Source organism: Lissotriton vulgaris, chromosome 12 (assembly GCF_964263255.1).
Source record: "Lissotriton vulgaris chromosome 12, aLisVul1.2, whole genome shotgun sequence".
Classification (NCBI taxonomy): Eukaryota; Metazoa; Chordata; class Amphibia; order Caudata; family Salamandridae; genus Lissotriton; species Lissotriton vulgaris.
This window is the reverse complement of record NC_141700.1, coordinates 569809336-570016210: the sequence shown is the minus strand read 5'-3', so window position 1 is coordinate 570016210 and position 206875 is coordinate 569809336. Positions and strand designations below refer to the sequence as shown.

Genomic DNA, 206875 nt, shown 5'->3' with positions numbered 1-206875 from the left:
TCACATGATTCAGTCACTCAGAATTGTCTCTTCAGTTTATGGGCCTTAGTAATGATTCATGATTAATGGTGAGTATTGTGAAGATGAGTAGTGGTATTGAGACAGTTTTTCATTAGGAGCGCTGGATCATCTCCAACTAGAAATCAACTGTAGTATCAGTGATTTTGTTGGTAAGGCAAAGGGATTAGCCTTCCCAAGCAAAGGTCACTGTGCTATGAACCCTGCCCAGCTCTAGAATACAGCGTTTGTTTTCAGCATATTTGTTGAAGTGGTGAAGCTGAGATTAATCACATATCCTACTGTATGGTCAAAATGAACCCACTGGATCAGGTCCTGTGCCAGCAAATGGTTACTGGGGAATATGCGTGGTAGATACGGAAATTTACCATTGGAGTTTCAAAGTTTGCAGCTTTTTCATTTCATGTAGTTACCATTTGTTCATTTTCTATACTTGTCTCTCAAAAGATGCATAGTGAGCAGACAAGCTTTACTCCAGAAGGTGGTAAAGCTCAAATATCCAATGAATAATAATCACTCTCTAGAAACAAGGTTCTCCAAAGACGGTCCTAGAGGGTGGATTGTGCCAGATTTCTAGTATATCCCCATTTAGATAAATGTAGTTATCTAAAAAATCTGGCATGGATCCGGCCCTCCAAGACCTATCTATCTCTGGCCGAGTTATATCTTTTAAGACTTCTAGTTTTGCAGTTGAGAGACGTTTATATGTTCTCCAGCCCAGAGATACGCCTCTGGAGTGAGCCTGCGCAATATAAACTAAAACATGTCAGATAAGATGACATGATTTAGAGGCAAGGAATTTAAATGTAACCACAAAAAAATGCAAAACACGACAATAGTGCCCCCACCTCGCTTGACAAACGTCTTCTGTTGTCTCCGGGCATGCAGGATCGGCATATACAAGGCATCTCGAGAGTCCTTCAAAGTGATAATCTTAATTTGCTAATTCTAAATTTGGGTTGTGTAGTCATATGCATTCCAATCATATCAGGGGTTTATATCCCACAATCCAGAGCAAACTGCCGACTTTGGTGCAGGAAACCAGGGTTCGAGCCTCGAGGTCGCGTCCACATCCTGTGATTCTGGGCAAATCACTTAATCTCCCCGTGCCCGAATGTGTAATGTAAATACGGTGCTCGTGTAAAGCGCTCCAATACCTTAGGGTAGAGTTTGCGCTATATAAATATGCAAAAAGATTTTTTTTTTTAATTGACGCTGGAATCTAGGGTACTTGAAAGATCTGTGATTCCCATACACTTCAGGGAAACAAGGGTGAAAATGCAAATTTGCTCGAATGAGTAGAACACAGGCTCGTCGAGTCTTGGGGTCAAGGAACTCTGTCAACCTGATACCTAAAATCCGACCCCAGAATGTTCCCATTTTACAGAACGTTGACCGGCCAAACTACTGCTACCTACACTTGCACAAGTGCCACCATTGCTTACGTAATGTTTGTTCTTGTGCTTGAGTGTCTGCCATTTATTTCAGTATTATACCTCTACTTGTTCTTTTGTACGCTTTTGTAACTTGCACATGTCACAAACAGTCCGCAGCCTGCAGGCAGCTGCCGCCAGTGCTACTGGACCATAGCTTCCGGGATAGAAATAATCTCTTCCGGTACAAGAGGAGGCACATCCGGGTTGCCTTTTCCGGAGCACTAGGACGCCTTCTTCCTGTGCAGCAGTAAAGGCGTGCTCTTTGGAGATGGGCAGGGTGTCTTTTTCGGGGCGGTTCATATTTCCAACCAATCGCATGTCTGAATGGGAAGTCCAGCCACAAAGAGACCCTCCTGGTACCACCCTCCAGTTAGTCAGTTTGAAACTAGCTTGCTGAATACTACCCTTCACGTATTAATGTAGCAAGTCGGAAGCAAAGTAGAAATCAATTGGATGGGCGAGGTTTTTTCTTGAGAGACAGAAGGTAAGATCTACGTTTGGGAACATCTCGTCCATTAGGGTTGGCTGGCGTGTCTGCTCTTTGATTTTCGCCGTAGACTACTGGTGATGACTGTACTCAGCCACAAAGAAGCCATGTCTCTCATCCTATTGTGTTTCCCACTAGCGTGGCCAAATGGTTTTGTTGAAGAGCCATTGAAATCAGTGGAGCCGAAGATTGTTTTGGAGGTTGAGGAAAGCTGGCATTTCGGATGACCCATTTTACTGTGCGGGGGCATATATAATTTGGAGGGTACAAATGGTAACGAAAGTGGTGATTATCTACAAATGAGGGAGAGTTTAATAGTAAAAAAAAAATGAAAATAACTTCGCCCTTTCATAAGAACCCACCCATCCGGCACAAAGTAAAAGGCTGTCGATTAAAAAATACACGTACAATTTGCACTATACCAAGCATTTATAGGCGTCTGTATCATTGTCATTAAAGTCAGTGGTGTGCTGTCCCTGACCGCTGTACACTGATGGATACTATTCTTGAATGGCGTTGTACACACAGACTCCATCCATAAAGTGTGAAGGAGGTACGCTTGGCTTGGCACTGCCCACATCTTTTACGGTTTGCAGAGATGTATGTAGCTCGGCTGGGCAGTGTTAGCCAGGCATAGACTTTTCTACGGAAGACACAGATTCTTTCACTTCTCTGCAGATTTTTCTTTTTTTAATTTCGACCTGAATATCCAAGCCAAGAGAAAGTGTGCAGGAACATAAGGAAGGAGGAACGCCTGATGGCATGGAGGCAGACCAGCAGTGATGGCAGGCAACACAGGCTAGCAAGTCTATATCTGCTGATTGAGGTACTTATCAATTTTAATTGGTGCCCAGCTGACTTGCAGGTCGCACTGAGCAGTTGGAACACAACACATATGGCCCCCTTTACGAGTTTTCTGTTATTTGGGAAAGTAATACTGATACTGCAGGGGCACCATTTTCTGGGTGGAGTGTTACCACCCCATTCATGGCGATGAAGGATAGAGTGTGTCACATTAGAATTATTAGACTGATTTGAAATGCTAGACCTTCAGCCCCCCCAGCAGAAAGTGAAGACTTTAAGTCGAGATATGTCACCTCTGGGAGACTGGCTGTCAAGCAGAAATTAGCGTTTATCACACAGTAGCTCTTAAAGTATTCTGAAGAACTATCCCTTCCATGGTTAAGATTAGGATCCCACTTTTACACAGACTTGCAAAACAAGGGATGTGAATCCATTATCTCAAATTCAGGAGTGAGTTGGCTTTGTTTTCTTCAAGTGTCTTTCTTAGGCTGCATTTCAGGCACAGTCTGTGTGTAAACTGATGCTTTGAAGAGCATGTAGCACTAAAGATTTTTCCAAGAAGAGGCGTCCATCATCTGGGCACACGTTTTTGAGGTATCTGTATTTGCCTGTCATCATCCTTACTAAAGAAAATATTACTATAGACAAAAGTTAGGCCTGACCCAGAAACTACCTCATCTGGGATAACAGACTCTCCAGTCCCACATTTTACCCTCATCATGCATCAAGTGGCAGAGCCCAGAAGAAATAGCTGCCCATTGCTAACCAAGTCTTCATGGAATTGCTAACGGTAGGGTAGCCCTTTGTCGGTCCTTCTCACTTACACGTCTGAATTTCCACCTTCAGCCTAAAAAATGTAGACAATACACTTCTACTGTCTGTCTAAGCCCTCCCGGGCCTAAAAAAATCATAAAAATGTAGCTAGACCTACAGGTCGAGTAGCTTGAGTAATCTACTTGACCTAACTGTAATGTACTTGTCCTGTAAACTGGTATCAAATTGTGTGAATATTGGCAAATATTTTATTTTGCAGTCTCGCCTCTTTCTTCATTCTCACATGAGTGAACCTCCAAATATGCAAGTTCCGCATCTCTGCTGTAAAGAACTCTTTTGTTTGATTAAATAGACTAAACGTTTGCTGCATGCATAATAAGAATCTAGCCCGCATATAGGGTCCGGATGATCCCTGACTTGCCTCTCAGTTTACTGATAGCATTGCCATCAGGACAGGAATGTTTCTCAGTTCATGTTTAAGCACTCACTTTTAATAAATATATTACAAAAGCATGATATGGTAGCGCACTGTCTTTTTGCAGATAGTAAATTTCCAAGAAATTGACAAAACCCGTCCCTCTACTTTGCAGCTTTACAGATAAAACAATATAATGTATTAACAATAATGTGTGAAAATTGGGTTTCAGAAAACAGTTATCATTTGCACAATACCGAAGTAAATTGTTTTGATTTCTTTTTCATCCTATTAAAATATTTTTTCATCGCACAGAAGTACAAAAATTGGGCTATCGCAACTACTAAAATATATTTTGTTTGTATAGTTGACTTATTAGCAATTTAAATGAGTGTTGTGAAAAACTTGGTACCCTGCAGCGTTTCATTTCACACTTTGTACAGCAGGTCAGACAGTTCACCTTACAAAATTCAGGAACTCTGCAGTCATAGAAGGAAAATTAATTGTGAACTGACTTCTGACCTCTTGTCTCTGAACACAGATAACGTGTGACAAGATAAAAATAAGATTTAAATGCATCTTTATTGGTCTTTCACTTTGTGACTGAACAAAAAACCTGGTATTTGTCAACTCGTTAGGATGGGCATGTAAGTCCTAAATATAGCTCGACCTGATAAAATCTGACTTGCGATAGCGAGTGGGTGAGTAGATTTTGTAATGCCTATTTATGCGCGCCCCCCTAAGCCAAGGCATCCAGAATGGATCCCAAGGGTTGAGTGGTCTCTTTCTCTGTGTCTAGTGTATCACTGTATACATGACGTAAGTGCCAGGTACTGGAGTACACATAACAGCGGAACTTTACACAAGAGCTGTTACTTGACCACATTCTGACATGGATACAAAGGTCTGTTCACACTGTAAATCGCAAACCTCTGGATGCTACTCCAACCACTTTGTGCCACAACCAGGGCACGGACTGTAGACCTCTGCCCACACTGAGGGCATGCCTGATTCGCCCTCTAGGTAAAAGGACAGATATTTGATTGTTTGGTATAGGCCTAGGCCTCTCCTCACATAAGATTAGTGTTAAATCAGGGTCATGATTAAAGATTGATATTCAGTAGAGCACCCAGGGAAGAAAAACGTACTCACAGCGAACATTAGGTTTTAGCATTTAGGCTATGGTTTAGACTATGGATAAATGTTAGCGTCAAGCATAGACTTAGATTAAATATGAGTTAAGCACAGTTAGGGATAGATTAATACATTGTTAAGGTTGTAAAGCCCTTTGAACAACTGTAAAGCCATTCGTCACTTCTGTGCTTCCTAATTCCACCTCCATATTAGCCATATTTAATCCCCACTAAAAAGCACAGGAAAAAACTATCTTTCTTGTTCCTTCTTTTCAATTATGTAATGAAATCTCACATTAGCCATAAAATTAATTTGAATTGGTTAGTGTTCATAATGCCATGAAGGCCGCTAATCCCCCTGAACTTTTGGGCTCTTGTAAACCAGCTGCCCCACTGTTGTATCTTTAAACCTGGCCTACTGACAGTTTATTTTTCTTTTCGCAGCCTCAAGCTATCAGAGTCATTTCTAAAAAAAACATTTGTGCATTCATAGAGGAGCTTTGAGTCATCCATTGGTCTGTTCACAGCCATTTACATTTTGTTTCTGCTGACCATCAATGCGAGACAGTTAGTTAGCCTACTTCTGCCAATGGATCTCATGGTCTGTGAGTGACCTCATTTTGCCTCATCACATGTGGGAAAGCAGAGCCCTCTGTTGTCAAGGCTGCAGGGTCGTCAACTTTACTTTGCCAATACCTTTTCCTTTTTAGGTCTCGCACCTGCGATACAGGGCGAAAGCCCTATTGCAGGGAGACCTATTGCTGTCGGCTCTGCTTACAAGGAGCCAAAAGGGAGACAAGAGATGGGCACGTGCAGCCTCAGGAATCGGATCAGGTCGTGCGCCCATTGCTCTTGTGAACACGCGCTCCCACTGTGAACTGTTGCCATTAGCTTAGTAGCTTTCAGTTTCGTTCACTCGCCTCCTAAAACTGGCTCCCTGGCACAACCACGACCAAGTCAAAGCGCGCCTCCTAAAACCGGCTCCCTGGCGCGACCACGACCCCCCGCCCGCCCAAAGGAAACATGCAAAGTCGTACACGCACCTCTAACGCCGTTCACATCTGCCAGCATGCAGCCCCAGTCATCAGGCTGCTGTGCAGACTTTTTCTTGGCAGCCTGCTCGTGGCTCCAATGCGACGCTCTGCAGGGCTCCCTCAGCATACGGGTGCCCTGCAGAAACACACCCCGCCTCTCGGACTTATCAAAACTTTCACCGCTACTGCAGGGCTCTCCCTTCCTCATGGGAGCCCCGCGTGAACAAGCACGACCAGCCTCTTCCGGCCGCATCACATGCCCCGCCCATGTCACGGGCAAGGATGCCTGACTTCCCGCTTTTGCCCCCGAGCCGCAACGGTGAATTAATTATTGCTTGTTTTAAACACCTTGCGATGTCCTACAAGCAGGGGTTTGTTTGTTTATCAGCCTATGGACGCAGGGAATAGTTCATAATTACTATAAAGTACGGCATGCAACTTTTACATTAATTGATTAAATATAGGGAAGTGTTTTTTTTTTTGGGTGTTTCATATCTAGGCTGCATGTATGTGTCCATCTCGGTAGAGCCGCTAAATAAAGTGCCTGTCGCACGTTGCTAAATGCTGGAAATACATTGGGGGGGGGGGGGGGGGCTCCGCGCGTACATGGTGGATTCTAACACGGTAGCGCTTCCAAAGAACACCGCTATGGCCACATAGGGTGTGTTCACAAAGCCATATGCAATGTGTAATGTATACAAAAGTTGTAATCCACCTTTTAGGGCATCCTCCGGACGTTTCTAATATTAAAGTTACCATCTGTTAAACGTTTGCCTAACTAGATACTTTCCACGGGGCATACACATGCCCTCCAGCACTTTGTTTACTGTCTGACCAGCAAGTCTCTGAATCTTATCTATAACACCATCCAGGCGTGCCTCACCCATTGGGCTCGCGGGGCTTCAGCCCCTGCCCCCCGTGTGTGTGTCAGCACGGGCAGAGACCGCTTCACGGGCTGGCGAGCATCAAATTACAGCCGCACCTGAGTACTTAACAGGTCTCTAAAAGACCATTTACATGTAAATGAGGCTTGTATTGTGTGTTCACCCCTTCTTACAACCACTCTGTCTATGGTGAGGAGAATTACCCCCCCCCTCCCAAAATATGTCTCTAGTTGCCCGCCTGACACCATCTATTGTTTCTCGTAAATTAACCACTAAAAGCAAAGTGGTCTGGTTTGTAGACCACATGCTGCTACTTTTTTCATGTCTGCAAAACCTTTACTTTAAGAATTTCTAACAAGGGGACGGCAGACTGGAAGCAGACTTGTTTAATTTGTTTTAATTTCTAGCTATTTGTTCAAAAGCTGTTGGCATTTACTTATGAAATCTTTGCTTCCTTACACAACGTTTCTCTTCACTTTTTTTATTTTAAAAATTGGGGTAGGGTGTCCATATAAAACATGCTTAGCTGATAGCATTTGTTTGTGCACGATTATATTGTCAGTGCATTTTTGACAAGCTCTTGGTTTGCTGTTAGGTTAAAATGTGCTGAGCTGATAGAATGATGGTTTAGGTATTGTGTTTTGTATTTTAGACATGAACACGCTCAGTCGATGGGATGTTTACAGGCAAATAAATTCACCCAACAATTTTATTAAATGTGCGTGTTATAGTTTCAAAACATTCTTTGAAGACTATATGAATTTCCATATTGTCCGCCATGGCTATATGGTCAAAAGTATTTTTTATGGCAGTTAGTTGTCTGTGAAGCAGGAGTTGCAATGCCACTGACATTCTCCCAGAACTTCCAGCCTTTCAGACACCATAATGTGGCATCGCCTCCTTTTTGCGACAAGGCTTTCCCCAATAGTTATAAAAGGCAAATTGGGTGAGTGGCAGTTTTTTGCATATGAAGCAGAACTTGCTGTGCTACTGACATTTCCCCAGACCTTCCATCCTTTTAGACTCAATACTGTGTTATTTTCTTCTATTACTATAAGGAACTTTTTTAAACTTGGTTGAAGGTTGATTTTCATCTTGAATTATGTAATTAAACATGAGTCCATCAGATGTGCGCAAAAAAAAATCATGCTCGGCGCCAACATGAAGGTATCTGTGCGCTTTATACTAAACATGGAACGGTTTATTTGGTAGGCATGGATAGATACAGTGATTTGACCTAGAATTATATGATGTTCAGATACGCTTTATATATAAACTCCCTTATTTACCGTATTAGTTATCCAAGGCTACTGGACCAGTGTTAGTTAATTGCATATCAAGCAGGAGTTGCCATACTGTTGACACTGTTCCAGATTTTCAAGCCTTTTAGATGCAATAACGTGGCATCTCCTCCTTTTGCTAAAGGCTTGTCGCAATGGTCATAAGAGGCTTCTGGCCCAGTGGTAGTTACCGTCACATGAAGTAGAACTTGTTGTGCTAATGACACTGTCCCAGCCCTTCCAGTCTTTCCAATACAGTAGCAAGGTATCTCCAATTTTTTTTAAGCCCCCATTTTATTTTAAGTTTACAATTGCAGTCATCTGCACGTTAAGCAGGACTTCCCATGCCACTGACATTGCCCCAGCCCTTCCAGTATATCCGACGCAGTATATTTACATTAAATACTTTTACTTAAAGGCACCATATTTTTTACCTTTTACAGTGGCAGTGAGTTGCACGTAAAGCGGGGGTTTGCAGTGTCACTAACACTGCCCAGCCCTTCCAGTCTTTGGTATCTCCTAATTTTGTTGAACGCACCCTATTTTCCGTATTATACAGTGGCATTCAGTTGCACGCCACACAAGATTTGCAATGCCACTGACAGTCCCATCCCTTTCTGTCTTTCCTACACAGTAACATGGCATCTGCTACTTTTGCCAATTTTTTTTAAGGGAGGGAGAGTGTTCGAGTTTGCGATTCCAACAATGTGCTGTTCAGAGCTTCTTGCCCCTACAAAACTGGATTATTTACTTTTTCTACTGTTTTATTTTACACAGTTAATTGCGCATCCATTAAACGCGTGCAGTTACATATGCTTTATCTTGAAATTTCTCGTTTTTCGGCAAATGTTATCAAAATCAAATATGGCAGTAGTAGTCAGCTGCACGTAAAGCAGGACTTCTGAACCATTGATACTGTCCCAGCCCTTCCTGTATATCTGACGCGGTGTTATGGACCTTTTACATTTTAATAAAAGGAACCATATCTATCGGCTTTACTGCGGCAGTCAGCTGCACATTAAACAGGACAGCCCCTGCCACTGACAATCGCCGCGCCCTTCCTGTCTTTCCAACGCAGTAACGTGGCATTTACTGCTTTTGGCAGCATTTTTAGGGGAGGGACAGTGTTCAAGTGTGTGAGTCCATCAACGTGCTGCCTGTTCACATTTTTTGGCCGTGTTAAATTGGATTATTTTATGGATTGGATAAAGCACGTACAGTTAAACATGCTTTCGTTTGAAACTTCTTGATTTTTGGCAAATGTTAGAAAAATGAAATGGGCTAGTGGCAGTCAGCTGCAGGTAAATCAGGACTTGCTGTGCCATTGACACTTTCCCAGCTCTTCTGGTATATACATTGAAGTAACAAGGAATTACTTATTTTTACTAAAAAGCATAATATTTTTCACCTTCTACAGTGGCAGTGAGCTGCACGTCAAGTACGACTTGCCCTGCTACTAACACTCTATCTCCTTTTATATTTTTAAAAACCAACATATTTGTTCTTCTTTCACAGTGGCAGTGAGCTGCACGTTAAACAGGACTCCCTGTGCCACTGACACCGTCCCAGCCCTTCCAGTATGTCTGACACAGTAATATGGAATTTTTTTATTTTACTAAAAGGCACCATATTCTTTTGCCTTTACAGCAGCAGAATAAATTTGGGGGTTTGGTTTGAAAAAGAAAGACAACTTTAATAACACAAAGAATTTACAATGCAATAGGTCTCACATTTATGAGAGTATAAGCTATTAGCTTTGTAAATGACAATGCCTTTTATTTGTTTTAAAAACCAAAACATAAATAAAAAGAATTGCCATTTACAATGCCAATAGCTCAACCTTGTGTAAATGCGAGACCTATTGCATTGCAAATGCTTGGTATTCTATGTATTTGTTGTAATCATAATTGTGTGTTTACACAATGTCCTTAGGTTATAGTAATTCAAATACAACATTAGCATTTTTAAAAACTACATTTCCCTGTGATGTTCATTAAAACTAAACAGGTTTTTAATCCTGCCTGTTAGGACTCGTCCCTGTTTTTCAGTGAAAATTGTATGCAGTGGTAATTTGTTTAAATTTTTTTACTTGCAGTCATGTGACCAGCGTGTTTAGGCATCGTATTTTTTTGAAAATAGTGCCCGCTTGACTTTGCCAGCCTTCTTTGTTGTCTTTGCCAGTACTTGTTTCCATCTTGAAGATTCCTCTTTTGGTCCAACCATGCATCTTAGTTCATGAATATTTTCGGAACCTGCTTTAGTTTACAGACCCTATGGTTTCCATTATCATGTGCTCCTGACTCTCTCCACTGCTGTTATTAAATATTGTTTAAACTACTATTCTAGTGCCCTAGCCTAAGAAGCCCAAAGCAAACCCACCAATTAAAAAAAATTATCATCCTCTCTCATTCCTCTACCTGGGAAGGTTCCTGAGAATGCAGTCCCCAAACGACTGCTGTACTTTGAGAACCAATGATGAAGCCCAAAGCAAACCCACCAATTAAAAAAAAGTATCATCCTCTCTCATTCCTCTACCTGGGAAGGTTCCTGAGAATGCAGTCCACAAACGACTGCTGTACTTTGAGAACCAATGATGAAGCCCAGAGCAAACCCACCAATTAAAAAAAAAGTATCATCCTCTCTCATTCCTCTACCTGGGAAGGTTCCTGAGAATGCAGTCCACAAACGACTGCTGTACTTTGAGAACCAATGATATCTTAAATTTTGCACAGGTAGTTGTTTTCATTCCAAGTTCTCGTTATATTGATGATCAGCATTATCCACAAATGTGGGTTGATTGCCCTGGTTCTTTCACCGTCTTTCTTTACAGACTCTGAGATCAGAGACAAAGCTTTGGCTCTAGTCTTGTCTGGAGTACCATTTCAAGATTGTTTCTCTGGTCCCCATATATGTCTGATTTCCATCCTGGTTTGCCCTCCCTTATTCAAAATGGATATACCACGTCCCACTGTAAACATATTCACTCATTTTGTTTTAACATTTTGCCTTTTCATCTTTTTATTGGTGACGCACGATCATCCTCTCCCACGATGGAGACTATCCAACTCGAGTCAAAGATTTTGTTATTGTAGGTCTCCTATTGCTACCTGCATCACCAACGTCACTTTGAAGCTTAACACTGATAGGCCTGAGGGTTTGGTGTGTGGTTCAGCATATGTATGGTCATTCACCTGACTGAATGTGCCTGTAGCTTGGGCTGTGTCAAGCCAGTTCTCTGATCATTGTGTGACTAAAGAACAGCTCAGCCATTCTAGTAACAAGCATTGCTGCTGCCCTTGGAATGCCTAGAAAACCAGTAATACTGCAAGGTCACAAAATTTCATTTTTTTTTACTAGGGTTTAACTTTCAGGGTGTAGCGGATTCAAAAAGTAAGGCTTGTGTTTGGTGTATGGCAGAATATCTAGATCTGGTAGCAGAGGTAAAATTGACTATCAATGTAATGTCCAGGTAGTGTTATTCTTTTGTAAAAAAAAATATAATAATTTTGTGTTACTATTAAGTTAATTTGGCAAGTGTTTTTCAGGCCATGTTCCAGGGCACATGTCAGTAATGGGCAGATGGGCAATATCTGTAACAATTAATGTAGCTGTCCTTTGAAACATTTAATTCCGCTATTACCCGAGTCTCACTAAATTGCGTTGTACCACCTTCTTTACACTTTGAAAATCAAAGTGTTGCAAGATGGAACCATCAAGGCTTACTTTTGACACATGATGTTCAGAAAAACATTTAGATCACCAGGCATGTGCCTCTCTTGCAATAAATAGGAGGGCCAAGAAATGTTGTAATTTTAGTTTAAAAGGTCTAAAAATGTTATTGTTCCTATATTGCAACTAGTAACTTTAACATTGAAAGCATTAGCATTTAAGTTTGCCTGGGTATCCCTGTTTACTGTGTTTTGAACTTTCATGCCTGAGCAAGCTTTTGAAAATTGGGGCTAATCCCTAGTTGGCTAAGCACAGCACGACTTACTATCAATTATGTGTGTAGAGTTTGCAGATACCGGGAGCCAACACAAGCAAGCACATTATTACCAGTCACAGAAAAACAGCACACAGGCAGCTCAAGATTAAGTCCCAGAAGATGTGCGGCACACAACTTTGTAGTCGCAGGTTGCACATGCCACTCTTTAGTCGCAGTTCAGGCTGAGCAGTGGTTTCAGGCCAATGGTATTCCAAGGTTTAGTAACTCTGACAGCCTCAAGACAGACAGTGCATGTAAACTTAGTCTGTGGATGAAAACAGGAGTTTCTTTCTACACTGGGCAGTTTGCCTTTTTGGTCCTTTAGAAGAAGCAAAATTTATTCTGTTTCCAAAAGTATGGTTCTCACCACTAGAAAAAAAAACCAGGCATGGCGTTTGTGTGCATGTTTCCTTAAAGTAGAAGTTGAACATATGATATAGTGGAGGGGCCAGCTAATATGATGTTTGGTGAAAGACCAGCAGACAAAGAGAGCCAAAGTGAACACATTTAAGTCTCCTACTTCATGCAGCTACATGAATTCAAAAGCATGGAGCCCTTTCTACCAACCCTCTGCCTCAAGCACATGCCATCATTCCACATGTTGGTTTTGCTTCTACGCCGTCATATGTTGATGAGGACATTATATCTTATCCAAGGTGCAGTTTGTCTAGGTCTGCTCTCCCGTCAAATTTCAAGTTAACCCCTTACTTTGTGAAGAACAAATCACACATAGCAGAGCACCTTCCTTTTATTTGACCACAGTTCTGTAGCAATCATTAAACCCCCCCCCCCCCCCCCCCCCGTCCTATTGTGGGTTTCATGTGGATTGTTTCTGCTTTCAACAGGAAACAGAGAAAACCGGGAATGGGCAGGCTGCTCAAATATTTTTGTGTAGGGTGAGGCTCTGGAGTTGCTTTCAGACCACTGTCATTAACCAATTGTTGCACTTTTGCCAGGTCACAACATCTCCTACTGGAACTGGTTCTATTCTAATCAGTTATGATGCGACTTGGCTAGAGCTCCTGGACAAGTTCCAGTAGATCAAGATATGCCCTAGTCAGAATTTCTAGTTCAGATCCAGTTCCTGCAACAAAAGCCCTTCCGTTGTATGATAAAGTCATGCAGTGTCCGTTGCCTCACAAAGAAATCACGAGAGAATCTATGGAGTAGGGCAGGGTCACATGTTAGCACAGCTATCTCTGACTATATCTAACTCTTTGCACCTCTTAATCATTTAGAGTCTATATCCGCTGGTACCCCAACTTGAGGCACCCCACATGTAGCTCATGCACACTACACATACAATCAAGAGAATTAAGGAGCCTAGTCATGACCAACAAGACAGATTTAAAAACAAGAACCGTATGCAGTCTCCCCTCCTGGGGTTAAAAAAGCCCTGTACCCCATTTCTGTACTAAGCCTCCCCAACTGTTAACAGCGCATTTACCTGGGGTCACTCTTGTAATTGCTGTGACTTTAGGTGGGCTCTAGCAAAGCCTAGCACTCTTATGGTGGGCACTAAGCCTTTCCCAGGTAGAGCAATTGTCCGAAGGCTTTCTGTCACCAAAAAACACGCAAAGTTTGCCAGAATGATATGAGTAACTGACTGACTTGTGACGACTGTGCAAAGGAATATTCAGCCAAACATCCTGCTATCCCTAAATCCGAATTTTAGACCTGCTCATGACCAGGAGAATGTTACCTGCTAGGCCACAGCATATATATGGCACAACCTTACCTTATGTTCAATAATCCAGTCCTTGCCTTAGGTTTTGGTTTGTAGTTCAGCATATGCATGGCCGCCGTACACCCGATGGCAGTCTACGGTTACTCACTGTCTGTGCCTTTCACCAAAGTTCATAACTTGGGCTGTGTCGGCCCAGTTCTTTTAGACATGATAACGTAAGAACAGTTCATCAATCCTTATTACCATAATTTCTGGTGTCCTTGAAATACCCAGGAAACTGGTAATGCTAGAAGGTTACTGAATTTACAAGTTTAGTGTCTCTATGATTGGACTTTCAAGGGGTAGTGGATTAAAAAAGTAAGGCTTACTTTTAGACTTTCGGTTTGTGGCAAAATATATAGATCGGGTAGCACAGGTAAAATTCACAATAAATGTAATGCCGAGGTAATGTTATTCATTGTAAACTATTTATATTATTTCATTACTATTAAGGTAACGTTGTCAGTGTTTGTCAGGCCAATTTCCTAGGGCATGTGTCAGTCCTGGGCAGTTAGACAATCTTTGTAACTAGTAATGCAGCTGTCCTTCCAAACAATTGAAATCAGCAGTTACCTTAGGCTCACTAAATTGCCACCTTCTTCTCCCTTTGGCAATCAACGGTTAGCAAGGTCAAACAACCAGGGCTCACTCTTGAAACATGGTTTGTAAGAAAACATTTAGATCAGTGGGCAAATGTATTTCTTGCAATACTTTGAAGGTCCAAGCAGTGTTGTCATTTTTGTCTGAAAGATCTACAAATTCTATCGCTCAAGGCATTCAAAGCATTAGCATTTTGGTTTGACTGAATATTACAAGCTGCTGTGTTTTGAACTTGCATGCCTGGGCAAGCATTACCAATGTGTGGCTAATCTCCAAGTTAGATAAGCACAGCAACACTTACCATCATTAATGTGTGTAGAGTTTCCAGATGCCTGGTGCCAACACAAGGAGACCTCATTTGTACCTGTCAAAAAAGAAGAATGGTAGATGGATGGTGCCAACACACAGACTGCTCAACATTATCAATCATAGAAGATGGCTGGCATGCCACTCTGTAGTTGCAGGTTGCAAATGCCACTCTGTAGCCGCAGGTTGGACTGAGCAGTTGTTCGCAGGCCCCATGGTATTTAAAGGTTCAGTATCCAGGACCCCCTTAAGACAAACCATGCATGCAAACCTGGTTTACGAATTGAAAAGAGGAAATTCTCTCCTCTCACTGGGAAGTCGTCCTTCTTTGTCTGTTAGAAAAAGCAGACATTTCATCTTATTCCCCAAAGTATGGTTGTTATCACTAGAAAGAAGTCTTGCAAAGCTTTTGTTCCAGATCTTGTTTAAGTCTATGCGCAGGACTCCGTGAAGAAGAAGTTGAGCACTGGACATGCTAAAGAGACCAACTATTATGCTCTATAGTAAAATACCAGTAGACAAAAGAGACAGAGGCCACACCTTTAATTAACCTGTTTCCGATAGCTAATTTGAATTCCAAATCTTTTAGCAGTTTCTGCCCAATCCTCCGGCCTACTAACCTGGTCAACGTCCCACTGGTTGGTTTTGCGCTTATGCTACCATATGCTGACTATTACATTTTATCTTGTCTCAGGTGCAGTTAGTTCAGGTTCGCTGTCCATTCAAATTTCATGTTAGCCCATCCTTTGTGTCAAGCAAACACAGCAGAATACATTTTCCATTTATTTGACCACAGGTATGTGGCAACCATTAAAGTGCAATCACCACCCTTCTATTGTTGATTCCAAGTAGATCCTTTCTGCAAAAAACAGAAGATCCTAGTGATGGAGAGGCTGCTTAAGTCTTTTTGTGATGGTGAACCTCTGACGTTCCTTTCTGAGCACTGTCATTAACCAAGCGTTGTGGTTCCATTCTAATGAGAGATGCTGTGAGTTGGCTAGCGCTCCTGCACCAGTTCCAGTGGATCAAGATAAGCCCTGGCCAGACTTCCGGTTCAGATCTAGTTCCTGCCACACAATGTCTTCCGCTGGATGATCAAATCAGTCTTGGCACATGGCTTCACAAAGAAATCACAGGGAATCTAGGGAGTAGCACAGGGTGACATTCTAGGACGGCTATCTCGGACTACAACCAACGCTTTGGCGCACATACTCCTTTTTAGAGTCTATACATGCAGGTACACCAGTTTGAGGCACCCCATGTTACCCATGCACATTATACATGCAACCAAGAGCATGAAGGTGTCCTATATGACCAGCTACACGGATTTACTAGCAAGAACCTGTATGCAGTCTCTCCACTGGGGTTAAAAGTCCAGTACACAGTTTTCTTTATCAGCTTCGCCAGACAATTACTAATGTTCTGACCTGCGTTCAGAAGTCGCCCGTGTTATCATTATATCTTTAGTTGGGCTCCAACAATGTTCTACTGGTAAGCACTATGACTTTCATGTACAGCGCATCAGACAGGAGACTTTCCTGCACCAGAAAACCCGCAAGGCTTGCCAGAATGATAAAATGAGGAACAGATTAACTTATGAACACAGAGACAAGGAGTATTCAGTCACACAGCCTGCTGTCCCTAAATCAGTCTTCTATAACTGCTCATGTAGATACATTTGTGAACTGATATCCCACAGCATATCTATGGCACAGCCTTGCCTTACGTTAAACAAGCATTTACAATGCAATGGTCTCTGCATTATTAAAGGTAGATGTTATAATCTCCAATGTTAGAGATAACTGATATGGTACGTTCCACTCACCCCTATTGTCCGTGCGCTGTTATCAGACCCATGGAATGTTGGTGAGGCGTTTGACTTAGAACGTTGTGTTGAGAGGCTGGCAGTGCAGAGACCAAGACGTAAATAAACCAGCTCTTCTTCATCAGCTGTGTGGCTGTGTTTACTTCTAACAAATTGGCGACGGGGCTGCGCGGGGGGCAGGTCCTGGTCTTCACCCGATAATTCAGCACTGCCGAGAGCCTAATCACGTCCATAAAACAAAGGAAACAGTGAGTCACAAAGGATTTAAAGCGAAGTGATTTATCGCCAAGCGCGTAATTTAGAGACTTATGTAAACAATGTGCGCATAATTGTTTGTGCCCGCATGGTGATCGCGCTTTGATCCTTGAGGTGTCTGGATTAAGACAATTACTGAAGGCGTAGTCTCAAGCGATGTCAGCGTTCGCTTTGATGTGTCTGGAAAAGAAATAACGCCTCGCTTCGTGAGCTGCCTGCTTGTAAAACGATTGCGATACGTTAATGAGAGGTCGGCGATTTTAAAGCTGACGTGTACCACGGATTCCTGCCTACTTGAGAGGATATGCGGCGTCAGAGTAATTGTACAGCCGTCCTTCCTCAAAGTCGTGTGTAAAGAGACTTGAAGGAAGAAGTTTTTTGAATGATTTGCGGGCCAAGCCTGTCAGCTGTTCTCAGCGAAACGAGGCGGCCGGTGTTCTGTCAGCCGCGCATTAGAGCAGAGGAGCAGCGTGAACTCATTTCGGCCAGGAGAGGGCGTTCTGTATGTATCTCGGCGAACTGGTGACAGAATTAGCGCCTGATCGAGCGACTGCTGAGCGCGTTTATGAAGGAAGCCAGAGTATTGCTGAGGGTGTTGACACGCTGATAGGCACAGCTATTGAGAAGCCTATTAGTGTTGAAGAAGGGAAAGGTAAATTGTAGTATCACGCTGACGGGCACAGCTTTATTCAGGAAGCCTGTCAGGACTCTCTTCCTAGTAATCACGCTGATAGGCACAGCTTCTGGAGGACTTTTAAGAACAGTTGGTGGCAATTGACTTTGAAATCTGCTATTGTGGATAGGATTCATAGCAATGTTTATATTATACTCTCATGCTGGGAAGAGTACAATCCTGTGAAGGTGGAAAATATCATAGAAGTGTTGTGCTTGTCAGTATACCCAAAATTAATAGAAAAGTGGTTTAAGGGGGTTATAAGTGAGTAACGGGTGGTAGCTAGGTAGACCATATAGCCACTTACCTGCTCACATATTTACACTTTGGTACCCTTCCAAGAGTTAATTCACCAAATGGCAACAGCAATGTCAATGTCACAACCACCACCCTTCCTAAATGAAGATGGTGAACCTCTCCCTCCGTGGAAAAATTGGGTAAGGATTTTTGAGTCCTATTTAATAGCAATTGGAGGTAACAGGTTCTCATCTGTCAGGAAACTTCACATTTTGCTACACAACCTAGGGAAGCATGCTAGAGAGATTTATGATAATTTACCCGAATTTGTTAGCGAAAGCAGTGGTGGAGAAGGGGATGGTGAGGGTCCACCTGATGTATATCAAGTTGCTTTGAAAAAACTAGATGCACAGTTTGGGAAGAAAATTAACGTAGTTTTGGAACAACACAAATTCTTTTCAAGGTCTCAATGGAAGTATGAGAGAGAGTAGTGAATTATATAGCAGTCCTCAGAGGTTTGTCTTCCACTTGTGATTTTGGAAACCTGACGGATTCTCTAATCAGAGACCAATTGGTTAGGTGTACATCAGATAAAAAGATACAAGAAAAGTTACTAGCAGATGCCCCAGATTTGAAACAAGCTGTGGATATAGCTAAAAGCATTGAGCACACAGCATTCTGCATGAATGAGATGAAGGATGCTGTAGAAGTGAAACAAGTTTGTGAGGAAGAAATATTGAAAGTGTCTAATAAGCATGACAAAAGCAAGTATGTACCTAAGGGAAGGGAAGTTCCTTCCTGAGAGATGAAACACAAAAGTTGAAATGCTTCCGTTGTGGCAATCCAAATCACCTAGAAAATAGTGTGAAATGTCCAGCAAGGGGAGCCATGTGTAGGAAGTGCAACAAAAGGGTTCATTTTACCAAGGTGTGTCATGACATGAAAAAAGAGGCGACCCATGTTATTTTGGATGAGGAGGAACCCAGAGGGGATATTGTATTCCAGGTTAACGAACTTCTTGAGAGTTCTGAGTGTAATTATCCTGAGTGTGAGATTAAGCTTGACAATGTACCCTATAATGTATATGAAGATTCTTGTTCACCCTACACACTCATAAATGAAACTACATTTAAAACAAGGTCTGCTGACAAAGAATATGAACTGTTACCACCAGACATCAACCCAGGTGGATACAATCGTGACACCATACCCCTGTTAGGAATGGTCATTATGCACATAAGATTTAAGGATAGAGTCACTGTGGGAAAAGTGTATTTAACAAAGAAAGGATCGTGCTTACTGGGGTGGAAACATCAAAAAGACCTAGGCATCAAGTTAGATCCTAATGCTCCAGAGCCAGTATACTTGATAGAACAACCAAGCATTGGTACAGATGTATGTGAGGATTTCCCCGAGGTATTCTCAAATGAGTTAGGATTGTTGAAAGGCTTCCTGCATAAGATAAAGTTGAAGAAGCATTACAAGCCCACGGTACATAAAGCTAGATCGGTGCCATTGGTGGTAAGGGACTCAATAAAAAGTGAACTGGAGAAATTGGAATCCATTGGGGTAATTGAAAAAATTGAGAGTTCTGAGTGGCTCGCCCCCATTGTTGTAGCTTCAAAAGGGAGTGGGAGAGGGATTCGCCTGTGTGTGGATCTTAGGGACCTCAATGCAAACATCTGGGTAGAAAGGCATTCTCTCCCCAGAATAAATGAGATGCTCAGTGTGTTAAAAGGTGCAAAATTCTTCAGTGTTTTGGACCTCTCAGCGGCTTACCACCAGGTTGCCCTTCATCCGGAGTCCAAAAGCCTGACTTCCTTCATCACGCCATTTGGGGCATACCAATATAACCGCATGCCTTTCGGGCTGGCATCCGCGGCGGCAGTTTTCCAACGTATTATGCAACACATCCTAGAGGGTCTTGGGAAAGTCCTGTGCTTTCAGGACGATATACTGATTTATGGAGACTCAGAGGGTGAGCACAACACGAACTTAAGAGAAGTTTTGAGCAAGTTGAGTAAAGCAGGTTTTACCACCCAAAAGGACACGTGCAAGATAGGAGTGAAGTCTGTAACTTACCTAGGGCACACCATTTCAGGAGAAGGAATTAAGCCAAAAACCAGCTTGGTGGATGCGGTGATGTTAGCACCTGCTCCCTCTAATAAGGATGAGCTCAGATCTTTCCTGGGGTTGGTGGAGTACATGACAAAGTTCATTGAAAACGTTTCTAGTCACACACACACATAACGAGGGAACTCTTGAAAAAGGGTAGTACATTTGTGTGGAGTCGTGAGTGCCAAGAGGAATTCAAGTATGTGAAGTCGGCCATTGCCAAGGCACCTACCTTAGGCATGTTTGATCCCAATGAAAAAAAGACACTGACTACAGATGCTAGCAGCAAGGGCCTAGGGGCATCTCTTACTCAAAGGATTGGTGGATGTGAGAGAGTAATTGCCTTTGCTTCCAGAGCATTGAAGGACCCAGAGTCTAATTACTCCACCATCGAAAGGGAAGCCTTAGCATGTTATTGGTCAATAAATCACTTTAAATTCTTCCTATGGGGGATTCCCTTTACCCTGAGGACCGACCATAAACCACTAATTCCCTTATTCTCCACTAAGAACATTGAGAGGGCCACACCACGCATTGCAAAATGGATTTTGGCATTGCAAGGTTACAATTTCACCATGTGTTATGTGGCTGGTGAGAAAACACCATAGCAGACTGCATGTCAAGATTGCCGATTCAGGGGGAGGAAAACGTGTGTGGTCCGCCAGAGGAGGCAATTCTCGCAGTAGGACACCCAGCTATCAGTAAAGAGGAGTGGGAGAGTGAATCCCAAAGTGATCAGGTGTTAAAGGAATTGAGGAGGTTGATTGAGGAAGGGTGGCCTAAGCAAAACAGTGAGCTAGATGAAAACCTTAAACCCTACTGGGCAGTGAGAAATGAGTTATCCAACATGAAGGTCAGATATGGAGAGGAAATAAAGTCATTCCTCCGGGTAACATGAAAGACAGGATCATAGCGTTGGCGCACGAGGGGCATCCAGGAAGGAGCATGACGAAGAGTAAGATAAGACAACATTATTGGTTCCCTAGGATGGATGGGTTGGTGGAGAGCACAGTATAAGACTGCGAGGCATGTGGGAGATGTGACAAATCTAAAGTAATACACAAGGCACCTCTCATTCCGGTAGGGGTACCAAGTAAACCATGGGACAAGCTAGGGATTGATATAATTGGTCCCTTGAACTTACTTAACACTAACCAGAGGTTTATGTTTGTAATCATTGATTACCACTCTCATTGGATCAGTACCAAATTTGTACCTTCAATAACTACTCAAGATTTGATGGTGTTTTTGCAGGAGGTGTTTGCAACAGAAGGTATACCGAGCACCCTGGTGACAGATAATGGTGTTCAATTTACCTCGGATACAATGAAAAAGTTCTTGTCAGAGTTGGCCATTTCACATGTAAGAACACCTTTTTACTGTCCTAAAGCTAATGGCATGGTGGAAAGGGCAAATAGGATGTTAAAAAACTATTCAAATAGCTGTTTCAATGCATGAACCTGTAGAGGAAACTGTTAGAAAAACACTGTGGTCATATCATTCCTCCCCCAATGCTGTGACTGGAGTATCTCCGTTCGTATCCCTTAAAGGGAAGAATCCGGGATCTAAGCTCAGCCCCAACTGGTTGAATGGAGGAGTACCGGTGTGGGTGGACAGAGAGTCTGTGAAAGAAAAGGTGGATTCACATCAGATGAATTACAAAACCAGGTACGATCAGAAGTGGGGCACCACTAGCAGGAAGTTCCACGTTGGACACTGGGTAGTAGTCAAAAGACCAGTTATTGGACGTGCAAAAGTGTCCTCTTTCTCCAAACCTGCAAGAGTTCAAAGGGTGAACAACAACTCAGTGGTGCTGGAAGATGGAAGCACATGGAGCATAGACATTGTAAGTGCCTGCCCCGATGTGTGCGTTCCAATGGCTGACTGTGAGGAGAACCAGGATGTTAATCTCCCGGACATACAAGCGGCCCGAGAAACCAGGGTGCGCCAGCCACCAAGTTGGCAAAAGGACTATGTAACTTAGAGATTGTTAAGAATCCTTGTTTCCCCTAGAGCACTGTTTTATATCTATTGTTTTCCCTTACAGAGGGAGATGTGTTATAATCTCCAATGTTAGAGATAACTGATATGGTACGTTCCACTCAACCCTATTGTCCGTGCGCTGTTATCAGACCCATGGAATGTTGGTGAGGCGTTTGACTTAGAACGTTGTGTTGAGAGGCTGGCAGTGCAGAGAACAAGACGTAAAAAAACCAGCTCTTCTTCATCAGCTGTGTGGCTGTGTTTACTTCTAACAGTAGAGCTATTGGCATTGCTCATGACTTTTTTTCTTTTTTTTTTTTAACATAAATAAATGGTATTGTCATTTACAATGGCAATAGGTGAGCATTAGAGAGTAGTAGAGAGTATTCACGGACACAGACAGAGCCACACACACACACACAGACAGCCACGCACACACACACACACACACAGACAGAGCCACGCACACACACACGCACAGCCACGCACACACACACGCACAGACAGAGCCACGCACACACACACACACAGAGCCACGCACACCCACAGACAGAGCCACGTACACACACACACAGACAGAGCAATGTGCGCACATACACAGACAGAGCCACGCACACACCCAGACAGAGCCACACACACACCCAGACAGAGCCACGCACACACCCAGACAGAGCCACGCACACACACTAAAGTTGAGGTGGTGCTTAGTGATGTTGAGGTGGTGTTGAGTGATGCTATTGTCGTGCATAGTTAGGCTGTTGTGGTAGTGAGGCATGGTGAGGTGGTGGTGTTGTGATTGGGGCCGAGTACTGTTTAACTGGTGTTTTGAGGAGATGCTTGCTTGATTCTGGAGGTGATGTTGCGATGTAGGGTATAGAGATTGTATAGATTACACAATGCATTTACAAGCCTCATTAATGCACTCCGCACACTAATTACTATCACCGGCTCCAAAAGCCCCCACACCCCTTCCAGCCTCCGGGACAGGCAGCAGCCTGGTCTCATAACAAATCCAATGAAAGATTCAACAGAATGATAATTCCTCCACATTCCCCCTCAAGGAAAGTTTTGAATTTCTACCAGCTGACCTAACCCCTCGTGTGCGGGGGCACACCAGAGGAACCTTCAGATGCAAGGACAGAAGGCACAATCAGCAACTCTTCCTTGGGAGAGTTGATGGGGGTGTCGGGGGCAAAAGAGGGCAGGGGGGAAAGGAATAGGATGAGGAATGAGAAAAGAAGGAAGGAAACAGACAGAACAGGGGGGTACCAACAAGCCCACCCAGCACCGGAGCCGCACTGTCTGCGGGACTCTCCTTTTCCAGCCATGGGCTTTCCTTTTACCAGTAATTACTTTGTGTGTTAGTGCCATTCGCTCAATGGAATCAAACCAATCTTCTATCCAAAATGCATCGATTTGCCATATTAAATCCTAGGTTTGTAAAACTCGTGTTCCGGTGACATGCATTCACCTGGTCAGCCTAAGCATGCCGGACAAATTACGCGTCCATTTAATTCAGGCCTACTGGCTATGGCAATAGAAGGGATCCTTATGTGGCAAACACCACTGGCGTGGAATGCCCCTACTCTAGCAGCTGCACAGATTCAGTGCATTTCCACTACCCTGGTAACCCGCCCCAGCCCACGTGCGCTTCCTCCCTCGTGGCCTACTGTGTGTGTTTTTCCAAAGTTGCTTTTATTTTTTCAGTCCTCCCTAACTCCTCTGAGAACGAGGTGAGGTAGAAGGGGAGGAGGGTCAGAGGTGGTGCATGCCTGTTCGTGACGTGTGGGATAGGGAAAGGCTCCAGCACAGCCTCTTCCGGAGATAACGTTAATGGGCAGGTGTGTCTTTCCTGCGGTGCTGTACAGCTTTGCGTTTGCAGACTTTGAATAAACAGTAGTAAATGATGGCGAGTGAGTGACCCGCGGACACCGACACCCAGCAGCAGATCAAAGGCTCCGGCTGCAGGCCTCACCTCTCATGACTGGAGCCCAGGCCGGCGCGCGAGTCCCAGTGCTGACGTCGAGAGTCGAGTGACATCTGTGTCCACACTGAGTTACGTGGAATGCTGCAGGTCTGGTCAGGAGGGTAGAGACGCCCTGCCAGACACGCCTGTGAGTCGCAGTGCTGGAGTACCAGGCTCCGCGACATGTTAGCAAGAACTGGCAGAACGAATGATGGTCTCAAGACTGGCACATCCGGTCAGCAGAGCTCCCTGTCCCCCCCAGTACTGAAATAGCTGTGGCGCTCCCGGCCAGGCTTGAAAAGAACTGGCGGAGCTATTTCGCGGGCCCAATTGGAGAAGCATAGGGTTCTGGAAGACGGGGCCGAAATGCATGTGCAGTGCCCGGCGCCAACAAACCCTCCTGGGTATAAGAGTGCTTACAAAAGCCAAATTAATATATAAAGTCTTGAATATCCACGAGTTTGCGGCCGTAGGCCAGGGACGAGGTACCCTGGCAAAGTATCAGTGGGTGCCAGGGCTGCAGCTGCCGGGGGTGCGCAGGTGAGGGCTGGTGTTCATAAGTAGAGCTGCGGCGGGGTTCAGCGCGGCAGGCAAGCAGTGACACCTGGAGACTGCTGCGGCCGGGGTTCAGCGCTGCAGGCGTTGGACAGCTCGAGCCTGGTGCTGCAGGCCATGAATGGGGCTCATTAATGCTAAACAGGCTCTGCAGACACGCATGCAACCAGCACCCCAAACATTAAAGTGGCTGCCACATATCCGGAAGACTCGGCTCTGCCAGTCCTCGGACCTGCCTTAATATATTGTTTCCCCACAGGCACAGGGCAAAGAGCGTGCGGTCTGCCAGGCACAGAAATAGCCATGCACCCGGTTACTTCGCACTTCAAACAAGATATAGTGCAGAGATAGCCTGTAATGAGCTGTGGCGATTCGGGTACAGCAGGAGGGGGGCGGGATACAAAAACACGGACAGCGGGAGGGGGGCGGGATACTATGGGAACAAAGACACGGACAGCGGGAGGGGGCGGGAAAAAAGACGGCGAGAACGAGGAAAGAGCAGCCTACCTCAACTTTACCAGCAGGGAAATGGAGGCCTCAAGCTTCAGAAATTTTTCGGATTTGGGGGCGTGTTCGGTGTTCTCAGAATGGGTGTGGCCTAAAAGTGGAAAGAAGAACACCGAACACACCTCCAAATCCGAAAAGGGCGAAGCCTTTTCTGAGGGACAGCTCTCTCTTCCAATGGCTGGCCTCCGTTTAGGAAGCCAGCCAATGGGAGAGAGGCAAAAACAGAGGCGGGACAAATAGTCCACTCTAAGAATCATTAAATCTCGGTACTTCCGGTTCTGCCTTCGGCAGACCAGGTATTACCTCGACCTAAAAATCCAGTCCTTATGAAGAAGGGATCGCTGACAAATGCCATTATATTCTATTTGCCCATGTGGTTCCCTTTTGACAAGAAGGCATGAACACCTTTAGCGAAGGCGTCTGTATGTACTGTGACAGCCCTTTCATCAAGTTCCTGAAGTACGAGCCTTCCTGTACCTATCAATGGTCTTTTGACTTTCCACAGTCTAATTGCACTGTTTGGGCTGCTTCACGGAAAGCAAAGCAGCAATTATGGTTCACAATTGTTCACAAAAGTTCAGCAGTGCTAAGTGAGCCCTAGAGAAGACCTAACTCTCCTCTGAGATTCCCAAACCTACCTGGTTCCCAGGATATACTATTGAGCTCTGCTGGTGGTGTGGTCCTTTTGGAGAACCAGTTATCATTTTGTGCTTGGCGCTAGAAGTAAGTGCAATGTGCCAGTAGCTGCTGTTCACTTGAAAGGCGCTCAATAACAGTAGTACCTCGCTTGGCCACATGCTTGTCTGCCCCGTGGGTATGTATGTCTCTGTGACCATAGTGATCCTATGCAAAACTTCAAGTAAATGGTATCTTGCTTAGACAGCAAAACCACTGGGCTTGCTCATGGATTCTGTGACTTCTCAATCATCTTGTATACCAGCACCTTAACCACATTTGCTTTGAGTTGGTCTTGAACTTTGACATCCTGTAGATGCTACTTTTCATGGGAAGACTGTCCCCGTTTTTGATGTTGTGCATATATGTTGGTATAAAATCGAGGTTTACCGAGAATATTTTATTTGAAGAGTTTTATATGGCGCTAGCTAGACCCGAAGTTATCGGAGCGCTTTCATGAGGAACAAAAATAGTTGCAAAGTTACATCAATAAATGGAGCATAGCAAAAACACATAGAACAAGTCCATGGAGGATAGAAGGAAGTGGGGGAGAATCAGGGGGCTGGAAAATGATCAGGTCTGGCAGACCGGCGACGGAAGATAGAAATTCGGGGGGAAACACTAAAAGAAGACAGAGATGAAGAGTCCACGAACTGGTAAAGGGTAAAAAAACTCAATCATCCAGTGCCAGGCTCCCTAATTGCATCGGATCGCATAGGATAGGATATGGAGTGGGTCCGAGTATGGGTGCAAAAGAGAGCTTTTCTGAGACTAAACCTGATGAGAGGAGTGTAGGCGTCCCAGGGAGAGGTCGACTTGAGGGCAAAGATCCATCAGGCGACACAGGGAGAATACCAGCGGCATGCTTCAGACCGAAGATCGGTTGAAGCTGCCAAAATGGAGGACCCAGGTTACAGACACCAGTCAGTTCATCACAAGATGGCGGGCTTGAAGATAAGTCAAAGAATTCGATCCAAAAAGCTACAGGGACACCGACTCCACAAAACAGGACTGGAAGGGGGAGGGAGCCACAGGATCAATGAGGGAGGAATGGCTGGAGATCACCGGTCTCATTCTGGTTGTCATGTAGAAGCACTCCGAGCTACAGCAGTGACTTCATTCAGCATGTGGAAATGTCGGGGGAAGTAGTCTTGTGCGCCCAGGAAGCAGTAGCGGGGTCAGGGGGGCACGTTTCCTCAACTCGAACAGTAACACGAGCTCTGGGCAAAGAGCAGCAGCGTTGCAGCTTTCTCAATGGTGTATTGTGGGGGAAAACCAGACTTGTGTGACCCAGCCTCCGGCAGGGGGGGGGGGGGGGGGGGGGAAGGAGTTCAAAACAACCGTTTTTAGCCCGGAAGGCAGGTAACGGCCGGAGGATGATCCCCAGCCCATCTCCTCTACAGCTGCCGAGGCAGCTCCACCAGGCGTCATCCGAGTCGAATTTGCTCCTCTATTCAGCAGATTTTCGAAGATTTGTCGGAAGGCGAGGGAGGTAGGAGTCGGAGCAGAGAAACAGAGCCCAAGTCCAGAGGGTAGGTGACGGCCAAGGGAGAGATCCACAGCCAGTCTCCTCTATAGCTTCCTGGGCAGCTCCTGAGGGCGTCTGCCATGTTGCTATTGCTCTGCTGTCGGTAGATTTTAATGATCCTCAGGTGTTGTTGAAGCCAGCGATTTAAAAATTCAATCGCGTGAATTGTAGGATTCAGAGGGCAAAGTCCTTAGATCCCCATGGGTGTGGAAGGCCCGAGGGGAGGATGATTCCATGGGATTAAGCCAAAAAGGCAATCCCTAACCAGGGAGCTCCTGGCAGGAGCTCCTCACATGTCGCCCATCTTGTAGTGAGAATAGACTAAACCTGCATTTTTTTATTCCTACTTAGCTGTTCGATTTAGTGAGAGATTTATTGTTTCCTCTGAGGCATCTTTGGGGTATCTGCATAGGAAGTCGGGGACGGGCACACTATTTTCTTCATGCTTCTTTCCAGTTATCAGAATCTGTTGTATGTGATTTCATAGAAAAACATTTTCATGGAGTATCAAGAATTGCATTTACCTTTTTGTAGAAACCAATTCTTAGAATGTTTTTTGGTCACAATTGGCATTTGAATGCTTATTTTTTAAGTGTAATTGGAATGGTTGCATGTCTTACTTTCAGAAACATTGTTGTCGGAGATATTTATTTCAGTGCTTTACTTTAAAGGATATTATTTCATATTTATATCTTGTACATTGTCAAACAGTTACTCTGGATGCATTTAATTCGCTGATCCATCATCACCCGTGAATACCAGCCATCGCTGACCCTTCGTAACCCTTAAACACCATCAATCCCTTACTCCTAAAACCTCTTAAGACACATAAATTGCGCTCATCGCTGAATCCTAAAAGCCATTTCGACCCCCAAACATCCCCCATCCCTGAACCATAAAATCATTCACTACCCCGAACTTTACTTATTTTTTTAACCCTAAAAACCCCTTTATATGCCTAAACCCCACCTATTAAATACTGCTAAAGACACCTCAGCAAACCTAAACTCCGCCCATCTATGAACCCTAACAACCCTCCCTGTCCTTAAACATCAGCCGTCCATGACCCATAAGAATTTCTCATCACCCTAAACTACTCATCCCTCGACCTTTAAAAAACCCTTTCTATATCTAAACGCCACCCATCCCAGAACCCCATTCACTGCCCCGCTGCGACCATAAAGAGGTCTTGCTTAAGCCTTTTAACTTAATGCACCCTTTTATGCATTTCAAGCCTAGCACCTAAGACAACTAGATAGTTAATTCTCTCTATTCTTCAGAATATTGAAGGGTCAGGGGCATATCTCCTGGACACTAGTACAAATTGGTTCGTTACCAGGAACCCTTGTCCTTCCTGGTCATAAGTCAGGGTTCCTTTCTGATCATAAAGTATGTTCAGAGTCTCTCGGTACTCCTGAAGGTTGTTTTTCACCTTGTACATCAGCTGTTCAAGTCAGTGGCTAGTAGTTTTTAGTTGGTTACGTCGTAACTTTGAAATTCTGACTCCCCTCCCAGCTCTCATCAACCAATATAAGTACCCGTCGGACATGGTGGCTGTACAGAAGTACAAGTAGGCTAAGCCCATGCCCTTCTGTGGCAATTACAGATATTCTAAATCATGGGTCTCCAACCCTTTCTAATAATAGTAATAAAAGCTACTTATTTTCACAGAAAATCATCCTGAGCTACTAAGTCTATTAGTATTGTGACAGTGTCCATATAAGAAAAGATTATAATAGTGGCAACCACATGGAAGATTACCAACAATGATAACAATCAGTGCATCAGGCAGGGTTGCCAACCGTAATGCAATTTGGAATGCTTGTACATGGATAATACAGAACTGCCGTAGCTGCAATGCTACAATCACCCAGTATTAACATAAGTATGCCAGATGATTTATCATGCACATATTCACTTTAAAAATATTTTGGAACTCCAACCATTGTTCTCAAAACATCAGCTGTTCTGAAAAAACACTCATTTTCATCTCAAAGGTATGCTTTTCAAGTTTGGTATACATGTGTGAATTCAGCCGAGGGACATCTTTCACTTTAGTATGTTAAGCTGCACACAGAAGAGCTACATGCAGGTAGCTAGAGAGCTTCCAGTGGCCCACGAGCTACTTGCTGGAGTAGCTGGTGTTAAATATAAGCATGGCAGGGGAGTGTGTTACTTAATCTTCAATGTTTGCTCCAAGCACCCATCATGTTCTTGACTTTTTTTCAAATCTCTTTGCGAGATGTGGAAAACTTTTTTTGTTTTACTCCAGTCTTGTGCTTAATTTCGACGTCTGTTAGATCTCTGTAGAAATGAAAGAACAACCACTCACTCTTTTTAAACACAAACTGGCCATTGAAAGGATCCTAATGTTCAAGTTACACAGGGAAGTTCCAGTGCCCTGGCTAACTACCAATATTCTACTGAATTCAGGTTTACTACATCCGTATAGTACATCAAAGTCTTGCTGTTTTTAAGTGGTTTAAAGTTTGACTCATTCCAATGTTACTGGCGTCTGTACTGAGCTCTCCTCTCTATATTTTCAGAATCTTTTTGTAAAGTATTTGGAGACTAATTGTACGAACGTCCTGCCCCCTTCGGTGTGGGGTAAAAATACCTGTCAATTTTTAGAATGGTGACTTCTCCCAGTGCCTATTTTGTAATATAACGCTGTTGTCTTGATTCTACTATATGCCTTATTATTTTTATTTGTTTTTTTCTCTTTTGTTTAAAATTATTTTACAACACTTTTATTTAACCCCCCCCCCCAACACAGGAGAAAATACTATATAAGAAAGGAAGATAAGCAAACATTAAAAAAAGCAAACATAAATGCAAAGAATCACAAAGCTGAGGAGAAATCATAAACATAAAAAAAATGTATCTCTGTAGGGCCCCCTACTTAAAACGTTTTTATACAGTTAATCCCTTTCCTTCCACTTATTGAGTGGATTCCATATCCGTAGCCCTAACATTCTGCCTTTTTTCCCTTTCCGGGGATAGATTGCCTTTTCTAAGTTATATGAGCTCAATAGCCTCGCTAACTAACCATTGATGTTCAGTGGGTGGTAGCAGATCACGCCACGCTGCAGCAATACAAATTCGAAGCACTGACATGGCTACAAAAAGAAAATACTCATACTGACGCTGCTGTGGATCCTCCCCTACCCCTAATAAAATCAAGTCTGGTGTTAACTTCACCTCTATTCTTAAGCTTTTTTTCAAGAACGTTTCGATAGCGCCAAAGAGTGATTGTATCTTAGGGCAGGTAGCTAATATATGTATTATTTCTCCTTCTGTACTATCACAGCGTGGACAAGTAATCCCTTGTGTGCCCCCCCATTGAGCAATTCTTGCAGGTGTGTAGTAGAGCATATATATGGTTTTAAAATGCTGAGCTTGAAGGGCTGCTGAGCAAGGAACCTCCTGACTTAGTTGTAATGATTTTTGGAATATCGCTTGTTCAATTCCTATCTTAATTATCTATTTAGTTTAATATTTTTCTAAATCGTCTTCTCTATTTATAATAAGCTTCGCGTACAGCCTTTTAATTGAACACCCTTGCTCCCCCTCCATAATCCCCAAAATTGTGTTAGCTTCAAACCCTTTTGGTCCCCCCTTTTTGCTGGCCAGGAAACTTCTAATCTGTAAATACTTAAAAAAATTCAGTGAGCCCATGCCAAATGTACCTTGTATTTCCGAAAATTGTCGTATTCCTGCCGATCCTATCATATCGCCCACTTTCTTTACTCCCAGCCTTCCCCATTCCAAAAACTTCGCATCTGCGAAAATCTCATGAGGCAATGTGGGATTCTGGTGTAACCTATTGTAGGCATTGAATCTCCCCAATCCAAAACTTTTCGTAAAAGCCTTCCAAACCTTATATGCCGCATCCACTGTTTTGAACCTAGTTCTCTTGAAGTAACTAGGTTCCGTATACTTCAAAAAGGCATTCTCTACATCATTCCCAAGCACTAAACCATAGATAGAGACTGACCCTGAATGTCCCCCTGGTTCCGCCTCCGCTCCTCCTATAAGGCCCGCCATTTGCTCAAGGGCTGCAGCCCAGTAATATAGCCTCAGATCCGGCAGTGCCCATCCTCCTCTATCCCTAGGTAATGACAAGAATCTCAATACTCTTCTTGTCCTACCATGAGCCCAAATAAACCGGTTTATTATGTGCTCTATTGTAGTGAACCAACTAGCATTAAACAGAAGGGGGATTGTTCTGAATAAATATATACATTTTGGTAGCAGGGTCATTTTAACAAAGTTGACCCTTCCTACTAGCGACATATGTAGGTTATGAACCCTATCTAGGTCTTTCTTCGCCTTGTTGATTATGGGACTTATGTTTAACCCTACCAGTTTGTCAAGCTCAGCCGTGATGGTCCCCCCCAAATACACTCCAGTCTGTACCACCCTTGAATCTATGCATATTGCCTATTTTTAATAATTTGAGTTTTAGCTTTATTCAGGGCGTATCCTGCAACTTGACCAAAGTGCTCTGCTTCCTCCTCTACAGCCCTGATAGCCTCTGCGGGCGAAGGTGTGATAACCACCACATCGTCTGCATAGGCGAGCACCTTCCACGATTCCCTTTTAGTTACTAATGGGGGGATCCGGTTATTTTGCTCCAGTTTCTGGATCAGCGGGTCTATATACATTGCAAAAAGCAATGGAGAGCATGGACAGCCCTGGCGAGTGCCACGCGTTATCTCAAAGGGAGCAGTGCGACCAGCATTCACCCTAATGCATGCTGTTGGATGTATGTACAGTGTCTGAATAGCCTTAATAAAACCCTCCCCGCACCCACCGCGTCTTAACACTGCCCACAGAAAGTCCCAGGAAACTCGATCGAATGCCTTTTAGGCGTCCAGAAGTAACACTGCCATTGGGTTTCCTGGGACCTCCTGTGTGTCAAACATTGTGATCACCCTCCTAATGTGCTGCGTAGTACCTCTTTGTGGTATAAATCCATTCTGGTTTATATTTACCAGTGTATCTATGACCCTCGAGAACCTCACTGCCAGTGCTTTTGAAAAAATCTTCACATCAGAATTTATCAAGGTGATTGGTCGTTAGGAGCCCGGCTCTGTAGGTGGTTTCCCTTTTTTAAGAATAATTATAATATCTGCCCCTGCCCAGCTTGCGGGAATGGAGTTCCCTAGCTGTGCTTCCTTGATTGTCCTCACTAAATCCGTTTTTAATGCCTTGAAAAACACCTTATAAAACTCTCCCGGGATCTGATCTGGTCCTGCCGCTTTACCTGAGGGTAGGGTAAGCATGGCATTCATAATCTCTTCTTCTAGATGCCCCTCCAATGATTCCATGTCTGCATCTGATAATGTGTTACTGGGTAAGTCCTGTAGGTATCTCAAAATTTCTTCGGGGTCTCTATTCTGCTCTTCTTTATATAATTTACAATAGAACTGACGGAAAACCTCCCTAATATCATCTATGTCTGACACCAAATTTCCCCTAGCATCCTTATCTCTTTTATTTCTCCCAGGGCTGCTTTCTGCCTTGTCCGTATTGCTAATGTGTGACCCACCCTTTCACTATATTCGTAACATTTTTCTCTTTGTGTCATGAAAATGTTTGCCGCTCTTGTGGCAATTTTTTCCTCTGCCTCTTCTCTTGCCACCGCCACCTCAACCAACCTCTCGTCGATAAGAGCTCCCCTTATCGTAGCTTGTGCCAGCCTATGCTCTGCTTCAAGTAGAGCGGTATTTAACTGTTCCGTCCTTGCACGCTCTTTTTTTTGTTTAGACAAAGTGAAGCTAAGTCTCTCCCCCCGTACCCCCGCCTTGAAGGGGTCCCAGGCATCCCCTGATGCCGTGCTACCTATATTAACTTCCCAGAATTCTACAATCCATGTGTGCATATGTTATCTTATGTTAGGCTGTATTTATAAAGCGCACTGACACCATAAGTTTCCTGGCGCTGAGAGAGTGCAGAGTTCACGGCAGAGCAGGCTAACCGGATTTAGAGAATAGCCAGGTTTTTTAAATCTTTCTGAAATTCAGTAGAGAGGTACTGGTCTTAATTGCAAGAGGGAGGGGATTCCACAGCTTAGGTGCCAGGTGAGCGAATCTACGGCCACCTAGCTTCTGGAGTTTGAAGGTGGGGGCGACCAACAGGTGACGGTGATCCGACCGGAGATTGCGGGCCGGTCGGTGCTTCACTGAGAGCTTTCAGGAAGTCTGGGCTGTTGCAGTAGAGGGCTTTAAAGATGTTCAACATACTCTGCATCCAACAGTAGCCCCCTCTCGAATGTCCACCCAGTCACCTGTCTATGTGCCTCCCTGCCCTTAAGTGTTCTTATCAGTGGATTGTGGTCAGAGACAAGTCGTGGCAATCTCTCCACCTGCAAGCTAGAGAGTAAGGAGCATGAAACAAAAAAATAATCTAACCTGACACAAAGTTTGTGTGGGGCCGAGTAGTAGGTGACTCCTGGATCATCTGGTTCTAGCTTCCCCCACACATCCAACAATGCATTGTTCTTGGCCATACTCAAAATTGCCCTGCACACTTTTTTCTTCCGCCCTTAATACTGCCCTCTAGTATCCATACTTAGACCTGTTGCGCCATTGATATTAAAATCCCCTGCTAAGATCACCTTTGGAGCCCATGTAGCCAATTCTAAGTCTAAAAAGTCAAACACCTCAGGATCATCTTCAGTAGACCCATATATTGAGCCCAATGTGACCCAATCTCCACGGATCATCTCTATCAGCACCCATCTACCCCAATTATCCTCTAGTTTCTTCTTTATCGCAACATTACTACACCTTGATAAGATGGCCACCCCCTGGTTCTTGTCCCTTGTCTTGAGTAGGCTAACAGGTGAAAACCTAATTGTTCCAGTAAGAAAACCTTGGTGCCCTCTATATGGGTCTCCTGAAGACATACAAAATCTGCCCTCGTATTCTTGAGCATCAGTCCTACTCGTTGCCTTTTCACCCTATCGTTGAGCCCACATACATTAAGCGTTATTATCTTTACATTTATATGCATTTAAAGTTTGTCAATTGTATCCCCTGCTTGCCAAACCGTTGCTTCATCTCTGCCTGAACGACCCCAACTTTGTTTCCTTCCTCCTCTTGCTGATTTTCCCATCTGTCTTACTGCCTTTACCTGCAGTTCGCCCCTTCCCTCCTTTACACCTTTGGTCCCTTCTCCGTGTATTATCTTCCAAACCAACCGTGTCCTTGCCCTGTACCCCCCCCCCACTCCCTCCCTCCCCCGCTCCTGACACCCTCCCCCTTCCCCCCCCCCCCTACCGGCAAATAGGTCAGTCCTGACCTATGTGTGTCAGCTTCGTAGCCTCGTTGGAGGTCGCTCCCCCTCCCCCCTGTCCTGAATCCATAATAAGAAATACCCTCATTTGTGGAGTCTATACTGGTTTAGTGCATTAATTCTTACTACATTTTGAAGTAAACCCACTAGTACCCTAAGACTAGTGCTCCTGGAGGTCTACTTCTTCTCCCGTACAGATTGCATGGTCCTAACCCGGCCCCTCTTTTCCTTTAGTTCTGTCAGAAATATTTGTGCGTTAATCTCCGAAAAAAACATCCTAGTCTGGCCGTCTATGACCACTTTCAACCTGGCTGGGAACAGCAGGTACGCTTCACATCCCAACTTTTGAAAGGGGTCAATCATTTGCCTTAATCTCCACCTCCTCTCCACAGTAACGTGGCAAAAGTCTGGGCGTGCAAAAAAGGATATCCCATTAAAACTGCGTCGGGCGTGGGGTTTTGCTCTATCCATGACCTCCTGTCTAACCAGAAAATTCCCTACAAATACCAACAATGCTCTAGGCCTGTCTGGTTGGGAAGTAGCATATGTTTTCTTTTGCGTGAGAGGGAACCTATGCGCCTGTTGGACCTCCAGCTCCCAGTCCCATACAGTAAGTTCTGGAAAGGCCACCTTTAGCAATGTGATAACGAAGGCATGGGCATCCTGCCCCTCGGCTCCCTCCGGAATACCCAGGAGTCTAATGTTATTGCGCCTCTGACGATTTTCAAAGTCCTCAATCTTCTATTGTATGTCTTCCGTTGCTTTCTCCTGGATTATTTTAAACTCCTGCCAGCGCGTCACCTCGTCCTCCAACTTCCCTGTCCTCTCTTCCACCTCCGTGACTCTTCCTGCCATCTCTGCATATAGTTTATTCATCTTGCTTAGAGACACTTGAATTTTCTTATTCACCTGTTTGGCCCTTCTGCTCTCGGTTCTAGCTTCCCCCTGCATCTGCTTAAGGGTAGCATAGAGTAGGTCCAATGTTGGTGTTGATCCTGTGAACTGATGGGTGTCGTCTGCGTCTTCCGTTGCTGGCCGCTCATCTCATCTACCTCCTGATATAAGTTAGAAGTGGCCAAGTAGTCCCATGCTAACTTTTTGGCCGTTTCTGCCTGCATGGGGCTGCTGTGGGTTTTATGTCTGTCACAGACGACTCTTCAGCTGTTTACTCTTCTGATTTATAGAGGCCCGCTGGATTGTATCCTCAGAAACGGACTGATCTGGGTCAGAGACGGAGACCGAGTCCAAATCTGAACTGCCTGCATGGCCGTCCTCTGAGCTCGAACCTTCTGAGGAAATGCCCGTCTCATCATTGACTGAAAAAAAGCATTCGTCGCTTGGGGAGCCCGGGGCTAGCGATCCAGCCTTGGCTATGGCCAGAGGTGAATAATCTTCCTGCCTTACAAGTGAGCCTACAAACTCTATTTCTTCTTCCAAGTCTGACTCCTCTGCCACCTCCTTGTCCGCATCATCCGCTCCCCCAGTAGCCTCCATTACTCCTGATGCTCCAAGTGTATTTGAGACAGTTAATAAATGTCTGAGACCCGCGAGCCATAGCCGGTGCTGATGCTGTTTGCACTTTGCACCCTTGCTCCGAAGCAGAATTGCTGATCTCTATAACTGCCACGCTTAAGTCTGTTTGCCCATTCATGACCTAGTCTACCATGCCTGATCCTGGACTGGAGTAGGTGCCATTATGCTCCTTTTCATTTGAAAATTCGGCGCGGCTTACCTCACTGCGCGCATCCTCGTTCACCTCCTCCTCCCCTGCGACCGCTCCTGTCTGCAATACTCCCGTCAGAGCTCTCGTCGAAGAACCTGGCTGCTCTGCATCTGTGAGCGCCCTGCTCGGTATTCTCTGTGCGCGCGCATCCACCAGTGATGGATTCCCTGGACGCGAGGGATTGCTTAGACTGTCGTCGCCATGAACCACGAGATCTGTGGAGTTACCAGTCGCTCACGAGAAGGCCTCCTCCAAGGTGGGTTGTCTCAGTATTTCCCCGTGACGCTTTAGCCAGGCTGTCTTTTGGCATTTCTTTAATGTTCTTCTTTGCAGCTGCCGCGGCTGTCGCGCTGGACTCTATCTTTCTGTTTCGCCGCCTTGCTTTTGGTGCCCGAGTCCGCTACAGTGCCTGTGATTTTTGCCGCTTGTTTCCTGGTAACTGCATGGGCATCTGGCAGTTTTGTAGATTCTCCAGGTACCTTTGTTTCCTTAATGTCCTTTGTCTCCTTTATCTCTTTGGGCTTCGGACCTCGAGGAGGCATGGCAGCTTTAATGCTTACAATTCCCGATGCAGCCCAGGATCGCTGAAAAGCCTTACGTAGTACCTTCAGGCGCAGCAATATCAGTAATCCGGAAAATGCTTCTTTTATCCAGCCAAGTTCCTTAAGCATTCTTCGCCGTATCCACAGTCCTTACTATCCCAGGAGAGAGGGGTCAGTGCGACTTACTCCCATGGCTGGTCAGCGGCCATCTTGCCCTTATTCTTTTTATTTGTAAATATGTTTTTTTTTGTTGCATAACATTACGGTAACATTCAATATTGTTCCCCCCCAGCATAGCACTCAGTCTCTCGCCTCGTATCCTATCACCTCTCAGTTTTCCTGCTGCCTGCCTCATGCAGCCATCCCATTTTGTGAAGCTCTGCCTCCCCATCCCTCAGGCATTTCGCCTCCTTGTCCTCCTGCTCATCAGGCTCTGATGATGGGTCCTCTTCTTCTGCCTCAGCATGTGTCCTCCAGAAATCCACCTGGTCCCTTCCCCAGAATTTTGCCATGTCTCTCTTTGCAACTACCAAACTCAACATATAAAACATCAGCTGTTTTCAAGGGATATCTACATTGTTTGGTTTGACTAGGATCATCAGTTGGGGTTGTCTTGGGGCGGTTCAGTTCCAGTAATGCCTCTAGCTCTGTGGCAATCTCCTCTGAGTAAGAGCTTTTTCTAAGAACAGTCTCATATTGTGTGCAAAAAGTTCGGGGAAGTGAGGACCAGTAGTGAGGAGAGCATGTTTTTGGGAAATGGAAGTGGAGAGGTCAGGAAAGGATATTTACAAAGTAGCCAGTGGGTATTTGAAAGTCGGGTATTCACTAGCGAGACGAGTTTCCCCAACTCCCCACCCAACTCTTAACCCGCTGACGTACCTGCTGAAGCCACACTCTTCCAGGAGTGTAGCCCGGCGACTAGTTGGGATGTTGGCCGCCTGGCGCTCCAACACTCTCGCCCAGGTCGCTCATCTCCCTGCTACGAAATGCTTCTCCTGGCACTGTATGAATTCCGCTCGCCTCCCAGCTCCGGTAACCTTCTCCCGACTCTACTCCGACTCCGTTTGCCACGCCAAACTCCTCCGGGGTGATGTCCCACGCCGATCCTCCGTTTTGGCCAATCCGACCAGACGAACATCATTCGGGGCGGGCCTTCCTCTTCCTCAACGTACGCCCAATTAAATGAGCCAAGCCTAATTCATCCTCCTGCATGGGCCATAGAGGGTGCTTGTCAGCGCTCCACTCGTTCTGGTTAGGTGGGAGAGAGGTGGGAATATCAGAATCAACAACCCACCATTCTTGGGGATGGGATCCCTTATGTCCCCGTTCGTCCACCCCGTTACACCCCTCCACCCTCCGGGCAACAGAGTTGCATATATCGGAAATTCTGATTAGGGTGTAAGGCGTTTCTTGTTGGAGTGCCTCGAACATCTTGAGACACCCCTCAACAAGCCACCCACTGGCTCTATATCAATTAGCTTCCAGCTGAAAATCCACTGAGTTTGCCCACTTCAGCCAAGGGTGTGCCTTTCCAAAGGGTGGTGGCTAGAGTAAGTCTGCCCATTCACTGATAGTCTCATCCCAGGCCATCACGGTCATCTGGGTTGGTTCTGGTAGGATGTGCCGGTCTTGTAGTGAATGTGATTCTTCACTGCCATTGCCGTCACCTCTACTCTGTGTCGGCTCGTCCTGTGGTCTATGTCCCTCTTTGTTAATAACGTTTAACTGTTTAGCCCTATGATACGTTCGCACATCCACCAGCGATAGGTCCCTATTATAAACTGACCTATACAGCTTTCTCAGGGCCACTCTACGTGCCCTCAGTCCAAAGCATTGTGTAGCGTGCTGTATCTAACCTAGCATAGTGGTGTTCTGGGACAGGATATGGGTGATCTGCAGTACATTATGCAGTTTGGGCAGGGCGTCTCTGCCTATTAATATTAGAGGAAGTGTTTGGCACATTTCCACATCAGCTCGGAAGTCTCCTGTAGGAAGCTGGCTCTGTATATACTATTCCAAAAAGAGGCCTAATGTGCACATGGTCCAGTGAGTCCCCAAAGGAATGGCAGAAATAAAAGTAGATAATACCTTGCTCTCAATTTAGCAGTAGCTGGGCTGAGCAGTTAGGCTTATCAGAGGGTAGTGTGAATGCATTTGGTGTACATACTCGCAAAAGGCAGGAAAACACACTTAATGACTGACTCCAGGCCAATGTTTGTAGAAAAAATATAACTTGAGGTACTTTTATTTCTAGAAACCAAGTTGAACTCAGTTACAAGTCAGTAGACTTGTATGCAATACTTTTTTTTTTTTTAAATCTTTATTAACCTGAAGGCAGAAGATGTATTCACAATATCACATTCAGAGATCATTATCACAATTCTTGCAGGTATTTTCGATTGAAACGGGTAAGGACAAGCCATATTCTAGCACGGTGCAAGTAGTAAATTAACATAGACCTGGATGGGCGCTGCTAGCGTGCATTCAATACAGTTTGTATATCACAGTATAGCTAATCCGTTGTACACTTCATGCCCTGTCTACCTTCAGCACATTTACCTGTTTCTAACAAAATTAACTAAAAAACAACAAAACCCAACTAATGTCATCACTTAGTAGTAGGTGTCACTTGCACAAATCCAGTCCCCAGTCATTTCACATGTCTAGAATGTAAACATTGGTAGTGCTGCATTCACGCGCCACCCCAGCATCAACAGGAGCCCATCACTTATGCCCTCCCCCCCTAATCATCCTCCTACTCTGAATCCAAATCTTCGTCTTCCGGTAAGGGTTCGCACGGTTCTCCCCTGTAGATGTTCCAGGGTGCCCAAACCTTATTCCATTTACGGGGGCAGGCCCTTAGCATGTAAACCGCCCTTTCCCTCCCCATCAGCATATCCATATTCCTGATCCACCTACTCGTCGTAGGCAGTTCTTGGGCACCCCATTTTTGTGCAATGTCTCGCTTGGCCACTGTCACTGCCAGCGTGGCCCAAAGCAGTCCATATCTGTCCAGGTCATTAGGGTCCCAAATGTTTAACAGGCACTTACAGGGTTCAGGCAGGATTGAAAGTTTAAGGGCCTGGGAGACCGTGCGCATAATTTGCTTCCAAAATTCTTGGATCTGTGGGCAGTCCCATAATGTGTGAAACAGTGTCCCCTCCTCCCCGCAACCTCTGAGGCAGAAGGGATGTGGAGCCCTCTGAATCCTGTGAAGTAGTGTTCTGGTATAGTAAGTGCGATGTAGTATCTTGAGTTGCACTAACCTGAACCTAGCCGAGATGCCTACTTCCCTCGGTGATGCAAGTGCCTCATTCCATTCTGATTCGTCCACTTCTCCTATTTCCCCAACCCATTTCTCCCTAAGTTTCCGTGTGGGGTCTGTCAAGTTGTTAACCAGCTTTTTGTATGTGAGAGAGGTTGCCCTCTGTTCCATAAAATCCGTCAGCAGTCTGTCTTCTAACGGTGACGACTCTGGGAGTGTGCTGTTAGGCGGGATTGCCTGTAGTAGTGCATGACGAATCTGTACATATCTGAATGTTTCAGTGGGGCCCAGACCATATTGTTGCTGGAGCTGTGGAAATGCAATCACCGTGCCTTTGTCCCAAAGGTCCCCTACCGTGGAAATTCCTATGCAGTCCCATTGTGCGAACCCCTTGCATGCCCTTAAGTTTCCCAGTGTTTTTGTGTCCCACAACGGCGTCATCCTGGTAATTTTCCCCTTCCAGCCCAGCCGAGTTTGTGCTGCATGCCACAAGGCCGCCGTGTGACGTGTCGGTCCGAGCAGGTTTTTAACTTGTGACCAATTATACAACACGGAGAGCATACCGTTCGTCCCAAACTGTGACCAGTCCGCCTTGTATGCGGGGTCTCGTCGTGGGACGTGGATCCAATGATTAATTATCTTAAGTTGGGACGCCCAATAGTACAACTGAATATTGGGTAGCGCGATCCCCCCTTCATACCAACTCTTCACTAATTTATCATGCGCTATACGAGCTGGCCCGTTGCTCCACAGCAGGTTGGAGACTAATGCTGCGACTTGTCGGAAGTAACGCGGTGCAACCATGTAAGGGGTATTTTCCAGCACATAGAGAAACCTGGGGAGAGCCATCATTTTATATAATGCCGCCCGCCCAAGGAGGGTCAGTGGCAAGGCCGCCCAGTGTTTAACATCCGCACGTAGGCGAACCAGAGGTGGCATCAAATTTTCGGTATAGAAGTCTGCGGCATTATTTGTGATGAAAATACCCAGGTACTTAAAGGAGGTGTTCGCCAACGTCAAGGGGCAGTCGTCATGTAACCGTGGCGCCGGGCCGTTAAGCACGTATATTATCGACTTGGACCAATTCAGGGTGTATCCTGACGATTTCCCATGCTCATCACACAGACTTAACAGGGCAGGGATCCCGTCGTTAGGGTTAACCATGTAAATCAGCATATCATCTGCATAAAGGGAGATTTTATCCTCCCATCCTTCCTCCCAAGTGATGCCCCGGAACAGTGGCGTTGCTCTGAGCAAGATGGCCAGTGGCTCTAGTACCAGCGCAAAGAGTAGGGGCGATAGCGGGCACCCTTGTCTAGTCCCGCGTCTCAATGGGAACGTCGGTGAAATGTGACCATTCGCAACCACCTGTGCCACCGGTGACTTGTACAGTAACCGCACCCATGCAATATATTTCGGCCTAAAGCCCATACGAGCAAGGACTGCAAACAGATATTCCCATTCTACTAGGTCGAAAGCCATTTTGGCGTCAAGGGATAGAATCACCGCTTGTTCTGAAAGGAGATGTGCACGTGCCAATACTCCATGCACCCTCCTTAGATTCAGTGCTGTACTCCTGTGTGGCATGAATCCCGACTGATCGGGGTGTATCAAGGTGTGTAGGTGCTGGGTCAGACGAGTGGCCAGGAGTTTCGCCAGGATTTTTGCTTCAACGTTTAGCAAGGAAATGGGTCGGTATGGGGTGCATGCAGTCAATGGCTTATTTGGTTTAGGAATGGCCACGATTGTGGCGTGCGCTGGTCAAGCGGGAGCTCCGCCCGCTCTACACTCTCAACATACATCTGTAGCAGGGGCTTACTCAAGACAGAGGCTGTTGCCTTATACCATTCTATGGGCAGCCCGTTGGGCCCTAGTGCCTTGCCGGACTGTAACGCTTGTATAGCCAATTGGATTTCGTCCTCCGTCAAGTCAATTTCTAGTTCCTGCTGTGCTTCTTGCGAAAGCACGGGGATAGCAATATGTTCGAGCGATGCCGCCGCTTCCTGAGCAGTAACGGTTCGCTCCGGGGTGTATATCTCCTGATAGTGACGCGCCAGGGTGCGCACTATTTGTTCGGGGTGTGTCTGTAGCTGGCCATCATGCGTGTAGAGTCTTTGTATTCCTCTGTGACTGCCGCCCCTTCTGTCTAACCAAGCCAGCATCTTCCCAGCTTTGTCACCCATATCATATATTCTATGTGCGGTGTTAGCTAGATGCCCCTAACAGTCGTTGTGAGGTGTACCTGGTGTTGCTGCTGTCGGAGTTGCAGTAAATGTGCTGTTTCTGGGGTGGGGTCTGACATGTGGGTGCTGTGAGCGTTGTGCAGTGCCAGTTCTAATTCAGCGAGTTCACGTCTGGAGTCCCGTTTATGCCCTGTGATTGCCGCTATAGCTGCGCCCCGTAGGACTGTCTTGTACGCCTCCCATAGCACCGAAGGTGAGGATACTGTCCCTTCATTTTCGTTAAAGTAGTGTGCCGTCGCTAATTTGAGTTGCTTTCTGATCCCGGGGACTGTTAAATAGTTGGGAAATATCGGATATAGTCTAGCGCGCTTCCTCTCTTTGGTAGTAAGATAGAGTGACACTGGGGAATGATCAGATATGCCTCTGGGCAGAATTTCCAGTTTGTCTACTGATCCCAGTCCCACCCCTAAAAACAGAAAATAGTCTATACGTGAAAGGCTGTTATGTGTAGCAGAGTAGTACGTGTAGTGGGCCACTGTGGGGTTTAACTGACGCCACACATCCGTGAGGCCCATTGCGTCTAGAAAACCAGGAAGTGTGGCAGACCCTGCTCGGGCGGTCTCGCACGGGAAAGGTGTCTAGTGAGGGGTCCGCTATTGCATTGAAGTCCCCCCCAATGATCATATCACCCTCTGGGAGGTCAAGGAGAAACTGCCCAAGAGCCGGCAATGCCGTAGAGTGGAGTGCTGGGGGGATGTATACAGATATCACACTGAGGGGTCTTCCCTCCCATTGTCCATGTAGCGCAGCAAAGCGACCCTGATCATCCGTTTTGCGGCTGACTACCATGAAGGGCGAGTTCTTTTTAAGGAGTATCCCAGTGCCCCTGGGGCCCGTCGTGAATTCTGCATGTACTGCCATGGCATACCCACGCCTGTCAAGCGCTTTACATGTATTCCCTGCCAGGTGTGTTTCCTGAAGCATCACTAAGTCAGGCCCGTGGCGTTTGATGGATTGCATGACCAGACCTCTTTTAATTTTGTCCCCCAGGCCCCTAACGTTCCATGTGAGCAGTTTCAGAGGGGGCACTACGGCCATTGCAGGGGCGTCCTCAGCGGGTACATTGTGTTCCTGTTGGGCCATTAGGGCGCGTGGTCGGTGTTACTGATGAGTGGCAGTGTGGTGTAACGCAGATGCAGCGTCGTGTGCTAGGGTACCAGGATTGCATGGCCTGTATGTGGACCATGCACCATACGACATCAGTGATGACTGGGAACAAGAACGTTAACATTACAACTTTCCCCCCCCCCCCCCCCCCCCCCACCCCCTCCCTGCTCCCCTGCGCCACGGACTGAGTCCCGCCCGCATCCCCAACTTGGCAGAGTGCTTATTCCCATCCCCAACTATCTTACTTGCTCGTGGGGTTGGTGAGCCCCCTACAGGCATCGGCCAATGCCCGCCCTACTCAGCTCCATCAGCTTCAGGTTCCCAAACGCTGCAAGTGTGTTGTCCCTTATGCAGCGTAGTAATCAAACCCGGACCGGCTGTCCTGAGTCAAGTGGGTCCCTTTCAAGATCAGATTCCAGCCCCGCAGCGTCATCCCTGCGCGGGGGACTACTGGACGATTGATCCGTCGGCCTGCCGTTGCGATGGTTCTGGCGTTCCCTGTGCGGGCGCTGGGGTTGTCCCACTTGTCTCCATCCGTCAAGCCACTCCTGAGCCACCTCCGGCGTATCAAAAAACCACGTTTTCCCTTCGGCAACAATCCGCAATTTGGCGGGGAACAGCATCGAGTATGGTAGGCCTCTATCACGGAGCGTCTTTTTTACCTCAGTGAACGACTTCCGGCGCCTGGCCACCTCCGCCGTGTAATCCGGAAAGAAGGCCAACGTTGAGTTCTGGATCTTGACAGGCGGTGAGACCCGCGCCGCTTGCAGGATTGCGTCCCTGTCCCTAAAGTTAAATAGTCTAGCTAGCACGGGTCTCGGCGTGGCTCCTGGCTTGGGCGTTCCTCCAGGTACCCGGTGTGCCCTCTCAACAGAGAAAAAGTGTGACAAGCCTTTAGGTTTCAGCTTAGTTTTAATGAGGTCCTCTACGTACAGATTCATTGCACCTTTTCCCTCCGTTTCCGGCAGGCCAAGAATACGTACGTTATTTCTTCGGGAGCGTCCTTCCTGGTCGTCAAGCTTTTCCTGTAGTTGCTTAGTGACTTTCTCCATTCGCTCCATCGCCACTTGCAGGTCTGAAGTGTCCTCAATGAGCGATTTCGTGACCACCTCCACCTGGGACACCCTTTCCGACATTTTCTTAAAGTCCGCCCGCAGCAGAGTAACTTCGGAAGAGATGGAGCCCACTGTCGTTTGAACCTCAGAGAGGGTTTTTCATAATGTCCTCCAAAGTCACCTTTTTTGTCCCTTCCTTGTCCGGAGTTGCGCCTGTGGAGTTTCGCCCGCTGACCTGAGATTGCCTGTGTTGGCTATAAGCAAATTTGTCGAGTTTGGCCTGCGTCGAAGCACTTCTAGTGCCTTTGCCTGCCATGGTGCTATGCTTGTGGATGTATAGCTTGCTCCTAGAGGTTCCCCACAGTACCACACGTCAATGAGCTGCGTGACACCTTCAATTGTCAGGGGGGAGCACGGTTGGGTGATTGCCTCACTGGTTCCAGGATCCTAGTCCGCTCCACACAGGGCCCAGATGTGTCACAGGCGATGGCGGAGTCTCAGCCACCGCAGCCGCTGCAACGACCAGTGCGTCAGTCCCGGTGCAACCTCACCAACCCTCCGTCTACGCCTCCAGTCTTGTAACTCCTCACAGGCGTGTAGGGGAGCGGCCGGCTGTGTGGATACCCCGTCTCCCCGTGGTCAGTAGAGTGCGCCTTGCCTCGGTGTCCCAAGGTCCCCTCGTCGATCTTTCGGCAGGGTTCACCCCGCCTACCGGTGTTCAGGCCTTCTGTGTAGCAGAAGGGCACCTCACGGCTGCAGTGCTAGGATGACATTGAGCGGTGAAGAGAAGCACCTCCTGTCGGGATTCCCACTGCGATGTTATCCCCCGGTGCGACCAGCGCCTTCAGAACGGACCCCCTGGAAGTTCCTCCCCTGTCGCAGAGCACTATACCAGGATCTAGGGGCCCAGTCCCGCCCCTCCGTCAGTCCTACGTATGGCCTTGGATATTTGCGTTACTGCAGGAGGATGCCAGGGCTCCCGGTGCGACCAGTCTCACCTTGTGGTGTGCGTGCCAGACAGTCTTGCATTCCAATATGGCGCCTGATTAAATCCCAGGGGCACCTCCGTCTGCGCCGGTGCCCACACTGCAACCCACTGTCCTATGCTGCCGGCTCCGATGCAGCAGGTCCCCAGGCCCCCCCGGGGGCTCGCGCCGGCAGTGCGCAGCGTCTGAGTAAGCCTCGCCTTCGTTCCCCGAAGGGGGCCGGTCGGTGTCACTGTGCCAGAGCCGGGCAGACTGCACTTCCGCCGGGGCTCACCATTCACGCAAGGTCGTCGCGGCCAGGCAGTCTCAGGCCAACAGGTCGGCGCTGCAGGATAGAGTAGCTCCGGGCTCCCGATTTCCGCCGGGACCGGATTAGAAAGTTCCGCTCGGGTCCCGGAGCCGATACCGCTACTTCGGGCAGGCGATGAGTCGGATGATTGTACGGATTTCACTGCGGGCCGTTGTGCCTGGGGGAGCTCCCGGTTCAAGCTGCCGCCATGCTTGGCAGTTGGCCACGCCCCTTATGCAATACTTTTAAATAAAAAAATAGGTTTGTATTGTATCACACAATACTTTGCAGGTGCATGAAATGCTTTCCAGTTCAGAAAAAGATACTTTGAGGACTACAGTTAGTACAATACAGTGAGAGACCAATTCAATCCTATAGGAAAAAGGCAGGTGAGTAACTTGCAGGTAAGTAAGCGGTTTTGAGTTTGTCTCCAAGGGTTTTGGTCAACACAGTGCAAGGGTCGGACCAAGGTAGGTAGTGCACCACCAGCAGAACTGGGGCGGCTCGGTGCAATGGTCACTGGTCGCAATGTTATCCTATGGAGGCTGTGGGTGTCGCGAAGAGACACAGGTTACAGGCGAGTACCTGCAGGTCGGGACACAGGCCCTTGGGTTTAAGATCAGCACTGGTGAGGCCACCAAAGAGCACTGAGACTGCACCACCAGAAGCGCAAGGGCGTTGGGGTGCGTAGTGCAATGGAGGTGTCGGGGTCCCCGTTGAAATCAATGGAGATCCTCGGTTGGGGAAATGGCTGCAGGCTCGATTCCAAAGGTTGTCTGAAGGAATCCTACGACTAGAGAGGTAACTTGGATAGTGGGGCTTGCCGGGGCACAGTCAGGTGGGCACTCCTTGGCTGGAGGGCTGAGGATGTCTCTGGGCATCTGGTTTCTTTCACCACCTCCGGTCGGGGGGACCCTTCAGGTTGAGGCTGCATGCATCGAGGGGGAAGTCAGAAGAGGTCGCCCAATGCTGGATCCCAGGTCAGGACCGCTTGGGAGACTTCACTGGGTTGGTGGGCTACCCGGACTCGGGCCGTGGGTGTCTGGTGCAGAGTGGTGCAAGTGTCGCGGATCTGCCTTGATCCGTTGTCTTGGCTGGACAAATCCGTTGTCCACGGGACACAAGAGTCTTTGTTGAAGACAGCAGATGCCCCATGGTTGCTGGCTGTAGGCAACACCGGTTTCTTGGAGCAGGTCGGTAGGGCTGGAGCCAAGTCAGTTGTTGTCTTCTTCTCCACTGCTGCACGGCTCTTAGGTCCTTCTTCCTTGTAGGTCGTTGAATCTGAGGAGCAAGGTTCGGTGGAGCCCTTAAATACTGAATTTAAGGGCGTTACTGAGGTCGGGGGCAGTAGTCAATGGCTACTGTCCCCTAGGGTGGCTGCGCACTTTGGGGGCCAAAGACACGTTGCTGCTAGTGACTAACTCCAATGGCGATTTTCCTGACAGTCCAAAATCAATGCCCACATCGTGGCATCTAGTAGTGTAGGTGCTGCTAACCTGAGCGAATGGTCTCCCCTGGACCTTTTATCCTTTGTTGGCACCATGCCATTAATTAAATCCGGATCCCCTCTAGATTCTCTTCCCCCCAGGAAATAACTACCTATTGGATCCGTCCACCCTACTAACTATTATGGAGGTTTTAACTGCATCTCTGAAAGAGAGGTTGGTTCCCCAGAGTTGGAAGCATGCTCTAGTCCAGAGGTCTTCAAACTTTTGGGTGCCGAGACCCCCCTGTCAACATTTTCAGTCATAAGGACCCCCTCCTGACAAACATTTCTAAACCTGTAGGCAGGGCTTATGGAATTACGAGGCAGGTGAGGACCAAATTACACAAAAGGCTTGACTAAATTGTGTGAGAGGAAAATGTAAATAATGTTATGTGATGCCACGTTATTTTGGGATAAAATTGCTTCATTATTTTGACATTTTTTGCACACAATAACACAGTGGAAAGATTTCACCCTATCAGTACCAGTTTATAACCAAAATACAGCAATTAACATCAGAAAGATGTCTAGTCAACCTTTGAGATGGGCCTGCCACTCCGTAGGAATACGTGCTGCCACATTAGAAGCTCACCTGGCCCTGGCCGGGAGCAGCAGGGGTCCCTATAACCCTGGCGGTCTTGTGCAGAGTTAAGCAATTTACCCATGCCGCTTTCCTCTCACCCCCTCCCTTCCATCCCTCTCTCAACCCCGTATCCCTCTCTCATATTGCCGGCATTTTATTCACCCCTTTTTACAACTTCTGAACCCTCCCCATTCAACTGCTCACTTCAGCCTTAATCACCTCTTGCCATTCTGTATTTTCACTGCCCTCATCTCTAACAGTGTCTCGCATTTATCTCATGGCCTTTCTGGCCCGTCACCTTCCGTGCCCATCTGCACTTCTCCTTAAGTCTCTCCATTAAAATTGTTGTCTATTTGTATCTTACACCTCTCCAGTCCCCCTATTCATCTTTCACATCTCTACTTTGTTCTTTCACACCTTCTTGAACAAATGTCCCTCTCCCTTGTTACCTCAGCACCAGTGCTTAATTAGAGCAGGTGGTTGCCGGTGCTCCGCACTGGCACCTAATTGTGTACACAGGCACTATGACCGTCTGCCACATGGTGGCTCTGTCTGTGTAATTTAGAGATGAGCAGAACAGCTGTTTATTAAATCAATATACATTAAAAACGATAAATTCCTGACATCCATGCCATTCTTATAGCTTTGGGGGCTTGAAATAGTCACACTTGTACAGTGTTATGGCTGGAGCTGCATAGGTATTGTCATTGACCGCACAGGCAAGGCAGTGGGTGGGTGGTTAAAGTTGCAGTGGCACCAACAATGCACCTCATCTCTTTGTAGCACCTTTCTGACAAACATTTTTTTTTATAGTGCTACGCATAGTTTACTCACACTCAGTTCTGTGATCTGCACAGTACATATTCTTTGTAGCAGGCACGTTTACCCTCTGCACTCTTTGGATGAGAAGAGTGCCAATGTGAGTGCACGGTGAGCGATGCAACAGCATGAGATTAGGGAAAGAGGAGTGACTGCAGGGTGAGTGAGGTGGCCATATGAATTTGGTTGTGGATATAAGTGCAGAGTGCGATGAATGAATGCATGGTTAATGATGGGCTTGTTTGAGCGAGTTGCAAATTGAGCAGTGAGGTGAACAGGTGAATGAGGTGTCACATGAGTGCAGGATGAGTGCAGATGAGTAGTGTGACTGCAGGCCAAGGTACAGGGTGAACAACGCAAGTGCATTGTGAATGCAGAGTGATCACTGCGAGTGCAGGGTGAGAGGGTGAATGATGTGAGTGCATGGTGATCAGTGTGAGTGCATTGTGATCGCTGTGAGTGCAGGGTGAGCATGAAAGTGAAGTTCGAGAATGAGAAGTGAGTTCTCTGAATGCAGGGTGCATTTCCAGACACTTGAAGTAACTCAACATATTAATGACGGCGGCGTAGGGTTTAAGATACAAGTTAAACTATTGCTATTATGACATTTATCAGGGATCGAGGGTGGAGGAAATAAATAATATGCTGATCTTGCAACATACTTTCAGTCCTATGGTTAGAGTTGCCTGCTCATTATTTTGATGTCACAGATGGTACAAAAATAAGCAGTCAACTAAAGCTGTATATTTCAGCACTCATCTGTGCATACTTGGAACAGCAAATCTAAATAGAAAGAACTTTTAATTGTGTTCTAGGGCTGCCTCGATGATCCATGACTGATAATTAAAGGGAACAAAGACAGAAAAGTCACATTACGAATGTATTTATTTATGCGTTTTTATATAGTACGGACTTTACCCGAAGTTGTCAGAGCGCTTCACAATAGGAACAGTAATGTTACATAAGGAGAAAATTACAAGTGAACAAATTACAAAAGCAAACGTTAAGTCACATGAGGCAATAGTGACAATAGTGAGCAACCAAAATACAAGAGGTAGCAAACGGTACATTACAGGAGGAAAAAGTGATATGTGTGCAGGTTACAAAAGTGTACAAAGTACAAATAGAGGTATAATACTGCAATAAATGGCAGACACTCAAACACCAGAACAAACGTTACGTAGGCAATGGTGGCACTTGTGCAAGTATATAAAGCAAACAAAATGTGAGAGGTAGCAAACAGTGTGTTACAAAAGAAATGGCTGGTATTTTTTTCTTCTGGCAACCCTACTTTTCTTTTATTTCTTTTCATGAAATGCATTCTCACACTATTGCAGTAAAAGTAAAATACAAATTTAAGGAAAAAGCTGAGTTGGGGCCCAGGGGGTACTGGAACTATTAAAAGCGAAGCCTCAGTAACCAGTTTTCAAAAGGTATGTAAATATGCAAAGGGTCGTTAAAGACCTGTGAAAAACTCAGGGGTGCGGGGCTGTGCTGAAGATAAGACTGCCGACACAGCCCAGCGGAGGTCACAGCAGCTCAGCTGAGACACACTACGGGGGAGGAGGGGGGCTGAATCCCTGTAGTCAGATGGGCCCGGGAAGAAGTGTGATCGGGAATGCGCGACCCCCTTTCCATCACTTCACGGCCCCCCTGGGGGTCGCGCCCCACACTTTGAAGACCCCTGCTCTAGTCCTTCCCTCCTAAAAGAGCCCAACTTGAACCCTGACTGTCTCTCATATTTTTCATCCCATTTCCTTGACACCTGATTTGTACAAAGTACTGGAAAACATGTCAATGTCCAACTCTCATCATTTATTGAAGCTCACTATCCTCTCCACCCCTCTCAGTCAGGCTTCGGAGCTGGGCAAAGCACTGAATCCGCCCTTCTAGAAGTGACAGAATATCTCAGACAATACTTGGATGAGGGAGGCACGGCCACACTCATACAATTGGATTTAAGTGCAGACTTTGGCAAGGTGTCCCATTCTATGCTGTTTCAGAGACTGAAATCAATAGGTTTGGCAGATTCAGCCCTTGGGTGGCTTATCTCCTTCTTAAAGGACTGCATGTTCCAGGTTTTTTAATCTAACCTGAAATCTCAAACATTACTGCAGGGGTCCTTTTTAAGTCCCTTGCTGTTCAACATCTATGTACGCCCCTTGGCCGTTATGAGAGAGATCTGTGGACTCACCCCCTTTTCTTACACAGATGATACCCAGATCATTTTCTCCTTGATTTCGGCTCAGAGAAATGATCCATCTCTACTTCATTGTGGAATGACTAAAATTGCAGCTTAGTTGAATCGAAATTCACCTAAACTCAACAGCGATAAGACTGAGGTCCTAGTTCTAGGTAACAACCCCTCCCTTTGGGGTGCCAAACATTGGCCAGAACTACTTGGGACCCCCCTCCATTCCAGTATCAAAGGTTAACAACCTGGGATGAAAAGCAACCCATGAAAGCACAGATAGCTAATGTGACGGCATCCTGTTTTGCGGTCCTTAAGTGGTTGAAAAAGATTCTGTGGCTTATTCCTCTAGCGCACAGAGGACCGTTATCCAGGCGTTGGTTATTTCTCGTCTGGACTATGGCAATGTGGTGTACTTAGGAGGAGGCAAGTCATCCTTACAACGCCTGTAAACTGTCCAAAATGCCGCTGCTAGACTGCTTTCTCAATTGCCTAGATCGGTTTCTTTGTCCCACTTATTAAAAGAACTTCATTGGCTTAAGGTGGCCAAGTGCATTGAATTCAAAGCACTGTGCTATATGTTCAAGGTCACATCTTGGCCTAGAACCACGGTACATTCAAGAACTTGTATCCCCCTACCAGTCGTCTGTCACTAAGAAACCCTGACCTATGTCTTGTTCGGTGTCCCCAGGTTTTGATTGACCCATATGAAGGGCCACTCTTTTGCCTACCTGGGCCCCAAGCTTTGGAACTCATTACCATTTGACTTAAGAAACTGTCAATCATTGCTCCCATTCCCTAAGATGCTGAAAACGTGGCTATTCTGAGTTTATTTGGTTAGAACAGCTATCTGTGAATGTCCTGCGCCGGGAAACCCCTCGGGGTAGCTGAGCGCATTACAATTTGTTAATAATAACAATATTAATAGTATCGCTCTGGGCTCACTGTCAGTTTTAACCTTCTCTATTCGCAATTGCATCTATCTGAGGTTTAAGCGGGTTGCCCTTCTAGGCAGAAAGCCCCTCTGATCAGGGTGTATCGGAGCAGATGTTACTCCAACCAGGCATGTCACCAGTATCTTGGCTAGAATGTTGCTTTTGGTGTTCAGCAGAGCAATCAGCCTGTATGAAGAACATAAGTTCCACAGTTTCCTTTCATTACGGATGACTGATATAATTGCATGATTGAGGTCTGCTGACAGGTCACCCAGTTCATGCATCGCCTCAAATAACTTGAGTAGGTGAGGATTAACGCCTCTCCTATCTCCTCTCCTGTGAATTCACTTTTCAATTCTTCCCTGTTATCTGCTTCAAGGACGGGGACTGGCACCTCCCATGGCAAGGTCTCAATGTCTTGATCCATATGGTTCCGGCAGGTCTCCTAGAGTGTGCAGTAATAGTCCGCAAATACCTGAGCTACATCTCTAACATTGCGAACCATTGCTGTTGTGGCTGTCTGCGCTTCTGTCACCAACTGCGCTTCCTCCTTTCTTTTCCTTAGCCATGCAAGGAGGTGTCTTGCCTTGTCCCCAGTGTCATACAGTCTCCACAGAGCTCCCAGGTAGTGCTAATGCGCCGCGTAGGTCAAATGGCTATTGTACTGTTGTCTTGTCGGCCCCAGGAACAGGTGTGTTGTCTGGCTACCACTCTCTGCCCAGCCCTTTTCCAGTTAAAGGAGCCAGCGCTCCAACTGGAGCGTTCACTCCTCCCTTTATTTCTTTTTCTGGGCAAAGATGGTCTTAGTTCTATCCCATAACACCATTTTTTACACCTCACAGAGGGTGACCGGTGAGGCCACTGACCCTTTTGTTTTTGTCAAAATATGTTTGGGTGTCTACCCTTAGGGTTTCAGCTACCTCTGTGCCTCTTAGAACCCAGGCATCGAGACGTCAGGTCTAAGTCTGGTCCCATGGTCGGGCACCCATGTGAACCAGTGCTGGCGAGCGGTTGGAAATCCCCTGGTTTAAATAGTGCACGCCTCTCACCCAGTCCCTTTTTGTTGGAACGAATATGTAATCCAGTCGCGTCAAGGACCAATGGTCCCCGGAGAGGAATGAGTATTGTCTATTGTTAGGGTGAATATGTCGCCAAATGTCTCTTATGCCCAATGCTCAGGCAAATCGCGCTACTTCAATAGGGGCTCTTTATTTTATTGGCCAGGGTGGGTACCTATCCATCTCCCTGTCCATGACCTTGTTAAAGTTTCCTCCCATTATGTGTAGATAGCTAGGTGCATCTAGCTGAATGGGGCCCAGGGCCTTTAGAAATCGACTCAAAAGCCTTGGAGAGAATACGCGTTGACTATGAGAATTTTCTTACTGCCCAACTCTCCTCTCACTGCTACATAGCTTCCACCCGGGCCACCAATTGGCACTCATTCAGGAATGGCGGGGGCTTCATTGCGAGGACTGCAACATCTTGGTAACCCTGCGAGGGCCAGCACTGTTTATATACCCCTTTGGAGGTGCTGTCATGTATTCCCCATAAGGTGTGTTTCCTAGAGGAGCACCAGGTTGGGAAACTGTCTACGGATACATTGCATGACCACTCCCAGTTTAAAATTCCATTGTCATTCAACCTCAGTGCATCACTATGTTTTGTGGCCATCTGAAGTGGTTTTGGCCCCCCTGGGCTCCATCTGTGGTTAATGATGCCGTTGGATGCTCCCTCCCTGGCCCTCTCAGGATTGTCTTGAGTGATCATGTTGCATAATAATACTGTCTGGACATAGATTTCACATCATTAATACTAGTATAACAGTCCTATATATAAGTAACTTACTGATAGATAACCAGTTAACATTTGTGGCCTTCCACTGCGTGTGAACACATGTTGCTGTGTTTTAGTAACTTTTCATCCATTTGATCTGAATTTTTTTTTGTTTTGTTAACATCTGCAGATCATGCAGCAAGTCCATAATTATGCGCAAAAAAACAGCATAATCTTACAGTTCCATTGACCCTGCTCTTAGCCTGTTTCTGATCAATAAATGGAAATGGTACCAGCTACAATGTACCATGCCCTTCAGTCATTTGCATGGACAGTCGACTAAACTGCCCATCACTCCAAGAGATGTCACATATCGTTTAATGTGGAGCCAACATTGAATAAAGTAATTTAGTCAGTGACACAAAAATGACATCCAATTTTCATAACGTTTTAAGTGTTGCATATTACATGCCCGACTTTTAAACTGGAGCAAAAGGGCATTTACTGTCAGAAGTATAGACAAAGAGAGGCTAAAAGTTATTGTCCATTCCCTAGCCTCAATGTTCTTCAATTTATTCCCCCCCCCCCTGAGCAAATCCTGAATATGACATAGAAAATAAATTCCAAGCTAGATAGAGAGCTCAAAAATTCTCTAATGGACCCTACGGACATAGTGGGCACGTCCTTATAATACATTTTGTGAAATAGTGATGTTCAATGTTATCATCTGTTGTCATGTTAACATATTTACCATTTCAGACATTTCATTGATGTTCAGTTTTATTTTTTCAAACTTGTATTCTTCAAGAGAATTTGGAAAATGCTGTTTATTTTGTCTGTCAATTTGGAAGCAGCTGGCCACAACCAGAACCTCTTAAATTACTCTAGCCCATGCTGTCTTACTTGTAACCACTGGATATATAATATATAATAGTGCATTAATTCACACTCCTTCAAATTTACATAAGTGATCCATTACAGCAAAAGGTGTGAAATTACTTTTATGATATCTTTAATTCACATCTTAATAGAGCAAGCCCTTGGGAATTAAAAGAATACATCTTGGTTGTAGAAATCGTTCTGCAATATTGTCACCGCACAAATAAATCCTCTTTTTGTATTAAGGGAAAATTAGGTCCATTGTTGGTCAGGAAATGGCCAATCACATTGCATATCTTCATCTGCAAAGGAGTGCTTTCGTGGGTTTGCTTCATGCAAAGCACTTTCTGGTCAGCATGGAATATTCATTGAGGTTTTTTTCATCCAAGACTTGGAAAGCTTTTCATTGCTATTGAGGTAATAGTTTTTCAAAAACAGTCTCTCCGTCCCACAAGGGTTCCATCACAACTAAGTGCCCGATTTCGATCTCGCTAGAAAAGCCCTCCATACGACTCTGATCCGGAGGCCTTTCTGAGCGAAAAGTGCTCCGGGAGTCCGAATGAGCGAGTACGGTGCAGCCGTATGCTTATTGACTTGGTTTGCTCTGACTCCCAGGGAACTCTATGGGAGCCTGTGTACAGACGCGTACATAGGCTCCAATGGCAGGAAGGGGTGGGTATGGAAAAGTGTACACCCTGTGGCGTGCACCCCATGGTGCCCACCACACTGTGCATGCATGGATCGGGGGGACCCATGGGTACACCCCTGTGACAGATTCGGAGTGCCCCGGGTGAAGGGGGCCTGCTACAGTCCCCCAAATAATGATTCCGGCAACCGTTTCATCTCGCTGAGACTGAAGCGGCTGTCCAAATTGTGAATCATACTCGCTCGGATTGAATTAGGCTGTATTGCGCTTTACGATTCGGCTACGAACGAGTCGTACAGACAGGTTCGGGTCCCAGAAACGATTCAGTCGACGCGTACGCGATCTTGGCATCGTACTTGGTCATTCAGACCTGTGTACGATTTGATCGGAAACAATGGCTACGAATCGGATCTGGGAAAGCCAAATCCGATTCGGAGGCCTTCCGAACGACATTGGGATCGGGCCCTAAATGAGGGTGCAACGAGGACCATCCAAAGAGCCAATAATTTAGGGAAAGTAAATTCAGCTGAACTTAGTTTTAATGAGTTTCCAGCACTGTTTACTATCGGGGTTGAGACTTAGTATGGGTGGTAGAGAATATTTTGGACCTTGTATGAGCTGGGTGGAGGCAGGAAGTGTTCTTTCTAGTTTTGGAATGTCCTGAGAGTTCGTGCACAAATTTGCATGTTTATTAAGGTTATTAAACATATCGCACGCAATCACTTCCTTCCCAAGAAAAGGGGGAAATTTACACCTGATAAGATCAGGGAAAAACATTTTCCAGGGTGGATAGCGTTACTCGGGGCACAGGGAGGGTTGGTGATAAGTGGGGCTGTTGAATGTAGGAAAAGGCAGCATTTTACTTCTGGAGAACAAAAAGAATAAAAGTTTTAGTTGGTGAGTTTACACTTTTTCTGGAAAAACTATATGTTCATGTCTATTTTACTCCTTGTGATAACAGACGGGTCAGAGCCACTCAAGCGGTGAACCTTTGAGTTAGTCATGATGCTAATCACCTCCCTCAAAATGGTTATTAGTAGTGTTACGCAGGGCTGCTCCATATTTGGTTTAAGCCAAGCAGGTTTGTTGTGTGTTGTAGCTAGGAAGACACAAATTTAACGAGAGCCAGATTACGAGTAATTGAATCCCTGCTTTTAGAGAAAATCCCAGTGAATAAGCTTTGTGTCTATTAGCGAAGTTGTTTTCCTCTGTCAAATCCTTAGAATTTTCATTTTGTGGGACAGCATGCATAGTTTTAACCGCGTCCGTAACCCTGTACTGCAGTAATAAACTAGAATTTTACCTGTGCATTGTAGTGTTAAATGTATGAAAATGCGTTTATTGGCTGTAATTAACATGTTAATGGGTCACATTATTTGCACCAGTACTGCATAAATAGAAGTACTTTTCAGGCTATTTTTATGGGCATTCTGGGCACATCTGTGACACAAGTAACCCTGAGCCCCCGGAGGTTAGGATAACTGCTAAAAACAATGGGATATCAGTCCTGAGCAGATGCTCATGCAAATCTACGTTAATCAAAAATAATCTTTTAGTCGGATGCTCTAGACACGTGTGCTTTTGGCCGTGTGCTCATGATGCCATGGCCATGTTGTGTCTTCTTAGGGTTCTACTTGGATACAAAACATACCGAGTTTTACCAGCACAAGTTAACACTTTTTACACGCTTGGAAATGGATCTTAGGTTTTGTAAAAATATACACACCACGAAAACGTCTGAAATGTTGGCATACTGTAAATCCACTCTCTTCTTGATGCTTTGTTGGTTCTGCTGGGTTTGTTTTATTTCTGCATAAATCAGAACTCTTTCAACCGTGTATAAATCTGAAACATTCTAGGCCTTGTGTTCCTTCATCAAGGTCGAGGAGGGAAAGAAAAGTAAATCTTCCCCCATTCTTAAACTAGAAATATTTCAAAGTGAAATGTTTTCTCAGTCCATTTAGAACATGAACCTATTTAAAAAACGTCTGCTTGCTTTACAATTGAATGTTCTTTCAGCTTGAAGGTTTTTCTCTCTGTAAAAACAGATGTTCTATATATTTTGCATGTGGTTATGATTTTTGTTTGCCCATAATTAAACCTACTCAGTTTTATGGTTGCAAGCATTTTACATTACTATTTTATTTTCAGTTCAAGAACATTTTATTGGCAAATAAAAGGATGTCTATAACCAATACTTAAGTTATGTTGTAACAAAATATCTGGAATAAGCATATTTGCGAATAAACAAATTAAATGTATAAATGACATTATGTGAAATACAGATAATACAGGTAAGATTTGAGTATCAATAAGTAATAAAAAAAAATAGGAACATTTAGGGGATCAGGGGGGTTTTAGAACTTCTTGTTGTGATGGTTTTAGCTGGGAGAACCTTTTAGCACTTGCAACATTACTCTTTTTCTAACATCTAATATTACACTTAACTCCACAAAATACCTTTTGTAGTAGTGTCCGGATCACATTTGAAAGGTAGACTGGCCCTCAGATATATGTCTGTCTAGCATTGGAGAGAGTGATGGAGTTTAAGTCAAGTTTGAAGTCCAGAGCACCTTCCTGCATGACTCTTCTGCAGCTGCACTGCATGACATCATGACAATTGAGCAAACATTAAAAAGCAGAACATGGGTATTTAAAGGAGCACATGTTGTTTACCACAGGGTCTCTTGGTACTGTTGACAGATTACTTAAGTTTATTGTTGCTTATCCCGATGGTACTTTCATTTTTGTCTACCAAGGAAGGAGGAAAGGACTAACAGACCACTGGGATAGGGGGCTGTGCATCGAGGTCACACCAGTGCTTAATTTACAATCTAGTAAAAGCGGTAACTTAGCGTTTGTTTCAAAAACCCGCAGCAGGCGCTGAAGATTGTCTGGATTTCTAAATACTAAGGCTGTGCAATCTTGATCACACCTCATGCCTCTCCCTTTATTTTACTCTTGCGGGATCTTTTGAATCTTTTCTTTCTCCTTTTCTCACTGTTTTTTCGTCTTTCAGTTCCTCCTTCTTTCATCATTTTGTATTTTTTTCTCTCTTTTGCTCTGGGGCAAAGTCTGATGAAGAAAATAAGGGATGGTATCCAAAAATGCCTGCCGGTGGACCCTATCTGCAACCACGACTCCAATTCAGCACTGTGTTAAACACAGATCCTGCATTAGCAAATCCCTAGGCACCTGTATTTGGGGTTCTAAGACCATCAGACACCCTTCTTCACGCTTCACCCGAACAGCAGCTCTAAACAATCTAGTATTTCATTTTCTGACCAGCAGACAGATAAAGGCTAAGTTGTTGTTGCTGGGATTCAAACCCCTTGCCTGCCGATCAGCACTTTATTCCAAGTCGTGCATGTTTAGTTCATTGAGCTATTGTATGAGGAAACCAATAAGTAATGGGTGGAACACTTGATTTGATCACAGCCATTAGTAGTTACTCGCTTCTGCTTCCAAGATCATCCTTTTTTTAATTTTATTTTTTTGCTCACAATGCCACTTCAGAGAAACCAGCCATTTGCAAATCTGTCTTTACCTGCTCCATTGGAACAGCCCAGCCAGAACTGCCTCGCAAGGGCCCTTCTGAACAGGAGCATAAGTAATCCCAATCAGTTTTGGACTAGTTAGGCCTCGTAAGCTAGCCATAGTTTAAGTCCTGTGGCTCAGTGAGTAACCAGCGGATCCACTTCTGGGCAGTCCCATAGCACTTAGGATGTCTCACGGAGAAAGACACATAAGTATTGGTAAAGTCAATAGGTCTTGCCTATGAGAGAGAGCTATTGGTTTTTGTAGTGGCTTATAGCCATGCTAAAAAACAGAATCCACTCCTTGAGATTAAGGGTGTCTCCTCCACAGTGGGGGAACACCTTTATGTTTTTAGGTCCCCTCACACACCAACAGGCCCCTTGGTGTCATGCTTCATCATCGGGGTCATCATACCCCTCTACGGGGTACGGCGTGCTGCGACCTACGGAGACGTGGGAGCACTTGTTAGACTATGTGTGGTGTTGGTGAGGGGGTATTTTGAATAAATGTGAGTGTATTGTGGGGTTTGGGAAATAGTGATAGTTAAAAAGAACCTGGCTCGTGGGGTGACGAAAAATTATTTAATAAGCCCCCGGGCTGGAGCTGTTAAAAAGGAGGGTGGGATTTCACTACGCTGACAATGTGCGTTACATCCTTTTTGTGTGCGTCAACATGTTTCGGTGCCAGAAGCACCTTCTTCAGGACGGGGTGCACAAATCCCCACCTTACTCACGTTTCTCTAACTAATACCAGAATTTTCTAATAAAAGTGAGGAAAAATTACAGTGCAGGTAAAAGTAATGTACCTAGCAAAAATGGCGTTGTCTATTGATCAACCTGTAAAGGAAAGAAGACAAAAAATGTTTTTCTGGTGGTCTCTCTCTCCATATCCATAGGTTAAATGTCCAGTGGTTACAGGTGACATACTATAGCTGTATTCCAGTGCTTATAGTGGGATAAAAATATTTTACAAAAAACACACTAGACTCACTGACACACAACATAGAGCACACACACTTAATGAGGACATTTTTGATCAGATGTTTTCAAATCATTTCCTGGTCGTAACACTATTGTTGGTAAAGAGGGAAAGGACAAAGTTTGTGTTATATCCCTGTAAAGTGAGGAGAAAAATGTCCATTTCATGCCATTACATATTTACAACATACGGTTTTGGAGTTGTAGATAAACCTCATGAGCCAAAACGTCAGGATCTGGTGTGCTAACTAGCACCTGTTTGAGAAAGAAAGGCATATTCAGGTCTTGGTTTAACTTACATTCATGTAGTGGTGGCAGTGCTCACAATCATCAGACCTTTCTACTCACGATTTCTACAAGGAAATACCTCCCGATCGATCCCTACGTGGCTCCGGTGATAATGCCAGAAGGAATTTTGAAACCAGGGTTTTATACCTTTTCACGGGTTGGAGTTAATTAGTTAATTGCATGACTAAGGTTTCCTTATGGCCATATATGGTCATTGTCGGTTTTAGTTAGTTAATTGCATGATTGTCATTTCCTTATGGCCATATATGGTCATTGTTGGTTTTAGTTAATTGCATGATTGTGGTTTCCTTATGGCCATATATGGTCATTGTCGGTTCCTTGCTCGCGGTCATTGTTTTCTCGCGTCTTTCCTTCGCGCATGCGCCCATGCGGTGTGTTTTGTCCTGCTGCGCATGCGCTGTTATGGGTGTCTTTGTTACCCGTTATGCGCATGCGCTATCCTGCGCTTGTCTCATATCTCATGATGGTTAGTTATGGCAATACGAATTATGTTTTTCTTCCTAACGGACATAATGTGCATGGCGTTTCGTTGGAAAAAACGCCCACTTTGTTTATAATACTGCGTTTCATTGTTTGCTTGTTTTCTTTTGCCAAGGGGCAGAGAATACATATTACCAGGATGAGTGGATATATATTCTAAGGATGAATGAAAGATGCAGACCCCCGGGCATATTCTGGTTCGTCTGGTAGATGCTCATGTGGGGAAAGTCTGGAAATCTTCATGAGACACTCTGTTTACTTAAATTGTATTTACGCCGCGTTGAAGAGGACATTTATCAGGGCATCATCTAAGTTAACTGACCCCAGGGGATATTGTCATTTAGACCTGTAGTGTTAGTCCCCAGTCTAAAAACCCATCTCTGCTCTTTCTCAAAGAGTCCATGTTCAGATGGGAGTTGTTCAACTACTGTCCACCTGATGTCATTCACACAATGTCCATTCTCAATTAAATGTGTGGCCATTTTTGTCGTCTTCTTACAACGGATATTGCTCTTATGTTCCCCGATTCGTGTTTTTAATGGTCTTTTTGTCATGCCAATATACTCCAAATTGCAAGGGCAGGTTATCATATAAATGACATTTTTGCTGTTGCAGTTGGTTAGTTTCCGTTGTTCCCACCTCGTTCCGTTAGTAAAAGTTAGATTCTTACTTTTCTGAGTCAGGTGACAGCTCGCACAGTTACCACATGGGTAGTGGCCTCCCAGTCCTTGTGGATGGAGTTGTGGCATTTGTTGCAGTTTTGGACGTGTCTGCACTAGCATGTCCTTGAGATTTTTGCCTCGTTTGTGGGCAAATAAGGGTTTCTCAATGTTTAGTTTGCCACTTGTCAGGATGCGCCAATGTTTATTCAGACGTTTGGAAACCTCATTGGTTTGGGGGCTATAGGTAGTCACGCAGATGGGTCTGGCTGATGCCTGATTGCTCTGGGGTTTGTTTTCCAGTAGTGCCTCCCGATGGTTATTTCTCGCCCTTTTCATCGCGTTGTTGATGACCTTCTCTGGGTACTGTCTTCTCTGCAATTTGATTTTTAAATCTTTTGCTTGTGCCTTGCAGTCCTGGATTTGTGTGCAATTACGTCTCAGGCGTAGAATCTGACCATACGGCAAATTGGTGCGTAAGTGCCGTGGATGAAAGCTGTCATAGCGAAGGAGACAGTTCCTCGCCGTTGGTTTAAAGTGGGTATTGTTATGTAGTTTCCCGTCTTTTGGGAAGATGTTAAGATCCAGGAACACCAATGTTTCTCTTGACACTGTATGAGTGAACTTTAAGAAATGGTTCTGCTGGTTTAACCAAACCATAAACTCAGATACAGATTCTTGGTCCCCATGCCATATCACAAGCACATCATCGATGTACCTTCTCCATGTGTGTATGTGATGTCTGTATGGGTTGTCGGTATGTAGGATTTTTGTGCTCTCCGTGTGGTGGACATACAGGCCCGCCAGGCTCGGCGCGAAAGTGCTGCCCATACTGGTGCCATGGTGTTGGAGGTAGAGGGTCCCTTCATACTCAAAAAAGTTTCTCGTTAATGCAAGTGTGATGCACTCCATTACCACACCTCTCGGTGTTTGGTATTTCCAGTCGGTACTGTATAAAACCTCTTCTATGATAGCCAAGGTTTCATCGTGAGGGAGGCTCGTGTAGAGGCTCTCCACGTCCAGGCTAAGAAGTCGTTGATTTTCTGGATCAAAAGTCAGTTCTTGTAAAAGCTGGAGGACTGCTTTTGTGTCCTTCAGGTATGTGTTCGTCCCCTGGACTAAGGGGCGCAAGAAGGCATCAGAACATTTTGACAGGGGCTCAAGGATGGAGCCTATCCCCGAGACGATGGGTCTGCCTGGTGGATTTTCCAGTCTCTTGTGAATTTTCGGGATGCAGTAGAAATACGGTGTTTTTGGTGTCTTCTGGGCTAGAAATTCAGCTTCTTTCTTTGACAACCAGTTATGAGCCAGGACTTCCTCCTCCATGGCTCCAATGGTAATTCTAATGGATTCTGTCGGGTCTTCGTTTAGGATGGTATAATTCCGTTGATCTGACAGTAGCCTAAGGCATTCCTTTCTATAGGCTGTTGTTGTCTGGATTACCACAGCTCCCCCTTTGTCCGCTGGCTTGATTGTTATGTCTTGGTTGTTAGCCAGGTCACGAATGGCTTCGTGTTCATAACAGTTGGTATTTTGGAAGACCTGGCGATTATCCTTGTTCAGGGCTTGTAACTCAGTCATCACCGCATTTTCATAAGCCAGGACTTCTATAGGTAGTGTATTGTCTGGTGGGACAAAAGACGATTTTGTTCTTAGTCCTGTATCGGTTTCCATGGGTTTTTCTTTACCTTCAAAGAAAACCTGTAGTTTTACTTTCCGTATAAATTCATGTACTTCAGTGTGTAATTTGAATAGGTCGAGCTTGTTGGTGGGAACGAAGCCTAATCCTTTGTTCAAGACCCTCCTTTGGGTATCAGTTAGTTCATATGGGGTCATGTTTATTACTAAGTCCCCCTACGGCTGGTTGATGGGTTCTCTGGTAGGGCCCCTGTCATACTCCTGGTATTCATTCTCCAATCCGTTTGGGCCGGGTCCTGCCAAGACACTTTGTTTACTTTTCTGTTTCTGCCTCTGCGTGGTCCTGGGCGTGAGGCTAAAAAAGACTGGTTCTGAAAGAAACCATTGTCATATTCATTACCCCACTTGGTACATTTGGTTAGGTGGAGGATCAGGCCCCCCGTACTGTGAGTAGAAAGGTTGTGGTTGGTAACCCCTCCATCCTCTTTGTCTTGGGTAATTTTGGCCTCTTGACCTTTGTGTGCCCCTGTGTTTGGGGTTACTGCCGGTACTTGATCCCGACGATCCACTGTCTGAACCTTCACTTTCAACATCGCTGTTGACGTTCCGGGAGACTTAGTCATCCTTCGTATAGGGGTACGCAGTTTCTGGAGTGAAGTGGTCTTTATCTTTCCCTAGTTTTTTGAACTTGCTCTGTTTAAGTGTTGCTTCGAAATCCGACATTTCTTGGTTCAATTCCTCAAGTCTTTTCTTTAGTTCAGTAGGTTTTATGTAGGTTTTCAATTGAATCTCAATCTTTTGGATATTTATTTTTAGTTCCTGTGTGATTCGTTTTGCTGTCTTTATGATTAGGACTAACCAATCCCGTGTAGAGTTTCACAAGATTAGTGACCACTCCTTTTCAAAGACTTTGTCCATCTGAAAAATGAAAGGTTCGTTCTTAACTAGAAGCCCCTGTGGCGCAATTTTGTTTCTCAGATATTCCGTCATTAGGAGACCATGAAGGGCTGCTCTTATCTGGGTTTTTCTGAGATTCATCATCTCGTCCCAGTCTGCCACGCTTGGTCCTGGATCTGTAATGCTGAGGCCTTCAAAGGCGTTAGCTGCCGCCAGAATTTCATCAATTTCGTCCTCGCCAAATGTAAGTCCATGTACAGACTCCATCGTGCTGTAAGTGTGTGTATATTTACGACCAATGCGTGTGTTAATAATGAAGTGTTGTCAGTGCTACTAGTGGGAAAAGGGGAACTCCCGCAGCTGCGCGCTGCCTAGGTATAATTAACAATCAGAGGGGGGAGAGAGAGAAATCAGAATGGATTCATTCTCCCTGGGCATATTTAAATAAACAGTTAGAATCCACTCCTTGAGATTAAGGGTGTCTCCTCCACAGTGGGGAACACATTTATGTTTTTAGGTCCCCTCACACACCAACAACCCCCTTGGTGTCATGCTTCATCATTGGGGTCATCGTACCCCTCTACGGGGTACGGCGTGCTGCGACCTACGGAGACGTGGGAGCACTTGTTAGACTATGTGTGGTGTTGGTGAGGGGGTATTTTGTATAAATGTGAGTGTATTGTGGGGTTTGGGAAATAGTGATAGTTAAAAAGAACCTGGCTCGTGGGGTGACAAAATTATTTAATAAGACCCCGGGCTGGTGCTGTTAAAATAGAGGGTGGGAGGTCACTACGGTGATAATGTGCCTTACCTCCTTTTTGTGTGCGTCGACATGTTTCGGTGCCAGAAGCACCTTCTTCAGGACGGGGTGCACAAATCCCCACCTTACTCACGTTTCTCTAACTAATACCAGAATTTTCTAATAAAGTGAGGAAAAATTACAGTGCAGGTAAAAGTAATGTACCTAGCAAAAAAGGCGTTGTCTATTGATCAACCTGTAAAGGAAAGAAGACAAAAAAATGTTTTCTGGTGGTCTCTCTCTCCATATCCATAGGTAAAATGTCCAGTGGTTACAGGTTTTTAGACTGGGGACTAACACTACAGGTCTAAATGACAATATCGGAAACAAACGGTGTGTGGAGGGTCAAGGGGAATGTTTAACGACCTGTCTACTCACTCCCCAATTACTCAAAGAAACACACAAAAGAGTAGAACAGGTCTATTGGTGGTGTGTGACTATATCAGTGACTAAGAGACAGTAGGCTGCATATGTGAACCAATGCTGTTGGAGATCATTGGAAACAAAAAGCTAGTATCAATCCCATCAGACCACCCCTTTGGTGGAATATGCGTCATGTGGGAATTGCTGATCAATCCGTGTCGTAACCGGCCATGTAGTGCCGGTATGGAGCTGGATGTCAGAAGACTAGCCATGATGTTTGCCATACAGTGGACTAGAAAACGTGCAGTGCTAAAGTGATGGTGATAAATAAAATTGACTACACAGGCTCTGAGAAAGTGTATGTACGGGAGTCCGTGTGTCAAGGATTAAAAGCCGCGCCTGGTAGAGTGACTACCCTATGGCGCTTGTGCAGTACGGTCTTAAATAAGAATAAGCTACTGCAGCGGTAACTACACATGTTACGCTAGGTGAAAATAACACTGAGTTTACTAGTAGAAGGATACATATCTACCAGGAACATTAATGGTTAGGCGTCCACTGGCGGGAAAGAAGCATATCTTCTTCCTATCAATAAAACAAAAGAATGTTGGACAACAACACTGAATCACACATACACAGCTGTCTGCAACAAAGAAACTTAATAGACAAAACACACCTGCATGAATAATTGGCATTCTGCATGTATTAAAAAGCATAATAGCATCATCACTAAGAGGCATTTCCTCAAAGTGATACTCACCCAGCTTTGTGTGGGTGAAGACCTCACCTCACCCGGCAACCGCTCGGGAGTATGAGGCCCCGCTCTGTGGTGTAGAAAAAAGGGGGTCACAGTGAACACACAATTCTACAGTGCCCAAGCCAAATGCTCTACACACAAACCCAACTAACGTGTGATAGGTACCCAACTGTCCAACTACAGTTCACATCCAGTGAAGCTACCCATGTGTTGCATAGAGGATAGCATAGTACACACACTATAGGGTACATTTAGATAATTTTGTGATGGTATTTAAAACCTAAAGTTTGAATCAATACACTTCATAAAACTAGGCTAATGGCGCTAGTTCCAGGGGCTAATAGTGGTCCACAGCCGAATGGGTCTTAGAGGCGCCTTACTCCTTGATATTGAAGGGGCCCCGAATTATGGGTATCTAAGTTAGTCTCGGCTGTGGACCACTATTAGCCCCTGGAACTAGCGCCATTAGCCTAGTTGGGTTTGTGTGTAGAGCATTTGGCTTGGGCACTGTAGAATTGTGTGTTCACTGTGACCCCCTTTTTTCTACACCACAGAGCGGGGCCTCATACTCCCGAGCGGTTGCCGGGTGAGGTGAGGTCTTCACCCACACAAAGTTGGGTGAGTATCACTTTGAGGAAATGCCTCTTAGTGATGATGCTATTATGCTTTTTAATACATGCAGAATGCCAATTATTCATGCAGGTGTGTTTTGTCTATTAAGTTTCTTTGTTGCAGACAGCTGTGTATGTGTGATTCAGTGTTGTTGTCCAACATTCTTTTGTTTTATTGATAGGAAGAAGATATGCTTCTTTCCCGCCAGTGGACGCCTAACCATTAATGTTCCTGGTAGATATGTATCCTTCTACTAGTAAACTCAGTGTTATTTTCACCTAGCGTAACATGTGTAGTTACCGCTGCAGTAGCTTATTCTTATTTAAGACCGTACTGCACAAGCGCCATAGGGTAGTCACTCTACCAGGCGCGGCTTTTAATCCTTGACACACGGACTCCCGTACATACACTTTCTCAGAGCCTGTGTAGTCAATTTTATTTATCACCATCACTTTAGCACTGCACATTTTCTAGTCCACTGTATGGCAAACATCATGGCTAGTCTTCTGACATCCAGCCCCATACCGGCACTACATGGCCGGTTACGACACGGATTGATCAGCAATTCCCACATGACGCATATTCCACCAAAGGGGTGGTCTGATGGGATTGATACTAGCTTTTTGTTTCCAATGATCTCCAACAGCATTGGTTCACATATGCAGCCTACTGTCTCTTAGTCACTGATATAGTCACACACCACCAATAGACCTGTTCTACTCTTTTGTGTGTTTCTTCTAAATGACAATATCCCCTGGGGTCAGTTAACTTAGATGATGCCCTGATGAATGTCCTCTTTAACGCGGCGTAAATACAATTTATGTAAACAGAGTGTCTCATGAAGATTTCCAGACTTTCCCCACATGAGCATCTACCAGACGAACCATAATATGCCCGGGGGTCTGCATCTTTCATTCATCCTTAGAATATATATCCACTCATCCTGGTAATATGTATTCTCTGCCCCTTGGCAAAAGAAAACAAGCAAACAATGAAATGCAGTATTATAAAGAAAGTGGGCGTTTTTTCCAACGAAATGCAATGCACATTGTGTCCGTTAGGAAGAAAAACATCATTCGTATTGCCATAAGTAACCATCATGAGATATGAGACAAGCGCAGGATAGCGCATGCGCATAACGGGTAACAAAGACACCCATAACAGCGCATGCGCAGCAGGAAAAAACACACCGCATGGACGCATGCGCGAAGGAAAGACGCGAGAAAACAATGATCGCGAGCAAGGAACCGACAATGACCATATATGGCCATAAGGAAACCTTAGTCATGCAATTAACTAATTAACTCCAACCCGGGAAAAGGTATAAAACCCCGGTTTCAAAATTCCTTCTGGCATTATCACCGGAGCCACGTAGGGATCGATCGGGACGTATTTCCTCGTAGAAATCGTGAGTAGAAAGGTCTGATGATTGTGAGCACTGCCACCACTACATGAATGTAAGTTAAACCAAGACCTAAATATGCCTTTCTTTCTCAAACAGGTGCTAGTTAGCACACCAGATCCTGACGTTTTGGCTCGTGAGGTTTATCTACAACTCAAAAACAGTATGTTGTAAATATGTAATGGCATGAAATTGACATTTTTCCTCCTCACTTTACAGGGATATAACACAAACGTTGTCCTTTCCCTCTTTACCAACAATAGTGTTACGACCAGGAAATTATTTGAAAACATCTGATCAAAAATGTCCTCATTAAGTGTGTGTGCTCTATGTTGTGTCTCAGTGAGTCTAGTGTGTTTTTTGTAAAATATTTTTATCCCACTATAAGCACTGGAATACAGCTATAGTATGTCACCTGTAACCACTGGACATTTTACCTATGGATATGGAGAGAGAGACCTCCAGAAAAATGTTTTTTGTCTTAATTCCTTTACAGGTTGATCAATAGACAACACCTTTTTTGCTAGGTACATTACTTTTACCTGCACTATAATTTTTCCTCACTTTTATTAGAAACTTCTGGTATTAGTTAGAGAAATGTGAGTAAGGTGGGGATTTGTGCACCCCGTACTGAAGCAAGTGCTTCTGGCACCGAAACATGTCGATGCACACAAAACTGAGGTAACGCACATTGTCAGCGTAGTGACCTCCCACCCTCATTTTTAACAGCTCCAGCCCGGGGGCTTATTAAATAATTTTTCGTCACCCCACGAGCCAGGTTCTTTTTAACTATCACTATTTCCCAAACCCCACAATACACTCACATTTATTCAAAATACCCCCTCACCAACACCACACATAGTCTAACAAGTGCTCCCACGTCTCCGTAGGTCGCAGCACGCCGTACCCCGTAGAGGGGTACGATGACCCCGATGATGAAGCATGACACCAAGGGGCCTGTTGGTGTGTTAGGGGACCTAAAAACATAAAGGTGTTCCCCACTGTGGAGGAGACACCCTTAATCTCAAGGAGTGGATTCTAACTGTTTATTTAAATATGCCCAGGGAGAATAAATCCATTCTGATTTCTCTCTCTCCCCCCTCTGATTGTTAATTATAGCCATGCTAAACAGCAGTGTGGGTGCTTTGTTGTGTGGCTAAAACTATCTTAAAAAAGAGCTATGATGAACCCTGGACCAATTTTTATTTTATTTATTAAAGTGCATTAGCGATGGATGCATCAAAGTCCTTTTTTAGGTCTCACCTGAGCCAGTGCATGCGCTGCTCTGGCGCGACATTTAGTTAGCGGGGTTTTGAAAGTGCTACGCCATGCTTTTGATGGCCTAGCGCTTGCGTTCATGTGCAAGGCGCCGCCAACTGGACTGTGATCAGTTTCACTTTCACGCGCGCGCTCCTTTTCGTGGCTGCACGTCTTGTTTTTATCTACTTTTGCACATTTACTGAGAGTGCATCAGTGCATGTGTCTGCAGTCTCCTTCAGCCCTGCACTCCTCCTGCTCTCTGCGTTGTTTTGATTCACGCCGATCCTTCTCCTGGTGTCTATTGCATTTTGACCCACACTCGACAGCGGCCCCCTTGGCCCCCTTCCCCCCCCCCCTCCTCTTCAAAATCTGTCTGTCCTCTCACTTTGATTACTATCTGCTTTCCATTTCATCAGTCTCTCCCCGCTGCTTCCTCCATCCTGCCCTTCCACAATCCTCACTACTCAGTCATGCTCTTTTCATCCTTGTGCCTTTCTCCTCTCCCTCTTTCTGGATATTGTTGATGTGAACTTCTTTCGTTAATTTGCTGCTTTAAGACTCATTTTCTATTTCTTGTTTCCGTCAGACGGCATCATAGCCCTTTTTTGCTCTCTGTGGTTATGCTTATTTTCTAGAATTTTTTCCAAGTTGCCTCTGAGTTTGTTCTGTACGGTTTATTTCAAATATCTTTTTGGTGGTGAGCTTCTTGATTTTTTTAGGTTTGCCTCGCAGTGAGCCTTCAGCACTGGCCCATAGAAGCCGCTGAAGGGGGTGTATTTGTACAAATTAATGGATGTTACTCTACGCATGGGTACTTTTCTTGCCATATTAGATGATTTATTTAACTATCAGTATACAAAACTGAGGCGTGTTTTTTTTTTACTTCCAGTGTCGTTGATTCCTTGTATACTTTTGCAGCTCTAGTTTTTTTCCCTTTTTTCAGAGATTTTTTTATTTTTTTTTACCAAACTTACCTTTCACAATCTCTTGCTACAGACCTTGCTGTTCTTCTATTCTTCATCCCAATTGTATCCTTCAGTATCCTCTTGCCGTGGGCTTGGGTCTTAAATATATTTACTTCCAATGGCCTTTTATCCCCGTGTTCGATGTTGTGTCCTGTGCTTCTTTAAATGGCTTCATGGCACCAGCCTGGGCATGAGTGTAGAGCTATAGACATATGCTGCATTTCGTTTTAGTTAGACTTTTAAATATACACATGTATGTATATCAACAGCTGTTGTTAAACATGAGCTCCTGCTGCCTCCCAGTATTTTGTGCACCCACTCCCACTCCAGCCCAATCCAGGGCCTGGCACCCCTCGCTCAGCCATTACAATCCAGAATTAGGCACCTCTTCTGTGATATTACATCCCTTTATTTGTGAAGCGTGTGTACATCCCGAAACATGCACTTAAGTAACTTAAGTGATAAACAGTTTCACAATTTGAAAAAATAGATAACTTTTAAAACCTCCCAACACGTGCGTGCTGCAGTTCAGTAAACCCCCTTCAAAGCATTCCATAATTTATATTTCCGCTAAATAAAAAAAAACATTTTAAACAACCAGAATAATCCTCAATCCCATCATCATGAAAATATGTGTGATACTGATTTTTCCGATCATTTCCACATCCTGTGTTCTTAACCTTTTTGAAACAAAATGAAAACAGCCAAATAACCATTCATTCCCATAGAAGCCGCTGAACGGGGTGTATTTGTACAAATTAATGGATGTTACTCTACGCATGGGTACTTTTCTTGCCATATTAGATGATTTATTTAACTATCAGTATACAAAACTGAGGCGTGTTTTTTTTACTTCCAGTGTCGTTGATTCCTTGTATACTTTTGCAGCTCTAGTTTTTTGTTTTCCTCTGTTTGTGTCTCAGTGTTTCCACATTGATTAGTGCACTCGTGAAGGTTTGAGCTATTTGCGTTGCAAATATTAATGCAACGCCAATAGCTCAAACTTTCAATAATGCAAGACCTATTGCATTGCAAATGCTTGTTTATTAATATGTTTAGCTGCTGCATGGCAGCCACACTGCTGTACAGCATGACTACCAGTCATTGCCAAAGTTGGCAATACCTATGCTGTACAGCATGAACAAAAGACCATGACAAAGCCAGTAGTCTCAATGGCTAGACCTATTGGCTTTGCCATTACTTGTTAGGTCTCCGCACAACACCTCTGTCATTCTGAGCAAATCCGTTAAACCGCCCCTATGCGTGCAAAAGAAAAAAATATATGACCTTTGTTAAGACTGCCTACCACATAAAGCAATTATTCCCATGCATATGTCTTAGTGAAAATATATTTGAGAGCAGATAACACCTGTTGCCATAATAAACAACATTTTCAAAAGAGAAAATGACTTATTTGAAGTGCTTGTGGCACAGTAAAACATAGCTGCAGGAGTTTTAAAAAGCATTACAGGGAAGGAGAAAAATATAAGTTGTACCTCCATCACAGTGCGATCAGTGAGAGTACTTGGTCGATGCTCCAGCTGGAAGAAGAGGAAGTGCAGCCAGAATGTACTGGCCAATTGGAAGGAAGCAAATTAGTGACAATGAGGCCAATGAATGTTAAACATGGGCATGCTGCAAGCCTCTTGTTGTATACAATATCTCTCCCAAGCAAGAGCGTCGCAGACGAGACCTAAAAACATAATGGGTGGAATGTTTGAATAAATCCCAACTAATTATTTGGAGCTTCATTTTGGACCATTCTTTCTTTTTTTAATTTGCCCACAATATCACCTCAGACCAGAACCAAACATATGCTTGTGTTCCTGTTCAGAGTGGGCCTAGCATTGTTTTTTGTTTCTCAGACTTCACTTACTGGAGCAGGACAAAAGGTGATTTGCGTATGACTGGTTCCTGTCTAAGGTGGTGTGGTGAATAAAAAAAATTATGGAATGTGAAACACCTGTGTTGTTTGACTCTTTTACTCCACCGACCGGTGATAGTGTATATGTATTGCTTTACATCACATGCAGACTGACCCCTCATTTCATTTGTAAAGTTCTGACAAATCTAAACATATATTGTCATTTACAGGAATTGCTTTAGAGTTCAAACTCATTGAAACACCATTCTGGGGATGCTCCTGGTCTGATGTGACACACAGGAATTATGAAGGGGTGAGTTTTCAATTGCTGTTTTGCGTTTACGGTTAACACAACCATATTTGTACTTTAATATATTGGAAGACCAGCCAGCCTTACCTGAAGGTCAAGCAGTCATAATGTAGATGCTTATGATAGTAGTGCAGATGACAGTGATACATTTATCAAAAAGTGTAGTGCAGATGACCGTGATAAATTTATAAAAAATGATAATGTACTTGTAGGAGCCCAGATTCGCCCACAAAGATTAACTACAAGCTTAAGTAAAGATTTTAGGCATTTCTAAAATTGCCACCTTTCATATTTTGTAGGGAATACAGATGCCATGATGAAACAAACAACCTGGCAGCACCTTTTCTGCTCCTTCCCTTCAGGAATATCTATTTAATAACTCGCTGTTCCACACTAACCTCACAATTCCTCTATGACTGTGATCTGCAAACATTAGACATTTCTGGGTCTTGGTTGTGAGGTTTCTATTAGCTTCAAACATTTATTCCTTCTTTCTCAATTGAGATGTTCTTTGACTTGGAAGATATCATTCTGTGTTTATATCAGTACACTGTTCAGTCTAGATTAGAGATGGCTGGAACTCATGGAGTTTAACTGCGAAATTCCACTGAGTTACAGAAAAACTCTGCAAGGTTCTGCGAAATTCAGTAACTGTGCAGAAAATATGCAGCTCGTTCTACAAGGTAGCGCTGGTAGCACAAGCAGTACTGAAAATCAGCGCAAATGGCACCAGGCATTGTGCAAGAGCACACAGCCATTTTGCTGCTGTTAGAGTACAAAATATACTCAAGCGGCATTAATTCTACTCAAATAGCGGCCCTCTGACCGCAACCGATTGGGAACGCCAACGACCGCCCGCCTTACAAAATCCTACTAAGGGACGCCAAATCGAGCTTGCCAGGTCGCATATTCTAGAGTCTCATGAGGGAAAAATTCCCCCATGCAGCGGGATTTGGTCAACACTCTGCGTTAAAGAGTAACGCGGAGTGACCAAAATGCTGCGGGCAAAATGGAACATTCAACCCACCCCTAGTCTAAATCCACAACTCTGCTCTTGGAAGCCAATGCTCATATTTGTCGTCATTGCCTTCTGGACACTAATTTATTTTCTGTTTTGATGTGCACTTTCCACACCACTGAGAAATCATAAAGAATGCCTAATAAAGACTTTGACCTGTTAAATTGTCTTTAGATAGATAACATTAATTTCAATTTGCATTCCCATTGCAAGATAATGTGTATATTCTGCCAATAGCTTGTTGTAATCACTTTCTATTAACAATGTACTATTTTGATTGATATTTTGATACATTTTAAATGCCCCAGGATGTATATACACCCTACTTTTAAGGATTCGCAACTCTGGTTTATAGAGCTGACCTCTGGGGCCCCAACAGATATAGTAGAATTCCAGAGTGTAGAGCTATAGGAGCTTATAAAGAAATTTCAGTTGAAACACAACAAAGTGAAATTAGGATTTTCAAAATTAATTATTTGAGACCGAATAAGGCTCAAAGATATCAGTTCATTAAAATTGTATGTGATAAGATGTTAAAAACGTGAGAACAAGGATCCAGTTCACGCTGCTATTTTTACGGCTATGCGACATTAAATGCGTAAATAGTAGCCTGTATGAGTACTCTGGAAAATTGAGTTACTCACATGTAAATGCAGCTGTAGGGTGCTATTTTAAATTCATAACTCACCAGCAGGATTACTGGGTACTTGCTATTTGAGAAACCGATTGTATGTTCATGTGATGTCCTTATTGAAGATGCCAAAGTTGCATAGGCGTTGGGTTTGGTTAAGCTCTGGTCAGTGGATTTGAGGTATAATTGAGAACTTTAAAATGCTTTCTGTGGGTGTATAGTAGCCTGTGTTCATGTGGTGGGTTCACTGAGTGACGTGGATGTGTACGCTGTTAACTTTGTGTGGATTTGATTCACCCCTGTTATCTTTGAAAATGTATAATAAAAATCACATCTGTCTATCATAGATCTAGATCTATACCTACCATTCAAGGGATTTTTGTATGCGTTTAAAAATGTCCAAAATGAACATCTTTCTGCAACTTTCCAAAACAGTTTTTCGATGTTTATGCCTAATGTATCCCATTATATCCCTTATAATTTGTTTGTGTGTCAGGACTATACAAATGGTCTTGTTTTGAGCACCTAGCTAAATTAGTCATAATTAAAGTGATATGCATACTGCCTTCTTAAGAACCCAGTAGATGCATCTTGTAAGACTGAGTCTTAACAATTTACTATTGTCAGGATGTAATAGATCTGTGAACTGTTTTCATAGGGCAAGCTGAAGGAAGTGATTGTTAAAAATGTTTGTACTTTCAGTGGAATTCTGACGTCAATATTTAAAATTATGGGTAGAAGTAATTAAACTTGATCTTGATTTTGAGTTATTATTTACCAGCATAGTAAAATTCTGTACGCTGTTCAGCCTATTGCATGTCAGTTGAGGAAAATACCTATTTTTATTCTTTTTTTTTTTTTTTTTTTAATAAATAGATTTTGTAGAAAGAAGAAAGATTATTTAAGAGAAGTATTTTTAATTTAACTATTTCTCTTTTAACTAAGGAACTATTTCACACTTCTATATTTTGCGTCTTAAAAGGTGCTGTGATGGTTTTCCTGAACTCCTTTGTTTTTGCGTCATGTTACCCTTGCTTTGTAAATTGATGTAGCTCTCCAATTTAAGGCTCCAACTCCTGAATGCTGGGTATGGATCCAGAAAAAATGCCCTATTTAGAATCTGGTTAATCTTACATTATTTCATTTCATAAGGTGGTAAGCATATGGAAGGGGAGCAGAATGTCAGATAACTTGCCCTCATCTTTATACCTCCTTCCCTTGGTTGATGAAAGGTACAGTTTTTTACATACCTATCCTGGAGTTGAGTTGTCTGGTAATTGCATTTATTGATTGTTCCAAATGTATTGCTTGACTTTGAAGTATCATAAATATGCTGTCTTCCTGTATCATGGTTTGAGTAAGCTTATTGTATTCCTTTCACATACACTTGGCAGTGGTTTTTGTTACAACTTTTTAATATGAAACTTTCCATATTCCACTTTCAATGGCATGTCACTCTGAAATCTCATCTTTAATCATTTCCTTGTTATCAGATTTCCTTTTTTTAATAGATGGTTTCCTGGTATCCTTATCTACTGACAATGGTCCCACCGCCATCGTAATGATGCCCAAATGTCTTTTGCCCTTTCTACAGCAAAATCCTTAAACCTAGGATTAGCACAGTGTCATCAAAGCCAAGTTGTAAAATGACAAGCCTTTTACCAATCGAGGTACAGTATTACAGCTTTGGATTGGTGAAATTGCTTTTATTAATTCAAGGTTGGCTTGGATGGTATTTTACCATATCCAGAGCTGTAAACTGTGCCAGAAGTGGTAAAAGGCTTTTGTCATTTTACAGCTCGGTTTGAATCCTCTGTTTAAAGATTTGCTGTAGAAAAGTAGTGACAAAGGCTGTAAAAGCCGAAATGCTTCTGACGCTGTGATGGATCTGCCATGTTTGCCGAAATATCAAATAAACCTTTTGAATCATTGCCTTGAGTGGCGTTCTGTTGAGAGAGAGCAATAGAAGTAGCATCATGTAAATACGCTCTGGCGTTTTGTGTGCAGCCCAGACTATCGGGTCGCATGCCACCTGTACGGAGAGACTTGATATATATATATTTGTTTTCTCCCTGTGATTTCTCAAATATAATCAAACTAATTCAAAACTAACTCTAAATTCAAACTAACTCATTCATTATTACTTACTCCTAAAAGTGATTATTTTTTGGCAATCTTACCTTCATTGATAGAGGTATCCATTTTCCGTTTGATCTTTTCACTGCATTCATTATGCTTCAATGCTGTTGATGCATTCAGCTTTCAGTACTATTTCCGCAGAGCGATCTATTAAGGTGATTTCTACTTTGATGTGTTGGAATGTGATGGAGAGCGAACATGACTACTACTTAAAAAGACATACCTTTATTTTCAACTTTTTCTTTTCCTTTACTAAAATATTATAGTATATGGGAAGCAGGTCTAAAATTATCGAATAGAGCGTAAAGTTAATATCTGAAAGAGACACGTTGGTGATAGATTCCTTACCTTAGAATATCCCCAGGCGTCAGACTGGATCTGGAAAGGTTTGCTTAGCAGTACCCCTGCGCGTCTATAGGTGGCGTCCTGCGGCTCCGCGTCAGTCACTGGCATCGTATGCGCTGAGATGGCGTCACGGAGACTACTTAGGCGCCACCCATGCTTGCTGACGTCAGTTCTTTCTTTTTCCGCGCCAGCAAGCGCAGATCCGGATGAGCAAGTACCGTAGTCACATTTTGACTACTTTTGAGACTTTTGTCCCCCCACTTTTTTCTCCTGGTGCACATAGGGATGCCTGGCTTTAAGTCCTATGGGGCCTGTCGCCGTAATATGTCGGTGGCGGACCCCCACGATGTTTGCCTCTACTACCTGGAGACTGATCACGACTGCCGGGACTGTCGAGCCATGGCCCGAAGGCCTTGAGGGAGCGGCGCCGGAAAATGCTGGAGGTCTGGCATTCGTCCTACCGCCGCTTCGGGTCTAGGGGCCGTTCCCCGGACCTCTCGCGGGACCGAGCAGTTGCTCCTCGGGCTCCAAGTCTTCGCCTTCGGATTCTGGTAAGCGACGCCATAAAAAGAAGTCGAGGCAGCGTGTCTGTTCTCCGACGTCCCCCTGTCGCTCCTCGGAGGTGGACGAGGGGGACAGGGGCTCCGCCCTTGCGGCTCCTCTGGAGCCTGGGAGTCCCATGGTCTACCTGCCCTACCCGGGTCCGTCGGTGACTCCAGAACAGGTGCAAGAATTTCTTGCTGCCATGGACCGCCTTTTTAGGCCTCGGGCTCCCGCCAGCGAGACTTCGGGCCCCCGCCAGCGAGACTTCGGGCCCTGCGGTAAAATCCTGTTGGCCCGGCGGCTCCGCCAGCAAATCCAACCCGGCGCCACAGGATCCTACGCCGTTGGCTCTGGCCCCGGCGCCAAGAGGTGCAGCGTTGCCGACTCCGGTGCCGCATTTGTTACCGTTTTGTCTGCCCTTGCCCCTGTTCCAGGACCATTTTGTTTCGGCCTGGGATCCGCATTGGGAGGTGGCGCTGGTCCGGCCATTTCCGATGCCGTTTGTCCCTTCTCCGACTCCGGCCCTGCCGCCATGACCGGCCGCTCAAGTGCCGGAGGCGGAGGAGGACTGGGAAGGATCAGAGGACCCCCCCCTGACCCGGCAATGTGGCTCCGAGCAGGATTGGGTGGACGACCTGGAAGACGCCGGCGACCTCGATGTCTCTTCTCACCCGGGGTTTGCATCTCCCCCTCCCACGATGGAGGAGGGCACTTCCTACTCGATGGTGCTCCGTCGGGCTGCTGAGGCCCTCAACCTCGACCTCATCCACAGTGGCCCACAAAACCAACCTCCTCACTGAGGTGCTCCAAATGGCGTCTACTTCGTTGGAGCCATTGCTTCCCTTCAGTGATGCTCTTACCGACGTCCTCTTAGTCACTTGGTTACGGCCAGCCACGGGGGCTCCGATGGATAAAAACGTTGCCAGACGCCACCGCCCGGCGCCTGGCGACCCTTCCTTTCTGACCACCCATCTCAAGCCTAATAGTCTGGTCATCCTGGCCTCAACGTGGCAGAGTGCCATTCCCACAGCTCTGCCGGATAAGGACTCCATGAAACTAGATCAGTTTGGTAAGCGGTTGTTCTCTTTGGTCAGCTTAGGGCTGTGGTCAGTGTACACCACCTGCTTGATGGGCCTCTACTCTCACACAGTGTGGGATACCGTTGCTCAGGTGTTGCCTCAGTGATCTGAGGAAGTCCAGGCTGTCCTTTCTCAGGCGATTGCTGAAGGAAAGGTTGCGACTAAGTTCGCCATTCGGTGTGGTTTCGACACTGCAGACTAGTGGGGCAGGGCGATGTCTACGACGGTAGCGTTGTTATGCCACGCCTGGTTACGTTAGACTGGGGTTTTGCCTGCTGTCCAGGGCTCGCTCATGGATATGCCCTTCGACAGCACCCGCTTGTTTGGCGATAAGGCAGACAGTGTTTTGGAGCATTTTAAGGACTCTCGGAACACCGCCAAGTCCTTGGGTCTTTCTGCGAAGAACCCGGCCACTCCTGATTTTCGTTCTTTTCGTGGCCAGGGCAGGGTCACCCAGCCACGTTCCTCTAACAAGCCTGTGCAGAACCAGCCTCAGCTCGGCCGTAGCCATGGCTTCCGCAGGGGTGGGGAATCAGCACATGGGTCAGTCCACCTCCACCCCGCTGCTCCTTCCTCCAAACCTTCCTAGTCTGAGCTTTGTGGAGCACCCCACGCCAGTGGGTGGCAGGAGCCGCCATCACCTCCCCCAATGGCGCGATATCACTTCGGACAAATGGGTGCTGCAAATAATCTGCAAGGGTTATTCTCTTCCCTTTCAGTCCTCCCCTCCGGCCATGCCACCTCGGTACCACCGCATGTCAGGGGATCATTTGCTTCTTCTCCAACGGGAAGTCACGGACCTCTTGGCCAAGGGGGCCATTGAGTGCGTTCCCGGCCAGAAAGTAGGGAGTGGTTGTTATTCCCACTACTTTCTGGTTCCCAAGGGGGGGTCATCGCCCCATCTTGGACCTCCGGGACGTCAATTGCTTCCTCAGGAAGCAGAAATTCAAAATGCTGGCTCTGGCTCAGGTCGTGGCTGCCCTCGACCCTGGAGACTGGATGGTAGCGTTGGACTTGCAGGACGCTTATTTTCACATCCCCCTCCTGCCGGCCCACCAGCGTTACCTGCGGTTCGCATTAGGCCAGGAGCATTTTCAGTTTGCCGTGCTCCCCTTCGGGGTTACAAGCGCCCCTCGGCTGTTCACGAAAGTGATGGCGGAGGTTGCAGCTCACCCGCGTAGGTCTGGGGTGTCAGTCTTCCCTTACCTAGGCAACTGGTTGTTGAAGGCGGGCTCGCCCCAGACAGTTGTCAGCCACTTTCAGACTACGGCCGACCTCATGCATCTGCTGGGGTTCTCCATCAACGTGCTGAAGTCGCACCCGAGTCCCTCTCAGAAGCTCCCTTTCTTCGGAGTGGTTCTGGATTCAACGCTGTTTCAGGTTTATCCTCCAGAGCTGCGAGTCCGGGATGTCAGGCTATGATTACGATCTTTCAGCCTCTTTCCCGGGTTTGTCAGGTTGATCCTCCGGCTTCTGGGCCTGATGGCCTCCTGCATCCTGCTGGTGACACATGCCAGATGGCATATGCGGGCTTTGCAGTGGGTCCTGAAGTTCCAGTGGGCGCAACATCAGGGCAACCTGTCCGATCATGTCCAGATCTCGGAGGGCACTGCTCAGCACATGTAGTGGTGGCTCACGAATCAAGATTGGGTCTGGGGCAGATCCCTCTCCCTTCCCGGACCGGAGCACACAATGGTGACCGATGCATCCCTCCTGGGTTGGGGAGGCCAGTTGGGAGAGGCGGAGATCAGAGGCCTCTGGTCTCCGGCGGAGTCCGGGCTCCATATCAACCTTTTGGAGTTTTGGGCGATCCTGCTTGCTCTGAAAGCATTTCTCCCCTCTGTCTGGGGAAGTGTGATGCAGGTGTTCACGGACAACACCACCGCCATGTGGTATTGCAACAAACTGGGCGGGTGGGGTCCTGGAGCCTATGTTGGGGGGCTCTGTGCCTCTGGACATGGCTGGAACATCAAGGCATTACCTTGGTGGTTCAACACCTGACAGGTTCTCTGAACGCCAGGGCGGACAAACTCAGCCGCCGGTGCTTGATGGATCATGAATGGCGTCTGAACTCGGACGTGGCGCAATGTCTCAATCAGCAGTGGAAAGAACCTTGGTTAGATCTATTCGCCACCGAAGAAAACGTGCAATGTCATCAGTTCTGCGCGTTGGAATTTCCAAGACAGCACTCGCTCTGCGACGCTTTTCGTCGCTAGTGGAGCTGCGGACTTTTATACGCCTTTCCGCCTATACCAATTCTGCCCAGAGTGCTGAAGAAGATTTGGCGCGACCATGCCCAGGTCATCCTTGTAGCTCCGGATTGGGCACAAAGATACTGGTATCCCGAGCTACTCAGCATGGCGATTGATCCCCCGCTCCATCTGCCTCTTCGGGAGGATCTTCTGTCGCAGCAGCATGGGATGGTCCTACACCCAAATCTGTCCAGTGTCCACTTCCATGCGTGGAGATTTAGCGGCGACAGTTGACAGCTTTCGACCTTCCTTCCGAAGTCTGTGATTTTGGCAGCCAGGCGTCCCTCCACTAAAATGGTGTACACCTGCAGGTGGAACTAATTTGTGGCATGGTGCACAGGAAAGGCTGTGGATTCCCTTTCTGCCACTCTTTCCGAGGTCCTTCTGTTCCTTCTCTCTCTTGCCCAGCAGGGCTCTCCTCTGGGCACTATCAAGGGTTATCTTTCTGCCATCTCCGCCTTTCTGCGGCTTTCTGATCAACCCTCTCAAGTCCCCGGTTGTTAACCGTTTCCTGATAGGCATTACGCACACATTTCCTCCCGTGCCTTGCATAATGCCTCAATGGGACTTGAATCTTGTCTTGACCTTTCTGATGTGCGCTCCCTTTGAGCCCCTTCATAACTCTCCCTTACGTCTTCTCTCTCTCAAGACGGCTTTCCTGGTAGCTATCACCTCTGCCAGAAGGGTTAGCTTCAGATTCTGACTTCTAAACCTCCTTTCCTTTCTGTTCATCCGGACAAGGTGGTTCTGAGGACCCGTCCTTCTTACTTGCCAAAGGTTGTCACGCCCTTCCACATCGGGCAAACTATCACTTTGCCCACCTTCTTTCCGCCTCCGCATCCTTCAAGGGAAGAGGAGAGGCTCCACCGTCTGGACCCAAAACATGCGCTCGCATTCTATCTGCTGCATACAAAACAGTTCCAGGTGGATGATCAGCTCTTTGTTGGCTACGTGGGCACCAAAAAAGGTTGTGCCGTGCACAAACGGACCATTTCCTGGTGGGTCGTTCTGTGCATTAAAGCATGTTACTCCTTGGCCAAGAGGAACCTCCTGTGGGGCTGCGTGCCCATTCGACCGGGGCTGGGTGCCCATTCGACCAGGGCAACTGCAGATACTACTGCCTTGGGACAGGGCGTTCCCTTGCAGAACATTTGTCATGCAGCTACGTGGTCCTCGCTGCACACGTTTACCAAGCATTACTGCCTTGACAGTCCAGTCTGGGGAGATGGCTTCTTTGGCCGTACTGTTCTCCGTGGTTAGTATTGCTGGGGTATGTATTCTAAGGTAAGGAGTCTATCACTAACGTGTCTCTTTCAGATGCACGTGTTACTTGTTGTGTAACGATATATCTGTAAGAAACGTTAGTTTGTGATCGATTCCTTACCGCCCCTCCCATCCGCCCCGTTCTACGAACTGATTTCTAGGGTTGAGGTCATCCATTTAGGGCCCTAGTTTTATGCACCAATGGTCAGTATCTTGCATGGCTGTGCGTTCCTGGTGCGGAAAGTCGTGTACAGAACTGTTGTCAGTGCGCATGGGTGGTTCCTAAGTAGTCTCCGTGACATCATCTCGGCGCTTACGATGCCATTGACTGACGCGGAGCCACAGGACGCCACCTACGGACGCGTAGGGGTACTGCTAAGCAAAACTTTCCAGGTCCAGTCTGACGCCTGGGGATATTCTAAGGTAAGGAATCTATCACTAACTAATATCTCGTACACATAGATCGTTACACAAGTAGTAACTTGTGCGTAATACCAATTCTTGTTTTATTACTAGTTTTAACAAAAAGAATATGCTTTTAAAATAGATATGAGAACTAAGTCTGTCAATAAAGTTTGAAAACCTGGGGTTTTTAGGTCTAGATTTACCTTCTTTGAAAATACTTTTTTTTAAAAAAATCTTTTTATTGTTTTCAAACACAAACGGCACCCATGAGAATGACTGAACATGTACACATTCAACAAATTCCGGATAGATATCAGGATAACCAAGGCATTAACCCCTACTGCACGACAGCTCAATTAAGGTACTATCTTAAAAGTCCAGTAGACACCCCCTCGAAAATAACCATTACAGTCATATGATATCAACATAAAGCAATACAATCTTACCATAATGCCCCATGCATCAGATTCATTCTCAATTCGGCCCCCAACTCTCTTGCCCAGCAACCACCCAACCGGCACGTCAACCCAGAAATTATGTGTAATAGTGTTAGGTTCAATCAACTATGTAGACCTTCCTGGTTTCCCAATTTACAGCTGGAATAGATGTAATGACCATTGTGGAGGTACAGGGACCCCTCGCTGCGCTTTCCATCTCGAAGGTGGGTATTCTTCTGCAAGTCCTCATCCCCAATCGAGGCCCCCATCTCTGACTCAGATCCTGCATCCGCCCCCTTCAGTTCAACAATAAGGGCCTCCCACTCTTGTGCTCCCTCCAGTGCTTTGTCATTGTGGTACCTATGTGCCTGATGCAGGCGAACTGTGCCCTCACTGCTCACCCATAGGAGTAATGCAGCCTTCCATCTAGGCCCCGCTGCCGCCTTCCAATGGGACGTAATATCTCTCTTGGCAAGCAACAATCCCAAATCTAAAAATGTACTCGTCAGTTTCGTTTTGCTGGTATGTGGGAACCAATGCAACGAGCTCCCTTCCCGCATCCTTCAAGAAAAGCAATAGGTTGTCTGCTTACAGCGAAATATAGTGTAGGCGTCCACAGCTCTTCAGACCCTGAAACTCCTTCCCTATTCGTGCACGCGCCGCTAATGGTTCAATGGCAAGGGCAAAGAGCAACGGGGAGAGCGGGCAACCCTGTCTGGTGCCACGCCCTACCAAATACGAGGAGGAGACTACCCTACCCACTCGCACCCTAGCGCTTGCAGATGCATATAAAATTTCGGTTCACCGGATATAGCCCTCTCCAAGCTCAAAGGCTCTCATGACTGCGAATAAATAAGGCCATTCCAAGCTGTCAAACGTCTTTGCAATGTCCACCGACAGAACTACCGCCGTATCCTCCTCACCATAGTCCCCACTCAGTATGCGTACCAACCTACGTATGCTACCAGCCGTGTTTCGTGTAGGAATAAAGCCGGACTGGCTGTATCAATCGCGTCATAAGGGGGAGGAGTCTAGTGGCTAGCACCCGACTCAAAATCTTAGTCAGTAGTGAGCATTGACAGCGGCCGATAAGCCGCCGGGTCCGTGGGGTCCTTCCCTGACATAAGGAGGGGAATAATAATGGCCTCCCTAGTCGAAGTCATTAACACTCCCAACCGCTTCACCTCCCTATACATGGACAGCAGTCTAGGAGCCAACACATCCACGTAAGCCGAATAAAACTCCATAGGCAACCCATCACTACCTGGAGTATTGTTACGCGTCAATTGTTTAATGGCGCAACGAATTTCGGGAATCGAGATATCCTGTCCAAGGGAGTCCGCTTGCTCCACCTCCACCACAGGCAGCTCCAAGTCTGCCAAGAACGCCTGCATGTCTCCCGTCCTGTCTGTAAGTGGCTCGTATAGAGGGCAGCATAAAAGGACCTAAACCGATCGTTTATTTGATCTTCCGTGTATTCCAACAGCCCAGAGTCAGAGGTCGGCGCTAAGATAGGGATACATCTGGGGAGGGGATTGGCCAGCCACGCCAGCAAGGTGCCCAACTTATCACGTTCGGCGTGCGCGCGGGCCAAATAGGCTCTGTAAGCAAAGCACCATAGGCGCTCCACCACCGCTGCTATAGCTTCCTTCAGGGTCCGGACCGCGTCCTGCTCCACAGAACCAGCAGAGTGGTCTCACGTCTCAGCATCCTCTATTTAACGTAATACCAGTTTCCGCACACCCACCTGCTTAGTGATGCAAAACCCCCGGGTCACTACCTTAAAAGCGTCCCACTCTAAAGCCCTTGTCGTGGCCGTACCCTCATTCTCAGAAAAATACAGCTCAATTCCCTCATTCAGATCGGATCCTCCAGTAACTCTGGGCGCAAGTGCCACGTCGGGATAGCAGAGCGCTCCTTGGCCCAATAGAAACTCACTAGCAATGGGTTGTGTTCCGAGATAGTGCACAATAAATACTCGCTATTGGCTACCATAGCAGCCAATCCCGGACTACACAAAACCACATCAAGCCGTACGTGCAAATCTTGTAAAGCGGAGTAAAAAGAATAATCCCGCTCAGCCAGGTGTTGAGCCCGCCAAACATCTTTAAACCCCCAATGATCCTGCCATTGGGCCCTGATCTTCGCTAACTTATGAATCGGGGCGCCAGACAACGGTGGGTGGGACCTATCCTAACATCACATCCACCACAGAGTTGAAGTCTCCTCCCAGCATCACTGGATTTGTGAATTAGGACCCCAGGGTCACAGATAAGCCTTCAAAAAAGGACGCCTGCTCCACATTAGGAGCGTAAATACTACAAAGAGTCACCTCTCTTCCATGCAGTCGCCCCTTCACTGCCACATACCGGCCCTCTGGGTCTGTCAGCTGTTCAGTCATCTGAAAGGGAACCCCGGCTCTAACCCAGATCAACACTCCCTGCGCAAATGCTGAATAAGTGGTGCAATAAAGCTGTCCTCGCCACCTACGCTGCAGAACCAACCCTTCCGCCCTAGTTAGATGTGTTTCCTGTAAAAACGCTATCTGCACGCCCCTCTGAACCAAATAAGAATGGACTTTATATCTACGCTGCATGGAGTGCAATCCCCGCACATTCCAGGTCACACATTTCATATCAGGTAATGGTCCGGTATTGTAAATACAAAAGAATCCACAAACACTCCTCACTGTTCCTTAGCCGCGCCGGCCGGTACCCCCCCCCCCAACCTCCTCCCTTCCCAGCCCCCAACTGTCCCTCCCCACCCGCATTGTCATCCATCGCCCCCAGAGCAGGCACTAACATAGTGAATCCCATCCAAACCAGCCCATCTATCACACAACGATGCAAGGCTTATCTATCGAGGAACCATCCGGTGGGGGTTGGTTAGAGCCCAGTAAATAATCCACAAACAATCAGTACAGCAACCAATTACCGCCCCAGAAATCCCCGAAAGCTAAAGTCCCCCCACAACAACCCCCCCCCCCCCCCCCCCCCGCAGCCACACCGTCTTCATTTACATAGGCAGCACTCCAATACATCCAAACCAGAAACAATCTAGATTTACATATTGCTAGCTCACCCCAACAGTCCTTTCGCAACATATAGGCACAACAACTCCTCTCCCCCACCCCCCCCGCTGCCCACAATGTTACTCATCTAGTAGTCCGTCTGCTGTTCCCGGAGTAACCAACGGCAGACTTGTACTGTCCGCCGCTGTAGAATCCGCTCCAGATTGACCCCGGTCAGTGTCCGGGCCCGACCTTCCTAATGAAAGCAGCAGCTGTTCGCCAGAGATCACCGTCACCGCTTTCAGTGCTTCTCTGCGCTCCAGGTCCGTTTGGGAGGTAGATGGTTTCCGCACGCCCCTCCGTCGGTACTTTATACATTGCGATCTGCGGGCTGTAAGTCTGCAGCCCTTTCCCGTTCCTCCTGCTCCAGACCATCTTTGCCAGCTCTGTAAGTTTCCAGCCAACCCCACGCATCCTCTGGCGTATCATGAAAGCGGGTTTTCCCATCCAGGATTATTCGCAATTTAGCCGGGAAGAACAGGGAGTACTGAATCCCCTCCGCTCGAAATTCCTTCTTGACCGCCTGCAAGGACGCGTGGCGCCGCTGGGTGTCAAATGAATAGTCCGGGAACAGCGTGACCTTGCTATTATCAACCTGAAAAGGGCCATCTGTTCACGCCTTCTTGAGAAGCAGGTCCCTGTCCTTAAAATGCAACAGACGCGCCACCACCGGCCGGGGGCCTCGCAGGGACTCAGTGTGCACGTTCCAGGGTATAGAAAGTCGATAAACACTCTGGGGCCACCACCGTCCGCAGCCAGTCTTCCAGATAGCTCACTATATCCGATACCTTGATTTTTTTTCCGGCAGGCCCACCACTCGGATGTTGTTCCGCCGGTTCCTTCCTTGTGCATCCTCAGCTCGCCGTTCAAGTATTGCAATCCGGTCTAACGCCCCCTCCATCTTTACGGCCAGCGCGGTTTGCGCAGGCGCAACCTCCTGGACAGTGTCCTCCACACTCTTAACCCTGTCGGACAGTTTTGAGTGGTCAGCTCGTAGAAGGCCCAGCCCCGTCGCCACCTGCGCAATGTCCTGCTGCAGTGCAGTGCGGGAATCTGCTATTGCTATTAGGATCTTGTTGAGTTGTTGCTGCAGACCCTGGTCGCATGGCATGTCATGCAGCCCCTGCTCAGCCTGGGGTGGGGATTCAGCGTCAGAGGGTGGGTGTTCTTCTTTCTTTGCTCTGGGCTTGCCCATGACACCAATTGCAGGTACTCACTCACAGGGTACGTGGTAGTGACGCACCCGAAGAGTAACAGGCAGCAGGCAGGGCCTGTCGCCAGATCCGACTAGGCAACACAGCGACTCTTCGCAGCACAATCCGCCCACTCGAGTATTACGTCTGTCCAGGCAGAGCGGCCTTAGCAGGTCCCGCAATCTAGTGGACTCCCAAGCCTGGGGGCTGCATCACCCTCCACGGGTCTCAACTGTCCCGTCACGCCGCTGGATTTTCCAAGCTCCACTGCAGGCCAAGTTTCAGCCCTTGGTGGAGCCTCCAGTACTCTCCGGCTCCCCTGGAACTACAGTTCTCAGCGCTGCGGGCGTGCACCAAGCATGGGTCCTCCTCCTCACATTTTCTAGGCCGACTCTGTAATCTCCTGGCGTCCCGCAGTGGGCAACAGGGGGGCCCAAGCCCAGGTCACCACCCCTCACTACTCGGCACACCCGGCTCCGTGGCCGTCCAGCCTCCACCTTCAGCTGCTGCACCAGCAGGGGCTGCCTCGTCCCGGGCCGCCTAGCCCCTTCGCGCTGCCCTCGCCAGGGCCCAGCTGCCTCCTCGAGCCCCTTCGCAATGCCCTGGATGTTCTGGGGAGGAGGGGCCCCCCTCCGGAGCCTCCCCCGTCACCACCCAAGTACTGCCAGCACCTCAGCTGCCCTCGCCGGGGCCAGAATTCACAGCAGCGCAGGCAGCCTCCCGTCGTCCTCCACAGCGCTCAGCCCTCCTCAGTGCTGCCTCGTAGTGGAGTCCGCTCTACTCCGCAGCATCAATCGGTCAGCAGCTCCTCTACGACGGCCCCAACGCTCCCTTCACAATGCCCTGGATGTCCCAGGGAGGAGGGGGTCCCCCCTCCGTAGCTTCTCCTGCCGCCACCCGGGCACTGTCAGTAACACCGCTGCCCTCGCCAGGGCCAGAACCCGCATCAGCGCAGGCTGCCTCCCTTTGTGCTGCCACAGCGTTCAGCCCCCCTCAGTGCAGCCTCGCAGGTGGGTCCGCTCCGCAGCGTCGACCGGGCAGCAGCTCCTCTCGCGGCGGCCCCAACGCTTCAGTGCCGGTGCGCCTCCTCCGGCCCCGCAGCAGATCCTCGCCGCTCCAACGCCAGTATCTGACCTGCTGTGCCCTGAACTCGCGGCACCGTCTCAGGGCCGATTCAGTCCCTGTCGCCGCCATTTTGAAGCTGCCACCAGCCCCAATACCTGCTCCGATCTCGGGTTTTCCGCTGTTGTGAGGGGTGAGAACACTCCGGTTCAGCTCCCCCTCGCTTCGCCCATCCCCGGTTGGCACGTGAGGGGGTCCGGGGTTCAATTACTCAGGAGAAGTGCGGGTTTCATTTGCGGCGCTCGGCGCTCACGCTTCTCCTCGCCGCGGCATCCAAGCCACCGGAAACTCTCTTTGAAAATACTTAATGAACATTTTCTGTTCCCTCGTTAAAAAGAAGCATTTAATTCTGTTTTTAAGTTGCCCATCTAGTTTCCAGATGTTTTTAGTTAGATGTATAATCTTACGCTGTGTCTTTTGTATTTGAACATCACCTTTTTTTTTATATTGGTCAGTCTTGATGGAATAGAAATACTTTGTGTACAAAAAAAATTCTAAAAAAATTAAAAGCTCCTGTTATGCTTGAATCTCAATCTTCTCAACATTGAGATGTTTGCTAAGGTATATCAATAATAATCTACTTACAAAAGCATATGGTTTCTTTGCACTAATTCTCCCTGTGTATGGGTCAAATATCTGTTCACTTTCGTAAACAGGTTTTAAAAAAATCTGATTATTTACTGCAATTATATCACAGCAGTAGAAAGCAAAGCTTGTTTTCCACTGCCATGATTCAACAATGTGCACCTTTCAGGCTCTGTTTAACAAATTGAGGGGGAAAAAAGAAAGGCCTTTAAAAAAAAAAAGCGCACACACCTCAAAGAAACCCGTGTTGTTCCCAAAAATCTTTTTCCTCCAAGCATTTTTTTTTTTTTTTTTTTTTTTTAATGTTGCACAGCAATCCCAAAATTCTTAATGCCAATTGAGGAAGTAGCACAGGGATCTACATAAATTGGGTGTATAGATTTCTGCTATTCTTTAGCATGTGGACAGGCATTTGCGCTACATCCACATATGACATATGCTATAAGATATTTTCAAGAATTTAAATAATTTCAATCCTCAACAGAAGAAAATATTCATATATTCATACTTCCTTTCCAGACAACAGAAAGTGGTGGAGACTGAAGACGGAAACCTGCAACTCCAAGAAGGTGTGTTTTCGAGGTAGTTTTTTCGGGGAATTACTTCAGGTTATCAGGTTTACAAACCACTCTAAACGTAGGAAGCCATGCAGCAGCATTCTCGTGAGTTGGCTTCTTCTCTGATTTGCCCCTTTATAAAGCAATGAGTCTCCAGGTTGGCTGAAAATAACATTGAAACCTTTTTCGTCTCCTCTAAAATGTATTTCCCTGTCACAGACTAATAAGAAGAATGAATCTTCCCTGTGTAAATGTACTCTACCGTTGCCAACAAGTGTTGTCTATTGTCTAAGTGCAACCAGCATAGTTTAACCTTGTACGAATAAAACGTATACAGTGGTTGCCACATTTTACTTTGTCTCTGTAATCCCAGTTTTTTTCCTGGAGTGACTGCTGGAGCGACTGTGCAGTGTGCATGCTCGGTTATGTTATATAAGAGCAAAGACAGAAGAGAACAGAGAGGCTACAGTGAGAATCAAGCATTTGCAATGCAACATGCCTTGCATTTGTGAATGTTAGAGCTATTGGTGTTGTAAATGATTGTTTGTATTTGTGTTTTTGTCATGGAGTGAATTATGATGTTTGTAGAGAAATTATTTGGTTCAATTTGGAATTGTGTGGGGTGGAATTCTGTAGTGTATTTGTGTAGTGGACTTCTGTGGCATGTTGAATCAATAGGAGGTGAGAGTTGTATAAAATAGATAGAAAATTAGATGGATAGGGAATGGTGTAGTTTGTGTATGAAGCCTAGAGTACCAAAAATAGTGTGTGAGAAAGTAGGGGACAAGTTATAGACGCATAAAGAGGCTGCGTGTGCACAGAAGAGACTCGAAGAAGGAGGAGGTATTTGTGGTTTGGATTTTTTTTAAAGTTATGGTGAAGAAAGTGCTAAAAGACCTGAAGTGAACTAATATAAGAAATTCTGGATTATTGCATGAGAGACCTAGAGTGGTGTGAGAGAGGGAGTAGTGGGAGGGATATTGGTGTGGGGGGGGGGGGGTGACTTCCCTGCATAAACAAGAAATGGTTGTGGTTTTCAGTAGATTGGGCAGCTTTCAGTCCGCTGGGCAAGGTATAGACACAACATTCAAGATTCCTTTACTGCATTAAAGTGCCGGATAAGGAGAAAAAAAAAACAAGTCCATTGATGGGGAATGTGTGACCAATAATACAACACATGTACTGTGAACTGAATTGCCTTTATTTACTTTTTCGCATTTAGCTTACTTCTCAGCATTTCATAAAGCTAATGTGCGCATTGATAAAAATTGCCAAAACAACATTAAGGTTCAGGTCTCAGTGGTACTATTTTATTTCTGGGGTTGTAGGCCGAGCCCTGGGAAAGCATACCTCCTGTGTCCCCACCATCTCATTTTTACAGGTGGTCAGATAAGCCCATGCCCCCTTCCACTTCCCCAGCCGGGTTCTCAGGCAGCTGTGTATAGTGCTGGAAGATAGATGTTAGAGTGCTATAATCCTATTTCATTCATGCCATTTGCTTTTTATTAACATTAAAACAATAAGCATTTGCAATGCAGTCGGTCTAGCATTTGTAAAAGTTAGAGCTAATAGTGTTGTAAATGCTAATGTCTTTTTACTATTGTTTTTTTGTTTGCAGTGGAGTGAATCTATTTGCATAGCGCCCTTGTATCCGTATTACCTTGCAGCGCTTGAGAACCAGAAAATTGGAAATAGGTTACGAGGGAGGGGAGGTGGTAAATAAATAACACCAATATAAAAAGGAATTCTAAAAATAGGGAAGGAGTTGCTGTAAAGGGTTGGGGTTGATGTGACAGGTGAGAGCATGGTACAGAAGCGGCAGATATGCGTGAGAGAAACAGAACTCGAAAAAGGGCTTAGAGAGAAGTGTGCATGAGTGACCAGGAGAAAGTGAGTTTTAGAGAAAAATGGGGCAGGGGAGAAGGAATATGAGAGGGAGTGGGAAACAGAAAGTGTTGTCCCTTCAAATTCGATGGCGTTTTGTGAAAAATTTGCTGATAATGTACCCTTTGGCACACATTTTTACATTTATCTTCAGGAAAGCACACTGTAGACCTACCTGAAAACTGTAATAAGATGCAGGCATTTACGGCCACCAGTTTCAAAGTTCATTAACCACCCCTATTTGTAAACTCCTACTATGAAACTTGATAAGAGAGCGAGCTTTCAGTATTGTGAATGACAGGTGTTACTGTAAAACCATAAGGTGGCAGGCTTGACTTCTTCGATAAGACACTGGTAAGTGACACTGAATTATGTAACTTCAAGCTGTAGAAGTCACAATCGATCCTTCATATTTAAAGGGGAGTGGCTGTCTTAAACTAACCACTAGGTTGGTAATATATCTCCCACAGTCTGTAAATCTCTCTCTAACTGCTGCAGATATTTACACGTAATGTACTTTAAGCAGGCCCACTGGAGTTACGTGGTTTTTGGGCTGCAGCATATTGTGCTTAATTATGGCTTTATCACACTCATGTCATTATCTACCATTTGCTCCTTAATTTGGAGATTTCATTTAAAAAGTGTTGCTTCTATGTCAAACGGTTCATAAGTTACATGACTGCTTCCATACCGTGGTTGTCGTGTTGAACAGGTTAACTATTCAAGTCTGCTGTTTCCGATGATAAACTGAAACTAATGAAGTGAAGTTTTTGTCCTGACAGTATTAATAAGACAAAATGCATGTATTTGTGTTGTTGGATTTAAGTGCACACCGCTGGTCAGTTATCAACTGGAATGAGAATTTGCCTAGCCTTAGTGCTGGTAAGTTCCAATTCTATTAAGGACTCTGAGGCGAGGATTATGCCTTACTTTCTTCACTTTATTTCTCACAGCAGCAAGAAAAAACATGTAAAAACTACTTTTCCCATGAACACCAGGGAAAAAACAGGAAACTGAATAGTAAGTCCTTTGTTAGTCTCTATGCACCAGCAGCAACCATCATGCCTTGCATCCACTTCCTTCTCGCGAAGCACTCAGTCCGGTAACTTCACGCGTCCTGTTTTGACCATCATTCCCTGCAAGAAAACCTCAGAATCCGACTCTGACCTTCCTGAATATAACAAGGTACGCAGCATCAATGCACACAGAACAATAGCATTGTCAACCTCCTGAATTCCGTAAACAGGTTACTTACATTCTGTACGGGGAGGGTCCACTTCGAGGAAGTCCTTGGGGGGATAATCCTCGCCTCCGAGTCCTTAATAGAATTGGAACTTACCAGCACTAAGGCTAGGCAAATTCTCATTCTATGGCAGGACCGGAGGCTTCAGATTATGCCAGTTCAAAGCTGATCGACAACTAGCCGAGCCATCTCTGTTACTGGCTTAAAGTAGAACCTCTTGAACGTGGAGTCTGTGGACCAATCCGCGGCCCTCATCAGGTCCTCCAACCGAGCCCCTAGCACAAAAGCCTTCGAGGCCATAGCTCCCCGTGCCGAGTGAGCACCAAATTTCTTCGTATCAATCCCCGCCTCCTGCATCACCCAACGAGCCCATCTGGCGATTGTCGGGGAAGAAACAGCCTTGTACGGTTTCCGTAGGGCAATTAGCAGTTGTCTCTCACCCGGAGGGCGAGTATCATCAGGCATATCCTCATATGCACGGAGGCACTGCACCACACACAGCTTGGGGGAATCCGGGAAAGCCGGATATGAAATAACCCTCGTAAGGGTCTTAGTTCTCCTGCTCACTGTGAAGGACACCCCTTCCGGGAAAAACACCCGTGCTGTAATATCGAGCGCACGCACATCTGAGACTCGTCTGCAGGAAACTAAACACAATAGCATCGCTAGTTTAGCAGTAAGCTCTTTGCGAGACAAAAACCTGTTCGGCTGCCAAGAAAGAAACAAATTCAGAACCCTGTTGACGTCCCACAGGACTGAATACCACGGCTCTGGTGGCAGCGAGAGGCGAATCCCCCTCAACAGTCTGCAAACCAAAGGGTGTTCCCCGATCGGGGAACCCTGTACCGGGTCATGCCCCGCCGATATGGCCGAGCGGAAAGTATTGATAGACCTATAGGCTAAACCCTCTTCCGCCAAGGAGGCAAGGAAGTTAAGGACATGGACTATATCCGTCCCCACGGGATCGAAACCCCATTGCACCCACCAGCGACGCCACCTATGCCATGCTGACCGGTATCTCCTGGCGGTGCTGTCCGCCCAGGCCTTAGAGAGCAGATCCTCTTTCCCGAAAGGCCTGGGAGAGACCAGCGACGCCGGAGATCCACCATGCCATCAGTCTCAGCGAGCCTTCCTGAACCAACCTGTGGGGATTCCCGTCCGGATTCAGGAGAATGTGAGGAGAGTGGGGGAGTAGGATTGGAAAATCCCAGGAAAGTTCCAGAAGAACCGGAAACCAAACTTGAGACCTCCACCAAGGCGTAATCATCACCACCTGCGCTGACTGACGGCGCAGCAACGCTGACACTGCTCGCTCGACCAGTCTTGGAGGAACGCATCGGTCGCCTCCGCTGACGGGTCCGGGCGCCAACTGAAATACCTTGGTAACTGGTGGTCCAGCCGCGAGGCGAATAGGTCCACTGAAAACAGACCCCACAGGTCCATCAACTGGGAAAACACCCGCGGGTCCAGCTTCCACACGCTGGCATCCAGGAGGTGTCGGGAGTGCAATCGGCCACCTCGTTCTGACGGCCCGGCAAATACTCCGCCGTGACCGAGACCTGATGGTCCAGGCAAAAGTGCCAAAAGTCGCGCGCGAGATCCGCCAGCATCTTGGATCTGGTGCCACCCAGATGGTTGATATAGCGGACCGCAGACACGTTGTCCATCCGCAGAAGGACACACAATTGGACCCGATCCTTGGTCCAGCACTGGACCGCGAAGGAACCTGCCAGCAACTCCAAACAGTTGATATGTAACGACTGCTCGAGGGCAGACCAGGCGCCGCCCGTGGAGAAATCTCCGCACCTGGCCCCCCAACCTGAACGACTGGCGTCCGACTCTATCACTATGTCTGGGGAGGAACCAAATATCGCACGACCATTCCAGGCCTCCATGTGCGTCAGCCACCATCGCATTTCGTCCCTCACGTCCTCCGACAGCGGAATCAGCTGCGAGTACGTGAGACCTTTCCTGAGGTGATATGCTTTCAACTGCTGCATGGCCCGGTAGTGAAGCGGGCCCGGGAAGATGGCCTGAATCGAAGACGACAACAGGCCCACTATCCGTGCTAGGTGACGCAGCGATATCAGCAGCTTCGCCAGGGTCTGGCGCAACTCGTGACAAATCTTTGACATTTTCCGGGCGGGAAGACTCAAGGACGCTGAGACCGAGTCTATGCTGAACCCGAGAAAGGTTGCGCACTGAGCTGGGACTAGGAGCGATTTCTTCTCGTTTATAACAAACCCTAGACCCTACAATAGGTCCACCGCGAACTGCAGCTGGGACGATAAGCGCCTCGGACACTGGTCCATGAAGAGCATATCGTCAAGTATACTATCATTCTGACCCCGCGTGCACTTAAGGTCTCCACCGCTGGGCGCAGCACCTTTGTGAAAAACCACAGCGCTGAGGAGAGCCCGAAGGACAGCGTGGTGAACTCGTACACCTGTCCGTCCCACCTGAACTGGAGGAAACGACGGTGCGGAGGGAAAATCGGGACCGCCAGATAGGCGTCTTTTAAGTCTAGCCTGGCCATCCAGTCGGACGGTCGTACCACATCCCTCAGGAGATGGATTCCCTCCATTTTGAAATGGCGGTACACCAGCCACTCGTTGAACTTCTTTAGATTGATAACCGGACTGCGGCCTCCATCGACTTTGTCGACCAAAAAGATGTTGCTGAGGAAGCCGTCCGGGTGCTCGCACGCGCGGCAAATCGCCCCTTTGTGAAGGAGGGCGAAAACCTTGTCGCGCACCAATTCTGCATCGCGCTGAGAGAACGTAATGGGATGAGGGCGCTGGGGCTGCCGCGGACGGCCATGGAACTCCAATTGGAAGCCCTGAACCGTCTGTAGTACCCAGGCGTCCTTGGTAAGGGAAAGCCATGCTGGGAAGAACTGCACCAGGCGACCCCCTACCCGCAAACTCGCAGAGGGTAGCACACTCGCCTCTTCCACCCTGTTGCTGACCTCGATAGACCCCACGTCCTCGGAACTTCTGACCTCTCGTGGGGTAAAAGTTATTGAAGGGGGAGCTGTGTTCCTGACCATGCCCGCGTCCGGAGCCTTGTCCTCTGTCGGAGGGGTTGCCTCGACCGAACGAGCGGCCCCTGCCTCGTCCGGCCCCTTCAAAAACCCGAGGGGCAAACACTTTCTTAATATTGGACTGGGCTTGGTCCAGTGACGTAAACGTAGCCACAAATTTACCGAGCTCCTTAATAAAAGGATCTCCGAACAAACCGCCCTGCGCCACTGCGCCCGCCTCAGAAGAGGCGAGGTCACCCAGCTTAGGGTCAATCTTGATTAGCAGTGACCTCCTCCTCTGTAGAGAGGGCGCAGTTGGCATTGCCTAGGAAAATAATGGCGCGTTGCGCCCAGTTAGATAAGATTTCCGGAGAAATGAGGTCCCCCGACACCTTAGCTTCCTCCGCCATGTCGAGGATTTTGGTCATAGGGCCCACTGCGTCCAGAAGTTTGTCCTGGCACGTACGCCAGGACCGATCTATACCTTTCCGGGGATCCTTAACAAACTTAGCGAGAAAAGTGGCCATTTTAGGGTCAATGTCCGGGGTCAGTGACACTTTTCCCTCCAGGGAAGGGCGGGGGCACTCCGCCCTAAGGCGGCTACGAGCTTCCTTGTCCACTGGTTTTCGGAGACGGTTCGCCACATATAAGGCCACCTTATCCCCCGGAACCCATTCAGAGGACCGTGGGTGGACAATATCGTCCGGATCCAACATGTCCGAAGGGCCCGCGGATGTGGAAGGTTGGGACGGGAGCCACGACCTAGAAGAGCAGGCCTCTTCCTCCGAGTCCGGAGAATCGTCATCCTGCCGTGGCTCCGGGGACATAGTACGGGGAGTAGGCGGTGGGACACCCACCGGTGGGCGGGGCGGGTAGGGGGTCCTCAAGCGCCTTAAAGGCGTGCCTAACCCTATCAAAGGCCACCGGATCAATCCCCTCAGTACAAGGCTTCTTAGGCGGGGGGGGGGGACCGCTGGCAGGGAAGGATCCGAAGCCAGGGCAGGCGCCGGAATGAGGACCGCAATTTTTGCGTACGCCTCATCCAAACGCGCCGTCATTCGTTGTTCTAGGGGCACTATCGCCTGATCCACCGCCTTGTAGATGGAGTCATCCACCGCCTGGTAGAAATCATCATCCCAGGAGGTACAATTTAGAGGGTCTTTATGTGTACTGGCCTGACTTCCCTTGCATACTGAGGTAAGTTGGGCTCTACAGGAGGGAGGTACCGCACAGCAAATTTCAAAAACCCCTGAGGGTACACTGTGGGTCTGGGGCAACCCAGAGGATATGGCGGCACAGAGGCACGAATTTCGGGGCCAGCCCAGGGAACGCAACAGCCCTCTATGTACTAGGGCGCCACCCGGTCAAGCGTCCCCTAGCGCTACTCACTGCATATCGCATAAGGCCAAACCACGTGGCTTTCCGATAAGGGAAAATAATATCTTGGGGCAACTGACAAACCTACTCATAACAAGTAGTGTTATTTAAAACTTTATTTGCTAAGTTGAACACCCGAGACCACCAACGACAATCCGATCTGCTTAATAAAATGTTAACAAATCGACCAGTGTTTATTGCCCAAACAAATAAATGAAACCACAACGGTACAACAATAACCAGACTCGTGCAGCCAGCTCCTCTGTTTTAGAAGTACTGGTAGCTGATGCAGAAGTTCAATGGGATGACCGCCCCATCATTTTAGTGAACACATAGGTGTTAGCCTACATTTAACATGACCAAGCTTATAACTAAAAGGGAAAGTGCGGTCCAGCCTTTCCGTAAAGGCTCGGTGGAAGAAAAGCAAAGCAGCAATGGAGTGCTGCCATAAAGAGGAAACTACACCAAAGTGTAATTAAAAACACAGGCAAGGCAGGTGAGCTAATTTTCTTTGTATAAAAAACCAAGCAGCCTGCTTTCCCTTGGGTCTTATCCACTTCTCATACTAGTGCCCACATATTAACACTGGTAGCATCAGAAAGCAAAAACATGGTCCAGCCTTTTAAAGGAGGCTCAGTGTAACAAGATAAGCGCATTGTTGTTGGACAACCTCAAATGAAACGAGCAATGTTGTGGGACGGGTAAGGGGCTGGGGGGACTACGCGGGGAGAATAAGTGACACAGGGGTCTCAGGTAGAGAGCGGTGAAAAAATAAAAACTAGCTGCGACCTCAGAGGAGTGGTGATGGCGGGCACACGGTGCTTAGGGAGGGGCGAGGGGGATACCACGGGGAGATTTAGTGATGCAGCGGTCCCGGGTAGAGCGCAGTGGACAAATAAATACAAGCAAAATAAAGCTGGGAAGGGTGGTAGAACCTTCCGAAAACATGTCACTCTGCAATGCTAAAGAGTGCATCAAAACATAAGACAAATGTAGTAAAGGTAAAAAAATCGCCATAATAGACCAATAATTCAGAGGAGGAGCACAACACGAGAAGGCGGAACTTATAAGGAAAAGAAACCACACGGAAGCAAGTATTTGCGACTGGTGCTATCCTTCACCAATCCTCTGCGGGGAGTGGAATGAAAGCCCACATAGCGAATACAGACAGTGCATGCGCTGTCCAGGCTCGACCTAAAGACAGTGGCAGGGGGAGGGTGGGACCAGAGAGTCAATAACCGCATTTGTATTCTGCTCAATAATTCATTCACCTCCTCTGTTGCTTCGAAGCACTGTGAATAACAGATGTCACTGTTAAGTAATATAAGATGCTTAAATAACCGGCCATGGAGCTTTGATGAAATTTGAACTTGTGGTCTTCAAATCACTGCATATCTCGCAATAAGTGATTCCCTCGCTAAGCCATTGTCCATATTTTCAAGTATAGCCATCAGCTCAACATCCTGTCATTCTTGGAAAATGACTTCATCTCCCCGTGCCTAAAAAGAAAAATAAATAAATATGTCCTTTTGTAATGTAAGTGGTGCTCTTGTAAAGCACTCCTGTTCTCGCTGTATACAAATGCCCCAAATATGGTTCAAGTATGAATCGATTAGTTTACAATGGTTTTTCACCATTGGATGCATTCTAGTAATCACTTATGCAATATTTGCTGCAGTTGAGTAGACCTTAAAAGGTGGTGGCAGGGCAACTGACGCACAAAGATGCGGCTGCAGGACACAAGTACATTGCAGGCAGACGATGTTTGGTCTGTTAGAAGTGGGGGCTATTTCACACCTGCCCCACATAAGCAGATGTCTTGAAATAGATGACCTAAGCACCCTTCACCCACCCAAACACGTGGACTTAATTCACAGAAGTAGTAAAAGGTTTAGGGGTTTGGGGTTTTTCAGAAAGATAATACAACCTTTTTATATGACCCTTGCAATGTTACAATAACATACATTGGGTTTGCACTTTTGTTACGTTGTTAATGGTGTGTTGGCATGACATGTTTTAATGCTGTTTAGTTGCAATGAGACATGATTTTTTTCAGGCATTGTCCATAAAAAATACCATATTTACAAACTATATTAAACCTGTGTTATAACATTTCCAAAATATGCAGAGGAATTAGGATGACAACAATTTAATCATCTGAAAACCACAGCATATCACTTGAAGAAGCAGAACACTGAGTGTTCGAGAGGTGCGGGGCAAAGGGGGGGGGGGCAATGTCTAAAGCTGGTGAAGACACCTCTTCGCTCACACGTTAGCCCAATGGTGTCTTACACTCTAAATATGTCTCCTTCTGGGCGTGGCACACTCTGTGCAGTGATAGGAGAAAGTGCACGTTGGGTGGAAGGGTGAGTTGCGCATCCATGAGGCTGGCAAGACATTTCTTTGAGTTACTTTGAGTGGAGGGGCGGCAGCCTCCTTTGTCCTGATGTAGGACACCAGCACCAAGCGGAGGAACCCACTGCCACAGAATCCTCCATCGCTGCTGCAATTTGAGTGCATTAGAACCAGAGAGCTGAGGAGTCCAGACCTCAAACACCCTCCCAGAGATGTGCAGAACACCAACAAAAGTAGTTTCACATTGCTGCATTTGTGTGTCCACCTTTTCACTGCGTTTTACGACTCACAAATACAAGTTATCAATAGCTCTTGTACATGTGTAAAGGAAAATCAGACCGGGCTGCTGAGAAATAACGAGTTAATTGAGAAAATAAACCAGCTTGTCCCGGTCGGGAGAAAGGGAGTGGCTATCAGCGGAGGTATGTGAGGCCAGCGGCAGCAGAGGCCATTAAGCAGCTGTTATTGGCGGACAGCCTCTCTGGTGGGCTCGCTTGTGTTACGGACACAAAACTGAAGGGGAGCTCAAGAGGGAAGTGTCCAAGAGGAGCAACAGACAGAACAGCAAGCCTAGGATGTGGCTAAAGTTCACTTACTGTAAAGAAAGAAGCTGCCACACACTGTTAACCTAGTAGCTGTTAGAAAGCTAAATAAATAAAACCCAGTATGTGGCAGAGGTCCCACTGTAGAGAAAAAAGCTGTCACTCAATGACAAGAAGTCATGGGAACTGTTTAAGAATGCAGAATATGACCGAAGTGTACTCGCAAAGGCTGGCTAAAGAAACGAGCAGAGTGCACAGCTCCGCCTGATTAGCTTCAGAAACAAACAGAACTCCCATTGTGCCCCATCAGCAAAGCCCAGTTCAGCTGCAAGCATGCAGCAGATCGCTCGGGTGCATGGTCAGGAGGGAGAGGACCGGGCAGATGTAGATAAAGAAAAATAAACACTACGCTCTGGGTAAACCACATTTCCCTATCTAACATTTGATCTCGACCTTCGCATGAACAGCAAATGCGATGAGATAATAATTATGGCCCAGTTTACACAAAATCTCAGAGGAGTGATAATAGAGTGCTCCCTTGTGTGAACTGCTCTTAGATTAGTAAAAAAGTTTGTTTCGCAGTTGCTATAATGGGACAAGTGAAATGATGCATGTAACAGGATCAGTCCTCATGGTAGTTTGCAAAAGTCCAAAAGGAAGGACTACTGAGCAGATTCACCAAACAAAGCAAGCATTTACGAAGGACAGTAATCGGAGCCAATTAAAAGGATGGGTGGTGCTTCAAGCCCATATCTAGATACACCATGTCTCAAAGAAACTGTGCATGCGCTGCCTAGGCGAGACCTAAAAACAAATCGAAATAAGGCAACACAGTTGAACAAATATGACCACATTAATCATGGAATGCATTTTTAACTTTTGATATCATAACTTTTTCCCAAATGTCATTTATTCAGAAAAGCATTTAGTTTGTTTCCAGGCCTTCATCCTTTTTATAGACAAGGGAGCTGAAGTTGGGGGGTTGGGGGGGGGTGGTTGAGTGATTTACTAAAAAACGCATGACTTTCACGAGGAGATGCTGAGGTTAGCTATAACAGTAGTCCCCTCAATGCACAATCTACAACTAATCTTGATTTCAACAGCATCTGGATTATTGGGATTTTTCTTTTGTAATGGGTCTGTATGGATCACCTCAGTGGTTTCTGACCATTGGATGTATTTCTGTGTTAATGGAGATTGCAAGTCATATTCAGAGAACTGTTAGCCAGTAAAGCTGCCCCTTTGAGTTCAGAAAGATGTGGTCGGGCTTCTGTTCCATTTTTATCTGTACTGTATTTACAATTAGTGACAAGACTTGAAATAACAATAAATGATAATGAATTGATCTCTTGTCCAGCAACGACTCCCCAAAGTCTAGAAACCCAGAAAACTGATGTTAAGGTTACCAATCACATTTGGGTTGTATCTTTCAACTCCGAGCTCTAACTGGTTTTGTCCGAAATACTAATATTAATATTCAAATCTTTAAAGCTTTCAGACTGGACATAGTTCTCTGCTCGATGTACACTTACCCCTTACATTTCCAGGTCTATTTCAACCTCTGTACAACTTTACACTACAGACTCCCAGCCACGACCCCTCTTGCCCATTACCTCTATTCAACTCTTTTATCTCCCCTTTCTCCTTTACCTCACTTTCTCTGTGTCCCCTCTTTTTTCCTGCCCCTCCCCCATACTTTTTTTTCCTCCTGTAAGTTTTAAGTTATGTACGGACATTGAGCCTTTTCCTCTCCTCTCTATCTCTCTATTCTGGGTAGTCGAGAATTGCAGAACATGTGTTTTGTGTATGTGAGGGATTGAGTGAATGTAGTAACGGCGGCACGGGAGCTCTGGCTACTCACCTCAGTGGGCGGGCGGGAGGGATAACCCCTGCATCCTCGTGCAGAAAGAGGCACAGCATGAGTGTGGTGTAATTGATTGTGAAAGAGTGTGGTTAGTTCAGTCTTTTAGAGTTAAATGGTATATCGCTCATTTAGTAGGCTATATGCCAGATAATTTTAGCTTTGATCTTAAAGCGGGTGTTACAATGCTAGGACCGGATTGGGAAGGCACGGTTGGTTTATCATGTGTTTACCCGGTGGGTGGGGGACAGTTTAGTTATCTGTTTTTAATGCGATGACCGCTCTGGCGGAGAGGCCATGGCAGTCCCTATTCAAGCACGTAGCCTAGAGATGAATGGTTTTAATATTGTTAATGTACCGGGCTTAGCACATTTGTTAAAAGGTATAGGACACAAACCTATCTCCGTAGGCAGCGGACCCTCATAGCCATGTTACAGGAAACACACCTAACTAATAATGAGGCCCAAAACTACACAGGAAGTGGAGAGGCTAGATGTTCTATGCAACATACTGGATTGCCCCACCAACTCCATTTCGAGTTCTGAGCTATACTACAGACATAGAAAGGAGGTACATACTAGTTCACGGAGTGCTCGACGGCACAGAAGTTTGCCTTCTGAATATCTATGCTCCGAAAACAGACAACGGCGCTTTTTAGGTCTCGGCCTAGCGTACACTGCGCAGCATTGTCGCGCAGCCGAGAATTTATGTCTCTTATTATGGAGCTTGAACCCGCCCCTCTTCTCCATTGGCTGGTTTCCTAAACGGAGGCCAGCCATTGGAGGAGAGGGGCGTCACTCCGTTCAAGCCCCGTCTTTTTCGGATTCGGGGTCGTGTTTTTTGCAGGTTTCTCGCCGTGACGTCATCCTTCACTCAACAGCAAAAAACACGCCCCCGAATGCGAAAATGTTGGCGCTTTTCTGACGCTATTTCTGCCCGACCGCCGCCGCAAGAAGTCGAGAAGCTGCCGAGTCCTCCGGTGAGTGCTTGCTGTCCTGCCCCCTCGTTGCTCGTGCTTGCTGTCCTGCCCCCCTCGTTGCTCGTGCTTGCTGTGCTGCCCCCCTCGTTGCTCGTGCTTGCTGTCCTGCCCCCTCGTTGCTCGTGCTTGCTGTGCTGCCCCCCTCGTTGCTCGTGCTTGCTGTCCTGCCCCCTCGTTGCTTGTGCTTGCTGTCCTGCCCCTCCTTGTTGTTTGTGCTTGCTGTCTTGCCCCCTCGTTGCTCGTGCTTGCTCTCCTGCCCCTGCCCCCTCGTTGCTTGTGCTTGCTGTCCTGCCCCCTCGTTGCTCGTGCTTGCTGTCCTGCCCCCCTTGTTGCTTGTGCTTGCTCTCCTGCCCCCCCCCCCTCGCTGGTTGTGCTTGCTCTCCTGCCCCCCCCCTCGCTGGTTGTGCTTGCTCTCCTGCCCCCCCCCTTCGCTGGCTGTGCTTGGCCTCCTGCCCCCCCTCGTTGCTCGTGCTTGCTGTCCTGCCCCCCTCGTTGCTCATGCTTGCTGTCCTGCCCCTCCTCGTTGCTTGTGCTTGCTGTTTTGCCCCCTTGTTGCTTGTCCTTGCTGTCCTGCCCCCTTGTTGCTTGTGCTTGTTCTCCTGCCCCGTCGTTGCTTGTGCTTGCTGTCCTGCCCCCCCTCGTTGCTTGTGCTTGCTGTGCTGCCCCCTCGTTGCTCGTGCTTGCTCTCCTGCCCCCCTCGTTGCTTGTGCTTGCTCATCTGCCCCCCTCATTGCTTGTTCTCCTGCCCTCGCTCGTTGCTTGTGCTTGCTGTCCTGCTCCCCCCTCATTTGTTGTGCTTGCTGTCCTGCCCCCCATCGTTGCTCGTGCTTGCTGTCCTGCCTCCCCCTCCTTGCTCGTGCTGGCTGTCCTGCCCCTCCTCGTTGCTTGTGCTTGCTGTCTTGCCTCCTCGTTGCTTGTGCTTGCTCTTGCCCCCTCGTTGCTTGTGCTTGCTGTCCTGCCCCCCTCGTTGCTCATGCTTGCTGTTCTGCCCCCCCGTTGCTCGTGCTTGCTCTCCTGCCCCCCGTTGCTCGTGCTTGCTGTCCTGCCCCCCTCGTTGCTTGTGCTTGCTGTCCTGCCCCCCCCCTTGTTGCTTGTGCTTGCTGTCCTGCTCCCCCCTCGTTGCTTGTGCTTGCTTTCCTGCTCCCCCCTCGTTGCTCGTGCTTGCTGTCCTGCCCCCCCTCGTTGCTTGTGCTTGCTGTCCTGCCCCCTCGTTGCTCGTGCTTGCTCTCCTGCCCCCCCCCCGCTGGTTGTGCTTGCTCTCCTGCCCCCCCTCGTTACTTGTGCTTGCTCTCCTGCCCCCCCTTGTTGCTTGTGCTTGCTGTCTTGCCCCCGCGTTGCTTGTTTGCTTGTGCTTGCTCTCCTGTCCCCCCTCGTTGCTTGTGCTTGCTCTCCTGCCCCCCCTCGTTGCTTGTGCTTGCTGTCCTGCTCCCTCGTTGCTTGTGCTTGCTCTCGTTGCTTGTGCTTGCTTTCCTGCCCCTGCCCCCTCGTTGCTTGTGCTTGCTGTCCTGTCCCCTCGTTGCTTGTGCTTGCTGTCCTGCCCGCTCGTTGCTCATGCTTGCTCTTGCTCGTGCTTGCTCTCCTGTCCCCCCCACGTTGGATGTGCTTGCTCTCCTGCCCCCCCCCCACGTTGGATGTGCTTGCTCTCCTGCCCCCCCCCTCCTCGTTGGTTGTGCTTGCTCTCCTGCCCCCCCTCATTGGTTGTGCTTGCTCTCCTGCCCCCCCTCGTTGGTTGTGCTTGCTGTCCTGCCCCCTCGTTGCTTGTGCCTTCTGTCCTGCCCCCCTTGTTGCTTGTGCTTGCTCTCCTGCCCCCCCTCGTTGCTTGTGCTTGCTGTCCTGCCCCCCCTAGTTGCTTGTGCTTCCTCCCCTGCCCCCCTCGCTGGTTGTTTGCTGTCCTGCCCCCCTCGTTGCTTGTGCTTGCTGTCCTGCCCCCCTAGTTGCTTGTGCTTGCTGTTCTGCCCCCCTTTGTTGCTTGTGCTTGCTCTCCTTCCCCCCCTCGTTGCTTGTGTTTGCTCTCCTGCCCCCGTTGCTTGTGCTTGCTGTCCTGCCCCCCCTCGTTGCTTGTGCTTGCTGTCCTGCGCCCTCGTTGCTTGTGCTTGCACTCCTGCCCCCCTCATTGCTTGTGCTTGCTCTCCTGCTCCCCCTCGTTTCTTGTGCTTGCTCTCCTGCCCCCCCCTCGTTGCTTGTGCTTGCTCTCCTGCCCCCCCTCGTTGCTTGTCGTTGCTTGTGCTTGCTCTCCTGCCCTCCCTCGTTGCTTGTGCTTGCTCTCCTGCCCTCCCTCGTTGCTTGTGCTTGCTCTCCTGCCCTCCCTCGTTGCTTGTGCTTGCTCTCCTGCCCTCCCTCGTTGCTTGTGATTGCTCTCCTGCGACCCCTCGTTGCTTGTGCTTGCTCTCCTGCCCCCCCTCGTTGCTTGTGCTTGCTCTCCTGCCCCCCCTCGTTGGTTGTGCTCGCTGTCCTGCCCCCTCGTTGCTTGTGCTTTCTGTCCTGCCCCCCTTGTTGCTTGTGCTTGCTCTCCTGCCCCCCCCTCGTTGCTTGTGCTTGCTGTCCTGTTCCCTCGTGTGCTTGCTGTCCTGCCCCCTCGTTGCTTGTGCTTGCTTGTAAATGACAATGCCGTTTATTTGTTTAAAAAAAAACATAAATAAAAATAATGTCATAAGCAATGCCAATAGCTCTATCTTTAAGAATGCCGAGACCATTGCATTGTAAATGCTTGTTACCTAGGCTTTGAAGAATTAGTAATGTCTCATGCAGGCATACCTCTACTGTGGCTGGTGATTTTAATTGTGGGTTAGAGGGGTCGATAGATGGACTCCCCTCGAATCCGCACACAAAACCCAACATGGCTTCGATGCGTGGACTGGAGATAGGACGGTGTGAGAAGATGGCCTGGTATATGCTGTCCACTAGTTATAGTGGGCACCTTGTACCAGTCCAATCGACCCTTATTGATGATTTGTGAGCTGGGATCTATCGCCAATCCTGTTTAAATAAAAAAGAAAACGTGGAAACATATGCTTCATAATGCCAAGTGCTATGGGTTAATAAAAATGACAGAAAGTAATATCCCAACCTGAAGCCTTAGAGAGGATGACTCCCCTGTAGCCCGGGCCTTTATTGTTAGTAAATACCATAAATGCCTATCTTTAGAGGCAATCGACCCCGAGCTGTGACACCGGCGGATCATGTCTCTCTCATCTGGGGGAGCCATTAGGCCTTCTTGGTTCGTTCTCAGCACGGAGCGCCAGGGCCCCCGCATCAGTGCCCTTCCCAAGATGGGGGACACAGTGGCCCGCGTAGGGTATTTTCCCTCACCTGTATACAGCAGGATAAGTCAGCCCCAGTGATTGAGATAACCGGATGCGGGAGGGAGGGGAAGCCCTCCGGAACCCCCTTACCTCAGCACGGAGCGCCAGGGCCCCCGCATTGAAGACTATTCTCGTGACCGGGTCTGGCTTCCCCAGTTTGGTCTTGGGGAGGTTGTTGGCACTTTCCACAATGACCTTCAGCATGGTGCCAGAGGAGCGGGGCGAGGACGCCGGGGTGTGGGAAGGATGAAAGGAGCTGGCTCGGAGTCTCCTGCGGGCTCTCCGAGGCTCTGCTCCAGACCTACCCCAGCGGCGAAGACAGGGAAGGAGGCGCCGGGAGTCAGGGGAGAGGAGCGGGGCGGGGCGAGGACGCCGGGGTGCGGGAAGGATGAAAAGAGCTGGCTCGGAGTCCCCTGCGGGCTCTCCGAGGCTCTGCTCCAGACCTACCCTAGAGGCCGAGGCCCGGCTCCTGCCTGCACATCCTGGGACCGAGCGGAGCAGCTTCTGGAGCTGCCTATCCGTCTACAGCTCCTCCGACATCCGCCAGCGGCCTCAGTGCGCAGCCCACTCCTGCAAAAGCCACAAACAAATTATCAAAACATGGCGTCCCCAAAAAAAAAACACCCGCCCACCGCCACATGACGTTCGCAAAGGGGCGGAACGAGAAAAAATCACCGGAACGCCCACAAATCTGCTCAGAGAATTACTGACAGATCTCTCTTCCAATGGCTAGCCTCCATTTAAGGAGCTAGCCATTGGAAGAGAGAGGCGGGTGAAAGCCCCTTACTGAAAAACATAAAATTTCGCCTGCGCGACACTGCTTGCGCAGTGAACGCCAGGCCAAACCTAACACAACAATATAAAAAATATTATTATAGTAGTCCAACACAATATGGGCTCTACACCTCAGCCAATCAGGACTTTTTGCTAGATTCTCCGCAATGACATTTCTTCCTGCGTCATGAATATGAATCCTACCAACGCGCTGTAAAAGTTATTATTAACTGGCATATTGTTCTTTCTTTAGCACTGGGCCTTTCGTTAATGTATACGTTTTTGAAATAGGATTTGGCAACACTTCTGCATAAGGGATAACCGTTAATTGAAGAACTATGTAAACAAACAACTGGAAAGAGAAACATAAGTCGGTGGCCATTTCTATCTTTTTTTTGCAGTTTTATACAACGCGGACCAGAGGTATGGGAGCGTTTTATATGCGTGCCAGTTACATTACAAAAGGTCAGATTCGTTTTTTTATGCCTGGGGAGGTTTACCTAGATTCAAACGATGTCAAGCTGACGCCAGGACGCAAACCAGTTCACCATTTCTAAAGTCGGCATCTTTGTCCCCAGAGCTGGCTTTGGCGCTAATCAGTCTCCAGACACGGAGGCTCGTTAATTGAAGATATTCATGTCACATTGAGCCCCGCCAGCACTTTCTTCCTGGCGTGTGAAGCTCTACGAGCCGAGCACTCTGATCAAGCACAGAGCCGGACAGACTCGCGCACGAGAGGCTGCAACGTAACTCAGGCTGTGAGGAGGCTCACGCACCCAGTAGACGCGAGGCCTCGACTCAACACCACGCTGGGGGATGAGGCCCCGCTGAGAAAATTGACCCCTGGACGTCGACGTCTTCACCGGTCCTGCTGGCGAGTACACAGAGACCTTGTGGCCCCAAAAATATGCAGATGTGAACCTTTGTGGAGCTCGACTGTGCTGGCCTCAGGGCTAGGCAAGATGGCGGCCGCCAGGTCTGTAGTGCAAAATGACTGCAGAATGCTGGCTCACCCCGCGGGAAGATCGAGTGACCTACTGGCACGACTGCTCCTTTGTACGACCCTAGGAGCCAATGCCTGTGACAGGGTGAGCCTCTCTGGGTGACGCAAGACCTTGGAGGATCGCTGCAGGGACAGCCTCAGTGCGCAGCCCACTCCTGCAAAAGCCACGAACAAATGATCAAAACATGCCGTCCCCCCCAAAAAAAAACACCCACCCACCGCCACATGACGTTCACAAAGGCGCGGAGCGATAAAAAATCACAAACGCCCACGAATCTGCTCCGACAATTACTGACAGATCTCTCTTCCAATGGCTAGCCTCCATTTAAGGAGCTAGCCAATGGAAGAGAGAGGCGGGTGAAAGCCCCTTACTGAAAAACATAAAATTTGGCCTGCGCGACACTGCGCAGTGAACGCCAGGCAAAACCTAAAAACTACTGATTGGATTCACACCAGACCACAAATAGTACAATCCTTGAACCAAGATATAGCTCCCTGGTAAATTTGGTGTCATTTTGTTCAGCAGTTTTTTCAAAAATTCTTCTGTCTATGGAAAATGCATAAGTATTTTGCATTTTGGGACCTCTCTCTTTCACCAGGCTCCTGCTTGATGGATCACCCCTAAACTTTCCATGCGTCAACTCGGAAAAAGAGCATCTTTTTTGAATGTTTTGTGAAGATTCGTCAAACTGTGCCAAAGTTGTACGTAAAACAAAAAAGTTGTTTCCTATGGAAACGCTGACCTAACTATAACTACCCTGTGCTGACTGTCACTAGGATATATACATATAAATATATATTCACGCTCCTGAGGTTACCACACTAGCGGGAAAGCACTCCAACAGCAGGAAGGTTTACCTCATAACCTTTTAATCTTAGGTACAGGCGAGTAAACATGCAGGTAATTTAAGCAGTTCCAAAGCTTGGCCTGACGCGTTTCGAGTGTCTCTTCATCAGAGGCTTGGCGAGGATTTCGTGTGCGGTGGACCCGCCCCCATTGATATGCTCGCTCCATATCGGTGCATTCTGGGAAGCAAAGTCCGTCATTCCATCATAGATTCAATGCACTTTATTTTTCCTGGTTATGAGGTAAACCTTCCTGCTGTTGGAGTGCTTTCCCGCTAGTGTGGTAACCTCAGGAGTGTGAATTTAATAGCGGCAGCCCGGCCGTTGGGAGAGCACCACCCTGTGAAACCTGGGAACTGCCGAGGATGTGGATACTCCTTTCCTATGGCGGAACAGTAGGCGAAGGATAAAGGCGAGCGGACAAGCGGGGGGGGGCTCATCCAGAGCCTTACTACAGCAGCAAAATAAAGTGCATTGAATCTATGATGGAATGACGGACTTTCACACACTACTGAACGCGCACTCTTAAGTGCATCAGCAGTGCACTGTGAATCTGAGCGTTTCACAGGCCTGTCACAGATAAGAAATGCTATCTAAACCAAATCCTACAAAACAATATACTACTGGCCGGCAGCAATTCATACCCGGACCACGTTGGGACGGATATATATATAATATATTTTTTTTTTCAGTTTTAGACCAACTGCTTTATTTCCAGCATACTCGTCTTAACCCAGCGCGTTTCGCCTTCAGCCTAAGGCTTGATCACGGGTGTTGAGCTCTAACACGAGCCTACTTTTATTTTAGTGCACAGTGAAAAAAACTTAACAGTAATCACCTTTGTACTTAGAGACATAGCATTGACTAACCCATGACTATTGTGAAATCGCTCACCAGAGAGCATGTATTACGACACAAACACAGCTGTGATTGCTAGTCACCAATGACTGAAAAATATGAACTAAAAATATTGTTCTAATGTCCACAAAATCCAAAGAGATGCTTCCATACAATTTTATTGTAAATTGAGCACTTTAACACTTTTTTCACGTGAAAAACTACGTTACCCACAATGCAATGCATTTTACTGTTAAGTTTTTTTCACTGTGCACTAAAATAAAAGTAGGCTCGTGTTGGAGCTCAACACCCGTGATCAAGCTTTCGGCTGAAGGCGAAACGCTTTGGGTTAAGACGATTATGCTGGAAATAAAGCACTTGGTCTAAAACTGAAAATTGCCTGAGTGAGTGCCTCCTTACCGGTTTCCAGCCGGTCTTCTTGTGTATAATATTACGACTGGTTCTGTCGTTGGAGGAGGGCACCACGCTACAATCAAGAGCGCCGGCGTTCTACATAGAACCAAACCTACGAAATATATATATATATATTATACGTATTTAGTTATGCAGCACAATATCCTTGATGCAATAACATCAACAGTTGCATGGCTAAAAACGTATAAGGTCCCAAAGGCGAGACCTATTGGCTATGCCAATGCTTGTTTATCACAGTCCTCCGGGAGAAAACCAGGACCTGTATACAGTGTTGTTCAATTGCCATTACGGTTTGAACCCCTCATTGACTAAAAGTGCTTTGTCATACCATCCTGTCTCATCCAATGCCTGTCAGATAAATTATATAAAACTAAAATGGACAATTTAGTACTATTTTTTCAAATCCTTTAGCTTTACTAGTGTTACTACTCCAGCGCTTGCAATTGCTCCATTTAGCATTGCCACTGTAAAGATTATTTCGGAGTAGGAAAGCTACCCTTCTATTTATCTTTAATTCAGTGCATGTTGTTATTGGCAAAAAGCATGTTATCAAATACTGAATACTAAACAATGCTCATGGACAAATCAGTTTTTAGTTGTAAATGTTAGCTGTCGTTTTTAAAGGGTTAACGCGATCGTTGGGCAGTGGCCAGCTGACAATGTAGCCCTTGCTCACAGAGAAATTCATACTCTCCCAAAAAAGTCATGCGGGTACCCCTCCTCTAAAAAGTGTGTTGAATCTGCAGACCAATGCTGATATTCATTAGCGAAAGATATGTGCCTCTCAAAAAGTGAGTTGGGTAAATGATTTTTAGCCTTTGAAGATGCACCATGTTTGGTCTACTTTTGGGGTACACATAATGACTATGTTTTATCTGTATGATTTTTAGAAATTCAACTTCATCAGTTCATGGCGTGCATTTTGAGGTATTTCCACCAACTGATTTGGTTGTATTGGACATTGTGCTGTTACTTCTATGCTGTAACCCAGGACTGGTCATTGGAAAGTGACTAATGTCGTTAAATCTTATTTGCTTGTAATTGACTTTCATTTGTGGTTATCCCAGCAGTTGATATGTTTCCAGCACGATCTTCAGTGATGTTGCCTGACTTTATCAGTCTGTTATTTTTGTTTGAGGTGCAGTGGCGACCGGTGAAGATCCAACGAGCGTTGCCATTGCCAGTATCCAGTCTGCAACCACTTTCTCAGACCCTAACATCAAGTATGTCTTCAGAACTGAGAATGGCGGGGCACAGGTAAGATTATTGGTGGTTAACTCTCCATTTCCCCTTCTCCTGTGGTGCTGGCATCCTCCTGTGATGGAGGGGAACCCCCTTAGCAATCTACTAGAGAGGCATTTGCAGTCCTACCAGCTTTACTTCACCATCCCGAACACTTACCCCTTTCAGTTTTTGATCAATATTCACAAAATTGAAACGTAATGAACAATTTATTCAGATTAACCATTTGGTTGTTCGTTAGATGCAATGCTTTTAGCCCTGTTGTAGTATTTTAGTTTGATTTTTAAATGGCCTCCCTTTTCATGTAGTCCCTATGAAGTGTCATCTCATCTACTCTTCACCACTGGATAGACATTACGCCCCACTTTACAGTAATGAGAATCTTCATTCAGCCAGCTTTTCTGAGACCGCAGTATATCACTAACTAAACTATTATTAACGTCTTTGCTTATTTACATTTTATCTGCTTCACTTATTGACACTTTTGTTGTTCATGCTGTAAACAAACATTTTTTTTCATGTTCTACAAAGAGCAAAGAGTAATGTTCCCTTGGCCTATCATTGAGCATCCTAATATAAGTGGTACCCAAAGCAAGTATTTGTGTTGTGTTGTTATTTTAATCATATAGTAGTTTATTTTAATGTCATCAGGCTAAGGGTCATTTGACATTACTTTCTTCGAAGACTTGTGGTCCCGGTCAAATTATGTCACTTCCTGTGAATTCATGTAGATCAAAGGGTGTGTGATGTCACTTCTGTCAGTGAAATCTGGTGATAAAATATCCTTCTGAAAGAGCTTTTTCGAAGGAAAATAACGTTCTTTTGGCCAAGTGTGTGAATACCTGTATATCAGGCCTTAATTCTCTCCATCTGAAACCTCATTGTCGACCGATGTAAATCATAGTTTGAGTGTGCCCACAAGTTTCAGTTACACTATAAAACTGAACAACTCATCTGTATGAACCAAGAAGTGGGAGACAAAGATTGAAATCGTATAGGTTGTCAGAAAAATAATCATTTTCGGTCCTAATGATCCTTTCTTGGCTCACATTCATCGCCTTATAAATGTAAAAAAAAAATACTGTTTTCCGACCAATTCTCTTGTATTATGTACGATGTTGTGATGCACCTTTAATGTAAAGCCTATACTGTCTTTGTGCTTTTTAGGTGATGTATCGTGTAATACAGGTAGCTGATGGCCAGCTGGATGGACAGACTGAAGGCACGAATGCCATCAGTGGGTTCCCTGGTGCACAGGCCATGACACAGGTATGTCAAGTAATGAATTAATACAATCTTCTGAACTGTGCGCTTATTTCAGAGAAATGCAAATATGACTTTAAGGCAGGAGCCTGATCTTAGAAGTGCTGCTTATGAGACTGGACCTAGCCTCTGCATTCTGTTTTGGACAAATCTTTTGTAATTGATGGCAATTTTTAAAGCCGCCCCACCTAGGGTTACTTGGGTTGAATCACCACATTTCCTTTTTTTTTCTTTTTTCCTTTTCAATTTTGGAAGACCTGCGATCAGTACATCAAAAATACAGGCTTTTTATTTGATTAACAAAAGGAATGTTACATTTAAAATTGCTGAGTACAGAGGCTTCACTCCTAGTACATGATTTTTTGAGAATGGCAAGTTTTCTTTTCCCTGTGATAGTGATCCTTTGAACTGTAGGAGCCTCTGCAGTCTTTTAGGGTGTGGAGCCTGCTGTTCTAGTTTGACTTTTGAAATCACACCAGTCAAGAGGTAAAAGTGCAGAATGGTGGCCATATGCTTACCTGAAAATTTAAAATTTTCAAAGTAGATTATGCTTTGCATATCATTTTAATAGGACAGTATGGGTGTTCCAGGCAGGCAGGTGCCTTTGGAAAACTTTCGCAGCCCTTTTATTTATACTGAAAATCATAGAAAATTGGATACTTGTTGCCATAAAAAAAGATACTGTTGACTTTCAATTATTATAATCTGAAGGCCTAGTTTAAACCTGCAAGAATGACTGAAGACAAACGTAAAAAATAAAAGGATAGATAGAAAAAAAAATCCCTGGCAAAGTTAACAATTTGGCCACGGGCCCTGGTACTGAAGAGCACTTCTTTTTATATACCCTTGTGATCAGGCAGAATGCTGTTACTTAACGTGTAAAAAGGCAAGTGGCTGAAGTTGACGGACCCATTGCCACAAGCTGTAGGTTACGTTAGACAGAAGCAACATCTGATTGACAGTTGAACAGACAGTAGGATAAAGAGGGTTGACCCGAGACCCCCAGGTATGAATGTATTTTTGAATTTATAATTTTTTGTCATTAGATGAAACTGTCAAGTCTGCCAGAGGCCTGAAATAGAAAGCAATGTAATTTTTTAGCTGATTGATAAATACTCAATTAAAAAAAAAAGGTATTGTCCTCACCCGGACAATAATTGTTACGTAACACCCATGGATTTAATAACTTCAAGTTATTCAGATTTGAAGGCTTTTAGTTGATTTTCTTGTGCTGTCGCGGTTTGTAGCAAAACTCACAGCAAAACTTTCTTTTCCTAAATCTGCATAGTGCAGTGCATTCTAAAACTTAATCTGAATCAGTTACAAATACCTTGTACTTATGTAGTGGTGTACAGATACCGCTTATATTTTTCAAAGGGTTCGGATTACCTTAAATACACTGAATTGTTTAGCTGCCATAAATTACCCAGAAAAAGGGAATGTCAAGTAGAAAAACCTTGCGAATGACAGCTGTGAAGATCTTTAGAGCTTGTTTATTACCGTCAAGAATTCCTGGGTTTGTGGTTTCCAAAATTTGTAAATGATGGGGCACTTTTTGACCTTGAAGAAGCTGGCAACTAGAGGTGTCCATGGGTGGTAATAAGGAGGAGCTGTAGTAAAGGTACTGATGTGTTAGTGTTCATCGGAAGCAGATTTTACTGTATTTAAAAAGTGGGGACTTTGAAACTAGAGAAAAGGGTAAACAAGTGTTTAATGGAGAAGTGAGGCACATAAGTCCAAGAATGCGATTGGTGAAAAGATCTCGGAGGGCGTGAGTAGACTGTTGGTTGGGAGCAACTGAGAATAAGATCAAGAATGTTCCAAGTGAAGGACCTGAATCGGTACATGTGTTGGCAAGAGTGTAATCGGATACGCTCTGAAAAGAAATTTATTAGCGAATTTGTTTTTCAGTTTACAAGGAGGAACATGAGTGGGAAGACCTGTATAGTTTGCCTAACATTAGTTTCAGGATTGTAAAATAATAAATCACAAGGGCTGGTAGCAGAAGATAACCACTGTGATTATGGGGTGTAGGGCCCTAGGGCCCTACACCCCATAATCCCCTCCCTCCCCCGTAGCTTAAACCACAACCATCTTTCCATCTGGTACTTAAATTCTCGCTCGCTAGTCAGGCACCAGCTTGAGATTTTCCATTTCTTAGACTCCATCAGACCTGACATCTTGGTCCTATCCGAAACATGGCTATCATCCGAGTCCCTGCCAGACATTCTGGCTGCCTTACCTGATAATTATTACATTCTCCAAGCCAACAGACCAGATGGGAAGGTAGGGGGGGGAAGTCGCAGCCATCATTTCTCACTCTCACATATTTACTTCCCTCACGACCCCCAAAACTCCCTTTGCTGACATCCTATTAGTCAAACTTCACTCTAAAAATTTCCCGCTTATATGCGCTGTTTGCTATAGGCCACCAACTCCCTCGTCGAATTTTATTCAGTTTTTTAGTAGCCTGGCTGCAGAGCTAGCAATCAACCACACCAAACTCCTCATTATAGGGGACTTCAATTATTGGCCCCACGACATACATGAGAACATTTGCTCCAAACATTTCACGGACTTATTAAACGGGCCAAACTTTACGGAACAGATCAAAGTGGCCACCCACATCAAAGGGTATACACTGGACCAGGTCTGGAGTTTAAACCTGGACATCATTGATCTCAGAGTTTCCCTTTGTGCCTGGACCGACCACAACTTTATTTCCCTCTTCATCATCCCACCGACCGCCATCAAAGTCCATACAACTGACCCCACCATGGTCAGGAATTGGAGTCGTGTAGACATCCCTTCCCTCTGTACTGACCTTACTACTACACTTCACGCCCTCCCCCACCTAACCGACCTGTCTTGCTCACCTCACACACAGGCTGAAGCTCTTGATTCCTGGCTGGCCCAGGCGAGAGATTACTTTGCCCCCCTGAAAGCCCTCAAAAAGAAGAGCCCCCACGATGCCCAACTCTGGTTTACAAAAGACTCCAAGGACAAGAAACTCACGCTGCGTCAATCGGAGCGCAAGTGGAGACTAGATTACTGTCCCCTTAAGGAATCTATCTTTCTTATGGCCTTATGGGGCTACAAAGCAGCCATCCTCCTAGCTAAATCTGAATACTTCTCTGCAAAAATATTGAGTTCAACCTGAAAATCCAAAACCATCTTTTCCATTGTGGATGAGCTGGTGAAACCTGATCGTGTCACTGTTAAATCCCTCCCCTCCCAATCCCTTTGTGACTCCCTTAACAGCTACTTTATCGAAAAGATCATTAAAGTCAAAATTAGCATCCCCAAAGTTGTCACACCGCCTGATGTTAATGAGGCACCCCTTAACCCCGTCCTGTTTTCCAAATTTCCCACGCTCACTGAAGAAGTTTTCTTCTCTCTCCTCAGGAAAGGGAAGTCCGGCTCTCCTCGGGACAGCTCTCCCCCCCCCCTCACATTAGCCGGGAGATCTTCCTTAACATCCCTAAGCCCCCCCTTTCCCTTCTGAACAATTCTCTCTCCTCTGTGGTCCCCAATTCCTTCAAAACAGCTGTGGTCTCACCCATTCTTAAACCAGCATTTACAATGCAATGGTCTCGGCATTTTTTAAAGTTAGAGCTATAGGCATTGCTCATGACATTATTTTTATTTATGTTTTTGTTTTTAAAACATATAAATAAATGACATTGTCATTTACAATGCCAATAGCTTAATCGCTCGCAAATGCGAGACCTATTGCATTTGCACCCATACACAGAGCCGCACACAGACAGAGCCGCGCACACAGACAGAGCCGCGCACACAGACAGAGCCGCGCACACAGACAGAGCCGCGCACACAGACAGAGCCGCGCACACAGACCGAGCCGCACACGCACACACACACACAGACAGAGATGCGCACACACACATGGACAGAGCCGCGCACACACACACGGACAGAGCCGCGCACACACACACACGGACAAAGCCGCGCACACACACACACGGACAGAGGCGCGCACACACACACACGGACAGAGCCGCGCACACACACACACAAGGACAGAGCCGCGCACACACACACACGGACAGAGCCGCGCACACACACACACACGGACAGAGCCGCGCACACACACACACACACACGGACAGAGCCGCGCACACACACACACGGACAGAGCCGCGCACACACACACACACACGGACAGAGCCGCGCACACACACACACACACACGGACAGAGCCGCGCACACACACACACACGGACAGAGCCGCGCACACACACACACACACACAGACAGAGCCGCGCACACAGACAGAGCCGCGCACACACACACACACACACACACAGACAGAGCCGCGCACACAGACAGAGCCGCGCACACAGACACACACAGACAGAGCCGCGCACACACACACACACACACAGAGCCGCGCACACACACACACACACACAGACAGAGCCACGCACAGACACACACACACACAGACAGAGCCACGCACAGACACAGACAGATCCACGCACAGACACAGACAGAGCCACGCACACAGACTGTGGTAGGATGGTGCGGTGGTGCTGTGGTAGGATGGTGCGGTGGTGCTGTGGAAGGATGGCGCAGTGGTGCTGTGGAAGGATGGCGCAGTGGTGCTGTGGAAGGATGGCGCAGTGGTGCTGTGGAAGGATGGCGCAGTGGTGCTGTGGAAGGATGGCGCAGTGGTGCTGTGGAAGGATGGCGCAGTGGTGCTGTGGAAGGATGGCGCAGTGGTGCTGTGGAAGGATGGCGCAGTGGTGCTGTGGAAGGATGGCGCAGTGGTGCTGTGGAAGGATGGCGCAGTGGTGCTGTGGAAGGATGGCGCAGTGGTGCTGTGGAAGGATGGAGATGTCGTGCTGTAGAAGGATGGAGAGGTGGTGCTGTGGAAGGATGGAGATGTCGTGCTGTAGAAGGATGGAGAGGTGGTGCTGTGGAAGGATAGAGTGGTGGTGCTATGGAAGCATGGAGTGGTGGTGCTGTGACATCATGGGGGAGTGGTGCTGTGGAAGCATGGGGGAGTGGTGCTGTAGAAGGATGGCGCGGTGGTGCTGTAGAAGGATGGAGAGGTGGTGCTGTGGAAGGATGGTGCTGTGGAAGGATAGAGTGGTGGTGCTATGGAAGCATGGAGTGGTGGTGCTGTGACATCATGGGGGAGTGGTGCTGTAGAAGGATGGCGGAGTGGTGCTGTAGAAGGATGGCGCGGTGGTACTGTAGAAGGATGGCGCGGTGGTACTGTAGAAGGATGGCGCGGTGGTACTGTAGAAGGATGGCGCGGTGGTACTGTAGAAGGATGGTGCTGTGGAAGGATAAAGTGGTGGTGCTATGGAAGCATGGCACGGTGGTGCTGTGGAAGGTTGGCACGGTGGTGCTGTGGAAGGTTGGCGCGGTGGTGCTGTGGAAGGATGGCGCGGAGGTGCTGTGGAAGGATGGCGCGGAGGTGCTGTGGAAGGATGGCGCGGAGGTGCTGTGGAAGGATGGCGCGGAGGTGCTGTGGAAGGATGGCGCGGAGGTGCTGTGGAAGGATGGCGCGGAGGTGCTGTGGAAGGATGGCGCGGAGGTGCTGTGGAAGGATGGCGCGGTGGTGCTGTGGAAGGATGGCGCGGTGGTGCTGTGGAAGGATGGCGCGGTGGTGCTGACAGGTTGGAACCAGCTGTGGAAACTGGAAGGCGGCTCTGCTTCTAAAGGGTTGCACACAGACCCTGCTTATTTCTCAGAATCAAGCCAGATAAGCGCACTCCGCCTCCTGCCGTCAATGAGCTACTGCTGCTTCTTCTTAGACAGCAGCAAGCAGCAGAGGGCCGGGGAGCGTTCAGTGCGAAGTTTGAAGTATCGGAGCTCGGGTTCAAAGGCGGGAGAGGGGTGTGTTTGCATTCATGGCCTCCCTTGCCATTATCACTGGACAGTGTGAAGCCGATTACCAAAAGGAGGGGGCTGAAGGAGGCAAAAAACAAAGCAGCCAGCTCTTTATTAGGCTGCACTTCGAACATAAGATTACCGGAGGTCCTCGTGTGGTTGGTTCATCAGAGAAAAAAAAAACAAATCTGAGCGTATCACACGGCGGGGGATATCGGAGCCCGGGTTCAAAGGCGGGAGAGGGGTGTGTTTGCATTCATGGCCTCCCTTGCCATTATCACTGGACAGTGTGAAGCCGATTACCAAAAGGAGGGGGCTGAAGGAGGCAAAAAACAAAGCAGCCAGCTCTTTATTAGGCTGCACTTCGAACATAAGATTACCGGAGGTCCTCGTGTGGTTGGTTCATCAGAGAAAAAAAAAACAAATCTGAGCGTATCACACGGCGGGGGATATCGGAGCCCGGGTTCAAAGGCGGGAGAGGGGTGTGTTTGCATTCATGGCCTCCCTTGCCATTATCACTGGACAGTGTGAAGCCGATTACCAAAAGGAGGGGGCTGAAGGAGGCAAAAAACAAAGCAGCCAGCTCTTTATTAGGCTGCACTTCGAACATAAGATTACCGGAGGTCCTCGTGTGGTTGGTTCAGAGAAAAAAAAAAACAAATCTGAGCGTATCACACGGCGGGGGATGGGGGGGGCTTATACACAAGAACAGTTTGAGGGTAGTCCTATTCCTAGAGTGCGACGGAGCTCGCGCTATTTACAGTACAAAGTTTGAACAGTACTACAGCTCGGAGAGCAAATACCCTGTCAACCCCTGCGATGAAAGGGGGAGCTACTATCACCTTGACAGGCGCACCCCTATCCTTCATTCCCTTGAGGCAGGACTTTCATTTAAATATAAAAGTTCACGTTGTCCAACCGTCAAAGGCCGCGAGATGGATGCAGGTAGGCCTTTTTCAGTTTGACTCCCATGACCTCATCTATTCTACCACCCCTCTTCCGGGTACGGGGCACGTAAACAACGGCAGCCTCCAAACCCCATGACAGGGTGATGCAGAGGGGCAAAGAAGCCAGCGTGGAAATGTTTTCAGGCGGCCCAGTTAGGTTTTTCGAAGACTGCCATTCTCACCAGATAAGACGGGAGTTATGATGGAGTGGGCATGGGGAGACCAGCTTAACCCAACTCCTCCCTGCCCCCAACTCCCGTTGGCCACCTCTTGCTATGGCACCCTACATGCTCACTTCCGTGCAAAACAACGCTGCCTCTCGGACCTCAGGAGAAAATGCGAAGGCAGCTGTGGGCGTCTTTCTCTTACCTACACAGTGGATAAGTCTGTGCCGCCAGGAGTCGAGCTCCCACCGGAACCCCTTCCTCTCCGCCGACAACCGAGGGCTCCGGCACTGGAAAGCCATTCTGCCTCTTCCCTTTTCCATCTGCGTGTAACGTCACTAACCCTCATTTACATACGGCCGCTTCCAGTGATAGCTCACGCCACAGACTACCTTGAAACAAACCCCACCAAGAGGTGGGTAAAGAAATTAAGAGGATACTTTTGTTAAGTGAGAGAGGCGGGGGGGCCAGGAAAAAGACACGGCTGAAGAGCCGGTTCACGGAGCCGCTGCACAGGTAGCGCCTTGACCCACACGGGTCACGGGCTGTGCTAAAGGGTCTCTCGTGCCTGGAGAGGCGCAGAGCTGCGGGACTGGTCTGGGTGGGCATAATCGGAGGAAGGGATGTGGGTCAAGCGGAGGAAGGGATGTGGGTCAAGCGGAGGAAGGGATGTTGGTCCGGCGGAGGAAAGAAACCGAGGCAGGATGCAGCATCGGGACAACGGAGGGTCTGCCTCGTCTGGCGGTCGGGCAGAAATGGGAGGAAAGAGCGCAGGGAGAGGAGCAGGCTGAGAGAGGAAAGGCGGAAGGAAAGAAACCGAGGCAGGAGGCAGCATCGGGACAACGGAGGGTCTGCCTCGTCTGGCAGTCAGGCAGAAATGGCAGCCTCAAGCTTCCGGAATTTTTCGAATTCGGGGGCGTGTTTTGCTGTCCTGAGTGACGGACGACGTCACGAGCTAAAGAACAGCAAAACTTACGCCCCCGAATCCGAAAAAGACGGGGCTTGTTTGGAGTGACTCTCTTCTCTTCCAATGGCTGGCCTCTGTTTAGGAAGCCAGCCAATGAAAGCGAACGGAGCTGAGAGGCGGGTCTAAACTGCCCTACTATACAACAAAAGATCTCTGTACATCCGGTTTTGCCTTCGGCAAAACCGGATATACCTCGACCTAAAAAGCAGGAGCTGATCCCGGGACACTCTGCAACTTCCGCCCAATTTCCCTTCTTCCCTACCTGGGCAAAATCTTGGAGGCTTTCGTGGCTAACTGCCTAAGCACCTTCATAGAATCCACCCACTATCTAGATCCCCACCAAGCTGGATTTAGGCCTCAACATTCTACGGAATCAATTGCCCTGGCCGTCCATGATGAGCTCAGAAAGGGGGCTGATCAGAACATCTCATAGGCACTGGTGCTCCTGGATTTGTCGGCGGCATTGGATACAGTCGACCATACTGTCCTTCTTGACCGTGTCGAGTGCGCCGGCATCCAGGGACAACCGCTGAGATGGATCGCCTCCTTCCTCCAAGACCGATTCCAAGCAGTCTCCCTCCCCCTCCTTCTCCTCGGAAGGAAAGCTACTCAACCTGTGGAGTCCCGCAGGGCTCCTCCCTTTCACCACTCCTGTTCAATTTGTATATTCTTCCCCTAATTTCTGAGCTTCAGAAAAGATCTGTGATCATCTTTAACTAAGCTGATGATCTCCAGCTCTTTTTTACCATTGACCCTTCCCCTTCCTGCATTCAAAATGTCCATTCCATTATGACTTTCATCAGCTCCTGGATGAATTCAAACCAGCTTAAACTTAATCCCGACAAGACTGAGTTAGTCCTCACTGGGCCCCAAGGCAACCCCTGGAACTCCACCTTCTGGCCCCTCTCCCTTGGTCCCTCTCCTTCCCCTGTTGACTCTGTCAAGAGCTTAGGCATCACCATTAGCAATGACCTCTCCATGAGGGCCAAATTAACTCAGTAGTATCCGTCTGCTTCTTCCATCTGCGCCAGATTCGGAAAATCAGCAGACTGCTCGCTCGTGAAGCTCTGGTTCAGGTCACTCTGGGACTAGTCATGTCTCGCATTTATTATGCGAATTCTTTATACGCGGGCATACCTGCATATCAATCTCAACGTCTCCAACTCATCCAGAACCAAGCAGCCAGGCTTATTCATGGCCAGCCTAAGTTCAGTCACACTAAACCTCTTCTTAGGAGCCTCCATTGGCTCCCAGTTGCCCAGCGCAGCCTCTTTAAACTGGGCTGCCTGATCCACAAAGGCCTTTCCTCTCAGGGACCTTCCTTCATCTCCTCTCTCTTACACTGTTATGTCCCTCACCGTGCCCTACACTCTTCCGGCTCTAACTTACTGTCCCCCTGCTCTTTCAGACGTAAGACGCATAGAGGCCTGAGATTCTCTACCCAAGCTCCACTCCTCTGGAATTCCCTTCCCCAAGAACTTCGTCTCCTCCCCCCTATGCTCACGTCAGAAAATCACTTAAAACCTGCCTCTTTTCTGTAGCCACAACTAATTCCTTCCCGCCCTGTACCACTTAGCCCTTCCACTCTAGCGCCAAGGAACCATTGGTGAACGCGCGCTTTATAAATTCATATCATATCATTATCAACCACGTTATGTCTTTTGAATGATGTAGTGCTTGTAATTGCTAAAGATGTTATCAAGAGTGCTATGAGTTAAAGAGGGTTGCTGATGTGTTTGTCTAGAGATTTGTTTAGCAGATGACTGACGTTGTTTAAAAAAAAAAAAGTATAGTTTGCTGAATGAAAGGCTTGCACGTCTGATCCAAGTCCTGTTAAACCAAGAGAGTGAAGAGGATTTTGTGTGCTTCAAAAAGACCTGAACGTAGTTTTATTAAAGAAAGACAGGCATTCCACAGCTATAGTTTGAGTGTTTGATTGGTTGTGTAATTTTCAATGCCTTAGTTGCTGCAGTGAGATGAAGTTTCTTGATGGCAATTTGATAGGGTAACAATGGTCTCAGGGAATGAATGGATCTTTTTTGGTGGTCATTTGAGCATTTCAGAATCAGTAACATTGCACCTGAACATGTCACTTTTCTATTACTCCAGGCTGTTGCCCAGGGAGCCTTTTCTGCTGATGATGGAGTTGAATCTGAAAACCCTGGCCAAGAGACCCACTACACATATTTCCCCAGTACTGCAGTGGCAGACACTAGCACCTCTCTAGGACCTGGGGCAACCTCTGCCACGATAGTCACAACACAGAATTCTGATGCCTTGCTGGCGCAAGGCACAGCCGCAGGCCCAGGTAAGCCATTCAACGGCATCAAAGATCTACTATTTGGAAAATGGTTCACTGAAATTCCCACCTCTGTGATATGTTGTTTTAAAAAAAAATGTTTTTATTAAAATGCTGGTAGTTGCTCATTAACCACAGGTTTAGTGTGATCTTACGGAGTAGTTTGCATTGCATTGCCGCGTAAAACAATATCAGTTGCTTAAATATTTGTGGATAGCTACAGTAGGGTACAGCCTATATTGTGGTCCCTTATAAGATGCCAATGCGTATTTGAGCAGGGCACACAACTGCTTTATTTACTTTTGTTAGTGTAACAAGCTTTTTCCACCAACGCTACAACTCTCTAGCCTCTTCAACAGCGTACCTTCATCAGAGCTTTGATGCCTTCTCACATTTCCAAGAGTACCCTCAATTGTGCATGGTCCTGAATAGAAACTTGTCTCTGCTTTCAGTTGCCATTAAACATTTTTCTGCTGAAAAGCAACAGTGGATAGAATATTAATCGTATTAGGTCATGAATCTGTGGAGCCTCACCAAGTCTTTGAAATGTAGGTGTACAAATGTTGCTTTTGCCTCACATCACATACCAACGGCAAACAGTTAGTATCACACGCACACACATTCCCCAGAGAGGTGACCAAAACATACAAACTTCGCACAGGAGAGACTCATCTCCCACAGCGATACACATACAAACACATTGAAAAAAACATGCCATCTTCCTGCTGACTTGAATGGCAGATCGCAAGACCCACCCACTTTAAATATTCCATTTGAAAGGAAACTCTTCACTCCTTCCACACCACACTTCATTTTTTAGTGCCGGGGCATGTCCACAGGCATTCCTCAGTGAGCACATCTCCGTTGGCAAACCCACAATCTGCACCAAAGCGTTATGAAACACAAGTAATTGGTAAGTTTACTGTATACAAAAAATTTGTAAGTTGTTTGTTAAGAGTTTTATATAGCGCGAACAAGACCCTTTCGGGTGACAGAGAGCTTTACATAATAAAGAAAATTATGTTATACGACAAACGATACACTATGTACCAAAAAAGTGGAGTAGATCATGCGGCAAAGGTTACATAAGCAAATAATAAAGTCAATCAACATTCTTTATTACACTAAAAACCCATTAAAGATATTACATCATAGATAACATTTATCAATAAAACTGAACAAAGATAAAACCATGCAGTATAAAAACCATAGAAAAATATTGACGATATAAATACAAAACATAATACTTCAATAAAATATCATAGTTAAAATAGACAGCTGTCCTTTGATCTTTTCCTAAGTCTAAGAACTTGAGGTACAAAGTTTATTACAACAAAGCAACAATGTTCGTAATGCAAACAGTCTTTGTGAGATCTAAAGCCAAGGCTGCCTAAAAATCGTAATAAATATTGTTGTCTGGCGTAATTTACAAAAATACAGGAAATGTGCCATTGATTTCTTAGATATGGTGTCACCGGGACAAGGGGGCAAGGATTAAAACCATGTGCCCTGATAGGGGGTAAGCTACGAAAAAGTGCAGGGTGCGAAGTCTAAAACGAGTTAGATAAAATCTGTGTTTGTTATTTGTGACCCATGTAAAATAACGTTCCATCCTGCCTCCTGCTTTAAGTCAAGCTAGCACTGCACGGTCCTCAGTCGCTGAGTTTTGTCAGATCTGTCTTGATTTTTATATTGACCAAAAAGAGTCAACATCCTAGCCCTTCGGAACTATGGCCTATGGTTACAAGATGCATACTAATTGACCTAATTAATAATCTGTTCTATTTTGTCCAATTTTGTATTCTATATCAAAACATATTTTGTGTGTTTTTGCATTACATTGTTTTTGAGAATGATTAGGAATGTATGAGTGAGAGCATGGTTGATTAACTTTTTTTGCAGTTTGAATATCATTCTATATCATTATCCATTGATTAAATATATATTTCTAATTTTTTATCGTAAGAGCAACCAGTTTTGTTTTTCGTGCCCCCTTTGATTGCATATTCACTTGCCTTAGATTTATTGTAAACCAAAAACGGATTTCACCATGGACTTAAATGCATTATGAATTCTATTAGGTGAATACAAATGATTAAATAGGCCTATATCAGTGAGACCCCTTTAACATGGGCAAGCCAAGGAATTAAAAAGGCTTCATCTTGCCTCAGTCTTTGAAAATAAAACGGGAGAAGCCAGTATGTTTTGAATGCCACATCATAAGCCGAACTTGAAGGGGTGCAAACAGGTCTAGGCCCTCTGAAATAGGTAATCCAGCCTCCAGGTGGACAATGAGGCAGGGTGTTTCTTTAGAAGTAGCGAGCAGCCTATGTAAGAATTTATTCTCAAGAGAAATATACCCCAACACACCTGCTCTATAGCACCGTAGGGAAAAGCATTTGCTTTTATATAGAGTTAATAATTCCTTTATTGGCTTTTGTCCTAGTTTTTTTGAAAATCTAAAAATAGCGTCAATAGCCTCTGCAAATTTGCAGGCCCTCTGTTTTAATAGAGCAGCCCAGCCCAGTTTATCCCAAAAGGTTATACCCAGGTAATTACAACTCTGTAATTTTGTAATGAAGATACCATTGATGTAAAAAGAGTGGGAGGAAGTGTGTTTTTTGGGCCGCAGGTCTATTTGATTTTTGTTTTTGAAATATCTTCTTATTGAAAAATAACATGACATTGGCATTTCAATAGTGGATTGCGATGTTTCTTCCACATGACAAGTACATATATTGAACCTATATTGGGCATATGTGAATAACAGTTCTGATGGATACATCTGCCTGTGGATTCCTCACCTTATGAATATCCCCTGCTCCAGCATTCCGTGGAAATTTTTTGTAGCTCTCTGCGCCGACGAGGTCGTCTCAGCGTCATGGCTCGGCACACTGCTCCGCATGACGTCACCGGAGCCATAAGAAGACCATGTTGGTGTGATGAAGTCAGTTCCCTTTTTTCTGCGCTGTCGGCGCTAATGTTTGTTTTTCTGGGACTTTGTTGGATACTTTGTGTTTTTTATTGTATCCCTTCCTTTCTTTGTAGCGATGTGTGCTCCAAGGAAGTCAGGGTTTAAACCTTGCAGAGAATGCGGTAAACATATGTCAATTACGGACCTGCATGAGGATTGCCTTTGGTGTTTGTCTTCGGATCATGATGTCGAGGGATACTCTTCGTGCAGGAAGATGAATCCGAAGGCATTAAAGGAGCGTGAGGCCAAACTCTCCACGGCCAGAGCTTGAAAAGAGAAAAGGAGTCGGTAAAGGTCGAAATCTGGTTCTTCGACGTCGAACTACCCCAAAAAGAAACACAAGAAGAAGAGGAGACATGCTTCGCGACGTCGATCTTTGAAGTCAGTGGTGTCGAGGTCGCCTTCTCCTCGACGTCGAAAAGGACTTTGTTTCTCGTTCACCTTCAGTATCTCCTCATGTGACTCCGGCTCATTCTCCTTGTAAGGGGACTCCAGAACGGGCTACGACGCTGAGATTCTCACCCTCAAATCCGGCTGATGATAATGAGGCTCCACCTGTGGCTCCAGCAACTCCGACTCCTGAGGTACCTCGATTGGATCCAGGATCGGCCTCTTAGCCTCAGTTTCTGACGCCCGGCTCTGATCCCTAGCATTTTCTGAAAGCGATGTATGGTGTTTTCACCAGGGCCTCGTTCCCCTCTGGAGCACCTTTGGGTCCCATTGGTCCTTTGGCTTATAATTTGGGTGGGCCTCATCAGTATCCTCAGGCCCTCTTTGTCCCGTTCATGCCAGCGACGTCGTTCTGGTCTTTCTGGCTCTGAGGTTGTCGACGCCGTATGGACAGTCTCCGGCTCCATCCCGTGAAGCTTCTCCAAGTCGACCTGCTCCATTTATGGATACACCTTCGTCACTGATTCCGGCACCGCCAACGCCGTGTGTGGATCCTCCGACGCCCATGTTTGACGCCGACACCGCAACCAAAGTTGCGGTCAAGGAGAGAAGCGCAGAGATTGTTGGAAGAAGAGCGGTATTGAGATGAAGAGTTGGAGGCAGGAGAGGTTTATGACACGGAGGATGTGTTTGAAGACTTGTGTGAAGCAAGACACTTGACACTTCTCCCGAGTGTGATTTTGTTTTGCAAAAGGGTTCTCCCTCAAAGGATGTTGCTCCATATCATTCATTTATCAAGAAGGCTGCTGAACTTTTGGACTTGCAGCTTCCTGTGGCGGAGTATAAGTCTAATCTCCTCACTGTAGTGCTTCATTCTCCTTCTTCCGTGGTTGAACCACTCTTGCCATTTAATGATGCTCTAACTGAGCCAATTCTTGAGGTGTGGCACAATCCTTGTTCGGCTCCTGCAGTTTCGAGGTCAGTCTCGAGATGGTATAGACCTGCTCCTGGTGATCCAGTTTTTCTTTCTTCTCACCCCTCTCCTGAAAGTCTGGTGGTGCAGGCTTCTTGCTCGAAGCAGTCATCGGGTGCATTTTCGCAGGCTTCATCGGACAGGGATTCTAAAACGTTGGAGCAGTCGGCAAAAAAGTTTTTTTCATTGACCAGTATGGCTTTAAAGTCTACCACCGCCACTTGTCTCTTGGGCAGGTACATTCATGCTTTAATGGACTCTGCGAAACAGCTTCTCCCTAAGTTATCTGAGGAGGACAAGGGGAATCTAAATGGCGTGTTGGTGGATGCTCAAGCTGCTGCTCACCAGGTTATCCAGTCTGGTCTGGATACAGCAGATTCTGTTGCCAGAGTCATGGGCTCGTCTATTGCTACAAGGAGGCATGCTTAGTTGAACTCTTCGGGGTTTTCTCCTGATGTGCAGGCTGCTCTCGTTGACTTTGCATTTGCTGGCGCCAAGCGTTTTGGAGAAAAGGGGAACTCTGTTTTGCAGAGATTAAAGACAGTAAGGCTACCACAAGATCTTTAAGTCTGCGGGCTCAGTAAAGAGGCTTTGGATTTAAAAGATACTGTGGCTTTGGGAGGTCTTCCTTTCATGGGTCCAGACAGCCTCAGCAACAGCAGAAAAACCCTTTGTATAAGAGCTACAGAGGTAAAGGCAGAGGTCGCCTTCATGGAGCCGGACGTCATCCCTCTTCCTCCTCTACCTCCACTAAACCCCCCCCCCCCCACCCCGACCCTGGTAAGGCAGGAAAGCAGCCCAAGATCCGCCATCCTTAATCATGTGGGTCCTGTGGGAGGCCGGCTTACCCATTTTTTACAGGACTGGAAATTTATAACTTCGGACCTTTGGGTTCTAGATCTTGTAGAAAATGGGTACGCTCTTCCCTTCAGGGAATTTCCCCCTCCTTACCCTCCTTGTCCGGGGTTTTGCACGAAGGATCATTTGTTTCTCCTTCAGAAGGAGGTTCTTACCCTGTTACTGAAAGGTGCGATAGAGGTGGTTCCAGAGCAGGAAAGGGGTCAGGGGTGTTACTCCCGGTATTTCCTGATCTCCGAGAAGGATGGCAAGTTACGTCCTATCCTGGATTCCAGAATCTTGAATCTGTTTTTCAAGCAGGAGAGATTCAAGATGCTCACCCTAGCGCAGGTTCTTCAGGTGTTGCAACAAGAGGACTGGATGGTGTCCATCGATTTGCAGGATGCGTATTTCCACATCCCAATCCTGAAGTCTCTACCAGTTTGCGGTACTTCCGTTTGGTCTTACTACCGCACCTCGAGACTTCACCAAGGCGATTGCAGTGGTGGCTGCCCATCTCAGGAGGTCGGGAATTCCAGTTTTCCCCTACCTGGACGACTGGTTGTTGAAAGCAGAGTCTCCAGAAATGGTGAGTCGTCATTTGCAGGTTACAACCCAGCTGTTGTACAAATTGGGTTTTTCGATAAATGTACCCAAGTCTCACCTGGTGCCCTCTCAGCGCAAACTGTTTATAGGGGCAGTACTGGATCCCACTGTGACGGGCATTCCCTCATCCGCAAAGGATTCCCGACAGTCAGATAATGATTCCCTTGTTTTACAATTGAGCTGTAGTTCCAGTTCTGACGGCCCTTCGCCTGCTCGGTATGTTCGCTTCCTGCATTCTGCTGGTCAACCATGCACGCTGGCACATGAGGGCTCTCCAGTGGTGTCTCCGCAAGCAGTGGTATCAGCGCAATGGAGATCTCAGAGAGTCTTTGAGGATCTCTAGAAAAGCTGCAGCGGATTTGTCTTGGTTGAGCGTAGAGGGCAATCTCTGTCAAGGGAAGCCCTTCCATCTTCCTCCATCGGTGGCCACAGTGATAACTGGATGCCTCTACCCTAGGGTGGGGCGCACATCTTGGGGATCTGGAGATCAAGGGTGTTTGTTCTTCAGAGAAAAGGTTGTTTCACATCAACATTCTGGAATTGCGGGCGATACGTTTGGCACTCAAGGCCTTTTTCCCCTTTCCTTTGAGGTTCAGTTGGTTCAAGTCCTGACGGACAACACTGCTGCGATGTTCTATGTCAACAAGCAGGGAGGAGTAGGATCGTACCATCTCTGCAGAGAGGCATTGCGACTCTGGTCCTGGGCTCAGGATCATCAGAATCTGGCCGGGGTGCTGAACGTGCGTGCGGACAGTCTCAGTAGACAGTTCTCCGCCGACCACGAGGGGAGGCTTCATCCAGAGGTAGTTCGGCACATCTTCCAGATGTGGGGAACTGCTCGGGTGGACCTGTTTGCCACTCTCGAACGCGCACTGCCCATCATTCTGTAGTCTCCAGTTTCCGAGGCAGGGAGCGTTGGGGGACGCGTTTCAGTTGAGTTGGAGCTCACAACTCTTTGAGTTTCCTCCCATACCCTTGATTCCTCGGGTTCTGAGGAAGATTCGCCAAGACCGGGCCCAAGTCATATTGATCGCTCCGGATTGGCCAAGAAGGGTGTGGTACACAGATCTACTTGACCTCTCATTGCACCCTCCGCTCCATAGCCCCCCCCCCCCCCCTTCTCAGGGCAGACTTCCTCGCTCAGATGGAGGGGCAGGTTCTACACCCCCACCTCCAGACCCTGCACCTTCATGCCTGGAGATTGAACGGGGCAACATGATTTCTTTTTCTCTTCCGCCTGAAATGGTGAATGTTATTTTATCGGCCAGGTGACACTCCACCAAGTCCGTCTATTCATACAGGTGGTCTAAATGTGTTAAGTGGTGCAAAGAGAAATCTATTGATCCCTTAAAGGCTCATCTTTCTGGTCTTTGTTTTTCTCTTCATTTGGCCCAGCAGGTTTGTGCTGTGGCCACTGTTAAAGGATATTTGTCAGCATTGTCTGCATTTTTATGTTTACCTGATCAGCCTTCTTTATTTAAGTCTACTAGAGTCTTAAGATTCATTAAGGGTCTGACAAACATGTTTCCTCCCACTCCTTTTATTATGCCCCAGTGGGATTTGAATCTGGTGTTAACATTTTGTAATGGGTTTCCTCTTTTGAACCTATGCATAGTTGTCCTTTGAGACTACTGACTTTCAAAACTGTCTTTCTAGTGGCTATCACCTCGGCTAGGAGGGTGAGTGAGCTCCAGGCTTTATTTATTTATTTATTTATTCAAAGTTTTATATAGCGCGAACAAGATCCTTACAGATATCAGAGCGCTTCACAATGGCAGGGTAGGGGCAGTAGGAAAGAACAGAGGTAATGGGAGCAATGTAGTAGTCACTAACATGAAAGGATAATAATAAAACAAAATACATAAAACATATCAATATACAGTCAGGTGAACAGGTAATAAAACGGCACAAGTCATGGATCCCATTACATAGGTGTTCAGGTAGACCTTGGGTGTGTGGCAGGCTTATAACAGTGTTCTAGTATAGAGAGCGCACTGAGTGAGGGCATCGGGAGGGTGAATCAGTGACCCAATGTGTCTCATATATTGGTCGGTAGGACGAAAGAAGCGTAGTAGTGTCACCATCAGGTAGAGGTGTAATGCCAAAGGACAAGGTGAGCATTGATACAAGGCAATGTAGAGTCTCTGAACCACTACCTATAAAGTTCAGGAGATCTTGGCCAGAAGGATGGTTTTCACCTCTTTCTTGAAGAGTGCAGCGGAGGAGATACGCCTAGTTTCAGGCGGGAGCGCATTCCAGATCCTGGGTGCCATTCCTGAGAAGGAGCGCTTGTAGGTTTTCTCTTTCTTGAATCTACGGGGTTTCAGGAGTAGATTTTTTGAGCTTCTATTGGACCTCGAACCTCCTGATATGGACAATTTTTGAGCGAGGTAGTTGGGTGCATTGTGGTGCACGGCCGCGTGTGTCATAACCGCAATTTTTAGTTGTATTCTGGCTTCAAACGGCAGCCATTTTAGGGACTTTAAATCTGGGGAAATATGCGAATGTTTTCTTGAGCCAGTAATGAGTCTTGCGGCAGCGTTCAGGGAGGCTCTTAAGGGTGCTGTTGTGGATAGCGGGAGTCCACTGAGGGTCACAATTCCGTAGTCGATTAGAGGGATGACTAACGCTTGTACAGCAGTTCGGAAGTCTTCAGTCGGAAGGAAGGGTTTGATTCTCCTCAGTGTGTTTATTTGGAAATTAGCTGCTTTTGTGGCTTTGCTGATGTGTTGCTGCATGTTGAGCTTGGCGTCCAGTGTGATGCCTAGTGATTTCGCTGAGTCCACGATGGTGGGTTGGACATTGAGTGCTGTTAGGTTGTTGAGCCATGTTTGGGTGGTGGAAATTTTCGCCGGGGGTGAGATGAGAAGGAACTCAGTTTTCAGAGCATTTAGTTTGAGGTGATTATCGGCTAGCCAAGATTGAGTGTTAATAAGCGTGGAGTTCAGATGTTTGATATCTTCCGGAGATTGAAGCTTTAGGTACAGTTGTGTGTCGTCGGCGTACATATGGAATTGGACATTAGAAGCTTGGAGCAAGGTGGCGAGCGGTTCCATGACGAGGTTGAACAAAGTGGGGGAGAGGGAGGATCCTTGTGGAACACCTAGATCCGCAGGCACAGGTGAAGATAGCACATTATCGATCTTGAACTTCTGAGATCGGTTGTGTAGGAAGGACGAAAACCATTTGAGAACCGTTCCCGATAGACCCATTCTAGTGCTTAGCAGTTCCAGCAGGTTCTCATGTTTGACCGTGTCAAATGCTGACGAGAGGTCAAGAAGGATGAGGAGACAGGACTCATTGCGATCAAGAATTTGGAGGGCGTCATCAATTATGTGTGTCATAGCTGTTTCCGTGCTATGTTTCGCTCGGAATCCTGATTGATGAGAATTGAGGAGGTCAAATTGGTCAATGTGTCTTGTTAGTTGGAGTTGGACACATTTCTCCAGCAGTTTGGCCAGGGTGGGGATATTGGTGATGGGTCGGTAATTGTTTAGGTCAGTCGGATCAGCTGTAGGTTTCTTGAGTATAGGAGTGACTTGCCCCACCTTGAGGGAGTCCGGAATGAGGCCTTGTTGCAGGGAGCAGTTGATAATTTTGGTCCAGAGAGGGAGGAGCAAGGGGATGAAGTCTTTTACAGCATTAGCAGGTAGAGGGTCTGTGTGGTGGTTAGAGGGCTTCAAGGTACAGAGCAGTTTGTGTATTGTTTCTTCCGAGTAGGTATCGAAGTACTGCCAGGAAGCCATGTTTTTAGGTTGAGTGTTAGCCATTCTTGTGTGGTTGGGGAATCGGCTTACATCCATGATGAGGTCATTTCTTATTTTGTCAGTCTTTAGCTTAAAGAAAGCAGAGAAGTCTTCGCAGTGTGGGGTGTCGCTTGTTGTGCTACTTGATTGTAGGGGTTGTGCCTTTGAATTCAAAGCCTCCTTTTCTGACCTAACATGCTGAAAGGGTGGTACTCAGGACCAGGGCTGCTTTTGTGCCTAAGATGGTGACTCCCTTCCACCTAGGTCAGTCAATTACCCTTCCTACTTTCTATCCTCCCCCTCATCCATCCAAAAAGGAGGAGAGACTTCATTGTTTGGATCCAAAGAGGGCGATTAGCTTCTATTTGGACAGAACGAAGGACTTCCGTCTAGATGAACAGCTCTTTGTTGGATATGCTGGTCATATGAAAGGCAAAGCGGTGCACAAGCGCACTTTATCCAGGTGGATCATTTTGTGCATCACGATATGCTACTACCTGCCTGGTAAGGAGCCTCCAGTAGGCATTAGAGCTCATTCCACCAGGGCTAAATCACCTTCTTCTGCATTGTCTAGAGGTGTTCCTGTTTTGGACATATGTAAAGCTGCAGCTTGGGCCTCCCTCCACTCTTTCGCAAAGCATTACTGCTTAGATTCTGAGGTGAGGAGGGATGGACATTTTACACGCTCTGTTTTGCAGGACTTTTTGGTATAGAAGGGTTGACACCCTCCTCCTGGTGAGGTACTGCTGTAGGATTCTATTCATAAGGTATGGAATCCACAGGCCGATGTATCCATCAGAAGAACAAGTTACTTACCTTCGGTAATGTTTTTTCTGGTAGATACAGTATCTGCCTGTGGATTCCTCACAGACCCACCCACCTCCCCGTTGTCCACCTTTTTATACCATAAAAGCTGAGGTATTCGTTTTTTTGATGTATTTTTGTGTACTCAGAACTTTGTTACCTCTATTGGTTTATTGCTGTCTTGTTTGAAGTGCAAGCTTTCTTATTTCATTATACACTGAGTGTATGTGTAAATGTAAATGCAATTTGTACTTGTAAAGTGCACTGATACCCCAACTGGGGTGTCCTGGAGCTGTAACGCATACCGCTGTGGAACCCTTCCTGGCTTTTCATTGTGAAATGTCCACTCCCTGGCACCCCCAAGGTGAAGCCAGGCATCCCAGCGCTGTTGGGGCCGTTGTGGAGATTAAGCAAGCTATTGCCCAGAGTTGCAGAGTGGGACCCATGATTAGAATAGGCACAGAGGCGAGCATTCTCCGGTCCGTGGAAATTGAGCCCAAGACCCGCTGAGGCGGGAATTGAACCCTGGTCCCGGGCCAGACCTCTGCATCAGGGTCTGCCGCTCTAACCATTGAGCCACACTTCTCTCTGTATACTATGTATGCATTGTCTCTATGGTTGGTTTGGCCTTAGTGGCACGGAAAAAATGGCTGGAACTGACGTCATCACGCCGACGTGGTCTTCTTATGGCTCTGGTGACGTCATGCGGAGCCGCGTGCGGAACCATGACACTGAGACATCCTTGTTGGCGCGGAGAGCTATGAAGAATTTCAGCGGAATGCTGGTGCAGGGGATAATCATAAGGTGAGGAATCCACAGGCAGAAACTGTATCCACCAGAAAAAGCGTTACCTCAGGTAAGTAACTTGTTCTTCGATGGTATGGACTCATGGGGAAATTACCTCATCGTCTGTTGGTATCACAGGTGCTAGACAAATATCCCCCTATATGTATTCCATTTACCCCAAATTGAGGACCACGTCTTCAGGCACCCCGTGCAATATATACAGTTTTTTTCCCTAAACATGCACCAGTCTAGGTTCTTTTTTCAAGTTGACCAAGTAGGTGTTGCATCCGACCCCCATTTTTGTGCAATATCCCTTTTTGTGGCAGTGAGGCCCAGTGTTACCCAGGTTTTCTCTGAGTTGTTGAGATCCGTGGGTTCCCATACATTAAGGAGAGACAGTTTGGCCTCGAGGAGTATTTCCTTATTGAGAACTGTCCTAATAGTTCTATGCACCCCTTGCCCGAACTGCTGAATGTGGTCACATTCCCATATGATGTGCATGTATGTGCCCACTTGCCCATACCGCAAGTCTTAACCGGGCGGAGATGCCCACTTCTCGCGGGAGGCCACCGCCTCCTGCCATTCATCTTCATACATCTCTAGGCTGTCTCTTACCCAACACGCCTTAAGCCTCTCAAGGGGGTCAAGGGTATTGTTGATCAGTTTCTTATAGCTAAGAGAAATTGCTTTTTGCGACAAGTAACCGTCTAGGAGTCTATACTCTAATGGAGAGGATTCAGGAAGCGAGGTGCCCCTTGGTATAGCTACATATAGGGCATAGCGGATCTGTATATATCAGTAATTTCTGTATCTGCTAACTCATCTTGTGGCAGTGTCTGAAACCCTACCACTTCCCCATTGGCCCAAAGATCTCCTATACGTGATATGCCAATGTGATCCCATCTATCGAATCCCTTGGATGTCCTCAAGTGTCCCAGTCGTTCTGAGTCCCACAATGGAGTAGCCAGGGTTAACTTCCCACTCCACCCCAGACTTTTATGTGCATCGTGCCAGATCAGCACAGTATGTCTAGTTGGGCAAGTTAGTAGAATTTTCTTAAGGGAGGTGTATAACGCTTTGTTATAGTTTCCACCCGGCCGGAGCCATCTGTCCATGGTATAGCCTGGATCTTGCGGGCTACGGTATGTGACTTGGTTGACTGCGATGAGGTGGGAAGCCCAGTAATACTTTTTAATATCCGGGAGGCTTATTCCACCATCATACCAGTTGAGAACCAGTTTTTTAAGTGTGATTCAAAGTCGTCCGTCCCAGAGCAATTCCCTCTGCAGCCCCTCAATCTCCCTAAAATAACTAGCCGGCACTGCGTTGGGGGCATTCTGTAATGCATAGAAGAAACCGACCAGCAACATCATTTTAAATAGGGCTGCTCTACCATGGAGCGAGAGTGGCAGCGTCTTCCAAATGGCAGTATCTCGTCGCAACCGTTGTAGAGGTGGGCGCAAGTTTCTTTCGAAATGTAGTTTGGGATCCGTAGTGACAAATATTCGTAGATAACGAAATCCACCTTTAGCGGTCTGGATGAGACGATCGTCATGCAGACTAGGGGGAGTTCCCTTGAGCACTTAGATTATGGATTTATCCCAGTTTATCGAAAAGCCTGAGTATCTCCCCAAGATCGTGAAGATATCCAGGATACACCTGAGTGACCTGCGGGGGGAGGCTAGAAAGAGGTGTATATTATCTGCCTAAAGCGAGATGCTGTTCTCCCAGTCTGCCGACCATCTCAGCGCTTGAATAACTGGGTCTTGTCAGATCCAAGCCGCCAGGGGCTCCAGGGATAGGGCAAATAGTAAGGATGATAGTGAGCACCCTTGCTTAACTTGAAGGTACTAGAGCGTTTATTGTTAACCACCACTTGCGCCTGCGGTGCCGCATAGAGTAGTTTTATCCAGGACATGAAAATAGGTCCGAATCCCAGCTTGTCAAGCACCGCCATTAGATATGGCCACTCAAGTGTATCAAATGCCATTGAGGCGTCTAAGGAAAGTATAACCGCCTCCTCTTGGATCGTTTCCACCCTCCCCAATACACCATGTACCCGTCTCAGGTTGAGGGCAGTGTTTCAATGAGGCATAAATCCCGATTGGTCCGCGTTCATATGTGATTTTTGATGATTTAAAGATCCCCCTTGAAGGTATTAAATATGTTGAGGAGCAATTGCAGACCATTGGCAGTACAGAGCGATCAACACTGCATCGTCGGCGTATAATAAAACCTGGGACAGAACAGTCACCAGCTCTTAGACGATATTTTCCTTTTGCAATCAAAATGGTCTCAAGATGATTTATATAGAAGAGGAATGAAAAAGGTGCCAAAATGGAACCTTGTCTCACACCCTTGGTTGAGTCAAAAAGTGTAGTATAGTCTCCATTTAAGTTATAGTGGACTTGTACCTTGGTACCACTGTGCACACATGCTAGAAAATTAACCAGGGCAGGTCAATCCCTGCACTACAAATCAAGGACCTTAACTTGCCCCTATCAACCATATTGAAGGCACTAGAGAGGTCCATAAAGGCCAAAGCGAGGGCCCCTACCCTGGCCTGAACACATTTCCTTGAACTTAAGAGGCGATTTAGACTCTGATCAACTGTCTCGGCCTGTAACCGTATTACATGTCATAAAACAAGCATTTGCAATGCAATAGGTCTCGTATTAGGAAAGTTTGAGCTATTGGTCTTGTAAATGACAATATTTATATTTATGTTTTGGTTTTGAAAATAGCTAAATTAATAGCTTTGTCATTAACAATGCCAATAGTTATAACTTTCGCGAATGTGACACTTATAGCATTTGTAATGCAACGTGTTTTGTATTTACGTGACTTATTTATTTATTTATTTATTTATTCAAAGTTTTATATAGCGCGAACAGGATCCTTACAGATATCAGAGCGCTTCACAAAGACAGGGGGGGGCAAAAGGAGTAAACAGAGATAATGGGAACAGTATAATAGTCCGTGACATGGTAATAACATGGATAATAAAAACAAACATAAAACCAATCCATATATGATCAGGTAAATAACATGGTAACATGGTAATAACATGATAATAACATGGTAATAACATGGTAAGTAACATGGTAATAACATGGATGATAAAAACAAACATAAAACCAATCCATATATGATAAGGTAAGGGAGTAGTATAGAGCAGCACAGGTCATTGGTCCGACTACACTGGCGTACAGGTGGATCAGTAAATCAACGTGTATCATATCTTGGTCGGTAGTAAGAGAGTAGCGTAATAGTGCCCCCAACAAGTCAAGTATAGTGCCAGGGGAAAGGCAGAGCAGCGGTACAAGCAATGCAGAGTCTCTGACCCAACATCTGTAGCGATCAGGAGATCTTGGCCAAAAGCATTGTTTTCACCTCTTTCTTGAAGAGTGCAGTGGAGGTGATTAGCCTTGTTTCAGGAGGGAGCGCATTCCAGATCCTGGGTGCCATTCCAGAGAAGGAGCGTTTGTAAGTTTTCGCTTTCCGAAATCTACGAGGTTTCAAGAGTAGATTTTTAGTACTCCTATTGGATCTCGAACCTCCTGATATAGACAGCTTTTGAGCGAGGTAGTTGGGTGCCTTGTGGTGCACGGCCGCGTGTGTCATAGTTGCAATTTTTAGCTGTATTCTGGCTTCAAAAGGCAGCCATTTTAGAGACTTTAGGTCTGGGGATATGTGCGAGTGCTTTCTAGAGCCAGTAATGAGTCTCGCGGCAGCGTTCAGGGAGGCTCTTAAGGGTGCTGTTGTGGATAGTGGGAGACCGCTGAGGGTCGCAATTCCGTAGTCTATTCGAGGGATGACTAGAGCTTGTACAGCAGTTTGGAAGTCTTTGGCCGGGAGGAAGGGCTTAATTTTCCTCAGCGTGTTAATTTGGAAATGAGCTGCTTTTGTGGCTTTGCTGACGTGCTGCTGCATGTCGAGCTTGGCATCGAGTGTGATGCCTAGGGATTTCGCCGAGTCCACGATGGTAGGTTGGACATTGAGTGCTGTTAGGTTGTTGAGCCAGGTTTGGGTGGTGGAGATTTTCGCCGGAGGTGAGATGAGTAGGAACTCAGTTTTTAGAGCATTCAGTTTGAGGTGATTATTGGCCAGCCAGGATTGGGTGTTAATAAGCGTGGAATTCAGCTGTTTGATATCTTCCGGGGACTGTAACTTTAGGTAGAGTTGTGTGTCATCAGCGTACATATGGAATTGAACATTGGATGCTTGAAGCAAGGTGGCGAGGGGTTCCATAACGAGGTTGAACAGTGTAGGAGAGAGGGTGGATCCTTGTGGAACCCCTAGATCTGCAGGCACAGGTGTAGATAGTACATTGTCAATCTTGAACCTCTGAGACCGGTTGTGAAGGAAAGACGAAAACCATTTGAGAACAGTTCCCGATAGCCCCATCCTAGTACTTAGTAGCCCCAACAAGTTCTCATGTTTGACCGTGTCAAATGCTGACGAGAGATCAAGAAGGATGAGGAGGCAGGACTCATTACGATCCAGAATTTGGAGGGCGTCATCAATTATGTGTGTCATAGATGTATTAATATTACAAATAACAATGGCTTTGAATTTTTTTAAATAATTAATACTTAAATAAAAGTGATTGTAATTTAGTATGGGCAGGCCGCGCTTAATACTTAACTCGCACCCTTTCAGCCATAATAATGAAATCACATGCATATATAATTTGTCTATTCTACTCTCCCCACGGCAACAGTCCGAGGATACAGGTCTGTTTTCTGTGTAGAATATTTAAATACGGTCTAAATTAAAATGGCAAAAGAAACCGTGTCTTTTATCGGTCTGGAGTTTCATTACACAGACAACCATCAGATGGCATTAGTATGTACACAAAGTGAATTTGTCACTAGTGCTCTAAAGCTAGTTATTGGTAAGAAGCAACTTGCCTGCAGCGAGTTTAGTTATGGGTGTGTTTTTTATTCTTTACTACGGCAGCCATTTCAAAAGCAAAGGCATACAATAGCACCGACAACTCACTCTGTGTGAATTGTGCATACAATAGCAACCTCAGCAGGTGCAAAAACACCCACTGAGACACCCACTGCAAGCTTTCTTCACAGCTGCACAAGTCAGGCAGAAAATCGCCGCAAGCAGGAACAACCCAAGGCCCTGCTGCATGATGAGTCGATGGGTACTGTCCAAACAGGGATCAGCATTTCTGACACTATCTACAAAGACCGCTATACAACACTGTACGACTACAGCTGGGACCAGAAACATTTGCTGCCGAGGGACCCATGATCGAAAAAAGCAGAAGATCATGCCACTGAGCCACAGCTCCTGGTTCGTCCTGAAAAGAGGGGGAGACTGGTGTGAGTTATGAAGACATTAAAGAACCTGCATCCACACACCCTAAATGCACCTAAGGCCACATACACAAGTGTAACATCAAGTGTGGTGCAATGAAAACAGGGTCTCCAAAAAAACAATGAGGCAGTAAAACCATAGAAACTTGGCGGGGGAGAGGACCGGGCATGGCCAGTGACCATATTCACTGAATTCTTAGATTTTTGCTTACCACACCCAGAGAAAGTCACCAACAGCCCACATGCTAGGCTAGACAAGCACTGACCTATTGGACATATTCACCCCCCCTTCACGTCCACCAAAGGCGCCCAGCAGCCTGGGAGATGCCTAAAACGTACCTCCTCTGCCACCACACCGCAAGCAGAAACAGAGGCGCCGCAGAGCAACAATCGCTCACCAGTCCCACATGAAAGCTGCACCCAGCCCGCATGCTCCGCTATACGGACAGTGAGCCATGAGCAGCTGGACAGCCTGCACTGAAACTAATTAGGAGCCTGGAAGAAGAGGGCAAGCAGAGAGTGGGATGGTTGTGGGGAAAAACACACGAGCTAGAGCAAGTCCAGGAGTGGAGCACACGCGCGCTCTAAAAGGAATTTTAAAACCAGGTTTGTGTGGCAGAAAATGCCCCCGGAATCCCGCCGCGGCCGCTCCGGAAGTCAGGCAAGGTCGCCTGTGACGGGGCCGGGGGGCGCATCCGGACCGGAAAAGGAGGCAGGCGGAGTGAATGCGTCTCGCGGCCCGGGGCTCCTGTGAGCGGTGGAGAGCTCTGGGGCCGCCAGCAAGAGTCTGCGCAACTGTTGCGGGGCTCCCTTGACCAAGAGGGAGCCCTGGGAAAGGAGCTGGCAAGAGCCGCAGCGTGAACTCTGCGGAGGGGGCACGAGGCACATGCCCGGTGCCTGCGCGCGCTGAGAGCGGAGTCCCCCGAGTTTAAAAGGGGGCTGGGGGCAGGGGAGGGGTGAGGGGGGCTCCGTACCTGCTGTTGCCCTGGCAGACCATGGCCCGGGAGGATCACGATGAAGCACGCATTGCAAGGGAATTGTGGCCTAACGGAAGCGCGCCCACACAGCAAGCAGCCAGATGAAAACGAAACTGATGAAAGCAAAACTGACACCGCACACACAGCTAGCAGCGCGCTCCCGCGGTCAAAACTGACACTGAAAAAGCGCGCGTCTGACTCGTGTCTACATTCCCAGAAACGGGTGACAATAGTTGTCGAGCAGACTGCAGCAATGCTTCGCATTGCTTGCGTCTAGGCTCGACCTAAAAAGGTACTTGCAAGTGCTCAGCTCTCCAAGGCCTCTAAAAGGACTCAGCCTAGTATTTTTGACAAGTCCAAGTTGGAGATGGGCCGATAACCTGAAAGGAGGCTTCTGTTTCTCTCTTTAAATATGGGGACAATCATAGACTGCTCCCAGGATTGGGGGCTAGCTCCTTCAACTGCAGCACGTAAGACATCAGTTGAAAGAGGTGTCCAAAATGCTTGGTTTGTCTATACATATCGAAGAGCACCATATCAGGCATGGTGCCTTCCCTGCGGATGACTCTAAAATACCCCTTGCTATGGCCTCAACGTCTATGGAGTTACTAAATGCTAGAGTTTCTGCCTCTGTGGGGGTCAATTCACTCTGGAAAGACTTGTTTCCGAACTTCCTAGAAAAAATCTGCGAAAAATGACCCACCCAGTCTCCCGGGAGGATTCGATATTCAATTTTTTGTTTATAATGATCTGCAGAATATGACCCATTTAGAACATCCCAAAATGCTCTAGAATCTGTCAGGATGGCAGCAGGCTGGAGATTTTCCCATGCCTGAGTTCTTATATCCTGTTTTATAATCATCAAAATAATTGTATATGAAGGTCTACATTTTCTTATTTCTTTACTGTTACAGGGGTGTCTTAAGTGACTCCTTTAACTGTTTGTGTAAGTGTGCAAGCAGAGTTGATCCATTTGTATGGACATGGATCCCAGATGCCAAACGTATTGAATCATGTATGTATTGACTGAAATGAGGAGACACAAGAATAGAGTCAAAATATTAAGAAGAGCAGAAACAGCACATATAGTGAAACGAAAAAAGGCAGAGTCCGATAGGTGTCGGGCGGTATGTGGAAGGTTCAGCAACGGACAGATAGGTGGAGCCTCACACTGGCTTGTAAGCATCACACTTGAGAAGAGGGAGGTATGGCCTCAATGTGAGAGAAATCTGTTGGCTAGTAGACGTTTTACTTTTCTGAAGAAAAAGGAGGAGGGTTTGCACCTGATCTTTGGAGGAGAGTTACAATTTTTAGGGGCCATGCCAGAAAATTATCGATTGTAGGTTTTGTTTTTGTTACATAATTGTGGCTTGAGTAGTAGGGAACTTGTGCTTCTGGAAGTTCTATTTCCGCCTGATTGTGTCAGTTTCTGGCACAGGCAAGAAGGGGTGTTATGATGCAGTGCTTTATGGGTCATATAGGCAATTTTGAGATGGATCGTAGCCTCAGACTGTAACCATTTCAGAGAACAGATGGTCACTTTTCTTTTTTTCAGCCAGTGATGATCCTTGTTGTCACGTTCAGCGTAGCCTTCAGGGATGCGAGTTAGCTTTTTAGTAGGCCTATAAGAGTGGCACCCATAGTCTAATTTGGATATCACAAGTGCTTGAACTACTGTTTTGAGATCTGCTGTGTGAAGGAAAGTTTTTAGTTTCCTTAAGGCATGTAGTTGATGGTTACCTCCTCTGGTGGCACTGATGCGCATTTTCATGGAGATGGTATTATCCAAGATTATTTTGAGGATACAGTTCAAGCCAGTAAGATGTGGAGACAGTCTTTAATATTAGGGGAGAATCTATCTGGGTGGTGAGATCAATAGCAATTCTGTTTTAAGGGCATTGAGTTTTGGGTGGTTACAAGTTAACCAATGTTGCCTTTTGGCCAAGGAGTTATTAAGGGTACTGATGTCCCTGGGAAAGGTAATTTTCATGTAGAGTGGAGTATCATTTGCATACATGTGATACGAGATGTGAGGGAAATTGAGGATTTCGGTCAAGAGCTCCTTGTGTAGGATGAATACAAAATACATGCACCACATAATATATGTCAAGTAGTTTTAATGGATTGCTAAAATGTCTTCCACTTGAAGGTGGGGTTGGAGGATGGTATTTAATTGCTAAAAGCCCATTTGACTAAAGCCGCAATAATGCAGCTTTTATTGTCGGCTATACAGGCAGTTGTTGCAAGACAAGTGTTCCTCCTAACACTTGTCTTTCTCTTGAATGCTTGAAGATTAGCCTAGGATTTATACTTATGCTAAGCAAAGGTATGTCTTATTATCTTTTTCTCTCCAGCAATCAAAGTTATAAACTATGATTCAAAACCAAAATAATTACGTTCTTCAGCATCAATTAGAAATTAAGCACATTACTTAATGCTGATCACAACTAACCATAAAAAGAAATGTAAAAGAATGAATGGCAGAATAATTTTGTTGATATTCCAGGGCCTTTATCACAAAAGGTCCTCAAAATCCAAACGTACTTTACACATTGATATAACTATTCAATATTATCTATATGCCATTAACTGGTTCTCCCTCCCTGCTTTCTATACCCATTTGCCATATGCATGATATGTATAAAGCAAAATGGTTTAACTATTGTATTTTGGAAAAAGGTTGTACTATGTTTTTTCTGATTCTATTTGAGGGTTGCATGTGATGGTCAGTATTGAATGGTGTTTGAAATTGATTTTTTTTGTGAACTTGGATATGATTGTCAGTATTGAATGGTGTTTGAAATGTATTTTTCTTGTGAACTTGGATATTAACTTAATTAAGAGCTTGATGGAGACTGCGTGGTCTTCAGATGCTCAATTTTATATGAGCTGGTCATCAGCAGTTGTTCAAACATTTATTTAACAAAAAACTAGGGACACGCATGTTACTAACTTATGAGCTTTCATAAGTTCACATCTTAAAACTGTTGTTCTCCTTATCACATGTACCTCTTTTTTGTGTATGTTTTTTGATGTACAGGACAATTTTTTGTCATGATGTCCCCTCAAGAAGTTTTACAGACTGGACCTCAACGATCTATCGCACCCAGAACCCACCCATACTCGCCGTGAGTCTCCTAACCTTTTACTTTATTTTCTCCTCTGCTGCCACACTTTCCTTCGCCACTGCCAATCTGCTTACAATGCTCTGCTTTCACCTCCCTTTATGTATCACTTTACCTAATGTTTATTATGAGTCTAATGACTACATTGTTTTCAGTGGCAGCTCCTTTTCTTCTGGGTCTTGAGCCGTTGGATGCTGATGTCTGTAAAGTAGGTGAAGCAATGCACTCAGCAATTGGTAGTGGTTAGACTTATTGCAAGCATTGCTCCCATCATCTTTTGGGCATTTGACCTCATACGCGAAGTTGCAAAGGGTATATCCAGGTGTGGGTCCCTTACGCACTGAGCCACTAGAACCCTGCTATACCCGAATGATGAGCCCCAATCATGTTGAAACTGATCATGGGTTGCCTATGTTCATGTTCAGGGAGGACCGGGCCTGCAGTTCAGGTTGGGCTTTTCCTATTGGAGCAGGGTTAAGACTGATTTGCAAATGGCTCGATCCAAACTGAAGTAGGATGCTGAGAAAAAGAACCTTGAGCGATTTCCAGTGATTGGACTCATTGCCCTCACAATGTTTTTTGTATGTTGGTTCGAACAGTCATGTCTTCCATTACATTCCCTATTACCTCTTTTGAACCCGTTCTGTTCTCCGTAACCTGGAGAAGTGAGATTGAATTTCTCTAATGCTTTCAACCTCCAAGTTGTTTGCACATCAAGTACTGGGACAGCCTCCTTTCTCTTCTGCTCAAATACCCTTCAAAGTGAACACATGTAAGTCTAGATGGATGATTCTGATTGATGCTCCTAATTCAGTGCTGCTACCAGTAGTTAATATTGAAGATCTAAGTGCCCTCTTTGGTACAGAGCATTGCAGAACTTAACGTCTCTACCAAGTCTGAAATGAAAAGGAGAGACATTGGCTATGTGGATTATTACTATGTATTCCTTCCAAAACACAGAAAAGTTCTATTTTTCCATACTGCAAATCACATAATAGTTATGGTAAAGAAAAATAAACTGGTTATAGTTCATTTCAGATGAATTGTGCTGTTGAAATTCGAAATGTGACCATCAAACCCGCCCCTGAAGCTGTTGCATTGTATTGTGTGAAGTTCTGGTTGAGATTCTTGAACAAAATTGAGCATCATATAGAAGTAAACTGGTTACCCTAAGGTCAGTTATTCCCATGAGAAGTGCTCAGTTTGCATCCACCTGACCACTGCCCTGTACCCAGTCTTTCTATACGTTTCTCAGTGGTAAATGTTGAAACGCACCTGAATCCGTGAAGAAAGCCACGATTGCTTGCTATTTGAGGAACCCTGGGTCTTTCCCAGAAAGGGCTAGATTTCCATCATGTTTGATTGAATTTAAAAAATGGGAGAAGGAATCCATTTTCTTAGTAGAATATCAAAAGTAAGTGGCTTTTGGTTTAGCGTTCCTATTACAGACTAGCTGCTCATTTCTGCTTATTTATTCATTTGGTTTGATGAAAAGCGGAGCATTGTGCTTGGCTGCAACTTATTTCACTCATCTGACTAATTTTTTTTCCTGATCAATTTTACTTGGTAACCAGGAAATCTGATGGCCCACGTACAACAAGAGATGAAAAACGTCGGGCTCAGCACAATGAAGGTATGCTCATTTACTTCATCTTGTTTGTGCTAAACCTTTTGTAGACTCCTGTTTTTAATAACAATTTGACATGGAAAAATGATGTCCTTCTTGCAGTGTAATGCATCTTATGGTGTCAAAGAACTACCTCCCATAAGTGCTAAGATGTAGCATTTCAAACTCTGCTGTTACTGTGTTGTGGCTTAAAAAACAGTTCCTGAATTCACTACTACCTCATATTTTATTCTTGAACTTTATTGACCAAGTCCAGGCTTTGTTAATTTCCTAATATTTTCCGAAAAAGTGTACATTATTTCCACTTCACAGAATTTCCTTTAAGATAGATAAATATTAGCATTTCTTTCCCGAAGTGTGCTCCCCCTTTACACACTGTAATAAATCAAACATTTAATTTCTATTTATTTTATAAGTGGAACATGCCTGCTCGTGGCATGGTACATGTTTTTTATCTTTGCTACACTTTTTTTTTTATCAAAGAAGTGATTTGATGTTACTTTGTTTAATTTCTTCGAATTTGTGTGTGCTCTGTTTCACAAATGCTATATGTAGGAAGCTGGCTCTTTATACTCGATATCAAAATGAGATATATTGTGTAAATAGTCCGGGGTTCCCTTACGAGTGGAGAGGGGGCTCACTGTGGCAAACCCAAGGTGCTCTGTTGAGGCGTAGTGTGGTCGAGCAGCCTTGGGCTTAACACAGAGGAGTACAAGACATCTGGAAATGCACACAATGGTAAATAAAAGAGAGACATAGCTTATTTATGTATGTTTAGGCATGAGAAGAAAATCGTTCAGGTAAGTACGTTTTTAAAGAGAATTACTTTTCAGTTTTAAAAGTTTACAGTGCGATTTCTGAGTTCAGCATTTAACCAATGGGAGGAAAATCATGAGTTTTACGAATTCTTGTCAGCAACTTACAGGACCCTTTTCCAGGAGTTCAGGTGAGTGGTGAGCAAAGTCCAAGGCAGCACCAGCAGAATACCACCAGCGGCACTAGGGTGGCCGGGTGTAGAGGTGCCGGACAGCCTCTGGTGCCCAACGTTATCCTATGGAGAATGATCACAGTAGAAAGAGGCTGCAGGAGAGGACTGTGAGACCAGTCCAGTGAAACAGAGTGGCTTCCGTTCTTGTAATGTTTAGGGACGTGGGGACATCTTTGATCTGAAATTAAGCGTCTGGTGCAGAGGGCGTTTGGGGTATCGGGTTTCTCCGTCCAGCAACACTTGCGGTTGAGGGGGCCTGCTAACTGAGGCTGCAGGCGACGTCTGGGGGTTTACGTGGAAACACTCCACAGTGGACTCAGCACTTTGAGGGCTTGGGGACCACGCTGACACCTTTGGCCCACTTCAAGATGAACTGGGGGGCTCGGTTCAGTGGTGCATGACGACGTCTAGTTTTGTGGGGCCAGAGTCCTCTTGGTCCTTATTTTGCTTTCTGCAGGATGCAGGGGACAGTTCTGCTGTCCCTCAGAAGGTCTTGGCTCCTGGGCGAAGGCAGCCTGTCTCTTTGGTTTTGGGGACTCAGCAGCTGCAGGACAAGTCGACTTTTGGTGCAATATGCGAAGTCAGCAGGCAGGCCAGCAGGGTTGGCGCCAAGTTAGTTGCTGGTTCTTCTGTTGTTCCTGTGCAACTTTTCTTGTCCATCTTCTTTCATCAGGATCTGCTCTCCTGGTGCCAGGGGCTCCCCTAAGTACTGAATTTAGGGGTATTAGGGGGAGTGTAAAGTAGTAGCCAATGGGCTACTGACCCTTAAGGTCACTAACTCCCCTATATGACCACTTTCTGTTAAACGTGGACCTAACCCTCTCACAGAATTCCTAAGTGTGCCATTATAAAGATGGCTACTTCTGAAAAATCGTGTCCACCTCAGTTTAGCCCACCTTATTGCCACATGGAGTGTTAGGGGTCATGGCACACATGGACATAGTGTTTTCACTTTTGTCTCCACCAAGATACGCAGCCTGCGATATCAGCCCAGCATGTGCTTAGTGAGGGTTCCCTTAGGGTGGCACACTTTTTGCTGCTGCTCTTAAGGACCCTCTTTAGTACCGCAGGCCCTAGGTACCAGGGGTACTATTTACTAGGGCCTTACAGAGGGTGCTAAAGGTTTCCCAATTGGGGGAAACAATTATACAGTTTTGGGAAAGAGCTCTGGCACTGGGGATCTGGTTAGCAGTAAGCCAGTACGCTTCCAGTCAAAATCACATCAGTTACTTGGCAAAAGGTGGGAGTGACCATGTCAAAACTTGCGACTTTCCTACAATATTCTACCTATGTAAAGACACATTGATCAAACAAACACAGTTTTGGCATTTTTCTTCGGAATCTGTCTCCGATTGGGCACCTCACTCCATGCCCTCAACCACACAGATACTAGTTCCCAGGTTTTAGCCTTCTGGTCATCAATTTAATTACCTCAATTGAAGCAAACTAAGGGCAAAATATCCCATAAATGAGATTGTTACTTGAAAAACAAAGAACTGGAAACTGGGTCAGTGATAACCTAGAGTGAAGTGTCTGCACTAGACAAACACTACTGAGGATTCTAACATTTGTCTAGAAATGTCATGCCGAGGTTTTAAGATAAGGCGGGAGGTTGCCTGAGAGCCTTTGGTGTAAGAAAGAAGATATTTTGTTCTCTCTTTTGGGTTCACAGCAAAGTACTAATGCCTGCAGAGGTGACTTTGGGTCCCAGTCTAATGGCTAAGACCTATATCATCAACAGCCTTGCCAGGAAGTGGTACAACATCAAGACTTTCTTTGCTGTTCAGATCCTATTCGCCGTTGAGACTTGCTCTCGAATTGCATTTTTGTGTTTAGAATTCGCTGTCGAACCAACACCAGATCTTGATATTATTTTGCCACCCACTGTCCTGTGTGAAAGAGGGTGGTAACATTGCCGCCATTGTGTCATAGTAGCTACATGTCTGTTTTTCCACTGCTGGAATGTGATGAACCACCAGTACTACAATGCAGCTCTGTTTTTGTGACACTTCACCTCCCCAAGTACAGACCTTTGTGGTATCTCTTCAACAAGGCACTAAGGATCCGCAATCTTTCATCCACTACAAGAACTTACAACTGCTTTTCTCTTCTCCTGTGTAGTTGCTCCAGATTGAGATCACATGGTTTCATTGAACACAGGAAAAGCTTACTGGCTAAGCCTGGCATGTATTGCATTTTCCTCCTGGAATTCATTGTTCTAAATAACTACCCATTGAATTACATTGTATCTTCGCACAGTGCCCCCAACAGAGCAACCATATGCTTCCTTATAGACCCATGTTATTCAAAAGTCTTATGTGATCGTATTTGAGACTCTCTAACTGAAAGCAGCAGCGGGTTCTCTTAATTTCACAATTCCTTCTTCCCAGATGTTAGGAATACTGAAATAATAAGACATTTTTGCTCGGTTTCATTTCTCGCTTGACAACCATCCAGAACCTACAAACAAGCTTTTTTGTTTGCCTTTGGGAAGAGCTTTAGTTCAGTAACCACAATTCATATTGGCGAATCCTCCGCCGGTTCGATTCCTTGATGCTTTCAGAGTTCCACAAGAATTAGACACAAAAGGCATCCTAACTTACTCACTGTAAAAAAAAAACGCTTTGAAATGCAATCTTGTTGTCTTTCTTTCCTATTAGTTACATGGCCTATGTAGTCATTAAGACTACTCATTGAATCCTCCTGCACTGATTTACCTATGGATTGTTTCACAGTAGTTCCTAGCAAGTAAGGCATTCTAGTACCGATCAAAAAACTGAAGATGAAGGGGAATTGACAGCTGATTGTTCTCCCTAAGGTGTTGTCATAAGGTGAATTTAATGATCACAGCTCACTTCACTAAGCCAGAATGCTCAACATGAGATACAGGTTCCCAATTTACTGGATTTAATCTTGTTCAGTTTCATGTGAATGTGGGGATCCAGAAGCAAAAAACTGGCAAAAGAAAGCCCAGTTCGAGATATACTAAAAACCATCTGTACGTTTACACACCATACTAGCAAAGACTAAAAAAACAGACATAATTAAAAAGAATACCAAGATTCCTGCCAACACTTTTAGATGCAAACTACCAGCAGCAAAGGGGAACAGCATTACCAACTGCTCTGGGGGAAGTACCAGCTACTTCAATAGAATGACTTACTGATTCTTATCTCCTCCAAGCAGGGGTTGGGTGGGCGGAACCATAAAAGAATTGTGAGTAAAGATTTTGTATAGAATGATAATAGGCTCATGCTTTTGAGATCTCCCTCCACCATCCATGATTCCTCCGAATGCACAGAAACTATTTTTCCTGCACAGACAGAAGCATGTTTTTAAAAAAGCTCATGAATAATAAACCTGCCTTGGGGTCTAAGGTATCAAAGGAACAGATATCTCCAATATGCTATTTCTCATTGAGAGCGAACGAATATCATCCAGTACCAGACCCCAACACCACAAATAAATGCATCATTCAAGAGAGCGAGAGAAATTCAGGTTTATAGTTCTAAATCAGTTACACCTAACTTTAACCATAGGTATAGAGAATACAGGCTTCTGCTTTCATGCACACGTTAATGTTTCTTTTAATGGACATAAATGTAAAAGTGCAACTTTTTCACTTGAAATTAGCCCTACATGCTTCCTCCCAAGGCATTGTGGCAGCTTTTAGTAAATAATTTTCATCTACTCTTACCTGGGTATAATACAAGAGAACAGGGACTTGAATGAGAAAGTAACCAGCTACAGTGAATTTTAAATTATGCTCTTGGTGGCACCTGAAGAACAACATTTTAGCAATAGTGCTCTCTTCTGTGGTTGATCGTCATAGGTAGTTCAATACACAGGAGGCGTGCTCACAAAGGCAACCTTGGAGATTAATATAAGATGGTACAATGCAAACTATTACAACGTATGCTTTTATATCGCAATTTTTACAACGCGACTACCATTACATCGAATGATTTTACAACGCATACCGTTACAACACATTCTTTAAAACTACCTTTACAACGCATACCATTACAACGCTTAATACTTTTAGTGCAACAGTAGGGGAAGTGTTGGATAGCGTAGGAGTAACATTTACTATTCCCCCTCCAGTGATGCAACAGTAGGGAAAGTGTTGGATGGCGTAGGGGTAAAATTTACTATTACCAACTACCCCAAAACCTATACCCACCCTGAAACTTAAAAATCTCCATTACTAACCTTAAAATGCATTGTGATGGCATGCGTTGTACTGTCACGCATTATAATGGCATGCATTGTAATGGCATTCGTTGTAATGGAGTTTCCCTTGGAAATCAATGAGAATGGTCCCTCATGAAACAATTGTAACACTTAAACTGGAATAGATAGCTGTCTAGCTGACATTGTTCTTCTTGCCACCATAACATTTAACACTCACAGTCTACAAATAGGTAATATTACAACAATACATAATCGGAACAGACTGGGAGGACCAACATCTAGAACTTGCAAGGGAAGTTAACCTTCTTTGGCATTGCCTATCAGCTGTGAATGGTCACTTCACAGTAATCTACCCACCAAATATCTTGAACACTGATGTGGCTGTGATGAGCAAGCATCTCCTGATAGAACATGAATGGGTACCTTCCAACAGTGTGCTTGACTGCCTCCTCTTTGCATGGGTAATGCAGAACCTGGTTTTAGGTTCCACTTCAAAAAAATTAAATTGTCAAGACTGTGCCTGTGTTCCAAGAACCAAGCTGCCATTTGAGTATTCTTTTCATATACTGATCAGGAAACTTTATGTATGCTTTTCATCCAATTTTCCTTTTCTTCAAAGCAACAGGTAAGTTGAAACCTCACACTATGGGAGGATTCTCTTTACTTCTAAGTATCCATGAGAATGATATTCATCCAAAGAGCCATACAGGTGGCTTTCACGTCAGCAGGATTGCTTATTTTGGATGACTGGTAACCTCTTTCACCATTGCCTGTGTCACTTAAATATGACTGTTGAGGTACAGACTTTTGATTCTTCGTTCTGATCTTTAAAAGTAGTCTTCCCATAAATCGTCCTATGCGTTCCATTGGTAGCAATTTTATTTTATATTATGTGGGTCTAGAAGAGTACAATTGACCTGAGAAAATGTAAAGAAGAAATGATACTGTCTTGTCTTAAGTATTTGCCTAGATCCACATCCATTTTTATTAAAACACAAATGGCAGCTGTCCCTGCCTTTTGCAAACATTCTTTTTTACCCCATCCCAGGGATGAAGATTTCTTAGAGTTGAAAAGCATTCACTTGCTTTGGAGTTAAATGGATTCCTTTGAACCAATGCAGCCTTGTTCCATTATGTGTACTTCTTCATAAAACAGAGCTGTCGTATTGCTCTTAGAAAGTAACTTATAAGGGTACCTATAACCTTACGTGAAGTAGTGAGTTTGATTCAAATTTCATGCACAGACAAAGTAATTTAGAATTCCATTACTTTAAACTCCTGTTCCTCAACCATTAAAAACCATATTATATTTTTGCATCCGTCCCTTTGTTTTTCTTCTCAGACCATCACTCTTGTGCAGAGAGATCTCCGCAACTGTAAGAAAAGGTCTGAGGTAATTCCCTGATAAAAGAAGAGGTCAAAATAACTTTTTGTAAATTATGGATCTTGCTGTAGTGACTCAACGTCACCAAAATTTAAGCTAAATGAATGGCTTTCTGCATGTTATCGAAAGGCTATTTCTATGCATACACAGGGCATATTTACAAAAAGGCATTTTAACTTCACCATGATTCCAGTTGCTTAAATTTGCAGAGCAGATATCTAGCTTGCCAATCATTACTGCACTAATTATGACTTCAAACGAGCAATTTAGTGGTCCAGGCCTCTCACTCAACTTGTTTGTATAAGGGCATGGGATGAGCTTGCTTTTCTATTCTAATGTTCACGAGTATCACAGAAAATGACGTGGTGATTTAGAATCTAATCTGCAATTCTTGTTCTCCATACCAAGTAGTTTTCTTTGAATTGGTGTCCATCCTCCTCCCTGTAAAAACATGCGCATAGTTTGAAATAGATTTGTGTACATTGCTGATTGTCCCTTGAAAACGCCGTCTGTGATTGCATTACATTTTAGTCCAGTGGATCTTCGGGACTCGTTAAAGGAACCATACCAAGAGTCATGCAGGGCTTCAACTGCTTTTTTTTTTTAAACAAAGAGAATTTTCAAACTGAAAATGTGACTTACTAAAATGTTTTAAATATATGGTCATGGACTGAGCTTTTTTATATTGATTAATTCAGAGTAAATACACATAATGGATCACAAGCATTACAGTCCGAAAGCGAAATCATTTAACTTTGTGTTTATTTCTGCTTTGATGGATTATCTACAGGGTGTTCATTTCACATATACAAGATGGCACCTTAGTCCTGCAGTTTTGAGTGTATTTTATTCAAGTTACACCTATGATGATTGTGTCTATCGTCCATGTTTTAATGTTTAGTTAGCAGATTTTAGTGCTTAGAATCTTGGACCACATTTAGAAGAGGCTTCCACATGTGAAACAAGAGAACCTAATTAAGACTTTGGTTTTTTCCTTTTTCCTCTCCCAGTGGAGCGTCGGCGCCGGGACAAGATTAATAACTGGATCGTTCAGCTTTCCAAAATTATTCCAGACTGCTCCATGGAAAACACCAAACCGGGGCAGGTAAGGGAATCCACATGCCAACTAGCAGGGGTAAGTGTTTTTTTTCCCCTGTGCCTTTGTGATATTTTCTGTGCTGTTGCTCACACCATTTCCAATAAAGCTTGCAGTTTAGTGTATATGCTAGTAATGTTTCGAGGTAACTGCTATAGTGGGACTCCTGAACTATATGCATGTCAGTCTTTTTTTCTATCTACACTTGGTGCACCATCTTTTTTTTTTTTGTAGACACCTGAATTCGAAAGTTTTTGGGTGTGTTCATTTCATGGTGGCATATTGATATGCTGTATATCTTCATCTTCAGAAACAGGTAGCACAAAGACTGAACTGTGTCTTTTTAAGTTTCTGTGTATCCTTGTATGAGACACTAACACAGTGCAGTTTTGTTACATTTTATTTCCCTGCATGTGGCTTAACATAGCCAACAAGTTTTTTTCTTGGCATACCTTTACCTAGATCATTTTGATCTGCCGTTAGAGAGTGCTTGAAGGGGTTATTGATTTTTAAATCTCTTCATATACATGCATATTTCATTTGCTGAAAAAGTTTTTTTTGTAGTAGTAGTATGTTGAGGGCACACAGCTGTCTAATTTAGTCGTCCATTGGCTGCCTCACACGGGTTAGCGAGGGCTCAATGAAAACGTATAAAAATGTTTGTATTTCTTCCCTTAATATTTCAGGGACCTCTTTCCCAAAGTCTGGCAGACAGCTCCCAAAACCTCAACGACGTAGGGTCTGCAGAGTCTGACTCAAACTCCTCCCAGTCGGTAAGCAAAAGTTATTTAGAAAGCTTTTGAAAGGAAACTATTGCTTCAGTTCAAAAACAATTCTTTCTTCATGTTTTCCTCCCTTTTCCTATTTTGTTTGGCCATATTGTTTTTGATTCTCTTTAAAGAGTAAATCCTTAAATCTTTAGCATCATCTTCTCTCCCTTTAAGCCTTGAATAAAAAAATGTGTTGAGCTTAGCAGTTTTTTTGCACAATGGCACATGTGACTCAGTTCTTGAAATAGGACTTAGATGGCCAATGCTGGCTGTGTCTTGCCGAACCTTCTAAATGTGTTAAGAACCCAGTGAGCTACTATCTAGAAATCACTTACGATTTGGCGTTAATAAGATGAACTCTTAAAAGAGAGCTGTTTAAATTGTAAGCTAGTGCCCGTCCATCATATTTCAGAGGGCATTTTCTGAAGGTTTGAACTTTGAAGTCTTGGGTTGAGACTCCTTCCTTTCCGGAGACTGGACCTCTCCTCATTCGAAGATTTACTTTTCATTGGAATTAAATTCTAATCAATACTCTGGACCATATGATTGCTCTGGTGGTAATATATTAATAAGGCCAATTAACTTTTACACTTTGGAAGGCTTTCCTGAGTTTATTGGAATGACACATAACCAGCATTCTCAAAAGTTAGCCAGCAATGGACTTGATCTGGTTATGCACCTAAGATGCAGTTAATATGTTGTAGAAACTGTTTTACAAAGGCTGAAAGAAGCCTAGCTGTTATCATTGTCTGAAATTGATCTTCTGTAATTTGAAGTATTCTTATTTTCTGGCTCTCTGGAAGGATCAAAGTGCTTGTTCTGGAAAAGAAAAAGCATGAAAATGTCACCATTTGACTGGAAATAGCAAATGATTAATGAACGTTAAATATAAATTGTTCTGCTGGTTATTAAATTAGTGATTCAGAAATTCTGATTCATTTGATGAAGTAGAGAAATTTTCCAAGAGTTTTTACCAGTACATTCAATCAATTGGTCATCAGCCTTAAACCATGTTAGACCTTTTCTTTCCTTATTTTAGTTTGCAAATACCTCAAATACTTTGTGAATAGCCAATAGTCCTATTGCTCAGGCTCTACACATTCTGCAATTAAATCATCAGTTGGTAAGCCAAATTCCCATCAAATAATAGCCTTGAAATGTAACTTTTACAAGTTAGCTCACTTCTTCCTCTTAGGGTTTCAAATACCTTGGTAAAATAAAAAGAGACTGCATTCAGATCTGCCTTTAACAAGCAAGAAAATGTGCATTCTTATGCATCTTTTTTATCAGAGTCCGAAGTTCTGAGAGAAAGACCCTTACTTCTAGAATAGATGAGCAGCCATTAAGTCTGAAATATTCCATGCCGTTTTTTAGGATTATATCAATTTTGCTATTAGATGCCACTAGCTTAGAATATTGGAAATATTTGGCTAACCTGAAAATCGTTTTAGAGTCACAGTATTTTCATGTAAGAGCTAGGAGCTTCCAGCACCTCCTCAAGGTTTAGTACATACTGTTTTACTCAATTCAGATCTTCTGCAGGGTTAAAGTTTATAGATTGTGCTACCTGTTACTGTAGATGGAAGAGCACCATCTCTCTTGCACTGTGTTCACCTTCTTGATTGCTGAGTCCACAGGTAAGAAGCGTAAAGTTTCTAACGTGTTTATGGCTCCTTGATTGACTACAACATTTCTCCTGCTTTTGATTTTCTCATATGTTTCATAAGATGACCGAGACTGAGTTTCATGCCACCTGTTTTAGAGCTTTGCTTTCTAACTACCATTCTTCTTCATGGTCTGTTGTAAAGCTAATATTAGTTTGCAAATTAAAATATGTGCTAGATTTTTTTTCCCTGCTTAAGTTCTACTTAGCGGGCTTTCACTTGACCCAGGTTACTAAATGCCTTATCCAATAGTATTTAAAGTAGCACATAAAATAAAAATCTGGTTGCAAGCTAGATTTGAATTGCATATACATTTTCTTGCTATAAATGTAAAAAATATATCAATGCAAATCCTAATTGTTCTTTTATGCAAAGAAATTCAGTTCAAAATGTAATTTCATTTGCTGAAGCCCAGCCTTTACTTTACTAGTCCCTTTGACTTGAATTTAAAGTTGCGCCAAAGAAAGGCTTTGTAACGTTTTAGCTTTGTCATTTTATTATATATTGCAAACAAGGGTCTCAGTGTCCCGAACCACCAGATGTAGAACAGTTGCAATATAGTAGACAGCACCAAAGCCGCAGTAAAAAGTAAATATACATTTCAAAGATGGGATGAAGGGAAATTTTTGTGACCAACAGTATTGCAAATACATTTTTCAGGACAATGGATCCTTTAAAAGCTAAAATAGAAACATTCTTCTGGAAATAAAATAAATCTTAAAAATAACTAACACTTCATCATTCTGAAAGGAAAGCTGTGGTATATGCAGATGTTGAGAGACACTGATTAACATTGAAACTTAAACGATAGCATTGAAATAGAAAACCTTTTGTTCCTTTTCTGATGGCAGGCAGGATGAGTTGGCTCGGAGAGAGTATTGGAGGGTGTCCAAATCTTTGGCGTGACACTAGGGCTAGATTGGTTTGAAGTATGTTGTTTCTTAAAAAAAGACGGCTACAAGAGTAAAGTGCAAGCTTCAAAAAGGCCAAACTCCTCCATAGTCATTTTATGCATTGGGTAATTGGTCAAAACGGAATGAAGCAGTGTAGATCAGATAGCTTGCTTTGTAAATGTATCTTTTTTTTTCTCTCAATGATAAGTATTTTGTCTTACCATAGGCATCCGGGGCCTAAACATGCCACACTTATTACAATTGTCTTTAAATGAGCTAGCTAAACCAAAGGGGTGCCTGCTATAGGGAATTATCATAGTCCACTATGAATGATATTCCGACTATTCTGCTTTTTAAAGCATATATCCTTCAGAGTAGTCTCAGTTGGTATCTGGAAAGATTATTTATGCACAAACGTTGATTGTCCTTTCAAGAATGAAATGTAAGGATTTGATACTCTCAGTGGTAACTGGCTTGCACTGAAGTTTTTTCCGAGTATTCAACAGGATTGGACAGGGATGTTTAATCTGGAAAGTAAATCAACAGAAATGTTGTTTTAGATTGATTATTATTGTATGATGGTGGTGGGTCATTCATAGTTGGATGTTTTAAATACTCTGTGCTACAATGATGATGGCATCAGTAATGAACGTTTAAAAGAAAGTTGTCATTAGCATAGAGATAGTATAAGATACATAAACTTTTAAAGAGCGTTCTATGTACACATTAAAGAGATGTGCAGACCGAGCTAAGCTTGCAGATTAATGACCCAATTCGCTCCTATCATACCAAGCCAAAGTCTTTAGAAAAAGCCCTCAGACTACGCCTTACCATCCATCTTTCCAACCACCTTCTCCTTGACACAACGCAACCAAGATTCAGACCAACCCCCAATATAGAGAGCACCCTCTTCGCAGCAACAGATGGCACCTGGATGATCCTTGACAGAAGATAAATTGCAGCCTTTATCTTACGAGACCTTTCTGCAGCCTTCGGCACAGTCTCTCATCCCATCCTGATCAGATGATTTCACTAGTCTGGCTTGCAAAGACCTGCCCTCCAATCGATCTGAACCTTTTTTCAGTGGTAGAACCCATACAATCAACATGCCACCTTCCTCCTGCACCCAATAGCAAAACTGTATCGTGGCAGAATGCCCCAGGGGAACTCCACTGGCTTCCGATTCACAAGCAAGCATGGTTTAAGCTCTCACCCTAACATACAGCCCACTACACAGGCACAGCGAACCTGAACAGCCAAGTTCATCTCTTCCAAACCTCCAGGGCCCTCCACTCAGTCAAACTCTTATTAGCACACAACCGACGCATACACAAAAGAAAGTGAGGAGGTCGAACCTTCTTATACATTGCTCCTAAAGCGACAAACGACCTCCCATTATCATATCCGAGCCTCCTCATCTCTTCTTGAATTGCACAAGAAACTGAATAGTTTGCTCTTCGTGTAAGTCCCCTGCAAGCTAGCCTTCACTCACCTGCAAATCACTAGTATATCCTCATTAGTGGTAGTGCTTCTAAAAATGCACATAACGGAGTTGTGTCCTTGTTTACCTCTTGAAAGAAGGACTAGGAGTAGAATGTGAGTTTCCTATCTTTATCTGGTGCAGATGGTCACTCATACAGGAAGCAGAACCAGTTCAGTTTATTTTCAAGAAATACGTTTTTAAGTAATAAAGGCAGACAGTTAATTAGTATTTTAGGTAAGAATGTTAAACACGAAACTGGTGGGAAACTTGCATCTTCTGGTTCAACATGCCACCTTCCTCCTCAGAAGCTCGGAAACTCATTGGTGGACTCGAGCAAGGCTCCTTGCTTATCCCAACCCTCTTCAACTTCAACATGACTCCGCTAGCAGACATCATCTTAGCATACAACATCAAAGTACCTTCTCCGACGACTTACAACTGATACTTTCCCTCTAAAACAGAATACCCAAGAGCAACTCGTGCATGATTGAAGTGGTCACCAGGATGAAGGTCAACTGTCTTAAACTGTACACAAACAAGACCGAAGTGGTGATCATCATCATTGCCAAGCTGGACATGACTGCCAAGGTCAACACCATTGCCACATCCAGCTTCCACACCCTGAGAAAGATCTACAAGTGGATACCAAACACCATCAGGAAGACAGTGACTCAAGCCTTCACCACCCCTAGTCAAGAGTACTGCTACACCCTTTATGTAGGAATCACCAAGAAGCTCACAATAAGACTACAGTCAACCCAGAAAACTGTAGCCAGACCTGTGTTCAACATCCCATACCAGTCCCGCATCACACCATGCCTCAGGGAACTCCACTGGCTTCCGATTCACAAGCATGCACGGTTTAAGCTTCTCACCCTAACATACAACCCACTACACAGGTACAGCGAACCTGAATAGCCAAGTTCATCTCTACCAAACCTCCAGGGCCCTCCACTCAGTCAAACTCTTATTAGCACACAACCGACGCATACACAAAAAGTGAGGAGGTCGAACCTTCTTATACATCGCTCCTAAAGCGACGAACGACCTCCCATTATATCAGAGCCTCCTCATCACCTCTTGAATTGCACAAGAAACTGAATAGTTTGCTCTTCGTGTAAGTCCCCTGCAAGCTAGCCTTCACTCACCTGCAAATCACTAGTATATCCTCATTATTGGTAGTGCTTCTAAAAATGCACATAACGGAGTTGTGTCCTTGTTTACCTCTTGAAAGAAGGACTAGGACTAGAATGTGAGTTTCCTATCTTTATCTGGTGCAGATGGCCACTCATACAGGAAGCAGAACCAGTTCAGTTTATTTTCAAGAATGTAGTTTTTAAGTAATAAAGGCAGACAGTTACTTAGTATTTTAGGTAAGAATGGTAAACATGAAACTGGTGGGAAACTTGCACCTTCTGGTTCATTTAAAAAAATTAAAAAGTTTAGAGATCGGCGTAACTTTAAATCAAATGTGGGCTTCATCTTGAGTAAGTGAGAGAGATTGATCAGGTTTCTCTAATGAATGGTGGGTTGAATCCAATTTCCATGGTCAGTGCTATTGGAACCGATATTACATGCAAGTCCAGAACTTTGTTTCCAAATGCGGGGATACATCCATATTGGAACTTGCAAGAAACGTTTGCTAAAGTTCTGTACTTAGGTTCCTGCCCCACTTTGTGTTGCCTGCACACCTAATCCTTCAATAATTGTTTTTTATAAGTTTATCATTTTCTACAAGGAGAATACTGACCTCATCGGACACATAATGCATCCAATAGCAAAACTGTATCATGGCAGAACTACACTGTTGAGAAAGCACTATATAGTGAAGTAATGTATAGAAGTGCAACAATGGAAAAAGTAAAACTCTATGCAATAGTGTCTTGACTGGCATAACATGAAGAAGATGCAGCAGGGTGGGGGGGGGGTGAATGGTTGTGCTATGGCAGTCTGATTCCAGAGAAAGTAAATAAGTACAGAACAGTCACCAAATATCTTTAGGTCTGGCAGTGGGGGGTTGCAACGAGGAATAAACTTAACTTGTGAGGTTGCAGTATATCATTCTATGTAGCCAGGCCTTAATAGTATGACTTATCCCACTGCCCCAGCGGAGTGCTCTCTCTCTTTTTGCCAGTGGAAGAAAATGGAGTTCTGTTACACACACACACTTACACACACACACACACACACTTTTGATGCAACTTGGATTGTAGAATACTGGTTTCCAGTACCTGTGTTATTTCCCTAAACAGATCCACAATTGACCCTTCAGGCCCCCTGCAAGTCCCTTGTAAAAGGCACATGCATGGATGCCTAGTGCATTGGAACTGATGAGGATCCCCTAGGGACGCCTCACCTAGGCCATGCAGACTGCCACTGCAGCATACATGTCCTGGTGCAGACAAAACACCTGCCTGTGTACCATGCCAACTAGCACTGCCCAAGATATAGGTATGTCACCCCTCTAGCAGGCCTTACCAGCCCTAAGGCAGGGTGCGCTGTATGTCATCACACATCTAAAGTGGGGAGAGGGGTACTACTCCTTTTCCACCCATCCTTTCATGAACCCATATTATACACACAAAACGAGAAAAAGGAGGAAGAGATCCGTTGCCAAATATTTTCACTCCTCTCTTGAAAAGCGTGAAGTTGTTTAAAATTGCCCTCACCCACTATGTAGTGGCAGGCTTCATCATAGAGTTGCTACAACAACCCTGTGCAGACCAACGACTGGGATGGAGCAAAGGGAGGGGGAAGACGGAACCAACATAAATGGTTTGGGATCTACGCAGCGAGTGACAGATAAACAGACTGTGATTGTGCGAGTATAAAACTACCTCTGAGATCCCCTTCCAAAATCTTTATTAATCATAGGGTCCCGGGGTAGGATTATAAATTAGAAAACTGAGGTGGTCTAGGGGGGAGTTAGGACCCCTTTTCTCTCCTATACTGCTTTTATGTCCGTAATATGCAAGTAGGGCTTGAGCCTCAAAGAATTACGTTTGAAAATCCGGGACTGTAAGCCCATCCCGGTTTTATGGAAGGATAAGAGTATTCCAGGCGATCAGGATATACGGCCTGTCCAAACCAATTCCAAATTGAGATAACGCAATGTGAGAAAGAAGGAGTTCATCAAAGGAATGGGTATTTATAAAAAAACAAAAAACAAAAAAAAAACTAGATGGGCAACCATTTTAATAATGGCAGTACGGGCTGCCATGAAGAGGGGAAGCCGGATTCATTGGTCAATTTGAACCACAAGCCTATTGACGGCAAGGCCGTAGTTCAGGCAAATCACTTGTTCTTTATCCATTTGTAAAATTGCACCCAAATATTTAGTTGAATCTGTGCACCACTTGAAAGGATACTCTCAAAGGGCAGGCTGAGTGACATTTGTAAGGGTGAAAAGTTCAGACTTCACCCAAATAATATGCATACTAGAAATGCAGTCAAACAAATGATTTCCTGTACTAAGCGGACCAAATTGACCAAAGGATGCCAAACACGTAACAAAATGTCATCAGCGTACATAAAAATTAGTAGTTGTCCAGGTTTAAAATGAAGGCCATGGTGAATGTGGTTTTCTTGGAGGTGCCAGCCCTAGGGGTCAGTGGCTTTAATGAACACCAGGGGCACAAGAGGACACCCCTGCCTGGCGCATCTGGATAAGGCAAAGGCCTCAGAAAGAGCCATTTACCTGTATGCGGGCTGCAGGGTCTAAATACAGAAGGGATATAAAGTCGGGAAACCTCAGTCTCCGTAGAAAGGGCCATTATAAAGAATCGAAGGACTTCTCCGCATCGGGAAGGGGGACCACTGCAGGTATTTCTGTGGAAACCCTATTCAGAACAGAAAATACAGCGCACAAGTTGAAAGAGGTGGACCTATGAGGAACACATCTAGTTTGGATGAGGGAGACGATGTGTTCAAGCAGCAAAGGTAATCTGACGGCAACTGCTTAGGCTAGGATTTTATTGTCAAAATTAAGCAGAGATAGTGGTCTAGAAGAGGCACAGAGATAAGAATCTTTGCGAGGTTTAAGCAGTGAAGAGATCACTGATTCTTCCATAGTGGATGGGAGGCTTCTTTTGCCAGGGGCCAAGGCATACACATCTAGCAGGCGAGGGACGGGATACCCTTGTATGCCCTCCAGAAAGCCCCTGCGAGGCCATCAAGGCCAGGTGCCTTGGAGCCACAAAGGAATTGATCACCTTGGCGATTTCCTCAGCAGTGAAGGGTTTGTTTAAAAATGAACATTTACCCGTAGTGAGCCAGACCATAGCTATTTCCTTAAAATAGGCCAAGTGCAACGTTTTGTCAGAGTCCAAGCGTGAAGTGTAGAGATTCTAGTAATATGACACAAATTAACAGATAATACCCTCATTACCAGTAACTTGGGAACCACCATCCAGGTGTAGTTCAGTCATGCATTCAGGACTACGGTTAGGGTGGAGGAGACTGGCTAAAGTTCAGCCAGGGCGTTCAGCATCATCATATCTACAGGCCATGGAGTATTTGCCAGGGTAAGTGGACTGCCTTTCGACAAGGTCCTGGGTTTCTGTAAGAAGGACTGACCATCTGTATAGGGAAGAGGAGTTAGGATGGGGAGAGTTAACCATGTCAATATCAACAAGTTCGGCCTCTATCCGCGCAAGACTATTGCCGATGTCACGAAGCACACCCACGTGCTTCGAAATGCAGATCCACGCATATATGCCTTGAAGGCATCCCATAAGACCGCATAACTGCGAAGGGGACCAGAGTTCATCTCTAAATATTCAAGGATGGATTCGCAAAGTTCTGAATAAAAGACTGCATCCAACAAAGCAGTGCTAGGGAAGGTCCACCACCGCACACAGCCTCCACCATAGGGGAGGGCAATAACTAGTTTAACTAGGGCATGGTTGGACAATGTACGCGGCTTAAGATGTACTTCTTTAAGCCATGGACCAGCACTCTCTGAGTACCCCAGGGTCATGGAGTGGCGAAGACACCAAGCATCTTTAAGAGTATGTATGGCAATAAAATCTCGGAGAACGCGTTTTACCGCTAGAACATTCGGTGTCCACCGAGGGGGTCAACAATCTAATTCAGATCCCCACTCAACAATATGATGTCTGTGTCAAATCAACCAAGGAGGAATGACAGCTCCTGATAAAAGGAGGGATCGTCCACATTAGGGGCGTAAACATTCAATAAGGGAATCCTTTTCCCCAGCAATGTTCCGGTCACAAGGACATAACATGTGTGTTTGTCTGTAATAGTGGTGTGGTGGCTGAAGGGGAGGCTTCTATGGAGGAGTATGTTTAGCCTGCTGGAATATGAACTATAACTGGCAAAGTATCTAAGGGGCCATTGGGATCCTGCAAAAGTAGGAGAGGTTTGAGGAGGGAGGTGTGTTTCCTGTAAGAACACCACTTCGATGCCATGTCTAATGTCTAATACCGGTTTGCCCTTTCGGGATTGTTAAGACCATTGATATTCCATGTAAGGAACGTGAGTTCCGTTGTCTGTCTATTCCCTGCTTCGTCACTGTAAAGGGATCAGTCGTGCCATGTCAAGTCGTGTGGCTGAAGGGAGGAGCGGTCTCGTCAAATACTATAAAACATATAAGAAACCGAGAAAAGTACCCACAGAAAGAGCTAAATCCACCCCTCACCCACACTGGGCATTAGAGACCCAGTGAATCCCAACAATACCTAAATAGCAAATATAATCCCCAACATGGTAGATATGGAGTACTCCTTGGGGGGCAAACAACGCAGCAGCAATCGATGCCCATATTGGAAAGTGATAACAATGATTTAACAAATGAATTTAGGGTTACATGAGCAGGGTTATATGAACAGAATATAGAATCCGGTAGCAACAAAAATAGTCAGCCTGCAGAAACAAATAGTTTACAGAAAATATTGCATAGAGGCCAAGGAGCAGGTCAGCCCAGAAGGTCAGGACTCGCAGAAACATGGTGGTCTGATGGGGAGGGCTTCGGCATGGTTTGGGATGGAGAGATCTTTTAGAGCCCAGTTGCTTGCTAAAAGTGAGTACCTCTTCCGGAGTTTCAAAGAATCAGTCCTTACCATCCACAACCACCTGGAGTATCGCGGGATACAACATACCATACTTGAGTCCATAATTGTAAAGTTTATTTTTTGCATCATTGAACTTATGCCACACCTCATGGACAGCAAGTGTATAGTCGGGGCAAATGGAGATCCTGGTGCCCTGATACTTCAGTGTACCCTGTTCACGGGTTAGAGAAAGTACAGTATCACGGTCTGTGCAAATCAGCAGGCGAGCCACAATAGGACGTGGGGGGTTGTTCCCTCGGAGCGGCACATGGGTATGATTAAGGCATTGCTCTAAGAAGTGGTAACTTTACCGCGTGGAACACCCTTCATTTGCCAGCTCATGAGGCACGCTAGATGTGTCTTACCAAGACCATAATAGGTCAGTTTTTTCTACGCTTCAACTTGGGCCCACTCAAGCCCCGAAGCTTAACTAGGTAGCCGATTTTTGCTACTCAGTTGTAGGACTTTAGGCATACTATTTAGCATTCAAAATTGAGTATTTTTTCCGTAGGGACCATCAGAGGTCCTGATGAGTAAGCAGTAGGGGACTGCTTACGAAACATGTTGGCCAGGTAGCAAGCAAATAGCTCTACCTACATAAACCCCCCTTTTTAATGTTCCCAGCCAGAGAAGTTAATACATTATTTTTTCTACTAGCCAGGGATTTTTTTATTTTACATTCACATATATAGGTCCCTACACTTCACTGATATCACCTACACTGCACCACACATAGCCTAAAGTCACAAAATTAGTGCTCCCACGTAGCTCGTAGGTCGCAGCACCCCCCCCCCCCCGCCCCGTAGAGGGACGGGAAGACCCCCATGATGAAGCATGACACTAAGGGATTCTTAGTGTGTGAGGGGTATTTTAAAAGCACATAGTGCCCTCGTCTTGTCATCTCAAGAGAGAGCTTTGCTCCACACTCATTAGATAGACAATCATCAATAAAACTTAAATTATTCACTATTGCACATTGATAGAATCCTGTTGTTTATATATATATGAGTTGGACGGGCACCCAACGATCTGTGGGCCCTTTCCACCACACATGTAGATGAGAAATGCTGGGGAAATAGTTTAGTGAGCAAGTTCTCCACAAAATGGTTGATGCGCCCCCATGAATGGATTCCGCAAGGCCTGCTATGCAAATTTTGTTCTAGTGTGAACTCTCCTAAAGGTCCTTATTTTTAATAGTCACTGCCGTCAGGAGACGCTCTGTCTTCTCTAATCGCCGGGTCAGGGAAGTTGCGATGGCCTCCAGGCCAGAAACGCAATCCTCCGCCATGTCGAAACAAGTGCTATAGCACTCTAGGGTTCCCCCTGCTTGTGTCCCCCCCCCCCCCCCCCCCCATCCCCCCTCCCGCCAATGGCACAAGCATGAAGCTCTGACATGATAGCAGCAAAACCTTCTTGGGGTCAGGGAGCGGAGCCGTGCCAGGCATATCCTCTGCATCCGATAGACCTCACTGTCGCCTTGGTTCGATCAAGGGTAAGTTTGCGCTGTTTGTGGTCCCTATGACGGATGGACATCAGGTGCACTACAAAGGGAACATCAGTAGAACTCGTGAGCATAGCTCACAGGAGGAAAACGCTGACAATGGAAAAGAGACCAACAGCACAGAGGCCGAAGACCGGCACAGAGCACCTCCAGGCCCGTAGGTAGGAACGCAGGGCTCACAGGCAGGTGTATCAGGTGGTGAAGTTGCTACAAGGAGGGGTAACAATGCCGGGATCAGCTCCAATTCGACCCAGCCAATGCAGGGACAGTTGATGGTAAGGGATTGGCAGATGAGAGGCAGGCCCAATTCAAAGTGACCGCAAACAGATTAGAAGGCAGAAGGGGGTTTCACAGCAAAAATTGGGGCATTGGAGGAGCCTGCAGGATGAGATAGTGTCAAAAAGATCAATGAGGGTCCTCAAGGGCTTGGTAGTGGCATGGAAAGGTGGAGGGTAGTTTTGAGGGACTCCTGCAGATCATGGAGTAAGGGCTAGTGATGTACTTACATGCCGCTACCTCCTGCAGGTACTACTGATGGGAGTCAGTTGAGGGTTCCAGCCTCCTGGCGGGACCAAGGAAGAGGAAGGTCCAGGTGACGCCTTCACAACAGTGCAACCAAACAGAGCGCAGGGCCTCTGGAAGTGCAACAACGCCGGTCCTAGGCACCTACCAGACACAACTGCCTTGCCTCCTGCTATGCAGCAGAGCCAGCCAAAGAGTGACGTGGTGCAAACCATGTTTGTAAACATGTCATGGCACACTCCTATGTGCCATGTCAAAGACACTGCAAGGGCTATATGTAAGTCACCCCTACAGCAGGCCTTGGAGCCCTAAGGCAGCACATGTAAGGCCATATCTGCATGAGCTGATATGCCCCTGTAATATGTAGTTCCATTGATGGATATTTCAATTGAGAAGGGAAGACACTTTAAAGTATGTACTGGGCACTAATCATAACTAGTTTCCCAGCTACATAATGACCCCACTGAACGTATGGTGTTTGATATCAAACACCTCGTATTAATAAACCCAACTGGTTCCAGTGTTGGATGTATTAATATCCGCATCCAAAGGGTACCTTAGCGGTACCCCCAAAACCTACTAGTCCTCTAGTGTGCAGGCTGACTGGTCCTGTCCAGTCTGCCGCCACGGACAACGCTCTGAAACTCTAGAAGGTGAGAGCTTTGCTCTCAGAGGTCAGAAACAATGACTGCTCTAGCAGGAGGTGTTTACACCTCCTCCAAACAGGATGGCTAGTAAATTAGCATGTAAGGCAGTGAGCTTCAAAGAGCACACTGCTTTTGATATGCAAGTCTGGCTCCCCCAGACCTGGAGTATGCCGCTCCCTCTGCCCTGGGGTTCAATTTGGCAACAGGACAGGGGAATATTAGATAGTCTGGAGGGGTGTTACAATTGCAGGCTAGTCGTACCCCTAGGTTGTACTATCTGAAGTGAATACGAAATTAATAACTCCACCATCTTGTGTGTGCTGAAATTAGGAACTATGGTGGTCATCTGGGGGTATAGTGACCTCAGGGGTCCATTGGCTACTACCCTTCTCACCCCTTAACACACCTAAATTGAATATTTTGGTGTCCCCCTGACACCAGGAACTCCGATTCATATGCCTGAAGAACAAAGAAGGACAAAAAAGTGCCCACATATATATATTCTATTTTGGTTGGTTTTGCAGTTTCCACCGGTACCTTGGTGCATTTTTGTATGCAATGTATAAGTGATTGTAAACAAACCCATTACATGTAATGTTTCTGCATTTTCCATGATACATACAACCAAGCAGGTTAGGATACGCTACTTGCCCTCTAGTGTGAGGCATGGTATGAGCAAAGTGCAGACCGGAATACCAACACTAGTTGTAAACTTGATGACGACAGTTGACCCATAGGTGCATGGTAGAAGGCGAAAATATGTGGTCAAGATATATGTGGATGGATGGCTCATCTAACATACATGATATTCTTGTTAATCATATCTGGGGTACTCTGCTATTAAAGTAGAATATCGCTAAGGAGTGTACCCCAAGGGTATTTTTAATTAACCTGGATCCCTGTAATTGTCCATTTGAACTTAATTGAAACTCCTGCACATTAGTTGTGTCCATTGGTTGAGTCCCCCCCAAGGTGGTATTCTCCTTCCTTGGTGTGGATGGGTCACTGATGATTTATGATGCAGCATGCCACAACAGTAAGTTGGTGAGGTGGCCTATCTATATCTTTGGATATCTGCAGTTGACCAAGGATTCTACTAATTGTCCATGTTGTTAGCACAAGCATTTGTGGTGCGATATACGCTATTGGTCATTAGTGTAGCATCACAGCACATTTCCTTGTCCAGGATGACTACCCAAACATTTCTTTAGTTTTCATCGGACATTGGATTCTAAATGGGTTTCAGATTTGCTGTCTGTAGAGAAAGTTAATGTGGGTTTGCTACAAAAGTCCATCTGACTTAGTGAGTAGTAGTTAGTTAGGCAGGCTGGGGCTGGATGGCTGTGATCGAGATGTTCAGACTCACTCTATCCAAGATCGCTTTGAGAATGGGGAGCTCTGCCATGAACTGGCAGTTGCTGGTCTCCAGATGATCAAGATTGGCTTTTACTTTCTAACAGAGGGATGTTAATAGAATGCTCAAGTGGAACGGGATCCTTTCTTAGTTTCAATGAGGTGTTAACACATTGGTAGGAGACTAGTAGCCAGCCTAGTGAAGAGTCCTGAGACTTTAGCCTTATGCTACGCACAAGTGACCAATTAATGACGTCTCATTTGATAGAAGATAATGCTGATAGAGTCTCAGACACCTGAGGAGGTTAAATATGCAATCGTTATATAGACTCTGGTTTCTCAGTTGCCAGCATGTTGCCTTTTATTGTTATTTTATCATTGAAGAACATAGTAGTGTGTTTTTGGGATCTGTTTATATTTACCTGAGGTGTAAGCAGCATTGACCTAATATGGAATAGAATCTAAGTCATAGTAGATGCTACGTTAATTTTATTATAACCAAATTATTTTTGGTTGCTGTTTCTAAATGCATCATGTCAGATTTTCAGGTGAGATTTAAGTTTATTGGAAAAGTAATAATTTGCCTCCCACTGCAGTGTCTGCTGATATATGGATTAAAGCTCATCATTGTACTATGGTTTATAATGGGTGTACATCCGGGTTGTCGTTCTAAAACTCATTCAGCACCAATCAAGCAGTGATATACTCGACTAGCATGATTAGCCCTGAAAGCGCCCTACTCCTTTCCCTCCCAAGTATTTGGTGCTTGGAGCTGAGAGTAAATCTAGTATTTCAAGTGAGAGTGTAATGAATACATTTATCAGTTCAGAATAGTGAAGTTGGGCCTCCAGTTCATCTACATAAACCGTGCATCTCAGTATTATTACTACTCGCAAAATGTGTACTTCACAAAATTCTTTTTTTTAAGGGGCCCAGTCATTCATAAACCTCTTGAAAACGGAGACCTCATCCTCCTGGGGATTTTATCCTACGCCTTTCTAAGCTAAAGGGCCCTGAAACGGATCAGCAAAGCTTGGCTTCACCATTTAACTTGGAACACAGGTTCCCCAAGGCTATTATATCAAGACACTGGAGTGGTGAAGCTCCAGAAGCCTTGTGACGTTACAAAGCTCATACGTTTTTTTTTAATTCTGAAGTAAATTAGGGATGAGGACAGGCGTCAGTGTTCTTCCTTGTTAATCTTACTAACCTAGGTTCTTTCAAAATACTTTCATGTACCTCTATAAAAAGGATCTCTTCCCGTTCTTGTCTCTGGTCATTAGAACTGTATGAAAATGCGAATACTTAAACATCTAGTAAAATAAAGTATCTGTTTGTCAATTAAGGGTTTCTAGAACTGGTTCAGCTGCTTAAAACAGTCTTTCTGGAGGTGGATGGTTTCCTATCTTGTTTCTAAGAAGCTGCATCCTATAAAGCTAGGACTCACTTCTCTAGGGGCAAGGCTGCTACTACTGCTCCTCAGTGGTACATCTGAGAAGTAGATATCTGCAAAGCACTCATATAGAAGTTGGTACACACCTTCCTATAGCATTACTGTTAAGATTCAGACTCCATGAATAACGCCTATGCAGAGTGGGTTTTGTGGAAAAAAATCTGCTGGTGGGTATGTGTTTTTCATAAGCTTTTTACCCTGTGTGAGGTGATTGGCTTTATTGCTTATGATTTTTAATTAAGGTTTCCTGTAGGTGAAGGAAAACTTATTCCCTTTACCTCTAGTTCCATTGCCAAGTCAGGGTGAATGGAAAGAACAAGGAAATGCATATACTTAAAGCACTATCTAATTTATTTGAAAAATTCAAACTGACATACCTACCACTTACAAGGTGTTATGGGACAGTGGAGGAAATGGAACTTTGTCAATGTAGGAACTTTGACAGTTTCAAGCCTTTAGAGCGGGGGTACTCATAGTACGGCCCGCGGGCCTGTGGCGGCCCGGCAAGCCTTTCCTGGCGGCCCACGGACCCCCGAGACATCAGACTTGTGTTTTACGTTTTTTTTTTTATTGTCTGCAGCAGCGCGAGAGACTCTGCTGCTCTGTGGGAGCTGCCGGTCGGGCGATCCTAGCAATGGCCAGAGTAAAGCTGCAGGGGCCTAAAAGAGGTGAAATACAAAGGCATCATTAACATGCAAATGGTCTTTTAAAGACCTGTTAAGTGCTCGGGTGCGGCTCTGAGTGTATGTGCGCCCTGGATGACACAGAGGGTGACAGAGGGAGTGGGAGGGAAAGGGAGGAGGAGGGGGACGGAGATGGAGTGAGTGGGAGGGAGTGAGTGGGAGGGAGTGAGTGGGAGGGAGTGAGTGGGAGGGAGTGAGTGGGAGGGAGTGAGTGGGAGGGAGTGAGTGGGAGGGAGTGAGTGAGTGGGAGGGAGTGAGTGAGTGGGAGGGAGTGAGTGGGAGGGAGTGAGTGGGAGGGAGTGAGTGGGAGGGAGGGAGTGAGAGGGAGTGAGTGAGAGGGAATGAAAGGGAGTGAGAGGAAGGAGAGGGAGGGAGTGAGAGGGAAGGAGGGAGGGAGTGAATGGAAGTGAGGAAGTGAGTGAGAGGGAGTGTGAGTGAGAGGGAGGAGTGAGTGAGTGAGAGGGGTGAGTGAGAGGGAGGGAGTGAGAGGGAGGGAGTGAGAGGGAGGGAGGGAGTGAGTGAGAGGGAGGGAGGGAGTGAGAGGGAGGGAGTGAGAGGGAGGGAGAGGGTGGGAGGGAGTGAAAGAGAGGGAGTGAGTGAGAGGGAGTGAGTGAGAGGGAGGGAGTGGGAGTGAGTGAGAGGGAAGGAGTGAGAGATAGGGAGTGAGTGGGAGTGAGGGAGTGAGTGAGATGGAGGAGTGAGTGAGTGAGAGGGAGGAGTGAGTGGGAGGAGTGAGTGAGAGGGAGGGAGTGAGAGGGAGTGAGAGGGAGTGAGAGGGAGTGAGTGAGAAGGAGTGAGAGGGAGTGAGTGGGAGTGAGGGAGTGAGTGAGAGGGACTGAGAGAGGGAGGAGTGAGTGAGTGAGAGGGAAGGTGTGAGTAAGAGGGAGTGAGAGGGAGGGAGTGAGAGGGAGGGAGTGAGAAGGAGTGAGAGGGAGTGAGTGGGAGTGAGGGAGGGAGTGAGTGAGAGAGAGGAGTGAGTGAGAGGGAGGAGTGAGTGAGAGGGAGGAGTGAGTGAGTGAGAGGGAGGAGTGAGTGAGAGGGAGGAGTGAGTGAGTGGGAGGGAGTGAGTGAGAGGGAGGGAGTGAGTGAGAGAGCGGGAGTGAGAGAGCGGGAGTGAGAGAGCGGGAGTGAGAGAGCGGGAGTGAGTGAGAGGGAGTGAGTGAGAGGGAGGGAGTGAGAGGGAAGGAGTGGGAGGGAGGGAGTGAGGGAGGGAGTGAGTGAGAGTGAGTGAGTGGGAGGGAGGGAGTGAGAGGGAGGGAGTGAGTGAGAGAGCGGGAGTGAGAGAGAGGGAGGGAGAGGTAAGGAGTGGGAGGGAGTGGGAGGGAGGATGTGAGAGGGAAGGAGAGGGAGGGAGTGGGAGGGAGTGAGAGGGAGTGAGAGGGAGGGAGGGAGTGGGAGGGAGTGAGCAAGAGGGAGTGAGTGAGTGGGAGTGAGTGAGTGGGAGTGAGTGAGTGGGAGTGAGTGAGTGGGAGTGAGTGAGTGGGAGTGAGTGAGTGGGAGTGAGTGAGTGGGAGTGAGTGAGTGGGAGTGAGTGAGTGGGAGTGAGTGAGTGGGAGTGAGTGAGTGGGAGTGAGTGAGTGGGAGTGAGTGAGTGGGAGTGAGTGAGTGGGAGGGAGTGAGTGGGAGGGAGTGAGTGAGAGGGAGGGAGGGAGAGGGAGTGAGATGGACAGGGAGGGAGAGGGAGTGAGGTGGAGATAGAGAGGGAGGGAGAGGGAGGGGGACAGAAAGGGAGGGAGACGGAGAGGGAGTGAGATGCAGGGAGACTGATGGGGAGTGAAATGGAGGGAAAGGGAGGGAGACTGATGGAGAGTGAGATGAATGGAAAGGGAGAGAAATGGAGGGAGAGGGAGAGAAAGGGAAAGGGAGGGAAATGGAGGGAGAAGGAGGGAAAGGGAGGGAGAGGGAGGGAGTGGGAGGGAGGAAAAAGGAAGGGAGACGGAGAGGGAGTGAAGGGGAGGGAGACTGAGAGGGAGGGAAAGGGAGGGAAAGGGAGGGAGATGGAGAGGGAGTGAGAGGGAGGGAGGGAGGGGGGAGGAAGGGAGATGGAGGAAGAGGGACTGAAAGGGAGTGAGAGTGAAAGGGAGTGAGACTTGAGAGTGAAAGGGATTGAGACTGAGAGGGAGAGTGAGGGAGGGAGAGAGTGAGAGAGAGGGAGTGAGACAGTCAGAGTGAGACAGAGGAAGACAGGAGAGAGGGAGGGAGAGAGGGAGAGAGAGCTAGAGAGAGGGAGAGAGAGCTATAGAGAGGGAGGGAGACTGAGAGAGAAAGAGAGAGAGAGATGTGTGTATGCCGGGATGGCTCAGTGGACGAAGGCGTCCGCTGCAGGGATCTGTGATCAACCTCATGGTCAGTTTTATGTTGTTGCTCTAGCCCCGCCCCTCCCCCACTGACCCCGCCCCCACCGATGCGGCCCTCGGACACAAACCAAACTGTAAATTTGGCCCCCGAGAGAAAGTTTGTGAGTACCCATGCTTTAGAGGCTGTAAGCATTGCCCCAATTTGACTTTATTGTTCCATATAAAAGTTTATGAAAGAGTTATTTATTTTAGGTATGGTGCTTGATTTTATTGTTTTTTTTGTTTAAAAAAAATGAAATTAAAATTTTAGATTTAAAGATGACTTTTCTTTGGAACCATTTATTCATATTGATGTGTATTTTTAAAAGTGCTCCCAGATCCTGCTCTTGGGCGGGTCTATACAGTGTATATCACTTTCATGGCAATTACTCTGAAGTAGAAGTACAATTACAACGAAGTAACTTTTACCCCTTTCAGATCAGCCGTACAAACGTTCACTTGTTCCTACAGAGGTTTGCTTGCACGTATAAAGGTTCGCTTGTTCTGAAATATGTAGCACTTGTTTCAGCTTCCGTGGTCAGCAATTGTAATTGAGACCTGAACATGGCATTTAGATCCAAAGATGGCAATGTAAAGTGGTTTCACGTACTCATTGAGATGTTTTCTCTGTAGTAGTAGCAATGTGATTAGGTTTAACTTTGTAAAAACTGTAAAAAAAAACTACTTAATTGTTTATGCTGGGTAATACGAATTCCACTGAAGTAGTACAGATTGACACCACCCATCTTTTGCAGAGTAAGGGTGGAATTCTGTCAAAAGCCTGCGATTACATCCAAGAGTTAAGACAAGGTAATCTTCGACTTTCTGAGGAGCTGCAAGGCCTTACTCAACTCCAGATGGATAATGAGGTTCTGCGACAGCAGGTAAAAAATATTTGTCACTCCTGAATGTCATTATACATGCTCTTAATTATATAAAGCTGTGAATTTGTGGATCCAGGTTAAAAGAGTCTAAAAATCTTTTCATTGTAATTTGTTCGATCTCTTGTAATAAAAATAAACCCTTACTGGTTGGATATAATTCAGTGTTTCATTGTCGCACTTTCCATGTTTACTCTCTGCCTGATGGTATTAGCTTTCTTGTTTTTGTGTATGTTTTACTTTTCAGGAAATAGTGCTTCTCTACTGGGCGTGATGAAAAGCCATTATTTATGCTTGCTTTTGTCCAGTGTTTGAGAGCTTCCATTGTGGTTTTAATACATGAAGGACAGCAAACCAGTTGAAACGGTTAATTTGTTTTTCATTGTCTTTGCCTGTCATATGGGTAGCACTTGAAGCAGTAAATGGCAATAAGTCTTGTGCCCTATGAGTGGTGTCCACATCCACCACAGTTATTCAAGGGGATTCTTTGTGTTTATTCGCTTTCAAGGAAACCTTGATTAATTTTCTCTAATCTGGGTGGTGTTCTGGGACCCTCTCCTGTGTGCTGAATCCCACCCAGGCATACAGAAGCCCCTCCTCATAGCAAGAAATTGTTTTGAAAGTTAGGAAATGTACATGCTCTTTCTAGGTTAAATTACGCTATATGCTACCATTATCTGCATGTGAAGGCTTTTCAATAAGCTGATCCAAAAAATGCAGAGTAGTGAATGAGAGAATGTATGTAGCTTATATTGTGAACTGCATTATTTCCAGGTGGAGATGATGGATAACGATGGCGGAGGTGGGGTGGTTGTAGGTAAACGGAGGACTGCAGTTGTGTACATTGGCAGGATATAAGAGAATTTTGTTAGTCTGTTCTGCCCTATACAGTGCTAAAAGAGCTGAATGGGGTTGCAGTGTATAAATCCAGTTAAACATGTGATCACTCACGTTGTTGTCTCTTGAATTTGTAAAGGATGTGAGCTGGAAAGGATATAAACATGGATAATCATTGATGTCGTCTTTGGAGTACAGGAAGGCAACTAACTTAAGTGGAAAGATTGTTTTTAACCTCACAGATGCCGAGCAAGCCTGCCCGATACTCCGCCACCCTAAAGGTGTTCATGCTTTTAGGTTTGGCTAGGTTTAGGCTGAAAATGAAAAATTGATTCTCAATACCAAATACTGTGATAGTTTTTCAGTGCTGGACACGTATCGTTAGACAGACTAGGTATTCTGCGAAACAGAATAATGGCGCACACCATAAGCCCAAGTACACCAGTACATGCTGAAAATTTAGGAGGTGGAAACTTTGGAGGGTTGGTCATAGAGCTGTGAGAAGGAAAAGTAGAAAGTGGGAGGCCTGTGATAGTAATGAACAGAAGTTCATGCTGAGATTCCAAACATTTTAATATTCAAAAGTTGTTTAACAAAAATTGGTGAAACTTGGTAATATGTTTGCAAATCTGTTGTTCGATTTTGACACATTATTTGATCTTCAAAAATACAAGAGGTATTTTTACTTTAATAGTACATTTATTTTCTAAGATTTACATTTTAAAAGTTTCGCTCATAATGCTGACCAAAGGTGGACCAAAAACAGCCTTATTGGAAGTTCAGTACAAGTCCAGTCATTTCTCTCCTACATTCTTTCAGGTGGAAGAACTTCAGAACAAGAATCGTCTCCTACATGCACAGCTCCGCCAACATGGATTGGAAGTCATTATTAAGAGTGTTCACTGATGACTGGAAAACCCGATTTTAGGAGCAAGAAGAGATACCTGGAATGGGCAAAAATATGGGAAAGTCTTTTCAAGGAAATGGCAACACAGGATACTACTGTTGGGAGTTCTTGTGAGGAAATATGGACCTGAAAATGAACGCTGCGGGTTTTTACAGCTATTTTCTCTTTTTGTTTTGTTTTATTAATTTAGTAACTTTTTCTCCTGAAGGTGGGTAACTGTTGCTGTGCTGATTTAGAGATACGGTCCTAACACTATCAGGAAATTGCTGCTTTGGATTCTGTTTCCTTGGTATTGCCTCACCCGAGCCCTCCCTTCAGCACATTTTTTTCCTTCAGTTACTGCATTTAGTTGATGATTTATAAACAGGTGTCATTGAATGGAAATCCCGAGAAATGGAACTGGATTAATTTAAAAGTCTTCGCTTGAAAGTATTTTATTTCCATAACTTAATGTAATTAAAAATATTGTGACACATTGCCAGATTGTGCTAGAACGGAACTCTAAAGAAACCGTGCTTTTTATGTTCTTTGTGTTTTAATACACATAAAAATACTGTATGTTCTTTATTTCTCGGTTACAGTTCTTGTCCTATTTTGATTATTTTCACAATGCCAAAATGTATTTATGGGTTAGTACATTTTGTCTTTTTGTCTTTTCTCTTTCACTATTACCCTTTAGTTGTATGCGAAGATGAAATGTTAGACTACTTGGTGATTTGGTAATCTTCCCTTTCAACTTAATTTAGTGAATGGACTAGTATATGTACATTTTTGGAAGTCAGTTTATACGAAAGCTAGCACATTCTTTTTCACAGGTCTCAAAACCCAAGATTGAGTTTTAAATTTGGCATTTTTCATTATCAAATGTTACTTAGAATGATAAAGAATGTCATCTCATGCCCCCAACCAAAGTTCCATACAAAGTTATCTTGCATATTTCTGTATTCTATTCTGAATCTCACTCCGCTTACGTTCAGAAGAATCATGAGGGCATAGAGTATTTAGCTTATACTCCTAAGTATAGGTAGTTTTTTTATAATCCGTGACATTATCTTTACCAAGATGTCAATTTTTATTGCATCCATGATGCAATTTACCTTATATTAGGATCAAGCATGCCATACCTGGTGTGGTAAAATGCTGTCACATGCCTTAGTCTGAAGTATTAGTAATAGCATTTTTGAAGATTTGTAAGAATAAGGGTGGCACTGGGAAATAATACCTAATTGTCTTATGAATTAGGTGTTTTATCTTAAATCTGCTTTGTTCATATTTGAGATGTTGGTTCGGACTTTGTGTTAATGACATGCTTTACTTTAGCTCCCGCTGCATTCACACACATATACACCCCTCAGCCATTAGTTTAAACATACCCAGTTGACACAATGCAATAATTATGATCTATTTATTCTGATGTGAATATTTCTCATTCAGGTTACATGCACGTGTATTTAAATTGCTCTTTATGAATGCGATGCTGTGTGGCATAATAACTGTGGAAGAAGATGCTAAACCATTTTCTGTTCATAAATACAAACTGAAGCGTATATGCTTAGTTTGCAGAGCAGTATTAGAAAGTCAATATATGGATACATCTTAATTTTACATCATTTAAGTCACAAACTTGTAATGAAAGTGTAAAAGAAAGAAATATTTGAAACCCCATTTATATTGAAAAAATAAATGGAGAAGAAGTTGTTGGCAACCTAGAGTTAAAAATTTAGGCTTTCTGTGAAGTATGTTATGACAAATTTGATGATGTGTTTTCCATTCACAAGATTAATGATTTTGTGCATTCGATTAAAGCACTTTGTGCAAAATGCTAATGCATCACCTTGATTAATTAGGCTAATATCATGGTATACAGTTAAAATTGTACACCTGCTTTACAACTATGGGTTCTTGTGCAGCCTAAACTGTAATCAATGGCTTTTTTTGCCACTAAATATACACTTCATTATACTGACATAAGGAGAATAGGCACATCTTACCAAGCCATAGCTAGCTATTGATCACTTCTAACCACTCGTGCATTGTAAATTTCTCAGGAATAAATCACAATGCCTCCTTGAACACTTTCAATTTAATGTCCCCTTGTAACAGATTTAGCCCTGTGCCAAACATCATCAAAAGGGTCCTCAAATGCATCCTACTCCAACACAAAGAAGCCTTTTTTATTAACCCACCATAGTTGATCTAGTGTGTCTAGATATCATGGTCCGGTTACTGTCCACTTCCTACCCTCTTTTTTTCTTTCCCGGTCCCAGATGGAGCTGTGATCCACTAGTTGATGTAAATATAGAGTTTCATTTAAGCCTTTTAAAGAATTTCTGTTTAATTTGTCAGTACATTGGCTGGTTTAACTTCCTGGGTTTCACAGACCAGCAACTTTCCAGAGACATGCTATTACATTTGGGGCACAAATAGATTCTCAGAATTTTAAAAACAAAAGAAGAGATGAGGATGTGAGTATCCTCACGACCAGTGAAATTATGTGGTGATGGAGGTCAAAATGATACAGCAGGGTTTACAAAATTTGATGGTAAGAAAAGCAATATTTGCTGCAAAATGTTACCGCATTATTATGTCATTTTAACGCTATCTGGACAAAGGTTTCACCGTGTCAAAACAAGCCTGACACCCAAACACAGCAAGAAGCCAAAAGAAAGATGACCAGCCACCCTTTGAAAGGAACTTCCATTGCACAGCAACAGACATAGATGCTTTATTTGTAACTTGATCCATTTGAGCTAGAAACTATTTGTTTTGGTTAAAACCTGCAGATCTTGTTGCAGAGGATGTATTATTTGGCTAATGCTGTGAGTCCATAATTTTGCAGAAGATTGCACAACCACAAAATCGCATATTTCCAGTGGCCAAAGGTATGATAATTTTCAAATGTATGTGTAATACAAATATCGGGGTTACTCGGTTGCTATGAATGCGATCTCTTTGTAGCAGACAGGAAGGATATGCTCAGTAGCAAAATTAGTAATGTATTTTTCCTAATTTGCTGAAATTTAGATGTAGGGAATGACATCTCAGCAGAAATAGGGATAAAAGCAGTAGCAATTAATATACTTTAAATCCTTGGTTAGACTCTGAACAATAGAATTACAGAAGGAATTGAAATCTGGGAACAAAAAAAGACATCAAGTGAAAATGTTATGATTTAAATAAATACAGAAATAGGCAGCAGGACGTTGCCATAATTATTCCCATTGTTAAAAATCATTTGAATTGGACTTGAATGCATGCATCTCCCAGTGAAAGTAATTACAAAGAGAGTAAATAAATTGAAGCCTAGAACAGCCTCGGAGGAAATCTGCCATTGTAAAGGAACAGGCAAGATGGGTTATACCGTCGTAAAAGACTGCCTGTAAAAAATCGCAGATTGAGGTACTGATCTGCCATTGGATTGCTTCCATTATTTTAAGAGTAGTTATTATCAGTAATGTTTGATCATTATTTTTCTTATTCACATTAGGTTCTTAAAAAGCGTAAACTTAATTTGGAAAACTAATTTCAAAACAATATATTTTTACGTTGGGTCAATTTTGAGATAGGTATGCTAAACAGGACAGAAAAGCAAAATGTTGACTTTTTTGTATGTTTTATATTCACTTTACACTCTTGAAATACAGCATCAATTGAATTTCTTTAGTAAATTAATCTGATTGTGGGCCTCCATCCTTGAGAATGCTAGCCCTTTTAAGTGTAGTCTTTGGAGCATGACAGTCCAATAAATAATTAATTTTGCACATAACCCTTGAGGAATATAGACCATGATAAGTGATGGGTGTTTCTTTCTCTGTTGCTAAATTTCTATTTGATCAATCTGCATTCCTTATCCTTACCTGAAAAATGTATGACGCATGGATGAAAGGAAGCAATAATAAATGCTGAATTAAGGGCCACAAAATATTAATCGTAGCTTCCGGAACCACTTACTTACTCAGTAGAGGCAGGCAGTTCCAGCTTCAGAGCCTTTCCTTGTTTCCAAATATCAAAGTCCCTAGGCGCCTTTTATTGCTCGGCTATTAACATTTTACTTAATGAACCACTGTCAATGTACCTAATATCAGATTATTTACACCTCAAGAACACCAATTTCCTAGGATACTTTTTCATCTTGGGAGAAGTTGATGGCTTTACCATTCCAAGGCCTCTTTGCACGTCCAAATGTCTTCTTCTTAAACCAGTGTGTAGTGCATCCAAGAGTAATCTTGCTAAATCACAGATGCAGTGATTTTATGGCAAGATAGGAGGCTAGTATTATGCATAAACCTTTTATATACCACTTCCATGCAGCAACTTTTAACCCGTTGGCTGCTGCCGTCGGCCAACGGTCGTCATGAGTACTACCTTGGTAGTGCTGCGCACGTCCCGTTGGCCGACGCTGCCCCACACGTTTTTCGAACGTTCAGAACTGGAGCAGAACGTTCGAAGCAGCCAATGGGTTAAAGTTCCATACTAGAACTAAGTATGACATTATAAACAAAATAGAACTTCTAGTCAATAAAACTCCCCAACACTCCAGCAACTTGCTCTTTTGTTTGCTGCCTCTGGGCAGATGAGTATAGTTTATATGGATGGAAAGAGTGAAATAGTGATAGATGGCACATTTTTTAAATGTGTACATGAATTATTGTATTTTAGAAGGATATATAAGGAAAGACTCCAATTTATATGTTCAGTTTAGGTATGAATGTTTTGAAATTCATTTATTTTTAAACTGTTTCAAATGTATGTTATTTAGGATATAAGTAAGAGGAAAGTACACTGGTTCTGTTGTAAGTATTGATTTTGCTGACACAGGAGTATTATGGGAAGATTTCATTATACAAGATGTAATGTTTGTATAACTGTACTGGTTAAATTTATTTGAAAAGGGCAACCCTTGGTATCGGGACGGCTGCTGCTGCTGCACTTGCGGCATTCGAAGGGCCTGTGGCATTCAGCTGATCCTGCCGCTAAGCTCCTAAGCTTGTGTGGCAGTCAGCTGTTTCAGCCACTGCTCCTGCTGGAGGACGCCGCTCTGGCTTTTCTATAGAGCGCTCAAGGTTTTGTACAGTGCAAGCGGCTCCTGTTGTTCGGAGGAGCGCGCAGCCTCGAAATTAATATGTTGATCAGCTGCAGCGCTCGTTTCTAAGAAGTGCTTGCAGCATTTTTAAAGAAGGACCCGGGGAGTAAATTGGAGCCATGCTACTCCAGCGTATTAAAGCGGAGAGTGTGTTAAACAGCCGCAGTATCTGCCCCGGGGAAATATTAAAATTAAGTGTGCACTGGTACCGGAAGGGCAGTAAAAAAGGCTCTGCAAGTCAGTTAAATAAGCACTTCCAGCGCACGTCACAACAAGAGACTGTTTTGTCTGCAGGAAGTAGTGAAAACAAGTTAGCGGCTTATAGAGCCTATTGACATTTTAATTTTTTGGGTGTTTTAAGATGCTGAACAGAATGTTAGATCGGAATCCTTTCAGCCGGTTGCTCTGAAAGATTAATGATTGCGTTGCTGTTCAGATAAGTGTATTTGGCTAAGGAGTGTTTACATAGTGTTTTTGTGTAAACTAATTAATTAATTTACTTTTAAGGTTTTATATAGCGCGAACATGACCCTTACGGGCATCAGAGCACCTTACAAGGGAACAAAGATGAACAAAAGAACTGGTTTAAAATATCTGAAGAGCAGACGGGTAAGGATATGCGGGAGGATAGAGTAAGGGATAGGATTCGGAGAGAGCTAACGGATAGTGTGCAGGAGACAGTTAGGGCAATGTTAAATAACAGGAAAACAAAGGGAAGTATGGATGATGTATTTGGTCCATGTCTGAGGAGGAAGATGCCTCCAATAAAGGACCAAGGGGCATATGTTTTCATAAGAAGAAATATTTTACAGTAGCAGAGGTTTCTATTCCACCAAAAATTGGAGCCCGAAGTGGCTCGCAAGGAAAGGTGGCCTGAAGCGGCACAAGGTCAAGGCAGGCAAATGAGCTTCCTTATGAAGGGAAGAGAGATGAAGCTTATTGAGAACTAGATGAATACATTTTAGGTGTGGAGCATGATGATGTTTACCCTGGAATAGAATTTGTAGTTTGTGATAATTTTACGCAGTAGACTGAAAAGTGTATTAAAGACCCGCTAGGGCATACATTATTTGTCCCTAAAGAAAGACGACACCTTAGTAGTTCCAGCTGTTGGCCTATGAGGCACGTGGCGCAATATGTGAGGAAGAGAATTAGAAAGCTTTTGGACAAAACTGAACTGGCCAGACTGAACCTGACATCACCACACTGCCACAGGCCGGGCCAGGGGCGACGTTGAGTGTGTTTCCTCCAATCTCTGCTCCGGACTCCCTGGCTCTTATGGGCAATTTAAAATCGGGTTCTCCCCTTGACCCATGCCCTGCCAAGTTTCTGGCGAAAGTCGCGGAGGTGATCAACCCGTTGGCTAATCCGCTCTTAAATCTTTCGCTGAGGCTCGGTGTGGTCCCGCATACCTGGAAGCAGGCGATGGTGATTCCCTTGCTCAAAAAACCTGGTCTAGATCCGAAGGCCCCGGTCAATTATAGGCCCATCTCTCTGCTGCCGGCCCTCACGAAGATTCTGGAAAAGCACGTCCAAGGCGTGCTCTCCAACTTTCTTGAATCTAATGAGATCCTGCACGCCACCCAATCGGGCTTTCGTCCCCATCTCAGTACTGAGACAGCGCTCCTGGAGGTCTCGGAAACCATTAAAGGGGTTCTGGACTCTGGGGGCAAAGTCATGCTGGTGATGTTAGACCTGTCGGCGGCGTTCGACACCGTTCCCCATGATGGTCTTCTCGCTAGACTTTTCGAGATAGGCCTACGGGGGACGGTGTTCGACTGGTTTTCCTCTTTCCTAGCCGGCCGCCGGCAGTCGATCTGGGCCCCGCCTGATTCCGCCGTGATGCCGCCTCTGGGAGTCGGGGTCCCTCAGGGCTCTATTTTGAGCCCGACCCTCTTTAACATCATTATGACCCCATTGGCGGCGTTGGTGGAGGCGCATGGTGCCCAGATCGTATCCTATGCGGACGACACCCAGCTCCTCTTCTCTTGTAAGAGAGGAGGTGACTTTGATGGGGAGAGTATTCGGGATTGCCTTGGGGCTGTTTTTCACTGGTTCCATCTAAACAGCCTTAAGTGCAATTCCGACAAGTCCGAAGTACTCTTCTTTGGGTGCGACACAGAGCCAGATTGGCAGACCTGGTGGCCACGGGATATGTTCCCTCCGTCCTGCTCCTCTCAGGTTGCTAAGAATCTGGGGGTGAAGATGGATAACAGGCTTACCTTGAAATCCCAGATCCTGGGGGTGTCGGGCATTTGCTTCGGCATCCTCAGGATGCTGCGGAGGTTCCTTCCTCTGTTATCCGTGGAACATAGGACGCTGACAGTCCAGGCTCTGATTGGGTCCAGGTTGGATTATTCCAACGTTCTTTACCTGGGCCTTCCAGAGTACTTGCTGCAGCGGCTTCAAGTGGTACAGAACGCCGCTGCCAGGGCAATCTTTGGCCTCAGTAGGCGCTCCAGGGCCTCGGGCTTGCTGGCAACTTTACACTGGCTTCCTATCCGCAAGAGGATCGCCTTTAAGGCGCTGACCCTGGCCTACAAAGCTCTCCACAAGGAGGGAGCCAAGTACCTCCAAAAGAGACTGGTCTTTTATCATCCGACCAGGTCTCTGAGGTCGGAAGCCCTGCACCTTGCTGTTGTCCCCCGGGTAAAGAAAGCGCGCCTCGGAGGCCGCTCCTTTGGACTGCTGGCTTCTCAGCTATGGAACTCTTTACCACTGGCCCTGCGGGGAGCCACCAGCCTACTGGCTTTTAGGAAAGGCCTTAAAACTTGGCTGTTCACTCAGTAGCCGGTCTTCCGTGAATCTCTGGCCCACTCTTCTGTTAGTTTTTTTATCTGGTGTTATGTTTGTATGCTGCAGTTTTGTCTCTTTCTCCAATAAAGCGCCGGGACACTCTTTTTGAGTAGCCGCGCGCTATAGAAATAAACAAATAACATAACATAACATAACATAACATAACAAAAAGAAATATCATGAGGGCAGAGTATTTAAGTACAGTAGTTGGGGATAAGGACACAACGTCTAATTTGGACCCAGAGCTGATCACCTTACTCTTCAAGCTTGGCAGGGGCCCAAGAAAGGGTCTAGAACACTCACTAAAACAATGTGAAGACAAACTTTTAGATGTTTTGGGTTGTTTAACCTGTGTCTTTGACCTAGTTGAAGACACTTACATAAATGGAGGTGAAATTGATTTAGAGCTCCTGAAATGCTTGAGCCAAAGGGCGATTTGTTTCTTAGGAAACGCCAACACTAGTATTATAGCAGAAAGGAAGAAGGCAGTATTATTTAAGACTAGCCCAAAATTAAGGAACTGGCTAGGAAGGAGACTGCTGAGGATACCATGGGTATTCTCTTTGGGAAAGGCATGGTCAAGTCCTTGGGAAAATGTGGCTTCCTTTACAGCTTTATACAAGGCTCAGACTTCCATGTGTTAGGTTTTCTGTAGATGTAATTTGTATTAACGGGCCAGAAGTAGAGAGGAACCTTCTGGCCACGGATATTAAAAGACACAATTCGGGTATGGACGAGGGAATTAGAGTAAGTCGAGGGGCAACAGGTTTCTGTCCCCAGAGGGCAAGAGGAAAGAGTTAGATCTTCGGAGGAAGAGGTTAACAATCTACTTGGAGACTCTTTCTGGTTCTTCCCAGATAAAGGTGGGTGAAGGTTGAGATTTATCCAAAAAGGAATGGGAAAAGTTAATACAGGAACAATATCTACTTACAATAGTAAGTGGTTGCAAAGTAGAATTTGAACAAATACAGGATGAGAAACCACGAGAACTACAGTTCAAAGAGGAGACAAAGAAGTAGTAAGAAAAGAAACACAGCAGATGTTACGGTAGGGTGCTATAGTTCAGATCAAGGAGGAGTTTTGTGCGAACCTTATTTCCAATGAAGAAAAAGGACAGGATGGAGGCCGGTGATAAGTCTTCGGCATTTGAATCATTATGTGACTTACCATCACTTCAAGATAGAAGGGATTCATATGTTGAGAGATATTTCTCAAGATTGGTTGGTGAAATTAGATTTGAAAGATGCTTGTTTCACAATTCCAATGGAGAAGGGAAGTCAGAAATGTCTGTAGTTCAGGTGGAACGGGAAGCTTTTCCAGTTCCAGTGTTTACCTTTTGGTCTTTCATTCGCCCATGGTGTTTTACAAAAGATTTTAAAACCTGTGGTGGGTCTGTTGAGACCAAGGAGTGAGAAAAGTGATTTATTTGGACAAAATTCTCATCTTGAACAAAGAAAAGGAGATTTCGATGGAACATTTTATTATGGTAGACATTTATTGGAGAATCTGCAATTTATTGTAAATTTGGAGAAATCAGTTTGGTCCCAGCTCAGCAATTGGAGTTTCTGAGGTTCGTTATAGACACCGAGATGGTGCAACTAAAGTAACTAGAAAGGAAGGTAAAGTTGGAAAAAAGAGAGGTGTCCGTTATGATAAAGGCAGGCAGTATCGTTGAGGAATATAGCTTGAGTGGTGGGCCTTTTTTCTTCCACGATTTATGCTGTATTCCCAGGACCTTTACTTTACTGAGCCCTCCAGAGACAGAAGACTTCAGGTTTATCGTGGGGTATATAGTATGAAGACAAAGCAAAGGTTTCAGAGGAAGTGAGAGAGGAGTTAACCTGTTGATTTGAAGATTTGGAAGCATGGAATGGACGAGCTGTTTTTGGGACAGTCCCAGATTTTGTAATGGATTCAGATGCAAGCACTTTAGGATGGGGTGCATTGTGTCTAGGTCAGGAGACAGCAGGGAAATGGAATATATAAGCGAAACAGGAACACATAAATTATTTGGAGATTAAAGCAGGATTTTTTGCACTGCACAACTTGAAAGAGACTTTACAGGGTTGTTCAGTCCTTCTGAGGATGAACAACGTCTCTGCAGTGACTTATATAAACCAGTTAGAAGGAAGCAGGTCCAATAAATTGTCGGAGTTTGCAAAGGAATTATGTCCGGAGCAAGAAACCAGTTTGACAGCTCAGTATTTACCAGGGAAAGAGAATGTGTTAGATTGGAATTCCTGATATGTCAAGGATTACAGCAAATGGATGTGGAGGAAGGAGATTTTCGTGGAGATTGATTTCACTCTAGATCCAATAGAGGTAGATCTTTTTGCTTCTCTGTAGCCTGTCCAAAAGAAGGATTGTTTTAGCTGGAATCCAGCTGCAGTAGTAGTGGATGCTTTTACGCAGAAAGGTCTGAAAAGGGGTATTCGTTCCCGCCTTTTGCTATGATTCAGAGGGTGTTGCTGTAGGTGAGGAGGCAGAGTTGTCAGTTGATTTTGGTGAACCCTATCTGATAGAGACTACTATCTGCAGATTCCTTAACGTTGAATTATCCCCAGGCGTGAGACTGGATCCGGAAATCTTTTGCCCAGCATATTTGTGTGCCGGGGGGACGGCATCATGCTGCTCCGCCCAGGCGTCTTCCGCGTACATGATGTCGGCGAGGTCGCATAAGTCCCACCCCTGCGCGCCTACTTCAGTTTTTTCCTTTTCCGCGTGCAACGCGGATCCGGTTTTTGCTCTGCACCTGTTTAGGTCTTTTTCTTTCGATTTTGGTGTGTTGTGGGAACAGTGCGCGGATGCCTTCGGGCTTCAGGACGTGTTCGTCATGTGGTCGCTTGATGTCTGCGACGAACCCTCACCTCATTTGCATGTGGTGCTTTGGGGTGGATAACGGCTCCATGGACTGCGAGGCGTGTTAGCGGTTGAAGCCGAAGTCGCAGCGGGAACACCGCATGAAACTTCTCTCGGCCCGCATGTCCAGATCGGCTTAGTCTCCTTGCTCAGCTTCTGCGGAGGGTTTTTGGAGTGGCCGTCATCGTCACCGTCACCCTCATCCGTCTCCTGTACCACAAGAGCGTCACTCCCCTGTGGGTAAGTGTCGCAGTTTGTCCCCGAAGGCTGGTTTCTGGCCTGTTGGGGGTGTGGGCTCTCTGCGGCTGATGCGGCCCTGCGTGTCGTCCCCTTATCCACCGTTCCCCGGTGAGGGGGCGTCGAGAGCCCAAATGGAGACATATGATGCGGCTTTACAGACCTCGTTGGCTTCTCCTCCTCCTCCTCCTCCTCCTCCTCCCTCGCCTCCTGGGACTGTCGGCGGATCCCTTGCGCCATGCGGGGCCCTCCGCGGTGTCGCCGGCGGCTTCAGCGCTGACTGGTTTTGCTCCCGGCGTGGAGGATGAGGTGCCTTTAGGGTGCGGTCCTTCGGGGGCCCCTCCTTCGTTCCACGGCTCCTCTGCCTCACCGCAAACTCCCACGGGAGTCCCTGTGGTGTCGTGGGAGGTCGTTGGGGCTCGGGTCGCATCACCGAGCCCCACTCGGCCCTTTCGACAGGTGGCTATTCTGTCTGAGGCCGAGGTGACGCAGTCACGGCGCCGGCAGCTGCTGCCCCGTGCAGGGCCATTGGGGTCAGCGGACCCCTCTCGTCCCGTCATGAGTCGAGGCTGGAAGGGGACTCCTTGTCCCTCCCAGGGCCTTTCTCGTCCCTCCACTCAGGCAGCTACCTTGTCGGAGGTCGAGTCGGCCTTGGCGGCGCGGCTGGGGTCGAAGAGCCCTTCTCGTCCCCTTATGGGACGAGGCTGGCGGGGGGCTTCTGGTCGATCCCCGGGTCCCTCTTGTCCCTCCGTGCAGGCAGCTGCCTCGCTGGAGGTTGAGTCGGCCAAGGCGCCGCCATGGGGATCGACGGAACCCTCTTGTCCCCCCAGGGGGCCGAGGCTGGCGGGGGACTCCTTGTCTCTCTCCCGGTTTTTCTCGTTCCTCCGTGCAGGCGGCTGCCTCGTCGGAGGTCGAGTCGGCACTGTTCCGGTGCCGCCCGTTGACTGCCTCTGCTCCAGTCCAGCCCTGGTCTCCGGCGCCGTGTGATGGGGGAGGCCTGTCCGGCGTCTCCTGTGGTGTTGGACAACGATGTCGCTCTGCTCCAGGTTGCAGACTCTACTGCGCCGGACAGGCGTCAGGTGGTGGATTCGTCCTCGGACGTCCCCTCTTCCCCAGAGGTTGGGTGCCTGCTGGTGTCGTCTTCACCGGAGACGGGCCGCCGCGTCATGGCTTTCTCCCCGACGTCATCAAAAGACTGCTCTGTGCCGTTGCCGCGACCGTGGTTTTTGCCGGAGGCACCTCAGGTCCCCCACTCTCTGCGCCTCTTTCTTGGGCCTGGCCTTTTCCCGCTCCACTTGGTCTGGGGGATGGCCGTCTTAGTTTGCAGCCGCCCCCCACGGAGGAGTTGCTTTTTCTGCTACAGGGCCTTCTGGAGGCGGGTGTGGCCTTCGCTTGTGCTGTTTCCACGGCTGTGGGAATTTTGCGCATGGGAGATCCGGCTGCCCATTTCCCCGCTGACCATCTTTTGGAGGTTCTCTACCAGGGCTCTGGTGAGAGGGAGCTGCTGCTCCCCTTTGAAGGTTCTCTCCATTCTTCAATGATGGGGACTTTGGGGCGCCCACCACAGGGGATCTGGTGCCCCAACACCTTCTGCACCGGCACCTGCCAGCGCCGCATGACCCGGCGTGTATTTCCCTACACCTTTCTGACAGTGGCCCCCTCTTGCCTTTCCTTCCCTGCTGTCGCTGTTGGCTCCACCCTCCTGTGAGGCCCTCTGGCTGGACTCCTGGGGCCCCAATATGTTTTCCTCAATCAGTGCGGCTCTGCGGGCCCTTAACACCTTATGTGTGCTGGCAAGGGCCACGTCTTGTTTGTGGGACTTGGCAGAATCCCTTGGGTCTGCAGCTTCGCAGGAGGGTGCTGGTGTCTACCCGCGACACCATGCGCTAGATGGCCGGGAACTGGTGGCGTTTATTCTGCGCTCCGCTCTGGATATATATGAGGTGCTGGGTTGTGCCATGGCTTCTTCAGTTGCCCTTCGACGCCATGCTTGGCTTCGGGACAGTGTGTTCCCGGAGAATGTGCGGGAGCGGCTGGTGGATCTGCCTTCTGATGGCACCCTCTTGTTCCACGCCCCGGCGGACTAGGCCATCCCAAGGTTCTTGGCAGGACTCCGGCCTCCTCCTCCTCTTCCACCGCATCCTCCTCCTTCTCCACCTCAGTGACCTGTGGGTTGGTTTGGATCTTCTGAGCTGTTCTTTGGTTGGGGCGAATCACCCCCATTGTGTGATCTATGTGCTTCATATGCCTGAGAGTCCTCCTTGTTGGGAGTTTGGTTTTGTTGGCTGCTGGCCGGCCCTTCTTCTGTGCGTGGTTTGTTGAAAGTTCTTCACACCAGGTTGGCACTGAGACCAGGCCTCCTGTTTTCTTCTTGGCTGCTTGATAAGCCTTTGGTGGGGGGGTTTTCCCCGTTGCTCTTCCAGTTGTCCTCTGCTGCCAAAGTTTCAGCCTAAGAGGGTTCCCATGTTGGGACTAACATACCCTTTTAAGGTACTGGTAGCTGTTGTATAGCTTGCTATGTGCTGGGGAGTTGTGGTCTCATTCGGGCCTCTTCCCTCCGTGGTGCTTATGTACTTGCAGGTGCAATTTCCTTGTGCTGGATGTGATTGCCTAGGTGGCACCCCAAGGTGTCCTCTGCGGTTGCTGCGCTGTTCGTCAGGTCTGGCCTGCTGCCTGCGGCCTGGCGTCGTGTCTCTGGTCTGCTCCCTTTGGGTCATGTGTGTGTACCCCTCTTTTGGTGTGTCCAGGCCCTCTTCACCCTCATGTTGGCTGGCCTGGGGGTTGGGAATGTTCTTGTGTTCCTCTTTTTGGGGTGCAGCCTACCGATCTTCCTGGGTAACCCGGGCTGTTGCTTTCTTTCTTTCTTTCTTTCTTTCTTTCTTTCTTTCTTTCTTTCTTTCTTTCTTTCTTTCTTTCTTTCTTTCTTTCTTTCTTTCTTTCTTTCTTTCTTTCTCCCTTTCTTTCTTTCTTTCTTTCTTTCTTTCTTTCTTTCTTTCTTTCTTTCTTTCTTTCTTTCTTTCTTTCTTTCTCCCTTTCTTTCTTTCTCCCTGTCTCCCTGGAGCCTCTGGGTTGTTCTTCTTCCTCTTCCTTGCCTTGGCCTTGGATGGCGGTTCTGTAGCCCTGTAAGGACGTGGGGTGCTTCGGCCTCCCCTTGCCTCGCCATGTTTTCTCTGTTGAGTGGAATGGGCTTCCTCTTTTCTCCTTTCCCGCCTCCCGTGGGATCAGGGGTGTTCTCCTATGGGGGTTCCCCTTGACAGCGAGGACGAGGTTCCTCTTGTCTGTTGGCCTGGTCCCCTGTGGGGCCCTCTGCTATGTCCAGGCTGGTTGGGCCCTTTCGCAGACCCTCCTTCCCCGTGGGTATGGCTAGGTTATCTATTCTACGTTAAGGAATCTGCGGCTAGTAGTCTCTATCAGATGTACGAGTTACTTACCTTCGGTAACGTTGTATCTGGTAGAGACGATTCTAGCCGCAGATTCATTCACGGCCCGCCCTTCCTCCCCGTTCTGCGAGGGCCTTTGACTTGGTCTTCTGCACCCGCCTCCCGGTGGGTGGCTGTATCTTCTGTGAGTGCATCCTTTCGCTCTTTTTACAGGATAATTTGTTTTGTTCATGTTCCTTCCTCCTCTTGACTCTTTGGAGAATGGAGTTATATGTTCTCCTGTGCCCCTCTGCTCTGGTCCAGATTATTGGCTTGTCCTCACTTTCTTCGCTCCCCTCCCTCTTCCCTTGGTTACTGAGGGTTCTGGTCCCTCTGCTGCCTTCTGGGTTGGGGTCATGTCACCGTGCCCTTGTTCATTGTGTGGGGGGGGGGGGGGGGTTGTCGCACTCTGTGCTGGGGTTCCCCTGGAGATTTGTCTTCCTGTTTATCTCTGGACCAGTTTCCCCTTCGTTGATCCTGGTTGGGGTTGTAGTCCTGCTGTATGTTGTTGGGGCAATTTTGCATGTGTTCCTTGTCTCCAGAGGGGGCTGTCTACATCCTGGCAGGGTGACTGTTCAGGGCTGTACTCTGTTCTTTTTCTTTCCCTGCCTTTGACTGCTTCAGTGTTGACACTGCTCCTTATGATGTTGTTAGTCACCATTCTTTTTCCCCACTTTTTCTGCTCTTTTGCACACTGTTCCCATAATCCCACAGTTTTGCCTGATGGCTCTGCGTTGTGGTGCAGAAAAGTTCTCCGAAGAAAACTGACGTAGGCGCGCCGGGGTGGGACTTATGTGACTTCGCTGACGTCACGTACGCGGACGATGCCTGGGAGTAGCCGCGTGATGCCGTTCCCGTGGCGCGCAGGGATGCTGGGCAAAAGATTTCCAGATCCAGTCTCACGCCTGGGGATAATTCTACGTTAAGGAATCTGTGGCTAGAATCGTCTCTACCAGATACGTTACCGAAGGTAAGTAACTCGTACTTCTGGAACACTAAGATTCGGTTCCCATCATTCTTGGAGGTTGCTGTGGAAATTCCTTTTCTAATAGAATCTAGGGGATCATCTGGAGTAGAAGTGGGTATGCTCAACCTTCTAGTTTGGAGGACATCAGGAGGTCAGAGATATTTAGAAGACTTGCGGGGAAGGCTTCAGAAATTCTCGATGAATCGTGGGCACCAGGTATGAAGAAGAGGTACCGGTAGCATGGAGTGTTTGGATACATTGGTGCATCTAACGAGGGTTTGGATTCTGTGGAAGTGGATGAGATTGAGGTGGCCAATTTCTTAGTAGATTTGTATAGCCAAGGTTTAGCGTAAGGGACAGTGAATTGCTTTAGATTGGCTATCGCAGCAGGTCACTTTTGGAAGATAAACCTATACGTAGAATCACTTCAATTTGTTGAGTTATGAAAGGTATTAGTTTGAAAAGGCCACCCAAAGCAAGATATGGCGAACTTGGGAATGTGAATTTGGTTTTGAAATTGTTTGATAGTTGACCTGCAAAATGTTTGTAGTCCTGAGGGAGTTGTGTAAATTGGCGACTTTGCTGTGTTTGATATAATTTAGAAGAGTATCAGATGTCAGACTTTGGATTTGGGAAGTAGATTTTATCAACCAGATGAAGTACTTTTTGAAGTTTGGAAAATTTTGTGTAGTAGGTTGTGTCGGGGAATATGAAAAGAGAATGGAGGAATATAGAGCTGGTGGTGTGTCTCAGTTGTCGATTTCTTAAGTGAAGCTTTTAACCCGCAGACCGCGGCATTAAATCCGCCTCGGTGCGGGTGATTTATGGAGTGGGCGTGTTTCGTAACAGCCCCCGGCCGTCCTCTGCACACGCCCACTGTGACGTCAGATGGCCGGCTGCCGTCCGAAGCACCGAACGGGTTAAAGGCTGTTTCGGTGGGAACTATTACACGTTGGGTGAAGAATGTTATGAAAGAAGTGGGAGTGTTAGTGGTTTAAAGCTCATTCTGTGAGAGGAGCTGTCTTCACAAGTATTTTGTGCAGGAGTGAGATTGAAGGAGAATGGAAAGCCACAAACTGGTCGAACGCGTGGACGTTCAGGAAGTTTTATTGTAAACCAGTATAGCATGGATTTAATTTTGTGTTGAGAAGCTTTGAACATGCATAATGCTAGCCTCTAGTAAATAATGCTAGCCTCCATAAAATGCTAATTCTCATAGCTTATGGTATTAGAAAATATTATTTTTATGAAAGACAAGGAATCTAGTAGAATACCTCCCTCCCAACCAAAGGAGGTAATAATAATCAAAAAGGGTATATGTTGAAATATAACGTACATGTTCAAGTTAATGCTGTGGTGATTGTATAATAATGGTGGATTTATTTTTTGCTGATTTTAAAGTTTTTAGATGGATTGGTTGTATTAATTCCTTTTTACATCCGCAAAGTATCGTTTTGAGGGTAGTTTAAAAGAAAAGCAGGATGACCAAGAACAGCACCAAAAGAGGAAGATTTTTTTTTTTATTGAAATTTGTTTTATTGTTGCATCAAAGTATACATGTACAGTGTAAATGATCTGCTGACGTGGCCTCAACATTCAGCCACGAACAGCCAAGCGTGCAACGTTTTCTTGTTTTTATATAACTGGTGCAAATATACATTTCCTTGAATAATCAGTGTAGATCGTACAAACATGTCCGCAGGCCGGGAAACAGTGAATCTGCATCGCCAATAGGGCGGTGGATAATAGCAGGTATGTAGGATCCCGCCTCGAGAGCGTAGGATCGAGGTCTGTACTGTCCATACAGTGGTGGCACCTGAGAACGGGGGGGACAAAACTGTGGGAGAGAAGCGTGTGGGCGCTAGCAGGGTCTAAGCAGGGGGATACTGGCGACGGGCGTCAGGGGGGGGCCACGGAGCTAGTTGGTCTGCGCTCCAAGAGAGGGGGGGGAGAGGAGTGAGCAGGGGGTGAGTACCCCCCGTGTATGCGGGCATCGAGGTGGGTGGCATGACATATGAGAGGTTGATCAGGATGTAGAGGGTACCGGGAGACGGTCCCGGGATGGTTGATACCATGTAGAGGCTACTGATTCTCTCGGGCGGGGGGGAGGGGAGGAGTAGGCTGGTCTTCTGTATGTGTGGACTGCCGGAAGCTGTGGAGGAGCATGGCCCATTCCATGGATAAGGGAATTTTGCGCGCACCCCTGGCTTCTTCCTCTCTAAGGGCATCCTCTTCCGCCGCCGCCCATTTACCGACTGCGCCCTTCCATGCCGCTGCAGAGGGACCCTCCGGGGAACGCCAGCGCATGGCTATACATCTGTTTGCCAACAGGAGTGCTAATGACACGAAGCGTCTGTGCACCGGGTCTCGCTTAGGAACATGAAAGATGCCTAGTGCGCTGGACTCCCAGGTGGCTAGTGTAGTGAGACCTGTAAGGTCCGCCAGAGTGTCGTGTACCGCCCGCCAAAAGGGGTGAAGGTTGGGGCAACTCCAGAACATGTGCCGAAAATCTGCCGTTGGGGAGCAGCATCTGGGGCAAAGGAATGTTGTGGAGGGATAGAACTTCTGCAGTCGCGCTGAGGTGAGGTATGCCCTGTGTAGGATATAGTATTGGATGTTCTTGAAGCGGGCGTTCCTAGAGACGCGTTTCGGGGCCTCAAGTGCTTTAGTCCATTCAGAATCGTGTAGTGCGCGACCTATGTCCTCTTCCCATGTGGCTCGCAAAGTCGTAAGGGGAGCGAAGTGACAGTCTCATGAGGGTAGCGTTCCGCCGTCCAGTAAGACAGCCATTGGAGTTGTGCCGCGAGGAAATATGCCTCGAAGGATGGAGCTCCGAGTCCACCCTGCGTCGTGGGAAGTTGGAGGGTTTTCAGGGCGACCCTGTGTCGGCCCTTGCCCCAGATAAGGGTCCCTAGGAGGGAGTCGACCTCGCGGAAGAAGGACCTGGGTGGTATAACCGGCAAGTTGTGAAGTGGTAAAGGAGTCGGGGAAGCATCACCATTTTAGCTAGGGCTATCCGTCCTATCGGGGCTAGTGGGAGTTTATTCCAGAAGGCGACAGTCGGGCGCAGACTAGCAAGCACTGCGCAGTGATTACCCTCAAACATGGCTGCCGGAGAATGGTACAAGCGGACACCGAGGTACCGGGGAGCCTCCGCGGACCATGAGAGTTTATGCGGACCGAGCTCGACTTCCCGGGGGGGTAGGCTCGGGTGTAAGGGGTAAACTGTGGACTTGTCCCAGTTCACCTGTAGGCCCGAGGCGTCTGCAAAGTCCGCCAACGTCGCTCCTATGGGGGCCAGGTCCGCTTCGATGTCTTGGACGTATATGAGGAGATCGTCCGCGTACATGGACACGCAATGCATGTCATCCGCGAGAGGGATGCCCCAATCCACACCCTCCAGACGCAGCCGAACCGCCAGCGGTTCGACCGCCAGCGCGAATAAGAGCGGCGACAGGGGGCATCCCTGTCTTGTGCCCCGCCGAACTCCGAATGCTGGTGATATGTTTCCCGATTCGAACCCGAGTGGTGAGATCGGTATACAGGAGGCGTGTGTACGCCATGAGTGTCGGGCCGATATTAAGTCGCCGCAGGACAGAAAAGAGATAGGGCCAAGTGAGGGTGTCGAATGCCTTTTCCAGGTCCATAATGAGGCAGGCGGCGCGAGGAAATCGGTCACGCACCTGATCCTGGACATGGAAGACCCGGCGGAGATTCTGGGAGGTGTTTCTTCCCGGCACAAAGCCGCATTGGTCGGGGTGGACCAATGGGCGAATGATCTGCGCATACCGATCCGCCAGGATTTTCCCCAGGATCTTACAGTCGGCCGACAGGAGCGTGATGGGGCGATACGACCCCATGTGAAGTGGATCTCTGTGGGGCTTGGGAAAGGTGACGATCACGGACTCCCGTAGTGACTGGGGCAACCTACCTAGATGAAGAGACGCCCCGAACACCCGTGACAGACGGGGGACCACTAGGGGGGAGAATGTCGAGTAGTATTCTAGTGGGAAGCCATCCAACCCCGGCGCTTTGTTACGAGACATGGCCCGTATCGCCTGGGTGATGTCAGACAGGACAATCTTGGCGTCGAGGGAGCGCTTGTCGACGTCCGATATTGTGGGTAGAGTCAGAGGATCTAGAAAATTGTCAACAGAAGACGGGGAGTACTGGGTCGGGGTCCCGTACACTTGTGTATAATGACGCTGGAACGCTAGGAGAATCTCGGCTTGTGAGCGCACCAGCACACCGTCCGGGTTGATAATATCCGTGATTGGCTTGATTTCGGTGTCCTGCCTTGCCATCCAAGCCAGCAGCGCCCCAGTTTTGTCCCTGTCCTTATGCACCCTAGAGGCGTAAGCCCTAAAATTATACTTCCGGAGGTCAGCGCAGGCGGCCTGGTATTCCGTCTTAGCCTCGGCCGTGAGTACAGCGTGCTCCTCCGAGTCGTCAGGTCGTTTAGTGAGTGCGGCCAGAGCCTGCTCCGAGGTTAGGAGTGTCCGCTCCAAGGTGCGGCGAACCCCCACCACCTGTTTGATGCATTCTCCCCTAGCCACCACCTTAAACGCATCCCACTCCACTAGTACCGACGACGCCGTGTTCGGGTTATGTGTGAAGTAGTCCTGTATGCTGGTTTTGTGTGTGTCTCTGAATACTGGGTCGGTCAGGCAATCCCTAGGGAGGCGCCAGGTGGGGACCGGTGTGTGGGGGGGGCGCCAGGTTAGACGTATAATGTGAGCGTCATGATCCGAAAGGATCCGGCCCAGGTAGTCCGTAGACGTGATCTTAGGGAGAATTGGTGCAGAACAGAGGAAGCGGTCTAGGCGGACCCGGAGGTTGTGTGGGATCGAGTGGAAGGAGTAAATGCGAGCCAGTGGGTGTAGGTGTCGCCATGCGTCAGTGAGCGCCCAATGTGTGACCCATGTCCTAAAGAGCTCTGCCTGCCGGGGGGCCGGGGAATGTGCGGGAGGAGGATGTGAGCGGTCCAGGGTGGGGTCCAGTGTGCAGTTAAAGTTGCCTCCCAGTACCCATGGGACTGTGGTGAACTGGGCCAGAACGCCCGTGAGGTGATCCCAGAATTAATCTTGGTCTGTGTTAGGGGCGTAAATGCTGCCAAGGAGTATTCCCTGCCCGTCCAGTATTCCCTCCAGAAGCTCATATCTGCCCTCTTTGTCCACCACCCGTCGGAGCACCCGGAAGGGAGTACCCGGTCTGACCCAGATTAATGCGCCGCGTGCAAACGCTGAGTATTGTGTGGCACAGAGGGTCCCTCGCCATTTAGATTGTAGGCGAGTGAGTTCGGTAGCGTTTATGTGTGTCTCCTGTAAGAGTGCAATATTGGCTGACATGCGTCTAATATAGGCGTAAACAGAATATCGTTTGCTGGGCGTGTGTAGGCCCCGTACATTCAATGTAAGGACATTAATGTCTGAGCGTGGGACTGCCATTCCTGGGGTGTCGTGGTAGGGATGAGGGCCCCCCTATAGTACCCGAGGGCCGCCAGTGTGTATGTGTCACGTGTGTTTCTGCGCGCCGAGCTTCCACAATCGTAGGGGAGGGACTAAGGGGATTAACAACAAGTAAAACTTTGGGTGGGCAACAGTCCCAATACTGAGGATATATCACCGGAGGTGGCATATCCAAACTAATGTCCCACTAGGGGAGAAATACAACAGGTAACTGCGGGGGTGGCAGCATGTGTCGCTGCTGGGCCTGTGCGCGGGTCGGGCTCTTGTAGGAGAAGAGTCCATCGCTCGGTAGCGCATACAATAATCAGGCAAAGCAGTCTAGGCACCTAGACGTCGCGCAATACAGTGGGCAACCATTAGAAGGATACAGTAATCGATAGTTCATTGTTCATGAGGAGGTGTTAGGTTGGCCGGCCAGGGTAGCGTCCAGTGTAGGTGCCGCCAGGAGAGGGGATGAGATCGGGCCAAATCCCGACATCGTTCCATCGCTGTCTCGGTCCTTCTCTGGGGTGAACAGGTGCGGGTGACTCTCCAGGTCCGATGCTGGGGGTGACGTGTGAAGTTCGGTCACCGCTCGCAGGGCGTCTCGTCGCTCTTGCATGATTTGCGTGAGGTTGGGTGAACCCGTGGGGGAGGACGCCTGGCTTTTGGGGCGGCCAGATCGGGCACGGCTCGCACCCCGTCTTCTAGATCGTCTGGAGTCGTTGTTGCGTGTCCTCTGGGGTCCGGGTTTAGGGATCAGTGGGCAGTGAAATTCAGTCCAATCTTGTGCTTCCGCCGCCGTAGTGAAGAAGAGGGCTTTCCCATTGTGCAGCACTTTAAGGCGGGCTGGGAACAGCAAGGAGTACTGCAGACCGTTAGCACGAAGGCGCCTTTTGACTTCCAGAAAGGTGGATCGCCGCTGCTGGACCTCCCGGGCGTAGTCTGGGAACACCATAACATGTTGATCCTCCACCTGCAGGGGACCCGCTGTCCGGGCCGCTCGGAGCACCGCGTCTCGGTCTCGAAAGTGCAGGAATTTAGCTAGCATGGGTCGTGGAGGGAGGCCGGGTTTGGGTGCCCGGGCCGGGACTCTGTGGGCCCTTTCGATGGAGAAGTACGGCGATCGCTCACTCTCCGGGGTGAACGATCTGGTCCAGGATTCCATATAGGTCAGAGGATCTGAATTTTCAATCCCCTCCGGCAGGCCCAGGACGCGGATGTTACATCTTCTCGAGCGTCCTTCTAAGTCCACCGTGCGTTCTTCCAGGGCCTCCACGCGACGTAGGACCTCTCTCATGTCTTCCTCTTGCATCTTCACCACGGGTTGTAACTCGGTCACGGTTCGCTCACCCTCCTTCACCCTGTCCGCCAGCTTACGATGTTCATCGCGGATCAAGCTAATGTCCGTCGTCAGGGCGCCCAATCTCTCTTCTATTGAAAGGCGAGACATTTCGATCGCCGCCAACACCTGGTCCAATTTCGTCGTCAGTGTAGGGTTCATTTTCGACGCATTGGCTTGCGTCCACGTCCTGGTGTGTGGCATCTTCTCAACTGCCGTTTCAGGGACAGCCGTCACCTGCGAGGCCTTTGGTTTCCCCATAGGCGCTGTTAAGTGGGCCACCGGACCTCCGTGCACTCCGGGAACAGCAGGTCGACGTAGCTGGGCTAGAGGCAGTTCAGTGTCAGCCGGTCCCCCCTGTCTCCCCCGGCTTCGGGGCGGCTCCCCCCCGTCCCAGGGAGCCTCCACCAGTTTAGGGCGTCAGAGGTGGTCCGCGGCCGCTGGGGCCGATAGCCTCGGTGTCCGAGGGCCTTATGGGCCCCCCCCGGCGTGTGGCGCAGTGTCAATACCGGCCGGGAGGGCCAGAGGTCAGGTGATGCGAATCCGAGGGGGTCCGGGGCGGCGGATGGCCACCGGCAGTGTCTCGAGTTCGCCATAAGAGCAGGGGTGCCCCTATTTTGCTCTTATGGCGAGGCTCGCGCTGCTCTCGGAGTCTGGGCCTCTGTGGGCGCCATCTTGGGGTCAGGCGCTCGGGTCCGTCGATCGGCGCAAGGCAGTGGGATCGCCCTGCGTCCCCAGGCCAGCCGGCGGCGTGTGCCGCGTCTTCACCCGGGGCCCCGAGGAGGTAGGGGGGCCGCCGGGACCAAGATCCTCGGGGGAGGGGGGGAGAGAGATGGGCACTCACCGCCCTCGTTGATAGGGTGCGGGCCACCGAATGGTACACCACCGCGCTGACAGCGCGTCCGCCGGCCCTCCTCACCTCGTGGTGGCAAGTCGGCCGATGCCGGAGGGTGATCACGCTCCCGGTGAGGCAACAGGGTCGGTGCAGCGGAGCCCCGGTGCGGCGGCCGCCATCTTGCGCGCCGGAGTGCTGGAGCAAGAGAGGGCGCCGTCCGGTGCACACTCCTGGGGGCCGGTCCCGCTGTTGCTCCGGGACTCCTCGTAGGTGTCTGCTGGTCCCGTCTCCCGGGGTCGTTGGTCACCGGGTCGGCTCCCGGCGGCGTATGTGCCCGCAGGACGGAGCCCCGCCCGCCATCTTGAGTTGCGGCGCTCGGCTCTGGTGTTGGATGAGTCAGCCCGTGTCGTTCGTCCGCCGCTTTCGGTGTTCGTCCGAATGGCGCCCCAGTGTGCGGGGGACTCCCAGGTGCGTTTTCGGCAAGCTGAGGCTCCCGGCGATCTCAGGAACTGGGCAGGATGCTAGCCCGATCGCGGAGCCTCAGCAGGACACAGCCGCCATCGTGGCTTGCTAAGCCACGCCCCCACAAAAAGAGGAAGATGCTGGAGTGTTGGGGATTTTATGGACTATACGTTCTATGTTGTCATAATTGGTTCTAGGAAATGTGAATAAAAGGGTTTATGCATAATGCTAGCCTCCCTGTCTTTAATAAAATCACGATTCTCAAATCACTTAAGCTATGAGAATAGGCATTCTCCTCTCTAGATCAAAAAGCACTAGGAACCTCTGGACATAAAATGGTATTTTATCACCATTCAAATTCAATTGTTTTGTACCAGGAGAATATTTAGGCCTCTAGCCTCTATTAAACAGGAGCTCAGTATCAAAAGTAAATGCACTAATAGAATTTGCCATGTATCTGAGATTTTGGTCATCCATCTGCCTGAGGCACACTGGTGCCTGCCTTTCCTGCGACTCTACTTTTAGAAACAATTTCATGCTTTCGTAAACAAAAACTCATAAAATTCCTTAGCTAAAATGTTGAAATGGAGACTGCCAGAACCGTTGCTTCACTAAAAGGACAGATACCTATGGACACTAAGTTCCCATTACAAAATGGCAAGCATGAGTTACAAAACGAGCGTTTAAGTTTGTGATACTTTGGATGTGATAATTGCGACTGATCAAGGGGGTCAGAGAATACTACACCATTTTAAGACAAAACTGCTCATGAACTAATAACTGTAAGAACTTGAGATGCATTGTGGAACTTGCAGTCCTTGTGAGAGACATTTCCTACTGAAGTTGTTTTTTTCCCCACTCAATCCACAGGCATTGCAATTGGATGGTTATAAGACCGGGCAACCAATGTGAGCGAGTTTTCTTATATATATATGAAAAAACCCTCGGAGACTAGCATTGAGAAAGGCGAATTATCACCTTAACGCGTCTGCTTGGCCCTATAAAAGGTTTTTGGAGTCTGCTGTGTTCTCCTGAATATTCCTATTGGAGCGTAGTTGTTGGGAAAAAATATATATATATATATATATATTCATACTGCGACAGCCTGCAGCTGTCATGGCACTGCTCTCCAGTTCTTGTTTCTACTTTTTGTAGGCACATAAACTCGCATTCATTTTTGAGTGGGTTTAAATCTCATTTACAGTTAGCCCCCCATCGGTGACCCATTCAAATAAGGCATGTGTACGAACGCATGTGCAGATTGTTACCTTTGAATGTTTCTGTGAAGGTTTATTAAAAACTGGCTTAATTTCCAACTTTGGGTATGTACACATAGGCTTTTCATCTTTCAGTGCTTCTGTAAAACTTATTATAAACAAATTCAAAGACTTCTGTGTGCACTAGCATGGGCAGCCATATTTTATTTGAATGTGTTTGTAGTAAAGCTTTACATTAACATTTTGTTTTAAAAAAACAAGCACTGGCAAAAGCCATTAGGTTGTGCAAATCTAAGAACGGTAGTGGAGGTCAGTCTCTGGGAGACTATGAAAGAAGCTGGTATGCAGCTCGACAATACTTGTGTGTTTCAGCGTTGCATAAGTTTTGATTTGCTGGTTCCTATTGCGGGATATGGCTTTCTAGACTTCAAATAAAACATAAATGATATCATTACTATACTAGGTCTTTGGTTACCTCGTCATAGGCAAGTTACTCTACTTGCCCAGCAACTGTTCTTCCTCACAATGTTCTGTGATAATCTAAACACTGCATAATTGTGAGAGCATCGGAGGAGATGGGGCCCTACACACTTGGCCATTGATTGCGTGTCCCCTATGGGCAAAACACCATTGACCTCAGTGTTATAACAAAGATAATGTCATAGGCCCGCAACAAATCAACTCTGCTCAGACCAAAACTAGGTATTTCGGTGTCTCTGTTGATCCTTGTATTTTTGGTTTGTGGCCTGTTAAGGTCCTGTAAGCAATGTTACCATTACCCTGGAATTGCTGAGTTTGTCTCAGTTGGTTGTAACTTGGTTCTTCTGATATCTACGTCTTTTGCTAATGAAGAAAATTGATTACACATGCTATCCAGAAAAGTTATAAAAATGCTGTGGTGGTCTTTAAGTGTGCAGATAAGTCAATGGATAAGAAGCTGCATCCAAAGAGACACTGAGAAAATGGAATTTAAAAAGTGATACCAAAATTTATTTTAAACTAAATAGAGGTCAACAATTAGGGTAGCTAAGATATGCAATACCAACTAAAAAAACAAAGTTTGTCTTTAATCATATTGAACATTTATATACGATCCTCTAGCAAATGTGAAAGTTAATTCCTATACAAGCGATCCCAAAAGCCTTGCATTAATTAAAAACATCTCCCTCAATCTTAAATCTAATAATCAACGGTCTTCATCTGGTTCATTCACCTGCAATGAGCAGAGGGAGAATTGAGACTACTCTCCCTGTCACAGCATGGAGATTTTTCTCATTATCTTTTAGTTATGAGCCCCGACAAAGATTTGCAAGTTATATTTTTCTCCTGGTGAATATTCTAGGAAAGACCATTCCAAGGCAGATACTTGAATTTGGACTCTGGCATATTAACATAATGTGTAAAATGCAGAAATATTCCCCAATAAAAAGAAATACATGGTTGTTCTATGGTAAGTGACTTGTCCGGCATCATGCCAATCCTGCCTCTTGCCAAGTGACAGTCCAATGCATAATCTATATTTTAACCAAACATTTTACCCTGACTTTCAGAACTTAATGATTTCACCTGGATAATTTCCCAACTATTCAGTTATTTACTATGACAATGTGAATTGTTCAAAGAATATTTACATTTCTCAGGAGCCTAAAACGTTCCAAGAAACACGTTTTGGTCTTTAACTTTCTTCTTTATGCCCGTTATTGTTTTATTAAAAACACATTTATTGTTTTTAAATGTTTGGCATCACCATAATCAAACCAAGAAGAAAACATTTATGGCGTGCAGTATTCATGTCTCTCATTCAGTGGTCCCACACCAACTACACTAACCACCCATGTGCGCACCCGAAGTCTATATGAGGAACGACTGTCAGTCCTTGTATACACAAATTTCCAAGTCTGTGGCTGCTGCCGGTGGCGGTCCAGGATCAAGAGTGATGTCTTTGTAATTGGCCCATTTCCTCCAAACTTTGGGATAATTTTGGGGACAACCTTACCTATGTACACAAGGATGTCCCTGCTTATGCACCAGTCAAGAACCTCCCGCCAGGATTCCACTGATGGTAGGTGCGTATCTTTCCATTTTTGAGCACTGTCTCTCTTGGCTACCATCTGGCCCAATTTCAGAAATGTTTGGCCAAGCTGATTCAGGTTCAAGTCAGCTGTGATGTGCAAGAGAGCTAGTTCCTGGTCAACTGGGGATGAATGTCCCCAGGATCATGCTTAAACAAGCGATCACCTGCCTCCAGAATGGCGTCAGTCTCTTGCACGGCCATGTGGTGTGTATGAAGTCTCCTTCCAGGTGGTGCAGCATAGACCGGAATGGACAGCGATGATCCTCATCTTCCAGAGTCTGTACATCATCAGATAAGTCTGGTGCAGATAATGCAATTAAATTAAGCAGAATAGTGTCAAAATTGTTGCAGTGTGCATGGAGGCTAGTGCCTCGGACCAGTGATCTTCCTCCAGGGTGCCAAGGTCCTACTCCCACACTATGCTTGGCGGGGAAACCCTAGATGTGTCAGGCATGTGATGGACAAAAGTTCTATAAATCTGTCTCACTTTGAAGTCTCCGACATCGCCAAGTAACAGTTTGGCTTCCATTGGGTTGTATTCTTGGAGATCCTCCGAATTCTTAAAGTAGGGGGGTTAGAGCATGCCGGATCTGGACATAGTGATAAAACTGGCTACAGTGGAGATCATATTGGTTTGTAACATTTAATAAGTTTTGAGTGTCGTGCCTTCTATTAAGTCTCCCAGGATGAAGATACCAATCAATTCTCACTTGCGAAAGCCGTACAGTGCTGCCACCTATGGCATCGGGGAGCCCTCCCACAGCGGTGTCCTGTGAGGTCCTGAGGGTGATTAGGGGTCGGGAAGAAAGAGGACTTGACAAGATTGATAAAGAGGACCGATGTTTCTCCTAAGATGTGAACTTGCTCAGTGCCTGAGGTCTCGGGGGTTGAAGAGGACGATGAGGATGTCGGCAGCATAGAGGGCTATTTGAGTGAGGTCCCCTGTCTCCAATTGATCCCACTTATCTGTACCTCAATCGGTAACCACTGTACTTGCACCTCCATGGCAATGGTGAATTGTGAGCATCCTTGCTGCAACCAGTCTTTGAGAGGGATAAGAAGCTTACCTCGGGAGCAGAATAGTCACTCCCCGAGACCCCCATGTGAAACCCGTGTAGTAGGCGCGGGCTTAGCCAAAGCGAGAGAGAAAAGGGGTTTTATTGCCTAGGAAATGTGCCACTTGGAGAAATAGATCGAACTGTTGTGTACCGAGCACACCCTATTCATGAAAGGATTTAACTGTTATATTCTGATCTGTGTGCTGTAACTGAAAGAGTATACCCTAATACTCTAATCAAAACATGGAAAATTTGGCTGGTCAACACACTGTTGACGCAGGCTCAGTTACGCACAACCTTACTACAATTTAACGATCAAACTACACTTTGAACATAGTCTTCATATTTTTAATTCATATGCATCTTGACATTCAGTCAAGCTTTTTTTCAAAAATAGTAAGTGTACATATAATCATCACAATATTTACAAAGATTTCACAAAAAATTCACTGCAATATATACAATGTAGAGCATTAGATTCTTTGGTGTACATCATAGTTCGCCCAATGCATTTCGGGACAAAGGTAGGGTCCCTTCGTCAGGGGCAATGCTGTAAAATAACATATACAGACGCATAAGTTCAGTTGTATGTATAAATCCAAGATTCATGGTTCATTATACTATAAAGAGACCTCCACCTAAAGAAAACACCCAACGTGTGTCTAAAGAGAAAAAATAGCCTCAAGAAGCCAGTAAATGCTACTCACATATACACAACTAAATCGTGTCTTCGTCTGAACTTCCCAAGTCCAACACAGTTCTTAAAAAATACATGAAAAGAACAGGTTTGTCAGCTCAATCTATCAATCAATACACTGAACAAACAAGCTAAACAAAAACTCCATCAAGAATATATTAAAACAACTCATTAGAAGTGCATACCTGCTTTTCAATCCAGCAGAACGTAAAATGTGGACCCTCTCCCACTAGACACGTGCTTTACTCTTCACGACCTGTGTGCAATAAAAACCCATTCGAAGGTCGTCAATATGCATAACCGCATTCAAGCGCACCAAGCTTTATAATATCAAAATGCCAGTTCTTACCGCAATTCAAAACACGTAGCTCGTATATAAACCTCCGTGTGGATTATCCGGCATTCAAAGACACCGGCGTGTTTCGAAGTCTCTCGTTTCCTGGTATAAAAATTAGACCGTGTCACCCTATTGGAGGCTACCCTGATTATATGCGCCAATGGCAAACGAGTTCTCAAAACATTCTAATAACGTCACCGGTAACTATGGTGACCGTCCTCACAGTTTTCAATAGATCGCCGTCTCAAAGACCTGCAAACGCTTATCTTAAACTAGCCATACATCAATCGAAAAGCTACCAAAATCCCACAGTTACTCACTGTTCAATTTATGCAGCATTAGGTATTCACCAATAGAACACGAAATCTACATCGATTGCTCCGCCACAAAAATCAATCCATCAACAAACTTTATGTGAACGTGTACAGCGCTATGCAACCTCTAACATTATAATTACCAGATCGGCAAAGGTTACCAAAATAAAACGCGAGAGTACGTGAATCATTACACCACGTGTTTCAACTTATCAACAAACTTTATAGGAGTCAATACAACGCAACGCTCCCTACAGCTCAGTAGATGAGCAACAAGCCTTGGCTACCACAAATAAGTGCATACATTGGAAAAAGAAGAAGAAAAAGAAAAAATAAACGCATAATACAAAACGTAAACAAAGGTTTCCAAAGTATTAAACAAATCATGAACCAACATTATTGCATGTATGTATTACGATGACAATTCATTATTTACTTTTCAGGAAAAAGCATCTGTTTACTAACACAGTGACTACATTTCATAGAAAAGGCATCTGTTTAGTCATTAGAAACACAGTGACTACATTTCATAAGAAGCTACTTAATTCAATCCGGTCATTCAGTCCCCCGGGGGTCAGAGTACCCAACATTTTAATCCAAAATGATTCTCTCTGTAGTAGTTTTTTGTGTTTGTCAATACCCTCCTTTAATGCTACTATTTCAAGAATAGTGAATCTCATTTGTGCTATAGTGTGTTTTTTGTCTAGCCAGTGTTTTGCTAAGGGTGATGTTAGAGATTTGTTTCGAATTCTACTTTTATGTTCTGAAATGTGTATTTTCAGTTTACGCTCAGTCTTTCCAACATATAGCAGTCCACATGGACATTTGATAGTGTATACAACCTGGTTGTTATTGCAATCCCCTTCAAAGTTCAGTTGGATCGTTTTTCCAGAATGAGGGTGAGTGATCTTATTTCCAACAATAACATTATTGCAATGTACACAGTTTGTGCATTTTCTCATGCCTTTAAAGTCTTTTTTTGTGGTGGTCTCAGGGTGTTTGAGCAATTCTTTCAAGTTCTTAGAACGAGTATATGCAAACAGGGGTTTGTCTTTGAAGCTATTCTGAAAATCATTTTCTTGTTGGAGAAGCTCCCATCTCTGGTGTATGATGTTTTTAATCTTTTGTGAATTCACAGAGAATTTTGAAACAAATACATTCCGTTGTTGAGTTCCCTTATGTGTTTGTACTAATAAATCAGTACGATTCTTATCCATTGCTTTACTTTGTGCTGCATCCAAAAGAACCATTGGGTATCCTCTTTTTTTGTAGTTTTCTTTGTATTCATGGATGTCATCAAGGCATTCGTTTTGTTCCGTAACTATTCTTCTAATCCTCAAAAATTGAGAATAAGGAAGATTCTTCAGTAAATTCTGTGGGTGAAAACTTTGGAAAAGTAGCATACTGTTCTTATCAGTAGGTTTTCGATATAAGGACGTATTAATCTGTACTCCATCCAATTTGACCATTACATCCAGATATGCTATTTGGGATCTACTGACTGTGTGCGTTACCTGAATCCGTGGATTCCTAGAGTTCAAGATGTCAATATTTTGTTGTAGTTGAATTTCTGTTCCAGACCATATAACAAAGATATCGTCTATGTATCGACAAAAAAATTCAAGATGTTCTGTCCATTCTGGGTGAGCGAAAACATGTTCCTGCTCGAACTTTGCCATGAAGGTATTAGCAAATACCGGGGCCCCAGTAAAACCCATTGATGTTCCATTCAGTTGCATATAGAATCTTTCACACCACTGGAAGTAGCTATTCTTTAGACAAAACTGTGTTAGTTCTAATAGGAACACTGGGTTAATTTCCATTTCAGGATGTTGCAACAACATCCACTCTTCTGCTTCAAGACCTTCGGTGTGACCAATCGATGTGTATAGCGACACAACATCTATGGTGCATAAAATGTACTCTCTTCCTGCATTCAACTTGATCGATGCCAACTTCACTAAGAAATCCGTTGTATCTTGTATATATGTGTGCCACTTTTGAATAAATGGTTGTAGGAAAAAGTCGATTACTCGTCCAGCTGGTTCAAAGATAGAATTACAACCTGCCACAATAGGTCGAAACGGTGGATCTTCCAGTGACTTGTGCACTTTAGGCAACATATAAATTTTGGGTCTATTAGGATTTTGTGTCATGAGGAAATTTGCCATATTCGGTGTAATCCAGTCTTCATCTATTGCTTTATTTATTAAAGCTTGCAGTATCTTTTTTATCTCATTCGTTGGGTCTTGTTGTAACAACAGATAGGTGTCAATTAAACCCATGCTATATCGTTTAAAAAATAATCCACAATTTATGGAAAAATGGTACCAAATATTGAAAAAATGTTCATTAGATTTAATTCTTCTCATCATCGAAGAGTTAGCGAAAACAATTGATGAACTTAAAACGGAGATCTCAACCATCAGGTCTGATCTATCTGAACGAATGACTGAGGATGAACTTGGCAGATTCCTAAGTGATTTGAATATTAAACTGGATGAATATGGCAAAGAACCCCTGTTTGCATATACTCGTTCTAAGAACTTGAAAGAATTGCTCAAACACCCTGAGACCACCACAAAAAAAGACTTTAAAGGCATGAGAAAATGCACAAACTGTGTACATTGCAATAATGTTATTGTTGGAAATAAGATCACTCACCCTCATTCTGGAAAAACATTCCAACTGAACTTTGAAGGGGATTGCAATAACAACCAGGTTGTATACACTATCAAATGTCCATGTGGACTGCTATATGTTGGAAAGACTGAGCGTAAACTGAAAATACGCATTTCAGAACATAAAAGTAGAATTCGAAACAAATCTCTAACATCACCCTTAGCAAAACACTGGCTAGACAAAAAACACACTATAGCACAAATGAGATTCACTATTCTTGAAATAGTAGCATTAAAGGAGGGTATTGACAAACACAAAAAACTACTACAGAGAGAATCATTTTGGATTAAAATGTTGGGTACTCTGACCCCCGGGGGACTGAATGACCGGATTGAATTAAGTAGCTTCTTATGAAATGTAGTCACTGTGTTTCTAATGACTAAACAGATGCTTTTTCTATGAAATGTAGTCACTGTGTTAGTAAACAGATGTTTTTTCCTGAAAAGTAAATAATGAATTGTCATCGTAATACATACATGCAATAATGTTGGTTCATGATTTGTTTAATACTTTGGAAACCTTTGTTTACGTTTTGTATTATGCGTTTATTTTTTCTTTTTCTTCTTCTTTTTCCAATGTATGCACTTATTTGTGGTAGCCAAGGCTTGTTGCTCATCTACTGAGCTGTAGGGAGCGTTGCGTTGTATTGACTCCTATAAAGTTTGTTGATAAGTTGAAACACGTGGTGTAATAATTCACGTACTCTCGCGTTTTATTTTGGTAACCTTTGCCGATCTGGTAACTATAATGTTAGAGGTTGCATAGCGCTGTACACGTTCACATAAAGTTTGTTGATGGATTGATTTTTGTGGCGGAGCAATCGATGTAGATTTCGTGTTCTATTGGTGAATACCTAATGCTGCATAAATTGAACAGTGAGTAACTGTGGGATTTTGGTAGCTTTTCGATTGATGTATGGCTAGTTTAAGATAAGCGTTTGCAGGTCTTTGAGACGGCGATCTATTGAAAACTGTGAGGACGGTCACCATAGTTACCGGTGACGTTATTAGAATGTTTTGAGAACTCGTTTGCCATTGGCGCATATAATCAGGGTAGCCTCCAATAGGGTGACACGGTCTAATTTTTATACCAGGAAACGAGAGACTTCGAAACACGCCGGTGTCTTTGAATGCCGGATAATCCACACGGAGGTTTATATACGAGCTACGTGTTTTGAATTGCGGTAAGAACTGGCATTTTGATATTATAAAGCTTGGTGCGCTTGAATGCGGTTATGCATATTGACGACCTTCGAATGGGTTTTTATTGCACACAGGTCGTGAAGAGTAAAGCACGTGTCTAGTGGGAGAGGGTCCACATTTTACGTTCTGCTGGATTGAAAAGCAGGTATGCACTTCTAATGAGTTGTTTTAATATATTCTTGATGGAGTTTTTGTTTAGCTTGTTTGTTCAGTGTATTGATTGATAGATTGAGCTGACAAACCTGTTCTTTTCATGTATTTTTTAAGAACTGTGTTGGACTTGGGAAGTTCAGACGAAGACACGATTTA

At 46.0% G+C, this 206875-nt stretch overlaps 1 protein-coding gene across 15 annotated transcripts; it reads left to right on the top strand.

Moving 5' to 3' along the window:
- Window positions 1–1752: 1752 nt before the first annotated feature.
- Window positions 1753–175360, top strand: USF1 (upstream transcription factor 1). 15 transcript variants are annotated; one of them, XM_086945402.1, is made up of 14 exons: window positions 1814–1938; window positions 9781–9842; window positions 71775–71857; window positions 74656–74735; window positions 88456–88505; window positions 110098–110210; window positions 111363–111464; window positions 121508–121706; window positions 142164–142251; window positions 143823–143881; window positions 151452–151546; window positions 152224–152310; window positions 171669–171797; window positions 173451–175360. In XM_086945402.1, exons 4-14 carry the CDS (start codon window positions 74683–74685, stop codon window positions 173535–173537), a joined length of 1062 nt encoding a protein of 353 aa, XP_086801528.1. In that variant the 5' UTR covers window positions 1814–1938; window positions 9781–9842; window positions 71775–71857; window positions 74656–74682; the 3' UTR covers window positions 173538–175360. The 15 variants fall into 15 exon arrangements, with proteins under 15 accessions (XP_086801532.1, XP_086801527.1, XP_086801530.1 ...); XM_086945401.1 differs by lacking the exon at window positions 9781–9842 and having other exon boundaries at window positions 1763–1938; XM_086945400.1 differs by lacking the exon at window positions 9781–9842 and having other exon boundaries at window positions 1807–1938; window positions 110092–110210.
- Window positions 175361–206875: the final 31515 nt, after the last annotated feature.

Bases quoted from the DNA above. Each gene is read 5' to 3' on its own strand.
- USF1 (XM_086945400.1), top strand. From the start codon at position 74,683: ATGTCAGATAACTTGCCCTCATCTTTATACCTCCTTCCCTTGGTTGAT. The intron at 74,736-88,455 runs GTACAGTTTTTT...CTTCCTTTCCAG, and splicing joins CTTCCCTTGGTTGATGAAAG to ACAACAGAAAGTGGTGGAGA. The intron at 111,465-121,507 runs GTATGTCAAGTA...CTATTACTCCAG, and splicing joins GTGCACAGGCCATGACACAG to GCTGTTGCCCAGGGAGCCTT.